The 288358-nt window shown below is 42.0% G+C and overlaps 3 protein-coding genes across 5 annotated transcripts; 2 read left to right on the top strand and 1 right to left on the bottom strand.

The window, feature by feature from the left end:
• The first annotated feature begins 67423 nt into the window (after positions 1 to 67423).
• Positions 67424 to 264722, top strand: mgat4a (alpha-1,3-mannosyl-glycoprotein 4-beta-N-acetylglucosaminyltransferase A). Of its 2 annotated transcripts, none has more exons than XM_052026335.1 (15): positions 67424 to 67907; positions 176325 to 176492; positions 178485 to 178625; positions 192289 to 192422; positions 197868 to 197914; positions 199372 to 199485; positions 207607 to 207682; positions 216004 to 216118; positions 221959 to 222089; positions 228523 to 228630; positions 231561 to 231754; positions 240022 to 240100; positions 250755 to 250830; positions 256652 to 256764; positions 261036 to 264722. In XM_052026335.1, the coding sequence occupies exons 1-15, from the start codon at positions 67814 to 67816 to the stop codon at positions 261060 to 261062; spliced, it is 1617 nt and encodes a 538-aa protein (XP_051882295.1). In that variant the 5' UTR covers positions 67424 to 67813; the 3' UTR covers positions 261063 to 264722. The 2 variants fall into 2 exon arrangements, with proteins under 2 accessions (XP_051882295.1, XP_051882296.1); XM_052026336.1 differs by lacking the exon at positions 67424 to 67907 and adding an exon at positions 121685 to 121714.
• Positions 264723 to 267546: 2824 nt separating this feature from the next.
• On the bottom strand, positions 267547 to 277987 carry unc50 (unc-50 homolog (C. elegans)). 2 transcript variants are annotated; one of them, XM_052026085.1, is made up of 6 exons: positions 277836 to 277987; positions 274693 to 274977; positions 272214 to 272334; positions 270654 to 270793; positions 269694 to 269795; positions 267547 to 268483 (listed from the first exon to the last, which is right to left on the bottom strand). In XM_052026085.1, the coding sequence occupies exons 2-6, from the start codon at positions 274970 to 274972 to the stop codon at positions 268347 to 268349; spliced, it is 780 nt and encodes a 259-aa protein (XP_051882045.1). In that variant the 5' UTR covers positions 274973 to 274977; positions 277836 to 277987; the 3' UTR covers positions 267547 to 268346. The 2 variants fall into 2 exon arrangements, with proteins under 2 accessions (XP_051882045.1, XP_051882046.1); XM_052026086.1 differs by lacking the exon at positions 277836 to 277987 and adding an exon at positions 277167 to 277289.
• A 124-nt stretch (positions 277988 to 278111) lies between these two features.
• LOC127576046 (cytochrome c oxidase assembly factor 5) lies at positions 278112 to 283797 on the top strand. The gene is made up of 3 exons (XM_052026379.1): positions 278112 to 278326; positions 280099 to 280182; positions 283670 to 283797. Exons 1-3 carry the CDS (start codon positions 278225 to 278227, stop codon positions 283709 to 283711), a joined length of 228 nt encoding a protein of 75 aa, XP_051882339.1. The 5' UTR covers positions 278112 to 278224; the 3' UTR covers positions 283712 to 283797.
• Positions 283798 to 288358: the final 4561 nt, after the last annotated feature.

Raw genomic sequence — 288358 nt, 5'->3', positions numbered from 1 at the left:
TCTGGTTACGGGTAGGATATTGGCTTGCATCTACTTGCATTTTGCCAGCAGTTCAGAGGAGAACTGCAATGGAGGTCTCTTCATAGGTATTGGTTTATTATTGTCACATGTACCGAGATACAGTGAAAAATTAGTTTAGCAAACCATCCATACAGATTATTTCAAAACATAAGGTAGTACAAGGGAAAAGCAATAACAGAATGCAGAATATAGTGTTACAGTTACAGGAAGTGCAGTCCATGATGTGGGTTGAGATCAAGAGTTCATCTTTAATGTACTTGAGGTCTGTTCAAGAGTCTTATGACAGTGGGCATGCTTTCTCGTATCTTCTGCCTGATGGAAGGGGGGAGAGAATGTCTGTGGCGGCAAGGATCATTGATAATGCTGGCTGCTTTTCCAAGGCAGCAAAAAGTGTAGATTGGAGTGTTCCTCACTTCCATGCTGGAGGTCACATTCCAGTTGACCTGAACTACTTAGTCAACCTCGGGACTCGCCTCTTGAGTACACGGATTGAGCTGAGGGTCTGAAAATGCTTTGTGTCTTCAGCTTTATTCTAGCCATGCAACCCCATTCATTTGATTGGGGTAACTGACCTGGATGGAAGAGAGAAATCCAGATATGTGGTTTGTTTTTGAATAACTTTAATTGGTGTTTTTAATTAATTTCCATCAGATTAATTTGTTAATTTTATTTCAACTGTTTTAACGGTTGTAATATAATTAACAAATTAACCTGATGTAAATTTAGAAGACGTTTAGAAACAGTTGAAAATACCTTTGATTGCACCAACTGTAAGAAGTCCATTGGGGTAATCCTGGATGGTGGGTAGTTGGTCCTCAGGATCTGCCACCTGAGGCATGGTTGACACTTGTAGTGTGCTCTGGTGCACTGAGGGCTCAAGGTTGAAGGGAGCCCTAAGGAGCAATAATTAAATGTAACTGCAGGAATAGTGCAGAGCAGCCAACTCAAGGCCAAGTCGAGCACCATCCTGTCCTGTGTTATGGAGTGGGAACATAGTTGGAATATTACTGAACTAGCAATCCAGAGAACTGGACTAATGATCCAGAGACACCATGGCAGCTTGGGAATTTGAATTCTGTTGTATAAATAAATCTGGAATGGAAATTATAGTAATTGCCATAGCAATTGTGAGTCTATTGGATTGTCAATTAACACATTGACTTCACTATACTCTCCTGGCGAGGACATCCACCTATATGTGGCTCCAGACCTACAGCTGATTCTTAAGTGGTGTCAGAAATGACCTAGCAAGCTACTCAGCTCAAGGACAATTTGAGATGGACAATTTGAGATGGACAACACATGAAGTCCTGAGCAACAGTGTCCATGTTCTATGAGCACATCTTAAAGTTAGTGGGAGAAGTTTGAAATAAAGAACTGAAAGTATCTCAAAGAAGTGATTGGAAAGAAGTTTGCATTCATACAGTTCCTTCTCATTTCACTTGGTACACCAATTCATACAAGTGAACTATCTCATTTGGAGTACAGTAGCTGTGTATGTCAGCTGACTTGCACTTACTAAGGCCCTACACACAACAGTGAGTTTAACAGCCATCTATTTTTGATGGTATTAGCTGAGAGATGGAAGATAACTAGGATGTTGCCTGTTTTTCTTCAAAAATGTTGCCAAATGAAATTTTGATATTCCTCTGAACAAAGAGGCAGGATCTTGAGTTGACGAGTTCTTTGAGGGTAGCACATCTGAGGTGAGCGTTGCTAAATCAGTTAAGTTCTAAGCATTAATGTATAAATTCTGATTTTATTGTATTTTGGGATCATTGCATGCAGGAGTTCTCCCCAATCAACAAGCATGTGTCCAGTCAAAATGATTTCAGTTCCAGACTTTGTTTCTTTATCTGGGACTGAGTGATGTGAATTATGCAGAAATTGTGGCCTGATTAGTGAATGGGCTGTGGTACTCTATCGCCAAGGAGATCCAGGAATGGTATTGGTATTGGTTTATTATTGTCACTTGTACCGAGGTACAGTGAAAAACTTGTCTTACAAATCAATCTTGCAGGTCAATTCATTACACAGTGCAGTTACATCAAGTTAGTACAGAGTGCATTGATGCAGTACAGGTAAAAAAAATAACAGTATAGAGTAAAGTGTCACAGCTACAGAGAAAGTGCAGTGCAATAAGGTGCAAGGTCACAACAAGGTAGATCATGAGGTCATAGGTCATAGTCCATCTCATTGTATAAGGGAACCGTTCAATAGTCTTATCACAGTGGGGTAGAAGCTGTCCTTAAGTCTGATGATACGTGCCCTCAGGCTCCTGTATCTTCTACCCGATGGAAGAGTAGGGAAGAGAGAATGTCCCGGGTGGGTGGGGTCTTTGATTATGCTGGCTGCTTCACCAAGACAATGAGAGGTAAAGACAGAGTCCAAGGAGGGGAGGCTGGTGTCCGTGATGCGCTGGGCTGTGTCCACAACTCTCTGCAGCTTCTTGCGGTCTTGGGCAGAGCAGTTGCCATACCAAGCCATGATACATCCTGATAGGATACTTTCTATGGTGCATCAGTAAAAGTTGGTGAGAGTCAAAGGGGACAAAGCAAATTTCTTTAGCCTCCTGAGGAAGTAGAGGCGCTGGTGAGCTTTCTTAGCCATGGCATCCACGTGGTTTGTCCAGGACAGGTTGTTGGTGCTGTTCACTCCCAGGAACTTGAAGCTTTCAACCCTCTCGACCTCAGCACCATTGATGTAGACAGGTGTATGTACACCGCCCCCTTTCCTGAAGTCAATGACCAGCAGCAGTTTGATTAGCAGACTCAAGGGGAAAGGGAGGAAGGGTTGGAGGCCCAAGATTTCTTCGCAGAGCCTGGATCTACTGGTCCACAAGGTAATGTAACATCATTGCAAAACTTACTTACCTGGGCCTCTTCTAACATTTGATCTGCCAGGTTTTATCTCATTGGGAAGCCATCACTGGACAGATGTCAATGTTTCCAGTTAACAAAGCCAAACGGGTCCAAGTTGGATCAATGGAACCTGATCTGCATATTTAAAGAGGACTTTGCTGTTTTGAGGTGGGTACACACCAGGGACTTGCTTGGTTTCAACTCAGTGTGTAGGATAGTGATAATAGAGAAAATCAAACCATATTATTTTTATCCTCTCCTATTGGGACTTGGTTTCAAATATGATACAAAGCTAGGAAGTCATTCCATTTTTTTCCCAAAAGATTCCTGTTTCTTTTTTGCTGTAAAATGACACAATAATTGGAGGATATTTTAACTAAGTTGAATGTTTACACCAAAACCTCAGAAGAGTATGCAAAATGTGTATGAGAAAGCATGCATTGAATTGCAACTGAGTTGAAATTTACAACACATTGCAAAATGAGCCTTGGATCATCAGTGCTACAACACAAGAAGAATATGGCTCAGTGAGTCTTCCTTGAGTGAGGTTTCATTTAGTATTTTGGAGGAATTGCAGTTGTGTGCCCTAACTAAACTTTTATCTCAAGGGTCACTGGACTCCAGAGAAGCCTCCAAGACAATGAAAGTCCTATCTATTTTGATTTGGTTCTTAACTGCATACAATTGGATATTGGCCAAGAGATACAAATTGACTTCAGGCAAACAAAGAAGAACCAGTAGACCCAGTCTTCCATTAACAATGTACACAGTTCACTTTAAATTTAATGTATTCAGACAAACTAAGAAAAGGCAAACTAATCATGGTATGGCTGTGGGATTCTTTTTCCTGAAGAGCCTTAGAAAACTGGAGTAGGTGTTCCAGAACATGAAGATGCTTTTATAGCCATTTGAAACTGGCCTTAAATGAATTGATAATTTATTGGGAGGGTATTTGAACTCTTTGGATTTGGCTGATCCAAGACTGTTGCATCCCACTTAATGATTAAGCCCTTTATAACATCTGGAATGTAATACATAGTCTTTCCAGTTGCACCCATCACCTTGACAAACCTTAATAGATAAAGCAAATATGCTATCGGGTCTATTTAAAAGTGAAAAATACTTCCACAATATAAACCTACTCCTGAGAAATCAGATGATTCCAGTCAATAACCTTATGAATGAAAAACTCCTTGGAAAATGAATGTATATTTCCTGGCATTCAATGTGCAAACAGAACATAAAACTCTGAAAGTAGAAAATACTGGAAATGTTCAGCAGGTCAAGGAATATCCGTGGAGGATAAACGATGTTAATGGTTTGATGACCTTTCATCATCCTCTCTGATGAACAGTTATTTTCCTGAAACATTAACTTTGCATTTCTCCCCGCGATGCTGTCTGGCTTGCCGAGCATTTCCAACATTTCTTTTCCATAAAACTCGTGCCAACATCTGACCATGGGTCTGTACAATGGAAGCATCTGTTTTGCATTCCTTTGAAATAAAGGGCAACATTCCACCACTCTTTCTCTCTTTGGACCACCTATTAGTGATTGGTGTATGTGGATATTTTTATCATTTTGCTCATCCACAGTTCATGATTAAGAAAACGTCATAAGTTGGTATCTTTCCTTCAACATGACAACCTCTGCCTTCCCTTTTAAATGAAGATAATGCCTGGCACATCAGTGACTGAAGCTGTTGGCACTGAACAGTTTCCATATAGAAACTTCAGCCATATTGTTTTTATTAAATATAAAGTAATGATTCCTTGCATCACTGTCCAGCAAAAGGTAATGAGCTGGAGCTGGATGAACTCTGGATCATTTGGGAAACTGAGGAGATGATAGACAGGAGTTACAGGGAGGTAGTCACACTGAGGTTGCAGGATGCAGGTAGCTGGGTGACCATCAGAAGAGGGAAAGGTGATAGGCAGTCAGTGCAGAGTAACCCTGTGGCCATTCCCCTCAATAACAAGTACATCGTTTTGGACACTGTTGGGGAGGAGCGACTTACCAGGGAAACCACTGCGGCCAGGAAGAGAAGTGCAGCAGTGATAGGGGATTAATTGGTTAAGGGAACAGACAAGAGATTCTGTGGACGAGAAGGAGACTCCCGGATGGTATGTTGACTCCCAGGTGCCAGGGTAAGAGGTGTCTCTGATCGAGTCCACAGCATTCTTAAGGGGGAGGGTGAGCAGCCAGAGGTTGTGCTCCACTTCGTTACCGATGATGTAGAATGGTGACGAGGTCCTGCGAAGTGAGTTCAGGGAGTTAAATGCTAAGTTAAAAGACAGGACCTCTAGGGTGGTGATCTCAGGTTTGCTACCCGTGCCATGTGCTAGTGAGGCAAGAAATAGGAAGATAGTGCAGTTTAACACGTGGCTAAGGAGATGGTGCAGGAGGGAGGGCTTCAGATTTTTAGATAATTGGGCTCTCTTCCAGGGCAGTTGAGACCTTTACAAACGGGATGGTTCGCACCTGAACTGGAGGGGAACCAATATCCTTGCGGGAAAGTTTGCTAGTGCTGCTTGGTAGTGATGGGGTGGGGGGGGGAGGCGCTGTGGGATTACGCTAGAGTTGCAGGGGGAAGGGAACCAGAGTGAGAAGGCAGCAAGTGGAGTGGCTGTGGGGAAAGTAGATGTTAAGCCTACAAGCAAAGACAGAAATCGACCGGTCGATGAGCATGGTGGGACTGATGTTCTGAGATGTGTCTATTTCAATACAAGGAGTATTGTAGGTAAGGCAGTTGAACTTAGAGCATGGATCAGCACGTGGAATTATGTTGTAGCCATTAGTGAGACTTGGTTGCAGGAGGGGCAGGACGAGCAGCTCAATGTTCTGGGGTTCTGATGTTTTAGACATGATAGAGAGGGAAGTATTAAAGGGGGAGGGGTGGCATTACTCATCAGGGAAAATGTCACGGCAGTGCTCAGAGAGGACATACTGGAGGGCTTGTCTACTGAGGCAATATGTGTGGAACTGAGGAATAAGAAAGGGATACCATGTGAATGGGACTATACTATAGACCTCCCAATAGTCAGTGGGATTTAGAGGAGCAAATTTGTAGACAGATAGCAGACAGTTGCCCGAAAAATAAGGTTGTGGTGGTAGGCGATTTTAACTTTCCATATATTGACTGGGACTCCCATATTATAAAGGGATTGGATGGGATAGATTTTGCCAAATGTGTTCAGGAAAGTTTCCTTAATCACCATATAGAGGTCTCGACTAAAGGGGCGTGATACTGGATCTCCTCTTAGGGAACGAGATCGGGCAGGTGACAGAAACGTGTGTAGGAGGACACTTTAGATCTAGTGATCATAATTCCATTAGTTTCAAGATAATCATGGAGAAGGATAGGACTGGTCCTCAAGTTGAGATTCTAAATTGGAGTAAGGCCAATTTTGATATCTTCAGAAGGGATCTGGTAGGGTGGATTGGGATAGGCTGTTTTCTGGCAGAGGTGCTTGGTAAGTGGGAGGCCTTCAAGAGTGAAATACTGAGAGTACAGAATCTGTATGTTCCTGTTAGAATAAAAAGCAAGGCTAACAGGTTTAGGGAACCTTGGTTACCGAGGGATATTGAGGCCCTGGTAAAGAAGAAGGCAGTGGTGCATATCAGGTATGGACGGTTAGGATCAAATGAGATGCTTGAGGAGTATAAGAAATGCATGAGAACACGTGAGGGAAATCAGGAGGGCAAAAAGAGGACATGAGGTTGCTCTGGCAGACATGGTGAAAGAGAATCCCAAGGGTTTCTATAGCTATATTAAGAACAAAAAGGTAGGAAGGGACAAAATTCGTCCTCTTGAAGATCAGCATGGTCATCTATGCATGCAGTCGAAAGAGATGGGGGAGATCTTAAATAAATTTTTCGCATCCATATTTACTCTGGAGACAGACACAGAGACTATAGAACTGAGGCAAAAGAGTAGTGAGGTCATGGAATGTATCCGGATTTCAGAAGAGGAGGTGCTGGTTGTCTTGAGGCAGATGAAGGTGGATAAATCCCTAGGGCCTGACAAGGTGTCCCCTTGGACCTCCTGAGAGGCTAGTGCAGAAATTGCAGGGGCCCAGGCAGAGATATTTAAAATATCCTTAGCCACAGGTGAGGTGCCGGAGGACTGGAGGATAGCTAATGTTGTTCCGTTGTTCAAGAAAGGCTCTAAGAATAAGCCAGGTAATTATATGGCAGTGAGCCTGACGTCAGTTGTGGGTAAATTATTGGAAGGTATTCTAAGGGACAGACTATATATGTATTTGAATAGACAGGGCCTGATTAGGGATAGTCAACATGGCTTTGTGCATGGTTGGTCATGTCTAACCAATCTTACAGAGTTTTTTTGAGGAGGTTACTAAGAAGGTTGATGAGGGAAAGGCAGTGGACATTGTCTACATGGACATCAGCAAAACCTTTGACAAAATCCCACAGGCTGGTCCAGAAGGTTAAGTCGCTTGACATTCAGGATGAAGTAGCCAATTGGATTCAACATTGGCTTAGCAGGAGAAGCCAGAGTGGTAGTAGATGGTTGTCTCTCTGACCTGAGGAATGGAGACTAGTGGTGTACCACAGAGATCAGTGCTGGGTCTGTTGTTTATAATTTATATTAATGTTTTAGATGATAATGTGGTAAACTGGATCAGCAAATTTACGGATGCCGCCAAGACTGGGGCGTAGTGGACAGAGGGGAAGGCAATCAAAGCTGCAGCGTGATTTTGACCAGCTAGGAAAATGGGCTGGAAAATGACAGATGGAATTTAATGCAGACAAGTGTGAGGTGTTGCACTTTGGCAGGACAAACCAAGGTAAGAATTAAACAGTGAAATGGTAGGGCTCTGAAGTGTGTGGTAGAATAAAGGGACCTGGGAATACAATTTGATAGTTCCTTGAAAGTGGTGTCACAGGTAGATAGGGTCATAAAGAGAGCTTTTGGCAGTTTGGCCTTCATAAATCAGGGCACTGAGTACAGGAGTTGGGAGATTATACTGAAGTTGTACAAGACATTGGTGATGCTGAATTTAGAGTATCTTGTGCCATTTTGGTAACCTACCTACAGGAAAGATATCAATAAGCTTGAAAGAGTACAGAGAAAACTCATAAGGATGTTGCTGGGACTTGAGGACCTGAGTTATAGGGAAAGGTTGAATAGGTTTAGACTTCATTCCCTGGAGTGCAGGAGAATGAGGGGAGGTCTTATAGAGGTATACAGACAGCCATTGGGACATTGAGGAATAGATGTGCAGGCAGATTATGGAAAGGTGTAAAACTACTAAGTTTGTTGTCGTGGGAGACTTCAACTTCCCTAATATAAACTGAGACCTCCTTAGTGTAAGAGGTTTAGACAGGGCAGAATTTGTTAGATGCATCCAGGAGGGTTTCTTAAATGAATACGTAAATAGTCCAACGAGAGGTGGGGTCATACTGGATCTGGTGTTGGGTACCGAGTCTGGCCAGGTGACTGACCTTTCAGTGGGAGAACGGTTAAGGAACAGTGACCACAACTCAAGTTTTAAGATACCTATAGATAAGAATAAGTATGGACCTTGCAGGAGAGTATTAAATTGGAGCAGGGCAAATTACGAGAGCATTAGGTAGGAACTGGGGAGAATTAATTGGGAACAGCTGTTTTTGGGCAGGTCCACATCTGATGTGGAGGGTGTTTAAAGACCAACTGCACAGAGTACACGACAGGTATGTTCCAGTAAGAATGAAAGATGTAAGAGAACCTTAGATGTTGAGAGAGAGATGGTGAATTTAGTCAAAAAGAAAAAGTATGTGAAGCTTAGGAAACTAGGATCAAACAGAGCACTTGAGGATTACAAAGGAGCCAGAAAGGAACTCAAAAAGGGAATTAGGAAAGCCAGGAGGGGCCATGAAAAGTCCTTGGCAAGTAGGATTATAGAGAATCCGAAGGCATTCTATACATACATCAAGAGCAAGAGGATAACTAGGGAGTGGGTAGGACCACTCAAGGATAAGGGAGGAATGTGCTTGGAAGCAGAGGATGTGAGTGAGGTTCTTAATGAGTACTTTGCATCAGTATTTACCAAGGAGAAGGATATGGAGGATGGGGAGATCAGTGTGGAGCGTGCTAATATGCTAGGGCATTTTGAGATAAAGAAGGAGGTAGTGTCAGGTCTCTTAAAGAGCATTAATGTGGATAAGTCCAGAGCCTGATGGGATATACCCCAGATTATTAAGAGAGGCAAGAGATGAGATTGCTAGGGCCTTGACCAATATTTTAGTGTCCTCTCTAGCCACAGGCGAGGTCCCGGAGGACCAGCAAGTAGCTAATATTGTTCCATTATTCAAGAAGGGAAACAGGGATAATCCTGGTAACTATAGACCGGTGAGTCTCACGTCAGTGGTAGGAAAGTTACTGGTGAGGATTCTTAGGGATAGGATTTATGAACATTTGGAAAACCATAGCCTAATTAGGAACAGTCAGCATGAATTTGTGCAGGGCAAGGTGTGCCTTACTAAGTTGATTGAGTGTTTTGATGAGGTGATGAGGGTGATTGATGAAGGTAGAGCTGTGTATGTTGTCTACATGGATTTTAGTAAGGAGTTTGACAAGGCTCCTCATGGGTGGCCCACCCAGAAGATTAAGATGCATGGGATCCATGGTGAATTGGCCATTTGGATTCAGAACTGGCTTGACCATAGAAGACAGAGGGTAGCGGTCAAGGGGACTTATTCTAGCTGGAGGTCTGTGACTAGTGGCGTTCCTCAGGGATCCGTACTGGGACCTCTGCTGTTTGTGATGTATATAAATGACCTGGATGAAAATGTACATGGGTGGGTTAGTAAGTTTGCAGATGATATGAAGATTGGTGGTGTTGTGGATAGCGTAGAAGACTGGCAAAGGATACAGCGGGATACAGATCAGTTGCGGATATGGGCGGGGAAATGGCAGATGGAGTTCAACCCGGCCAAATGTGAAGTTTTGCACCTTGGGAGATCAAATGTAAAGAGACTGTACACTGTTAATGGCAAGACCCTTAACAGTGTTGATGAGCAGAGGGATCTTGGGGTCCAAGTTCATAGCTCCCTGAAAGTGGCTACACAGGTTGATAGGGCCGTAAAGAAGGCATATGGCATGCTTACCTTCATTAGTCGAGGCACCGAGTTCAAGAGTCAGGAAGCTATGCTGCAGCTTTGTGAAACTTTAGTTAGGCTGCATCTGGAGTATTGCATTCAGTTCTGGTCACCCCATTATAGGAAAGATGTCAAGGCTTTGGAGGGGGTGCAGGAGGGGTTTACCAAGATGCTGCCTGGATTAGAGGCCACGTGGAAGAAGATGGGCTGGACAAAATTGAGTTGTTCTCTCTGGAGTGGTGGAGGCTGAGGAGAGATCTGATAGAGGTTTATAAGATTATGAGGGGCATAGGTAGAGTAGACAGTCAGTATCTTGTCCCCAGGGTTGAAATGTCTAATACCAGAGGTCATGCATTTAAGGTGAGAGGGGGTAAGTTCAAAGGAGATGTGCGGGGCAAGTTTTTACACAGAGAGTGGTGGGTGCCTGGAATGCGCTGCCTGCGGTGGTGGTGGAGGCAGATACAATAGGGGCGTTTAAGAAGCTCTTAGATAGGCTCATGAATGTGAGGGAAATGGTAGGATATGGACATTGTGTAAGCAGAAGGGATTAGTTTAGTTGGGTATTTAATTACTAATGTAATTGGATCAGCACAACATTGTGGACCGAAGGGCCTGTTCTTGTCCTGTACTGTTCCATGTTCTGTGTTTCTTGCAGTCAAGGGCAGAGCAGTGATATCCCTAATCACCAGGTGGTGGTGCTGTTGAGAACGGCAACTTCTAAGAGTTGAATACCAATATTAGTTGATAGCAGGTTGTATTACAAAGATTAGAGAGCTAATTTAAAAGAAATTCTCAATGGATAAAAGTTTTATTATTTGCAAGGCACCGTAAGAGTTTATAAGCCTTTAAAGATCTGTTTAGTTGCTGCTGGTTTATGAACTCTGATTTAAGTGAGCACAGTTATGAATATTAACAAGTGGGGATAAAAAAGCTCTCTCAGCACTGTAATAGAAAGTAGATGATTAAAGATGCCAGGGATAAGACTTGCTAAGAGGGCCGATAATGAGGATGAGTAGGAGATGGATTCCTCTCTCCTACTCACCTCAATAGTTGCAAATATTAGAGGATCCTTCCTGATTATTGGCAGGTTTTCTGGGGCTTGGCAGAGAGCTACATCACAAAATGGGGTGGCAGAACTATGCACAGTGTTCGCAGTCTGGAAGTGAAAGTTGAAATGCAAGGTTCCTGGCTGATCTTAAATGTCCTCTGGAATGGGGGTTAGGTCTGGGACATAAATGTTTGTCTTGCCAGAGATGGCCATGTCCTGTCAGAAGGGACACAAGACAGATACCAGCCATCACTTTGGACATGTGCCCTTTTTACAGTCCTTTGCTGCATTAGGGCCTTCGTGGAGATTATTAAGTAAAGGACAGGGGAGTTTGTCTCCTCTGAGATAGAGCAGGCAGGCAGTGCAAGCATGCTTGTTAGCTCAGATGGAAGGTTTCCCCATGGCTCATGGAGCGATTGAAATAAAACATTGATTCTGTTTCTCTCCACACATGCTGTCTGACCTGCTGCATATTTCCAGTACCTTCTGTTTTTGTTTCAGACTTACAGTACCTGCAGCATTTTTTCTTTTACAAGACTGTGCCAATGTGACTTCACACAAGAACTCTGATTTCTTCAAGAACAGGGCTGTCACTCCCTGCAAAGCAATATTTTCTGTGGCTACTGAAGGAAAGTGTTGATGGTAAACACCGGCCACCTAGGAAACTCATTTACGTTTAAGATTCTATAACAGGAGGCTAATATCTGACTCCTGAAGGATAGGACAAGACAATGAGTCCCTGGCTCTTTGCATCAGTCAGGGCTCCAAGTGCTCACATACCCAGAATATCCAACAGACAACCAAAGGGGTCTTCAAACCAAGGTTCCAGTGCCAGGACCAGTCTGGGTGATGCAGAGAAGGTCTCTACCTTTATTGTCACCTGCTGCCTTCTTTGTAATTGCCATTATGCCCAATCTACAACAGGAGGAGGAACTGATGAAAGGCTCTCTTTGGCTCTGCTGGAAGGGTGTAGCTAGTCCCACTGATAACTCCATTCTACACAAACTCGACTCACTCAGTGAAGCTGCCTGGTCTACATATGTGATCCTGAGTGCTGTGGCCAGAGCCTTGATGGCAGCGATATGAGATTCCACTGTAGTACAGAGAGAGTTGGCGGGCACTGCCCATGCTGCAGTAGGAGCTGTGGCTGCGACCATCATGTTTGGCTCCACGGTATTAGGCCATTGCTCCCAGGCTGGAGAAGATGACCTCGAAGCTCTGGGAAAGCCCTGTGCCAAGCTGGATTCCTCCATGCTCCTCGACTTTGAAGGAGGAGTTTCTGGCAGACTGCCAACACACTGGGGACCTGCACATGATTGTAACCATTTTTGGAAGCTACTTTAAACAGATGAGATTTACACAAGTCACAGGCAAATATACCTGTACTTAATGCGCTCATAATAATCATTGTGGGGCCTGTGCCCCCACTAACACCCCTGCAATGTGCCAAACATCTCTGCAAAGGGCAGCCCTCTTCTGCCAGCCACCTTTAAAACCCCTGGGTGCTCTGTGGAAGAAGCTGTGCTCCAGGGAGCTGGCAACTATACCATCCTTCCTCACTATTACAGCGCCAGCGACCCAGGTTCAATTCTGGCCGCTGTCTGTAAGAGCTTGTATGTTCTCCCCATGTCTGTGTGAATTTCCTCCGGGTGCTCTGGTTTCCTCCGACATTCCAAAAGGCGTACTGGTTAGGAAGTTGACGGCATGCTACGTTGGCGCTGGAAGAGTAGAGACACTTGCGGGCTTCCCCCAGAACACTCTACACAGAAGTTGCATTTCACTGTGTGTTTTGACATACATGTGACTAATAAAGATATCTTATCTTATCTTATCTTGTCTTATCCTGGCTGTGGGCCACTCCTGCCCGATGTCTTGATCTCACGTCCTCACCATCCTCTAAACTACAGGCAGTGTCAGTACCTGAGGTGGGGCTAGGGATGTGAGATGGTTTGAAGGGCTTGTTTCTGCCCTGTATGACTCCTTGAATCCTAGATCAAGGGATAGTGCAAGCTTGGCTTCCTTGTTGTTCCTCTGCTGCTGACCCAGGGTTGTACTTCTCCTACAAGGAGAAAGGCTCAAGGTTACAGCAGTGATGAGAAGGTGAGGGGTGTTTGGGGGGGTGGGGAGGGTGGGGATGCTATGGATGGGTGGGGGGGGGGGTGGTGGTGGTGGAAGCAGAATGAATACAGAACATGTTCCAGTCAGAACATAGAACATAGACCAGTACAGCACAGGCACAGGCCCTTTAGCCCACAATGTTGTGCCAAACTAATTAAACTAGTAATGCCTAAAGCAACACATAAAATGCTGGAGGAACTCAGCGGGTCCTCCAGCACGTTGTGTTTTGCTGCAGATTTCCAGCATCTGCAGTCTCTCTTGTGTCTCAATTAAATGCCTGACTAAACTACTGCCTGCACATGTTCCCTATCCCTCCACTCTCTGCACATTCATTTGCCTATCTAAGAGCCTTTTAAATGTCTCTTTCATATCTGCCTCCACTACCACCCCTGGCAGCACATTCCGGGCACCCACCACTCTCTGTGTAAAACAAAAACTTGCCCCTCACATCTCCTTTGTGGGAAGAGGAGGTTGTGAGGAGTCGGAATGAGGATACAATTATTGGCCACAGACTGAGCAACTGACAACACAATAATGGCCAATACTATCTCCTCCACGGGGTTAGAGCATTCATTTGCAACTTTCCCCCCTCTGATTAGCTGCTGCTGCCTCCTATGGTACCCTGCAAGAGAGAGGGGAATGTCCCTGTGAATATGGTGCAATGTGTTCAGGTGATTTATCTTTCCTGGTCCAGTAGTTGGCAGTGTCTGCAAGGTCTGAGTGTGAGGCTTGGAGCAGGGCCTCGTGTGATGGGCCGTACGGAAGGTAGTTACGAGTTAGAGATCACTGCTACATATGATGAAGTCTCATAAGAAATCTTGGGCTAGTTCTGCAGTTGGGGGCATACAGCATTTAACGATGCAACCTCCAACCTTGACACTCTTCTAGGATCTTTAAATTTTAGTGCAGCGGGACACCTGGCACTGATCTCCTTGACCATCTGCTCCCACTGTTTTTGACACTGGGACACTCTATTTGACCCTCTCTGGATAAAGGACCCCTATATTTCATCTTCTCCACCAAGGGCACCAAAAGTCTTGGCCCCGACTCTCTCCATTATCATTCCAATCATCACTGTTTCCGAAGTCAGACTCACTTCTTGCCCTGTTGGCAGCACCTACTCCAGCCACAGTGCACCATTCCTTTTAAGAGACCCAGATTAGCTTTAAGCAATGCAGGTTAATTTTAACTATTTTAAAAGACATTTGGATGTACACGGATAGAAAAGGTTTAGAGGGATATGTGCCAAATGCAGACAAATGGGACTAGGTTAGGTGGGCACTTTGGCCAGTGTGGACATGTTGGGCTGAAGGGCCTGTTTCCACACTGTAATATTCTATGACCATGACTCCATAACTAATGCTAGCAAGTCCCCTGCAGGCAAGGAACAGCATGGTTGGTGCTGGCCAAATGGTGGTCTGATCCTCAGTTGCAAGTCCCTGTGTCATTGGCAGGGTCAGGCTGTGCAGGGGCCATCTTGTGGAGGGGGGGGGGTGACCAGAATAAGCAGATGAGCTGACGTTTCCCCACAAAACCTGCACTATTGTAATGGGCAAGCAGGATGAACATTACAGTCTGTCTCCTTCACAATCAGCAGGTGTGGGTTAACCTGCGCCTAACCAATTTGGTGGTGATCTATTTCTGCCCCCTTTGAATACTTGCAAGAAATTCAGCCTATTGGAACTTAAAATTCTCTCTTTCAATTATCCAGCTCTAGAGATGGTTCCATGCCATATTTCTTCCAACCTAAGCTATTCAGTGTGCTGCTTCAATAATGTTTATCCTCACTGGGTTGTGTTGCCTTTCACTTCCTCTCATTCCTCAGCTCAGTTATTTAATTTATTGATCTCACACTTTACTTAATTCTCCAGATGACTGACATCTTCAGGCCTTAATCTTCATTAGAGCTACCTCTGTCACGGACAATTTGAGCCTTGAACGCACAAGCTACAATCTCACCTGACCACAGCTCAGAAGCACTGGTTTGAACATAATTGCACCTAACACTGATCTTGTAATAGCTCTCAGCAGCTAGGAAATTAAATCAAATACAGTATTTATGGAGTTTTCAGTTGACAAAATCATTTAATAGTTACTTTTTTGTTCTAAATCTTTTTCCCTGAAGTGTTCAAGGAAAACTTTCAGAATAATTTTGTGCCTTTGACTTGCATTACTATATAGTGGATTTCAAGGTTTAAATTGCTTCTTCAGACCTACTTTAGAAGCCAAAGTTCACTTTACTGCGCATAATTACATGGTCCTTTCCTTTGCACATCAAATCTCTCCATTGTGTATGACAGAACAACCCATTTTGTTGGATTAGCCCAAAAAAATCCTTTAATCGTTATTTACTGTTGACCTTTAAAACCAATAGTAATGGTTCACAGAATAATTCATTTCAAGGGAAAGACAGCAACCTCCCTTTAATCATTTTGCTGAGGAGAGTAGATTGTTAAAGATACCTTCCAGACTGATTCAGCCCAAGATGGCTGTTATCACTGAGTCACGGTAACATTGTGGTAGGATTACTGAACAAGCATCCAGATGCCTCAAACCATTGAGCTGCATTGTTGGGGTGGGTCCTGGTCATAGAGTCATACAGCACAATAAAGGCCCTTTGGCCCATCTCATCCATGCCAACCAAGATCCCCATCTAAGCTAGTCATATTCCTTATCCCTCTAAACCTTCCCTATCCATGTATCTGTCCAAGTGTCGTTTAAATGTTGTTATTGTACCTGCCTCAGCCACTTCCTTTGGCAGCTTGTTCCATATAAGTACTACCCTCTGTGTGGAAAAAGTTGCCCCTCAGATTCCCATTAAATCTTTCCCCTCTCACCTTAAACCTATGCCCTTTAGTTCCTGATTCACCAACCCTAGGAAAAAGACTGTGTGCATTCATCTTATTGATGCCCCTCGTGATTTTATACAATCACCCCTCAGACTCCTACACTCCAAGGAATAAAGTCCTAACCTGCTCAACATCTCCTATAACACAATCCCTCAAGTCCTGTCAACATCCTCATAAATCTTTTCTGCAGACGGATACACCGGAGAGAAGTGGTGGCAAACATCTGCTGGCAATCTGGAGGGAGGCTGTCAGTCAAGAATGAGGGGTTGGCCTTGTCATCAACAGGCTGGGGCAATGGCTTGGTCGCTTGAGTACAGGGAGAGCCTGAGGGGAACAGCTGAAGATGTACTCAGTGTAAATGATTTGGGGAACATCGATTCCATTCTTAATTTAATTGGAGATCTATATTAATAAGCTTCCCACCTCACCTTCCTAAGACACTCAAACAAATGTTTTATGAATGTTCAACACAATCTCTCTGCATTTATACTGCATCCTTCTATTTATGAAACTAGGATCCCAAATGCTTGACGAACCACCCTCTCAACATTGGTATTGGTTTATTATTGTCACTTGTACCGAGGTACAGTGAAAAAATTGTCTTGCATACCAATCGTACAGATCAATTCATTACACAGTGCAGTTACATTTGAGTCAGTACAGAGTGCATTGAGGTAGTACAGGTAAAAACAATAACAGTACAGAGTAAAGTGTCACAGCTACAGAGAAAGTGCAGTGCAATAAGGTGCAACGTCACAACACGGTAGATCGTGAGGTCATAGTCCATCTCATTGTATAAGGGAACCATTCAATAGTCTTATCACAGTGGGGTAGAAGCTGTCCTTAAGTCTGGTGTATGTGCCCTCAGGCTCCTGTATCTTCTACCCAATGGAAGAGGAGAGAAGAGAGAATGTCCCGGGTGGGTGGGGTCTTTGATTATTCTGGCTGCTTCACCAAGGCAGCGAGAGGTAAAGACAGAGTCCAAGGAGGGGAGGCTGCTGTCCGTGATGCGCTGGGCTGCGTCCACAACCCTCTGCAGTTTCTTGCGGTCCTGGGCAGAGCGGTTGCCATACCAAGCCGTGATACATCCAGATAGGATGCTTTCTATGGTGCATCGATAAAAGTTGGTGAGAGTCAAAGGGGACAAACCAAATTTCATTAGCCTCCTGAGGAAGTAGAGGCGCTGGTGAGCTTTCTTGGCTGTGGCATCTACATGATTTGACCAGGACAGGCTGTTGGTGATGTTCACTCCCAGGAACTTGAAGCTCTCAACCCTCTCGACCTCAGCATCATTGATGTAGATGGATGCATGTACACCGCCCCCCCTTCCTGAAGTCAATGACCAGCAACATGTCCTACCATCTTCAAAGATTCCCCATAAAATGACAGCATGCTGTTTATTTCCACCTTCACCACTCTCCTCATAACTTCTCACTCCCATCCCATTGGTCGGGGTGGGAGGTGGATAGGGGGTGGAGTGTTGGGCTGCTCCCCTCAGCCTCTCCCTTAGTCCTGAACTCAACTATCTATGCCTTTGCTCCAACCTGCTGATCACAAGCCCACTCCAGCCTCCCTCCAGGTTGCTAACAGATGTTTTCTGGTTTACCAGGACCTATCCCAAAGATACAGCTCAATGGCCTCGGACACCTGGATGCTGCTTCAGTAATCATGAGGCCAACATTTCTGGCTCCCACCAGAATTTCTTCCATCACTGAACCCTTACCTCTGGATTGTTTCGCTGACATACTGGACTTAGAGCATACAACAGTACAGCAGAGGAACAGGCCCTTCAGTGTACAATGTCTGCGCTGAACAAGATGCCATGTTAAACTCAACCTCTTTTGCCTGCACATGATTCATATCCCTCCATTCCCTGCATATTCGTGTCTCTATCTAACAGCCTCTTTAACGTCACTATAGTATCTGCTTCCACCACTACTCCAGGCACCTACTACTTGCCCCACACATCTCCTTTAAACTTTCCTCCTCTCACCTTAAGTGCATGTCCTCTAGTATTTGACATCTCTCCTCTGGGAAAAGGATTCTGACTGTCTGCCCTATCTATGCCTCTCATAGTTTTATAAACTTCTGTCAGGTCTCCCCTCAGCCTCCGATGCTCCAGAGAAAACAGCCCAAGTCTGTCCAACTCTCCTGATAGCTCATACCCTGCAATCCAGACAGTATCCTAGTAAACCTCCTCTGTACTTTTTCCAAAGCCTCCACGTCCCTTTTATAATGGAGTGACCTGAATTGTTCACAATAGTCCAAGTGCGGTCTAACCAAAGTTTTATATAAATGCAACGTCACTTCCTTACTCTTATACTCAATGCCTCGATCACTGAAGACAAGCATGCTATACGCTGCCTTTACCACCCTATCTACTTGCATGACCCCAAGATTCTTCTGTACATCAATACTGTGAAAGGTCCTACCATGAACTGCACACAATCTCTTTACGTTTGACCTCCTAAGGTACAACACCTCACTCTTGCTCAGATTAAATTCCATCTGCCATTTCTCCACCCATAGATGTAACTGATCTATATCCTGCTGTATCCCTTGATAACCCCCTTCACTGTCCACAGCTACACCAAGCAATTTTACTCACCCACGCATCTATGTTTTTATCCAGGTCATTTATATATATCACAAACAACAAAGGTCCCAGCAATGATCCCTGTGGAATGCCACAGACCTCCAGCCAGGATAACACTCTTCCACCACTACCCTTTGACTTAGACTGTATGAAGTAAATCAATGGAAAAATTAAAGATAGGGGAAAGAAAATTCCATTTCAAATTTGTACTGGCAAAGAAGAGAAAGAACTTTGAAATGAATATAAGAAAATAGACTGGATTTCTGTTGTTGAGGCTGTAAAAGATTATTAGAGAGGAAAGCAACAACTGGCAGTAAGTGTAGTTTTTTTTAGTATTGAAATCTTAAAAGAGAGGTCAGAATAAGCAGTCAGATTTATTTTGAGGCATGCACTGTGCTGGTGTGAACTTCCATCACAGCTTATTCTAGCTGGGCTAAAGTCCTGCTGTTGTCAAGCTGAAGCCATCATAGCAGTGCTGTTGCTACTGAAACTCCCTACTTCCCTACCTACTTCAGTCATGGACAACACGTAGTGAAGCCAGCTTCATTTGCATCCCAAAACCAAACATTAAAAAAACATTATTAATGATAGAGGAAAATAGATGAATTATTAATTGTTTATACACCAGGAGGTTCACAAGGAAAGAGTTGCTGCCTAATTAATGTGGGCCTTGGAAATGTATAAGCTGTTTGAAAATCAACTAGGTAGTGGAATTTGGAGCAAAAGACTATAGACGTTGGAAACCTGAAACAAAAGCAGGAAATACTGGAGACACCTGGCAGGTCAAACAACAACTCTTGATCTGAAACATCAACTCTGTTTCTCTCCCAGTAGGTGCTTTGTTAAGGAAGAGAAACTTAGTAGGTTAAAATAATTGATGGCCAATGATGGGAAGTGCAATGCTCTACAGGAAAATGTGGAGACTGGTAGCTTTCAAAGTCCCTTCAAAGGGTGGGAAGAGTGAGGGAGAAGGGTTTTTGCAGGGTAGTGGGAAGGTTTAGTAGTTAAGCTACTTAAAAATATGGGCTTCCCAGAAATCCTGCTGAACGTAAAGGCAAAGCTCAGCAAACAAAACCTAATGCCTTGTCTACAAGCTGTTAGGTAACAGGCAGATGGAGCTCTGGGCTATGGTCTGGGACCTGCTGTAAGTGATGGGGGGGGGGGGGGGGGGGGAGTACGTCAAACTGGGCTTTTGGTTTTAAATTCCAGTCAGAGGTTGAATGTGATGGATTCTGGGCCAGATCTTGAAGTGTTGGGGGTGGGAAGGGTGGAAGTTGGCCAGGTTGTTGTGGGATGGCTTTCTCACTTCATAAGGTGGGTCATGGGACAGATTGGTGAGAAGTTGAGAGGGGGAGGATGGTCAAGGTTGCGGGGGGGTCTTTCAGATAAAGGAGTGGCTTGATCAGATTGAGGAAGGAGGGTGGGTTTGTTCATTCAGAACATTAAACAGGATAGTCAGGGAAAGAGGTTTGCCTATGTCATGGAGTAGATTAGACAGATGACGGGAACAAGCCAGAAAGCTGGGGGATGGGGTTGGTTGGTTTGCTAAGGTTTTTAAAAATTCACTTTCAAGATCTGGGCATTGCTGGCAAAGCCAACATTTATTGCCCTTCCGTAATTACCCTTGAGAGGGTGGTGGTGATCTACCACCTTGAACTGCTGCAGTCCTTATGATGAATGTACATCTACAGTGCTGTTGGCCGGGAGTTCCAAGATTTAGACCAGCAATAATGAAGGATCAGTGAGACATTTCCAAGTCAGGATGGTATGGCTCTTGGAGGGGAACTTGCAGGTGGTGGTGCTCTTGCCCTTGTCCTTCTTGGTGTTCGAGGTCATGGGTTTGGGAGGAGAAGTTGGAATAGAAGTAGTGCAATTTATAGATGGTTCCCACTGCAGCCAATTAGAATCATCCTGCTTTTCAGGACATACCTGGGCATTTTTCCATATTGTTGGGTGGATGTCTGCGTTGGAACTGTTCTGTAGCAGCTTGGCTAGCGATACAGATAGTTCTGAAATACAGGTCTTCAATACTACAGCCAGGACATTGTCCGGTTCGATAGCCTTCGGGTCGTCTAGTATTCTCAGCTATTTCTTGATGTCACGAGAAGTGAATCACATGAGTGTGGCACACCCCACAGAATTTCCAGCTTTGCTATTGAGCTGGGAGGGGGAAAGCACTTCTACTCCTTTTGAACCACAAGCACTGCTCTAAAGGCACTTCACTAACAGGTCCAGTTCATGCTTTCCTTCAACCATTGGGTTTTCTAAGACCCAAAAAAATCCAGGCAGTGGCTGTTAAAGGTAAAAGCCCCATTAAAATGGAGGAGAGCAAGGTTTCACCTACTGTCTAAGCCCAGGTGGGTTGCCCACTCCTGTCCCATCTCCATTAAAACTTATAAGCGCACTCCGCGTCCCTTTTTATCACCCACATCCATTCCGGGGTTGGAGGGGGTTAAAATTTCCCAGTGGGTCAACAGAAGAATTGCACCAAAATACTACAAGGTATAAAGATTTTGCCTTGCGCAGGTGAAAGAGCAGGTGAGTTTCAGCAGGATGTACACATCTCCCAGTCCCCTTCTTTGCAGTAAATATCCAGTACTTCCAATAAGTAAATAACATTATTTTGGTCAAAGAGGAAGCAAAGCGTGAAAAGGAAGATCAGTGATTTAAACTGCCAAACGTGCTGAAAGATCCATTAATTCATCGACATGTCTGTAGTGATGTCGGTTCTTGGTATATTAATATGCTATGCCACACAATGCCATCAGCTGTCAGTTTAATAACCTGTGAGCTAAAATAATGGACATGTTTGCATAGAGACGCTGGAAACAGAATGATTGGGAGACATTCTAATTGCAGATACAATATGCAGCTCTTGGAGTGGAAATTTTCATAAGCTTGCCAGTTCTTGCATGAAATGTCCAGTTGAAGGAGAGAAGGCACCTTTGACATGTCAGCAATTCCCAGAGCAACAGGCTCGACCTCAGCTTGGTTGTCAGGATGGGAAGGTGGCTATTGGGCGAAACGTTTTTCAAAGTACAGCAGTACATTTGAATAGGAGGCTTCAAGGCAGGAGAAATTGATTCTATTGAATTTTATTCTGCTTTATAAACAACAAACTTTTTTTTAGAACTCTGGTTAGGCCGCATTTAGAGTATTGCATGCAATTCTGGTCACATCACTATAGGAGGGATGTCGAGGCTTTAGAGAGGATGCAGAGGAGGTTTACCAGGATGCTGCCTGGATTAGAGGGCAAGTGCTATCAGGAGAGGCTGGACAAACTTGGGCTCTCTTCTCTGGAGCGGTGGAGGCTGAGAGGTGATCTGTTGGAAGTGTATAAAATTATGAGGGGCATAGATAGGGTGAACAAGCAGTATCTTTTTCCCATTATTGAGAAATCCAATACCAGAGGGCATGCATTTAAGGTGAGGGGGGGTAGGTTCAGAACAGACGTGAGGGGTACATTTTTTACTGAGAGAGTGGTGGATGCCTGGAATGCATTGCCTGATAGGGTGATGGAGGCAAATTCATTGGTGGCTTTTAAGATGGGCTTGGATGAGCACATAAATGAGTGGAAAATAGAGGGATATGGGCATTCTGCATGTAGGAGGGAATAGCTATGTCGGCACAACATTGTGGGCCGAAGGGTCTGCACTGTGCTGTACTGTTCTATGTTTTATATCTATTCATTCAAGGAATGTAGGCTTCACAGGATTATTCAGCATTTAATTGCCCATCCATAGTTACCCTTGAGAAGGTGGTGATGAGCTGCCGTCTTGAACCACTGCAGTCCTTGAGATGTGGGTATACTCACAATGCTGTTAGGGAGAGAGTTCCAGGATTTTGCCCCAGTAACGGTGAAGAAACGGTGATATATTTCCAAGGCAGGATGGTGTGTGGCTTGGAGGGCAACTTCCCAGTGGTGGTGCTCCCATACATTTACTGCTCTTGTCCTTCTAACTGGTAGAGGTCGTGGGTTTGGAAGGTACTGTCTAAGGAGTCTTGGTGAGTTGCTGCAAGTGCATCCTGTAGATGGTACAAACTGCTGTTAATGTGGGTGGTTGGTGGAGTGAGTGAACGGTTGTGGATGGAGTGCCTATCAAGCAGGCTGTATGATGTAAAGCTTCTTGAGTGTTATTGAAGCTACACTCATTCAGGCAAGTGGAGAGTACTTAAATTCCTTAGATCTTTAATTTTCCAAGAAACTCAACTGCATAAAGGAAGACAAATAATTTTTTTTTGTTTTAAGTGGAGATTCATGTCCAAACTTACTGATTGTGGTACTTCGTTTCTTTTAAATTGTTTGCTGCAGTTGTGTACACAGAACAATAGCTGAACGGAAAAATAATTAATTGGGATGTTCTGAGGTCATGAAAATCAATTGCATAATCCCTCTTTACAGGTGCAACAAGGTGTTAAGGTAAATGAAAGGTACAAGGCAAGGTGTAAGGTTTGTATTTAGCCCAAAGTGGTTCATGTCCTGATTCCCCATTGCCCTTCTACTTATGGGAAGAAGTAAGTTGGGGAATGCAATGGAAAACTCCACACCTTCCTAAATGGGTGTAGCAAAAGTTAAGAAGATTAATGCCATGCAAGTTCACAGAACCCACTTCATCCAGTGGCTTAAACATTCAGCACCTCCAAGTTCCATTTCAGAGCTTTGTGTCCGCAGTGTTTAAGAACCTCTCAAGCCTTTTTCAGCAGTAGTTCCCAAAATTACCCTCCACCACCTAGCAGGAGAAGGGGTGTTCCATTCGCTCCAAGTCATGCATCATCCTGATTTGGAAATGTAATTGTGGTTTCTTTCATCATGACTGCATCAAATGCTGAAACCATGTTTGACCATGTGGCAGCTGAAGTTATGACGAAGACCCACCGCTAAAGGATAACAAGGAATGGACAATAACTGCTACTGACACCCATATCACAATAATAAAAATTAGAAATAAGACTACTTATTCTAACCATGCTGTTCGGCAGAATAAGATGATGAAGGCAGAATAAGATAACCGTGAGGCGGGTTCCTTTTTATAAGTGTTTTATATAAGTTCTCATTGGGAATAGTGGCGGCAGGACTGCGCAGGTGCGTGACGTCAGCAGGTAAAGCGCGGGCAGTTTAAAAAGAAGGTTAAAAAAACTTCGGAGGTTTCGTGGGTTTCGCTTCGGCAGGCGTCGGGACTTCAGAACAGATAAGTTTTTCTTTTTTCTTATATAAGGTTTTTATTGTAAGGTTTTGCTTTATAAGGTTCTTTTTTATAAGTGTATTATATAAGTTCTCATCGGGAATAGTGGGGGCAGGACTACGCAGGCGCGTGACATCAGCAGGTAAAGCGCGGACTGTTTAAAAAGCAAACCGCCATATCCAGCGGGCAGCGTCGGAGCGGGCAGTGGAGTGAGAGGGAGCAGAGTGATTTGGGCTTTGGCTCAAGGGGCTTCGGCTTAAAGGGGTGAGGCAGGTGAGTAGCTGGTAAGTAAAGGTAAGGTTTACCTGTTATCTGTTATAATAATAGGAAAAAACTAGGTAGGGGGAAAAAAGAATTAGTTCAGATGGAGGACATGGTGGTGTGCTGCAGCTGCTTGATGTGGGAGATCGTGGACCTTGCTGCAGTCCACGATGGCCACATCTGCAGTAAGTGCTTGAGGCTGGAGGAACTTCGTCTCAAAATTGATGAACTGGAGTTGCAGCTTCAAACACTGCGGAGCATCAGGGAGGGAGAGAGTTATGTAGATTCTGTACATCAGGAGACTGTCACACCCCTTAAAGCAGGTACTTCTGGAGTCCAGGAAGTAGATAGAAGGGTGACTGTCAGGGGATAGAAAAGGAAAAAGAAAACGAACAGGCAGATAGTGCAGAGGACCTCGGAGGCTGTTCCCCTCAGTAACAGGTTTTCTGGTTTGGAAGCTGTTGAAGGGGATGACTTGCAGGGGCCTAGCAGCAGTAGCCAGGTCTCTGGCACTGGGACCAGTCCTGCTGCTCAGAAGGGAAGGGAGGAGAAAAGGAAGGCAGTAGTGATAGGGGACTCGATAGTCAGGGAAACAGATAGGAGGTTCTGTGGCAGTGAGCATGAATCCCGGATGGTATGTTGCCTCCCAGGTGCCAGGGTCCAGGATGTCTCTGATTGGGTCCACAGGATTCTTGAGAGGGAGGGAGAACAGCCAAAGTCATGGTTCATGTTGGTACCAACGACATAGGTAGGAAAAGGGATGAGGTCCTGAAAAGTGAGTTTAGCGAGCTAAGCAGAAGGCTGAAGAACGGGACCTCAAGGGTAGTAATCTCGGGATTGCTGCCAGTGCCACGCGACAGTGAAGGTAGGAATAGGTGGAGATGGCAAATAAATAGGTGGCTGAGAAGTTGGTGCAGGAGGGAAGGTTTTAGATTTTTGGATCATTGGGATCTCTTCAGGGGAAGGTGGGACCTGTACAGAGAGGACGGGTTACAACTGAACCTGAAGGGGGCCAATATCCTTGCAGCCAGGTTTGCTAGGGTGGTTCGGGAGGGTTTAAACTAGTTTGCAAGGGGGATGGGAACCAAAGGAGTAGGTCAGATGAAGAAGGGGATGGGAAAAAGTCAGGTCTAACAGGTAGAGAGGCTTTGAGGAAGGAGAAGCAGAGTACAGGCTATAAAAGTAGTAAGGCAGATGGGCTAAAGTGCATTTACTTAAATGCAAGAAGCATCAGGAATAAGGGAGATGAACTGAGAGCTTGGATAAATACAGGGGACTACGATATTGTGGCTATCACAGAGACATGCCTGACATCAGGGCAGGAATGGATATTGAATATTCCTGGTTTTCAGTGTTTTAAAAGGGATAGGGAGGGGGGGGGAGAAGAGGAGGAGGGGTGGCGATACTGGTCAGGGACACTATTACAGCTGCAGAAAGGGTGGATAATGTAGAAGGATCCTCTCTAGAGTCAATATGGGTGGAAGTTAGGAACAAGAAAGGAGCAGTTACTCTACTGGGAGTATTCTATAGGCCTCCTGGTAGCAGTAGGGATACTGAGGAGCAGATTGGGAGGCAGATTTTGGAAAGATGTGAAAATAACAGGGTTATTATAGTGGGAGACTTCAACTTCCCAAATATTGATTGGCACCTGCTTAGTGCCAAAGGTTTAGATGTGGTGGAGTTTTTTAAGTGTGTCCAGGACCGATTCCTGTCACAGTATGTTGACAGGCTGACTAAAGGAAATGCCATATTAGATCTAGTTTTAGGTAATGAACTGGGTCAGGTGACAGATCTATCGGTGGGTGAGCATTTGGGGGACAGTGACCATTGCTCCATAACTTTTAGAATTGTCATGGACAGGGATAGGAGCAGAGAGAATGGGAAGATATTTAATTGGGGAAAGGTGAATTATGAGGCTATAAGGTGAGAACTTGAGAGTGTAAATTGGGATGACATTTTTGAGGGGAAATGTACTATAGAGATGTGGTCGATGTTCAGGGATCTCTTGCAGGATGTTAGGGATAAATTTGTCGCGGTGAGGCAGAGAAGGAATGGCAGGGTGAAGGAATTATGGGTGACAAGAGAAGTGGAACAACTAGTTAGGAAGAAGAAGGCAGCATACATAAGGTGTAAGCAGCAAGGATCAGACAGGGCTCGTGAGGAATATAGAGTAGCAAGGAAGGAATTTAAGAAGGGGCTGAGGAGAGCGAGAAGGGGACATGAAAAGGCTTTGGCGAGTAGGGTTAAGGATGATCCCAAGGCTTTTTACTCATACATGAAGAGCAGAAGGATGGCTAGAGTAAAGGTAGGTCCGATTAAAGGCAAAGGTGGGAAGCTGTGCCTGGAAGCTGTGGAATTGGGTGAGGTTCTCAATGAATACCTCTCTTCAGTATTCACCAAGGAGAGGGATCTTGATGATGCTGAGGACAGTGTTGGTAAGGGTAATGTTCTAGAGTATGTAGATATCAAGAGAGGATGTGTTGGAGTTGTTAGAAAATATTAGGATAGATAAGTCCCTGGGGCTTGATGGAATATCCCCCAGGCTGCTTCGTGAGGTGAGGGAGGAGATTGCCGAACCGTTGGCGAGGATCTTTGAGTCCTCGTTGTCAACGGGGATGGTACCAGAGGATTGGAGAGTGGCGAATGTTGTCCCCTTATTCAAAAAAGGTAGTAGGGATAGTCCAGGGAATTACAGACCAGTGAGTGTTGCGTCTGTGGTGGGTAAGCTGCTAGAAAAGATTCTAAGAGATAGGATCTATGATCATTTAGAGAATCATGGATTGATTAGGGACAGCCAGCATGGATTTGTGAAGGGAAGATCTTGCCTCACAAGCCTAATAGGGTTCTTTGAGGAAGTGATCAGGAAGATTGATGAGGGTAGTGCAGTGGATGTGGTCCACATGGATTTTAGGAAGGTGTTTGACAAGGTTCCGCATGGTAGGCTTCTTCAGAAGGTCAGAGGCCAAGGGATCCAGGGAAGCTTGGCCGTGTGGATTCAGAATTGGCTTGCCTGTAGAAAGCAGAGGGTTGTGGTGGAGGGAGTGCATTTGGATTGGAGGGCTGTGACTAGTGGTGTCCCGCAGGGATCAGTTCTGGGACCTCTACTTTTTGACTTAGATGAGGGGGTGGAAGGGTGGGTTAGCAAGTTTGCAGATGACACAAAGGTCGGTGGTGTTGTGGATACTGTGGAGGGCAGTCGAAGCTTACAGAGGGATATTGATAGGATGCAGAGCTGGGCTGACAAGTGGCAGATGGAGTTCAATCTGGAGAAGTATGAATTGGTACACTTTGGAAGGACAAACTCCAAGGCGGAATACAAGGTAAATGGCAGGATTCTGGGCAGTGTAGAGGAGCAGAGGGATCTGTGGGTTCATATTCACAGATCACTGAAAGTTGCCACTCAGGTGGATAGGGTAGTTAAGAAAGCTTATGGGATGTTAGCTTTCATAAGTCGTGGGATCGAGTTTAAGAGCCGCGAAGTAATGATGCAGCTTTACAAAACTCTGGTTAGACCACACTCAGAGTACTGTGTCCAGTTCTGGTCGCCTCATTATAGGAAGGATGTGGAGGCGTTGGAAAGGGTGCAGAGGAGATTTACCAGGATGCTGCCTGGATTAGAGAGTATGGATTATGAGGAGAGACTAAAGGAGCTAGGGCTTTACTCATTGGAGAGGAGGAGGATGAGAGGAGACATGATAGAGGTATGCAAAATATTAAGAGGAATAGATAGAGTAGACAGCCAGCGCCTCTTTTCCAGGACACCAATGCTCAATACAAGAGGGCATGGCTTTAAGGTAACGGGGGGGAAGTTCAAGGGATACGTCAGAGAGAGGTTTTTCACCCAGAGAGTGGTTGGGGCATGGAATGCACTACTTGGGGTGGTGGTGGAGGCTGATATGTTGGTCATATTCAAGAGATTGTTAGATAAGCATATGGAGGAATTTAAGATAGAGGGATATGTGAGAGGAAGGGGTTAGATAGTCTTAGGAGTGGTTTGAAGGTCGGCAAAACATGGTGGGCCGAAGGGCCTGTATTGTGCTGTATTGTTCTATGGTTCTATGGTTTTCTATTGGGTAATTCCCCATCAATCAACTCTGATAGCCTCACTGCTGGAAATGTTTTAATTTTGAATTTCTGATTTTCAGACCTCTCTTTCACCTTAACACCTTGTTGCACTTGTAAAGAGGGATTATGCAATTGATTTTCATGACCTCAGAACACCCCAATTAATTATTTTGCTGTTTAGCTATTGTTCTGTGTACACAACTACAGCAAACAATTTAAAAGAGATGAGGTACCACAATCAGTAAGTTTGGACATGAATCTCCACTTAAAACAAAAAAATTATTTGTTTTCCTGTAATAATAACTCAGAACAAATTAGAAGTCAATCATTTTAATAATTGCTGAACGACATTCTTGGTTTTGTTACCTTTCTAATTATTTCATGCATATTGGAATTAAGATGTAAATAAGAATGATGAATGCATGACCCAAAATTGTTAATAGTTTGTATTTAGTTTGTGTAATTCATGAGCCATTGTAATTATTGAATCAAATTGCTGTTACTTTTACTTTAATAGTTTGCTTTTGTATGCATTAAACTCACAGCATTTATTCCCGCTATAAAAACGTTTGAATAATGATCTTCTGGCAGATGTTACATATAACTGCTTAGCTAAAGCAGGAATGTCGAGATAAAATGAAACGTGCAGAGAGTTTATCTTTACCTGAACACCATGAAGTGTAAGGAGATTGGAATAACAACTCCTTGTTTACGTTGGAAGCTAAGTGGGAGATTGGTTGGATCATTCATGTGTGCAGTGTATAGGAGGAGGGGTGATAGGCAGATGGAGGATGGAAGAGTGGAAGTAGCGACAGAGGCTGGGTGGTGTTAGGTGGAGGCAACAAAGGGCTGCAGATGATGGAATCTGATAGGAAAGGAAGGTGGAGCTTGGAGCCAAATATGGGAGGTGGGTTGGACAGGTGGGTGATGGGCAGATAGAGTGGGTGGAAGAGGGGAAAGAAGCAGGGTGATGGGGGGCGGGTGGAGCTGGGATGGCCGTAGGAGGAACTGGGTGGATCAGGAGGAGAAGGAAGAGGGGCAGAGAGGGAGCAGGTGACCTGAAGTTGGAGAGTTCAGTGTTCATGCCAGTGGGTTGTAGACTACCCAGGCGGAATATGGGCTCTGTTCCTCTGTCACTATTTCCACTCTTCCCTCCTCGCCTGGATCCACCTATCGCTTGCTAGCTCTTGCTCCACCCCTTCCCCTCACCTCTCTATACTGGCTTTCTCCCTTCTATCCTGCAGTCCTGATGAAGGGTCTCGACCTAAAACCTAAGATGTCGACAGTCCATTTCCTTCCACAGATGTTACCTGACCCATCGAGTTCCTCCAGCATTTAGTTAGTTGCCACACGTTTCCTATGCCCTGCCTCACTCCGGTATTGTCTGCTCCCCACTCTCCCAGCTGCCTTCTCCGACAATTTTGTTCCCTGCTTCGTGTTCCCGGTTGCATGCTCCAACCCCATTGCTGCTTGCTCCAAACCCCCTATTCCCACCTCTAATCACTCTATTGTAAGGTCTAAGCCCACTGTTGTCTGCTCTACTGCCTTGCCTGCTTCACCCAATCCTCAGCCCTCCCTCAGATGCCAGTGCCAAAACCTATGTCGCTCGCTCCAATCCCCACAGCTACCTGCTTCGAACACCCAGCTGCCTGTTCCAGACTGCAGCTCCCCCTCTCTGGTTGCCTCTCTACCCTCCTCACCTCTATGTCAGCTTTATCCTCACTGTTGTCTTCTGTGGCTCCTCAGTTACTTACTTAAAATTCCTGATGCCAGCTCCAAATCCCCCAAGCCTGCACCATTGTCATTTTCCACTTCAACCTCCTTCGAGGATGTTCATTCAAACCAATGATGGGAACACAAGCAGCATAATATTCAAGCCCCTTGTATTTTGAATTGTCTGCAGAGAAGGTATATGATATGGGTTACCCAGTTATGCACTCTCCCAGCAGAGTTAAGTTCATGCCTGAAAGCACATACTGGGTGGAAAGTGAAATATATTCCGATCACAAGCCTCAATTGTGGTCTTAACAATTTGAATTCATACTCTGCCATCCCCTAATAATGGTTTAATCTAACTAACCTGCTTATATCCAGATTATTGATGCCTTTCAATATTTTAAGCACTAGATTACATCTTCCCTGATTTTAGTTTTCCTACTGAGAACAATTTTGATATCTTTAGCCTGTATTCACAACCTACTATTATTAGTCAAAGATCTATTCTTGTGCATCATTTTCAAACTTTTAACACTACCTCTCAGTCCTTTCACTAACTGCTCAAATTGTACAGTTAAGAACATAAGAAAAAAAGAACAGGAGTGGGTCCTCCACGTCTTCGAGCTTGCTCTGCATTTCATTAAGATTACAGTAAGGTCTTGTATCTCGTCTACCTTCCTGCCAGATCCACAAACCCCTTGATTCCCACAGATTCCAAAGATCCACCAGAGTCATAGAGGGACAGTGCTGAAACAAGCCCTTTGCTCCATCAAGTCCGTGACAACCTTCAAGCATCCATTTTTACATTAATCCTACCCTAACCCATTTTGTTTTCCCCACATTCCCATCAACTACCCACAGACTCTACCATTTGAATGTGCAAACTCCACACAGACAGCAATGGAGGTCAGAACTGGACCCGGGTCACTGGTAGCAACACCACCAAGTATCAATCTCAACCTTGAACGTATTCAGTGACTGAATGGCCACAGCTCCCTTTTGTAGAGGATTCTGTAGATTTACAAGCCTCTTCTCGCCTTTACCTTCTGAAAATCCCAACATAAAATATCGACTGGTTAACCCTCATACTCTCTGCTTATTATTCCTTCAAAGTACTCTAACGGATGTGTCAAATATAATGTCCCTTTTCTAAAGCCATCCACTGTGTTTCGCTCTTCAGAAATGTTTTCTGACCTAATGTGCACTTTAGATTTTCTCTTTTCACTTGCTTTCCTAATTTTCCAAGTGCCTGTTATCAAGTCCTTGTTAATATATTCCAGCCTCATTGCTGCTGGTGAGATCAGACTGACTGACCCTTGGATCCTTGGTTCCTCTCTTCCTCTCTTCCTTGAATGGCAGTGTTACATCTGCAACTTTCCAATCTGACGTGGATTGTCCATACTCCCTACAGCCACTTCTAAAACCCCAGGAAGTAGGCCATCAGGACTGCTTTTAGTTCGAGTAATTTTCCCATTGCTTTTACTCTAAAAACACAAATTTAAATTCAAAACCAAATATTGCAGATGCTAGAAATGTGAAATAAAATTTGGAAGTGCTCAGGAGGTCAGGCAGCATCTGTGGAGAGAGCAAAATCGGGTTAACAGTAAAGGTTGATGACCTTTCATCAGATAGAGCCAGTTCTGACACAATCAGGGAAAGCTGGCTATCTGAAATTTTTGAATTAAGTGTTGAGTCCTGAGGGCTGTAACGTGCCGGGTCAGACAATGAGGTGCTGTTCCTCAAGTTTACATTGAACTTTGTTGGAATGGTGCATAAGGCCAAAGACAGAGAGATCAGAGTGTGCATGGGAGTGAGAATTAAAGTGAATTAAAGTGTAAAGTAAATAGAATTACAGTATGTTCACCCATGTGGACTAAACAAATGTGTTCTGCAAAGCAATCACCCAATCTGCATTTAGTTTCACCAATGCAGAGTTAAGCTCCAAATGGAAGAAGTATAGGTACAATGTCAGACAACAGTGTCAGAACTGGTCAGCACTGACGAAAAATCATCAACCAGTAACGGTAACTCACATAGTCTCTCTCCACAGGTAATACCTAACCTGCTGGCCTTTTCTCTTGTATTTTTGATTTCCAGCAACTGCAATCTTCTTTACCTACAATCCTACAACGTTTTTTTCCCCATTCTCCTCAGTGCTCATTCATCTTCCTCTCTTTACATCTCCTCCAGACAGATCAACTATAATTGATAAGTCTCACCTCTATCTCACAGCCAGCACCACGGATTTTATTGGTAGAATCTACCCTATCACAGGCATTTCTTTGAACTCTCCATCCCTCCCCATTTTCTGCAACTTAAAAACAAGTTCTTAATGTTTCCCAGTTCTGATGAAAAGACATTGCCCTGAAATACTATCTTTGATTCTCTCTCCCCAGATGCTTCCTGACCTCCTAAGCATTTCCAGCATTTTCTGTTTTATTATTAATTTAAATTCTTCACTTTCATCACATCCCTTTTGAATCTTTTTTGATTTCTCATCCACTTGGACAAATACATTTGTTCTTCCGCAAGCATGCTTTTGACTGTATGGTTCATTAATATTTGATTTGTGGTGGTATTACTGACGATGTCAGAGATTATGCTGTTGGGTGCACCTTGGTGTGAGTAACTCCATTAAAGAAAGAGGAGAAATCTTCTTACAATCTCCTCTGTAATGGTGGAACTTTTGATTGCTTTATGTGAAATAAATAGGACTGAGAAAAGAGGGGAGAGTGGGAGTAATTTTATATGTTTTTCAAAGAGCTGAGCGTTAATGCAACAAAACCTGTGATGTAGAATTCTATGATAGGAGAAGATTTTCACCACATGTAGAATTTTGCCAACAACCTCAATATCAGCAAAATGAAGGAGCTGGTCATTGACTTCAGGAAGTGGGGGTGGAGAACGCGCCCCTGTCTGTATTAATTGTGGTGGGGTGGAGATGGTTGAGAGCTTTGAGTTCCTAGCTGTGAATATCACCAACAATTTGCTCTGGTCCAGCCACGTTGACCCTATGCCAAAGAAAGCACACCAATGCCTCTACTTCCTCAGAAGGCTAAAGAAATCCAGCATGTTCCTGTTGACTCTTACAAATTTTTACAGATGCACCATAGAAAGCAACCTATCCAGATGCATCGCAGCTTGGTATGACAACTGCTCTGCCTAAGACCGCAAAAACTGCAGAGAGTTGTGAACACAGCCCAGTCCATCATGCAAACCTCCACTGACTCCATCTATACATACCACTGCCTCGAGAAAGCAGCCAACATAATCAAGGACCCTTCCTACCCTGGTCATTTTCTCTTCTCCCCTCTCCTGTCAGGTAGAAGATACAAAAGCTTGAAAGCACATGCCACTAGGCTCAAGGACAGCTTCTATCCCGCTGTTATAAGAATCTTGAATGGACATCTCATATGCTAAAGATGAATTCTTGATCTCCTGATCTACCTTGTCGTGACCCTTGCATTTTATATGTTTACCTGCACTGCACTTTCTCTGTAGCTGCTACACTATATTCTGCAGTCTGCTTTTCTTTTTACTACTTCAATATATTTAAGTCTGGCATGATCATGCAAACAAAAGTTTTTCACTGTATCTCGGTAAACATGACAATAATATTCCAATTCCAGCTTGAGTATCGACCCTCTGGTCTTGTCCACCTCTAGTGTTCTGAGAGCCATTTTGGAAGCCAAAAGTGAGTCATCATCCAAAGTCTGATATTTCTCAATAAGGCACTGCCCACAGCAAGTTGGTCACACAAAATGGATGACAATTTAAAAATGGGCTCTGATACCTACTGCTGTATCCTGGATAAAGCTTTAAGGCTTATTAGCCATGACGAAGAAAGCGCACCAGTGCCTCTACCTCCTCAGAAGTCTAAGGAAATTCGACATGTCCCCTTTGACCCTCACCAATTTTTATAAGCACACCATAGAAAGCATCCGATCCAGATGCAACACAGCTTGGTATGGCAACTGCTCTGCCCAAGACTGCAGGAAATTGCAGAGATATGCGGACACAGCTCAACACATCACGGAAACCAGTCTCCCCTCCAGGGACTCTGTCTACACTTCTCGCTGCCTTGATGAAGCAGCCAGCATAATCAAAGACACCTTCCACCCCTGATATTCTCTCTTCTCCTCCCTCCGATCAGGCCAAAGATACAAAGGCCTGAAAGCACGTACCATCTGGCCCAAGGACAGCTTCTATCCCATTGAATGGACCTCTTGTATAATAAGATGGACTCTTGATCTCACAATCTACCTCGTCATGACCTTGTACCTTTTTGTCTGCCTGCACTGCACTGCACTTTCTCTGTAACTATTATTCTGCATTCTGTTATTGCTTTTCCCTTGTACTACCTCGATGTACTGATGTGATGAAATGATAGGGATTTATGGCATGCAAAAGAAGGTTTTCGCTGTACCTCGGTACATGTGACAATAATAAACCAATTACCATTTATCTTAAGGTTGTTTTTACCTTCGTTCCTATAGATAGTCCCAGGTGGTTGGCAGTCAACCTGCAGCAGATGGCATAATCCCTTCGCTGCCTCTCCAGAAGAACTGCAGTGAATCCTCAGCAATGACTGGCATATTCATCAGCTGGGAGAAAGCTGAGAAAGTATCAAAACCCTGAGATAACTTTAAAGATGTTGCAAACTTATAAATTAATTCTTCTCATACATCGCAAGTTGAGGGATTGAAACCTCTGAATGATTCTGAGCCTTCCAACCTTGGCAGGAATGGGATGAATTTAAGAACAATGTTAAAGTTTGACCTCACAATATCCTTCCAGGACACACCTGTGGATATCAGTGAATAGACAACACTGTTGTTATTTTTCTTTGAACAGCTATATTTCTTTTTCCTATCTCTTAAGATACTTTTGATTCTGATTTAATAGTGTATTTCACACAGGTGCCTTGTAAGTTATCTTCTCCTTCCATAGCCTTGAATGTTATCCTTCTGAAAACATATCACTGCAATACTCTTTTGGCCTTAGTCTTACAACAGCAGTTCTGTGTAATACATATCACCTCCGGCTTGATAAGCAATCCTTGCAGACTATTTAGGCTGGAGTTTACAGCACTGCAATCCCAATACATCGCTTCAGATGACAATCCTGTAAATCAGAAACGTGAATGCAGAGGTCAGAATGCTCCCCTGGTAAACTACCTTCCCTGATGTAGTGCCATGCACTCCCATTAGATGCCATACTGTGCATAATTGATAAATTACTTCAACATCAATTATCTTTCAATCATTCATCACTTACTTTTTATTTAGAATTATCCACTTTGGTTCTGAGATATCTAAATCTTCCTTACTTTTCAAATTACTGCAGCACAGTTTCTTTCTAAATTGTTTACATTTGTAAATTTCTTATTCATATGACAACTTCAGCTGACAGTCCAAAGCATTTGTTAATGTAGAGACGATTGCATCTCCCATTTTGGTTGTTCACAGTTTGAGAAAGAACATGTTGTCTGATTTTATTGATGTTTCTGTTCTCTATGTGTTGTTGGGTATGTCTTTCTCACCTTGATTGTATATATGACACCATCTACAGTCCTTTGTTTCTTGTATATCTGTTATCTTTTTATTGTTTTTATTGTGATATTCTTCTGTGTATGTCAGTTTCCTTTTCTGTTATCATCTGCATCAAGTTAATCTGGCTCCTGCTTTTCTTATTTTGAGCTTAGTTTCGGTCTTTGCATTGACCTCTGTTGCAGCTGTTTGACACTTAACATCTTTCAGGGGTACAACAGATGCTCATAAACATTGATAAGGCTGTGGCTCTTTCGCAAGATGCAATCTGTCTCCTCAAATTAAAGACAGGGAAGCTATGTCCTGTAGATATGTGTAAGTGTATATTTAACATCTGAGTATGCCATGTGATGTGACTTTGATACATTGTTCTACCAGACATAATATTGGTATTGGTTTATTATTGTCACTTGTACTGAGGTACAGTGAAAAACTTGTCTTGCATACCATTCCTACAGATTAATTCATTGCACAGTGCATTGAGGTAGTATAGGGTAAAAACAATAACAGAGTACGTGTTGCAGCCACAGGGAACTGCATTACAGGTAGGCAATAAGGTGCAAGGTCAAACAAGATAGATTGTGAGGTCAAGAGTCCATCTCATCATATAAGGGAACCGTTCAAGTTACTGCTGATAAAGAATGTTCTGTTTGTAAATGCTACACAAAAGAGCCTGCAAGCACAAAAGGTGTGATCACTATATGCAGCATTAGGTACAGCTCAGAGGCATCTACAGAGCCAAATCTAAGTGATAAAGGATATCTGCTGAATTGAAAGATTCACGCTTTTTTGTAAATAACTAACCATTTTGGCTTTAGAATATTGAAATTTTCCTGTGTTATCAAATTGTAATCTCTTGATCTCTTTCTTAATTGTTTAACCTTGTTATCTACATGTCTGAAAACAAAATACCGCAGACGCTGGAAATACGAATTACTCTGCAGATTAGGCAGCTACTATAAAGATTACTGTTTCATGTCAGTTACCTTTCATCATTATCTAAATGACTGCTGCATAGAAATTACTAATTTAAAGATGACAGTGCAGTACTAAGAGCTAATCTGCACCAATCCATCACAAATAAATCTCTGAGACACAAAAAAAATTCTGCAGATGCTGGAATCTGGAACAACACACAAAAAGTGCTGGAGGAACTCAGCAGGTCAGGCAGCATCAATAAAGGGAAATAAACAGTCGACGTTTTGGGCCGAGACCCTTCATCAGGACTGGGAAGGAAGAGGGCAGAAGCCAGAATAAGAAGGTCAGGGGAGGGGGAGGAGGACACGCAGGCAGGGGATAGGTGAGTTCAGGTGATAGGCGAGTCTAGGTGAGAGGGGGAAGGTATGTAGGTGGGGAGGGGGAGAAGATGTAATAAGCTGAGAGGTAGAAGAGGCAAAGGGCTGAAGAAGAAGGAATCCGGTAGGAAAGGGCAGTGGACCATGGAATAAAGGATGGGGGAGGGGAGGAGAGGAGATGGGCAGGTCATCAAGGTGGGGGAAGGGAGCCATAGGAATAAGGGAAGACAAAGGAGTTGGGGGGGGGGGGGGGGGGGGAAGAAAAAAAAGGGGTGGGGTTACCGGAAGTTAGAGAGATCGATGTTGAGGCCATCAGGTTGGAGACTACCAAGGCGGAATATGAAGTGTTGTTCCTCCAGCCTGCACCTGGCCTCAACGTGGCAGTAGAGGAGGCCACGGATAGACATGTCAGTATGGGAGTGGGATGTGGGATTGAAGTGGGTGGCCACCGGGAGGTCCTGGCCGTTGCGGCGGATGGAACGAAGGTGCTCGACGAAGCGGTCCCCCAATCTGCGTTGGGTCTCACCGATGTAGAGGAGGCTGCATCAGGAGCACTGGATGCAATAAACGACACCTTCGGACTCACAGGTGAAGCACTGCCTCATTGGCTAAAACCTAAAGTAAGTATCAGAAGATATTCCCAGTCATTGTCACCAAGTTAAGTTCCAGCGTAAAAAAATTGTTCACCTGTAGAAAATTAAAATGGCTAACTTTTATTTCACCCCCGTCCTGTGGGTGAATTTCTAATGGATAGAATAAGGTATACACAAATACCAGGATGGGTCTTCATGGTAGGGAGGATGATAATGGTGGCCATTCTCTTTATTGGACCTGTGCATTTTATCTATCAGTCAATGAAGTGGTCTTACTTCAGAAATCTTTGATGGTGATGGAAGTGTGCTCTGAATGAGAATCTAGTCTTCACCAATTTACTAATTTAGTCTTCCTGGGTGTAATGGCTGTCTTACTGCTTTTGATAGTTTTCGATTGCTTATTAACACAACCTTAATCTGTGTTATTATGTGTTATTATGTAGTTATAATAAAGAACTACAGTTCCCAGCAGGCAATACAAGGGGTCACATGAGGGAACAGGAAGTAGCTGTAAAAAGAGAGGGAAAGCAAGCCAGGCTGTGTTGGTTAATAAAAATGTTCAGATGTTAAACCCACACGAAGTTTGTCTCTTGATGAAGAACAAACATAACATGGTGTCAGAAGTTGGAGTGAGGTCTGAACAGGGAGAGTAGATGAATACTGTGTGCAATTGAGAAAGAGACTCAGTTAGTATGAAAGAAAAGCTGTAATAAGACGGAGAAAAAGCCAGCCAGCGTGGTGAGGGAGCACGTTGTTCCTGAAGTTCAGCAGTCACCAGATTTGCCAAGAAAGATTCAGGTGAGAGGCCGAGAGTTCCCATTATGGATAAGCTAAGTCCTCCCACGCCTATGCAGTTTACTGGCAATCTAACTGATAATTGGAAATGCTTCAACCAGTGATTCAACATATCTTTAGATGCTAGTGGAGCGGGAGGGAATGGTGAAAAATTGAAAGTGTCTATTTTTCTGCACATGATTGGCAGAGATGCTTTGGACATCTATAACAGCTTTCAAATTGATGAGACAGCTTTTGAGTTGAGCACTTTGATGAAAACATTTGAGGAGTATTTTATCCCAAGTAAAAACATCACATTTGAGAGATATACATTTTTTTCCTGTGACCAGAAATGAGGTGTTAGCTTCGATCAATACTTAGCTGAGCTTCACACACTGAGTAAGTCTTGTGAATTTGGAGATTTGAGAAACTCACTAGTTAAAGACAGAATAGTTTGTGGAATTCCAGATAACAGACTCAGAGAAAGACTGTTGCGTGAAAAAGATTTGATCCTGGAAAAGGCAGTGAATATGTGTAGATCAGCAGAAACCACATGAGCACAAGCTAAGGAGCTGCACAGGGCAGACAAGACAGTGCATGCTGTGAAAACAGTGAAGAAGCACATAAGGCATTTCCAAAAGCAACAGCACAGCAAAGAGGAAGGCTAAAACAGCAAATGCAGCAGATGTGGAGGTAGACACATTCCAAAGATGTGTTCTGCTTATGGGAAGTCCTGCAATAGCTGTGGGAAGAAGAATCACTTTGCAAGGTGCTGCAAAGCTGGGGCTAACAAGAGAAAGGTGCACACAGTTGATGAGGAAATGGAGGAATTCTTTGTGGATTCTGTACAGACTGTGGATGCTGGTAAAACAGAATGGATTGTTCCAGTAACTGTGAATGAGACTGTAATTCCATTCAAGCTTGACACCGGAGCTCAGGTGAATCTGTTATCCATGGATGATTACAAGTCTCTCACAGTAAAGAGTAAGATTTACCCTGTGAAGTTAAAAGTGACAGGCTACACTGGAGAGAAAGTTCCAGTAAAAGGGAGCTGTATGGTGACCTTTAAGCACAAGGGGCAGCACTTAAAATCACAGCAACTGATTGTAGAAAAGAGAGTACAGCCAATATTAGGTCAGAGTGCATGTGAAAAGCTCAACCTAGTGAAAAGAGTTTTCATAGTAGCTTCACATACCAAAGATGACCACACAACACTCATGGAAGAGTATGCAGATGTCTTTGAGGGGCTCAGATGCTCCTCAAATTCACATAGATGAGGCAGTGGCTCCTGTTGTCCATGCATGCAGGAAAGTTCCGTTTCAACTTAGAGATAAACTTAAACAAAAACTAGCACGCATGGAACAGATGAATGTCATACAGAAAATTGAAGAACCAACAGATTGGGAGAGTTCACTGGTCATTGTGCAAAAGAAAAATGGAGCATTGCGGATATGTCTAGACCCCAGTGATCTCAATAAAGCCATCAAGGGAGAGCATATTAAATTGCCAACACGGGAGGAGATCATGTCCCAGTTTTCAAGTGCCAAATGGTTTAGCAAGCTTGACGCATCATCTGAATTTTTGCAGATGAAGCTTGATGAGGCAAGTTCAAGGCTGTGTACTTTTAACACACCGCAGGGGAGATATCGCTATCTTCGGCTGCCATATGGGATTCTGTCCACACCAAAAGTCTACCATAAAACCATCTACATGATTTTTGAGGGCATAACTGATGTTGAGGCCATGATTGATGACATCATCGTCTGGGGGTCCACCAAGGAGAATCATGATACCTGACTGAGACAAGTGCTTGACGTGACAAGGAATGTCAATTTGAAATTAAATAAAGAGAAATGTGAGTTTCTAAGCTTCTAACAGCCTCCACCGCTTCAGAGAAAACAACCCAAGTTTGTTCAACCTCTCCTTATAGCGCAAATATTGAATTCTTTAGTTTGATCTCATTTTGCAAATATCATTCTTTGTGTTGGCTCCAATTTTTGCCAACAATAGCTGCAGGAGGCTATACAACTGCAAGCTTTTGTTAAATAAAAATGATATAAGAGAATGATTAAAAGCTAAATCTACACACTTAACTGGTCCAGGAATTAGACGAAAATTGAACTCAGTTTTTTATTTCCATACCTGCCATTAATATAATTGAATTTACTACAGTTGTTGTTATTCACTATTTCACTGTGACATATTACATATACAAGCACAAGGAGCTTTATTTTCAAATCTCTTATTGTGCATTAAGAATCAAGTTAATCGCATTTCATACTCCTACAGCATGAATTGAAGGTATTATGACCTCGCAATTTTGTTTTATTATCCTTTTAATGAAAGCTTTATCTGCTCTTTCTCACTCTCCTAAAAATATTTCAGATTATATTTTCAGTTTTCAAATTCAATTTTTCTTATTAGATTGTTCTGTTGTAATTAAAGTCTAAGGTCTTTTATTTTTATTAATTCACAGATTGTGAACATTGCTTGAATGTACCTTGTTTAATGCCTGTCTTAATTGTCCCTGAGCTGAATGGCTTTCTAGCTCATTTCAGAGGGCAGTTAAGAATCAATCACATTGTTGTGGGTATGGAGTCACACCTAGGCCAAACTGGCTAAGGATGGTAGATTTTCTACTGCCTAATGATGAGTGTGAACACTTGCATCTCTGCGTTTATTGCATGCAGACTGAATAACATACTGGTAGAGGTTAGGAATGATTTCCTACTCAAGGTGCCACTGAAAAACTCTAAAATGATAGAGCATTAGTCTTCATTATTTTGCTTTTTAAAGGCCAGCAGCACGAGGAAGGGATTGCAAGGGCTTGGTTCTTATATAAAAATAGTGTTGACTTTGAATGCATTCAGATGCACCCTCTCATTAAAGACAAACAGTGCACAAGAGGGCAGCAAAATGTCATATTTCCTGGTCTATTGTGGGATTGCAAAGTGTTGTCGCATCTCCATTATGTTCCATTTTCTCCTCTTAGTTTTATGTAAAGTGTCACTCCTGGTATTTACCAGGGTGAAAGAAAGCTGTGCTAATAGATAGAATATTGATACTTTTCCAGTTTTAACACCAAGAGTTCCCAGTTTAATGACTGCATGGGCTGATGCTCAGAGAAGCTCCTGTTATTCATTTCTGCTCTTCATCAGAGAAAGCCAACATTTCACCCAGTCTAATTCTGACCAAAATTTCCAAGTTCACCACCAAGTTATTATGTATTATAGGCAGTGGGGCTTTGCATTGTATAACTGAGTTTAAACTGTCTGATTTCATTTCATTTTGTACCTTGATAGAAAGGCAAAAAAAATCTTTCATCTTTTCAACCTAAGTTAGATTAGAATGGAGAGGTTATGGGAAGATTTAATTATATCAGAGCTTGAGAGAAGAAATAATGTGACATAACTGCTGTCAGTTGGTAAAATGAAACTATATTTAGGATTAAACTAGATGCTGAAGGGACAGACTGGAAAATATTTTTCCATATGAAGTATTTTTAGAATATAAAATACAGTATATTATCAAAATTACTATTGCTGCTTAACAAGGAATTGGATGCACTCTTGAATAATAAAAAAGTGTTGTGGAACAAGAAAAGGAAATTTGAAATTGGGTTTAAATAGCTGGTTTTAGAGCAACTGGTTTGGAAAGGCTAAATAGTCAAATTGTCCCTATTAGTTTGACTGCAGTGTAAAAATATTCCATATCAGGGCCATAGGAAGGGCTGGTGCAGACACAATGGGCTGAAAGGTCTCCCTCTATGCTGCATCATTCTCTAAAGTATAACAGATTAAGTACTTGTCAAAACAGGAGAAGGAATTTCCATTGTGATTTCCCCCTTCATTACTTCAATGGAAATCCTGGAGGCATTGTACATTTGGCCTCTTTGAGCTATTTAATTGTTCATTTCTGTTGAACAACTGCATTTATTTGGAGATTCCAAATTCCAAAACATGATGAAGGGGGGAAGCTTGCTTATTAATAGTGGATCTGCAATAGAGTCCCATTATTGTGTGCCTCTGGTCCCTACTTAGTCCTATATCCTTCTCCTGGACACCTCAGGGAAAGATGCTTCCTGAAATACATAGCTGGTCCCCATGATGTTTCACTTAAATATATATCTCAAAAATTATTGCTATTTAGGATATGTTCCAATGAAAGATTGTTGGCATGAAAATTTGCTCTGTTTTTCTCTCTCCACAAATGCTGCCTGGCCTACTCAGCAATTCCACCATTTCCTGGTTTTGTTTCAGATTTTCAACATGCACAGTATTCTGCATTTGTATAATTGCCACTTATTTACTTGGTGACACGGCATGTATATGGGACTACCGTTGGAGCATCAGTGGTCTCATCAATACCAATACCAATACCAATAGGTGTCAGTTCTGACTCTACTTCTCAGTGGCCTGTAAAATTCCTTATTGGTTCACTTACTGACAAATCCAGTAACCTGGAGGAATTGGTTTTGCCAGTACTCCAGTGAAATCAGAGAGGAGGGATAAACAGCAGGGTGGGGAGAGGAGGGGTGTGGAGGTTTAATGTAGGGCATAGGTGTTGGTTCTCAATGAAGATATCATGATCAAAGACAGAACAAAAAATGCATCATAGATCAAATCCTATACTTTTTCACATCTCCAAATTGTCTTCAGGCCAAGTCATACTTCTTCTAAATCTTATTGCTGAAGTAAAAATCTATAGTTTTGCTTTGAACACAGACATCATTTTCAAGAATAAACTAAAGTGGAAACACATCCTGTTTTATTTAAAGATATTACAATATTTCCCAACTCTGCTGCCCCACCCCTCTCACTGCCCCATCTGGCCCTAATTAAAATAAAATAAGATATCTTTATTAGTCACATGTGCATCGAAGCACACAGTGAAATGCATCTTTTGCATAGAGTGTTCTGGGGGCAGCCCGCAAATGTCGCCACGCTTCCGGTGCCAACATAGCATGCCCACAGCTTCCTAACCTGCACGTCTTTGGAATGTGGGAGGAAAATGGAGCACCTGGAGGAAACCCATGCAGTCAAGAGGAGAACGTACGGACTTCTTACAGACAGCGGCCAGAATTGAACCCGAGTTGCTGGTGCTGTAATAGCGTTACGCTAACTGCTACACTAGGAGCCTGGCTTCTATTTTCATTGACCTTTTGAGGGTTGAAGGATGGACAAGAGAATGTGGTGGGATAACTGCTGCCCTATTGCAGCCCATGTAAGACAGGGTTGAGGAGAAATTTCTGTCCTATTGCTGCCATGTTCCGACTCTTCAATTCCTTATCTTAAGCAAGAGTTCAAGGGGGTGACTACTCACCACCTTAGAGTCATAGAGCACAGAAACAAGACCTATGGCCCACCACGTCCATTCTAAGCAAGTACCAGCATGTCCATAGTCTTCCACACCTTGGTGATTCAAGTGCTCATCTAGATCCTACTTAAATGTTGTGAGGATCTCTAGCTCCACCATCCTCTCAGACAGTGTATTCCAAAATCCATCCACCTTCTGGGTGAACATGTTCTTCCACAGATCCCCTCTAAACTTCTTGCCCCTTACCCTAAACCTATGCTCTCTGGTTTTAGACACCTCCTCCTTAGGGAAATGTTTCCTACTATCTACCCTATCTATACCCCTCTTAATATTGTATACCTCAGTTAGGTTTCCCATATCAGCCTCCTCCATTCTAAAGAAAACAACACAGCATATCCAGTCTCTCCTCGTAACTGAAACTCTCCATCCCAGGCGACATCTTATTGAATCTTCTCTACACTCCCCGGTGAAACCAACAGTGTGTGACTGGAACTGTACACAGTACTCCACCTTCTCGAGGGTAGTTAAGGATGGATGATAAATGTCAACCACTCCAGTGGTGCCCACATCTTGCAAAATGAATAAAAAGAAATTAAATCTGCATCTTGTGTCCATGCCTTCAGTTGTCTACGACACTGTGCTCTGAAATGTTTTGATTAGAGTTCTTCATCTCCCTAACTCTCTTTCCTCCTGGAAGATGCCCCATCAAGATCTAATTTCTTTGACTAAATTTTTTCCGGTCTTTTCCCTATTATCTCCTTGAATGTTTGCTGTCAAATATTGTTTAAAAGCACTTAACTAAGCTCTGTGTTAAAGATACAGTTTGAAACAATTTTTTACCACAATTGATTTTGTTCCCCACCCCCCTCCACTGCACCCCACTTCCTGTTAAGTAGAGCCACACTGAAATGATTTCGTAAAGAAGACAGGATATGCTTTGGCATATCATTAAATTGCACCATTCTTTTTTTTGACTGTGTTTTTGGGCTCTTTAGGAGCTTGTCACCAAACTGTTTTGCTGTTCTGCCTGCCTTAATGAATAACCTTAAAATTGCATTCTTCCACGATTGTCCCAAAATGATATAAGAGGCGAATGAACAAATTGCACTTGTTAAACACTTTTTTTTCACTGTCAATCACTGTGAAGAAATTCAAGATTTCATTTTATTGCTGACATTGTGGTGGGTGTGAGCTGAGTACAGGGATGTAGCTGGGATGTTGGGGGTAATTTAAACTTAACTAACCTAATGGGAAGGGACTGATTTGAGTGGGAGTTAAACTTTACAATCCGTATGCAAAGGCTTTTGGGGAAGGACTGCAATCTAAAGACCTGTGATCACTAGACACTGAGGGGCTGGGTCCTGTGTAACAGCCTCACAAAAACTTGAAGGAACTTGTTCAAAGAAGCCACATGAGTGGCATTGGTGTTTTGTATATCAAATGTATTAACTGGATTACATTACAAGTGTATAGACTTGACAACACTATGAATGTATAGATTGGATGACACTGTGAATGTAAAGAAAGACGTACTGTTTTTTTACTTTTTGTAAATGTTTCTGTTTTGCATCAAAATATTACAGTCTGTTCAATCTTACAAAGGCATGTAAAATTAGGTGTGGTGCAAAAATGACACCTAATCCACATCTATCTCTAGCATGACCCCTTTCATTGTTTTTTAAAATTTTTTGATAACTATAATGACGAAGAACATATGACAGCTCAAACTGCAGGTTCTTGAAGCTGACTGTTATCACAAAACTTTAAAATTTTATATTCATTGGAATGTAGTAGAGCAACTTTTGTCAGGGAAGAGAACTTTTCCTTTCTTATGTTCCTCAAATTGCCCATCACTATATTGAACCATACAGCACAGACACAGGGCCTTCAGCCCACTGACTCTCACTGACCATCAAGCACCTAATCTACTTCAAACCTTCACTAAAAAGCTCACCAGCGCCTCTACTTCCTCAGGATGCCAAAGAAATTTGGCATGTCCCCATCGACATTCAACAATTTTTATCAATGCACCATAGAAAGCATCCTATATGGATGCATCACGGCTTGGTATGGAAACTGCTCTGCCCGGGACCGCAAGAAACTGCAGGGAGTTGTGGACACAGCTCAGTACATCACAGAAACCAGCCTCCCCTCCATGGACTCTATACTTCTCACTGCCTCAATAAAGCAGCCAGCATAATCAAAGACCCCACCCACCCCAGACATTCTCTCTTCTCCCCTCTCCTATTGGGTAGAAGATACAAAAGCCTGAAAGCTCATGCTACCAGGCCCAAAGACAGCTTCTATCCTGCTGTTATAAGACTTTTTAACAGTTCCCCAGTACAACAAGATGGACTCTTGACCTCACAATCTACCTCATTATGATCTTGCACCTTATTGTCTACCGACACTGCACTTTCTCTGTAGCTGGGACACTTTACTCTGCATTCTGTTATTGTTTTACCTTGTACTGCCTCAGTGCACTGTGTAATGAATTGATCTGTATGAACGGTATGCAAGACAAGTTTTTCACTGTACCTCAGTACAAGTGACAATAATAAACAAATTTCATTTATTCTCACTGCATTCCCCATCAGTTATCCTCAGATACCACTCACCTACACACCAGGGGCAATTTACAATGGCCAATAAATCTACCAATCTGTATGCCTTTGGGATGTGGGAGCAAACCCACACAGTTGCAGGGAGAAAATGCAAACTCCACACAAACTGCACCAGAGATCAGGATTGAACCTGAGTTGCTGGAGATGTGAGGCAGCGGCTCTACTTGCTGCGCCACTACTATGCTGCTAAAAAAACGGAACTACAAAGGAAGTAGGTTGGCATCACTAATGAGAAAGGTCTCGCTATGCTGTGTGAAGTGAATACATTTCAGAGCTGTTTGTTTAAAGGTATACTGCTGCTTTAGTAAGTTTGGATAAAATAGAAAGAGAAAAGGGTAGAGGAAAAAGTCCAGAGGTGTGCTGAACACTGAGAGTGTGTAAGTAATTAAAGTCAGCTGACAGCTTTAAAATGCTGGCTAATATAAAAGGTTATAGATGTGGTAACATGGAAAGATAAGAGTTTGTGTAAATAATTAGTGGTGTGAAAAACATAGGGGATGGCACACGAAAAGAAAAATGAGAAAGGGGGTCAGAATTGAGAGGCTAAATGCTGCAAATTTGAACTTTAAATAGATAATAGCAGCAAATCATAATTGCTTGATAAATTGGTGACACCCAGTGGTACGTTAAATCTTTCTGATGATCAGTGATGCAGCAAGATAGTGATCAGATGTACTGTGAGTAAGGTGCACTCAAAACATGCAGTCTTCATGTATCATGTTTGAAAGGAGTCATAGAGGTATACAGCACGGAAGCAGGCTCCTTGGCCCAACTCGTCCGTGCTAACCACGATGTCTATCCAAGCTGATCCCATTTGCCTACATTTTGCCCATATCCCTTAAAAACATTTCTGTCCATGTACCTGTCTAAATGTCTAAACTTGATTTTCACTGTGTTTATAAAGCATGGGAACCCATATTCAAGACTGATATGTGGGTGGTAATCTCATAGAGCAAATAGTTGTCTCAGGTACTAAATAAAAGTCTTATGAGTTCTATAACCTGCTCATCAGGTTACTGCTGGAGATGGAGAAATTAAAAATAACTGTTTCTTCAGTCTGTAATTTATTAAGAAGAAAAACTGAGAGGAAAAATTGGTCTTTTAACAATGGAGGGGAAATTAATAAAACTAACTAAAATCTGAAGTACCTGCATATTGTTTTACCAGAAATTAGATGCGGAGGTGCTTGTGCTTCATGTTTACAATGCCAGGATGTGCAATGCATTCTGCATGTGTGATGGAACAAGCTGTTAGTCTCCATGCTGTCAGCCTTTATTGCAAAGGAATGGACTACAAGAGCAAGGAAGTCTTACTGCAGTTGTACAGTGCTCTGGTGACCCCACACATGAAGTTGTGTACAGGTCTGGCCTCTTTATTAAAGGAAGTACATACTTGCCTTGGAGTCAATGCAGCAAAGGTTCACTAGGTTGATTCCTAGGATGAAGGGGATGTCTTATGAGGAAAGATTGAGTAGAATGGCTCTATGTTCTCTGGTTGATCAAAGAATGAGAGGTAATCTTGTTGAAATACAAGAGATTCCAAGGAGCCTTGATAGGGAGGGTGCTGCAAGAATATTATCCCTAGTGGAGAATGTCTTGAGCTGGTGGACATGGTCTGGGGATAAGTGGTTTTACTTAAAAGTAAGATAAGGAAAAAATACTTCTCTGAGAGGTTAGTTAATCATTGGCATCTTCTATGTTTGGGTGCTGGGTCATTAAGTATACTCATAGCAGTGCTAGATAGAATTTTACATTACTGGGGGAAGAATTTCAGGCTCAAAAGTGTTTAAGCCAATGATCAGAATAGCCATAACACTGAGTGGTGGAACAAGCCCAAGAGACCATACAGCCCATTCCTGCCCTTACTCCCTGTGTCATTTCCAAATCCTTTTATAGGAACTTCCTTTCACAGCTCACCGGTCGGCACCTAGGATGTCCATCGCTTTTAAATATAAAATCAATGAAGTCCTCTGCAAACAAGAACATAATGAAATAACATCCAGAAAGTGTTTATGTTATTGGTAATCAGGATGCTTAGACCAATGCTCTGAAGATATCTTCACCACAGCAGCTGGGGAATTTAAATTCAATTAACTCATTAAATAAATCCCAGAATTAAAAACATAATGGGTGACCGTAAAATCCTATCTGACTCTCTAATGTCCTTTACAGGAGGAAATTTGCAACCCGCCAGGTGATGTCTATCTGTGACTCCATGTCTGTATCAACAAGGTGGACGCTTAACAGTGTTCTGAAATGGCTAAACAAGCCTTTCAGTTCCACAGCAATCAGCACATTGCTGCCCCTTGGAACTCAGCATTGACTTCCACAATTTTGGATAACAAGCCTTTCCAGATTGGATCACTGTATTTGATGATGCAGGCTAGATCACTGTTTCATCAACCTTACAGTTTTTCTCTCTCCACAGGTACTACTAGATGTTTGGGGTAATTGAAGCATTCTCTTTTGTTTCAGACTTTAAGTAACTGCTGAATTCTCCATCTAACAGTTTCAACATGTTCTTTTTTCTCTCTCATCAAAAGTAATTGTTGCCTGGACAATCTTGGTTTTCATCCTGTCCCAGGAATTCCCTTGAATCTCTCCACCTCACCCCCTCTCTGCAACTTAAAACAGACTTGTCTTCTTACTTTTCTGATTCTGGCAAAGGGTTCTTGACTTGAAATGTTGACCCTGTTTCTCTCTTTGCAGTTGCTGCCTGACCTGCAGTTGTTTCCAGCATTTTCTGTTTCTGTTCCTGATTGGACTTGCTTGATTTAGATCCATGGATTAGGCAAAATATCTGGAAAATCTATCCTGAAATTTGAACGTGGCTTGTGGATCTAAGGACCCTTCCTCAGTTTCACAGGCTCTCTTTTAGCAGCCCCAGCAATTTGTGCAGACCAGCAGCAAACAATTTCATGCAACACCATTATAATGAGTTACCATGGCAACAGATATGGTAGCTGATTTGGTAAATAGCAGAAATGGTTGACCTCTGAAGTCGACTGCCGCATACATCTAACCTGGGAGAGAGTACAATACAAAAGGGAAACATGTAGGGGGCGCGGATATCAGTTTACTTTCCCAGTCTGTTCCAATCTCTTTCAATAGAAGAATTACGGTATCTTCGATTACTCCCACTGCCTTTGTGCTTCAGTTCTGTGACTAGGCCGATGGATGTAAGGCCTGATCGGGGCTATATGAGTATTTACCATATCCCCATTGCTTGTGATGATGATGATGAGGAAGTTGGTGCCATTGGCTACTGGATGGACTTTGGGATTAATTAAAGTATGAGGTGGTCTGCTACTGATGAAGAATGCTGGTGCAGGAAGTTAGTGGTCTGTTTTACGATCTAAACCCAACCTGACCACGGTCAGTTCCAAACCTGACACAAGCCAGAGCAATTACTACTTCCTTCACACCCAACCAAACTGACCCAATCATCAATGTAAATATAATAATTCAAATAATAACATCACTGTATTGGGGCCAGGATAGTGAGGGGTACTGACACTGTTCTCTCCAGCAAAGAGCAAGAGTGCAGAAAGTTGTGTTGTCTGCCCAGGGTTTGGGATGTCTTCCCTGGGCTGGAGAGGAACTTACAGTGGGAGGACTAGGATGCAGTAATTGTTGTACCTGTAGATGCCCATGACGCATGGAGGGTAAAGAAAGAGACTCTGCATTATCAAATTAAGAAATGGAACACCAAAAGCCCATAATCTCTGCATTACTACCCGAGCCATGTGCAATTGGGCATGAGACTCCCAGTTCCTCCATCTCCGCTGCATCTATTCTTATGATGAGGCTTTCCATTCCAGGACATCCGAGATGTCCTCTTTTATCAGAAAACTGGGTTTCCCTTCCATTGCTATTAATGTAGCCCTCACCTGTATCTCCTCCATTTCCCCCAGGTCTGCCCTCAACATATCATCCTCCACCCCCACCCCCGACATAACAGGGACAGTGTTCCCCTTGTCCTCATCTACCACCCTACGAGCCTCCACATCCAACATGTCATTCTCCGTAACTCCCGACATCTCCAGCGGGATCCCATCACCAGGCACATCATCCCCTCCCCTCCCCTTCCACTTTCTGCAGGGATCGCTCTCTCCGTGACTTCCTTGTCTGCTCGTCTCTCCCCACCGATCCCCCTCCTGGCACTTATCCCTGCAACCATGCAAAGTGTCACACCTGCCCCTATACCTCCTCCCTCACCACTGTTCAGGGCCTCAAACAGTCCTTCTAAGTGAGGCAGTCCTTCACATGTGAATTCACCAGGCTCACTTATTGCATCCCGTGCTCCCAGTGCAGCCTCCTCTACATCAGTGAGGCCCAACCCAGATTGAGGGATCGTTTCTTTGAGCGTCTTCTCTCCATCCTCTATAATAGCCAGATCACCCGGTTGCCAGCCATTTTAATTCCACTTGCCATTCCCACACTGACATGTCTGTCCAAGGCCTCCTCTACTGCCACATCAAGGCTAGATGTAGATTAGAGGAACAACACCTCGTATTCCGTCTTGGTAGTCTCCAACCTGACAGCATCAACATCGATTTCTCTAACTTCTGATATCCCCTCCCCTTCCCCCCCCCTTTGTTTCCTCTTTACCCCTTCTCTTTCCCCTCCCCCACCCTCATGACCTGCCAATCACCCACACCTTCCTCCTTCTGGTTCCCCACCTCCTTCCCTTTATTCCATGGTCTACTGTCCTCTCGTACCAGATTCCTCCTTCTTTAGCTCTTTGCCTCTTCCACCTATCAACTCCCAGTTTCTCACATCATTCCCACTTACCCCCCTCCCCCACCCACCTACCTTCCTCCTCTCTCCTGGATTCACCCATCAGCTCGTGCTCCTCCCCCCACCCTTTTATTCCGGCTTCTGCCCTCTTACTTTCCGGTCCTGCTGAAGGGTCTCGGCCCGAAACGTTGACTGTTTATTTCTCTCCGTGGATGCTGCCTGACCTGCTGAGTTCCTCCAGCATTTTGTGTGTTTTTTAAGTTTAGAGAAATGTGTGTGTGACTCAGAAATGTAAGTGGTAAAAGTGGTTTCCTGTTTGTGAGGTACTGGTACCAGCTGTACCATTGGGATCTGGTCGTATATGTAGGGAATTAGAGAAGATTTTAAACTAAATGGTGGGGATAAGGTAACAAAGTTGCAAAGATGTGATAAATCAAAAACTAGAGACAAGGCTAGAGAAAAATGGTATGAATATGGGAAATGATAAGTTGACTGTGACATGAAAAGATTAAGAATCTAAAAGTAAATGAGTAGATGAAGCTAGAGTGTTATCATATAGTTTCTCAGAAAAGTATGTTCTGAAGTCAACCAGAGATCAACTATACGAGATCTGGTGTTATGCAATGAGATAGGACTAATTGATAACTTCACCATTAAGGTCCTTCTTGGTAGCAGCAATCAAGTTATGGTTGAACTTTGCATTAAGTTTGAGGGCAAGGAGAATGAGTTCAAAACTAATATTTTATATCTAAACAAGAGCAACTATGAGGGCATGAAAATAGAGCCAACTTAAACGAATTGGCAAATTAGGTTAAGGAATCAGTTAAATGAGATGTAATAACAGACATTTAAGGGAACTTTCAGAATAGATGCATTCCAACAAAATACAAAATTTCCAAAGGGAACACCAACTACCCCTGGTTAATAGAAAAAAACTAAAGATAGCATCAAATGAACATATAATTGTGCAGAGACAGGTGGCAGGTTAGTAGATCAGACAGAATATTGAAAAATAGCAGCAACAACTGGCTAAATAATTAATAAGGATGGAAATTCAGATAATGAGATAAAGCTAACCAAAATATGAAAATAGATATTAAAATTTCCTGTAAATATTTTAAAATGGAGAGAAATAATAAAGTCAGTATTGGTTCTATAGAAAGTGAGATTGGGAAATAAATAATGGGAAGCAAGTAGAAGGCAGATGAATCAAACAGATATTTTGCATCTGCCTAAACTGCGGCGATACAAATAATGTCCCAGAAATAGCTATAAATTGGGAGTTGGAAAGATAGGAGTTCAAGAAAATTTTCATCAGCAGGGCAGTGGTACTGAGCAAACTGTTGGAGATGCATACTTGCTTAGGATGACAAGTCTCCAATTCCTGATGGATGTCACCCTCGGGTCTTAAAGGAAGTTGCTTGTGAGATAATTGATGCATTAGTTTTATTTTCCCCAAGTTCCCTAGATTTGGGGAAAGGTTCAGTTAAATCTGGAAAGTAGCAAATGGAACTCCTTTTTTCAAAAAGGAAGGGGAACAGAAAGCCCAAGACTACAGATCATGCAAAATAAAAAGCTGCAGATGCAGAAAATCTGCAATAAGACAGAAGATGCTGTAAATCTCAGCAGGCCAGCTAAATAAGAGTTTTAAGTTGCAGAAAAGAGACGGACGGGTAGGATAGATGGAATATCTCTGTTTATGGTGAGGTCAGGGTTGCCATGGGGATAAACTGCAGATGAAGTCACCTGCTTGATAGGCTAATGAGTGGCAGGCAATCAAAATCTCAGGGCTACCTCTGCCGTTTGAATGCAAGTTTTTCTCAAAGTAATCACCCAACCCGTGTTTGGTTTCTCCAATGTAGATGAGATGACATTGTGAATAGTGAACGCAGCACACCAGATTAGAAGTGCAAGTGAATCGCTGCTTCATCTGGAAGGACTGCATGATAAGGGAAGAATTAACAGGACAAGTGTGCATCTCCAGCAGTTGCATGGGAAGTGGAGTGGTTTTTCCAGATGGAGGAGCAGACCAGGGAATTGTGGACAGAACAGTGTCTTCAGAGTACTAAAAGGGGAGGGGAAGATGGCGTCTGGTAGTGAATAACAAAGAAGTGGCAGAAATAGCAAAGAAAAGAATTATCAAATTGAATGATACTTAAGGCCAGTTAGCTTAACATCCATCATGGAGAAAATGTTAATAGCAACTAGTAAAGACTTTATAGTACTTCACTTTGAATTATTCAAGGTAATCAAGCAAAGTCACCATGTTTTTGTGAAATAGAAATTATGATGCACAAGAGGCTATTATGCAAGTACTGCAAATAATTAGAAAAAATTGTTTATTTCCTTGTATTTTCTTGAATCTTATATTCACAGGGGAATTGAATGCAAATGTAGGGAGGCTTTTGCTTCAGCTGTACAGGGCATTGATGTGATCACATCTGGAATACTATGTACAATATTGGTCTTCTCATTCAAGGAAGGATGTTAATGAACTGGAAGCAGTTCAGAGGTTTACTCCAACAATACTTGGACTTGTTGAGGATGGTTTACAAGAAAAGATTGGACAGGCTAGTTTTGTATCCACTGGAGTTTAGAAGAGTGAGTGGTGATTTGATTGAAACATATAAGATCCTGAGGGATCTCAACTAGGTGCATGCAGAGAGCATACCTCCTCAGGTAGGAGAATCTAGAACTGGGAATCACTGTCTGAAAATAAGGGGTCACCAGAGATGGTGTGATTTCTTTTTTCTTATGAGATATGAGTCTTTGGAATTCTTTTCCTCTAAGGGCAATGGAAGCAGAGTCTTTGAATATTCTTAAGGTAGTGGAAGATAGATCCACAATACTCAAAGCAGTGAAAGATTACTGCAGATGGAAGGAAATGTGGTGTTGAGTTTACAATCAGATCAATCATCTTCTTGTCAAATGGTGGAGCAGGTTGAGGGACTGAGTGACCTTCTCCTGCTCCTAATTTGTACGTTCATATGAAGGCTGAGAAAGTAGTCACATGTAAAGCAAATATGATGAAAAATGTAGAATTTTGTGCCATTAACACTGATTGGGATAAAAGCTGACAAAAATAAACTTTACATCCAGTTGCTTATTACAAGCAGTCAACATTACACATCTATGTATTCTTAGGTTATTCCTTAGAGGTGGTGTTGGGAGTATGCAATTTGAGAGTAATAGTCTCTGATGTTTTCTTTTTTTCCTTACATTATGCTACGTCACATTTACAGCCCATCCTAACTGCCAGGTCGTTCCAGAAGGTGTTCAGGAGTCAGACATGTTACTCTGGGTATGGGATCACATATTGGCCAGACCAATTAAGGATGGCAGATTTCCTTCCCTGAAGGACAAAAGTGAACCAGAAGGGGTTTACAACAGTCCAATAGTCTCATAGTCACTGTTATTGATGCTAATAATTTATTCCAGATTAATTTATTTAATTTAAATTCCCCAGCTGCAATGGTGAGATACAAACTCATGTCTCCAGATCAAAAGTTTGAACTGGATCCAATAACTTAACAACTATACCATCATACCCCTGCAGTGAATTCATTTGTATGCAAAACTGTTCAGTCTAGGAAATTATTTTTCTTTGCTTTTATTTTACTGACATTAAAGTTCTTGTTTCTACTTCTGCTTCAACTAAAAATTAAGGACAATCTCTAGTGACAGAAAAGGAGACTGTACAGAAGGAGGGAGTGGAACAAGAAAATTTAAGTTCATTGACTCATACAGCATGGAAACAGGCACAATTCACCTTGACCAAAAAGCACCCATTTACACTAAACCCATTGTAACACCCACAGATGTTCAACCGCACATCTATACTCTAGTGCAGTTTACCATGGCTGATTAATCTCTCAAAGCATATGTCCCAGGAATATGGGAGAAGCCTGGACCACCTGGAAAAAAATCCACATCGTCCCCGGGAGAACATGAAAACTCCATATGGATAGCACTGGAGGTCAGGATTAAACTGGGTCATTGGAGCCGTGAGGCAGCAGCTCTACGAGTTATGTCACCATGCAGAGATACAATATTCCACAGTGAAGGCCATCCAAGCTCACCATTCGCAAAGCACTTGCTATATTAATGTCCTGATGACTCGAGGCTGAGAGAAGACAGGGGGCCAATCCAGTGGTGAGATTAAGCATGTGCTGGATAGCATTTATTAAGGAATGCTTCAGTGAGTTTGCTGCCTTTGGAATGTTTTTCTGTCACTTCAAAGCTTGTTGAAAGTCTTTCATTTTCTAGTTCTTATGTAAGTTGTTTAACAACAAAAAAGAGAAAACTAAATTTCAAAGTAATTGTTCTGGAAAAGAAAACAATAAACTCCTTTGTATGAATGTCCAAGGATTAATATGCATAATTCTGTTAAAAATGTTAAACAGGATTTTTTTTTTCTGACCAACTTGGTGCCTAGCACATGTAGAAATTTCTTACCATGCATAAAAGTTTTCCAATGAGAAAACTGCTGATGAGGAAGCAGTTTCCATTTGCCTGCAATCCCTACAGGGCACATTCCATTTACACGAGCCCAGCAAATTCAAGTAGAGTTCGGCAGACATTTAAGTACCTTTAATAGCTCTGCAGGTTACTCTTGAAGTTGACCTAGCTAAAGTCTAGCAGATAGGTAATAGAATCATAGAGTTATACAGCATGGAAACAGGCCCTTTGGAACATTTTGTCCGCACCGACCAAAACATCTATCTGAGCTAGTACCATTTGCCTGCAGCAAACAATCTGCTGGAGGAACTCAGCGGATTGAACAGCATCTGTGGGCGGTGGGCGGGAGGAGAAAGGAATTTTCAATGTATCGGGTTGAAAACCTGCATCAGTGTCTTCCTGTGGTCTTGTGTCTCCCATTTGCCTGTGTTCAGCCCATATCCCTCTAAATCTTTCCTATCCATGAACCTGTCCAAATATCTGTTAAATGTTGTAATTATATCCATCCCACTCCACCACTTCCCTTGGCAGCTCATTCCATATACCCACCACCCTCTGTGTGAAAATCTTGCTCCTCAGTTCTCCTTTAAATCCTTTCTCTCTCACCTTAAACCTATGTCCTTGAGTTTTAGACTTCCCTACCCTGGGAAAAAGACTGTGACCATCCTCCTTATCTGTGCCCTCATGACTATAAACTGCTAAAAGGTCACTCCTCATCCTCCTTTGCTCCAGGTAAAACAGTCCCAGCCATTCCAGTCTCTCCTTATAACTGAAGCCCTGGCAACAGCCATGTGAAACTTTTCTGCACCCTCTTTAGCTTAATCATAACTTTCCTATAGCTGGGCGAACTTGAGAGCCCATAAGTAGATCAACAGAACGAAGACCATCACCCTCGACCTTGAGGGATAGCCACGACGACGAATCCTATAGCTGGGCAACCAGAACTGCACACAATATTCCAAGTGCTCACTAACATCTCGTACAGCTGTAACATGACATCCCAACTCTTGTACTCAATGCCCCGTCCGATGAAGGCAAGCTTGCCACATGCTTTTTTCACCAACCTGGCTTCCTGTGTATTTGTACTTGTACCACTAGGTCTCTCTCATCTACAACACTCTCCGGGGCCCTGTCATTCACTGTGTATGTCCCGTGCTAGTTTTTCCCAAAATGCATCCACTTTGCACTTGTCTGAGTTAAATTCCATCTGGCATTCCATAGTCCACTTTCCCATTTGATCTAGATCCTATTGTAAGCTTAGACAACCTACTTCACTGTCTGCCACACCAACAATTTTAGTGCATTCCACAAACTTACTAGTCATGTCACCTACATTTTCATCCAAGTCATCAATATAGATGACAAACAGCAGGGGACCCAGCACCAACTACTACGGCACAGAGCTGGTCACAGGCCTCCAATCTAATAAACAACTCTCGACTACCACCTTCTGACTCCTACCACCTTCTGTAACCTATTGGCTAACTCACCGTGGATCCCATGAGATCTAACATTCCAGACCAACCTACCATGTGCGACCATGTCAAAAGCCTTACAAAGGTCCACGTAGACAAGGTCTACTGCCCTGCCCTTGTCAATACTTTTGCTACCTCTTCAAAAAACCTTTGCTTCCCACAACATCCTTAGGATACACATTGTCAGGCCAAAGGGATTTATCCACCTTTATGTGCCTGAAGACCGCCAACACGTTTCTTTTGTAATATTAATATGTCTTAGGGCATCACTATTATTTTCCTTGAATTCCCTGGCTTCCGTGACCTTCTCTATGGTAACCACAGACAAGAGGTTTTCATTTAAGACCTTGCCCATCTCCTGTTGTTTTCGCTGTTATAAAGTGATTCCACTGCTTATTTATCAAGGGCCACCTTATACTTACAAGGTACCTGGAACCAAATAGTTCTGTTAATGAACTAGGCCAACATCAACTGTCTTGTATACTGAATGCATTAATAAGCCTGCTGTAGGAGGTCAATGTTTCCTATCTCTCATTATTACTGTATAATTTTGAAGTTGGCTCAACCCCAGTTTGAAAGCATTGAGACATTTTTGTTGAAGGTAGTTTTCATACAATCCACTCCAGAATTTGATTTTACCAGGAATGGATCAAGCTAGCAAGCAGTTCTTGATGAAATTGCACCAATTGTGAAATTGGACCAGGTATTTCTGTGTGAGATCCTTGTTAGCACACATGACTTTTTCGTTGTTTCAGGTATGTGCATAATAGCATCAGTAATTGTGTAACATGCATTTTGTATATGCCAATGTTAATCGGAGCCCAAAACTCCATTCTATGACTGTCTCTACAGAGCTAGGAGAACATCTCAAAAGTTTCTTGCTTTTCTTGCTATTTAAAGGGACATTGATGACATCAGAAGAGCTTACTGGGCAGCTTCAGAACTGACTACAGGGGTAATCAAACACTTTCCAAAGATCACCGAGTTTGCTTAAACTAACAAGGAATAGTTCTAGAACATTACAGCACAGTACAGGCCCTTCGGTCCACGATGTTGTGCTGACATTTTATCCTGCTCTAAGATCTATCTAACCCTACCCTCCCACATAACCCTCCATTTTTCTATTATGTGCCTATCTAAGAGTCTCTTAAATGTCCCCAATGTATCTGCCTCCACTATGTTTGCCAGCAGTGCGTTCCACGCACCCACCACTCTGTGTAAAAGACTTACCTCTGACATCCCCCCTATACTTTCCTCCAATCACCTTAAAATGATGCTCCCTCGTGTTAGCCATTTTCGCCCTGGGAAAAAGTCTCTGACTGTCCACTCGATCTATGCCTCTTATCATCTTGTACACCTCTATCAAGTCACCTCTCATCCTCCTTTGCTCCAAAGAGAAAAGCCCTAGCTCGCTCAACCTATCCTCATAAGACATGCTCTCCAATCCAGGCAGCATCCTGGTAAATCTCCCCTGCACCCTCTCTAAAGCTTCCACATCCTTCCTATAATGAGGCAACCAGAACTGAACACGATACTCCAAGTGTGGTCTAACCAGAATTTTATAGAGCTGCAACATTACCTCGCGGCTCTTGAACTCAATACCTCGACTAATGAAGGTTAACACTCCATATGCCTTCTTAACAACCCTATCAATCTGCGTGGCAACCTTGAGGAATCTATGGATGTGGACCCCAAGATCCCTCTGTTCCTCCACACTGTTAAGGCTCCTGCCATTTTACTTGTATTCTGCCTTCAAATTCGATCTTCCAAAGCGTATCACTTCACACTTTTCTGGGTTGAACTCCATCTGTCACTTCTCAGCCCAGCTCTGTACTCTATCAATGTCCTGTTGTAACCTACAGCAACCTTCTACACTATCCACAACACCACCAACCTTTGTGTTATCAGCAAACTTACTAACCCACCCTTCCATGTCCTCATCCAAGTCATTTATAAAAATCACAAAGAGCAGGGGTCCCAGAACAGATCCCTGCGGAACACCACTGGTCACCGACCTCCAGGCAGAATACGCTCTACCTACAACCACCCTCTGTCTTCCATGGGTGAGCCAATCCTGAATCCACACTGCCAAGTTTCCCTGGATCCCATGCCTCCTGACTTTCTGAATGAGCCTTCCACAAGGAACCTTATCAAATGCCTTACTAGAATCCATGTGCACCACATCCACTGCTCTACCTTCATCAATGTGCTTTTTCACATCCTCAAAGAATTCAATCAGGCTTGTGAGGCATGACCTGCTCCTCCGCCCCACTTGGCTGCTGAGATACTCACTTAATGGGCACCTCAGCAGTGGCATTATTGGCAGCAAGAAGAGCAGGAGGAAAATCAAGCCTGCTGGGTGATATCCCTGCTCAGTAATCACAGCCTCATCTTCCCAGCTAAACAGTAGAGGGATGTATTTTTGGCATGGGCTATAAGGACTCTCTGAAAGAGAGAAACTTCTCCTAAAGAGCCTGCAAAATCATAGGTTGCAATGCAAACCACATGACCCTCTCTGCACTCCAGTTCTTACCATCATAAATTATATATCAGTAGCCAGGCAGGGGAGCCCTGATGATGCATAAAACTCCTCCACATCCTGCTTTGCACATCCACCTGCATTGAATATAACACATGAATGAATGAATCCCCGCTCCAATTGCTTAATTGCTTTGCTACAATACTTCTACATTTCCTTGTGAGTGGCACCTTGCCTAAAGAGCTCAAATCTTTGCATGAAATATATTTTCTGTGAGGATCTCCACCTTTCAGATGCATCAGTGGAGTGTAGATCATCCTGAACAATCCTGTGTGGAGATTCTCACTCCTGGGGGAGATGACTGTAGCCATCTCCTGCCAGGATCTTCTTTATGGTGGACCTGGCAGGACTCCTAACCCCTCTGGCATGCCTCTCATTGACTGGGATTTGCATGCCCCTTTCAGTAAATGTCAGAGCTGCCTTCCTCTCAACTGTAGCCCCTGTTTCCTCCATGACAACCTTGATGCGTGTTGCTACCATGTGGCTGCCATGTGAGATCCCCTTTAAGGGCTGAGCCCTTTTCTGAATGCTGGGCTAAATCATGCCATTCCTGTTTTCAACCCTTGTTTCTGAGTGTAAACCATTTCAAATTGGATTTTAGCCAATATAGCTACTTTTTGCAGGAGTCCACATTTGGTACTAGGGCTAAATACAGCCAAATTTAAGCAAACCAAAAATAAATGCAATCCATTTACTGGGTAGTAGAATTTTAATATCAGCAATTTACATCTCTGCAATCTGAGCAATGAAAGCTGGATTCTTCCATATGTTTATATGCTTGGGGCCCTAGGGGTAATAGCTTCTAACAGTTGCCATTCTAAGCCTCAATTTCATCTACAACTAGATGAAAACCTGCAGTCTTCAGCCTGCTAGGAAAATTTATGCAGGGTACCGGTGACATACAAGGAACATTAATGTTCTAGCCTGTAAATCTAAAGGCTATGTAGTAGATATACTCAGTGCTGATCACTTTATCCGATGCTTTTGTAAATGGCTTTGGCAAACAGGTAGTTATGGTGTCAGGCTGTTCGAAAACATTTTACAGTCAATTAAGTCCCTGTGTAAAACAGTCACTGTTGAAAAGCAACAAATGAGTGATCATTTCTTAGTGGTATTTGTTGACCAGAATAAATGTTGGCCAGGATTTCAAGAGAACTCTCACCTTTTCATAGAATCATAGAGATATGCAGCACAGAAACAGGCCCTTTTAACCCACTTCGTCCACCTATGCTAACTCATTTGCCCCATTAGACCCATATCCCTCTACTCCTTTGCAATCCAAGTGCCTGTCCAAATGCCTTTTAAACATTTTAATTGTACCTGCCTCCATCACTTCCTTTGACAGCTTCTTCCAGATATTCACTACCCTCTGTGTCAAAAACTTCCTCCTCAGATCTCCTTTAAATTTCTCCCATTTCACCTTAAACCTGTGCCCTCTAGTTCTAGACTCCTCTGCCCTGGGAAAAAGATTCTGACTATCTCTCCTACATATGCCCCTCATAATTTTTTTAACCTCTGAGGTCACTCCTCAGCTGCCAAACTCAGAGGTGAGAGTTACTGCTCAACCAAAGCTGATTGCTAAAGAACGAGAGAATTAAGAGGAGGAGAAGGCAATGGCCTATTGAATGGAACGATGCATCAGTTCCACTTCCCACCCTTGTCCCACTTCTCTTGATTTCCTTAGTGGTCCCAAATTTATCAAAGATTCACTCAACAGCACTTCCTTAAAAACAGAGGTCCCAAACTTTTGGGCTTGGAAGGCCATTCTGAGGCTATGAGTCAAAGTCAAGCTACAGCTCTCTTCCTCCTGAGCTCCATAAGGAGTAAAAATTTGTTTGGAGAGAAGAGCCAAACATATTCCACTTCACTAGTCTTTTGTTCTATGTTCTGCCTTATATTCTGTTCTATTTAAGTCAACAAACTAAATATTGAACAAGATATGGGTTAGGTGGGACACTTAACAGCTGCTGAGAAAAATTAGACATTGGGGTAAAAATTTCCCCAATTTCTCATTTTCCTCAGCAACTGTAACACCTTATTAGTGTTCTCAAATCGGTAGCTTTTCTTCATAGCAATGGTTCCTTATGGTTTGGATAAGCCATTTCAGTCTTCTGGGTGAAGGGAGATGGTTTGGTATTTTGGAAATTATTTGTTGGACCTTAAAGTTGTGGTGATCTGGTTATGTGATTTGCTTCTTCTCCTTCTTACCACCGTTCATGCACTTTTCATGGTTCTATTGATATGTTCTCTTTATCTGTTGGTATTTTCTCATGTTTTTGTTTCAGTGGATCACAAGTATGTCCTTTACTTGCCCCATGACTATTTGTGCTTCTTCTTGTTCTTTTTATATCTCTGTTGGTGATCTTTTATATTAACTGGATTTTGTTGTGTATGCAAAATCCAGATTATATAAAAGTTTATATATAAAATATTATATACAGATTCCAGTCTGCAACGTCTTCTCATGGGACATACTCACTATCTCAGAATCAATCTTGTGTACCTTTGTTGCACTCCTTTTATCAGTAGGGTGACCAGACCTGCACATAATATTCCAGGTGTGTTCCTGTGTAATTTCAGTAAGGCATATTTACTCCTGTACTTAAATCTCTTTTAATGACGGCCAACATATAATTTAACTTCCTAATTGCTTTCTGGATCTGCATGATAATTCTGAATGATTTAAGTACAAAGACAGCATGGTTCCCCTGCACATCAATGTCTTTCAATCTCCACCCATTCAAAAATACACTGCTTTTCTATTTTTTTATGCCAAGGTGGATGATCTCATGTTTTCCTATTCCTGCTACATCCTTGCCCATAAATTTAGCATGCCTGAAGCTTCTCTGCATCACAGCTCACACAGCCATCCAGCTTTGTAGCATCAACAAACTCGGATACACTACACTTGATCCCATTATCCAATTCATTGATATAGATTGTGAACCACTGGATTCCCAACAATGATCTTTGAGCCAACTTACTGGTCACAGCCTCACAATTTGAAAATAACCCTCTTATTCCAATTCTGTTTATTGTCCATTTTTCCAATTTTTAATCCACTTCAGTCCATTATCCCAATCCCATATGCTCTAATTTTATTGAAATAATCTTATGAAAATACAAATAAACTATGTTGACTATTCTGCTAGTTACAACCTTGCTCTGTTAAAAAAAACTCTGGGGGATTCATCAAACTTAATTTTCCTTTCATACATCCATGTTGAATCTGTCCAATCCTGTGAAGATTTTCCAGGTGCCCTGTTACCAATTCCTTAAACATGGATTCAAGCATGTTCCAAAACTATTCTGTGGTTTCCCATTCTTCTTTCTCCCACCTTTCTCAAATGCCAGTGTTACACTTTGCCCTCTTTCGATTTATAGGAGCCAATCTAGAATTTAACGAATTTTGGCAGATGACAAGAAGTGCAGTCACCACCTCTGTTACCACCTGTTTCAAAACCTTGTGATGCAGATCACCACGTTCAGCTTGTAGTCCCTTAAACTCTCCAATACTATTTTTAACTTGTGCTGATTCTTCAGTTCTGTTGAAGGCTGTGTATCTACAACATAACAATCTCAGTCAAATTTTCTTACTGGTGATGACTGACTTGTTGTGTATTTAAAACATAGAACATAGAACAGTACAGTACAGCACAAAACAGACCCTTCGGCCCACAATGTTGTGCCGACATGGCTGTTCCCTCCTGCCTACAGAATGCCCATATCCCTCTATTTTCCTCTCATTCATGTGCCCACCCAAGCCCTTCTTGAAAGCCCCCAGTGAGTTTGCCTCCACCACCCTTTCAGGCAATGCATTCCAGGCATCCACCACTCTCTCAGTAAAAAACGTACCCCTCACGTCTGTTCTGAACTTACCCCCTCTCACCTTAAGTGCATGCCCTCTGGTATTGGATCGCTCAATAATGGGAAAAAGATTTTGCTTGTCCGCCCTATCTATGCCCCTCATAATTTTATATGCCTCCAACAGATCACCCCTCAGCTTCCGCTGCCCCAGAGAAAAGAGCCCAAGTTTGTCCAGCCTCTCCTGATAGCACATGCCATCTAATCCAGGCAGCATCCTGGTAAACCTTCTGGTAAAATTTCTGACATTTTGTGGAAGAGGCCAAAATTGGAGGGGTGCAGGTCTCTTGGAGGGTTAAAGAAGGAGATAGGGAGGGACTGGGCTATGACAGGATTGGAAAATGAGGACAGAAATGTTAAAAGTGAGGCCGGTGCAGCAGGGTTAGTGTGTGTGTGTGTGCGTGCGTGCGTGCGTGCGTGCGTGCGTGCGTGTGTGTGTGTGTGCAGCAGAGGCTGCTGCCTTCCATTTGTCTTTGACCTCCTTGCCATTGGACCACAATGTCACTCTGCCAAGTCCACATGATAACTGGTGTACATTGGTCATCGCATGTGAAAAGAATTCACGCACAGTCATTTTCCACTGCTTAGAGATGGAGTGGAAGCAAATTATTCTCATTCCTGACTGACTGACTGTCTAAGAAGCAGAAGACTTTCTGTCAATACATCCCATCACTTGGTTTCTTGTTCAAGAATGTAAATGGAATGCGTCCTATTCTTTAGGAAATGTAGTAAAAATACATTTCTTTCTGAAATGCTTGAGAGGCAATTGGAGGCAAGGCCATATTTACAATGTTACTGAGCAAATCATTGGTGAAGTCAAGAAATATAATAATCAAAAAAAGGATAATTATGTTCCTTTTCTTATTCTTGAAGGACAGCTTCAATGTATCCATACAGAGATTGGGAGATTGTAGATAAAATCCAAAATCTGACACATGTCCAAATACTTTCAGCTGTCCACAATGAGGTACTTAATTAAAAGCTTTATTAAAATCCATAATAAAATGATAATTGGGTCCTCCATGGAACCCAGTTTTAGATGAAGCCACAGCTTCTTGCAAGAGTCCTTGCTCTCATTGGAGGTGAGTGTGGAAGATATGTGAGCAGTTGGGGTTACAAATGTTATGCCTAAGCCATTCAAGGCTGCATCTCTTGAACTTCATTACCCCTGGACTTGATTATTCCAACACAAACTTAATCTCATGTTCTGTCATCCATATATCTAAGGCAATTTACCTGTCCAAGCCCAAACTTTCATTGCCCTGTTCACCCATCTCTCATGTGTTTGTTGACCCACCTTAGCACATACTTTTTTTTACTAAGATTCTTATTAAATCCAAACGTGGACTTAAATAAAACATAGAACAATACAGCACAGGAACAGGCCCTTCGGCCCACAATGTCTGTGCTGAGCATGATACCAAATTGAACGAATCCCTTCTGCCTGCACATGAACCGTATCCCTCCATTCCCTGCATATTCAAGTGCCTATCTAAAAGCCTCTTGAATGCCACTTTCATATATGCTTCCACTATTACCCATGACAATGTGTTCCAGGTACCTACCACTTTGTGTGAAAAACTTGCACCACATATCCCTCTTAAACTTTCCCCTTCTCACCTTAAAGCTATGCCTTTTAGTATTTGACATTTGGGAACAAGATTCTGGCTGTCTTTCTTGTGTATGCCTCTCATAATTTTATAAACTTTCATCAGGTCTTCCCTCACCTCCGATGATCCAGAGAAAACAAGTTCGTCTAACTGCTCCTTGTAGCTAGTACCCTCTAATCCAGGTAGCATCCTGGTAAACCTCTTCTTTACCCTCTCCAAAGCCTCCTCAACCTTCTTGTAATGGGGCGAGCAGAACTGCTCCCAATACTCCAAGCGCGGCCTAACTAAAGTTTGATGCAACTGCATCATGACTTCCCTGACTCTTATACTCTATGTCTCTAGTGATGAAGGCAAGCATGCCATATGCCTTCTTTACCACTCTATCTACTTGCATTGCCACTTTCAGGGAGGTATGGACTTGGATCCCAAGATCCATCTATATATCAATGCTGTTAAATGTCCTGACACTAACTGTATTCTTTCCCTTTACATTTGACCTCCCAAAGTGCCACACCTCACCCTTGTTCCTTCCTTTGTATTCTAATACATCTTTATGTGGCTTTGGTATGTCTAAAGGATCCACTGCAAGATGTCCAGTTTTCCAATATAAACATCAGACATGCAGGGGTTGTTTAGAGACCAGCCGATCAGAGTTCAGAACTGGCAGGATTCAGTAAGGAGGAATGACAAGAATGGCAAGGTAAGAGAACCCTGGATGGTGAGAGAGGTTGTGAATTTAGTCAAGAAGGTAAGAGAAGCATGTGTAAGGTTTAGCAAGCTGAAATCAGACAGGAACCTTGAAGAATATATAAAAAGGCAGAAAAGAACTCAAGAAGGGGATTAGGAGGGCCAAAATGGGCCTTGAAATGTCCTTGGCCAGTAGGATTTAAGAGAATCCCAAGGCATTGTATACTTACATTAAAAAGAAGAGGAAAACTAGGGAGAGGGTAGGCCCACTCAGGGATAAAGGAAGGAAGTAGGCTTGGAGTCAGAGGATGTGGGTGTGGTACTAAATGAGTACCTGGTGTTGGTATTCATTCAAGGAGAAAGACTTACAGGGTGGGACATGCTAATGTGCGAGGGCATTTTAAGATCAAGAAGGAGGTGGTGTCTCGTCTCTTGAAGAGCATTGTTGGATAAGTCCCCAGGGCCTGATGGGATATGTCCTGGATTATTGAAAGAGGCAAGAGAGGAGATTGCTGGGCCTTGATGAAGATCTTTGTGTCTTTTGTGTTATTCCATTGTTCAATAAGGGAAATAGGGATAATCCAGGAAGCTATAGGCTACTAAACCTTACATCAGTGGTAGGGAAGCTATTGGAGAAGATTCTTAGGGATAGGATTTACATGTATTTGGAAGAGCATGGGCTGATTAGGGATAGTCAGCATGGCTTCGTGCAGGGCAAGTCATGTCTTACAAACTTGATAGAGTTTCTTTGAAGAGATGATGAAGATAGGATGGTCAAGAAGGCATATGGCATGCTTGCCTTCATTACCCGGGGTATTGAGTATAAGAGTCAGGAAGTCATGTTGCAGCTGTATAAAACTTTGGTTAGGCCACACTTGGAGTATTGTGTGCAGTTCTGGTCTCCCTATTACAGGAAGGATGTGGAGGCTTTGGAAAGGGTACAGAAGAGGTTTACCAGACTGCCGCCTGGATTAGAGGGTATGAGTTATAAGGAGAGGTTGAAGAAACTTGAGTTGTTTTCTTTGGAGCATTGGAGGCTGAGACCCAATAGAAGTTTATAAAATTATGAAAGGCGTAGATAGGGTAGACAGTCAAAATCTTTTGCACGGGGTAGAAATGCTGAATATTAGAGGACATTCATTTAAGATGAGAGAGGAAAAATTTAAAGGAGATGTGCAGGGCAAGTTATTTTACACAGAGAGTAGTGCGTGCCTGGAATGGGTAGTGGTGGAAGTAGATACGATAGGGGAGTTTAAGAGGTTTTTAGATATGCACATGAGTATTGCAAAGAATGGCAGAGTATGAATCATATGCAGGCAGAAGAAATTTAGTTTAATTTGGCACAGACATTGTGGGCCGAAAGGCCTTTTCCTGTGCTGTACTGTTCTATGTTCCATAAAGTACAAGAGACATGAGTTTGAAACATGGTTTTTATCCCACTCAGTTAGCCTAAGGTGTATTTATTTTCAATTGGGCTGAGGACTATTAGCATCATCTCACTAAAGCAAGTGCTCAAAATTGCAAAGCATGCAAGATTTCTTTATTAGTCACACGTACATTGAAACACACAGTGAAATGCATCTTAATATTGACTTTTCTTAAATTAAAGGTTTGGTATTTTCCTCAATTTTAGAATTAGAAATGAGTACGACATATCCATAAGTTAAACAACACATGGTATTTGGGAACTGAGGAGTGACATTTTCTATAACAACCTTTATACACAGTTCCAAAGTGCCAAAAGGCCCAAAAAGTATTCATAGACATGAGAAAGAATTGTGTAAAGCTGAACTAACATTTACACTATTTTTACTCAATGCTGTTTCTTTGCCTTCTGCGTGTGATAAACTTGCCGAATTATTTATCCGCCGAGTTCATTTTAACATTCTCCCACCAGTTCAAAAACTCAGCCGCAGGAGCAGAAATTGACAGGCAAACAAGAGGCGGGGCTTGAAACTGCGCCCATGATTGTGACGCGGCGGTGCTGACTGACAGACGAGTTACCCACTCCGGAGCAGAAATCGTCCTGCTGGCCTCGGCGATTGGGCGGTGGGTCGTCAAGGGGAGCCAATGAGTGTCGAGGGTGGGCGCAGTTTGGCTCTGCCGGAGCTCGGCAGGCGAACCACAGGCGAGCGAAGGCTTTTGCTTTGCTCTGCCTTTTGGTCAGGTCTGCTCTTCCTGGACGTTTTGTAGTGTTCGCCTGCTACCTCGAGGGGTTTTATTTAGCTTTTCTTTGGTACCTATGCGGGACTCATACGCCGCACAGAAAAGTGGGGGAGAAGGACCGGAGCAGGAGCGATAAAAAGCAAACACTCGTTATCATTAGCCTTTCATGCGCGTAAAAATTTGTGTTATAAATAAGAGCTCACGGAGAGACGGAAGGAGCGGAACGAGGGTGCGGACAGGAGAGCCCCAGCTCTTGCTATGAGAGAGACAGCGAAACTCCGGCGGGCGACTCGGTGAGCTATGAGATGAGGCTCAGGAATGGGACTGTGGCCACAGCGTTAGTGTTTGTCACCTCCTTCCTCAGCCTGTCCTGGTACACAGCTTGGCAAAATGGAAAAGGTACAGTTCAACAAGCAAATCCGGAATGCATTTTAAATGTGTATGATCAATTGAGAATTGTCTGACTGTATAAATTCAGGTCGAACAGAGACGTCTGTTTGGTACAAGCTAATGACCCCGCTGGTGGTTTGCGTTCGTGGCTAAAGCTGCCAACCGTCAATGTATTTACTGAGGAATGTTCTTGTGCAGTAGAGGGTTACTTGAAAATGTGCGTTTGTGACTTGAAGACTATTGAATGCGAAGAAAGCTGGTCGTCCCGAGATTACTGCTGTGTATTTTCCATTACGTTCACATGTTAGTCAGTTTGTGGAGTGTAGGTGACTTGTCGGCGACAGAGTTTGATTCACCTGAAAAGATGGGCCGTGAGGTGTAGATCTAATGGAACGGAAACAGGTCACCTTAGTCTATTATATCCACGTGAAAGAATATGTAAGGTTGAACTGTTTCGTTTGATTTATAAATACAAGGTGTTGGAAGCTCAGAATATTCCACTTTCTGTGACGGTTTTCTGACAATGTGAAATGGGTCAGATTGCCATTCCACAGGTATTTTAAAAATCCAATTTAAATAACTTTTAACAATTGTTGACTTTGCTCATTTGTAGTCAAGTATCTTAAATTCGGGTGAAGACTGCCTCAGACGCTGTATTGCTTAATTCACACAACGAAACTGGCCTTACCTGTGTTTTTCTTTATTCTTTCCACTCCCCGCAGAGACTGCCCTGCAGCTTAACCTAGCGTTACTGGAAATCTTAACTTTTTCTATTAGCATCATGTAGATGGAAACGAGGGTTTTGATGGCAGGTTACAGATTCTTGTGTCCTAGCCCTGGACTGGCTGCTCTTGTGTTCTTTGTAGATGTAAACATCATCTGGGAAGTGAGAAGAGGAAAGCACTGAGCTGTTAAAATAGACCAGATGAGAGATGGAATGCAGTCTAGTAAATTCTAATTTGATTTGCTCATTCTTTCCTGCTTTGAGTCTCTGTGGCCTTGTCTGCTGCTGGTGGGCATGGAAGGAACACAGCCTTGAGATTTCAGACTCAAATGCTGTCTGATGTTTGAAAATGTTATGGCTAATTGTTTACAAGAAGTTAAATTGCACCTTTTTCCTGTATTTATTACTATTATACATGAAACTATGATCAGCAGCTTGGTTATATGGCATGGAAAAAGAACCTTTGGCCCAACACATCTATGTCGACCAAGTTGTCTGCCTGAGCTAGTTCTATTTGTTTATGTTTAGTCCATATCCCTCTAAGACTTTCCTATGCATAACTTGCATTGATATGGCACTTTTAACAGAGGGGAAAAAAAATATCCAAGCTGCTTCACAGAAGCTAGTTAAACAAAAGTGAGTGTCAAACTGAAGAAGCATTAGAATGAGCAGCCAAAAGCTTAGTCCATGAGATGTTTTAATGTACACTTAGACCTTGAGTTTGGATAGAGATTTTTACAACATTGTGGCTTGATGAGCCAATATCATACTATTGAAGCATGATTACTGTTGTCTTTAAGGAAATGGGCAAGTCCCAGTAGCAGCATTTGAAATAAATGACACGTTCTGTACAGCAATGCACCAGGCAATTTATTGAACAGCAAATTCCCAAATGCAGCATTGAGACTAATAATGACCATTTTGGTTGTTGGATAAATATTTCCCAGAATATTGAGAGAACTCCTCCACTTTTCATTAAAAAAAAGTGGGAGGGGATTTTCCCAACCAAGTGGCAGGGGTTTGAGTGTTCACAACTCATCCAAAAGAGGGCATCTCCAGTGTCAGATAAAATTATTGGCATCTGGAGTGGGGCTTGAACCGAAATCCATTTTGACAATCGGAGTCGAGAATGTTGCTGCCATTGTAAGCCTGTTGCTTTGAAGATGGAGAAGGGAAGATGCTTGGGAAGGAGTTTCCAAAGCTTAATGCATAGTTGGCTGTAGACAGGATGAAAATAATGAACGGAAGGCGATGGGGGAGAAAAAGCCAAAACTGGGGGTAAAGGTAGGGCACTGAAACAATCAAATGCAATGAGCAATGCACAGAAGCATCTGAATTGTTATTGGCGTATTTGAAAAGAGTGATTAAAGCACTGGTCTAAAAATTCCTGCTGAAATATTGGCAAGGTTAGTAACATTTAGACCATAAGATAGAGGAGCAAGCCATTCAGCCCATCGAGTCTGCTCTGCCATTCAACTGTGGCTGATTTTTTTTTAAACCCCATCTTCCTGCCTTTTTGATTTTGACTTTTCTCCCCTTAACCCCCTTACCAGTGAAGAACCTATCAATCGCTGCCTTAAGTACACTCAATGACTTGGTCTCCACAGCCCTCTGTGGCAATGAATTCCACAGATTCACCACCCTCTGGCTGAAGAAATTCCTCCTCATCTCAGTTTCAAAGGGACGCCCTTTTATTCTGAGGCTGTGCCCTCGGATCCTAGACTCTCCTACTAATAGAAACATCCTCTCCACATCCACTCTATCCAGGCCTTATCAGATAGGTTTCAATGAGATTTCCCTCCCTCCCTCCCCCCCCACCATCACTACTACCCCAATCCTTCTGGACTCCATCGAGTACAGGTCCAGAGACAGGAAACACTCCACGTATGCTAGGCCTTTCATTCCTGGGATCATTGTTGTGAACCTTCTCTGGACCGTCTCCGGGGTCAGCACATCCTTGGTTCTGGGTCCAAAGTTGCTCACAATGTTTCAACTGTGATCTGACCAATGCCTCGTAAAGCCTCAGCAGTACATCCTTGCTTTTATATTCTAGTCCCCTCAAAATGAATGCTAACATTGCATATGCCACCTTTACCACTGACTCAACCTGCGAGTTAACCTTGAGGGAATCCTGAACTAGGACTCCCCAAATCCTTTTGCATCTCTGAATTTTCTCCCCATTTAGAAAGTAGTGTACACCTTTATTCTTCCTACCAAAGTGCATAACCCCACACTTCCCTACATGGTTCATTAAGTGTAAATGTTATAACAGCTTCAGATAAGAGCCCAAGCGTGGTTTAGCATAAAAATCCAGATGTTGCAGTTGAAGATAAGTTAGCTTCCCTAAAACAGCACCTCATTGTCTGGCTCTTTTGCACTGTACTATAGCTGCAAGGTAAACCCACCACAGAGAGGACATCCATTTCATCCATACTCTTTTAATAATGTGATAAGATTTAATTTTGGCCAATTAACTTTTTGGGATTGGAAATTAACTGTTGCATGTGTGAAATCTCATTCCTTTAGGTTTCAATTGCTGTTGGACTGTTAGAATTTTTTTCACATGCATTTTTCTCTCATTATCTCAATGGATTCCTTATTCACTTTCTGTACCTGATTTGGCTTTGAATACACGACTTCTAAATTACACATGCTGGTTTAGATTGTACTTGGGATGTTTACGTAGACATATATCAACTAAGCATAAAGACATACCTTTTGATTCAATTTGTCTGCATTGGTATGTGTTGCACAAGAATTTCCTCCCTTTCAGAAGGATTTGTCATTCTCACATCCTCTTTGGGTCTTTTTCTGCTATTTGACTTGAGGTTTTTGTGGTAATGAGTAATGCGTTCTAACAACTCTGAATAAGGGATTCTCCTAATTCCTCACAGGATTTATTAGTAATCATCTTGGATTTTTGGCATGCAGTTTTGAATTCTCCTACATTGCTCCCCACATCTATCCTCTCCAACTCAGTCATTATTTTACAGACTGATAACTGGTCATGGCATCATCTCCCCTTTTCCAGAGAGAAAACTGAACCTGTTCAGTCTTTTACGGTGGCTGCAATTTTTCAATTCTGTGGTTGTCTGTCGTAAATCACTTATGCATTTTCTCCAGTACCATTTGTTTTACACAATGGAGTCCAGAGCTGTGCACATTAGTCTAATTGTACAGTGACCAAGGTTCTATGTTTTAATAAAAAGGTGAAATATAGCACGTGCTGGAAATCAGAAATAAAAGCAAAAAATGCTGATAGGGTAGGTGGCATCTGTGGTGAAAGGTTGTTGACTTGTTTACATGTTTGAAGTTGGTTACATAACTTGTCGTACAGCTTTTAATGAATTATCTCCAGATAACTTTGCAGTTCTATCCCATTGAGTTTCTTCTTCTCTGGACTGTGGCCATGTCTATTTTTCCACACAAAACTGCATTTTCTTGTCGTCTTGCTCGTTTGCCTGCTACCTGTTCAGTTTCTAAGTTTTCTACATACTTTCAGTCTGGTTGTTTGAGGGGATTCATGATTGCTTGTACTACTGCCTTGGGTCCCAGATGTCCTCGGAGGGCCCCAGGCCTTTCCCATATCTTCATTTTGCTAAAGATAAAACCAAATCTGTTGAACCTTTTTTTGGTGGCTGCATGTTTTCAGTTCTGTTATGCTCTGCAAATCACTTTTGCTTTTTCCCCTAGTGCTTCTAGAGAAACTGGTTTCAGCAGCCACTCATAGTAAACAGATGATATTTGCATTTACTCCCATTCGGGGTTCAAGTTCAAAGCACTGTGAGAGGATGGGCCTTGTACTTAACTTCCCCTGCAAAGGTTCTCTCCCAAACTGCCCCTTTTTTCTTCTTAATTTCCGAAATGAAATTTATTCATAAAAATTATATGCAGGAACTACAATACAATCAATACATGTCTTTCTTTGTATTCATAGTGTGATCAAATCAATACATTTATTGTTCTGTCAAACCAGTACATACTATTTACAAAGCGCTAGTGCTATTCATGTGGTCTCTTTGAACAATATACCCAGCGAATGTTCGGCAGGCTGTTACACAGGATTCAGCCCTTCAGTGTCCAGTGGCAGCAGAACCTTGGATTTCAGTCCTTCCCCACAAAGCCTTTGCGTTTGGCAGCGGTGTGTCCCTTTGCACATACTCTTACAGCCTGGAATGTGCCGGTCAGTAGCATTCACTTATGGACATCTCATTGGTCTGGAAAACCAACAATTTTTGGGCAGACCAGAGTTGATGTTGATGCATCGCTGGGTATAGCCTGTAGATCTCTGTTATGCAGCTGATCAGGACGGACCTTGACAAGGACCCTTTTGCAGAACTTGGCAAACACACTGTCCACAAAGAGGTGGTTGATCATCTCATCCACATTGCAGCTATCATGAGGGCAGTGTGGGTTAGGAGTGAGACTCTGGAGGTGCAGGCTACTGACCCGCCCCTGCTGCAACATGCTGCCCTCTGACTAAAGCTATATAGCAAGACCCTGAGAAACCTGGATCACTTCCCGTAATCTTGGGAGCCATCTCCCAGTGAAGGCAAACATTGAAGTTCACCATTGCCTTCAATGTATTGGTTTATTAATGTCACTTGTACCGAGGTACAGTGAAAAACTTGTCTTGCATGCCGTTCGTACAGATCAATTCATTACACAGTGTATTGAGGTAGTACAGGATAAAAACAATAACAGAATACAGAGTAAACTGTCACAGCTACAGGGAAGTGCATTGCAGGCAGACAATAAGGTGCAAGGTCATAACAAGGTAGATCGTGAGGTCAAGAGTCCATCTCATCGTATAGGGGAACTGTTCAATAGTCTTAACAGTGGGATAGAAGCTGTCCTTGAGCCTGGTGGTACGTGCCCTCAGGCTCCTGTATCTTCTGCCTAAGGGGAGAAGAGAGAATGACCTGAGTGGTTGGGGTCTTTGATTATGCTGGTTGCTTCACCAAGGCAGCGAGAATTATGGATAGAGTCCATCGAGGGCTGACTGGTTTCCATGGTGTGCTGGGCTGTGTCCACAACTCTGCGGTTTCTTGCAGTCCCGGGCAGAGCAGTTGCCATACCCAGCTGTGATGCATCCAGATAAGATGCTTTCTATGGTGCATCGATAAACAGTGGTGAGTGTCAAAGAGGATATGCCAAATTTCTTAAGTCTCCTGAGGAGGTAGAGGCACTAGTAAGCTTTCTTGACCGTGGCTAATAAGCCTTAATGTTTTATCCATGATACAGTAGTAGGTATCAGAGCCCATTTTTAAATTGTGATCCATTTAGTGTGACTAACTTGCTGTGGGTAGTCCCTTATTGAGAAATATCAGATTGGCGGGGGGAGGGGGGTGGGTGGGTGGGTGAAGGGTATTTGAAAATCAAGACCACAGATCTGGTACAAGATTGGTGGTCTACTGGGCAGCAGTGATCCCTGCTCTGCCATGTGGTTCTGAGACCTGGACTACATGCAGCAGGAATTGCAAGTCACTGGAAAAATACCATTGATGCTGTCTCCACAAAATTTACTGGAAAGGCAAGTGAACCAATGTCACTGTCCTCTAACAAGTCAGTGTTCCCAATATTGAGGCCCTGGTTGTACTCTGTCAGCCACGTTGGACAGCCCATGTCATTTGTATGCCTGACACCAGACTCCCAAAACACATACTCTATTCTGAGCTTGGTCATGGGAAGGGATTGCTAGGTTGGCAGAGAAGACAATTCAAGGATGTGCAAAAGCCTCCTTGAACAAAGGCATCATCCCCACCTACTCCTGGAAATGCTTACCTGATGACAGCTGAAAGTGGTGGAGGAATATTCAGGATGGTATAAAGAACCTTGAAGTTATGCATCGGAAACACACAGAAGCTCTGCATAAGGGTCGGAAGCATTAGATCATCTCAAACTAACTCTGTGGAAGAGTGTTCAGTTCCCACAATTTCTTCATTTGCCTCCTTATAATACAGAAAACTGGAGTGGAAGTATATTATGGCTAACACGAGGGGACATAATTTTAAGGTGATTGGAGGAAGGTATCAGGTGGATGTCAGGGGTAAGTTTTTTTTTGCACAGAGTGGTGGGTGTGTGGAACGCACTGCCTGCAGAGGTGGTGGGGGCAGATACATTAGGGACATTTAAGATACTCTTTGACGCATGAATGATAGAAAAATATGTGGGAGGGAAGGGTTAGATAGCTCTTAGAGCAGGATAAGATGTCGGCACAACGTTGTGGGCCGAAGGGCCTGTACTGTGTTGTAATGTTCTATGTTCTGTCCTCAATCCTGAGGGCTGCAGTGGGTAGGGGGCAGAAGGAGGAGAAAACCCCCATATGTCACTCTCTAATGTTGTCATCATCATCATGCAGATAATACTCGTGCCCTACAACTACTTTGACTATAAAGAAACCATATGAATTTGTGTCTATGGTCTTTTCCAAAAAACAACAGGTGCCACTAAAATTCAAGCAGTTGCATGCATGGGAGGAAAATTTGCATATCCAGGGTTGGCTTCAAATTCATATACATGTGATGTAATCACCTTGCAGTGAAGGCTTCTTGACAGCATAAACAAATGCTGGTCATTGTTGGATGCTGGAAGGCTGAGGGAACTGTTGGCTTATAAGGTGGTTGCAGGGATACCAGAGAGTGCAGTATCTGTGCAAAACATTGTAGTCTAAGTACCTAATGGAGTGGAGTTCATTTCAATGCTAGGTGACTGAAAATGGAGTGAAAGGCAACAGCTATCATTTCCAGGTTATTTTACATCAGTTTAGAAGTTTGATTAGGCTCTTCCCAATGTGAGGTTTGCTTTCTGGTCTGACACAATCAAATGGAATAATAAAGTGTCATCATTCACCATCCAACTATCCTTTCGGAGCAGTGCGGAAATAGTTTGTCTATGTTGTCCTAGGAATGGCCAATATTGTTGATCCCGGGGACCACTGTTGCAGTGACACACTGGGACCCTGTTAAATCAAATCCAATACTTATTTACCTCCTATCCTTCAGCACCCATGCCGTTGTACTGAACCTATCCTCGTCTCATATTCTCTTACGATAGAGAAGGGAGCTATTCAGCCCAAGGAGTCTATGCTGGCTCTTGGAGCATTCCCATCAGTCCCATTCTCCCACTTATTTTCTTGTCACCTATTCTCTCTCACATGCCCACCAACTCCTTGATGACCTACACGAGGGGTAATTTACAGCAGCCAATTAACTTACCAGCCAGCATGTCTTTGAGATGTGGGAGGAAACTGAAGCATCTGAGGGAAACTCTGGCAGTCACAGGGAGAATGTACGAACTCCATATGGACAGCACCAAAGGTCAGGATCAAAAATGGGTCACTGGAGCTATATGATAGCAGTACTAACTGCCGCATTAGGGTGCTACCTTTCAAGCACTTGCAAGTTTTTTTTGATTTGGATTTGAAGTTTTTAAAACCACTGGAATACTGATATTGGAACTGTAACATGTACAAATCTTCAATCATTGGGAGTGTTTTAAGTTACCATATAATTAAGCATATTTTTTTGCATCACATTTTTAGAAATCTTGCTAAATTTTTAAGAACTTGATTGTAAAGAATGGACAGACCATCCAGTCATAAAAATCTAAGTGGTTACACTGGTTATGTTAAGGGACAGTTAATCCAGAGACCTTGTGATCTGTAGGCATGAATTCACCAAGTCAACTGGGAAATTCAGTTAGTAAGTAAATCTGGATTATATAGCTAGTACCAGCAATGGTGACCACAAATCTACTGGACTGTCATAAAAATCCTACTTGGTTCACTAATGTCCTTCAGGGAAAGAAATCTCTCATTTTTACCCACAGCAGCTTGTTTGTCTCAAAACTGCCCTTGGAAAAGATTTAGCAATCAACTCAGTTCACGGGCAATTAGCGATGGGTATTAAATACTAGTCATGCCCAAATTCTGAAAATGAATGAAAGTAAACCACAATTCTAGTCTGATTTCCCCAAAATATACTTTTTATTCATAATATTTGAAAACATATGTTACAATTCACAGATTTGTGTAAACCTTACATGTGTATCTTTCTACAAGGGACAGGTCTTAAGATATGGTCTAATTGAATGCTATATTCCATGGCAACTTGGCCAGACCCAAAACCAGGGACAGATAGAACCTTGCCACATGTGCATTGGCACTTGATGTTTGTATACCCAGGGTCTATGCACGCACTACATTAGTAAATTGTTCTCATTTATCTGTAGACTTGTATTCTGTGACTGTTGACTTGCTTCTGTGGATGAGATCCTTTTTTTGATTTTCAGGTAATGTGTGGAAGATAGCTCTGGTGACTCTGGCCCACACCCCATAGTTATGGGTTATGGACCACACTGGTGCTACACACAGCAACACTGACCTGATTGAACCTGATGATCAGGTTCCTTTATGCATTTTAGGGGTAGTATCACTTCCACGATTTGTTTCTGCTTCACCATGGCTAGAAGGTCCACCCAGTTCTCGGCGCATGTCTACACTACATTTCCAGCACTACCAGGTAATCAGACATGACAATGAAGAAGAAGATTCAGTTCCACTAGTCGCTGAAGAACATGGCTTCAGTTTACAAACTGACAGTGGGTCCAAGCGGAATACAATGATGCCATCCACATACAGGGATTCTATAATCTGAGTGCTGCTGCTACCTGGGATTGTCACCCCTCTGCCTTCCTGATGGATTTAGCAAAAGGCTTGATGCATCATATAAGTTAGACACAGGAGAGAGGGCAGCTTTCCCTGAGTCAGGATCCCACAATGTTTAACTGAGCACCAAGAATGCATAACCCTAGTTTTCATGCTCTACACTTTGATCTGGATGACTCCATTCCATGAGTTTACTTGCAAGGTATTTAAGTTACAAAGATGGTTGTCAAGATATGTGCTATAATCTCAGTTGTAGAATTCAAATATGAAAACAAAAGTGAGGTGAGGAATGGGAATCTAAACCAATACCCTTGCAATTGATTGTCAAATCTTAATTTCAACCTCTACAAAGAAATGCCACAGGCACCAAAAGGTTTCTCAAATTCAATATGCTGATGCATAGCTGCAACTTTAACTCTATTTTTGAGTTTAAGGGCATTGAACTGTAGCAACTCTTCTTCCCTTGATGATGATGATGATGAGACAGGCCTCCATCTCCTATTGTAACCTTTAGAGACTGATCACGTGACTTAGATGTCATATCATGGATTACTAAAGACTGATCACCCTCAAGTTCACTGGTCTGTGTAGTTTTTGTGCCCTGTTTCAGACAACAGAGTACTGCTTTACACAGTACAAGACATTAATATTCCATTACTGAGTCCACACAACTGCATAAGAAAAAACTTGTCAATGCTGCCAAGTTCTATAGAGTCTCAAAAGATTTGAAGAAACTTTTTCACTTGCTTGCCCCAGTGGAGGCCACCTATGAATTCCAAAGGAATGAGAGTTGCGTCTTTTTGGGCTAGTGGGGAGGGGGAATAAAGTTGAGTCACTAGTCAACCTTGCCCGATAGGATTTTGTGGTATCATGATGTACTTTGCAATTTTCTGCACGTCAGGTGCAGCAGGTCATAGGGCAACTCTCCTTCAACTCTGGGGGCTCATGAACAAATAACGGGCCACACTGTGGTGTGACCAGTAGAGCTGCTTCCTCGCGGCTTCAGTGAACTGGGTTCAATCCTGACCTCTGGTGTCTATGTGGCGTTTGTACGTCCTCCCTTTGGTCTTGTGGGCTTCCTCTGGGTGCTCAGGTTTCCTCCCACATCCCAAAGACTTGGAGGTTGTAGGTTAATTGGCAGCTGTACATCATCCCTAGTGTGTTGGGGAGAGTTGATGGGAATCAAATAGGTCGTGGAAATGGGTGATGACAGACAGCACAGCTTGGTGGGCTGAATGGCCTTTTCCATGCTGTGTGACTCTGACTTTCTAATGCCTTAAAGTAAATTCCGCTTTTTGTAATAGTTATTCTAATGATGATGACATTTTAAAAAAAACAAAGTTGGTTCAACAATTCCCCACATATAGATTGCACAAGAATATTGCAATAGTTGAAGCACAAATGCATTTAGAGGGAAGCAATTTAAGCACTTGACAAAGACAGACACTGTGGAAGATTGATCGAGTTAGATGAAGTAGTGCAAGAGAAATCTTGCATCAAGGATAAACATTACTCAAAGCACTGACTTTACAGCACAGAAGGAGGCTGTACAGCTTGGCAGATCAATCCCATCGGTCCCATTCTCTTTCCTCCTTTCACGTGTTTATCAACTCCTCTTTGGTTCTTTTGCCATTTACGGGCACTAAGGGGTAATTTGCTGCAGCTTAGCAGCATGTATATGGGATGAGGCAGGAAACTGAGTGCCTGGTGGAAACCTATGTCTTTGCAACGTGGGAGGAATCCAGAGCACCCAGAGGAAACCCACAAGACCACAGGGAGAACGTACAAACACTACATAGACACCACCCGAGGTCGGGATTGAACCCAGTTCACTGAAGCTGTGAGGAAGCAGCTCTACTAGTCACGCAACCCACGTACAAACTCCACATCGACATCCTCGAGGTTGGGATTGAACGCAGGCCTCGAGCTGTGAGGCGGCAGTACCAACTGCTGCACAATCAGGCCACATACAGATCAAACGGCTAAGTTCTGTGCTGTAGGTTCTATGCAATAAGGTCGAATCATGACCCCATGCAAACATTGTGAAGAGATTTCAGAACTAGGTCATCAGTTCACACTGAATGCCTCAGGAGCCCAACACTTAAATCTGAATGTTTTGCCAAGACCTTCTGTAGCAGATGGGAGGAGTGACTGAATGTTATAATAGATAACCAAGCTATTTTTGGGTAATGTTCAACAGGCAGCCGGTCAGGGAGAAAGGGAAAGAGCAAGACGGACACAGGGAGGAAGGGGCCAGAGGCAGAGGGGAGGGGGATTCGGAGGCAGATAAAGTGGAGGTTTATTGATGCAGGGAGAGAGAGGAGGAGGGAATGTGCAGAGAAGCAAGGGGGGGGGGGCAGTGGCAGGAAGCAGAGGGATAGAAAAAAGAGAGGAAAGTGGCCGCAGGGGTGGGAGTCAGGGGCAGGAGGAGAGGGGCTACAACAGTCAGAAGTTGGCAGTGATGGTAATGGCAAAACTTACTATGATTTGAGTTGCATGCTGACTGAGGTCCCTGAAAGAACCAGAACGATAAAGTTTTGGGTGAGCTCAGTTGAAGCAGCCAGGATACCACCCAAGTAATATCAGAAAAGCCTAGCTCTGAGCCAACAGGATCATTAACATGCATGGTGTAGAAATGGCTGTTGTCCTTTAAAGCTGCGGCTTCCCTCTGCAGGTCAAGGATTTTAGGAAGTGATTCACCAACAGGTGAGTCAGTGTAACTATCAGTCACAAAAGAGGAAAAAGAGCTGTGTGCTATCACTGAAACCAACTTGTGTCTGCCTCTTGCAAATGGAGGTAGTGTATTCACGAGCATGGGGCCTTTTTTGTACATAATGTTTCTTAAGGTTTCCTCATCTCCCCCATTTGTTACTAGGTCCATCACTAGATTTCCAAATGGTAACTGGCAGAATTTCTTTTTCATTCAAAGCTTCAAGCCAGGAAATAAAAGGGAACAGTAATGATCAGCAAGATGTCCTTAATGAACAAGGGAGTAAAAGGCTACGTGGGAAAATGAGAATGTGAGGCTGAGGTTATAATTGGATTGGTTATGATCCTATTGAATTGCGGAGAAGGGTCGAGAGGCTTCTCCTGGTCTTAATTCATGTGTTTGTATGTTTCATTGGCTCAAGTAGCTGAAATTACAATGTCCAGACATTGCCCAACTTGTCATGTAGTAAAACACACAAATTGGAGCGATCGGATGTGGAGTCTGATATGAACGAGCAGCATCTTGGGGAAAATTCAGCTTCTGGTAATGGAGCATGTGAACAATAATTTCTGGATTCTTCTGTAAAATGCAGAATGATGGCAGGGCTTCAAACCCTCATCGAGAGTTTGGAACATTTCCCCCAAGGTGTGCGTTAGATAGATGTAATAGGGCTGCAGGCTGCAGCCTTGACACAAACTCGCATCACATCAGAGAAGGGGTCCTATTTAGAAATATGACAGCTGCAGGAATATTTGCAAGCCTTCCCCCACTGCTTGAGAAAATCTGTCGCTCAATGCAGGAATTAAGCATTGCATATCTTTGGAATATTCAAAATGGTTTGCCAAGGCTGTTGCAAGTTTTCACAGGAGCATCTCCAAGGGACCAGGAGATGTTCAGTCAGTTCTCCCTTGGAGATTTATGTAACCTGCTTTCTTACCTTTCACTACCTTAACCCAGCAATGTTGGGGTCTGTGTATAATCTTGAGGTTAGTCTCATCATTTGTTAACAAGTTAATAATTTGCAATTGAGAAGAGAACTTGAAATTATACAAAATGATGCATTAAATCAATATATTTATATGCAATGCTCTGACCAAAGTGCAAATGGAAAGCAATCAAATGAAATACAAAACTTGATATAGTCAGTACAATTTATGAGAACAACTTTTGCCATTGTTTTGGTTTTGTTCCCATTTTCAGTTCTCAGTATTTCATAACAAGATAAACCACTTCCTTGGTCACATTGCTGCAGAGTAGCAGAAACCCACCAGAATTACATATGTACTTTGTGCTCCCATTTAGAAGGCCTTAGGTTGCTGTCACACTTTAACAACTTTCTCAATTTGCCCTACCTTGTTCAACAAATATTCATATGTATCCCACCTCCCTCTGTTCTGCTACCCCTTTTAGAAATATGCCCTTTAGTTTATATTGCATCTTCTAATTCTGCCTATCAAAACATAAATTCACATATCTCAATATTAAATATGTAACCCTCCATTACTCTTATTGCTATTCTCCTCACATTTCATTGTGCTTCCACATTTTGCATCCTGTACAAATTTGGAAATTGTGCACTGTCCACCCGTGTCCAAATATTTAATCCCCTGTACTCTTTCTGGTCAGAAGTAATAGCTTGTTAAATTAAGACTTGATGGGTTTCAGGAGCCATTGTTTAGCTACTTCCTACAAGAACACTGTCCTTTTTTTCATCAACACTTGTTTCAACAGTTTCCATCCCTCCATCCTAGGTACTAAACACCCCTGCGAAGATGTATTGATATTTTCCTTTGTATTGAAGGCAGGATGCAATAATGTAGTCCATTGTTTGATCTAGATTACTGCATTTGCAGAGTTTGATTTGTCATTTATGCATTGAATGGCTATATCACTCGAGCCCAAGGAAAATAGAGTCTTAGACTTGGACAGCACAGAAACAAACCCTTCAGCCTAACTCGTCCTTGCTGACCGAGATGCCCATCTAAGCTAGTCCCATTTTTCCTATCCATGTACCCATCCAAATGGCTTTTAAATGTTATTGTACCTGCCTCAAGCACTTCCTCTAACAGCTCATTTCATATACGCACCACCCTCTTTGTGAAGAAGTTAGCTCTCGGGTCCCTTTTGAATCTTTCCCCTCTCACTTTAAATCTATGCCCTCTATTACTCCTTGGTCTCCTACACTCCAAGGAATAAAGTCCTAGCCCGCATAACCTCTCCATATAACTCAGTCCCTCAAATCTTGGCAACATTCTCACAAATCTTCTTTGCACTATTTCCAGCTTAATGACATTTCCTATAACAAGGTAACCAAAACTGTACTCAATACTCCAGAAGTGGCCTCACCAATGTCTTGTACAGCTGCAACATAACGTCTCATATCCTTTATTCAGTGCCCTGACTGATGAAGACCAGCATGCCAAATGCTACCTTCACGCTGTCTACCTGAGATGCCACTTTCAGGGAACTATGTACGTAGAACTAGAACAGCACAGGAACAGGTCCTTTTGGCCCACGATATCTGTGCTGAGCACAATGCCAAATTAAACTAACTCTCTTCTGTCTGCACGTAATCCATATCTTGCCATTCTTTGCATATTCATGTGTCTATTAAAAGCCTCAAATGCTACTCTGCTATTTGCTTCCACCACTATCCCTGGCAGCCTGTTCTAGGCACCTACCACTCTATGTGTATTAAACAAAAACTTGCCTGGCACATCTCCTTTGAACTTTTCCCCCTCTCACTTTGAATGCATGTCCTATAGTATTTGACATTTTTACCCTGGGGGGGGGGGGGGGGGAAGGATTCTCTCTCTCTCTGTCTATGTCAGGCCCTTATCTATGCCTCTCATAACTTTATAAACTTTGATCAGGTCTCCCCTCTGCGTCCAACAGCCCAAGTTTGTCCAAGCTCTCCTTGTACTTCATACCTTCTAATCCAGGCAGCATCCTGGTAAATCTCTTCTGCACCTTTTTCTAAACCCTCCACATCCTTCCTGTAGTGGGGTAACCAAAATCGCATGCAGTACTCCAGGTGTGATCTAACCAAAGTTTAACATCGCTGCAACATGACTTCCTTACTCTTATACTCAATGCCCCATCCGATGAAGACAAGCATGCCGTAAGCCTTCATTAGCACCCTTTCTACTTGGATGGCCACTTTTGGGGAGCTATGGACTTGGACCCTAAGATCCCGCTGTACATCAATGCTGTTAAGGATCCTGCCATTAACTGTATACTTGCCCATTACATTTGACTTGCCTAACACATGCCTGATTAAACTCCATCTGCCATTTCTCTGCCCATGTCTGTAACTGATCTATATCCCGCTGTATCCTTTGACAACTTTCTTCACAGTACACAGCTCCATCTTTGTGTTGTCTGCAAACTTACTAACCCACCCATCTACATTTTAATCCAAGTCACTTAAGCCCATCAGTCCCACAGTGTTCATTTAACCTGCCCATGCCTGTCCTTCCTTTCAGACTTGCTTGTCATAATATCAGCCTTCCCCTCAACCCCTCCACTTGCTGGCCTGCCGCTCAGGTTACCATCCCCCGCCACTCTAGTTTCAACCCTCCCGAGTAGCACCAGTGAACATCCCTGCGAGGATATTGGTTCCCCTCCAGTTCAGGTGCAACCCATCCTTCTCGTACGGGTCCCACCTGCCCTGGAAGAGAGCCCAATGATCTATATATCTGAAGCACTCCTTCCTGCACCAGGTCCTTAGCCACATATTAAACTGCACTACCTTCTTTCCTCACTAGCACGTAGCACGGCTAGTAATCCAGAGATTACAAACTTGTAAATCCTACTTTTTAACTTGCTACCAGCTCCCTAAAATCACTTTGCAGGATGTCCTCTCTCTTCCTGCTTATGTCTTTGGTACCAATATGGTCCATGATCACTGGCTACTCAACCTCCCCTCTGAGTGTCCTGTGCCTGCTCAGAGATGTCCTTGACCCTGGCACCAGGGAGGCAACAGACCATCCTGGAGTTTCACTCCCGGCCACAGAATCACCTATCTATGCCCCTGACTAAAATGTATCCTATCACTATTGCTCTGCCTTGTACACCTTGGTCCATAGTTTAAGTTTATTGTCATGGGCATACATACCCAGGTATAAATGCCGTGAGAATTAGCTTTTTGCACAAGCAGCACAGTACATTACAAACATGACAAATATAAGCTAACATAAACTTAAATTAACAAATTATATACACACGACAAAATGAACGTGACAAAATGAACGTAACAACATGAGTGCAAGTTGAGAGAGAGAAAAGAGTCCAAGGTAGTGTAAGGGTTTTGATTGATATTGATCACAATGTGAATGAGGCCATTTGACCATCGAGTGTGTGCTGGCTCGCAGCAGAGCAATCCCATCACTTCCATTCACTCAATTCTTACTCCCCTGGAGGTATGCAATTTATTCTTTCTCATATGCCCACCTATTTCCCTTGGTGAAACTGAGGAAGCCTTGATGTTGTGTCTGGAATGGACATCACTTTGAGATTAACATCTGCTTCAAAAAGTGCACAATTTATAAATGTGGCAGGAAGGAGATGATTAATATGATGATAATGTCCATATTAGAATACACAAACTGCAAGAAGAGGAATAGCAAGTGAAACCATATGGGTAATGGTGTTCTTCAAGGGGAGAAAATGTTGACTAGCATACTTGGGAAATCTCTGTTCCTTTATAACTATTACCATTGTGACAATAAACAGCCTTCTGGGCAAATGGACTGGAATCAGTTTAGCTGAAATACTGCATTTCTGACTGTATTAGCCCAGCATTGTGTTCTCAGGTGTGAGATGCAGGTTGTAAAATACAATCTTCTGCTTCAGGGCAAGTGAATAACAATGCAAGATGTGTATGTTGGTTGGTGGGGGTGAAATGGGGGGAGTTGATGGGAAGAATCACTTGACAACAATCCACAAAATCTCAGATTACAACACAATGAGGCCATTCAGCCCATTGAATCTGTGCCAGTTTGATGCGAGAACAATCCAGCTCATTCCATTGCTCTGGGCCCTGATTTTTGTTTTTCTCTCCTTTTTATTCAGTTCCCTTTTGAATTCCAGCTGGCGCTTTCCAGTTCCAAGAACAATCTGTTTTTTTTACAAAAGCTGGTGGAATGCTGGCTTTTAGTGCAAGAGTATGCAGTATAAAAGTAGGGAAGCCCTGGTGTACCTTTTTACAATGCTGGTAATTCTGCACCTCTACAACTGTGTGTAATTTTGTGCCCTGCATTTGAGGAAGGATGTACTTTGTGGATAGTTCAGAGAGGGTTCTTTAATTGAAGGAGTTGACGTATGAAGATTGGTTGAGCAGGTTTGAAGAATGAGAAGTAATCTATTGAAATAATAAGGCTCCGAGAAGGATTTGACAGGGTGGATTCTGACAGAATGTTTCTCCTCTAGTGGCATTATCTAAAACATTTGCAGAATTAGGAGTTGCCCATTTTGGAGTGGAGATGAGGAGGAATTTCTTCTCTCAGAAGTCTTGAATTTTTGGAATTCTGTACTCCAGAGAGCTGTGGAGGACAGAGCCATTGAATATATTCAACGTGGAGAGTCCAGGACATTTAAACTACAAGAGTCAAGGATTATGGGGAGAGCATAGAAAAGATTGGATCTTGCTGAATGGCCCAAGAGATTCGAGAGGCTGATTGGCCAGCTTCTTATGACTAAAAGTTTGTTTTCCTTGTGTCAACTTCACTCTTTGCCCTTTTGTCCTCAAGTCTTTCTGAGCAGGACCAGTTTCTCTCTCTTTAAATATGTGTTAGATCCCCTTGCATTTTCTAAGGAGAGTGAGCACAGATTCTCCTGTTTACCATATAACAAAAGTCCTTCATCCCTGGAATCATTCTAGAAAATCTCTTTTGCACCTACTCCCAGAAATGGACACACTATTCCAGAAATGGTCTAACCAGTGTTTTGCAAATGTTCAGCAAAACTGCCTAGATCGTAGAGAGAAACCGCATAGAAACGAGCCCTTCAGCCCAGCCAGTCTGCATCGACCATCAAGCGCACGTTTTTACACGTGCTAACCCACTTTGCCATCAACTCCCATCCATACACTAGGGGAAATTTACAGTGGCCGATTAACCTACCGACCTGCTTGTTTTTTTTTGGTTTCTCCAATGAAGAGGAGACCACATTATGAACATTGCAGCAATACACAAAATTGGAAGAAGTGCAAGTGAATCGCTGCTTCACCTGGAAGGACTTTTGGAGTACTTGGATCGTAGGAAGGGAAGAAGTAAGAAGACAGGCATTGCATATCCTGTGGTTGCCTGGGAAAATGCTGTGGGAAGGGGAGTGGTTGGTGGAGCTAGAAGAGCAGAGGCAATGGTCTCTTTGGAGTGCTGAGAGGAGAAGATGTCTGGTGGTGGAACCTTGTTGAAGGTGGCAGAAATTATGGTGGATGGCACAAGAGACTGTAGATGCTGGAATCTGGAGTAACAAACAATCTGCTGGAGGAACTCAGCAAGTCAAGCTGCATCTGTGGGGGTGGCGGGGGGGAAGGAATGCAGGGTTTCCTGATGCAGGGTTTCATCTTGAAATGTGGACAATTCCTTTCCTCCTATAGATGCTACTCGACCCACTGAGTTCCTCTGGCAGAATGTTTGTTGCTATTGAATGTGGAGATTGTGAGTGGTGAAATCAGAAATGTGAGAAATAGAGGAAATTTGGTGGAGATGTGGGAAGCAGCCAAAAGCTGAACAGAGTTGAGGGTGAGTATTTACAGTAATGTGGAGTGTTACCTCTGTTGCTGTCCATGTGGAGTTTGCATGTTTTCCCTTTGACCACATGGGTTTCCCTGAGTGTACCAGTTTCCTCCCGAATCCCAAAGAAGTACAGGTAGATGGGTTAATCAGCCATGTAAATTGTCCCTAGTGCATAAGTGAGTAGCACAGTGTGGAGCGAGTTGATGGGAATGTGGGGAGAATAAAATGGGATTAGCATAGGATTAGTGTAAATGGGTAATCGATGGCCAGTGTGGACTCAGTGGGCTGGAGGGCCTGTTTCTGTGCTCTATAACCAGGACTCCATGATGATGAGAAAACAAATGAAGTTTAAAGTGAATGTAGATGGTGAATGTTTTGGTTCCTGCTGCACATGTCTGACCAGTGTTGCACAGGGAATTTTGGATTGAGAACACTTAGTCTATGAAAGAAATTGCAAGCAAAAGTCAGGCTCAGAAGATTCACTTGTCCTCTGGGCAATAGGAGATCAAGCCCAAGGCAACTAGTAGATGACGGTCCCTCTGTGTGCTGTAGTCCGTCAGAACAGGGCTGTAAGTGGAGTGCTCTTGCGAAGGCAGAGCCCAGGAGTAATTCCTCAGAAGGGAAGTAGTAGTAAGTGGATTCACTAAAGAGGTAAAGGAGAGAAGAGAAGTGTGGTTTAGGAATTGGAAGAGAAGGAAAATCAGCATGAAAGAGAGCTTGAGAATTAAAGCTGTGTTAATAGGTAACAAAGTAGATACTGCTACCACTGAGTTTGTGATATTTATTTGTGTTCCAAATAATTATATTACTTTGTTTACCTTGGGTATCAGTTAGTTAGTAGATGTTTGTGTTAGGTTCATGTACATTTTGCACTGAAAGTAGCATGTTCAAAGTTATGGAGAAAATTTTGTTAAAACAACTATAGAGAAGGATGCCAGACTAAATGTGTGAACGACATGGAGAGGTGGTTGATTGGAATCACTAATGCCTGAAGGAAACCCTTCAGAGATGTTGAGTACAGCTTGTGCAGAGTTTTGTAGATGAGAAGAGTAAGAAACTGAGTGAATTTGTGTTTGGTTGAAGTTCACAATAGTATATACTCTGGAAATTACTTGTATAATTTCATATAAACTCTCATTCAGTATTTATGCATTCAGAATTCTCATGCAACCAGCAAAAAAAAAATTCTAAGAATATTAAGTAATTTGTTTTTACGAGAACAAGCTCAAAGCATGAATTTTATTTCAAGTGTCCTGCAAAATCAGTTTGAAAAGACATCTTTATTTACATTTATATACAAGTGCAGTGCAGTTGTAGGCTGATTAGCAGCAACACCTTCTTAAGATTTGGCACTTCATGTGATGGCGAGTACAGTCATTCATTTGATATTCTTGCTGTATTTTGCATTAATATTGTTTAGCCCTAAATTATAGAATTGCAGTGTGAAGTTTTGTTATTTTAAAGGGTAAGGATATGACATATAGTTTGGCAATTTATTTAAATGTTTAAGAATGGAATACTAGTGTGTGATGTACAGTAATTTTTCTTTTGAGCCCCTTTCCCCATGGATGTTGGATAGCTGAGGGTATACTGTATTTAAAAAAAACAAATAAGTGGATAGATTATTCTTGTGCTGTACTATTCTATATTCTGTATATATACTGTGCTTTGCATGATCTTGCTACTTTTTAGCTTTAGAGGGTTAGCAGTCTATAATGTACCTTCAGGAACTGAATGTACTATGTTGTACTAGACACTGCTGTTTAGATTCTGAATGGCTGCTTGCAACAGACAATGTCCTTGGGATACTACCACACTTTTTCTCCACAAAAGCTCCCTGATTTGTTGTTAGTTCATATTATTAGATAATCAAATAATTATAGCGGTTGCTACCACGGAATGAACACGACGCGAGTCGTAGAGTTTCAGAACAGATCTGGTTTATTTTCCCGCCTTGCGCGGGCCCTTTAAGGGAGACTGTTCCCGCCCAATGCAACAGGCAATGACATATATGCTACGTCATCAAGTCTTTCCTGCGCGCGGGTTCTCCCCGTCGCTTGGGGAAGACTAAGGCCTGCCACCATCTTGGGCCTCGCCGCTCCGACGCCGTGCGACCCGTCTGCCGAGCCAGTTCGCTTACCCGGATGGTGAGTCGCTACATAATGTTAATTTGTCCAAAGCAACAAAAACAGTTATGAAATGTACAGGATTTTGTAATGTTTCATAACCATTTTCTCAACTGGTCCTGCAATCTTCAAAGGCGTGCACAAATATATCTGGGTCTCTCTTCCTAATCTGAGAATTAGACCTTTTGTATCATGCTGGTTTTCCTTGTCTTTCCTACCAAAATGTAATATGTTTCTAGTACTAATTATTTTTTTCTCTTGGACTTCTCTCTGTTAAATTCAACCTGCCATTTTGTAGGGTAGTAGCAGAGAAAGCAGAATGACTAACATGCACCCAGGCAGATCTCTCAGAGTACTGGGATTCGAAATATTATGTTTTGTTGGTCAGGACATCGGTGGGAAAAACTCCCATGCTCTTCTACAAAGCAATCTCATGGGATATTCTACATCCATCCGAGAGGGGAAGACAAGGCTTTGCTTTATGTAACATTGGAGAGATGGTACCTTTACCAGTGTAGGAATCTCAGCATTACACTTGACTGACAGTCCAGATTTGTACCCAGTTTTCTGGATTGAGATTGGAACTCAGAGCCTTTACCTCTGAGACTATTTGGGGCTCGACTGACTCGAATGTTAATTGAGATTTAGGTCCCAATCTGCCTCAGGAGAACCGTAGTGAAACTCCACCAGGTGAATATTTTATCCCTGCAACTGTGCAAAGTGATACAACTGCCCCACACCACCTCCCTCGCCACCATTCAGGACCCTAGACAGTCCTTCCAGGTGAGGCAGCATTTCACCTGTGAATCCGAGGGTGTCACTTATTGCATCTAGTGCTCCCAGTGCGGTCTCTGTGTTGGTGAGACCCAATGCAGATTGGGTGACTGCTTCATCGAGCACCTTCACTCCATTCGCTGCAACATCCAGATCTCCCTGTGGCCACCCACTTCAATTCCACATCCCACTCCCATACTGACGTGTCTATCCATGGCCACCTCTATTGCCACGTTGAGGCCAGACGCAGGTTGGAGGAACAGCACCTCATATTTCGCCTTGGTGGTCTCCAACCTGACGGTCTCAACATCGATTAACTTCCAGTAACCCCTCCCCTTCTCTCCCCCCACCCCCCCTTGTCTACCCTCATTCCTGTGCCTCACTGACCCCATCGCTTTCCCCTCCCCCAACCTTATGACATACCCATCTATTCCCCACCTCCCCTTTATTCCGTGGTCTACTGCCCTCTCCTGCCAGATTCCTCCTCCTTTAGCCCTTTGCCTCTTCTACCTATCATCTCCCAGCTTCTTGCATCACCCCCTTTCATTCCCAGCTACCTTCCCCCCTCACCTGGACTCGCCTATCACCTGCCAGCCTGTGCTCCTCCCCCTCCCCTTCTTCTTCTGGCTTCTGCCCTCTTCCTTTCCAGTCCTGATGAAGGGTCTCTACCCAAAATGTCGACTGTTTATTTCCCTGCATAGATGCTGCCTGACCTGCTGAGTTCCTCCAGCATTTTGTGTGTTGTTATAGGTGAATATCTTCATTGCTATCAATGGACATTTATGTGGAAGCAACTTACCAAGCACCATTATCTTATCCTGGTATTTATCCTAAACAATTATATGCCCAGTATTCTGTCGGTCTCGTTTTACAAAGGGTGCAGAATCCTTTAGAACTCTTAAGCATTTGGTAGACTTGTATCACTTCAGAATAAATGCTGAGCAAAGGGTGGATTCTCTGCTCCCATTTCCTACCCATGAGTCATGGCTCAATTTATCGGTAAACTCTTCTAGCTCGACTGAGCAAGGGGAAGAGACTTGCAACTGAGGCGCTGTACTCCCTGTTCATTGTCCCTCTCGTACAGGAACCTAGCACTTTAAATGTGGGTCTGATTGACTCGTATTCTAGAAATATATTTTGGTGCCAAAGACCATATTATCTCCCCTGACTGTTTTAAATTGAAATTGGAATTTTTAATGTAGTAATTTAGCAGGGTCTCCTCTCAATAATTATCTTAAAGGAACTGACATGCCCATTACATGAATACAACTTAAAATGCAAGGCACGTCCTGGAGAGCCTCAGTAAATGTTCTGAGTTGGAATAAATTAGCTCCAAGTGTAAAAGAATAGGGCTCGTGGGATGACAAACACACTTGTTATAAAAGGTAGTTTTCAAAGCACAAAGGATGGTAATTAACAAACTGCTGGAGGAGCTCAGTGGGTCAAGCAGCATCTGTAGAGGGAAAGGAACTGTCGACATTTCGAGCCCAGGCCCTGCGTTGAGGACTCAAATGTTGACCATTCTTTCCCCTCCCACCACCCCACACACACATAGATGATGCTTGACCTGTTGAGTTCCTCCAGCAGTTTGTTTTTTGGCTCTGGATTCCAGGATCTGCAGAATCTTATATACATCCGCACAAGGTAATTAGATGTTAATGCATTCTGCTCCAGGCAGAAATGAAACAAAGGACATTTAAGTGCAAGTAGACAAAGGTGAGGCAAATAACTTCTTCTCAAATGGGAAAATGACTAGGTATAAATTCTTTTTGTGTAACAAAATAGTATTTCTGTAACTGAGTGAATGGGCCTCGAATAAAAAATGTTCTTTCTCTGGAAATGAATTTTCTGATTTTTTTTTATTATTAATCCAAGAACAAAGTATATTTTCATGACTCTATACAATCTGCATTGAAATTAAAGGAGAGGTAGATGGCCTCCCCATGTTATGAACACCCGACTTATGGACACTCCATACATGGGAATGAGTGTTTAGGAGAGTGGTGGGATGGATGGAGCTGGATTTGCCGGCTGCTGTGGGGCTGCAGGCTTCTTCTGCCGTGTAGGAACACGGCAGTTCCGCGCGCCTTCTCTCCCCACCCTCTTGCCTCCCCCAGAGCCACGACTATCGGGGGCTGGCTGGAGCCGACCAGTGCTGGGAGCGCTCAGGGGTCTCAGTCGCTCACGCACTGAGTTAGGCTGGTGACCACTCTTCCTGCGCTCGCTCACTCTCTCATCACAGCTATTTTTTGCAATCCTCTTCCACACGCTCTTTTTGTTCATTTCTGACTTGCAAACGGTTCTCAGGAATGAAACTCTGTAACCTGGTGACTAATTATATGTGCGTTTTAAGCTGCCTCAATACCCCAATGCTGTAATGCAATGGTGGGTAACATCCATCCCTCAGCAGGGGTAAACACTTGGCAATCCTGCAATCTTTGGTTCTGTCCTGTCTGGCTAATTGCCACATGAGTTGATCCAGCTTTTGGCTTGCCAAGAATCCAGGGGACAGTCCTAACTCCTTAACACAACTGACCTGTGATATTAGATATTGGAACAAGTGCCTGGGAATGAACACTCTGGAGACTGCAGCTGACGACCTGCATTGGCACTTCTGCTTGATCCCGAGGTGTCTCCTGGTGATGACTGTGCCATAACAAGGTACCCAGAGATGAGATACCCAGGGGCTACCTTGTATCTGGTCTGATCTTCAGGGTCAAGTCCATATCAAGCTCTAGACCCTGGAGAACTGTACTGGAACATAGAACACTACAGCACCGTACAGGATCTTCGGCCCACAATGTTGTGCCGACATTTTATCCTGTTCTAAGATCTATCTAACTCTTCCCTCCCACATAGCTCCCTATTTTTTCTGTCATTCATGTGTCTATCTAAGATTCTCTTAAATGTCCCTAACTTATCTGCCCCCACAACCTCTGCCGGCAGTGCGTGCCATGGACCTGCCACTCTCTGTTTTTAAAAAAAACAACAACAACTTACCCCAACATTCTTCCCCCCCCCCCCCCCCCCCCCCCCCACCTTATATCTTCCTCCAATCACCTTGAAATTATGTCCACTCGTGTTAGCCATCTGGGAAAAAGTCTCTGACTGTCCACTCTATCTATGCCTCTTGTCATCTTGTATACAGGTGTGCACAGGTCTGTCACTATAAAACGGAAACCTCATTGGTGGTGAGTACTCTCCAGAACCAAGGTCACTTGAACCTCAGCAGTCAAGCTGCAATGTCCAGATGATGCTTGCATTTGTACACGCTTGGCTGAGCTCAAAGTGGAGAAGGAGCATTCAAGTTGGTTTTGAAAATCTCGGGGCCCTGCATAAACAACAAAAAGAGTGCATCACCTCCCAAATCCGACTGCTCTTCTTCTCAGCCCCATCTGTGGAAGAGTCTGTAGTTCCCACGTTAGCCTCGTCAGTCACTTGACAACCCTTGGAACTGGAGTGGTAGCAAGTCCAAGAAAACTGAGAGGTGGGGCATGGTCTGGCAAGGTAGAAAGAAGCACTGGAGAAATGATGAGTGGAGCAGGAAGGCTTTGGTGAGGGAACAGTGAGAGCTTGTGGCATTTTGTCTTTAAACATGACTGAAAATATTCGGTTAAAGTAAAACTTGTTTCTCCTGAGTGGTCCTGAGGAGTGGTTTGGATCATGCACTTATAAAGGGAAATATCTGTGCAATTTCTGAGACCTTTCGCGCACACCTGTCTATTGTGCTTTATTATTTAGAAGTGTTGCTCACCAGGCAATCAGTAATATTCTCTATTGCTTCCCACAACCGAATTTTAAATTCAATGAGTCTTCTGTATATTATCAGACATCCACTGTACAAGACTAGGTAATGGGAAAAAACATGACATGTTTTGCAGTACATTCAAACATGTCCATATAAATGTCCTCTGTCTCCACATTTTTACCTGAAAGTGCAGTGAAATTATGCTCGACCCTGCAATCTCATTCTGTTTTCTCTAATGGAAAGTCGTTCAGGAAATATCACTTTCATACAGGAAATATTAGCAATTCTTTGAGAAAATTATGTCATTAAGTTACTTAAAAAATGTGTGAACATCCATTGTGTTCGCATCCTTATCTGCGCACAAAAAAACCTATTAGGGATATGAAAAGTCAATTGCAGTAAATGAGGAATATTTCATCATAGTGTCTGGTTCAACACAGAGCATTGGTTTTTGTTTTATGTACGGCAGTTTTCACCCCCATCAGTGTGTGCTCATGGTGTTTTATAGTGTCAACTCCAAGAGAATTGCAAGGAACAGCATTAACTACTTTGCACTCCTTTCTTGACCTCAAACTTGACTTCATTAATTGAGAGGGACTTGGGAAACCTCACAAATTTGGTTGCTCACTGAAATTTGGCTTCTACTTCATGATGGCATGCAAATCATTATCTTAACCATCCAACCTCAGTGCAGACTGGTGTCATACAAGGTTGCATCATTGCACCAATACTTTTCTTACTGCAATGCTACACCTCCCTTACAACAAACCTTTGTATGGAGAGACACTAATCTACAGGACAAATGGGGAAACTGTTCAATTTATGTAGCCTCCAATCCAGAACTAAGGTCACCCCAAATTCAGCCATCAATGTGCAGGGGATGTACATCTCTGGAGGTCAACTCCAAGTCGTGATAGAGTTGCACTAAAGCATATGAGAAAATGAGCCTTGTACAATTGCAAAATAAAGGTCCTCCACTAATCTGTCCCTGCTGTACAACACCACCATCCTATAACGAAGGTCTGCATTAAAAGTCTAGAAATGTGGATCCTTTTTCCATATCTTGGGAGTTCCCATTAAGTGAAGGCAGACGTCAACAGTAACATTCACCATCACCTTCAATGTGCCAGAATAGTGTTTGGCTGGCTGAGGAAATGAATGTTTGAAGGTTAAAACCTCAAGCCTGGCATGAAGCTTATGGTCTTCTGTGCAGCAGTGATCTTTGCCTTCCTATATGCCTCAGAGATGGACAATGTTTAGCAGGATCTCAAAGCATTGCAGACGTACCACCAATATTGCCTCTGCAAAATCCTCTGAATGCACTAGAGGGATAAGTGAATCAATATCAGTGTCCTCTCCCAGGCCAGTAATCTCAGCATTGAGGCCCTAGTTAAAGTCAGTTGGCTCTAATGAGCAGGTCACATTGTCTGAATACCTGACACTAGATCCCCGAAACAGACACCCTGTTCCAATCTCCAATGTGCCAAGAGATTATCCAATGGATGATTTAAGGACAGGAGAAGTGATTCTCAAAATCTCCTTGGGGGGGGGGGGGGGGGGGGGAAGTGTAACATTGCTATTTGACTCATGGGAATTCCTAGCCCATGATCCCTCAAAATTAAAAGGAGCATTTGGGATGACATTGGGAACACACTAATGCCCAGGATATACTGTGGAAGGAGTGCACAATTCCTTCCAGTGAATTGGGAGGATTTTGCGATCCCAAACTAACTACCTACCCACCCACCCTGTCAACCACCACCTCTTCCACCTGTGGCAGAGTCTACAGATGCCACATTGGCCTCAGCAGCCACCTTAGAACCCACAGAACTGGAGTGAAAGCCAGTCATCTTCAACCCCAAGGCCCACCTAAGAAGACCAGTGTTTACCTTTTCTCTTTCATTGTCTTTTAAGTAACGTTGTATTTTACCCTTCTGGCTCCCTTAGCATTCCTGGGCATTAAAATTGTTCAGCTCCTCAGTTACAAAGCAGATACCATTGAGCTTAATGCAGTTGGATTTCAGAAGTGCTGCAAAATTGTTTGAGTGGCCAACACAGAGCCCAACTTTGTGTAACAGCAAAACAGGTTTACTATGGCATTAGCCTTGACTAGTTTCTGGCAGTGTTAATTTATCCTCAGCTAGCAGTACAATACCTGTACTTCAGGAATCAGCTTTCACCAGGTCAGATTAAAACACCTGCATGAATGTCAGGCCTTGCAGGTATGGGTGTGTAATGGTTCTGATAATTGCACTAGCAGTAGTCAGAGTTCTGGACCATTAGTCCGGAGGCATGAGTTTGAATCCCACCATGGCAGAAAGGGATTTCAATTCCAGTTTATAAATAAAAACTGGAATTAAAATGAATCTAATCTTTAATCTAAAAATTACTGGATTGTTGTACAAATCCATTTGCTTTACTAATATCCTTTGGGGAATGAAATCTGACATTTGTGATTCTAACCCCACCAATGTGAATGACTTTTAGAAGTCTATCGGCAATTAGGGAGGGACAATAAATGCTGACATTGCTAGCAACATCCACATTGCTGCGAATGACCAAATAAACAAAAATCCAGCGTGTGCCTTTGTCTGACAATGGCACTGACCCAAATATCAAAATGTTCAGTCCCAACTTTTTGCTGAGTTACGTTCCAAGTTGAGGAGGCAGATCAACAGGCCTTAATCCACCCAGTCAGAACCAGGAACAGAAACCCTCTCTGAAGATTCCCACTCTTGTTCTCGTGTTTCCAGCTGAAAAGTACATGGATGTCAGCTGAGTGTGTGATCAAGCTCTGTTGTAATGGTGACCAAACCTCTGGGGATTAGGACCACAGTCTTCCTCTGAAGGTGTAAAAGTAGCAGTTGTAAGGTAAATGTATTCAAGGGTGAAATCAAGCTTGTAAAAGTGAATGCAGAAATGGTCCTTGATATAATTAGAAAACAAGAAAAATTCTTAAAAATTTTAAACTTAGCCAAAGTTTTAATAAACAGTAATCTGGAACATAGAACAGTACAGAATAAGAACAGGCCCTTCAGCCCACCATGTCTACGCTGAACATGATGCCAAATTAAACTAAATTTCTTCTGCCTGTATATGATCCATATCCCTCTATCCCCTGCATATTCTTGCATCTCTCTTTAAAAAAAAGTCTCTTCAATGCCATGGTCATATCTACTTCCACCACCACCTCTGGCAGCCTGTTCCAGGCACCCACCACTTTGTGTTTCTTAAAAAAAACTTGCCCTGTACATCTCCTTTAAATTTTTCTCCTCTCACTTTAAGTGCAAGCCCTTTAGTATTTGATATTTCTACCCTGGGGCAAAAGATTCTGACTGTCTACCCTTTCTATGCCTTCACAATTTTATAAACCTCTATCAGGTTTCCCTTCAGCCTCCATGCTCCAGAGAAAACAACCCGAGTCTGTCCTACCTCTCCTTATAGCTCATACCCTCTGATCCAGGCAGCATCCTGGTAAACCTGTTGTGCATCCTTTCCAAATCCTTCACTTTCTTCTTGTAATGGGGTGACCAGAATTGCACAAATACTCCAAGTGTGGCCTAACAAAAGTTTTATCTAGAGTCCCCTTTGCCTCCTGATACATAGGCTTACAATTGCCATTGAGATTTAAGAGTAGCCAAGAAGTGATTTCTCTATTGCAATGCTGGAGAATCTTAGTCAGACAGGGCCTTTGCCAATGGACTCCACATGGGTTCCTGTTACAGAGCAAACTGACAGATTCTGCCTTCTGAATCTGTCAGTACGCCTGGGACCTTGCATTTTAAAGGGTACACAGAGGTCCTGGGCTTCTAATTAATCAACTAAGAGCTGAGCATTCTCTTCCGAACCACTAGCAAAATTGGGCACTATTTGGAGTCTTCCAAAAGCAAATATGAATCTGGGCAATTGGCTGTTCAGAACCCCAGGTACTTAAAGGATTGGACAATGTCAGAGAACATTCATTCATGCAAAGTTATAAGTATCTGCCACGTACTAAGGAAATGGAGATAAAGTTTTGCATAGCATATTTTGGAAAGAGTTGGATGGTGGTTTCCGAAAGATTAAGTTAAGTGAATAGCTTCACATGTCACTTGTTATCTTTGTGATCCAATAAAGGAAGAACTTTGTTTGAAATACCTGTTGAGCAGCCACACCTTTTTTTTAAAAATGTAATTAGAAGTCAAAGGAACAAAAGCTACTTCTGTCAACTCAGTCCTTGCCTGCCTTTATCATTAGAAAGCCTTAGGGGGAAATTGACCAACTTTTCTCTCATTCTCTCTGAAATGTCTATCCACTTGCCTTTTGAAAGCCTTGAATGATTCTGTTGCCACCACCAAACAGTAACCTGCCATGCAGGTGGGGTGTTCCAGATCCTAACCAGCCAATGGACAAAATAAAACATTTTCCTTCCACTTTCCTTGTATTTTTTTTGCCCAAACTTTTAAATTTGAGTGTCCTAGCTGCTAACAGGAACAGCTCTTTTCTATTTATCCAATTATGAAAGATCATGATCTTGAACAGCTGTGTCAAATCTCTTGACCATTTTGACTCCATGTTTCACTACTCCTTCCTATGAGCTGAAATGCTTCTTCACTAGAACCATTCCAAGGTCTTTTTCCAGGAGCTTCATATCCTTTTAATAGAGAGGTGCCCAGTAATTGATGATGCTAAGAACAACAAATAGAAAGGAATTCAAAACTTGACTGGGAGGTTGAGGCTGGAACCAATAGGAGGAACTGTGGTCTTCCATTGCTTCTCATTTACAGTTTCATAGCTTGGTAAGGAATGGGAGCGGCAGGTCAGAGGTGGAAACTCTAACAGTTTGTGGAGCAAGCACCATATTCCCTGGGAATAAATGACATCAGATGCTTAGAGATTGAACTTGTTGTTTTGGAGATCTGAAGATCTTGCTAAGTTAGACTACGTAAAGTCATTAGGTGAAGACCGGTTACAAACTTGTGATTAAAAGATCTCAAAAAAAACCTTGCCAAGTCTTGAAATGTACAGCATCAGTTCTTTATCCTATTTAATCACTTAAAATGCAGTTCCAAATATAGCAAACTGGCATAGGTAAAGGCAGAGGGATGCCACTGCTTATAACCACTCCAATTCATATATCATTCTGACTTAGACATATAGAGCTGGTCATTTGTTGCAGGGTCCGAATCATGATATCCCTACCCCACAGCAACGTGGGAGCACATTCACCAGTCAGATTACAGTGCCAAGAAGGGTCACCACCAAGTACTCAAGGACAGTCAGGAATGGGCATTGAATGCTGGCTTTCTGATGGTCACATCCCTGGGAGAAAGAAACTTAGTATAACCACAGTACTGAAGAAGAGGAATGTGTCCCATGAAGAATCATTGGATAATGAACAAGTGCTTAGGGTCTGCACTAGGCATGAGAAAGTCATGTTAAATTGTTCATTCTAATAATTTGGGAGTTATTTTAGCTCATCCGATATTGACCATTGCTGGTGACCTGTGAAGAAGAATACAATCTAATACATTTTGAATTCCTTGCTCAAAACTGCAGCACACAGACATGTTTTACACTGGGCTACTGCAACAGAACATTTGAGTCAGCTCTGCTTCTCAAAGCTTTGATTAAATTGACGAGACAAGAATCACATTGCAGCTTCTGCAATGTGAACTCCAGTCTTCTTGCATGCATTTAATTGTCTAATTGTGTTCTGATCCTAGCAAGATGCACTGGCACATTTTACCACATACATACATGGTGAGATACCATAACAATATTGAGCCTTTAAGTAAGCTGTAAAACTACCATTTATAAATAGCTTCCCATAAATTATTAGAATGAGCAGGCAAGTTTTTACTTCAAACGTGGATCGTGCATGTCTGGCTACAACATCTGTTTACATCTGGGAGTGCCTAATTAAGTCTTGCTTGCCTGTGAATGGGGTCATCATTTCCAGGAGAGAGCTTGTGCCACAATCACATCCTTGTTCCAGTCTGTTGAAATTTTGAGTATATTACTAATGCAGGCAAAAGGCCAATATCCTCTGTGTTATTGGGTCATGGTATCCGTGCACCTTTTGATCCTAGTTAGACTTGAATAAAGCACATTGATTGAGAGAACCTTGACAGTGAGTAGAAGTCCAACAATATTCTTACATGTACTGGCTTATACTATTCTCCAAAAGTTTGTGACCAGACTTGGGGAGTTGCTCTTCGATGAGGGTGTTCATGCTACAATTTTCACCTAATCCATACACAACAAAGATGGAACAACTATTATTTAAAAATTATCAATGCTTTCATTAATTAAGTCTTGGTATGCTGAGGTTTGAGCTGTAAGCATAAATATCATTAGATGAACTTCGTTCCATTGTGAATATAGATTGGCAAATGCATAGCAGCTTTCATGTAAGGATTACCTATTTTCAGATTGCATTATCTTCGAAATGGGTATATTCAATTCTGAGTGCACTCAGATGCTAGTGTGTAACTGAAGACAAGAGGAAGTGGTAGACTCGCATGGGAGAGGCCTGTTCAGTAGAAATCCTTAGACCTATTGCTCACTGATTCAAGGTTCAGTATTGATTTGCCTCAACTGCAACTCTTAATTCTTCTTCAAAGAGTAACCTATCATGAAATGCAACAGATTAAAGCAGTTCAGATTTGAATTTGTTGCCTTCATTGTTCTACTTCAACAGTGTCACAATTCTGCCATCTTCATGCTATACTTAAAGCTGTTTTAAACAAAAATGACAGTCACTTAAGTAATTTGACCCCCCAAGGTCAAGATCCAAGGTGAAGAAATTTACTAAAGTTTGAAAAGAGCTGAAGGAAAAATGATCGTAATTGAGAGGCAGTTGCTTGGTTCTGCCCAATTTAACCTTAAAACATCGAGTGTTTGCAAAGAGGGAACGGTAATGGAGACAGTTGTAGTTGTGAAAAATGATGGATTCAAAATAATGTTAGAACCTGTTTACTGACATTGAAGCATGCCGTTACAACAATGAATGAGCAGGTTCTGTATGAATGTTAAGGGGAAAGTTAAGAGCTATTAATAGCTTGAGTTCCCTTCAGCTCCATATTTTCATAACCTCTGGTCTTTTAACTTTAGAGTGTGCGTGAACATATCTATCTCGCTTTCCTCTACAAGTCACTACAAGACCTTCATAATTGACTGCTCTGTGCTCTGAAATCTGCTTCACTTTCCTATTTTACATATCCCCTAGGTCCTAACATCAGTCACATTTCCAACTCTGACATTTGAACTGTCAACGCATGGAAGGCTATGGGCCTAATGCTGGTAAATGGGTTTACTATAGGTGGGAGCAAGAGTTGGCATGGCTGTGGTGGGCTTAAGGGCCTGTTTCTGTACAGTACATCTGTGACTCAAAGTCATAAGATTGCAACAATCTTTTTTTTGTCTACACTCACACAGATTTAGTTACATTATATAGTTGTGGATATCAGCATCAGTAAACCATGGAATAGTAACTAATTTCACTTGCCTGATTTTTATCCTGAAATAAATAATTGTGTGTATGTGTGTGTATATATAAAAAAAAATAGGGTGGTGCTCAATGTTACAGAGTTAAGATTATTTTTACTGTCTTGCACTCATCTATATTTGCTGTACTTAATCTGTGTCTAGACAAAATGGTTTAAAGCTGGTATTTCTCCAGTGTCTGAAAGCACTGTAATGTAATAAGCAATATCAGTGATGCATGCCAAGAGGATGTACATAATAGAACACCTTGGTATTACTAGTCCACATTGTGCTAACTGTAGTTGGTGTTTTTTTTTTGAAGGGAATCAGCTGCTCCCAGATAAACCTGTCCTGGACTTGTGTGGGTCTGCTGAAAGTCTGAGACATGCAGTGTGATAGGTTCCGGTGCATCTGTCACTCTGTTCCAATGCTGGATCCTCCTCCTCCTTCTTGGGCAGTCCCTTGGGGTAAAGGATGACTTGCTTCCACTCTGGTTCTGGGGTGACTAATGGGAACTGCAGACTCTGTCCCAGGTGGGGCAGGAGATTTCACAGAGTCATAAAGTTGTACAGTACAGAAACAGGCCTCTCAGTCCACCATCTCCATGGCGACCTATTTGCCCATCTACACAAATCCCACTATTGCAGGCAAATGCTTCTATGCCTTGCCTATTTAAGTGTCTGTCTAAATGCCTCTTAAACATAGTGATTGTATCTGATTCCACGATCTCTGGCAGCAAGTTCCAGATATCAACTACCCTCTGTGTGAAATAAAACTTGCCCCTGAGATTCCCCTTAAAACACCTTCCTCTCGCTTTAAATCTATATCCTCTTGTTCTTGATACTCCTACCATGGGGCATAAAACATTTTGACAATCGACCTTTATTCATGCCTCTCATAATCTTATATTTCTATTAGGTCACCCCTCAGCTTCCTTCGTTCCAGGGGAAGCAAGCTAGCCTATCTAGACTTTCCTCCTAATAGAGTTGGTAGTTTGAGAGAGTAGCTGCTCCTTTGGCCATTTACACTGGGCTTCTACATTCTCCACATGCATGGACTTTGGGCTCTGTGGCAACCCCAGAATTCTCCTCTGGATTCCCAGGGATGTTGCAGTTTTTCAAAGATCTTTTGAGGGCATCTTCAAATCTTTTCCTCTCTTCATTTGGTAATCTTTAGGCATGACAGCATTCCAAGCAGGAATTTGTGTTAGGCATGTGAATGTGGCCTAATCAAAAGAGCCTGCTGAGTATGATTTGGGCCACGCTGCTTGGGGTCTAGGCCTGGGAGAGGCCACTGACATTGGTTTGCTTATCCCGTCAATGATCTTGGAGGATTTTTGTAGAGACAGCATTGGTGGTGTTTCTCCAGTGCTTTGAGCTGCCTGCTGTAAGTAGTCCAAGTCTCAGAAGCATGTTTGAATTAGGAATTATTACTGTTGGAGACCATGACCTTGGTGCTGGGATTGAGGTCTTTGTTTAAAAATGCATTTCTCTTCAGATAGTCAAAGGCTGTACTGAAGACAGTGGTCAATTTCTTCATCATCTCTGAGACATGGCCCCTGAGGTGGTATGCGACCTTTCCACTGACATTGTGTATCTTTTATTGTTGAAGGGTGGGTGTTGCAGAGCTGCATTCCACAGAGCATTTACCTGGAAAGTCTGATTGTGCTGGATTCCTTGGGACAACGAAACAAAGAAACAGAATTGTTGTCAAGTAGCATCTGTGGAAAGAGGAATCAGTTAATATTTCAGTTTGAGTTCTTCTGTTTTTGTTTCAGATTCCAGCATCTGCAGTTGTATTTGTTTTCTCCAGGAATATGCCAACCAGAACTGGCATAAGAATTACCCTAAAATTTAACTCTTTGACGCCAAGTTTGGGTCTCACCAGCATTGCTGCAATTCAAATCTCAAACGCGGACCAGTGATCAAATTACTTGCAAGTAGCTTGACAGGAACGCCAAGATCCGCTTCCATCACTGTGATTGTATTTAGCTGGTTTAAATTTGCCCTGCACTTCATGAATAGGGCAATTTTCCACATTGCCAATTAGATGCCAAAGTTGTAACTGTAATGGAACTGTTTGGCTAAAGGCACGGCTAGTTCTGCTTTGCTGTATCCAGTGCTCTCAGCTGTTTCTTAATGTCACGTGGATTGATTTAGATGGAGACTGGCTTACTGATTGTGGCATAGAGGGAGCTTATTCAGCCCATTAGGATGATGCCAGCTCCCAGAGGAGCAATCTCATCACTCCCATTTCCTACTCTTTATTTGCCTGCATCTCTACAAATTATTCTCTCTCAAATTCCCATCAACTTGCCTTTGATTCTTTCACCACTTATTTTCACCAAGGACTAATTTACAGTGGCCAGTTGACCGACCGCACATCTTTGGGTTGTGGGAGGACACCTGAGCACCCGAAGGAAACCCATAGGGTCATGGGGAGAACTTGCAAACTCCACGCAGACAGCAGAAGATTAGGATTGAATTGGGTCCCTGGAGCCGTGAGGGAGCAGTACTAACTCCTGTGCCTCCCCTGTCACTCTATAATGGCCTCACTGAGGGTGGGGATCTCTGGAGGAAGCAGAGATGGATCAGCTCTTTGGCACTTCTGGTTGGGCATGTTGTAAAGTTTCATCCCTAGTCTTTACTATCGGCATACCGAGCCCTGCCATGGTTGAAGGCGAGGATATTCTTGCAGCTTCCTTCACCTACCACAGGTCATCACCAGGTCTGGTAGGACTGCAGAGCTTTGATCTGATCAGTTGACCGCAAGAGTGGTTAGCAGTCTACTGGATGCTACTTTTGGTGTTTAACACACTTGTAGTCCTGTGTTCTCACTTAACTAGGCTGGAACTCATCAGTTTTAGGCATGCCTGGTGCTGCTCTCAGGATGCCCTTCTGCAGTCCTCACTTAATCAAGGTTGATCTCCTGGTTGGATAGTAATGGTAGATTGCAGTACTGGTAGATGCAGGGTGATGAGGTGACTGACTGCAACAGTCTACTGTCCAGCTGATGGTCCACAGAGCCTCCTGGATGCCCAGTTTTGTGTTGCAGGACCTGTTTAGCGTGTTTGTAGTGCACAGAACATACTGGAAGGTGCCCTCAGGTGTGAAGGCAGAATTTTTTTTGTTATCATCGGCAGTGTGAAGCAGTCGCTTTTATCATGGAGAGAAGCAACCCTCACAGATAAACTGGTCAAGTAGGGAGTATGGCACAGCTGGTAGAACTGCTGCCTCATAGCTCCAGCAACCTTGATCCTGACCTCCTGCTGCCTGTGTGGAGTTTGCACGTTCTCCCTCTGACCATGTGGGTTTCCTCCTGGTGCTCCAGTTTCCCCTCTCATTCCCAAAAAAGTGTCGATTGGTACGTTAATTGGCCACTATAAGTTGTCCCTGGTGTGTAGGCAAGTGGCAGAATCTGGGGGGAGTTGATGGCACTGTGGGGAGAATAAAATGGGATTGGGGATAAGTGTAAAAATGGACGCTTGGTGGTTGGCACAGACTTGGTGGGCTGAAGGGCCTGTTGCTGTACTGTATCCCCCTCCTTGTGTTGGTTTGTACACAAACTGTTGTACACCCTGTCTGGTAGCTATGTCCTGCAGGACTTGTTCAGCTCATTCAGTGCTACCAAGTCACTCAGTGATGGATAATTGAATAACATTCTCCTCCTCCTCCATCTCCTCCTCCACCTCCCCAAATACATTCTCTGACCCTGTTACTCTCTGATTTTAAAAAGGTGTCCTGGGATGGAGCTGCAGATCTCAGCCAGCTGAGGCCCACTCAGCACTGAGGCCTTACTAGCTGGACACCTGCTAGTTCAGAAGTGCTTGTTTGATGCTCTACATATGGCCCAATTAAGTGTGGCTGGGTGGAGAATTGTGAGATGTGAATTTGGGAGCTAGACTGAATCCAAATTGATTCAATTATTTCATGACCATGTCCATTTGATAGATGTTCAAATTGCCTTCAATTTTATGAGTATGATGTGAGGTGTGATCCATTTTAATATAACTCAATGCAAATCTGGATCAGGGGACATGTCAATGCAAAGTGTCTGGAGTCCGGTTGCCAAACTACAGTTTACAGTTTAAACTGTTCTGAAAATTTCCAATCATGGTGTTTTGTATCTTCTATTATGGTTCTCTGTCATTAATCTTTTCCTGCCAGGCATTAACCTGTGACATTAGAGTCACATCACTAAAAGAAGATTATGTTCACACCACAGAAGAGGGTGAACTTTAAAATAAATGGCACAACTTTTCCCATTTGGCTGAGTGTTTGCATTGAGGTAGATTAATATATATGTAACTCTTTTACAATTTTAGCTGTGGATTTTTTATATTATGCGCAGCACTTCAAAGGAATGAATCCTCAAGGAAAAGCAATTTGGCTTTGTAATAATTTTAGTGCAAGCTTCATTCTTAACACAGCAAGTTCCAGTTTTAGGTTACCTGAGGGAGTAAGCACTGCTTGTTCGCTTCTAGCTTTAATGCTTGGCATTGAGAGCCAATTAGGAGTCACACTCACACTTGTTCTGAAAAAACAGGCAAGCTGCCTCATGCCCCACTACCTGTAAAAATTCAATAGACTTGGGAGCACCTCTGGCTTTTTAAATGCAGCAACACATTTTAGAACAAGTCTAACAATTTGGTGTTATCACGTCACAATCTAGTTGGTAGCACAGCAACGTACAATGTGAATCAAGCACAGAATCTCGCTTCCAAATGAGCTAAGCGCACAATATGAATCCATACTCCATCAGTATAACATTACAAATTGAAAGATTGAAATTTCCTTAGCTTTTCCTGCTGTTACTGCCATGGAATGACGTGCTATAGTGTAAGGATTAATTTACTTGATCATCTTTGCTGAAAATTGGTTAAAATTTGAGACTCAGCTCTTTAATAAAAAAAACAAAGAGCTACACTGATTGAAAGATACTTAATGCTGCATTTTGTAAGAAACTACTAAATCCACAGTAGCACAACTAGTAGAGCTGCTGCCTGACGTTTTCAGTGACCTGGATTTGATCATGATCTCTAGTGCTGTCTCTGTGGATTTGTATGTTCCCCCGAGACCACCTTTCTTTCCCCCAGGTGCTCTGGTTTTCTCCTCTGTTCCAAAGACATGGATTTGTGTGTTAATTGGTCACTGTAAATGGCCCCTAGTGTGTGGATGAATGGTAGAATCTGAAGGAAGTTGATGGAAACTCTAATTTGAAGGTCTACCTGAAGTGGGCTGTGATTGTCTGTTGGGGATATGATACAAGAGACAATTACTTAAGAATTTTAGTGCATCTTCATGGATGTGCTTTCTGGGCACAGAAGTAAGGCTGTCAGGATGACTTTGGTTCTTGGCCTTTCCCTAAAAACTTTAGTCTTGGTGCAGTCAACCAGGAATTTGAGAAGGCGTGCATTGGGGACTGACATCACAAAATAGTTGGAAGGTGGCCTTAAAGCCCTTTATTGGTTACGGCATTCCATTTACTCCCACTTCCCTTTCCTCTTCCTAAATCCTTGCAAGTTCTTTTCCATCAATATTTATCCCTTTCGAAATCTTCATTTGAATCTGCTTCCACTGTTGGCTGTAGCAGTGCATTCCAGACCCCAACAACTCTGTCATAGAGTCAGTTATACGGCGTGGAAGCAGGCCCTATGGCCCAACTTGTCCATGCTGACCAAGTTGCCTACCTGAGCTAGTCCCATCTGCCTGCATTTGGCCCGTATTCCTCTAAACCCTCCCTATCTGTGAATCTGTCCAAATGTCTTTTAAACGCTGTAATTGTACCCACCTCTACCACTTCCTCTGGAGGCTCGTTCCATGTACCTACCATCCTCTGTGTGGAAAAACTTGCTGGGTTATAAGGCAAGATCAATACTTTTGAATTTTTTTCCATACCCTTCTAAGGTTCTAATGAAAACCTCTTAACCTAGTGCCGGTTAATGCACTGACAACCTGGATTATTCAAAGTAGAGAAGATATGAATAAACCATGCCTGAACCAAATTCTGAACCCCACTTGTGAAATGTTCATTTTTATGTTTCCAAGTTCCGGTGCAGATCCAAAACAAAGGAGTTCTGATGAAGGGTTGTAAACCCATAGTGTTGACTTCTTTTTCTCTTTCTACAGATACTGTCTGACTTGTTGAGTTTTCCTGGCGTTTTCTGTTTTTGTTTGAGGTTCTTAAGGCTATGCTCCTTGTCGCTAATTGGGAATACTTGCGAACGTTACGACTACTGTAATTCAAGAAATTCCACCCCCACTCCCCTGACCAGAAAGCAGTAGAAATAAATACAGAAGCAAACTGAAGTGGCTAAAATTATTTTCTTCTTGACAGTTATTGAAAATGATAAAGATTATACTCTATACAAACTCAGTGACAGGCAGTATTGAAGTATAATTTCTAGGCAATTTTCACTGTGGCTACAATTCACATACATGGATTTCAAAAGGCACTCGGGGGAAATATATATTTTACTTAAAATGGTGTTGCCATCGTGAATTTTAACACAACTAGGATTAATAGAATGAACTTGCCCTACCTTTAGATATGTAGCATTATCAGCACATAAACATATCTTGTGTATAAAATTAGACATGATAAAATGAGGAATATTTTTTAAATGAGAGATTTCTTCAAAAAGTTGGAGGTTAGTTGGTTCTGCAATTTAGAGCATATTCCTTTCCACAGTAATAGAAAGAAAACCTCTATACCAAAGTAACATGGACTTTTATATGAACTTTTTATCTTGGTGACATTTAGCTTGGGTATGGTAATTGTACTGTTGGATAAGTAACCTAAAATCCTAGATTAATAATCCAGACACAGCTGTTCAAATTCCACAATAGTAGCTGGGGAGTTTAAATTCAGTTAAGTAGATAATATGGAATGAAAAATGGGTCTTATTCTGACTGGAAGTCTGAGACTAGTATTCTGCAGGGATTCATACTGGGACCATTACTGTTTGTGATTATACCTATATATATATATCTATAAGACTTGGGTGAAAATATGGCTGGGTTAGTAAGTTTGCAGATGACTCAAAGGTTGGTGACATTGTGGGTAGTGTAGAAGGTTGCTGAAGGATACAGCAGGATATAGATCATTTGCAGATGTGGGCAGAAAAATGGCAGATGGAGTTTAATCTGGGCAAGTGTGAGGTTTTGTACCTTGGGAAGGCCAAATGGCAGGGCCCTTAAGTGTTTGATACTTGCCTTTATTAGTTGAGCCATTGAGTTCAAGAATCAAGAAGTTTTATGTTGCAGCTTTATGAAACTCTGGTCAGACCACATCTGGGGTACTGCATTCAATTCTGGTCACCCCATTATAGGAAGGATGTAAAGGCTATGGAGAGGATGCAGAAGTAGTTTGCCAAGACGCTGCCCAGATTAGAGCGCATGTGCTATAAGGAGAAGTTGGACAAACTTGGGTTGTTTACTTTGGCATGGCTCAGGCTGAGGGGAGACCTGATAGCTTCATAAAATTATGAGGGGCATAGAGTAGATAGCTGGTAACTTTTCCCCAGGGTTGAAATGTCTAAAACTAGAGGGCATGCATTTAAGGTGGGAAGGGATAAGTTCAAGAAGTATGTATGGGGCAGGTGTTTTTTTTTACAGAGTGGTGGGTGCCTGGAATGCACTGCTAGGGGCGGTGGTGGAGGCAGATACAACAGGTGTTCAAGAGGCTCTTAGATAGGCACATGAATGTGCAGAGAATGGAAGGATATGGACCATGTGCAGGCAGAAGGGATTAGGTGTCATTAGCTTAATTAGTTTGGCACAACATATTGGCCTGTTCCTGTGTGTACTGTTCTATGTTCTTTTTTTAAAAAAACTGGTTTGAAAATGATGACCATGAAACCAACAGATTTTAGAAACCCATCTGGTTCAGAGTCAGGAAATTTACCTTCCTTATCTAGTCTGTCCTACATCGTGCTGCAGACTCTAGCAATGTGGTTAACTCTCAATAGTGACAATACAGTGACACAGCTAGAAGAGCCACTGCCTCGCGTCTCCAGTGACTTGGGTTCAATCCTGACCCAAGTTTGTCCAACTTCGCATAGCACATGCGCTCTAACCTAGGCAGCATCTTCGTACTGTCTGTGTGAAGTTTGCACATGCTCCCTGTGACAGTGTGGGTTTTCTCGGGGTGCTTCAGTTTCTTCCCACATTCCACAGACTTGCAGGGTGATGGGTTAATTGATCACTGTAAATTATCCGTAGCATGTAGATGAGTGGTAGAATCTGAGGAGAGCTGATTGGAATATGGAGAGGATAAAATGGAATCTGCGAATGGGTGCTTGATAAGTGGTATGGACTGCAGGGCTTGTCTTTGTGCTATTTCTGTCTGACCCCATGTGTCTGAATTGATCCAGCTGCATACTCAATTCAAGGGCAATTGGGTATGAACGACAAATGCTGGCCTTGTCAGTGATGCTTACATTCTGAGCGTGCGCACACATGAATGAGGAGGGATCACTTTGCACTAAAATGAACTTGGTTTGGCGCTTTTTTGTTCTAGTTGTGTTTTCTTGTAAAAATTCTGTAATTTGTTCAGTTCATGTTTTTCTATGTGCCTGTGGATGCTGCTGCAAGTAAGTTTTACATTGCACTTGTGCATATGACAATGAACTCGACTTTGACCTTATTTTAAGGGGATTCAACAAGGTAGATATTAAAAGGATGTTTCCTTTTGGGGGGGATTCTTAGTCATCCGTTAACGTTAGAGAAAAGGAGGAACTTGTTCTGAAGACGCAGAAGAATGCCGATGCTGGAATCTGGAGCAAACTGCTGAAGGAACTTAGTGGGTCAAGCAGCATCTGTAGAGGTAGAGGGTTGGTTGATATGTTGGATCTTGACACTGTATCAGGACTGAGTGTAAAGTGAAAGTAGACGGAATGAAGAGGTGGGGGTGGGGTAATAAGACAGGCTGGTAGGTGATGGGTGGAACCAGGTGAGGTGGGGGATGATGGGCAGTCTGGTGGGGGAGGGAAAGGGGGAAATTTAGAGGCTGGTGGGTGACAGGAGGAAATGGATAAGGAAAGAAAAATATATGGTATTGGTTTATTATTGTCACTTGTACCGAGGTACAGTGAAAAACTTGTCTTGCATACCGATCGTACAGGTCAATTCATTACACAGTGCAGTTACATTGGGTTAGTACAGAGTACATGGATGTAGTACAGGTAAAAAAACAATAACAGTACAGAGTAAAGAGTCACAGCTACAGAGAGAGTGCAGTGCAATAAGGTGCAAGGTCACAACAAGGTAGATCGTGAGGTCATAGTCCATCTCATTGTATAAGGGAACCGTTCAATAGTCTTATCACAGTGGGGTAGAAGCTGTCCTTAAGTCTGGTGGTACGTGCCCTCAGGCTCCTGTATCTTCTACCCGATGGAAGAGGAGAGAAGAAAGAATGTCTCAGGTGGGTGGGGTCTTTGATTATTCTGGCTGCTTCACCAAGACAACGAGAGGTAAAGACAGAGTCCAAGGAGGGGAGGCTGGTGTCAGTTATGCGTTGGGCTGTGTCCACAACTCTCTGCAGTTTCTTGCGGTCTTGGGCAGAGCAGTTGCTGTTCCAAGCTGTGATACATCCTGATAGGATGCTTTCTATGGTGCATCGATAAAAGTTGGTGAGAGTCAAAGGGGACAAACACTATTTCTTCTGCCTCCTGAGGAAATGGCAGATGGATCCAGCTGGGAGAAAGGAAGATCGAGGATCATGAACTGTTGGTATTCTGTACATCAGAGCTATGGAGCCAGAATAATTGAACATATTTAAAACTGAAATGGACAGATTTTTAGTCTACATGGGAGTTGGGGGTTATGGAGACATGCAAGGAAGTGGAGCTGAAGCCAACATCAAAGCAGCCATGACCTGAATGATTGGCAGAAAAGGCTTGAGGGGCCACATGGTCTACCCTGGCTCCTACTTCTTATGTCCTTATATTTGTAACACAACTGACAGGGCAACAAACAAGTCTCTTGTTTGGAGGTGAGAGTTCCTAAAGGTTTTGTCCGTTGTGATTGAGCCATTGCATGCTGGAGCACTCACTACCTAAACAGAAGAAATAATGTTTAATGAAACCACTTCAATCAGGTTTCTGGTGACTGTCATACTGTCAACATTGAGCAAAACACCACAGGGTTGTCACTGCACTGGCAGGGTTGCGTCCAAATTGGTTGTTGTACTTCCTACACTCCCACAGTGACTGCACTTCATTGGTGCTGTACTGCCTTGTGATAACCTAAGGTTGTGGAAGGTCTTTGTAAATGCAGGTGCTTTCTTATGTATTTTGCTCATCAATTTACTGATTTGCCATTTAGTGTTCTAATTCTACAGGGCATGAATTGCAACCTTTCGAAGTTTGAGGCAGGAAAAAATTACGTGTCAAGGAAATGCACCCAATTAGTGTAGTTGCAATTAGTGTTTAACCACAGTATAATCACACAGATATTTGAAGCCTGCCACCAAGCAGTTTTAACTTCCCCATGTTATTTTCCTTCCTTTCTCTCTCCTTTTGCCAGTCACCTTGCTGTGCAACTGATGGAACATTTGCCACTTCATCTCCTTGCTTGTGTCCAAGGTTCTAAACAAACAAGCAATAAACCAGCCTATTGCTGTTCTCTCTCTGCATCAGGGCAATTGAATGAATCCTTGTTTAAGTGATCACTTTGTTGAACACCTCCATTACATCCAAAACGGTTATCTAAAGATTCTGATCATTTGCAGTTTTAATCCTCCATCGTGTCTAGGATGTTGGCCACCCACGGTGCTTCAATGAAACTGTGCGGTCTTGAGGAGCAGCATCTTATTTTCCTTCCTTTCATCTTGCATCCTTCTGGCTTCAAAATCAAGGCTAGCAATGTCAGACTTTAATCACTTCTTTCATTGTATGCTCCACAGCAGCTTCTGGTAATGCTGGTATCGGTGTTTTGGAGACCCGAGAAAGTGTGGGCTAGTGTTTAAGATGGGGATCCTCTGTCAGTTGCACGATTGGAAGGATGATCAAGTTCAAGTTTATTTTCTTAGGCATAAATGCCATGGAAAATTATCAGCAACAGAGCAGTACCTTACAAACATAAGTTGACATAAACTTAAATTGTACACAACTTCCACAACAAAATAAACGTAACAACATTAGTGCCAATTGAGAGAGAAAGAAATATAGTCTGAGGTAGTGTTAATATCTACAATGTGTCACTTTCCTGCCACAGTACAACATTCCTAGTCTGCAGAACAGAGTGCTTCCCTCAGCATCTGTTATAATAATTTGCACATCTTTAATTTTTCTCATCACTTCTTTTTGATTTGCATCAGTATTACTTTTGTCATTTAATCTTCTGCCCTCTCCATTCAATTACAGAAAAAGCCTTTACTTCCTCTGGCTCGGCGCCTGTTAACGCTCTTCATATGTAGCATCACCCTGTTTTGACAAAAAGACATTGACTTGAGATATTGACCCTGTGTCTTTCTCTCCACAGATCTGCTGACTCTGTCTAGCATTTTCTGATTTTATTCATGACCTCCATATTTATTTTGTTTTGTTTTAAACAATAGAGGTATTAAAATGAGGAAAAGAGAACAAAATTCAGAAAGGAAAAATATTTGAGAAAATCTAGATCACAAATGCATGTCATTAAGTGAAAACCAAAATATAGCAGATGCTGTAAATTTGAATTAAAACCAGAAAGTGCTAGAAACATTCAGCATCTGTGGAAAGACAGTTAATGTTTTGGGATGAAGACCCTTCATTAGAACCGGGAAAGAGAAAACATTAGTTTTAAGTTGCAGAGAAGGTGGGGGGAGGATGGATGGGGTAAAGATAATATCTCCGATAGGGTGAGGCCAAGATTGTCATGGTGATAAGCTGTCTGTCCTTTTGTATGTTTTCTCTATCTGTAACTGCCCTCACTAACCTATCAACCAGACAGCTAAAGCAACAGCTTTCCATTACCCATTCAAGTCGTGGGACAGAATTCACAGTGACTTTATTCAACTAAAATACTTCTACTTTTGCAAAACAGGGAAGAGTACAAGGGGAAAAAAAACTTGGCAGATGCTGGAAATCTGAAATTAAAACAGAAAATAGTGGAAATCCTCCAGAGGTGATAAGATATCTTTATTAGTCACATGTATATTGAAACACACAGTGAAATGCATCTTTTGCGTAGAGTGCTCTGGGGGCAGCCCGCAAGTGTCGCCACGCTTCAGTCACCAATGTAGCATGGAGGGAGGGGCAAGGATGAGAACTGAAGAGCGGGCAATGGGATGGATGTGATCAAGAAGCCTGTTGGCTCCAGTGGTGGGGAGAATCAACAATTGAAGAGGAAGGAAGACGCATGAGAAACTTTGGAACAGAAGTTAGCATTAATAGAAGAGGTGCAATGTGTAGACTATCCTTGCAGCAGGTAGGGTCAGAGAAAATGTGGTCAAGAAATTGAACAGGTGGGTTTTTGCAAAGGATCAGAGTTAATTGAACAACTCCAAGCTGAAGACAGCAAATGTACTATGGGATTGAATTTGCACATCCTGGCACCTCTTTTTCTCTGCTTCCTTTGTGGCCTTGTTATAACAGTGTTATTAGATTAAAATGTTGAACCCCAAGAACACAAAACTAGTATTTGCATCTGCAATTTTTTTTACATCCTTTAGCTAACAGAAGGCACTGTGTGTTTACCCTGCAGAATAATTTCCCATCACCAGTGTCACCACAAAGGAATTTCATGGATTAAATAGCAAAGTAAATGACTAAGTGTATGAATAAGGCACAGTATTTTTCTCCAGGAATGCAACTTTACAGATGCTGTCTTTTAAACCACATGATATACCATCAAGTAAATCACATGCGCAAAACATGACGTCAGAATTGGTGCCAGTGGCTTTGAAGAACCAGACTTCATATGACTTCACAAATCATTTGGAATGTTCTGTTTACACAATAAATTACATTGCTTTAATAGGCAAGCAAAATTTTTGAATCTTCTAGTACTGTAGCCTTGCATATCCGTGTAAAGTTTTCTGAAAGAGCCATCCAATTTGCCCTACTTCTCTATTCTTTTCCTCTAGCCCTGAAATTTTTTGCACTGCCACATACTTCTTTTAAACTTGCTATTAAATCTGCATTTACTGCACTTTCAAGCTGTGTCATGTTTTGCTACTGTGTGTTTCTGTGTGTATGTTTTAAAAATCATCTCATCTCTGGGAGTTTTGCCAACTGTATCAAATTTGCATTTTCTGTTTACCAACCCTCAGTCACTGTTTTGTACTTGGTTATCTTATTTAAAAAAAAGTGTGGTTGGCTTTTATCAGATAAGTGTACGAGCTAAACTAACGTAAGTCAGTCAATAAATAACGGGCATTTTAACTCTATCCACTTGTCACCAAGCACACAAGATCTGGTTTTAAATCCCAAATGATTTTACTGCCTTTTGAAAGCTATAGTTCCCACCATCTGTTAGGTTAAAATTATCCTCAAAAATTCATTAATGAAAATACTATATACAGTCACTTCCTGAAAACAGCAATATCTAATCTGCTCTAGAAGGCAGAGTATTTATGCAGATAGTCTAATTAATTGTCTGGTCATTGGTGACCCCTGGGCTGTTGGTGGGAACCTGGCAATGGTTAATGCTACCAAGAGTCAAAGTGAGGTGGTTAGATATTTTTCATGGTGGTCCGTTTATCAATACTTGTGTGACACGAATGTTATGGGCCACTTATTAACCCAATCCAGAACGTTGACCTGATCATGCTGCTGCAGGCAGAGGCTCGATGATGCTTCATGTCAATGACAATTATTCTCATAATGTCTTGCATTTGAATCAAGGCTCTAATGAGGTCTGGAACCAAATGACCCATTTAAACTTGCTCTGCTGTATGATGACAGGGCATGCCTGGGTAGTTTTTCACTCAGTCAAGTGGATGCCAGTTCTGTGGTGATACTGGAACTGTTTGGCTAATGATGCAGAAAACTCTGAAGTGCAAATCTACCCCACACCCAGGATGTAATGTATTTAATCCCACAGTTTGAATGTAAAATTTGGATGGACTAATTGTAGGGGTTTAACATTTACCAGAGGACAACAAGGAATTATGGTGACACTCTTCAGCTATGATGAGTAATCTAACAAATTAACAGGTGTTTCTATACATCAGTGAGCATTGCTAGAAAATTTATTTGCATATGCAATAATTGCTCTGCAGGGTGAATGTGAGATTGGAATCGCATTTACTGCCAAGGATAAACTTTAGGAGGCTGTTATGAAGGGGATATTCAGCTCTGTGTTAGGACCACACATTACAAGGAGATCAGTAGATACTGGGTAGAAAAAATAGTGGCACGTGGAATTCAGTCTGTTCAGGGGAAGGCAAATGATACAAAGGTACAAATGGTAGGATACTAAGCTGTAGAGGAAGAGGGGGACCAAAGAGTGTACATCCACATATCCATGAAGGTAGCAAACAGGTTGACAAAATGGTTAAGAAGGCATCCAAGATAGAATTTAAGAGCAGGAGGTCATGTTAGAATTGTGGAAATTAGGGCACAGCTATACACTGTTCTGCAAAAAGGAATGTGATAGCACCAGGAGGGTACAGAGAACATTCTCAGAGATGTTTGCAGGTATGGAGAATGTCTGCTTCAAGTAGAGATCAGCTGGGTTGGAGTTATTTCCTTTGCTTTAAAGGAGTCAGAGATTGAGACAAGGTGTACAGGAAGGGCTTCCTTTTAGTGGAGAAATCACTAAGTGGGAGACAAAGATTCAAAGTAATTGGTAGAAAGATTGGTGGTGAGTTAAGAAAAAATACTTCCAAAAGAGGCTGGTCATCTGTAACTCATTGTCTGAGACAGTGATGGAAGGAGAAACCATAAACACATTAAGAAATAACTGGATGACCATTTGAATTGTCATAACCTATAAGGCTTTTGAATGGAGATGTATGATTAAACTGCATGGCTGCTTCCTGTGCTGTCAATTTGCATTCATGATTAATTTAAACATTAAAGTAGCTTCTACACATGTAGATGATATAAATAAGCAAATAAAAACTCATTTCACCCAAATACAATGAGCCAGTGAATTTAACTGCTCTTGGGGATAGTTCAGGAACCCTTTAAACTGTGAGCCAAAACAAATCACGAGGCATAACATTAAAACTGTCACTGTCAAAGCAATCTGATTATGTTTTAGACTCCTGTCAAGTCCCTTACTGGACCCAACGATCAAAGACCGTATTTCCAATTCCAGTTTTTTTTTAAAAGAAAGAACAGGATCATCCCATTCCCCTGTCCCCAATGCCTCATTCCACATCTTGCACTGCTGTGAAGTACCAGAACACTAAGTATCTAATTAGAACTGGTCTGTCTTGCTCTCCACCTTGGTTGTGTGGTGAAGTAAAATGCCTTTGACTACATTAAGCCTGGAATTCTGTGAAAAGACTGGGTAAGTGGAGTCTTCCTAACACATTGCAAATACTAGGAGGTTGGTCACACACTCAGAGAGTTCTCTTCAACTATGTTGACTGGCTCACAACAAATTAATAGTTGTAATGCTGCAGACTGGTTTGAGTTGCTGATATTGGCTTTGAGGATAATATTTCAATTAAGTCAAAAATAGGGAGATCAAAAATACACAGGAGATGAAGTGGCATCTGTGGAGAGAGAAATAGAATTATTGTTTCTATTTACTGCAGTTTCTAATTACTGTAGAACAGTTCCAGCATTTTCTGTTTATATTTCAAATTTCCAGCATCTGTAGTTTTTTTGCTTTACAATTTGCAGGGAGATCGAATTGATTAAATGTTCCCATTAAAAAGTCAAGGTGCTGAAATTATGACAGTCGTCTAGGTGCAATCATCCTGAATTGATTTTGTGGGATGCAAGTATTGTGTATATATGTGCAAATATTAAAGTTCAGAATATCAAGAGATTTTTCATTAGAAGAATTATGCTTCATCTTAAGGGATAGTCTTAGAAATCTTTTGGATGATGCATGAAATCAGTCTCCCTTTCCATTATATCTTGAGAGCCCGTGGAAATTTGTTATTGACTGGAGATTGTTTTGAATGGAAGAAAAATAGCTTTTAACAATCTTTTCTAAGTTAGAAGGAAAACTAATTGATGAAAGTCCTTTTATTTTAAAAAAAAGCCTTTTTAGTAAGAGTGAATGTTAGAGCAGAGAGAATTTTTATTTGCATTATTTTGGAAAAATATTACAAAAGGTACAAAACTGTGGTCACCACGGACTCTAAACAGAACATGGAACAGTGCAGCACAGGAACAAGCCATTCTGCCCACAATGTCTGCTGACCATGATGCCAGTCCAGACTAATCCCACCTGCCTGCACTTGGTCTATATCCCTCCATTCGCTGCCTGTTCATGTCTGTCTAAATGCCTCTTAAAAGTTGCTTCCACCACCTCCCCTGGCAGTGCGTTCCAGGCACCTACTACTGTGTTTCTAAAAAAAAAATTGCCTCCTAAATCTCCTTAAACTTTCTCCCTCTTACCTTTTTAAAGCTATGTCCTCTAGTATTTGACACTTCCACCCTGAGGCAAAAGACCATCTACCCTGTCTGTTCTGCTTCTTATAATTTTATATACTTTTATCAGGTTGTCTCTCAGACTCTGATGCTGCAGAGAAAATGATCCAAATTTGTCCAATCTTTCCCTATAGCTAATACTCTCTAATCCAAGCAACATCCTGGTAAACCTCTTCTGCACCCTCTCAAAAGCCTTTACATACTGTAATGCAGTGTTCAGGACAGCACCCATTGCTCAAATGAGGCCCAACCAAAGTTTTATACAGCTGCAACATGATTTCGACTTTTATACTCAACATCCTGACTGAATGAGGCAAGTATGTCATATGACATCTTTCTTTAACACCCTATCCACTTGCATTGATGCTTTCAGTGAGCAATAGACTACATCAGTGCTCTTTAGGGTCCTGCCAGTTACTATATACTTTCCTCTTGCATTTGACCTCCCAAAGTGCAACACCTCACACTTTTCTCTGCATTAAACTCCATCCACCATTTCTCTGTGCACATTTCCAATTGGTTATGTGCTGCTGAATCCTTTGACAACTTTCCTCACTATCAAAAACTCTGACAACTTTTGTGTCATCTGCAGAGTTACTAATCAGCCCACCTACATTTTCATCCAAATCATTTATAGGCATCAAAACAACAGAGGTCCCAGCACTGACCACTAGTCATAGACCTCCATCAGAGTAACACTCTCTTCCATAACTACCCTCTTCTATTGCCAAACCAATTTTGAATCCAATCTACCAAGTCTCCATGGATCACATGTGCCTTAATCTTCTGGATGAGTCTACCATGAAGGACCTTGTTAAAACCTTTTACTAAGAGGCCTCTTATTTGTCAATATAAACCTTTTCAGTTGAGACCTTTTGAAGCATTTGAGTCTATCTACCAAACAATGGAAACTAAGTTTGAATAGATTGGCTCCAGTATTGAATACCAATCCATGAAACTCTTAACTCTCACAAGACCCTCCAGACCAGAGGCTTCAAATTATCCAAAAGTGAAAATTTAATTAAATATTCATAGCACTAGCCAAACACTGCTCTTCACAAGACAATTGAAGACCTATTTCTTTGTTTTAGTTAGGATTATCTATAGGAGCTGTGTGAAACAGACCACTATCATCATGTGTTACTATGAGATGATGACTCTGTATTCCTCATGGGGTAAGACTTAATGAATAGTTGGAGGATCTTATGAGTTTCCACATGAATGGTATTTGAGATAGGGGCTAATTGTTTTAAGGATCAAATTTACTATTCTAAACTAAGTCCTTAAGATTAAGTCACCTTGATGACACTGGCTTGCCTGGAAGACCACGGTACAGGTCATCTCCAGGTTATGGACACCCGACTTGGGAATAGCCTGTACGTACAAATGAGCATTTGGGAGACCGGTGGGGTGGGTTTGCTGGCAGCTGCAGGCATTTTCTGCCATGTGGAAACTCGATTTGCGGCAATATCGTTGCATCTTGCAGAGCAATCTGGTTGAGTTAAATGCCCTGGTTTAACTACACATTGCCCTGGGTTGGCCTATGGTTTTAAACTAAATATTGCTGGGTGGCCACATTTCCGATTTGTGAACTGTTTGGGTAACAAGTTTTCAGGAAGAGAACCCTGTCGTAACCGGGGGAGGACCTGTACTTGGATAGTCACATATTTTGCTACCTGTAGTCAAAGCCATTCCTATTAAAATTTCAGCAAACCATCTACTGTCCTACAAGCTGCAAGTTCCTCTAGATTTAGTCCCTTGTGCGTTCAGTTGTGTCATCCTCAGCTCTGAAACATCTTTGTTATATCTTTACATCTGTCACTTTTTTTAAGGCGGCCTATAAGACTTGCCACTGACCAAGCTTTTGCCCAATATCTCCTTGAGTTGCTCTACATTTCTTCTGAGAAGTGCTTAAGATCTTACGATCTTTCAATATGTGGGAGATAGTCTATAAGTGCAGGATGTCGTTTCTCAGATGGGGTCTTAAATTTATCTGCATTATGCTTCCTAGGACTCCTTTTTAAATTCCAAAGGATGATTTAGTGAAGGGTCTATGCAGAACACAACTCAAACCATAGAATGTGAACTACATGTGAACACAATTATTTTGCTTGCTGCAAAACCACTGGCATTCATTTAAGTCAGAGATGAAAAAAGATGCTGTTTGGCTTGACTGATAGACCCTTAACTTCATTAATCTGTTAAATTCAGAACCAAACTTACAGGTTCATTTACTGTGCTTTCATGCCCAAGGTAGCTACAGCAAGCAAGAGCGGCTAGTGATAAATCTGTGTTATGTAGTCATCAGTGCTTTCTGTGGAATTGTCCGATCATAAAAGTTCAGGATTTTGACTTATTGCTGGTAAAGCTGTGTTCCAGCTGCATATTCAGAAGAGAATAAATTGTATAATGTTGCTTTTGTGTGCTTCAAATCAATTTTTGCTGCCAAACAGATCATACTAAAGGGTTTTGTTTGGTTTTTATTAGTGGGGATTGGCTTTGATCTGATGTATGATGTATGATGGACATCGGGTTGTCCACACTACATCTGGAGATGTGTCAAAATTGGGACAGCTACCCCCCCCCAATGATTAGTCTGGCTGCAATCTGAGATGGTCAAATTCATGCTTATGCCCACAGTATGTTCGTACTCTTTTTTTTACACAATGTCCTTTCTCTATTGTTATCTCTGGATGTGTTCTCTCCCACTGTCAAGATGATGGCACAGCTCATAGACTGCTGCCTCACAGTGCCAGAGACCAAGGTTCACTCCTGACATTGGATGCTGCCTATGAGTTTGCATGTTCTCTATGTCCATGTGGGTTTCCTCTAGGTGCTCGGGTTTCCTTCCACATCCCAGAGATGTGCTAGTGGTACGTTAATTGGCTTCTGTTAATTGTCCCTGGTGTGTAGGTGAGTGATAGAATTCAGAGACAATTGATGAGAATGTGGAGAGAATAAAATTTGGGATTAGTGTTGGTGGTTGATCACTGGCACAGACTCAGTGGGCCGAAGGGCCTATTTCTGCGCGCGCTCTCTGTCTGGTTCTATCGATGCTACAAAGGTACGGTACGGCTTTATTACTTTGGGAGTTTGTAGCCCTGGGAGTTCTCAACACTCCGTCTAGTCCCCCATAAAATTTCAAGGCATCAGCTCAAACACTAGTGAGGAAATCTCATGATTACTACCTACTGCTGAATCAGTGCCCTTTCGTATTCAGCACCATTGCAGGGGCACAGAATATCCAAGGACATCTTGGTACCACCACCTCTAGACAAGCTAGCCAAGTCCTAAAGAACTAGAAGATAGACTGGACCTCCAGCAGGTCATGGGAGAAGCACCTGTATGATGTTGTCTTGTCTTCTACCTGTGTCATAGAGTAATATGGAAACAGGTCCTTCAGCCCAACTGGTCCATGCCGACCAAGATGCCCATCCAAGCTAGTGCCATTTGCCAGCATTTGGGCCATAACCTTGTAAACCTCTCCTATCCATGTACCTGTCCAACAGTCTTTTAAAAGTTGTTATTGTACCTGCCTCAACCACTTCCTTTGACAGCTCATTCCACACAGATACCACCCTTTATGTAAAAAAAAACTTGCCCCTCAATTCCCTCTTAAATCTTCCCCCCTCATCGTAAGCCTATGCCGTCTAGTTCTTGATTCCCCAACACTGGGGAAAAAGACTGAGTGCATTCACCCTATCTATGCCCCTTTTGATCTTATGCATGTCTATAAGATCACCTCAAAGATCAAATCTGTGCTGGTGCATTTGTCCAGGATTGTACTGATGGGGTTGACAACATCAGCATTTTCTCAGTCAAATCCATCAGTGGGATATTTTATTTCCACAACCCATAGCTAAGTGATCCCATAACTAATGGATCAAGTCAAAGCTCTACACTCCCACCACGACTAGTTTTTCCGACGATGAACAAAGATTACAAGAGGAAGATACTGATTGCCAACGAGAGAACATTGGCAGAGAGCTGGGTGCAGATTTGTCTTATTAATGCCAATTTGTAAATGGGGTCTGTGATGCAGAGAGTGAAAGCAAGTGTTGCCAGAAAATGAATTCCTGCTGATGTTCCCTCAAGAACATTCTGTGCAAATGATGGAGAAAAGCATTCAATATCCTGCAAGTGAAAAAACAAGCTTGGTAAATCTATTTTGATGAACACAGAATAATATTTTACAATCCTCTCTGAAGATTGAATTCTGTTTCTTTCGGCCTTAAATGAAAAAGATTACTCTGAATTGACAGCAGCATTGAATCCTCCTGCTGGAAGTGTTGAAACCTCTGCTACATTGATGATCAAAGGTATGTCGTGCAGATCAGTGTTGTGCTGCATGCATTAGCTCCTCATCAGGAGGTTTCCTTATTGCAAATGAACTGCAGACTTCATTTCCTGAAAACCTTGATGTGGTCATGGCCAACACTTTTTTTTATTTTCAAGACATCGGTTGTTTTGCTATAATGTCAATGAAAATGAAGTCAATGGTCTTGAGTATATTCACCAATTGTCATATTAAACTGGAATGGGGTGGAAGAGGGGGATAACAAGAGGAGGCTGCCCAATGTAGCCTGCTTCTGGTTCTCTTCAGAGCTGAATGATGGGTGCCCCATCCACTTATTTTTTTTCTCTCATCATTTTTCTCAAAGGAAGGTGGTGCTGCTCACAACCCAGGGAGGTCAAATAAATACCACACCAACCAATGTTTCCAGTAGCACAATTCAGTGCTACTGTCACTTCGTAATAATGTTGTACTCACAAGGAGGCCAAAATTGTGATATTGGCAAACAAATCTTGAGACTTAAGGGTGGATTTGCCAATATTATGCATCTGATTAATAGTTGTAAAGTGGTCATGGATAATTGTTGATGGTGGAGGTTGTGGTGGTACTGAAAGCAAGCAGAGGGATCTGTGTCAATAGATTTTGCCCCAATGTTCTGCAACTAATGTAATGTTCAGACTCCGTTGCATTCGATTGCTTTTCTGGAAATAAAACATATCACTTAAATTCCATGACAGTAAAAATTTTTGAATTCTTCCTGATAGCTTTTTCAAAACTAATTAAAGAAGAGCTATTAATTTGGGTTGTGGAAATAAAGTATTTCCGTGATAAATCTCAATGAACAATGCTGACGCAATCTTGGAAATCAGGCTGACAAATTTTATTTGAATTCCACATAGACTTATGTTGGGCAAAAGAATCAGGTCAGATAGGCTTTTGGTAGAGATTTAGGCCTTGAATGAATTCTTTAATTATTATGTTAACTATGCCTCATTATCTTTTAATGAATGCAGTCATGTCATTATGAGATGGGTAAATGTAAAAAAAAAAGTACCCTGATTAAAATTTTAGTCAGACCTTCTGAGTACCAAGGGAACATAAAAGCAGAAAAAAAATAGTTGAAGCATTTTGTAGGAATTCCCCGATTGACAGGTTGTGTAATTGTAAAGTGATGTATTTTTGTTTTAAAATAACTAGTTTTGAATGTTACATAATAATATATTTGATATTGAAAAAGTCTTTTCAAGTAGAAGTGTCTGCATCCTCTGAATATTTATCTAATAACGCTCATTGTAAGATCGTATTCAATGTAGTCTCTGAAAGGGCAAAACTGCCTCTAGGATTCTTGACTTTGGCAGGATTAACAATGTGACAAGACAGTGTCCCCATTAAACTGGGCAAATCTGATGGGTAAAATGAGAGGATTGGTGGGATATCTTCAAAAGAAGAATTTGTAGGTGTTGAACCAATTTATACCCACAAGGATAAGATTTCTACTTGCCAAAATGCATTACTAAAAAAGCAAAAAGCTCTCAGAAATGACCACTCATCATTGGGAAATATAAAGAAAAACAATATGACAAGACAGTTGGTAAGAGACATACAAAGAAATTATGGTACGAAAGCAGCAAGGAATGCTGAAGAGTGCGAAAATGGGATAGGGAAAAAATAGGTAGTCAGGAGCAGTGTGGGCCTCTGAATTCATCCAGTCCTGAGAAACTTGATTTAGCTCCCTTGGGTTTGAAACTACTGTAAATAACAGTGTTGTGACTGAAAACAAGGAAGAGCTAGACAGATTGACTCAATGCTCTATGTCACAGTAGAGGAAGAGGACAACAAGCTGAAAATGACAAAGAAACAAAAGATGAGGATATATCAAGAATTAATGTAAGCACTGTAACGATGAAAAATAATGGCACTAACAGAGTGTCAGATCTCCTGGACCAGATGCTCCCACCAGGGTTTTGACGAAATTAGGTGGAGTACTGCTGCCAAAGCTATAATTTTCCAAAGTCCTCTATTAATTCATCTCTCAGGGTCTGGGCATGACTGTCAAGCCAGTATTTATTCCCCATCCCTAAGTGTCCTTGAGCTGAGTGGCCTACTAGGTCATTTCAGAAGGCATACTTGGTGTCTGCATCTCGTATATTGCATATGGGTCAGTGTGTGTAAGGGTGGCAGATTTCCTCCCCTGAAAGACATTGGTGAACCAGATGGGTTTTTACAACAATCCAGAAGGCCATCGGTTCCAGTGGCTAGGTTCTTATTTGAATTCCAGATGATTAACCTGAATTTAAATCCCATAGTGAGAATTGAACTTGGGTATTTGGATTGTTAGTCCAGTTCTCTGATTTACTGGTCGAGTAACTTCACGGCCGTATCCTTGAGCGGATCCTTTGGGTTAGAAAATTGGCCGTCATTCTACTATTTAAGAAAAGTTGCAAATTAAAAATATTGACAACATTGTGGCAAATGGATTTGAATGTAGGGAAATGAGGTCATCTACTTTAGGATGTAACAGAATGTTTTCCAAATGACAAGCTGGTAGTGGATGCAACTTAAATCATAATGGACATGACGACAAAATAGCTAATGGCATATTGACCATTATACCCTTTACACTAAATCTACATTATTTCGTCTAAATCCCATTTATTTTATTCTCCCCACATTCTCATCGACTTTTTTCAGATTAAACCACTCGCCTACTGGGGGCAAATCACAGTGGCCAATTATGCTACCAACCCACAAGTCTTTGGGATGTGGGAGGAAACCAGAGCACCTGGAGAAAATCCACACGGTTGTAGGGAGAATGTGCAAACTCCACACAAAGCATCCAAGGTCAGGATTGAACCTGGGTCACAGAAGCTGTGAGGCAGCAGCTTTACTAGCTGTGCTACTGTGCAGCCCATAAGTCTGTGTAGAATGGACTTACCAGAATGATGCCTGTATTCCAAGGGTTAATCATGAGAAGAGATTATGGAAACTAGGGTTTTACTCTCTGGAATTTACAAAAGCCACGAGGTGATTTGATCAAATGATGCTAGAGATGGAGAATGTTTCTGCTGGTTGCGGAATCTTGGGCTAGATGGACCTTGCCTAAAAATTCATGGAGTTATACAGCACAGAAACAGGCCCTTCTGCCCACCGTGTCCATGCAAACCAAGATGCCTATCTATACACCTATATATTTTCCCTATCCCACTTTCGCACTCTTCAACGTTCCTTGCTGCTTTTGGCCCATATCTCTCTAAACCTTTTCTATGCATACACCTGCCTGTCCAACTGTCTTTTAAACATTTTATCATTATACCTGCCTCTATCAACCTCTTTTGGTAGCTCATTCCACATACCTATCACCCTTTTAAATTTTTCCCCTCCCCTCTCCTCTTAACCCTATGCCTCTAGTTTTAGATTCCCCTACCCTGGGTGACTATCTACCCTATCTATGCCCCTCATAACTTTATAAACCTCAATAAGGTCACCCCTTAGCCTACTTTGCTCTGGGGAAAATGGTCCCAGCCTATTCAATCTTTCCTTCTAACACAAGCCCTTCAGTTCAGGCTACATTCCTGTGAGCAGCATAGAATATTTTCTTTACAAATGCATTCATACCAGATGAATCAACAGTATGATACTTTCCAGCACAAGTTATCACTGTTGGCATTTTGTCTGCTCACAGAAATGCTTAAAGCCATAAGTTTTACAAAGCATATAGTCTTGCTGCTCTATTCCCATGACTGTACACCAGAGGAGGAAAAGCAGATGATATGAAGTCAAAGTGAGAAGCCATGATGGCCCCAGTTTGTGGAGGTCAGAGACACAAGGATGTTCTCAAAAGCCTTCTTGATAAGACGTAACGTCCTCACCAGCCTGACCCTGCTCAAAATGGAGAAGGAGCATCTGCAAGGCACTGATCACCTCGTCTCTCCAATGGGATCACGTGGAAGCAAACAGTGGAAGCAACACACAACATCCTAAATGACCCACCCACCTGCCCAATTAAGTACCATTTGCTTCCCCTTGTGGTAGAGTCTTTAGATCCTATGTATGATTCATCAGAACATATGGAACTGGGGAAGAATCCCAAGGGACTGCCTAGGATTATTATTTTAGCAGCAAGCTAGCAAAAACTGAAATGCCTCTTTTTGCTTTCCCACTGCTGACATGTCTAACCTGGAAGAAGAAAATTTACTGGACACATAACTGGCAATAAGTCACAGCTGAATACATTGCCTATTCTCACCACTCCCTTCCCATATCCCTTCCAAACAACATCAGTAAGACCAAGGAATTGATTGTGGACTTCAGGAAGGGGAAGTCGGGAGAACACACACCAGTCCCCATTGAGAGGTCACACAAGATCACACAAGACAAGGGAGCAGAAGCAGGCCATTCAGCCCATCGAGTCTGCTCCAAGGAAAAGGGAAAAAAAGAAATGAGAAATGGGAAATGGGGGGGTGGGGGGGGAAGAGAAAAAAGAACTATTCTAATCCCAATTTCCAGCCTTATTCCCATATCCCTTGATACCCTGACTATTTAGATATCTATCTATCTATCTCCTCCTTGAACGCCCCCACTAATCGGGCCTCCACTGCTGTACGTGGCAAGGAGTTCCACAAATTCACCACCCTCTGGCTAAAGAAATTTCTCCTCATCTCAGTTTTGAAATTGTTCCCTCTAATTCTAAGATTGTGCCCTCTGGTCCTGGACTCACCCACCAAGGGAAACAGCCTAGCCACATCTACTCTGTCCTTTCCTATCAACATTTCAAATGTTGCTATGAGGTCCCCTCTCATTCTTCTGTACTCCAGTGAGTACAGTCCAAGAGCTGACAAACGCTCATCATACGTAAGCCCTTTCATTCCTGGAATCATCCTCGTAAATCTCCTCTGAACCCTCTCCAACGTCAGCACATCCTTCCTAAGATGTGGGGCCCAAAACTGCGCACAGTATTCCAAATGAGACCTCACTAGTGCCCTGTAGAGCCTCATCAACACTTCCTTACTTTTATACACTATACCTCTCAAAATGAATGCCAACATAGCATTCGCTTTCTTTACCACCGATCCGACCTGGTGGTTAACCTTTAAGGTATCCTGCACGAGTACCCCCAAGTCCCTTTGTACTTCCGTACTTTGAATTTTCTCTCCTCCTGGATAATAATCTGCCCGCTTATTTCTGCTTCCAAAGTGTACAACTGCACATTTCTCAACATTGAATCTCATCTGCCATTTCCTTGCCCATTCGGGCAGCATCGGAGCGGGCAGCGGAGTGAGTGGCAGCAGAGTGTTCTGGGCTTTGGCTCAAGGGGCTTCGGCGTGAAGGGGCAAGGAGGGTAAGTAGCTGGTAAGCAGGTAAAGGCAAGGTTTACCTTTTGTTCATTATAGATTTGTAGGTGGGACTAACTAGGGAAAAAAGAAAGGTAGTCAGATGGAGGACATGGTGGTATGCTGCAGCTGTTTGATGTGGGAACTCGTGGACCTTGCTGCGGTCCAAGATGGCCACATCTGCAGTAAATGCTTGAGGCTGGATGAACTTCGGCTCAGAGTTGATGAGCTGGAGTCGCAGCTACAAACACTGCGCAGCATAAGGGAGGGAGAGAGTTATGTAGACACGGTGCATCAGGTGACAGTCACCCCCCCTTAGGGTAGATACATCTGAGGTTCAGGAGGCAGATAGAATGGTGACTGTCAGGGGAGGGAAGAGGAAGAAGAAGTCAGGCAGACAGGACAGAGAACCCCGGAGGCTGTTCCCCTCAGTAACAAGTTTTCTGCCTTGGAAGCTGTTGAGGGGGATGACCTGCAGGGGCCTAGCTGCAGTTACCAGGTCTCTGGCACTGGGACTGGTACTGCTGCTCAGAAGGGAAGGGTGGGAAAGAGACATGCGGTAGTGATAGGGGACTCGATAGTCAGGGAAACAGGAGGTTCTGTGGCAGTGAGCATGAATCCCGGATGGTATGTTGCCTCCCAGGTGCCAGGGTCCGGGACGTCACTGATCGGGTCCACAGGATTCTTGAGTGGGAGGGAGAGCAGTTAGAAGTCGTGGTCCATATTGGCACCAATGACATAGGTAGGAAGGGGGATGAGGTCCTGAAGAGTGAGTTCAGGGAGCTAGGCAGAAAATTGAGGAACAGGACCTCAAGGGTAGCAATCTCGGGATTGCTGCCAGTGCCACGCGATAGTGAAGGTAGGAATAGGAGGAGGTGGCAGATAAATGCGTGGCTGAGAAGCTGGTGCAGGAGGGAGGGTTTTAGATTTCTGGATCATTGGGATCTCTTCAGGGGAAGGTGGGACCTGTACAGAGAGGACGGGTTACACCTGAACCAGAAGGGGGCCAATATCCTTGCGGCGAAATTTGCTAGGGTGGTTCGGGAGGGTTTAAACTAGTTTGTGAGGGGGAAGGGAACCGGAGGAGTAGGTCAGAGGAAGAAGGGAATGGGGAAAAGTTAGATCAAACAGGTAGAGAGGCTTTGGGGAAGGAGAAGCAGAATACAGGCTATAAAAGTAGTAAGGTAGATGGACTGAAGTGTGTTTACTTAAATGCAAGAAGTATCAGGAATAAGGGGGATGAACTGAGGGCTTGGATAAGTATGGGGGACTATGATATCGTGGCTATTAGTGAGACGTGGCTGACGTCAGGAGAGGAGTGGATATTGAATATTCCTGGTTTTCCGTGTTTTAAGAGGGATAGGAAAGGGGGGAGAAGAGGTGGAGGGGTGGCGATATTGGTCAGGGACACTGTTACGGCTGTGGAAAAGATGGATGTTGTAGAAGGATCATCTCTAGAGTCCATGTGGGTGGAATTAAGGAACAAGAAAGGAGCAGTTACTCTACTAGGAGTATTCTATAGGCCCCCTGGTAGCAGTAGAGATATAGAGGAGCAGATTGGCAGGCAGTGTTTGGAGAGAAGCAGAAATAACAGGGTTGTTATAATGGGAGACTTCAACTTCCCAAATATAGACTGGAACCTGCTTAGTGCCAAAGGTTTAGATGGGACGGAATTTGTTAAGTGTGTCCAGGCCGACTAGAGGGAATGCCATGTTAGATCTAGTTTTAGGAAATGAACCGGGACAGGTGAAGGATCTATCGGTGGGTGAGCATTTGGGGGACAGTGACCATTGCTCCATAACCTTTAAAATTGTCATGGACAGGGACAGGTGCAGAGAGGACAAGAGGTTTTTCAATTGGGGAAGGGCTAACTACGAGGTTATAAGGAGAGAACTTGGGAGTGTAAATTGGGATGTCCTTTTTGAAGGAAAATGTACCATGGAGATGTGGTCGATGTTCAGGGATCTTATGCAGGATGTTAGGGATAAATATGTCCCAGTGAGGCAGAGAAGGAACGGCAGGGTGAAGGAACCGTGGGTGACGAGAGAGGTGGAACGACTTGTTAGGGAGAAGAAGGTAACATACGTGAGGTATAAGCAGCAAGGTTCAGACAGGGCCCATGAGGAATATAGGGTAGCAAGGAAGGAACTTAAGAAAGGGCTGAGGAGAGCTAGAAGGGGACATGAAAAGGCTTTGGCTAGTAGGGTTAAGGAAAATCCCAAGGCCTTTTTCAAGTACGTGAAGGGTAGGAGGATGGCTAGGGTGAAGGTAGGTCCAATTAAGGACAAAGGTGGGAGAATTTGCCTGGAGGCGGCGGAAGTGGGAGAAGTTCTCAATGAATACTTCTCTTCGGTATTCACCAGGGAGAGGGGTCTTGATGATGCGGAGGGGAGCGCTGGTAGGGGTAATGTTCTCGAGGTCGCTGATATCAAGAGAGAGGATGTGTTAAAGTTGTTAAATAATATTAAGACAGATAAATCTCCGGGGCCTGACGGGATTTTCCCCAGGCTGCTTTGAGAGGCTAGGGAGGAGATTGCTGAACTGCTGGTAAGGATCTTTGAGTCCTTGTTGTCTACGGGGATGGTGCCAGAGGATTGGAGGGTTGCGAATGTAGTCCCCTTGTTCAAAAAAGGTAATAGGGATAGGCCAGGGAATTATAGACCGGTGAGTCTCACGTCTGTGCTGGGTAAGCTGTTAGAAAGGATTCTAAGGGATAGGATTTATGAACACCTAGAGAATCATGGACTGATTAGGGACAGCCAGCATGGCTTTGTGAAGGGAAGATCTTGCCTCACAAGCCTGATAGAGTTCTTTGAGGAGGTGACCAGGAAGATTGAGGGCAGTGCGGTGGATGTGGTTTACATGGATTTTAGTAAGGCATTTGATAAGGTTCCTCATGGTAGGCTTCTTCAGAAGGTCAGAGGCCAAGGGATCCAAGGAAGCTTGGCTGTGTGGATTAGGAATTGGCTTGCATGTAGAAAGCAGAGGGTTGTGGTGGAAGGAGTGCCCTTGGATTGGAAGGCAGTGACTAGTGGTGTCCCGCAGGGATCGGTTCTGGGACCTCTACTTTTTGTGATATTTATAGATGACTTAGATGAGGGGGTGGAGGGCTGGGTTAGTAAGTTTGCAGACGACACTAAGATCGGCAGTGTTGTGGATAGTGTGGAGGGCTGTCGGAGCTTACAGAGGGATATTGATAGGATGCAGAGCTGGGCTGACAAGTGGCAGATGGAGTTCAATCCGGAGAAGTATGAGGTGGTACACTTTGGAAGGAGAAACTCCAGGGCAGAGAACTGGGTGAATGGCAAGGTACTTGGCAGTGTGGAGGAGCAGAGGGATCTGGGGGTTCATATTCACAGTTCATTGAAAGTTGCCTCACAGGTGGGAAAGAGCAGTTAAGAAGGCCAATGGGATGTTGGCTTTCATAAATCGTGGGATTGAGCTTAAGAGCCGCGAGGTGATGATGCAGCTTTACAAAACTTGAGTTAGGCCACACTTAGAGTACTGTGTTCAGTTCTGGTCGCCTCATTATAGGAAGGATGTGGAGGCATTGGAGAGGGTGCAGAGGAGATTTACCAGGATGCTGCCTGGATTGGAGAGTATTGAATATGAGGAGAGGCTTAAGGTGCTAGGGCTTTATTCACTGGAAAGGAGGAGGATGAGAGGAGACATGATAGAGGTATATAAAATATTGAGAGGAATAGATAGAGTAGACAGTCAGCGCCTCCTTCCCAGGGCACCAATGCTGAAGACAAGAGGTCATGGCTTTAAGGTTATGGGTGGGAGGTTCAGGGGAGATGTCAGAGGGAGGTTTTTCACCCAGAGAGTGGTTGGTGCATGGAATGCACTGCCTGGGGTGGTGGTGGAGGCAGATACATTGAACATGTTCAAGAGCTTGTTGGATAGGCATATGGAGGAATGTGAGATAGAGGGATATGCGGGAGGAAGGGGTTAGGTAGTGTGAGGGTGGTCTGATGGACGGCACGACATGGTGGGCCGAAGGGCCTGTTTTGTGCTGTATGGTTCTATGGTATTCTCCTAAACTGTCTAGGTCTCTTTGCAACCTTCCTATCTCCTCAATACTCCCTACTCCTCCACCTATCTTGGTGTCATCCGCAAACTTAGCCATGAAACCATTTATTCCATCATCCAAATCATTAATGTACAAGGTAAAAAGGAGCGGCCCCAACACCGACCCCTGCGGCACACCACTGGTAACCGGTAGCCAACCAGAATGAGATCCTTTTATTTCCACTCTTTGCTTCCTGCCAACCAGCCAATGCTCCACCCATTCTGTTATCATACCTGTAATTCCATGACCTCTCATTTTATTAATCAGTCTCTTATGAGGCACCTTATCAAAGGCCTTTTGAAAGTCTAAATACACAACATCTACTGCCTCTCCCTTATCCACCCTACCTGTGATTTCTTCAAAAAACTCCAATAGGTCGATCAGGCAGGATCTTCCCTTCACAAAACCATGCTGGCTAGGACCTATCTTGCCTTGCGCCTCTAGGTATTCTGTAACCCCATCCCTGAGGATAAATTCCAATAACTTTCCCACCACTGACGTCAGACTAATAGGTCTGTAATTTCCTTTATGCTGCCTCCCTCCTTTCTTATACAGCGGAACTACATTTGCGACCCTCCAGTCCTCCGGAACCATGCCGGAATCTATCGATTCCTGGAAAAATATCACCAATGCCTCCGCTATCTCTAAAGCCACCTCCTTCAGAACCCGGGGATGCACCTCATCCGGTCTGGGAGACTTATCAGTCTTTAGCCCATTTAGTTTTCCTAGCACCTTCTCCCTAGCAATCTTAACTGAACTCGGTTCCATTTCGTGAGACTCCTGACTAACCGGCACATTGCTGATGTCCTCCACGGTGAAGACCGATGCAAAATATTCATTCAATTCCTCTGCCATCTCTCTGTCGTCCATTATAATATCTCCTGCACAGTTATCAATTGGTCCTATATTAAACCGTGTTTCTTTTTTACTCCTTATGTATTTAAAAAAACTCTTAGTATCCTTTCGAATGTTATCCGCCAACTTCCTTTCATAATTCATCTTTTCTTTCCTAATGACCTTCTTAGTTTCTCTCTGCAGGTTTTTAAAAGCTTCCCAGTCTTCTGTTTTCCCACTAATTTTTGCTTCTTTGTACGCCGCCCCTTTTGCTTTTATTTTAGCCATCACCTCTCTCGTTATCCACATTTGTGCCTTTTTTCCATTCAAAACCACCTTTTTTTTCTTGGAATATATCTATCCTGCATTTTCATTATTTCCTGTAGAAATTCCTTCCATTTGTCCTCTGCCGTCCCTCCAGCTAGCTTACTCTTCCAATCAATTTGGGCCAACTCCTCTCTCATACCACAGTAATTTCCTTTGTTCCACTGAAATATCCATACACCAGTTATCAGCTTCTCCTTCTCAAACTTGAAACTGAACTCAATCATATTGTGATCACTGGTTCCCAGTGGTTCCTTTACCTTTACCTTTAGTTCCCTAATCACCTCCGGTTCATTACACAGCACCCAATCCAAAACAGCCGATCCCCTGGTGGGCTCTTCAACAAGTTGCCCCAGAAAAACGTCCCTTAGACATTCCACAAACTCCCTCTCCTGAGTTCTACCACCTTGCTGGATTTCCCAGTCCACCTTCATGTTAAAATCCCCCATAATTATCTTCACATTGTCACTCTGGCATACTTTTTCTATCTCAAACTGCAACTTATCGTCCACTTCCTGACTGCTATTAGGGGGCCTATATATGACTGCTACTATTGTCCTTTTACCCTTGCTATTTCTTAGCTCCACCCATAAGGATTCCACCTCCTCTGACCCTATGTCCTTCCTTTCTATTGATTTTATATTGCTACTAACCATCATGGCCACACCACCCCCTCTGCCTACCTGCCTATCCTTCCTATACACTGTGTACCCCTGGACATTCAGTTCCCAATCACATCCATCATAAAGCCATGACTCGGTGATTGCCACAATGTCGTATTTATTAACCTGTAGTTGTGCCACTAGGTCATCTACTTTATTCCTAATGCTACGTGCATTTAAATACAGTACGTTTAGTCCGGTATCTGCTATTGATTTTGTTGTACTTCTATTGTTCAGCAGATTATTCTGACTTTTCACCTGTCTATCCTTCTTACCATCTTCACTACATACTACCTTAGACATGTTCCTATATACCTCATCCTCTATCCTAACATTCTGTATCCTAACATCCTGATTTGTTGTACTTCTATTATTCAGCAAATTATCCTGACTTCTCACCTGCCTGTCCTTCTTGCCATCCTCGTTGGACTTGTTTCTATAAACTTCCTCCCTTACCTTAGCATCTTGTAACCTAACATCCTGGTTTCCATTCCCCCTGCCAGATCAGTTTAAACCCTCCCCTACAGCTAAATTAAACATTCCCGCCAGGATATTGGACCCTTTGGAGTTTAGGTGCAACCCATCCTTAGCGAATAGGTCATGCCTCCCCCAAAAAAGGTCCCAATTATCCAAAAATCTGAAGCCCTGCCCCCTGCACAAGTCACTCAGCCACGCATTCATCTGCCAGAGCTTTCTATTCTTCCTATCATTGACACGTGGCACAGGTAGTAATCCTGAGATTACTACCCTTGAGGTCCTACTTCTCAACCTTCTCCCTAATGCCTTGTATTCCTCCTTCAGGACCTCTTCTCTTTTTCTACCTATGTCATTGGTACTTACATGTACCAAGACTTCTGGCTGCTCACCCTCTCCCCTCAGAATATTCTGGACCTGGTCTGTGATATTCCATACCCTGGCACCAGGGAGGCAACACACCATCTGAGATTCATTGTCGGTATCGCAGAATCTGCTATCCGTACCCCTTACTATAGAATCCCCAATAACCACTGCATTTTGCTTCCTCCGCTGGACCACAGTACCAGGCATGGTGCCAAGGTCCAGGTTGCTGAGGTCTTCCTCTATCAGGTCATCCTCTCCAACTGAATCTAAAATGAGATATCGGTTTTTCAGGGGGACCGCCACAGAGGTGCTGTCTACAAACTCTTTATAATTCCTGTCTATTTCCTGCTGGCTCTCCCTAACCAACCGAAGGTCATCGAGCTGCTGCTCCAGACTTGATCCGTTCCTTGAGGAGCCGCATCTCGGTACACTTTGCGCAGATGTAGTTATCGGGGAGTCTGGTAGTCTCCCAGGGTCCCCATATCTGACACTCCAAACATAAGACCAACCCCAGATGCATACTGCTGAATACCACTGAGTTCAACAAATAAACTAATAATTTACCCCCTCTCTAATTAGTCTCACTTCTTTCCCGCTCTCGCCAAAGCCCAACCCACTCTGCTCCCTAGCGGCAGAAAGGGTGAGCAGCTTCAAGTTCCTGGGCATTGACATCTCAGAGGCCTAGGGCATTGACATCTCAGAGGCCTAGCACATTGATGCAATCACGAAGAAGGCACGCCGGTGGCTCTACTTCATTAAGCGTTTGAGGAGATTTAGTATGTCACCAAAGACTCTTGCAACTTTTTATAGATGTACGGTGGAGAGCATTCTAACTAGTTACATTACTTCCTGGTATGGAGGTTCCAATGTGCAGGATCGAAAGGGGCTGCAGAGGGTTGTAGACTCAGCCAGCTCCATCACGGGTACAGCCCTCCCCACCATCGAGGACATCTTCAAGAGACGGGTGTGACCTTCTTGAGGCACTATTATTAAGGACCCTCACCATCTGGGACATGCCCTCTTCTCATTACTACCATCAGGGAGGAGGGTACAGGAGCCTGAAGATTCTCACTTAATGTTTCAGGAACAGCTTCTTCCCCTCCACCATCAGATTTCTCAATGGTCCATGAACTCTACCTCATTATTCCTCTTTGGCACTAATGTATTTATTTTTGGTAACGTAATAAATTTTATGTCTTGCACTGTACTGCTGCCGCAAAACAACAAATTTCATGGCGTATGTCAGTGATAATAAATCTGATTCTGAATAAGTTGGGATATTTGGGTTAGCATTTGAAGATGTGGGACAAATCTTGTTTTCTAAGTAAGTGGTGAGTATTGATTTTGACTTTCCCATCCTCGTGTTCCGATAAAACGCGTGAGTAGCCCCTGTCCTGACTTGTGAAAGATGGTCTCAGTGGCCGAGGGGGGAAAAGCAGTTGTTCAGGGGAATGTGCAGGTTTTAAGTTTGTCGAAGTTTGAAGGGGTGTGCATTCTTGAGGAAAAACATGCATGCATGTCCATAAGCTCGTGCTTCAGATATGTTTTTATATAATGATCGTTGAGGGAGAGGCCGATGTCTCAGCTGGTGATCCGCACTCCAAACCCCCCACCTTGCACCGTCTCCTGGTGCTATTATTAAAGTTGAGTTTATTGTCATATGCACAAGTACATGTATGCGTAGGTGCAATGGAAAAACTTGCTTGTGGGAGCATCACAGGCACATATCAACATATAAGCAGCATTCGCAAGAAGAACATAAATTATGCACAATTCTACAAGAAAACACAATTAGAACAAAAAAACAAAGTCCATTTTAGTGCAAAGTGGACATAGTGTTGCTAAACTGTAGTGATTAGGGTTTTGCCAGTTGGTTCAAGAACCAAATGGTTGAAGGGAAGTAACTGTTCTTGAACCTGGTGGTGTGAGACTTCAGGCTTCTGTACCTCCTGCCCGATGGTAGCTGTGAAAAGATAGCATGGCCCAGATTGTGAGGATCTTTGATGATGGATGTTGCTGCCTTGAGGCAGTGCCTGCCGTAGATACTCCCAAAGGTGGGGAGGGATGTGCTCATGATGTATTGGGCAGAGTCCACTACTCTCTGCAGCTTCTTGCATTTCTGCGCACTCAGATTGCTGTACCAGACCATGATGTAACCAGTCAGAACACCTTCAACAGTACATTTGTAGAAGTTTGTTAGAGTGTTCGATGACAAGCCTAACCTCAACTTCCTAAGAAAGTAAAGACGCTGGTGCACTTTCCTTAAGATTGGTGGGCAATTTCTCAGTATACGCAAACATTCTGATAAACACGAGTATGGGAAAAGTATAAAAATTTTGATTCACCAGTCCAATAATTTCCACAACTTCCCGATCCTCTTACAAACCTACCACAAACCATTGACTCTAATTATACAGTAGTCTAAAGTGTGGTTTTCAGTAGAAACAGGAGTAGATCACAGGAAACCTTGATCCTGCTTGACTATTCAATATAATCATAACTCCATCTTTATAAGTCCACTTTCCTGTCAGATCCTGTATCTTTTGGTAGTCATAGTGCCTCAAAAGCCTATTGATTGCAGTCCTGTAAATGATCAATATTTGAGTCTTTACAGCTCTGCAGGGTACAGATTTCTGAAGATTCGTAATCCTCTGAGTGAAAACATTTCTCTTCATCTTGGTCCTAAATGGCTGACCCCTTATTCTGAGGTTCTGCCTTGTAGGTCGACTCTGAGTAAATAGCGTCTCAGCAACCACCTTTTCAACCCTTTTTTTTGGAGTTATTGTATTCAGTAGGACTTTAGTGAACACTTTGGAATAGATCTCTGGGAAAGTGTTCCGATAACAGCAGTGATCTTATCTGTGGCTGATTGAGAAACAGCAGTGCTGCGCTCTTCACACTGGCATTGGTGGAGACCTCTGTTCTCAGCATGGCTGGTGTGAAAAGGCGAACTGCGGAGGCACACCACCATGTGATTTAATTAACATTTCAGTGCTCAGTTTTGTGCATGCTATTTAAAGAGCATAATTGGAGCTTGTCAAATATTGTCCCCTGAATGTCCTCCTTGATGATATGGTGTATTAGCTTCAGGTTTGCAATCAAGGTTTCTAAGAACATGAATATTGTGCATAAATTAAAACAAACTTAAATAACAATATATAAGAAAAATTAGATGCATAGTATATTTGCAATATTTATTTTTTTTCTTGCAACTAGTTCCCTGCATTCTCTCCCCACCCTGCCCCAAAACTTTCCTTGATGATTGCTCTTTATTCTCAGTTCAGGATCTAGGTTTTACAGTTTGCCCAAGTGTCAGGTTGTGGGTGAGGCTTGATAACATACTGGTTCAATCTTGCCTTTCCAAGACCACCATTCCATGTATAGTATATTTTCCACAGTATTAATCCAGAGCAAGAACTGACTGTTCCCTTCCCACCCCCTGCATGTGCTAAGACCAGTTCTAAAGTACCATTCACAACCAGACATATCAAAGACTAAGGGTGCAAATTAGCATCCCTTGCTTATGAAGATAGTTTGAGTGAGCTAGGGCTTTTCTCTTTGGAGAGAAGGATGAGAGGTGACTTGATAGAGGTGTACAAGATGATAAGAGGCATAGATTGAGTGGACAATCAGAGACTTTTTCCCAGGCCGACAATGGCTAACACGAGGCGACATAATTTTAAGGTGATTGGAGGAAGGTATAAGGGGGATGTCAGGGGTAAGTTTTTTTTTACACAGAGTGGTGGGTGTGTGGAACGCACTGCTGGCAGAGGTTGTGGGGCAGATACATTAGGGACATTTAAGAGGCTCTTAGCCCCTATTTTACTATCATTCATGTGTCTGTGTGGGGGGAAGGGTTAGATAGATCTAGTAGGGTTAGATAGAGCAGGATAAAGTGTTGGCACAACATTGTGGGCTGAAGGCCCTGTACTATGCTGTAGTGTTCTATGTACTATGTTACTTGAAGTTATGATGCATGATCTTGTGTTATTAGAATAACAATTCTAATCTTTAATATTGAAATTTTCTTTTCATCATTAGCTTTCAGATAGTATTAAATGGCTTCATTACCCCTGGTTCCATTAGTTTTCTATGACGTGTGATAATTGTGACTCATGTCAGATGGGCTTTATTGTGGGGTTTGTTGCCCTCCCAGTTTCCTCTTCTTTAGTACTGCCTTTCCAGTGCTGTGGTTAAGTTACTTGACCAGCAGTCAGAGTTTTGGATCATTGAGAGCCATACCACCACAGCACCCGAAAAATTAAAATTCAAGTCAGTAAATAAACATGGAACTTTACAAGCAAGTTTTGGTCTCAGCACTGGTTTCCATGAAACTGCGGGTTTGTTACAAAAACCCATCTGGTTGGTTTCTGCTTCATTGATTTCTTGCAGGGGGAGGAGGAAATCTGCCAGCCTTGCTCTATGATTCTAGACCTACCAATGCTGTTGACTGTTACCTGCCTCCTCTGGCCAGGGATGATCAATAAATGTCAGCATTGCAAGCAATGCCCATATTTTGTGACTGAACAGAAGGAATTTACCTTCCATGAGAAAGATGGGGAGAGGAGGTATAGTAGAGGGGTGGTGGGAAGGGGAGTGTGTGATTGTGGCAGAGCTTAACTCTACTTTTATAGAGTCATGCATCATAGAAACCAGCCCTTTAGACCATCATGTCCATGTTGGCTATCAAGTACCCATCTATACTTTGCAGAGGCCAGATGCCAACTCTTGGCCACTTCTTCCTGCCTACCCCTGAACCACGACTCCACCGGGACATTATCTCCTGCAGCATCACTGATCTGATGAGACCTTCACCCCCCCCCCCCCCCCCACCCCAACTATCAACATGATTTAGTCCCGGAACCTAGGACTGCCAGCTTCTATCTTCTCCCCAAAATAATCCACAAGAAGGACTATCCTGGCAGACCAATTGTTGCCACATGCTCTTGCCCCACTAAGCTCGTATCCTCGTACCTGGACACTATCCTGTTTTCCTCCCTTCCCACCTACACAAACACATCAAACACTCTCCAACTCTTTAAGTTCTCTGGCGCGCACAGCCTCATCTTCACAATGGGCATCCAGTCCCTATATACCTCCATTCCCCATCATGATGGCCTCACTGCCCTCCGCTTCTGTCTTGACCAGACACCGAACCAGTCCCCTCCACTTACACTCTCCTCTGCCTGGCTGAACTTGTCTTCATTCTAAACAACTTCACTTTCAATTCCTCTCACTTTCTACAGACCAAGGGCATAGCCATGGGCACTTGCATGGACTCCAGCTATGCCTGCCTCTTCGTTGGCTATGTTCCAAGTCCACTCCAGCCCCATTCCTCAACTCTTTCTCTGCTATATCAATGACTGCATTGGTGCTACCTCCTGTACCTGTGTGGAACTCAACAGTTTCATAAATTTCGCCACTAATTTTCACCCTGCTCTCCGATTCACTTGGACTATCTCTGACACCTCTCTCTCCTTCCTCGATCTTTTCATCTCCATCTCAGGAGATTCCTTATCTACCGACATCTTCTACAAACCCACTGATGCCCACAGCTACCTTGATTTTACAACTCCTCCCAACCTGTCTCTTGCAAGGATGCTATCCCTTTTACTCAATTTCTCTGCCTCCACCACATCTGCTCCAATGATGAGGCTTTCCGCTCCAGGACATCTAAGATGTCCAACTTCTTTTCTAACCGGGGCTTCCCCCCCGACTGTGGTTGAGAGAGCTTGCACCTGCATCTCTGCCACTTCCCACACCTCTGCTCTCACCTCCACCCCTCCCAGACCCAACAGGGATAGGGTCCCCCTTGTCCTCACATTTCATCCCACCAATCTACATATCCAACACATCATTCTCTGCTACTTCCGCCATCTCCAATGGGACACCACTACCAAGCATATGTTCCCCTCCCCATCCCTTTCTGCCTTTAGCAGGGACCGCTCTCTGCGACTCCTTAGTTCACTCCTCCCTCCCCACACATCCGGCTCCCACCCTGGGGACTTTCCACTGCCCCTGCCAGCGATGCTACACCTGCCGCTACACCATTTCCATCACCCTCGTCCAGGGACCTAAATAATCCTATCAGGTGAGACAGATTCACCTGCACTTCCCTTAATACCATCTGCTGCATTCAGTGCTCCAAGTGTGGCCTCCTCTACATTGGTGAGACCAAACGCAGACAAGGTGACTGTTTCGCAGAATACCTGCGCTCTGTCCGTAACCACGATCTGCCCTCACCGTATCAACACCACCCCCAAATAACGGACGGGGCTAACCCCCATGAACCTCCGCATCCAACACATCATTCTTCACAACTTCTGCCACCTCCAGTGGGATCCCACCACCAGGCACATCTTCCCCTCCCTTCTCCCTTCTCTCTTCTTTCCCACCAACCCCCCTCCCCGGCTTTCTGCAGGGATTGCTCTTTCTGTGACTCCCTTGTCCAGCCGTTCCTCCCCACAGGTGACCTTCCCAGCACCTATCGCTGCGATAGCTCTAAGTGCTACACCTGTCCCTACACCTCCCCTCCTCCCTCACCACCATTCAGGCGAGGCAGCGCTTCACCTGTGAATCTGAGGGTGTTATTTATTGCCTCCGGTGTGGCCTCCTCTATGTCAGTGAGACCCGACACAGATTGGGTGACCGCTTCGTTGAACACCTTCGCTCCAACTACCACAAAAGCGAAGATCTCCTGGTGGCCATCCACTTCAATTTCACATCCCACTCCCATACTGACATGTCTATCCACGGCCTCCTCTACTGCCACGTTGAGGCCAGGCGCAGGTTGTAGGAACAACACCCTCATATTTCCCTAACCTGAACGGCCTCAACATCAATTTCTCTAATTTCCAGTAACCCCTCCCTTCTTCTCCCCCTCTTTTTTTTCTCCCTCCTCCCTCTTTCCCTTTGTCTTCCACTCATTCCTGTGGGCCCCCTCGCCCTTTCTCTTTCCCCTCCCCCACCCGCATGATCTGTCCACCTATTCCCCACCTCCTTCCCTTTATCCCCTGGTCCGCTGCCGTCTCCTACTGGATTCCTCCTCTTTCAGCTCTTTGCCTTTTTCTACCTATCTCCCCCCCCCCTCCCACCCACCTACCTACCTTTCCCCTCCCACCTGGACTCACTTATCACCTGCCTGCATGTGCTCCTCCCCCTTCCCTGACCACCACCTTATTCTGGCTTCTGCCCTCTTCCTTCACAGTCCTGTTGAAGGGTCTCGACCCGAAACATCGACTGTTTATTTCCCTCCGTAGATGCTGCCTGACCTGCTGAGTTCCTCCAGCATTTTGTGTTGCTCCAGATTTCCAGCATCTGTAGAATCTTTCTCCATATGTAGATTAAACTTACTTTCAGTATTGTTAAGCAGTTTTAACATGTAAATAAAGTGGAAAAACTTCAGTTAATGATTAAAACAAAACTGTGACTTCAAAGGTATTGATCAAAAGAGACCCTTTTAGCTGATAATTTTAGTCATAAGAAATAATGATTTATCATTTTGAGATGAGTTGTTGACAAGTATTGTGTGCATTTCCAGAATGACGTTAAATTTTATTTTAGTTTGCACTTTTTACCTCTCTCCCCCTCACTCATCTGTAATTGTGCTGATGGGGAAAAATATTTTAAAAGGTTTGACTTCTTTTATTCCTAATAATCCACAAAGGGAAAACACAATAATGAAAAACTGAGTGCCATAGATGGAATTTAACACCAACTCGACTATTAGTCTTTCTAGTTGTTTGTTGATCCAGGGCCAAGAAATGAAAGCAGAGATGAGTGCAAAATAAACCATGATCTAATTGAAAGGCAGAACAGTCTTGAGGGGCCTGTTTCTTAGGAAATGCTTGGTACAAGAGTGACAGTGGTGATCTGAGGTGATGTTCTACTCTGACAGATTCTCTCCCAGATGAACAAGATTGTATTAAAGGCAAATATATATTTAATGCTGTCTACATACAGTGGTATAAAGAGAGATTTAATTGACTTGTCATTTATTTTTCTTCACTTAATCTTGCTTGTGCCTCTTTTGTTCCTTTGACGCAAAATGCAGACAATTCATTCTCCCCCACCCCCACCACAGATGCTGTTCGACCCGCCTAATTCCTGCAGCAGATTGTTTGTTGCTCCAGATTCCAGCATCTACAGTCTCTTGTGTGTCCTACCTACCAGAACTCTTTCTTAAAGCATTGCTATTGTTTCATATTGTCACTATTCTATCAGGTGAAACCTTTCATTGCAAGTTCACATATTTGTTTCTATATCACTTGTACCAATTCAATAAATGGATGCAAGCTCAGATGCCTCCTCAGGAGGCTAGAGAAATTTGGCATGTCCCCTTTGACACTCACCAACTATCCGGATGCATCATGGCTTGGTATGGCAACTGCTCTTCCCAAGTCCGCAAGAAACTTCAGAGAGTTGCGGACACAGCCCAGCACATCACAGAAACCAGCCTCCCCTCCATGGACTCTGTCTATACCTCTTGCTGCCTTGGTGAAGCAGCCAGCATAATCAAAGACCCCACCCACCCAGGTCATTCTCTCTCCTCTCCCATCAGGCAGAAGATACAGGAGCCTGATGGCACATATCACCAGGCTCAGGACAGCTTCTACCCCACTGTGATAAGGCTATTGAACGGTTCCCTTATACAATGAAATGGACTCTTGACCTCACAATCTACCTTGTTATGACCTTGCACCTTATTGTCTACCTGCACTGCACTTCCCTGTAGCTGTGACACTTTACTCTGTATTGTCTTGTTACTTAATTCTGAAACTGACCATTGTGTGGGGTCAGTCCCAGGTCAGCAGCCCAGTGAAACTTTAAATTGACTTGTACTTTCATGTTTAACTGGTAAAGGCTAATATTACTTGAATATAAAGAAAAACCTCTAGCTTTGCAGTACCATGAGCCTTCAGGACTGCCTGATTAACCCTTTCCTTTAGTGTTTTATAGCATTTTCAGTTGTCTCGACTGGAGAAAATAGTTGAGAATTATTGCTTATTCTCCTTGAAAGGAAAATCATTACTTGTGGTTTGACAAGGCAGGAGTGAAAGCATGACTATAGTGCATTGAAACAGGTCCAATACATAGTGGGGGTACACCAATGAATCATTTGAATTAAAACCATTGCTGGGAATTACTGAAAGTCTTTAACTTTCTCTCACTCTGCAGCTATTTCTGCTGCAACTGTAATGTAAAAATAACATCTAATGATCCTTAAATATCCATTACATAAAGGCAAAAGGTTGTTTTCAAAAAAAAACTATTCTTTATGGCATAAGTGAAGCAAGCCACTTTACATATTAATTATTTTTGTCTTTTTATAAAATAAAACAGGAAAGTCAGAGAGCTTCTCAGCTTGTGATAACTTTTATGCCTGTCTCAATCATTTTCAAGATACTCAATGCAGCCTGAACTTAACTGTGGCACTGTATCTCTGATATTTTTCTTGTTGGTCACAATGTGCCAAATAACAGATTAGTCAGTGGTTTCCCTTCTAGCTGTTTTTTCTGTGATATCTCTGCCTGTCACTTCTGTAAGGTGTGTGAGATGTCTGCAATAACATTTGTAACTCTAGGTTTAGCTGTATTGGCTTTTCACACCAGTTTTTCTCCCTACCCCCATCTTCTACGTATCCTTGCTTGGCTGTGACTTTGTGGCTACTATCTAGTTTTCCAGCCAAGTGTCTATTATTCATTGTGACTTCGCCTCCAGTGAGTTCAAGTTATTTATAAGATATCTTTTTTCGTCACATGTACACCGAAACACACAGTGAAATGCATCTTTTGTGTAGTGTGCTCTGGGGGCAGCCCGCAAGTGTCGCCACGCTTCCGGTGCCAACATAGCATGCCCACAGCTTCCTAACCCATACGTCTTTGGAACGTGGGAGGAAACCAGAGCACCCAGAGGAAACCCACACAGACACGGGGAGAACGTACGAACTCCTTATAGACAGCAGCCGGAATTGAACCCCGGTCGCTGGCGCTGTAAAGCGTTATGCTGACCGCTACACTGTGCTAATCATTACGGTGTTGCTGCTGAATCTCATGCAGACCTTGTTGTGCAAGAGGCACCACACGCATGATCCTGAGTAAGGTATTCCTTAACCGAGGAACATTGATGTTGAGGACAGGGTAGCAGAATGGTTAAATTACTGACTAGTAATCCAGAGGCCTGGACTAATGTTCCAGGTACATGCGTTCAAGTCCCACCACTAAAGTTGGGGAACTTAAATTTCATTAAATAAATAGGAATTAAAAAGCCAGTTTAAAAATAAAACAGGTTGTGGTTAAAACCTCACCTAATTTTCCAGTATCTTTCAGGGAAGGTAATTTTCCATCTTTATCTCAGCTGGCCTGTTTGTGACTCTGGACTCTCTGATGTGCTCAGCTCTTCACAATCCTTTTGTGAAACCACTCTGAGGGCATTGGGGACAGACAATAAATGCTTCTAATGGCAATGATGCTCACATCTAGTGAATGATTGTAAAAAAAAAAAATAAAATAAAATTGTAGACCCATTACTTCTCTCTCAATTTAATGCAGCAGATGCCAGGAATGGAACTCTTGAGATCATTCTGTACTGTCTGGTTCAAATATGCTTGAAATTGCATTCAGAATTCTAAGCAGCATTTGTGGCTATTGACAGTGTCCCAAGAGTTCAAGGTTAATGACTAGTTTTTCCTTTTAATTAAATGTGTAATTGGTTTCTATTGAATAGCTATTTTTTCAAAGCAACATATCATGTTGAATTGAATGCAGTAACCTGAATGGTTAGAGTACAGGTAGTGATGTAACGAGCTGGCTGGGATTAGCAGCTCACTGGTTGGAGCTGCTGGACTATTTATGAAGCAAGCAGTTTTGGAAAGTTTGTTGCAGTTGTTCGGTGGTTGGTTGATTGCATGCAAGTGGCTTGGGATAGAGAGGTGTTCATAGAATCATAGAACAGTACAGCACAATACAGGCCCTTTGCCCACAGTGTTGTGCTGACCTTTAAACCTTGCCTAAGACTATCTAACCCCTTCCTCCCTCATATCCCTCTATTTTAAATTCCTCCATATCCCTATCTAGTAATCTCTTGAACTTGACCAATGTACCCGCCTCCACCACCACCCCAGGCAGCACATTCCATGCCCCAACCACTCTCTGGGTAAAAAAAACCTTCCTCTGATATCTCCCTTGAACTTCCCACCCATTACTTTAAAGCCATGCCCTCCTGTATTGAGCATTGGTGCCCTGGGAAAAGAGGCGCTGGCTGTCTACTCTATCTCGAGTCTGGGTACCTGAACACCCAGTGCCTTTCTACCATCTCCAGGAGTGTCAGGGATAAGTGCTGTTTACCTGGACATACACAAGGACAACAAACACATTTGTGAAGCTCGACGCCGACCAACACCTGATTGACAGTCTTTTCGTGCATTTTTTAAAATCTGCTTAAGCAGTGAATGAGTATCACATAAAAGTGGTCTTTGTGGGTAATAACTTGGCATTTACATTTTAAAAACTGAGCTAGAAAGGAGATTCTGGGAGAGGAGGAAAATCGCTCTTGTTAAGGGGAGGAGGATGAACTTTCCTTTACAATCGATGTCAAAGATTGATGAGGGTGGAAGAGCTCAAAGCCAGACAGCCTACTGCTCCTATTTGGAGTTATGGAAAGATACAACATGGAAATCTTGCAACCATTGAACAGTTATATTAAGATGAAACCCATTTTATTCTCCTCACATTCCCATCATGTCTCCCAGATGCCACCATTTGCCCTTGCTCTTGGGTCAGTTTCCACTGGCCAATTAGCCCTCTAACCCACATATTTTTGGGATGTGGAAGGGAACTAGAGCACCAGGAGGAAATTTGTGCAGTCACGGAGAGAACGTGCAAACTCCACACAGACAGCACCAGTGGTGGGGATTGAACCCGGGTCACTGGAGCTGTGAGGTAGCGGCTCTACCAGCTGGCACTATGTTCTTAAGAACACTTTTTAAAAAAAAATTCATGGGAGTAGCTCACAACAGTCCACTTTATAACAGGTTATGGAATAAAGTCAAGTAGTTGAAATTGAAATTCATTCTAGTGTTAGCTAGAATGGAATCAACAAGACTTGAATGATATGGGGAAATCATTGATTAAGTTATTAATTTGACGTGATGTAAAGTTGGTCCTGGAACTAATGCACAAATATAGAACCATACAGCACCATACAGGCCCTTCGGCCCACCACGTTGTGCCGCCCTTCAAACCACTCCTAAGACTATCTAACCCCTTCCTCCCACATATCCCTCTAACTTAAATTCCTCCATATGTTTATCTAACGGTCTCTTGAACTTGTCCAATGTATCAGCCTCCACCACCACCCCAGGCAGCGCATTCCATACACAAACCACTCTCTGGGTGAAAAACCTCCCTCTGATATCACCCTTGAACTTCCCACCCAATACCTTAAAGCCATGTCCTCTTGTTTTGAGCATTGGCACCCTGGGAAAGAGGTGCTGGCTGTCCACTCTATCTATTCCTCTCAATATCTTGTATACCTCTATCATGTCTCCCCTCATCCTCCTCCTCTCCCAATGAGAACAGCCCTAGCTCCTTAGTCTCTCCTCATAATCCATACTCTCTAGTCCAGGCAGCACCCTGGTAAATCTCCTCTGCACCCTTTCCAACGCCTCCACATCCTTCCTATAATGAGGCGACCAGAACTGAACACAGTACTCTAAGTGTGGTCTAACCCAGAGTTTTGTAAAGCTGCATCATCACTTTGCGGCTCTTAAACTCGATCCCCCAACTTATGAAAAGCTAACATCCCATAAGCTTCTTAACTACCCTATCCACCTGCGAGGCAACTTTCAGTGATCTGTGGATATGAACCCCCAGATCCCTCTGCTCCTCTACACTGCCAGAAGCCTGCCATTATATCTTGAATGATATGCGGAAATATTATTTTGTTATCAAGCATTTACCATTAGTACTTTCACAAAATTGTACTGTATACTTTGAAAAGTATTCAGAAATACACATTAGATGTAGGAGTAGTCTCTGTAAATTAAACACCTTCAATCGTGTATCTATCAGGGTAACATAATTCTTGTACAGTGTAAGTACTTGTTACGTTTATCTTTAACTTCAAAATACAATTGAATTTTTTTTTGTGTAATTAATCGCTTTTTCCTGCCCTGGCAACTAAGTGCAATAGGTAGGTAGCTGCACTTAACAGTGGTTCAGCTCCGTCTGGAGTTACAGATCCAATATCGGTCACTGTGCTTCAGGAAATACGTGAAGGTTTTGGAGAGAATTCAGGAGATATACTTGAGTGGTCTCAGGATGAAGGATTATAGAAAAGTGGGTAGACCGGTATGTGCTCTGAAGTAGAGAAATCTAAGAGGAGATTTGGTGGCAATGCTTAGAATTATGAAGGGTTTGGATGGCAATAAAAATTTTTTTTTAAAAAAGTGTAACTTCTAGTGCAAGGGTGGCATTCTTCTTAAATAAACTGGTGTGTTTTTTAAGATACTTTCTGAATAGAAAAAACATTCTTCCAAAACAGGCTTTAAAGCAGCTAAGTATTAGAAATACAAGGTACACTTGAGAATGGTTGTGCAATGCCCAAGGCTGCAAGAAATTAGAGTTGGGAAGAAGCCCAGTCCATCACGCAAACCAATCTCCCCTCCATTGACTCCTTCCGCACTTTCTGCTGCTTCAGGAGAGCAGCTAGCATAATCAAGGATCCCTCCCACCCTGGCCATTCTCTTTGTCTCCTCCCCCACTGGGCAGAAGATACAAAAGCCTGAGAGCATGAACAACTGGACTTCAATCCCACTCTTGAACAGCACCCTCATGCACTAAAAGATAAACTCTTGATCTCCCAATCTACCTCGCCATGGCCCTTGCACTTTATTTGTCTACCTGCCCTGCACTTTTGCTATAGTCTCCGTAAGTTAAGCACCTTCAAGCACTATATTCTGCATTCTATTTTCCTTTTACTACCTCAATGTAATTATGTATGACATGATCTGTCTGGATGGCATGCAAAACAAAAGCTTTCCTCCGTATCTCAGTACATGGTGACAATAATAATAAACCAAGCTAATACCCATGCACCAAGCATGTAGAAGGCATGGTGCCTACATTGTCCCTAGAAGTCCTAACATGCAATGAGGGAATCAAGGCAGCATTTATTTTGTGTTGCTCTATAGTAATCACATTCTTCTGGTGTCTTTCAACAACATGTTCTATTCTAATCCATCATTTTCCCAAAGTTATGAATCAAGTAGAAGTAAATATATTGTTTTGCAGTTGTGCCTGCACAATATTTAATCTCCCAGAGTATTCATTGCTCATGGGACATGTAGGCTTTGTGCATTCTTCAGAGGAAGAACATTTAGAGGTGGGACAGAAATCAAATGGGACATTTTGACATAATTCTGCAATGTCTTTTATTGTGTGTCATTATTTTTATCTAACGCTTGCATTTGAAGGTAGTTCAGTCATAAAATTTAAGCAATTTGGGAAGTTTGAATTATTAGATTATTTTTCAGAGTCTCTGAAGAGCTGGCTGATGCAGTGACACCATCTGGAGGGAGGGTAAAATTTACAGCCTAATGTTGATAAAAAGCATGTTTATATGGAAATTGGACATTAACACACAGCAATACATGTTTCCATTGTAGATGTGAGTAAATATGTTAGTTCATCTTTGGTCAGCAAGTATGCTGTGAGCGGTACATATCCCTTGAGCACATTCTCTTAAATCCATGAAGGAATATTTATTGAGACACATGAAATTGAGTCCAATAGCACCACTTGCAACAGCATGATCAAAAACTAAATAGGAATGCCACTTGAAAAAAGTCTGCACATGTAGTTTGGTGAAAACATTATATAGCAGTGCTGTCAACACTTGGAAAGAGAACACTCAGGTGAACTCTTCCACGAAGATGACTTTAGTCAGAGTTCTTAAGGGAAAGGCAGACAAATCCACTTAGTTGAACTAAAAGCAAAAATGACTTCTATTTTATCCATTATATTTTCCCTGGGGCCAAGCAATTTAGAGTTTTGTCTTTGACATTTGTGCTGTTAAATCCAGGTACTGTAGACTGCTGTTGATAGGCCCTGTTCTACCTGGAAAACAATATTGTCTGTTCCTGATTCTTGGAAATACATAATTTTTGTTTAACTGTACCTGCATTGAGGCATGAAACAAAGGAGTGAAGAGTAACTGGAGGAGAAAAATTGTATCTATTTTATTCCTTCATGGGATGCAGACCATTATTGTCTATTCTTGAGCTAAGTGACTTGCTAGGTCATTTCAGAGAGTGGTTTAGAAACAACTACACTGATGGGTCAGGAGCTACACACCACCCCAACCAAATAATGCTGGCAGATTTTCTTCCCAAAGGTCATTCATAAACCATATGGGTTTTTAATGACACCATCACTGAAACAAGAATTTTATTCGAGATTTATTTAATTACTTGCATTTAAAATCTCCAGCTGCCATGGTGGGCTTCAAACTCGGATCAATAGTCCAGGCCTCTGGATACAAGTCCCATAACCCAGTAATGATAACGTTAGACAGTAGTGATTAATGTGCATCAGGTGTCCAATTTACAGTCTAGAAATGGGCCATTTGGTGCATTGTCCTGCATTCTGATGTGCAGATTAAATGTCCCAGAATAATGCTGTTTGCTGATGTTATATATATTTTTAATATATTTTTTATTTTTTATTATAAAATTTATAAATATAGTATAGATAGAATTGGGACTTAATTGAAAGATACTTAAAGGATAATGCTCTGGTAGCTTCAAATTTATATATTGGTAAATAAGATATAAAATTTATTAATATAGTATAGATAGAATTGGGACTTAATTGAAAGATACTTAAAGGATAATGCTCTGGTAGCTTCAAATTTATATATTGATAAATAAGGGGGACTGCACATCTGCAAACAATATTTTAATACTGTTTAAGAATCCAGGTCTGGCAGAACTCAGAACATTTTATTTTGCACATTCACTGTATTGAGGCAGGTATCAAGATTGCAAAAACATTGCTATTTGATCTGTTCAAAGATTTCTATGACTCTGCTTGCTACCCTACTAGCTTTAGATTCTTTTGGTGTCTGAATATCTTCTGTGTTAAGTTAAATGATTTGAAGTGTGATTCATTGCAGAAGCGGGTTACGCATTGCTGCAGGTAGCTCTAATTATTTTGCCTTCCCATCTGTTGCATCTCTGAGCTCCTCCGCCAGATTCCTGTAGCCTGTCAAGCTGTTTCAAATCCCTATGTATTTTTAGCTTCTGCAGAAAATCTTGTATCTGGCCCAATGCCCTCTGTGCTACTGTCATTTTGACTGAGAAATTCAGCTCGAGATAAATTCACACCTAATCCATTATGACAAACCAGAACATGCTGTTGATAAGAGTTCCTTAATCTGAACATAAAACAGTTGCCAATTATCTGACTTGCAGCGCTCAATGAACTAAGTCTAGTTTACCCAGTGCAGTGTTACAGCTATGGATGGTTTGTTTTCAATGTCCAACCACTTGCGTAAAGACTTTTTGCTAATTACCTGGGTGAAATTGAATTGCCAAGGGCTGTTGTGTGGTTGAAAGGTTTACAGATTGACGGATACTATCAGCTGCAGTTGAATCCTACAGCAGATTAGCAATGTGTTTAACTATGTTGTTAATGGCACAATGGACAAATTCAGTTTACCCTTCTTTACTTTGTACGTTGTTTCTGTCTTTTACATTACTTGTGCGTCACCTCTACTGGCACATATTAACTCCCACTTTCTTCTAATGGGCAGATGCTGGCCATTAATTTCGAATTGTTGATTCACCAAATCGTTGTGATCAGCAAGGTTGCAGCAACATTCCTGTTTCTTTTTTTTAATTTTTCCCCACTTCTCTCCATTCGGGCTCATTTTGGTAACAGTAGATCCCCAGCTTCCATGGTAAAGTTTGAACTCCCACCTCCAGATCAATAGTTCAGGCCTTTGGATACAAGTCCAATAACAATTATTGATGATGTTTGCCAGTAATGCTTGCATCTTAAGGTGTGGACATCAGGTACAGAATTTACTGCACAGAAATGGTCCATTTGAATGAGCTCTGACGAAAGATTATCAACCTGAAACATTAACTCCTTTCTCTCTCCAGGGTAACTGGCTGACCTGTTGGTGTTTCCAGTATTTAGAAATAAAAATGAAAACTGCTGGAAACGCCCAGCAGATCAGATAGCCTCTGTGGAAAGAGAAATAGAATTAATGTTTCAGGTAAATGACCCATCATCAGAATAGGGTCTTCAACCTGAAATATTAACTGTTTCTCTTTCCACGGATGCTGCCTGACTTGTTGAGTGTTTTTAGCATTTTTTATTTTTATTTCAGATTTTCAGAATCTGCAGTGTTTAGCTTTTACACAACAGGAGACTGTTTGGTCCTTCAAGTCCATGCCGTTTCTCCATGCTGCTATTCACATCCTTTCTCTGTGGCCCTGCTCTTTTAAAATTTTCTACTGATACGGTTCTCTCATGTAGGTCACAACTGAATCTGCCATCACCAGCTCCACCAGTGCAATTCAGAAACCAACTATCTACAAGGTTAAGCTCTTTTTCCTTTTGTCACCTTTAGTTCTTTTCCAAGCCATAGAGTCATTCAGTGTGGAAACGGGCTCTCCAGCCCACTGGGTTTACACTGATCCTATACCAATCCCATTTTATTTCCATCAACTGCCCCCAGATACTACCACTCGCCTACACACCAGAGACAGTTCACAGTTGCCGATTGACTCACCAGCCTGCACATCTTTGGGATGTGGGAGGAAAGCGGAGCAACCAGAGGAAACCCACGCAGTCACAGAATTCTACACGTACAGCAAGGTCAGAATTGAACCCGGGTTGCTGGAGCTATGAGGCAGCAGCTCTACTCGCTGCACAACTGTGCCATCCAATCACCTTTGAGCTATGCCTGTCCATCAACTCTTCCACCAATGGGATTTTTACCCTGACGAGGGTGAAACTAAATTCTATTCTGCATTGTAGCCTTTCTAAAAGCCATCTTTGAGGCTTTCTTCACCATCTAATTGGCACCCCAATGGTATGAACATTAAATTTTCCGATTTCAGATAACGCACACCCACTGTGTTCCTTTCCTACTCTTTGGGAAAACAGCCAATATAACCAAGGACCCCTCCCAACCCAGTCATCCTCTCATCTCCCCTCTCCCATTGGGCGGAAGATTTTTTTAAAAAAAGCTTGAACACGCATACCACCAGACTTGAGCACAGCTTCTATTCTGCTGTTATCAGACTCTTGAACAGACCTTTCATACTCGAAAGATGAATTCTTGATCCCCCAATCTACCTCGTTGGGCCCTTGCACCTTATTTACCTGAACTGCACTTTCTCTGCAGCTGCTGCGCTATATTCTGCAGTTTGTTTTCACGGTAGTGTAGAGGCAGGCACGGCAGTGTAGTGGTTAGTGTAACGCTATTACGGCGCCAGCAACCCAAGTTCAATTCTGGCCACTGTCTGTAAGGAGTTTGTACATTCTCCCTGTGACTGCATGGGTTTCCTCCGGGTGCTCTGGTTTCCTCCCACATTCCAAAGACGTATGGGTTAGGAAGTTGTGGGCATGCTATGTTGGTGCCGGAAGCGTGGTGACACTTGCGGGCTGCCCCCAGAACACTATGCAAAAGATGCATTTCACTGTGTTTCGATGTACATGTGACTAATAAAGATATCTTTTTACTACCTCAATGAACTTGTGTATGGCACAATCTGTCTGGATGTCATTCAAACAAAAGTTTTTCTACTGTATCTTGATGCACGGGAAAGTAATATACCAATACAAAACATCTGTTCACCATTATCCTTCCTGCCAGAGAACCACTTTTGGACCTAACTTGTCACCTTCCCTTTGTTCCCATCGGTATTTGAAGTAATAATCATTAGTAATCCCTGTTATCGGTCTTGCAAGGTGGACGAACCATAAAATGTCCCATTCGTTCTTTACCTTCGAATTGCAGGCTGTTTTTGCAATGGAATACTAAGGGTAAATCATATTAGACCAATTTACTGGATTTTTTTGAAGAAGGAACATGTGCTGTGGATAGAGGGGAACCGGGGGTAGATTTCCAGAAGGCATTTGATAAGATGACACTTCAAAGATTATTGAGGAAACTGGTGTAGATGATGACATTTTGGCATGTAAAGAAGATTGTGTAACAGGAAGCAGGGAGTCGGTGTAAATGGGTATTTTTCTTGTTGGCAAGATACAAAGTGCGGTGGAGTCATTGAACAGGTTTATGGCAAAGTTATATAGATGGGTGAAAAGGTTACTGGGGTTAGGCAGGACTGTGGAGTTGAGGTGACAATAGATCTGCAAAGACTTTATCACTCAAGGGAACAAGTGGTTCACTCCTCTTAATTCATGTGCTCTTCTCTTCAATTTTTACCTTTTCCAAAATTCTGCTGCTCCAAATGCTAGAATTTTATCATCCAGTGGTGTTTTAACTGCACACCACTGATAGAGTAATTACTGATGGATTTTTCTGGATCTGTAACAAATACTACATCAAAAACTTCGCATTATCTCCAGCTTTCAGAGTGCAGCTGGGTTCCCTGGTGCGTCCAATTTGTATCTTTGGTCTACTAATGATTACAAAGTAGTTTATATAAATTGAATATCTGGCTGTACAGTACAGTGCCTCTTAACGCAAGTGGATTCCAGATGTGCAAATTTACAACTTGGATCACTTTTAATTTCCCTAGTAATAAGCAAAATAGCCAATCTTCTGATGCATGATCTTATGATGCTCGTAAACAGAATTTTCTTTTAATTACCTGCTGCACATGATGCCACTGTGGTTCACCAAGTACACTTGTTGGACATGTATCTCCCATACAGCAATTACTACAGTACTCTTTTAAGACTAAGTTGAAGCGAACCCATTTTACTGCAGGGAATCTGCTTTTAAGTAAGCATCAAAGTGAAATGCAACGAGCAGGAAAAAATTAACAAGGGAACAGAACTGATGGCATTAGTGACTTTCTAAAACCTGTTGTAAAAATGGGAGGTCCTGTAGTCATGAGGTGCATCTTGTTCTAGAGATTAGATGTATCCATGTACACAGTCAATTCTATATCATAGATGCCCAGTCTGAATGCAATGTAACATTACCAAAAATTGCAGCATTAAAGGGAACTGATATTTAAAATAGCTGAATGATTATTTAGGCTGCAGTCTGTTTTATTCTACATTCAGTTCGCATCAAGGTGTATAGAATTGTGAATATATTATAGAATGATGGAAATTTATAGCTCTGAAAGGAGGCCATTCATCCCATGTTGGTCAAAAATAAATGTACTCTGGCTTCTCTCTCTTTCCAACTCCCAGATGAGGTGAATATTCTTTGAGCATGTATTCAAATAAATGTTTGCACCAGAGTACATCAATATGCACTTTGTATGTTAAATCCTTGTGGAGACAAATTTCCCGTGCATCAGTGGTTTTGGTTTCACCAGGACCACTTAACTCCATTATTGGTCCACACACAGACCCAAAATCAGAATTCCAGAGGTGAAATGAGAGTGACTGCTGTTGAAATCAAAGTGTGTACCAGGGCACCTTGATCCATGTGTGGGATCAAGGTGCCCTGGTAAAACAGCATTCGGTGTGCATTAAGGCAAAACATCTTTGAGGCAGAATCGTACCTTCCACAAAGGAAGATAGGTGCGGGTCAATCATCCTAGCCCCAGCACATCGCTATAGTGCAGTCCTAGGCCTAGACATCTTTGTCTGCTTTATTGTAGATCTTCCATCGCAAGTGGGGATGTTTGCTGCGGATTGTGCAATGTTCAATTCCATTCACAATTCCTCAGCAAATGAAGCAGCTCATGCCAAAGTCTGCAAGACCTAGAACAACCTTCAGGCATGGGCTGATAAGTCCAAGCAATATTCATGCCACAAAGGTGATGGGCAATGATCATCTCCAACAAGACAGAGTTTAATCACCTACACTTGACGTTCAATTACATTAGTATTACCAAATCCCCCACCATCGCCAGTCTTGGGATCACCATTAACCAGCAACAGAGCAGGACACGTGGTGTGGCTAAGAGAGCAGGTTAGAGGTTAGGTAACCTGTGGAAAGTGCCATTCCTGATGCCTCAACCCCTTTGCACCATCTACAGGCAAAATTCAGGAACATGGAGTACCTGGATGAGTACAACCCTAACAACATTTACAGATGCTCAACACCATCCAGAACAAAGCAGCCCACTCACTAAGAACATCATCCACTGCCCTAAACATTCATTCCTTCCACATTCCAAAGACATACGGGTTAGTAGGTTAACATGGGTGCAATTGGGTGATGTGGGCTCATTGGGCCGGAAGGGCCTGTTACTGTGCTGTATAAATTTTTTTATATATAAAGTGCACCATGGCTGTAGTGCAAAATACAAGATGTATCAACAAAGCACAATGTAGTTAACTACCCAGGCTGCACTGACAGCACCTCCCAAACCGTCTAGCATCAAGAAGGATAAGGGTACAACCTGCATTTCGCATTGTAGACTCAACACCATCCTGACTTGAAAATGTATTGCTGTTCCTTCATTGTCGCTGTGTCTAAGTACAGCAATTCCCTATACAAAAACATTTTGGGAGTACTTTCACCAGATAGACAGCAAGGTGGACCAACACTATCGTCTCAAGGGCAATGAAGGTTGCCCAGGTCCTGAAAAACAGGTGTAACAAAAACTAACTAGGATTGGAATGTTCAGGTTCTTGTCCACCACCATTCTTCCTTGTGATATTCCCTTTCTTATCCTCCTTCCAGTGGTCCTTAATCCGGTCAGATTGCATGTGCCCCTGGATTTTGTTCTTAAAATTAACTAACAAAGAAAATCTTCTGTTGTTTCCTCGTCAGCAAGTTATCAATCAGTTTAAGTTCGAGCAGTTGGTGAAAGAATTTTTTGCAAACTAATGCCTTGGCACATTAGAGGATGCTGCATTTGGTCTGATCCCATGAATCTGCATGATGTAATGTTTTCCTTTCCCTTCAAATGAGGGTGCACAGTGGTGCAGCTGGCAATGCTGCTGCCTCACAGCTCCAGAGACCCAGGTTCACTCCTGACCTCGGCTGTTGTCTGTGTGGACTTTGCATGTTCTCCCAATGAGCACATGAGTTTCCTCCAGATGCTCTTTTATTTTTCACCACATCCCAAAAACACACAGGTTGGTAGGTTAACTTGTCACTGTAAATTGCCTCTAGTGAGCAGGGGAGTGGTAGAATATGGGGGGAGTCAATGGAAATATAAGGAGGATTAAATAAGATTAAGAGTTGTGTGAACTGATGCTTGATGATCAGTGCGGACTCAGACTGAAGAGCTGTTTCCATGAGGTATCCCTCTGTGACACATGCCTTATATGAACGTTAGCCAATGTGGACAAATGCCTATTGAAGGGAATTAACAGTAAGTAGAGAAGAACTTCCCTTTCTCTTTTATAGGAGGTGTTTTTGTGCTTTTTAAAAATGCAGTGGATGACGCTGCATCATTTTCCTTATGTAAAATTTTAAAAATTGGGTAACTGTACTGCATGTTCTGTCCAGAGGAATGAATGGATAAAAGAGAAGAAATAATTTTATTCCAATAACAGACTCCCATAGTTAACTGATACTGAAGGCTTGGATATTGTGGACATGGAGAGGATATTTGCATTCGTAGGAGAGTCTGGGATCTGAGGGTACAGCCTCAGCGTAAGGGGACATCCCTCTAAAACTGAGATGAGGAGGACTTTCTTCGGCCAGAAGGTGGTAAATCTGTGGAATTTATTGCCGTGCAGGTCAAGTCATTGGGTGTATTTAAGGCAGAGATTGATGGGTTCTTGATTGGTAAGAGGGTTGAGGGTTAAGGGTTACTGGGAGAAGGCAGGATAATTGGGTTGGAAAAAAATCAGCCATGATTGAATGGCGGAGCAGACTTGACCGGCCAAATGGCCTAATTGTACTCCTATGTCTTATTGACATGAAGACCCAGCCTGTTAATGGACATTGGTTTATCCTTTGGTCACAATTGGAAGAGCGTGCATTGTACCCCCCTTTGGAGAGAAGACAGACTGAAAAGTATAGAAAATAGTCCTACATTTGTATAGCACCTTTCAAGTTCCTTGGGATGTCGAAAGTTTGATGTAAAGATTCTGATATGATGTTATCAAATGGCAGAACAGGGTTCAAGTGCCAATGTCTGAGCTGAGAGCTGGATACACTTTGTGTTTCATCCTTCAGACTTGCACTAATCACGGCTAGAGTATCTAGTGCAGCCCTATTCATTTAATGGCATTCCTGACCTATACATGAGGAAAATTGGTTTGTATTTACTCTTTATTTTAATATTTGTTTTATTTGCATGAATTAACTTTTTTAGTCCTTTTAAAATGTTAATTATTTACTTCGGCTGTTTTTAAGTGTCTCACTGGAGACATTTAGAAAGCTGGAAAGGCTATCAGGTGGTCGAGAAGCAGGGTCTCAGGATCCACCACCTGAGGTCCAGTTGCCACTCACAGATTGCTCCACTTTGTGGGATGGCTGTGGCTGGGAGGCCTCAAGATCAATTCGACCTGCAAGGCCACAGTCCAGCCATGGGGATTACATGGAGGATGAATGCGAGGTGCAGGTGGAATCAAACACATCCAACTCAACATGTGGCCCAGGTGATGTGGTCAGTGGGAAAGTGACGGTGCTTGAACACAAGACCACAAGAAAACAGGAGCAGGAGAAGGCCACCGGGACTCAAGTCTAGCCTGCCATTCAATATGGTCATGGCTTACTCTTCTTCTGTGCCAGTTCCTCATAACCCTCAATGCCTCAATTATTTTTCGAATATTTATCTATCTTCACCTTAAATATATCTAACGATCTGCCCTCCTCCGTCCTCAGGTAGAGAATTCCAGAGATTCATTACCCTCTGAGAGAAGAAACCTCTACACACCACTGGTTTAAATTACCAGTCCCTTATTTTGTAGCAATGTCCCCTTGTTCATGACTCTCCCACTGGTAACAATATCTCAACATTTGGAATTGGTTTATTATTGCCACTTGTACCAAGGTACAGTGAAAAACTTGTCTTGCATACCTTTCAAACAGATCAATTCATTACACAGTGCACCGAGGTAGTACAAGGTAAAGCAACAACAGAATGCAGAATAAAGTGTTACAGCTCTGAAGCCCCACTTGTTTGAATAAGGTCATTCTCATTCTTCCAAACTCCAAGGAATACAAACCCAAATACTGAGGAAAAACCTCAACAATGATTTAGCATGCTGAAGAACATCACTACTGGTGTAATTTTATTTATGGTGGTTTCCATTGAAGATCTGTTGTGGCAACAACAGTGATGTCATTAAGTAGGTTTTGAATTCTCATAGACAACATGCCAAGATATAAAAAGCAGGAATTCACTTCTTAATCATTTTACGGAAAACGAACGTTGTACTATACACATGGGATTGGGGGTGGGGAGGAAGGTGAAATACTCTAAACCTTTGTTTCATGTTTTTCCGTTTCTTTAAAAAAAGCAAAAATCTCATTCAAAGGAAATAAAATTCCACATATTTAAAATTGGTTCTTCACCAGCTCTAGGGATATTCAGTGGTAACTACATCTTGATAAGTCATTAGAAACTCTTTTCACAGTGAGAATAGTGCATAAATGGCTAATGTTCCTATCAACTTACCAATTCTGTGTTGGCAGCAGCAGTGCATGCTGTGAAGGAACAAGGTATCACTGAGAGTAACTTTAGGATGCATGTGAGTGCATGCCAGAAGCTGCTGTCAGTTTCACACAATAATAATGGTGAATGCTGACAGTTTCACTGTTTTTACAGGCACTCACTCTGGGCCAATGTGATGGTGCCAATTAACTTCCTTGCTTGTATAACCAAGACTATTTTTAAAAGTAATAGTGGTGGGTGTTTGTATTACATTGGCTTTGATTACTTCTCAGAGCTGCCTACTCCCTTTTATTGTGGCAGGTTTCAGCTGTGGATGGGTTGAATTGGGTAGCTGGTATAATAATGGATTTAAAGATGATGTTCGACCTGAAGCTTTATATTATAACAAGTGGTTCCAGAGCAATGCCAGATTTTTTTTTACTCAGTGCATCTGAATATAGACTTAAATCATTAGTATGTGCAAAACTACATTGTACTGCAGATCCTCTACTTTGAAATGCTGAATCTAAAGTAATTAAAATTAATGAGCCTGTGAGAAGAAAATCTCATTGCCATGTATTGTAAATCCTGTTGCACTGCTTATATTTGCGTAGAAAATAATTTCACCCTTTTCAGCTGATTTATTCAAGCTGAAATATCTTCACTTTGCCATTAATTTTGATGTAGTAATGACACATGGCAGAGATCTATATAATGTAATTTTCATTTTCCTGCAAATGTGCTCTCTCAAAGTTTCTATCAATGAATATGGGCTCTTCTTTGTAAGAAAACATTAATATGCTGTAATTAACCCTTTACATATTTGCATCAAAGTCACATTAATGAATTGGAAAGGTGTTATGTTATAAGCTAAGATTTCTAAATTATCATTTGTAAGTACCTTAATGATCCAAACCAGTTACAGTGAAATGTTTTTCTGGATAAACGAGACCTGCCTGGGGGTCCTGGAAAAGTGGCTTCTATCAAAATATAAAATGCTTCATAGAGTCATACGGCACGGAAACAAGCCCTTTGCCCAACTGGTCCATGCCGACCGAGAAGCCCCATCCATGCTTCAGAGAAATTTGTGCAGGTGAATTGCTGTGATGTGGTGAGGAGGGAGAGAGGCAAGAGTGAGAACTGATAATCCACTGTACTGTGTACCACAACCTGATGGATATGTGTGCCATTGTTCAGTGCCTGACAGCAGCTACTTTGCCTTGAAGTGAAAAATGGTGAGGAGTGAGCTGCACACAAGAGGAAGAATGTAAATTTCCATAGAATTGGTGAGCTTCAGAATGTTTCAGGGATTTTAATTAAAACAATAAATGTTACAATTATTCAGCAGGTCAGACTGCATCCTTAGTGAGAGAAAAGGAGTTAACATTTCAAGTTGATGGACTTTCATCAGTGATTAAGTTCAAGTCAGGATTGTGTGACTTGGGAACATGCAGGTTTCCATTCGCCCACTACCCTTGTTCTTCCAGCTGGTGGAGGCCACTTGTGTGGTTGAACCTATCCTGTGTTAATAATTCATATGAATTTTAATTCATCCTGAATGTTCCATTCTGGTTTGTCACTCAAATATTGAACTGCTTATCCCAGTGGGTTATGGAAGCTAGGTCACTAGGAGATATTTAAGGAAGAGGTGGATAAATCTATGGCAGATTGGGGAACTGATGGCTTTGGGCAACTAGCAGAGTAGAGTAGATGAGGCCTGGGGCAGAGCAGCCATGATCATATTGAATGGCAGAGCAGTCCTGAGCAGCCAAGTGGCCTACTCCTGTTTCTATTTTCTTCTGTTCTTATATTTGCAGTGTTTAAAAATGTACAATCATCATTTAAGACAGAGATCAGCCACTTAATAAAGAAGGGGTGAAAGATTACCATGGGTAGATGAGAATGGGGAGTTGAGGTTACGATCTGACCAGCATTGATCTCATTGAATGGGATTGAGTAATCTTCTATTCCTAATTCATATGTTCATGTGCTGAAATTAATGATTGATGCACGGACAGACATGTAGTGGTGATTCATTCCGCCTGAAATGTTAACTCTGTTACTCCTTCCACCGAAGGTCCTGATCTGCTGTGTATTTCTGGCTTTTTCTGCTTTTGTTTCATGTTTCCAGCATCTGTATTTTCATTTACAATAGGCAACAGTTAACTGGGATTCAGTACTTTATTGAAATCCGGTAGTTATTGCTGGAAATTATCTGCATTAAAGGAAGATTATATTTGTATTGAACCCTTCATTGCCTCTGCATATCCAGTAAAATTTTACAGCTATTCAACTACTTTACTGTTATAAAATAGGAAAGGCTCTGGTCTGAGATCTTACACATCTGAAAAACTTGCAGGTTCAACTGCTGCAAGAGGAGTAATTCTTGTATGGTGCTAGAGAGAGAAATTCTTGGAGCTACATTCATTGTGCTCAAGAAAGAAGGAAAGATAGAACAGAGATGGAGGAATGGAAAGTAATACAGGTCTTCCCCAGGGTATGGAGACACTACACACAAACGAGCGTTTGCAACACCGGCAGGATATGGATGGGGATGGATTTGCTGGCTGCAGGGATCTTCTGATGGGTGGGAATGGGGCATTACCATGTGCCTTCTCTTCCCCTGTTTTTCCACCCCCCCCCCCCACCCCCATCCCAAGATGCAATAATTGGGGGCAGGGTTAAGTGGAGCAGAGCTGGGAGCACTGAGGAGACCTACTCACTGAGTCGGTGAGCATGGCTGATGGCCACTCTTCCCGCACCTACCTGCTCTCCCGTCACACTGTTTCCCTGATCCCCTCCCCCACACTGCTGTTGTTGATTTCCGACTCACGAACAGTTCAGGTTACGAACAGTTCTCGGGAACTGAGCCCCGTCGTAACCTGGGGACTACCTGTACCAATTTGTTTCTCGGGCCTTGTCATGTGGCATTGGGAGAGGGAAGTTGAGAAGTTTTTGTTTAAACCCAGTGGATGACTCAAAACGGGAGAGCGAATTGGTGAGATGTGCCTTTTTTTAAAAAAAAAATCCCTCCTCCACCATGGTGGGTTAACATTATCACCTGCATGATTCAGAACAGCAGCTGCTTGCATACATTGCCACCGAGACCCTTGGGAACTGAGTCAACCACTAGGAAGCAAATCCAAAGCAGTTATAGTATCTGTACAACAGTCTTAAAGTGGGAGATGGCAAAGCACAGCATCTGGGAGGGGTGAAGGACCTGTGTCCACTCTGTTTGTCACTCTCCCTTTTTCCCTACACCCCTCCTCCCTCCCCAGATTTTTGAACCACTGAGCGGCAGGATTAGATCAAGAGCAGCACGGTGGCTCAGATAGTAGAGCGCTGTCTCACAGAGCCAGTTATCTGGGTTTAATCCTGACCTTGGGTGGTGTTTCTGTGGAGCTTGCACATTCTTCCCGTGACTGTGTGGGTTTCCTCTGGGTGCTCTGGTTTTCTCCTCCTTTCCAGAAACATGTGGGTTGGTAGGTTAATTGGCCACTAATTTGCCCTTGGATGTGGATGACTGGTAGTTAATGAGAATGTTGGTAAAATAAAAGTAGGATTAATACAGGATTAGTGTAAATAGGTGGTTGATCATAAGACCATAGACCATATGATATAAGAGGGGAATTAGGCCATTTGGCCCATTGAGTCTGCTCCGCCATTCAATCATGGCTGATTTTTTTTCAACCCCATTCTCCCGCCTTCTCCCTGTAACTCTTAACCCCTTTACCAATCAATCTCTGCCTTAAATACACCCAATGACTTGGCCTCCACAGCCCTCTGTGGCAACGAATGCCACAGATTCACCACCCTCTGGCTGGAAAATAAAATTCCTCCGTATCTCAGTTTTAAAGGGACGTCCCTTTTATTCTGAAGGCTGTTGTGCCCTCGGATCCTAGACTCTCTGACTAATGGAAACATCCTCTGATGGGCCGAAGGGCTTGTGTCTGTGCTGTACCTCTCTATGTCTATGACTCTGAGATCAGAGCAGAGATCCCTGTAGTGATGCGCTGCAGCAGTCAATCAGGCAAGAATAAACATTCTCCAGGACTAGAACAGTCAGGCAGGCACAACTGGCTGGAGAGCAAAAAGAAAATCAATGACTGGTGACCTAGTGTGGGGTTTATTTCTTTTATGTGAGTGGTTTAAAAAAAAACTATGACATTAAATTATCAAGAAATATAAAACAATAAATTGTTTTGCAAGCTCACCAATAAAATATTGAAGTTTGGGGATGGGAATAAGGCTGGACAGGACAATGCCAAGTGTAATGACAGAGGGGTGGTAGAAATATTAAATCATTATTTTACTTAGGAGTTTAGCAAAGAGAGAGAACAGTTGGTGATACGATGAGTAATGGGAAGTGCATTTAAAATAGAAAAAGGGGAGATATCAACTCATCTTATCAGATTCAAAGACAATTCAAAAACTGTCAGTTTGGATGGATTACGTTCATGCATTATAAAACAAAAATTATGGAAAGAGACTGAAGAGGAATTCACATAATTCATTAAAATGTGGTTTGGTACAAGAGGATTGATGGATAACTAATGTATTACCTTGCAGAACACATCTAGAAAATTATATCCTAATGTCCAGGGAAGAGAAAAGTAAAGGAATGCATAGAAAAACAGATAGAAAGGAAAAAGTATAATAATGAATAGTTAGCATGGATTTCAAACTGAAAGCTCTTGTTTGACCAGCACTGAATTTTTTTGAAGAGGGATCAGAGAGTAGACAATGCTAATACAGTGATATAATGTATCTACTGCATTAACAGTATGGGAATTCATTGGCTTGGGGAACAGCCAGGAGATTCTGTGGGCAAGAATGAGACTCCCGGATGGTATGTTGCCTCCCAGGTGCCAAGGTCAGAGACATCTCTGATTGAGTCCACAGCATTCTGAAGGGGGAGAGTGAGCAGCCAGAAGTTGTGGTACATATTAGTACCAATGACATAGGGATGAGGTCCTAAAGAGTGAATATAGAGTTGGAAAGGAAGCTAAAAAGCAGGACTTCAAGGGTCGTAATCTCTGGATTGCTGCCTGTTTCATGTGCCAGTGAGGGTAAGAAGAGCAAGATATGGTAGACGAATGTGTGACTGAAGATTTGGGGCAGGGTTTCAGATTTGTGGATCAATGGAATCTCTTCTGGGGAAGGTACGACCTGTACAAAAGGGATGGGTTACACCTGAACTTAAGAGGGACCAATGTCCGTGTGGGTAGGTTTGCTAGAGCTGTTGGGGAGGGTTTTAACTAGGTTGGCAGGGGGATGGGAACCAGGGTGTTAAGTCAGGTGGTAGACACAATGTGCAGAGACACTGTGAGGAAGGAATAGGCAGTGGGTAGGGCATAAATGCAGTCAGTTGGATGGGTTGAAATGTGTTTACTTTAATGCGAGAAGTATTAAGAATAAGGGTGATGAACTTGGAGCATGGATCAGTACATGGAATTACAATGTTGTGGCCATTACAGAGACTCGGCTGTCACAAGGGCAGGATTAGCTGCTGATGTTCCAGGGTTTAGATGTTTCAAAAAGGATAGGGAGGGAGGTGTAAAGGGTGGGGGTGAAGTGGCATTGCTAATCTGGGATAGTGTAACACCTGCAGAAAGGGAGGATGTCATGGAGGGATTGTCTACTGAGTCAGTGTGGGTGGAAGTCAGAAACAGGAAGGGAGCGATCACCCTATTGGGAGTATTCTATAGGTCCCCAAATAGCAACCGGGACACTGAGGAGCAGATAAGTAGGCAGACTTTGGAAAGGTGCAAAAATAACAGGGTTGTTGTCATGAGTGACTTCACCTTCCCTAATATTGATTGGTGCCACCCTAGTGCAAAAGGTTTAGATGGGGCAGCGTTTATTAGGTGTGTCTGTAAGGGATTCCTGACACAGTATGTAGACAGGCCAACTAGAGGAGAGGCCACACTAGATCTAGTAATAGGCAATGAACCTGCTCAGATGACAGACCTCTTAGTGGGAGAACATTTTGGAGACAGTGACCATAACTCCTTCACCTTTACCCTAGGAGGATGAGAGGTGACTTGATAGAGGTGTATAAGATTATGAGATGTATAGATAGAGTGGACAGCCAGCATCTTTTCCCCAGGGCAGCAACAGCCAATACTAGAGAACATCTGTTTAAGGTGAGTGGAGGGAAGTTCAGGGGAGATGTCAGAGGTAGATTTTTTTTTACACAGAGTGGTGGATATCTGGAACGCATTGCCAGGGATAGTATTGGTTTATTATTGTCACTTGTACTGAGGTACAGCGGAGAGGCTTGTCATGCATACCATTCCTACAGATCAATTCATTACACAGTGCAGATACATTGAGTTAGTACAGAGTGCATTGAGGTAGTACAGGTAAAAACAATAATAGAGTACAGAGTAAAGTGTTACAGCTACAGGGAAGTGCATTGTAAGTAGACAATAAGGTGCAAGGTCATAACAAGGTAGATTGTGAGGTCAAGAGTCCATCTCATTGTATATAGGAACTGTTCAATAGTCTTATCACCGTGGGATAGAAGCTGTCCTCGAGCCTGGTGGTATGTGCTGTCAGGCTCCTGTATCTTCTGCCTGATGGGAAAGGAGAGAAGATAGAATGACCTGGGCGGGTGGGGTCTTTGATTATGCTGGCTGCTTCACCAAGGCAGCGAGAGGTTATAGACAGAGTCCATGGAGGGGAGGCTGGTTTCCGTGGTGTGCTGGGCTGTCTACAACTCTCTGCAGTAAGTGGTAGCGCTGATAAAATGCAGACATTTAGAAGACCCTTAGGTGCGTGGATGTCAGAAAAATGGAGGGTTATGGGCAGTGTAGGGGAGAAGATTTAGATTGATCATGGGGTAGGTTTATATAGGTTGATACAACATTGTGGGCTGAAGGGCTCGTACTGTTCTATATTCTATATCTACATTTTTCAAAAGCCTTGATAAGATACCCCATTATAAACAAATGAATGTCAAAGATTGCAAAGTCAGGGAACAAGTAGCAGGATGAATTGCTGGCTAGTTTCAAGAGACCGGTGTGTAAGAAAGTTAGGCAGTGATGTTTCAGTGTGGGATCAGTGTTGTACACAATTGATGTTAACAATTTAGACTTCTTGAATTGAGAACTCAATTTCTAAATTTGCTGATGAAACGAAATTGGGGACCCTATATCTTCCCTTCCCCCACCCTCTCCACCTGCCCACCACCCACATGCTCCTCCCACTGGTTCCCCTCCCCACCCCACCCCACCCCACCCCACCCCCCTCCCTTTATTCCATGCTCCTCCTATCATATTCCATCATCTTCAGCCCTTTGTCACTTCTACCTATCGTCTCCCAACTTTTAACATCATTCCTGCCCTTGCCTGCCGATCACACCCCTCACCTGGATCCACCTGTCACCTGCTACTCCTTGCTCCACCTCTTCCTTCCACCTTTTTATACTGGCTACCTCCCCCTTTCTCGCCTGCCCAGATGAAGGGTCTCGACCCGAAACATCAACTGTCCATTTCCCTCCACAGATGCTGCCTGACCTGCTGAGTTCCTCCAGTGCCTTTTTGTATTGCTCCACATTCCAGCATCTGCAGCCTCTTGTGTCTCCAATGGTTTAACCTCATCTGCTCTCTAATCCTTCTACCAATTACTTCTTTCATGATCCTTGATTAGGGAACTAAATTCTTCAGATCCACTTGGGAGTGGCCTCCTGTGCCGTCTGTGTCGAGTCTGCACTTTCTCCCTGTGAATGTGTGGGTTTCATTCAAGAGCCTGGTTTCCTCCCATATCCCAAAGCCATGCAGGTTGGTAGGTTAATTGACCTCTGTAGATTACCTCTGGTGTGTGGGTGTGTGGTAGAATCTGGGGGAAATTGATGGGAATGTAGTGAAAATAAAATGGGATTAGTGTAGATTGGTGTGTGATGGTCAGCACAGACGTATGTCAAACGATCTGTTTCTGTGTTTGTGTGGCTTTATTATTCTAAGCAGCATGGCTTGTAGTTGAAGTTCAAATAGGCTTATTTGCTTTCAAACTTTAACATAATGAGTAGATTAGTGGGCAGTTAGTCTTTATAGTTGGTCCTTCAGGATCAATCACAACTTACTTCCACTTTGGTTTTGTGTATTCTGAGGTGGTTATGTGAGAACTGCAGATTCTTCCACAGGTGGCAGGTAGAATGGTGTGGGCGAGGGGAGGATAATTTGTGATGTGGGCTGCTCCTCCTTCTGTTTACGCTGGCCTTCTGTGTGCTGCCAATGTATGGGTTTTTGAAGTTTCGATATCATTGTGAAGGCTCCTTCACTTTGAGTTGTCTTGAGACAAATTCCCTGGAGTCGATGGGAATGTTTCCTATCAGGGAACTTTGAGCACATCCATGAATCTTTTCCAGTGTCCACTTGGTAGTTTCTACCCATGAGAGAGCATGGAATCTGTTCCGGGAATCTGGTGTCAGACATGGGTTTGCCCAACAAGGCAAGCTGGCATTAATTAGATCCTCAACACTGGGGATGTTGGCCTGGTTGTGGACACTAACACTGGCTCGCTTCTCCTTCGAGTGAATTTTGCAAAGTTAGTGAAACAACTGCAACTGATTAGCAGCTAGATGCTGAATCACCTGATCAGTTCCAGTGGAACTGATCAGGTGATTCCAGTATTGCCAGTTTCACACCATCTTTTATGTGGGCAGTAAAGTATAGATAATGGGAAGCTGGAAGTAATTGCTATCATTAAGCATTCTTTTTGTGAATAGCATCATTAACCTCCCTCGTACATGGGGTGTGGGAGCTGATGCCATTTATTGCTCATTCCTAATTGGATTTTGTTGTCATCATTCTGGGTAAATGTCAGTACTGGGAAAGAGGGAAAAAAGGTAGGTTTTACCGGGTTATATGATTAACAGAATCTTCATTCACTTGCTGTTGTGTTGGAATTTGAATTCTTGCCTGTGGATTATTCAATCTAGATTAGGTCCTGCAATATCATATCTACTCTGCTACTTTTCCCTCATTTACCGACTGGAAATTGAGATGTTCTCTTCAGAGACATTCCTGCATGAATGGAAAACAAAATTCAATTCTAATGCCATTACAATAACTCATCTGGCTGTGATATTGAATGAGTAAGGCATACCTGGTCAGTGTTGAATTAATTTATCTCAACTGTGCCAAAGGTGAAAATAAGCCAGTACAGCGCACCAGTAAGAAGGTAGCTGGAGTATTCAGTACAAATGGCTGAGAAACAGTGGAGAATGTGTATGACTGTACTGGTAAGAAATTTAACTTGATTGTATTCCTGATCTATGTGGTAATTGATTGATAAAAGATTGATTCTATTGGTTAAAGGAGAAAAAACAGCCAGCCTTCCACCTCTCAGTATGGTGGCACAGTGGGTGCATTACTGGGCTGGTATCAGGAAGTCTGATCTATTGATCCCACCATGGCACCTGGGAGATTTTAAATGAATGGAATTAAATAAATCTGGGATAAAAGGTTAGTGTCAGTTATGGTGACCATGAAAACTACCAAACTGTTGTAAAAACCCAGCTGATTCCACAACATCTTATAGTGAAGCATATCAGTCACCTATACCCAGCCTGATCTGTTTGTGAGCTCCGTTTCTTAACTGCAGTTCAGGGGGCAGATTGGCTGTCAACACCGTGTAAATGGAAATGCATGGGCCTGGAAATTCCTTTGCACAATTCCAAAAGTGCAAGAAGGTATACCTCAAGGGTATGTGCTTAGCCCACTGCTCTACTCTCTCTACACTCACGACTGTGTGGCTAGACACAGCTAAAATGCTATCTATAAGTTTGCCGATGACTGTTGTTGGGAGAATCACAGATGGCGACGAGGAGGCGTACATGAGTGAGATAGAGGTGGTGTTGCAATAACAACCTCGCACTCAATGTCAGCAAGACCAAGGAACTGATTATGGACTTCAGGAAGGGGAGGTCAGGAGAACACACACCAGTCCCCATTGAGGGGTCAGCAGTGGAAAGGGTGAGCAGTTTCAAGTTCCTGGGTGTCAACATCTCAGAGGATCTATCCTGGGCCCAACACATTGATGCCATCACGAAGCGGCTCTACTTCATTAGGAGTTTGAGGAGATTTGGTATGTCACCAAAGGCTCTTGCAAATTTCTACAGATGTACAGTGGAGAACATTCTGTCTGGTTGCATCACCACCTGGTATGGAGGCTCCAATGTGCAGGATCGAAAGAGGCTGCAGAAGGTCGTAGACTCGGCCATCTCCATCACGGGCACAACCCTCCCCACCATTGAGGACGTCTTCGAGAGGCAGTGCCTTAAGAAAGCGGTATCCATCATTAAGGACCCTCACCACCCGGGACATACCCTCTTCTCATTACTACCATCGGGGAGAAGGTACAGGAGCCTGAAGACCCACACTTGACATTTTAGGAATAGCTTCTTCCTCTACCCCACCAGATTTCTGAATGGTCCATGAACACTATGTCGTCATTCCTCTTTTGCACTATTTATTTATTTTTTGGTAACTTATTGTAATTTTTATGTCTTGCACTGTATTGCTGCACAAAACAACAAATTTCACAACATACGTCAGTGATGATAAACCTGATTCTGAGAAGTGCTTTGAAGTCGAAAATCAGCTTCGTTGGAGGGACAATATTGCCCATTTCTTGTCTTTTCTGGCAGGATTTTATTTTCCCTAGTACTTTTGTAGGATTTTTATAGTGAATAAAAAGATGTCAAATGTAGCGCAACATGGCAAATCTCCAGTCTAATTTTTGACCTTACTGGTGTGAACAATATTTACTCTTGGCTTTTACTAACTCAGTCCCCCTGTGGCTGTGCTCTTTAAAAGGCCAGCACTCTCACTATGTTCTTTGTCTCGCGCAAATCTGTGATCTGCTGGCCACCATATACAGCATCACATGTCTGGCTTCACTGCTCTGCCTGTGGAGGTTGAGGTCCTGGTCACTCTGCTGCTGATTTCTGCCACATCTTGCAGTTTGCTTCTTGCTGCCACATTATACAAGGCCACTCAAACTCCATACTGAAAACAGTGAGGATGTCACCCATTTTTTCTACAGCCCACTACAGCAGGTATATTGGCCATGGGACTGTTTGCATTCTGGCTTCTGCAAGGTGCATACAGTCATGTACTGCACTTGTATTATATTAATCCCTTCAGAGACCCCCATGCCATCTCCCGTCAGGACTGCCTGGCTGTAGCCCTTGAAAGTCTCCATAGCCCTTTTCCGTAGTGAACCTGCCTCTTACTGATATTGTTCTTCACAGCCTATCCAGATCCCTATGACCCCCCTGGGAGAACTCTCCACTATTGTAGCATCCATTTATTAATTCGTAATACTCCCCTGTAACTGGATGATGCTGTCAATTGTGAAATCACATCAGTGAGGCTAAATTCTATGGGAACTTGCAATGGGTCAGCAACATGTATCGCACTGACATGGCTTAATGTTCCATAGGGAAACTGGACAATGTTGTCCCATCAACATTACAAATGAAAATCTGGATCCTTACATGATTTATGCAGCGTTAAGGTGAATTGCTGTCATCAAAAGGAACAATTTCTATGTTCTGGTCTGAGCCTGGTAGACAAACTTCTGAACATCATAGTCAAGAGGTCATAATAAATAATTCATTTGCAAATCTAATGGGTTGCAACTCATGAAGTTGATTTAATTTACTAAAACAATTTTCAAGTTTTCATGTGTTCGTTTTTAATTTTTTCCTAGAGACTTGTGAATACTGTGTACTACAGTGATTAGAGACAATAGCTTTTTGTTTCATGATGGACACTTAAATCACAAGATTATTTTTTTAATGTATTTTATGAGAATGGCAATTGCCATTTCGGTAACTGTACAAAACCAGTAAATGTGTGTGGATGAGAATAAGTAGTTTAGGATGAAGTGGAAGAAAACTGGCCAAGGTCAGAACAATGGACTCATTCAGGAAAGTGCTGTGGGGATGGCAGGCTTCGTTATTTGGAAGGATTTGAATAAATGGGTTTAAACACCTTTCATCCATGCAGATCCTGTGGCACCTCTATTGAACTCTTACTGATTCAGATTATTTCCTAAAGTCAATATTTCTCCTGCATCATTACTGAAAGTATTCATTTCATGATTTCACCAGAATGCTGGTCTATGTGGGAACAAAAATATTTGCCAAATATGATGCATATAAGTATGAAGTGACACAAGATTAACTCTCAATCTGTTACTCCTGTTCTAATATCGATTTAACCTGGGTTTCTCCTCTCCTTCATCAACAGCAACCATTATCAACTGTCTGGCTTATTCCTTCTTGGTGACTCTGAAATCTCTTTAAGAAAAAATGCCCTCCTTTTCAAAAAACACTTCCCTTGCCCATTCTCCTTTCCTGCTCTGCCTCCTGTATGTGTCTACTTACCATATTCTGTGCTGTAAAGCAATCCTTTAGCACTGTTCTTGCACAGAATAATAGAGATCTACTTGTCTAGCTCAGACAGTCTGTTCTGTCTAACTGGAGAACGAGACACCAAAGCCTTGGTTGTAATTTATTTTATTCGTAACATTTTCCAAGGATTCTCCCGCTGCCTTGACAAGAGCATGGATGTAAAGATTGTTCTATCACAGCTGGACATGGACAGTTACTGCATATAACCTTGAAGTTATAGAAGATATCAATGCTATACTGTTGTAGTATATTTTTCACTATTTTATTTAGCAAAGCAATTCCAATGATACTGAAAGACTGGTGCTGCATGTGCCAGATTAATACAGATTTTAAACCCATGACTCCTTCTGTATAATTTTCATTAATTAGGTTCAGATTTTTACTGCATAGCTGATCTGCTAGATAGTGTTTTACTTTCATTTTGTTCCCCACTTTGTGCATCTAAACATCTTATCAAGACTTGTTCCAACATTAGTTTGTTGCTTCTGTATCTGTCACTGTCTTATTACAGCAGAGATGCATCAACAATAATTTATCAGTTTTACTTGAAGGAGTGAATTTATTTTCCATGTCATTCTGTCGAAATAAGCTTTCAAACACTTCCTGCATATTTACTAGTGTTGTTAAAGTAGTTTGTTTGCTGGATTGTGCCAGTAGTGTACGTTGCATCTTTTTTAATGTAACCAGTTAAGTCCATTGGTTCTTAGTCGAGAAATATAGGTTTGCTACATCCAAAACCCATAATGTTTTTAATCCGATTATTCCTGTTAATCCTCATAAATTTTAATTTAAAGTAGAATTTCTCTTCAGCTGGTTGATCAGTTTTATGCAGTGAACATGGCCCAATGACAAATTTTGTCTGTTTTCTGCTCATTGCTAGTATGAATTTCTGCTGTTTGAAGTCTGACAGTCATAATACTTCCTTGCAAAAAAAACCTAGTCCTGAATGTAAAGTAGGTAATGTTAATCTATTTGAAATACCTTCTCATTCATTCAATTATATTTGCATCACTGGCTGCACACACTGCAAAGAGTTATGTGACATTCCAACAATGCAATAAAGAGATTTTTTCCTGCCTACTAGTGCTGTGTGCCTTCCACTGTACACACAACACACCCCTCCCCCACTCCACACACTGGTTTCCTACCTGCTGCTATCAGTGTGTATATTTGAGGGTAATTTTCTCATTTACATGGTTCTCTCTGTGTCTCTGCCTTTTTGTCTAAACCTCCCTTCCCTTCTCACAGTGGGCATGTATATGTATGTGTTTCAAACACTGGTGCTCTCTATCTTCCTTCATCTGATTCTCTCACACTGCCTGAATCTCTCTTCTGCCTTCATTGCTCTTTCTGTCATGCCCCAGTCTCTGTTCCTCTGGAAGGTGAACAAATTGTACACTTCATAATTTTATGTTTCTGCACAGAACAGTTCAGTCAGTACCTTGAAGTTACAGTTTCCTGTTCTGTCATGTTACCAAGTCATGCACTACATTTGCTCTCCTTTTGGATTTTGTCTCTTCAATCTTTCAAGATAGTAAACAGCCTTAACCATATTTGTTCTGACTCCAGAATTGGGTGACCCAAGTAAGTGCTTCTTCCATGGTAAACAGTCCAGTACTTTTCCACTTTCCCTTCCCACTTCCCTCCAACCCCCCAACCCCTCCACCCTCCCGTCCCTCAAACACCAACCATTCATTTCCATTTCAAAAGTAGCCACTTGTGCAGAGATGACTGTTATTATATTTGGGCTGCTTTCTAAACGAACTTAGAACCTTATCAATCTTTTATTGCAGTTTCAGTGTGTAGATTTGTTTCATATTGCTTTTAGTGAAAGCTTTGTTTTATCTCCTTAGAGTAAAACTATTAAATTAGATATATATTTTCACACAACTGAAATTTGTGATCAAAGGCATACACTTTATATGTAGTTTTTGGGAGATTTAACTGAGGTGTATAAAATTATAAGGGATAGTGATAGTTAAAGAGCCACAGGCCCTTTGACCCACTGAGTCCATGCTGACTATCAAGCACACATCTATGCTAATCACCATTTTATTCTCTCTATATTCCCAACAACGCTGTCCCAGATTCTGGTACTCACCTACATACCAGGGACAAGTTACAGTAGCCAATTTAATCTACCAAACCACACATCTTTGGGGGAAACTGGAGCGCCTAGTGAATATGGAAACTCTGCATAGATACCAGAGTTCAGGACTGAACCACATTGGAAGTGCCTGAATTCACTGCCTTAAAGAGTGACGTAGGCAGAAAACTTCATTGCGATTTAAATAGGACCTGGATGTGCTCTTGATGTGTCATAATTTACAAAGTCTTGGGCCAAAGGCAGGAAAGTGGGATTGGGCTTCTTCAGTTGGAACAGACATGATGATCCTAATGGCTTCTTCAGGACTTCACTTGGTGTGCTGTGACCAATTCTGGATCCCAAACTTAAGGAAGAACAGCAAGTTCTTGGAAGGGATATAGAAGCGATTCATCTGAATGGAGATGTGAAAGCCTTCAGAAAGTTACACCAGAGGAGCTGGGATTGTTCTCCTCGGAGCAAATAAGGTTATGAAGAGATTTAACAGAATGTTCATGATTGTTGGGGAGATGGTGAGATGGGTGGCACGAGGGATTAAGGGGAATTGTTAGAGGAAATGAAGAGAAACTATTTCCATGGTCAGGTAGATCAGTGACTCGAGATCGATTTAAGATAAAGGTAGAAAGAACCATAAGGTGGATGATTTTTTAATGCAGTAAGTTATGCAATGAAATGATGGAAACAGATTTGATTGCAACTTTCAAAATTTGTACTTGAAAGTTTTCCAGTGCTACTGGAAAGGAACAAAAGAGTGTGGCTAATTGTTTACTCTTTGAAAGAACCTGCAAAGGCATAATGGAGCAAATGGTGTCCTCCTCCTGTGCTGTAAGATTCTGTGATTCGAACTAAAGTCACTTAATATTGAAGCAGGCTGCTGTGTAACTGCATTATCACTCTTCTAACAAGTTAATTTGCATGAATAAAAGCTAAAGGTTGCTTCTGATGTACTGTCATTGCTCTAGATTAAAGGAACCAGACCAGGAGAAACCAAAGCATGCAGTATTTCTCCAGCAGCAGTGATTTGTCTCCTCTTCCTTCCGGTTATACAGATCTGGGTCAAATGGTTCTTAAATGCCACTTGCATTGAAATTTAATGAATGTGTGGCAACCCAGGTATATCAGTAGACCACTGGGATGGTGGGAGAGGTTAATATTTTACATGAGGCATTAATTGATGCAGTAAGTCCTCTTTATTTCAGCCCTTTCACTCTGCACAGGTCCCTCACAACATGTAAATCATTAAAATGTGAATTCAAGCAGACTTTTAGTTGTACACAAAAAAAAATTCAAGATGTATACAGACTTAACCTTCTGGCCTCTTTCCCATTCAGTTGCAAATTACAATGATCCTGTTTAATCTATGGAAACTGAAGCTTCATCTGACAAAAAATGTTTGCATCGCATGATTTATATAATGAATGTATCCCTAAGTTGACAGAAAGCTCCTTGAATATATACAGTATGTTAAGCCAGACCAACTGTTAAGCCTCATGGTAGGAAGATTTTCTCAGAAATAAAACAAACATTGTCAAAAGTAGGAGCTGGCAATTTTAAGTGGGGTAATGGTGCTCCAGGGGTATGATTGTGATAATACCTGTGAAGGGTAGATGGGAATGCTCTCCACTGTCAAGGGGCCATATGTTTAGGATTAGTCCAAGAGATATAAACTGAAGCGAAGATATAAAATTTTAAACAGGATTAGTGGAGTGGAATGCATCACCTCAGGTTGCTGTTGAAGTCTAGCTAATATTGATATGCAAAAAGGAATTAGATGAAGATTTGAAAAAAAAGCTATCAAAGGCTTCTGTTAAATAGGATTAATAGTTAAGGCTTCAGTATGGAACTGCTCTTGGCACACTCACCATACACCAAATGGCATCCATTATCAAAAGTTTTTTTGTATATATACAAAAATTTAGTAAATTTCTGGTTACGTGAGTGTTTTACTGGGAGGTAGTATAATTGTGATAAGTTTCTAATTCATTTGACTATATTGACAGTGTTTCGTGTTTTTTATAATATAGAATAATCCATTTGCTTTGTACAAATAGCACTTGCATTAATGGCAACTGTCGAACTTCACTGCATCTTTTAGTCAGCATAGGTTCAATGGGCCCTTCTGTGCCATAGCTATTGAATGTTCCCACAAACGACACTGCCTCAGTGTTAAATTTTATACATATAAAAAAAACGAGTTAATTATCATCTACAAAATGCAAATTATTTGTCTGCTGTATATTCTCCTAATGATCAAAACATATGAACAAAACATTCTAGAAGGCCAAAATGTTTACTACAATACAATTTGGTTGTATTTCTTTTCCAAAACAGCATTAAAATTGCTGATAATTAATGGTTGTAAATATTAATTAAGTAAAGAAATATTCTATCGGTCTTATTAAATATTGCAATGAAGTAACCTAAGTCATCATGAATGTACAAGAATTGTCCCAAACAGCAGCAGGAGGCAGTCATATGATGTAGTAATTCTTAAAGTCTGGCCTTGTAATCAGCTTTTGTACCTTTTTTGTTTACTACACAACACTGTTTCAAGTATCTGAAAGTGTATTCAGATGAAGTAATTGAAAATCTATCCAAGTGTTCCATTAGCTCTGAGCTGAGTGCATATATATAAACAAAAATCTAACTTGTTCTGATATTGGAATACAACCAGTTTTGCTGCAACAATATATTATATAGCTCTTATTATCGGCACTGGATTGTGAACAAGCAAACAGATCTGTAGGAGTCCTTTTAAAGAGGAGAAAGTAGTGAAGAAGTTCAGAATGGGAATTTTAGTACTTAAGGTACATACTGTTGAAGGCATGGCTGCCAGCTGAGGGAATTGGGGATGTGTGAGAGGCCAATGTTAGATCTGTCCAGGGATTGTTGGGCTGGAGCAGGTTGCATACAGTGGCCAGTTTGGGAAGCTGATCAGAAGAGTTTTTGAATACTTGGAATCTATGGAGAACATTGGTTTGGAAAGAAGGCACAACTCCTTTGAGCACGACTTCAGTGAAACAGCAGGATGTGGGGTATGTGCTTTATTGCTGTAATCTTGATCACAGCTCCTGAGAGCAGAACAAATTAATTTAGATCTTGCCTCAGGAATAATATTGCAAAAAACTTATCTTGTATTATTTATTCTATTTTGTAACTTGAAGCTTTGGAAAACAAATTGCATTGATTCAGTAAGTAATGCTGTTCACCTTTTGGAGTGATCAATGTTTAATGAAATTCAGTACTTGTAATAATACCTCTAAGGGTCTATTTTGCAAGTGAGTGTTTTATCACTAGTGTTGCCTTTCCATTGGTCCACAGAAAAGCTAAATGCCTATCAGCATGAGTTTCATGCCTTGAGAGAGCGTCTTCGTGTGGCTGAGCATCGAACTTTACAGCGTTCTTCTGAACTAAATGCTGTCCTGGAGCAGTTCAAACGGATAGTGGCTTCATCAAATGGCAGCAAAGAGGCTTTGAACAATTTTTCAGGTAATTCCTATTTGATATATGAATCGGATTAGTGTTTTTTTTTCCTCACAGAGCAATAAAGTGTTGCATCTGGCCCAACTGAAAAGTGAAATTACATTAGATTAATTGCTGTCATTAAAAGCTTGATGGTTTAAGCCGATTAAATTAAGAGGCTTCAATGCAGTGTTTTTGTTGCAGTTTTAAGATGGACTCGAATGTACTCTCCTTCCACTAATCCTCCACATTACATACTGCCCAACATTGAGAGACTTTCTCCTCAACCTTTGCTAAGGACGTTCTTTGACTGCCTGGAAATTTTGTGAGAGCAGTCTTGGATATTTGCCACATTTAATTGTTTTATGTCCTTGGGGCAAGTATCTGCTTTCCATTTGATTTTATGCTTCACAAAGAGTTCAACTATTCATTACTTTATACTCATCTGAGTTATGCTAATCTGAGTGGAAAAAGAGAGCCAAGAATCCATGGACCTTCATTGTACTAATCACCATCTGTAAATTGTGCGGTCACCAGTTCAGTGCAAAAAGGGTCAGAAGAGCAAGAAGAAAGCCTCATTGACAAGATGAGGAAAGGGAATAAAGGAAGGAGGAGGGGGGAAAAAAAGAAAAATAAGCACTCTGGGCCAAGGTAGGGAAAATAAAAAGCCTATCTGCCATTGTCAGGCAAATTTTCATTAATTTTAATGTCAACCATTGGTAGATATGCAAAACCTTTTCCTTCCATTGTCTAGTTCAGAGAGAATCATTTGATGACGTGCCTTCCATTTCAAGTGACCACACTTCACTCCAGTGTAATGGTGGAATGGCTGGAAGTAAAAATATCACTGCTCAGGTCCTGCTTTTTTAGGCCTCCCTGGGACCTGAATTAATTTACCTGTGGCTCAATATTTTTTTCAGGAATTTAGAGAGTTTCAGTTTATCAAGGAAGGGAAAGGCATAACTTCATATAGTGCCTTTCACATCCCTTTCAGAATGGTCTTGTGTACTCTTAAGTAATATGTACGTAACTGTAGTTATACATAAAAATATATGAATTAAGGATAGGAGGTGGTCACTCAGTCCCTTGAGCCTGCTCTGCCATTCAATAAGATCATGGTTGATCCATTTGTAACCTCTGCTCTATATTCTTGCCTCCCCACAGTAATCTTTCACCCCCTCGCTTACCAACAATCTCTCCATCTCTGCCTTATGAATATTCAAAGGATCTGGTTCTATTACCCTTTGAGGAAGAGAGTTCCAAAGACTCAAGATCCTCTAAGACAAAAGAATCCACCTCATCTGACCCCTAGTTCTACATTCTCCCAAAAGGGAATGCATCCTCTCTACATCCACCCTCCCAAAACCCCTTGTGCGTCTTGAGAAATTTAGTAGCCAAATTGTACACAACCAGCTCCCACAAATTGCAGTGATGATGACCAAGCAATCTATTTCACAGAAGTTGATTTGAGTGATAAATAATGGTAAACCTGCCCTGCTCTTCCATGTAAAACTTCCCCGTTCTTCAAAATAATTCCCTGGTGAAGCCCAAGAGAACAGATGCGGCCTTGGTTTCATACTCCAGTCCCTGGAGAACAACTCCTTGCACCCTGAAACATTTTAACTAAGAGCCATTAGTGTTGCCAATGGAGTTACAGATGTCAGTATAAACAATAGATACAATCCACCTGTATATTTACCTCATGTCCTCATTCCTCCTCTGTTGTTTAGAGGGTGTGTATTGCTTTTTCCTAATGTCTGGATCAAAAGGAATCATATTTGCATATTTCCACATTTGATAGGAAAAAAGTGCTCAGAATGTTAATTAATTTTAATGTTATTTAGCTTTGGATATAGGAGCATGTATATGTGTATAGTTTTATTTATTTCTATTTATGTATTTAATTTTTCATGATTTTGTAATTTAGGCAGAACAATCTTTGTAAAGCAACACAAATTTGATTTAACCTAACATTATGTAACATTAAGATATTTGAACGTTTTCATCAATTATTTTCAGATGATGCCAAAAAGATATTGAAAGATTTGACCAACAGAAATGCCCTTCAAGTGCCAAATATTTACCACCACATGCCCCACTTACTTAACAACGAAGAGAGCCTCCAGCCTGCTGTGCAGGTTGGTCTTGGTAGAACTGGCGGTGAGTTACCAACATGGTTATTTCTCTTGTATTAAACTGAAGAGGGAGAAGCAAAAGTACTCTAAATGAGTATGAATTAATGCATAATTAGTATAGTCTGGTGCTGAGGTGTCTATTTCATTCTATTTGATAATCTTAACATTTTTTACAAATGTATGTGCATTCAAAAACAGAATAGATTCCACCCTAATTAGTTCTATTCTTCCCAAGCTAAAGGTGGTCAATAGCTCAATATCTCTGTTACTATTATTCTAGTGTTGAAATTCTTCACAATCGAGAATCTCATGGGGCATTTTTTTCAAATGCCCAATTGTATTCAGTTAATTTCCCCTTATTGAAAACTCCAATGGATGCTAGAAATGTTGCAGTTGAACTTCAGCTGTGGTGGTTTTCACTGTTCCTCATATGTTACCTTCTCTGAATAATGATCTGCAATATTTATCCCATGTGGTAAGCTAGTGTGAGAGAACAGGCAAAATAGGACAAGCACCAATGGCTGAAAGAAAAATGCATTTCATGTTGCAAAGAAGCTAACCGTTTGGCCCATCTAGCATCTGCTGGATTTTGTGCTCCACAGAAATTTCCTCCAACCCCACTTTAGTTTACCCTTTCAGCATAATCTCCTATGCCTTTCTCACCTGATGTGGCTTTGTATATCTTGCCTGAAATGTATCAAAGATGTTTAAGTTTATTGTCATAGACATGCATACCCAGGGTACACATGCCCTGAAAATTAGCTTTTTGCAGCAGTAGCACAGCACAGTACACTGCAAACATGGTAATTAGTGTTCACCTTAACCACTCCCTTGGAGAAAGTTCCATGTTCCCACCACTCTCTGAAGAAAGAGGTTTCTCCTGAAATCCCTATTGCATTTAACTGTGACTGCTAATTTTGATCTCCTCAGATTTGATTTAAAAGAAAATTATGTAAATTTCTACGCAGTCTTCCAACAGGTGCATCAATACCACTGCACAAGAGAACTAAAGGGATTTGATTAAATGAGCCCACAGTCGTGATGATGACTGAAACAATTGCTTCCTCTAACTTAGGAAAGATGCTCCATTTGTTCAACTGACATTGTTTGCCATGCTGCCTGTTCGATCCCTCTTCATACGTATATGTGCTGCCCTCTTCCAAACTCCAGTCTTGTTTATTCTTTACATCTGATAGTCCAATAGATTTTATATGAAATGTATAATGTGGTAAGGCTTAGGAACAAGACTGTGACGGTCATTTTTTTCTGTGCTTCCAACACTATTTGAATATAAATGCTTTATGTCCGAAGGCCGTTACATAGGAATGCATATGCATTGCCTTCATTGGAATAAAATTTCAGAAGCATTGAATGCACATATGTAACTATGTCACGTGTTTTGCTCATGCAACAGAGGGCAAAACTCGTTTTCAAAAGTCGTAATATTTCTTTAAGCTTTTCATAGTGATATTTGAGTTTATCTTTGGTTTAAAACGTGTATAATAAAGTTAAATAATCTTAAAAGTGGTTAAATTTGCCTTCAAAACTGATTGTATTGTATTTACAACTTTTACAAGGGGGACGAATAGAAAACCTGTTCTCTTCCTTCAGAGCTCTGGTTCTGTCAGTAGACAGTGGCTTTGACTTTACTATCCCCAGGGGCGTTGCTGACCCTTTTAGGCTTGCACTGGAGCTTCCAGAAGTCAAAGATTAATCTCCAGGATGCGGTTGTAGGCAATCCAGGAGAAAGATCTTAGTATCTCCACCTATCTGAGACTGCTCTGTTCAGTGAAGTATGGTGGGAATTCACTTCAGGTGTGGTCAGCTGCTTGTCTGTTGATCAGTGCAGTAATGAAGACTCTATTTGATTTCCAATTGGCTTGAGGTGTTGGTACACTGTAAATGTGGAATTCTTGGATGATTATTGGCAGAATTGTGGGAGTGCAGCATTTGTAGGTCAGATGCCAGGCAAGTGGGCAACCAGAACTGGAAGCTCTGGACTTGAGAATTTCTCCCTCGCCTTCTCATGCCATCTTATCCGCGAGCATTTTGTGCAGTGAAGGACTGGGGGGGTCATTTCCACATAGTGTGACTTTCAGGATTCATGGAGTGAGCCATTAGCAAGATTACAGCTGCAGGGTGGATCCTGCACCATCTTTATCATCACTGGGTCTAAATCCTACACAAAATCATTGGTAAATTGGTTTATTATTGTCACATGTACTGAGGTACAATGAAAAACATTGTTTTGTATGTCATCCTCACAGATCATTTCATTACAACAGCGCCGTGAGTTAATACAAGGGAAAGCAATAACAGAATGTAGAACAAAGTGTTACAGTTGCAAAGAGTGCGTTTCAGGCAGGCAATAAATTGCAAGGCCATAACGAGATAGATTATGTGGTCAAGAGTCCGTCTTATTGCCTTTGGGGGAAAGTTCAATAATCTTATAACAGCAGGATAGAAACTGTCCTTGAGCCTGGTGGTACATGCTTTCTGGCTTTTGAATCTTCTGCCTGATGGGAAGGGGGAGAAGAGAGAATGTCCGGGGTGGGTGGGGTTTTTGATTATGTTGGCTGCTTTACCGGGGCAGCAAGAAATGTAGACTAAGTCCATGGAAGGTAGGCTGGTTTCCGTGATGTACTGAGCTGTGTCCACAACTCTCTGCAGTTTTTTGTGGTCTCAGGCAGGGCAGTTGCAATACCAAGTTATGATGCATCTGAATAGGATGCTTTCTATGGTGCATCGATAAAACTTGGTTAGGTTCAAAGGGGTCATGCTAAATTTCTTTGGCCGTGGCATCTACGTGATTGGACCAGGACAGGCTATTGGTGATGTTCACTCCTAGGAACTTGAAGCTCTCAAACTTCTTGACCTCATCACCATTGATGTAGACAGGAGCATGTGCAACAGCCTCTTCCTGTAATCAACGACCAGCTCTTTTGTTTTGCTGACATCGAGGGTAGGATTGTTGTCATGACACCATGCCACTAAGCGCTCTATCTCCTTCCTATAATCCGATTCATCATTATTTAAGATTCGGCCCACTACGGTGATGTCAACTGAAAACTTGTAGATGGAGTTAGAGCAGAATCTGGCCACAGTCGTGAATATATAGGGAGCGAAGTAGAGGGCTGAGGATGCAGCCTTGTGGGTCAACAGTGTTGAGGATAATCCTGGCAGAGGTATTGCTGCCTGTCCTTGCTGATTGTGGTCTGTTGTTCAGGAAGTCAAGGATCCAGTTGCAAAGGGAGGTGCTGAGTCCCAGGTCTAGGAGTTTCGGGATGAGTTTGCTTGGAACTATAGTATTGAAGGTGGAGCTGCAGTCAATAAACAATAGTCTAACGTAGGTGTCTTTACTGTCCATATGCTCCAGAGATGAGTGTGGGGCCAGGGAGATGGCATCCGCTGTGGATATATTTCAGCGGTAGACGAATTGCAGTGCGTCAAGGTTGTCTGGGAGGCTGAAGTCGGTGTGCCGTGACCAGCCTCTCGAAGCACTTCATGATGGTGGATGTCTTAGCCACCAGTCTCTGACCATGAGACTAGTCAGCCTTGGTTTTTTTTAAATTCAATTTGGATGAGGAATTTGCTGGAGAAACCAACGTTTATTGCCCATCCTTAAATGCTCTTGAGAAGGTGATGGTGAGCACATCACTGAACTGCTGCAGTCTTTCTGGTGAAGATGGTCTTTAGGATTTAACAGAAGTCCCAGCTGGTCTGCCACATGAATGCAGAAGATTCCATGGAAGTATTATGGGTGTTACCCCACTGTCCTGACCAATATTTAACAAGTAACATCACCAAAATCTAGAAGTTGCTGTTTATGAGAGTTTGTTTTGTACAAGTTGCTACTGCATTTAAAATAGTGCATTTAGAATGTTTTGAGGATGTAACTAAACACATCGATGAAGGAAGAGCAGTAGATGTAGTGTATATGGATCTCAGCAAGGCATTTGATAAGTTACCCCATGCGAGGCTTATTGAGAAAGTAAGGAGGCATGGGATCCAAGGAGGCATTGCATTGTGGATCCAGAACTGGCTGGCCCACAGAAGGCAAAGAGTGGTTGTAGAAGGGTCATATTCTGCATGGAGGTCGGTGACCAGTTGTGTACCTCAGGGATCTGTTCTGGGACCCTTACTCTTTGTGATTTTTTTATAAACGACCTGGATGAGGAAGTGGAGGGATGGGTTAGTAAGTTTGTGGATGACACAGAAGTTGGAGGTGTTGTGGATAGTATGGAGGGCTGTCAGAGGTTACAGCGGGACATAGATAGGATGCAAAGCTGGGCTGAGAAGTGGCAGATGCAGTTCAACCCAGATAAGTGTGAAGTGGTTTATTTTGGCAGGTCAAATATTATGGCAGAGTATAGTATTAATGGTAGGACTCTTGGCAGTGTGGAGGATCAGAGGGATCTTGGGGTCCGAGTCCATAGGACGCTCAAAGCAGCTGTACAGGTTGACTCTGTGGTTAAGAAGGCATATGGTGTATTGTTCTTCATCAATCGGGGAATTGAATTTAGGAGCCGTGAGGTATTGTTGTAGCGATGTAGGTCCCTGGTCAGACCCCACTTGGAGTACTGTGCTCGGTTCTGGTCACCTCACTACAGGAAGGATGTGGAAGCCATGGAAAGGGTGCCAAGGAGATTTACAAGGATGCTGCCTGGATTGGGGAGCATGCCTTATGAAAGCAGGTTGAGGGAACTCGGCCTTTTCTCCTTGGAGCGACGGAGGATGAGAGAGGGACCTGATAGGGGTATATAAGATGATGAGAGGCATTGATTGAGTAGATAGAGGCTTTTCCCCAGGGCTGAAATGGTGGCCACAAGAGGACATAAGTTTAAGGTGCTGGGGAGTAGGTATAGAGGAGATATTAGGGGTAAGTTTTTTACTCAGAGTGGTGAGTGCGTGGAATGGGCTGCCGGCAACGGTGGTGGAGGTGGATACGATAGGGTCTTTTAAGAGACTTTTGGATAGGTATGTGGAGCTGAGGAAAACGGAGGGCTATGGGTAAGCCTAGTAATTTTTAAGGTTAAGTACATGTTCGGCACAGCTTTGTGGGCCGAAGTGCCTGAATTGTGCTGTAGGTTTTCTATGTTCTATCTTAAAAAGCACTTAGTTTGACTGCAAAGTGCTCTAGGACATAGAAGATTTGTAAAAGGCATTGTGTAAAATGCACATCTTTCATTCATTGCAGGTTGAGTTCAACCAACCCTTTCTAGGGAAAGATCTTCATAGTAGGCAGCCTATGATGGGCCATTTGAGGACAGGAAGAGCTAAACACTTCCCTAGAAAGCCTTTACTGCAGTAGATATGAGGTACAAAGCCTGACAAAGAACAGAAACAGTAACTTGCCCTTGACTGAATTTTATAGATAAACCATCTGTAGGGTTTATTTGTGTATGTCAAGTGATATCATTAAGTTTAATGACTCTTCACACAAAAGAAAAAAATATTTGACACTGACCTGTGTAACTTGGTACAAACAGTACAATGACATTTTCTTTACTGATTCATTGTCCTGTAATTAGGAAGTCTTGTTTACTGGATTTTACAGACAATGTTTGGGTGGTACAGTTGTTAGTGATCTTTGTCAATCTTTCATGTTTTTTTTTAATTCATTGATTCATTGTCTTGCAATCTGGAAGTCTCATGACTGGAATTTACAGACACTTGTTGACAAAAAGTGGAAGTCAATTTTTTCTTTACAATATTTTTATGAAATCCATGAAGAAAATACAGAGTACATGCATCAAAAGTAAAAATACTACTGAATACATTGTATTAAGTCATACTTAGGATTACAATACTCTAAATCAATAATCACATTTAGTAGTTAATAAGGAAAGAAAAAATTGAAATATTTTATTACAAAAAATAATCTACCCCCTCTACCAAAACCCGAAAGCTGTTAGATAGAAGAAACAGCAAGGAAAAACCTTAAAAAACGTAACAGTGTCAGCCAATATCTGCATTTTAGTCCCCAGATCAGAGATTTTGAAAATAATTCAAAGGGTCCCCACAGGGTTTGAAAGTCTAGGTTAGATTCAAAAACTGAACAGCGAATCTTCTCTAGATTCAAGTATGACATAACATCCCGTAACCATTGAACATGCGTAGGCGGAGTAGCTTCCTTCCATTTAAGCAATACTGCTCTCCTGGCTATAAGAGAAATAAAAGCCAGAATATGTAAATCAGAAGCCTTCAAAGTTACATATTTTCCTCCAACAATCCCAAATAGTGCAGTCAAAGGATTAAGTTTAAAATTTATTTTAAAAAGTACAGAAAAAGTATGAAAGACCTCTGTCCAATATTTTTTGACCCTGACGAGTCCAAAACGTGAATTAAGGAAGCCACTCCATTATTGCATTTATCACAGTAAGGAGATATATCAGAATAAAAACGGGATAGTTTATCTTTAGACAAGTGAACTCTATGGACCACTTTAAATTGAAGGAGAGAGTGACGAGCATATAATGATGAAGTATTAACCAACTTGAAAATCTCATTCCAAGTTTCCTTGGAAATTGACATCTGCAAATCTGGAGTCAATTTTTTAAAAACCTGATTGATTCTATTGACAAGCCAGAATATTAAGATCATCGTAAAGAATTAGAGAAGTCCTGAAAAGAATACTCTTTGAATAGTGGGTGAATCCTTAGATAACGAAGCAATCTACAACCAAATGCATCAAGACCTGGACAATATCCAGGCCTGGGCTGATAAGTTGCTGGTAGTATTCCTGCTGCACATGTGCCAGGCAATGACAATGTCCAACAAGAGAAAATCCAGCTATCATCGCCTGACATTCAATGGTATTAACATCACTGAAATCCTCACTATCAATATCCTGGGGGCTACCACTGACCAGAAACTGTGGCTACAGGAGCAGGTCAGAGGCTAGGAATTTTCAGTGAGTAACTCTCCTCCTAACTCCCTAAAACCTGTCCACCATCTACGAGGCTCAAGTTTGGAATGTGATGAGATGCTCTCCACCTGTCTGGATGAGTGCATCTTCAACAACACTCAAGAAGCTCGACCTAATACAGGAAGTAGCCGTCCACTTGAAGTGCACTCCACCCACAACCATCCACTCACTCCACCACCGCACAGTATCAGCAGTTTGTACCATCTACAGGATGCACTGCAGCAACGCACCAAGTCGTGGACATCACCTTCCAAACTCACAACCTCCTACCAGCTAGAAGGACAAGGACGGCAAAAGCATGGAGCACCACCACCTGGAAGTTGCCCTCCAAGCCACACACCATCCTGACTTGGAAATATATTGTCACTGCTGGAACAAAATCCTGGAGCTCAGTCCCTCTCAGCATTGTGCCTATACCCACACCTCAAGGACTTCAGCAGTTCAAGAAGGCAGCTCACCACCACCTTCTCAAGGGAAACTAGGGATGGGCAATTAAATGCTGGCTCAGCCTGCGAAGTCCACATTCCTTGAATGAATATATAAAACAAAAATCAAATGGGTACTTTGCTGCAAGCTGGAGTAGAGCAACAGATTCTCTTGGAAGGCAATTGAATATTTGCTTAATAAACAAACTATTTTCTCTTGAGTTGCAGGTGACATAGAGGAACAAATGGCCTCCTTTCTTGACATTATAAATTTGTGATTCTCTGGTTCTACGTTAACTGTCTATTCAGACAGTGCTGTGGGGACTTCTCCTTGACTGTCACCTTTGGTACTCTTTAAAGTGGTGTTGCTGGAGAAGGCCAGGCTTTTGGCCTAGCAACATTGGAAGAATGTTGAAATATGTTCAAACCTGGATGTTTTGTTCCTTGATGGGAACTCAGATATACCACCATTCCAATGGCAATGATGCTGCTGCCTGTTCAGATGATGCATGTTGCAGGGGTGGGAGGCCTTCAGTTAACCTTGGTTAATTGGTGCGGTCCATCCTATATATCGATGCTGAGGTCAAGAGGGTGGAGAGTTTCAAGTTCCTAGGAGTGAACATCATCTATAACCTTGTCCTGGTCCAACCACGTTGAAGTCACGGCCAAGAAAGCTCACCAGTGCCTCTATTTCCTCAGGAGGCCAAAGAAATTTGGCATGTCCCCTTTGACGCTCACCAACTTTTACCCATGCACCATAGAAAGCATCCTATCCAGATGTATCACGGCTTGGTATGGCAACTGCTCTGCCCATGACTGCAAGAAACTGCAGAGTTGTGGACACAGCTCAGCACATGACGGAAACCAGCCTCCCCTCCATGGACTCTGTCTACGCTTCTCACCACCATGGTAAAGCAGCCAGCATAATCAAAGACCCCAGCCACTCTGGACATTCTCTCTTCTTCCCCTTCCATCAGGCAGAAGATACAAAAGCCTGAAAGCACCTACCACCAGGCTCAAGGACAGCTTCTGTCCCACTGTGATAAGACTATTGAATGGTTTCCTATTACGACAAGGTGGACTCTTGATCTCACAATCTACCTCGTTACGACCTTGCACCTTATTGTGTGCATGCATTGCACTTTCTCTGTAGCTGCGACACTTTATTCTGCATTCTGTTATTGTTTTAGCCTGTACTACCTCAATGCACTGTGTAATGACTTGATCTGTATGAACAATATGCAAGACAGGTTTTTCACTGTACCTCGGTACAAGTGACAATAATAAACCAATTTACCAATATCATCCTTGCTGCAGCCACAGTTCACCAGTGATGGAACAGGTGTATAGGGGCCGAGTGATGGATGCAGCAAAGCAGCTTGACATTCACGGCTCCACTATCAAACTGCTTCCATGGTATTGCGGCACCTCATTCAGATGGGTGCTGAGCTGTTCAGTGCAGGCAACTCAGTTTTTGCGTTGTTCACGTAGTCACAATTGCTGATGTCACTGGTTCACTTGAGCCTCACTCCAAGTTTCTGGGAAACGTGATAATGCATGACAGGGCAAAGGTACCAGACCTTTCTCTTGTTCTGGGAGAACATTGCCCAGCGGTCAACAGGAAGAACGGGATAGTATCCAGGAATATTGTATTACCAGAGAAATTCTGAACAACACACTATGGACGTCAGTGGTGATTGGTTTATTATGTCACATGTACCAAGGGCTTTGGGGTGAGTAGGAATGTGAACAACAACCTGCTGATAATGTAAAGAAAAACATTGGCCACAATTTAAATAACCGTTTCTCCATTATAGAACTATAAGTAACAACATGCATCTGACAGTAAATACCTCACAGCTGCAACTACAGATTGATCCAACCATTTCTACTCACTTTGCCTGGCTGGCTTGTGGCTGGTACAAGCTGTGGGAAGTAATCTTCAGTGACTGAGTCCATGTAGCCAGGAAATCTCTCTATTACTAAATCTTTAAACTCTACTCTACTGAAAAAAACACTGCACCCCTCCCCCATAAACACCCACACATCCACACTCTATAATGAGCCAACTCTATCCATTTCTTTTCTCAATTTCCGTTATATAGTTTGTAAATTTAGCTTTGAGTAACAGAATGCATATTGACCAATCGTCCTGGCAGTGGAGTCATGGTGCTATGTAGCATGGAAACGGGCCCTTCGGCCCAACACATCCATGCTGACTAAGATGCCTTCCTGAGCGAGTCCCTTTTGCCTGCGTTTGGCCCATAGCCCTCTAAACCTTTCCTGTCCATTTATCTGTCTAAATATCTTCTTAACGTTGTAATTGTACCTGCCCCTACCGCTTCCTCTGGCAGCTCGTTCCATACACTCACCACTCTCGGGTCCCCTTTAAATCTTTCTCCTTTCACCTTAAGCCTATGCCCTCTAATTTTAAACTCCCCCCCACTCTGGTGGGGGGGTAGGGAAGACTGTGACTCTTGATATTATAAACTTCTGTAAGGTCACCCCCTCAGCCTGCTGTGCTTCAGGGAAAACAGTCCCAGCCTATCCAGTCTCTCCTGATAACTCCAGCCCTCCAATCCTGCTAACATCGTTGTGAATCTTTTCCGCACACTTTCCAGCTTAATGACATCCTTCCTATAGCTAGATGACCAGAACTGCACCCAATACACCAAGTGTGGTCTCGCCAACAGCGTGTACAGTTGTAACATGACGTCCCAACTCTTGTACTTGATGCCCTGACCAAATGCCGCCTTCACCATTCTGTTTACCCATGTCACCACTTTCAGGAAACTATGTACTTGTACCCTCAAGGCCTCCATATTCTACAACACTTCAGGGTCCTTACTGTGAAAGTCCTGCCCTGGTTTAACTTACCAAAATGCAGCACTTTGCACTTGTCTGAGCTAAATTCCATCTGCCATTCCTTGACCCACTTTCCCAGTTGATCTTGATGTAATCTTAGATAACCTTCTTCACTATTTTAGTGTCACCTACAAACTTACTAACCATGTCAACTACATTCTCATCCAAATTGTTAATATAGATGATGAACAACAGTGGACCCAGGACCAATCCCTGCAGTACACCGCTGGTCACAAGCCTCCAATCTGAAGAACAATTCTCCACTCCTACCACCGAGTCAATTTTGCATCCAATTGGCTACCTCACCCTGGATCCCATGTGATCTAACCTTCTGGACCAGCCTCCCATACAAGACCTTGTCAAAGGCCTTGCTAAAGTCCATGTTGACAATGTCTACTGCCCTGCCTTTGTCAATCCTCTTGGTCACCTCTTCAAACAAAAACTCTTCAATCAAATTCATGAGACATGATTTCCAATGCAAAATGTGATGCTGACTATCCCTAATCAATCTTTGCCTTTCCAACTGCAAGTAGATCCTGTCTCTTGGAATCCTCCAGTAATTTTCCCACTACTGATGTTCGGCTCACTGGCTTGTCCTTGTAGCTCTTCTTAAATAAAGACACAATATTAGCCACCCTCCAGTCTTCTGGTACCTTGCATGTGGCTAACGATGATACAAATATCTCTGCCTGTGCAATTTCAGCAATTTTTTTCCCTAGCTTTCCACAATGTGCTAGGATGCACTTGGACAGGCCCCATGACTTATCCACCTTCATGTGCTTGAAGACTGCCAGCACCTCCTCTGTTTAATGTGGATATGTTTCAAGACATCACTATTCTCTTCCCTGAATTCCCTAGCTTCCATGACCTTCTCCAGATAAATACAGATGAGAAATATTCATTTAAGACCTCGCCCGTTTCCTGTGGTTCCACACGTAGATGACCACATTGCTCCTTAAGGGGCCCTATCCTTATTTACCCTTTTTCTCTCAATATACTTGTAGAATATCTTAGGTTCTCCTTTACCTTATCTGTCAAAGCAATCTCATGTCCTATTTTTGCATTTCTTATGTCCCTCTTAAGGATACCCCTACATTCCTTCTGCTCCTCAAGGGGATCTCTTGATCCCAGCTGCCTGTAGCCAAAATATGCCACCTTTTTCCTGACCAGTGTTCCCTAATCCTGCCAGCCTTGCCCTTCACTCTAATAGGAAGATGCTGGCCCTGATCTCACTTTTAAAAGCCTCCCACTTACCAGACTTCCCTTTACCTGCAAACAGCCTCTCCCAATCAACCTTTGCAAGTTCCTGTCTAATGCCATCAAAATTAGCCTTGCCCCAATTTAGGACTTTAACTTGCAGACCAGTCCTATCCTTTTCCATAACTATTTTAAAACTAATAGACTTATGGGCACTGGTCCCAAGTGCTCCCCAACTGACACTTCAGTCACTTGCCCTGCCTCATTTCCCAAAGTGTTGTCCCCTCTCTAGCAGGGCCGTCTACATATTGCCTAAGAAAACGTCCCTGGATGCACTTAACAAATTCTGTCCCATCCAAGTCCTTAGAACTATGGAAGTCCCAGTCAATATTAGGGAAGTTAAAATCACCTACTGTTACAAACCTTTAATTCTTTCAGCTACCTGTGATCTCCTTACATATTTGCTCCTCTAATTCCTGCTGACAATTGAGGGGCCTACAATATAATCCCATCAAAGTGATCACTCCCTGATTTATGTCTGAGCTCCACCCATATAGCATCATTGGACAATCCCCTGGGAAAATCCTCTCGAGGTACTGCTGTGATGTTCTCCCTAATCAAAAAAGCAACTCTGCCCTGCTCTCTTACCCCTACCTCTATCATGACTGTAGTAGCTGTACCCCGGAATATTGACCTGCCAGTCCTGGCCATCCCTCAACCATTTTTCTGTAATAGTTATAATATGCCAGTCCCATGTACCTCTCCGTGCACTGAGTTCATCTGTCTTATTAAAATAAATGCAGTTTACCCTATCAGACTTTCCTCACTCCCTGTCCTGCTCCTGCCTGTCCTGCCTACTGAACTGGCTCGCTTTACCTTCTATATTTGTCTCAACTTTCTTATTTGCCACACTACTGCTTTGGGTCCCACCCCTCCCTGCAGGCTAATTTGAATCCTCCGAAGTAACGCTAACGAATCTCTCCATGGTGGTATTGGTCCCCCTCCCAGTTCAGGTGCAACTCGTCCAGTAATCTTCCCTTCAATGAAGGATTATGTTCACAACTTGAAACCAACTAAACGTGGCCCAAGATTAGTTTCTTCTTCCCAACCAGGACATTGCAATAAAACCAATCTAATAGGACAGTATTTGTAATGAGGACAGGACTGTAGTCTCTAATTTTAAGCCTATATTTTTTCTTCCTGCCACTATCCTCTTATTGATGTGGAAAGAAAGATCTGCATTTCTGTAGTGCCTTTCAAAGCATCCTAGACTGCTTTGCAACCAATGAAGTATTTGGGGGTTGATCTTCAGTGACTGCTGTCACCAAGCTGAGAAGGATGGTCACATTTGCAATGTGGAAATTGCAGCAAGCAACTTGAGTACAGCAAGTTCCTACAAATGATAAAGTGATGAAAGCCAGATAATCCTTTAAAGTGCTGTTGGTTGAGAAGTTGAATAGAGGCCAGGGCAGCAGGGGTAACCTCCCTGCTGCTCTTCATCAGCAGAGAGACGCAAGTGTCCAAGTCCATTGTTTCCTGAAAGTGGCAACGCAGATGGGTAGGGTGATGAAGAAGGTGGTTTACATGGACTTCACTTCAGCCTTTGACAAAGACCCACATGGGAGACTGATCCAATAGCACAGTAGATGGACAAAAAGGTTGGGATGGACGTGACAGCTGTAGGGCTGGTTTCTGTGCTGTACAACTCTGACTCCGAGTACCAAGGGATCTTTAACATCCATCTGAGAGGGCAGTCTGGGCCTTAGTTTTGCCTGTCATCCATCTGACAGTGCCCTCTTTTCACAGGACTGCACTGAAGTGTTACCTAACATTTTTGTTCTCAAATCCTTGGAATGACACTCAAACCCACAACTTGCTGTCTCCGAGAGGAAAGTGTTGAGAATCTATGTGTAAACCATTTTGTATAATTATTATCATAAAAAGAGGAAATACTGGAAAAGCTCAGCAGGTTAGGCTGCATCTGTGGAGAGAGAAAACGGTTAACGTTTCAGGTCTAGAGCCCTTGATCAGAACTGAGAATTTGGTCCAGCCAGCAGGTAGCCATCCCCAACCTTCCCTGCTACCTAGATTTATTCATTTCTCTCTTTCTCAGTTCTGATTCAAGGGACCAAGATCTGAAACCTCGACTGTGTCTTTCTCCACAGATGCTGCCTGACCTGCTGAGTTTCCCAATGTTTTCTGTCTTTCAGATTTCCATTATCTGCAGTTTTCTAGATTTTCATTGACTAATTGTGTGTTTCTTTTGGCTCTAGTGTCCTTAGTGTTGGGAATTCCCACCGTGAAGAGAAAAGTTAAGTCCTACCTTGCAGAGACACTTCATTCATTGATAGATAAGCTGTCTACTGAAGAGAAGTTGGATTGTGTAATAGTGGTATTTATAGGTGAGGTAGGTATACAACTTGCTGCTCAGTTTTTGCATTTTGCCTTAAATAAAGCACTTTGTCTATTTGTTAGTATCTTTAACCACAATAACAGATGTTGAAATGAAACCACTTCTCCAATTTTGTTTTAGGTGTTTCATTAGCCGTGATTGTATTTATCAGATTTCTGATACTCAGTTCTAATAGAAGGACCAAGACATGAAATGTTAACCCAGTTTCCCTCTCCGTGGGTGCTGACTGACCTGCTGAGTGTTTCCACCATTTTCTGCTTTATTTTAGTTTTCCAGCATCTACCATATTATCCTTCTGGATTTTTGCTTTCAAATACTCTCTGCTTGTCCCCCCGCTATCTTGATTGAAATTCCTACGTACTGTAGTCAAATCAGCTGGTTATCCTGGGCAGGGACACCAACTCAGCCAGCACAGTGACCTGGTGGTCCAGCAGCTCAGTAATCAAATTACATTGTAGATTCCTTATTTCTGTTTGTTCTGAAATTGATTTTAGAATTTAAAATTAAAGATGGGGATCAATAGGTTTTCTTAAATTTTAGACACTGTCCCAGTCTCAGAGGTATAAAGAAAGTGGGTGAAATTTAAAAGGAATCTCATCAAATCATTCTAATATTTTTCCTGCTTTGCAAAGTGTTGTAGTCACGTTTTAAAAGTCAACTTACTACTTTGAGTTTATTACACTTGAAGCAGGGCATGGTGATTATATTACTCCAGGGGCTTGGGCTAAACCCACAGAAGGTGAGTTCAAATCTCAGCATAGTCTGAGAACTTAATGTTGTTTCTCTTTTAAGAAACCAGTGAACAAAAGAATTTTGGCTAAGAACCGCACTTACCACTGTCAGCATTCTTCATCTCAGTGAGTGTAGGACCATGTGGCCTTTGGAACCCAACTGGTTCACTAACACTCTTTTAGAGAAGGAACACTGCAAATTTACTCAGCTTGGTCTACTTGCGACTTCAATCCACGTCAGGGCAGCAATGGATTGGGAATAACTGCTGTCTTTAGCAGTAAGTTCCATATCCTGAACTAAATATGATATGGTGAATTTTGCAAAGCTAAGTTCCCAGTGTTTCACCTCATTGGAAAGGAGTATTTTGACTTATTGCCTTGTATTATACTTATAACAACATAGAAGAAGGCCATTCAGCCCATCACATCCATGTCAGCTACAAGAGCAATTCCATTACTCCCTTTCCCTCTATCCTTATTTCCCCATACCCTGTAAATTATTCTCTCTCCTACTTGCCCAACAACTGCTCTTTGATTCCTTTTGCCGTTGGCCTACACTACGGGGCAAATTACAGCAGCCATTTAACTACCAGCTTGCCTTTGGGATGTGAGAGTAAACGGTCACAGAGAACACGTGAACTCCGTGCAGACAGCCAAAGAGGTCACTTTAGAACCCAAATCCCTTGAGCAGCATCAACAGTAACTGCCATGAATGTGGAGCAGAGGATTGGGTACAAAGGTCAGCATCCCCAATTAGCAGTTTGTATTGCATTCTCTGTATTAGCTTGTAAAGTGTGCCCTTTTATCTGTGGTCACATCTATTTACTTTGGGCTTCCTCAGTTCTCTAACAATAGATTATTTCTTTATTGTGGTGGAGGCATTTTTTTGCAGCCATTACCAACTTTTTTTCTCTAAGGCTTCCTTCCCCCTGAGGTGCTATTACTAATGGCTAACAAAGGAAGCTTTTAATATTTTAAAATGTGCAAAGCCAAAAAATAACCAAGTGTGAATTGATAGTGCAGCCTCTTGCAATGATTTACCATCTGAAATGTCACAACCTTTCTGATGCTAATGACTAGACCACGCACCCATGAAGATGTTCTTTTGGAGAGATTTACAAAGCCGTTTGCAGATAGAGGCATGAGATTGAATGCAATTTCACAGAACAAGTTCCCAGTATTAATGATTGTGTTATTGAAAAAAGTTTGGATCAACTTACAGTGCTATAGCACAGAACTGAGTTTTTTGATGATGTGACCAAGAGAGTCAATGAGGGCAGGGTAGTAGATGTGGTTTATATGAACTTCAGTAAGGCCTGTATAAGTTCCACATGGTAGGCTGCTCTGAAAGGTTAGATCGCTTGGAATCCAGGGAGAGCTGGCTAATTGGATACACAGTTGGCTTCATGGTAGGAAGCAGAGGGTGATGGTGGAAGGTTGTTTCTCGGACTGTAGGTCCACTAGTGGTATGCCTCGGGTTGGTGCTGGGCCCATTGTTACTTGTCTATATCAACGATTTGGATAAGAATGTACAGGTCACAGTTAGTAAGTTTGCAGATGACACTAGAACAGGTGGTAGGGTGGACAATGAAGAAGGTTATTAAAAATTACAGGGGGATCTTAATCAGCTGAGTAAGTGGGCTGAGGAATGGCTAATGGAGTTCAGTTTGGATAAGTGCGAGGTTTTGTATTTTGGAAAGTCAAATTGGTATTGGTTTACTATTGTCACTTGTACCGAGGTACAGTGAAAAACCTGTCTTGCATACCATTTGTACAGATCAGTTCATTACACTGTGCATTGAGGTAGTACAGGGTAAAACAATAAGAGAATGCAGATTAAAGTGTCACAGCTACAGAGCAGGTAGACAGTGTGGTGCAAGGTCATAACAGGGTAGATTGTGAGGTCAAGAGTTCATCTCGTCATATAAGGGAACCATTCAGTAGTCTTAACAGTGGGATAGAAGCTGTCCTTGAGCCTGCTGGTATGTGCCCTCAGGCTCCTGTATCTTCTGCCTGATGGGAGAGCGGAGAAGATAGAATGACCCGAGTGGGTGGGGTCTTTGATTACGCTGGCTGCTTCACTAAGGTCGCGAGAAGTATAGACGGAGTTCATGGAGGGGAGGCTGGTTTCCATGATGTGCTGGCTGTGTCCACAACTCTCTGCAGTTTCTTGCGGTCCCAGGCAGAGCAGTTGCCGTACCAAGCCGTGATCCATCCTGATGCGATGCTTTCTATGATGCATCGATTAAAGATGGTGAGTGTCAAAGGGGACGTACCAAATTTCTTTAGCATCCTAAGGAAGTAAAGGTGCTGGTGAGCTTTCTTGGCCATGGTGTCTACGTGGTTGGACCAGGACAGGCTATTGGTGATGTTCACTCCTAGGAACTTGAAGCTCTCAACCCTCTTGACCTCAGCACCATTGACAGGTGCATGTACACTGCCCCCTTTCCTGTAGTCAATGACCAGCTCTTTTGTTTTGCTGACGTCCAGGTGGGACTTTCACAATGAACAGCGGGGCCCTGGGGAGTGTTGTAGAACAGAGGGACCTTGAAGTACAAGTGCATAGTTCACTGAAAGTGGAGTCACAGGTAGACAGGTTGGTGAAGAATGCCTTTGGCACGCTGGCCTTCATAAGTCAGGACACTGAGTGTAAAAGTTGGGAGGTCGTGGTGTGGTTGTACAGGACACTGGTGAGGCTGCACTTGGAGTATTGTGTTCAGTTTAGCTCACGCTGCTAATGGAAAGATGTTATTAAACTGGAAAGAGTGCACAAAAGATTTCAAGGATGTTGCCAGGACTTGAGGGACTGAATTATAGGGAGAGGTTGGACAGGCTAGGACTTTATTCCTTGGACCGTAGGATACTGAGAGGTGATCTTATAAAGGTCGATAAAATCATGAGGGGCATAGCTAGGGTGAATGCACTCAGTCTTTTTCTCAGGGTTTGGAATCGAGAACTAGAGGGCATAGTTTTAAGGTAAGAAGGAAAAGATTTAATAGGAACGAGGGGCAATTTTTTTTTAAACACCATAAAGGGTGGCATCTATGTGGAATGAGCTGCCAGAGGAAGTGGTTGAGGCAGGTACAATAACAACTTTTAAAAGACAGTTGTACAGGTACATGGATTGGAAAGGTTTAGAAGGTTATGGGCCAAATGCCGGCAAATGGGACTAGCTTGGATGGGGTATCTTGGTTGGCATGGACCAGTTGGTCCAAAGGACCTGTTTCTGTGCTATATAACTCTGAATCTATGACCCTAAATGGGAAATATTTCCACTGTTCTCCTCATTTCTATGAAGCCACCACCCAGGACTCCATTGGATGTCATGGTGAGAACACCTGTCCTGGAGCTTTCATGTTCTGTTCTTTCCCAGTTCCCATCTTCCTTTGTCCTGATCAAACTGCATTCATGCCACAACTCCTCCCTCAGCTTGTCAATCAGATTCATTCATGTCAGACCTGTTGACCACTAGCATTGAGCTGAATTGCAGAACTTTGTAAGATGGGAAGCAGAGGAAAAATGCCACATGCAACATGCAATAAGTTTTCAAAGAGAGGCAGAGAAACTGTGTGAATCATAAGAAAGAAAGAAATAGCAAGCAGGAAAAGGAGCTGGGAGAAGTAGTAATCAGTGACAGTGCCAGACTGAAGGAAATAGGAGCAGCATGGATCAGAAAGATCAAAATAAACCACTTGACGACAGAAGACAAAATCCGGGGAACTAAGTAGACATGGTTTGCTGGCAAGAATGATAATTGTAAAGGCAGAGGAAGTGGTGAGCAAGCTCTTGCAACAGAGCGCTCCAGACTGCAGAGCTTCATTTGTGACATGAAATATATAATTCTGTTTAAGAATGAAGAAGAATTTCCTGAACCCCAAGAACAAAGCCTAGAGCAGTTTACTAATGCTCTTTGATAAAACATATCATGGAGTCTATTTGAAAGCTGCAACAATTGCTGGTTTGCAGTTATTTTTAACTGGATCCTGCCACTGAAGGAGATCTGTATGCCAGGCAGGGAAGGGGTAGATTTTTGACATTAAATCTCAATGTGATGGAAAGGGAAAATGTTCTAAGAATGTGATTTGTCTGTTGTAGCTGACAGCCTGTAATATTTCTCCAAAGTGCAAAGCTGACCCACTGAAACTCAAACTGCATTTTTCCCGAATGCTTACTGTCACAAATGAAGCTTGTAGTTGTTTCCAAACACTACAAATGCCCCATGAGGAATGATTAAAAGGGTCGTATCTTTTTAAGTGTCCTATTTCCCCTCTGAGGGAAGAATAATCTTGAAACTGGTCCAATTACTGCTTCAGGATATGTAATTTTACAGTACATTCTGCCAATTTGTTTTTGAATTGAAATGTGCACAGGTGGGAATGGAAATGGCATTAGCGATAGGCTGCTGTATCCGGTTAGTGCACAGATGTTTTGACTGTTTTGATTCTACACATTGGTTCCTCTTGGTCCCTTACCATACCAGATGCTCTCATTCTTAGGCCAGCTGCAAGGGTGGTTTCTTTAAGTAAAACCATGTTATACGGGGAATTTAACCCCTTGACAATTACTTCTGGAAATTGACTTCCAGTTGATGCCTCTTTGGTACAGCACACTTGCAAATAGAGACAATTGAAAGTTAGGGAGTTTATTACCTCAATGCAGGAAAAAGCTTTTGATTGCAATACATTTTTCTTTTATTTTGTTTCAATAGACTGATCTCAATCATGTTCATGGTGTCCTGGACAGTCTGGAAAAAGAGTAAGTAGGACGAGTTCCCAATGCACTGTCCAGTTTTTTGTAAATGATACTTGAATTGCTATTGACTGCCACTAAATTATTTAGTTTATGCATAAAGGAAGGATAACTCTGACATTTCTGAATATCTATTCTCTATTTGCTTGAACAGTTGAGAGCACAGTGGCTGGCATCTGTTATTAAATATGGATACACTTGAAGGCATCTCAGTTCTGTTGGATGTGCTTTGTATATCAAGCAGAAATTCCATTTTGAAAGACTATTTTAATATGCAATGCAAATATTGGATTGATCTCTCTTTTTCTGGCTGCCACTTAGGAAGTTGCAAGGGAGGAAAAGAAGTCACGTATACAATCAGGGCCAGAACTTGGGTAATGCAGTGGTGTTGACAATGAATGAAGCTTCTCACTGGTTCTAACTACCTTTATGGCCTCTGCTAATGCTTATTGCTGCCGTGCATTAATTCAGTGGGACTTCTGGAATACAACAGTAGTGATGTCATCAAGCTTGCTCGGCAGCCAATCACACAAAAGAATTCTTGCAGAAAACATAGGAAGCAGAAACATTTTCTTTTGAACACACTACAGGATGTTAAATTAGAATTGGGATATACATAATTAAGGTAGAACTGAAATACCTTGAATAAATTCAATAATTATAGTTCATTTTAAAATGTTTGATATCTTGAAACATTTAAATGAAGGGAATTACCATACATCTTAATAAAATTATTTATTTAAGGGCCAGATGCTTTGCTAAGCAGTAAACGTGGTTCAGTACACATGTAAAACCTCACTTAATCCTCCTGTAAAATAAAGTAAGATATTCAGGGATTTTTATAATGGCATCAGTCTGACAATAACTGAAGTTCAAGTCCATTCTAGTACTTTTCTGAATTGTGGAGAAGACTGCAAACAGTGTAGCCTTTAGAGATGCGGTATTGTACACAAGTTTCATGTGAAATTTAAAACATGCAGAAATCCTGAAGCTGCTGTCAATTTCACGGACCAATGTGTCAAATGCCAATTAGTTTCACAGGCATTTCCTCTGTAAAATCTGGGCACATAGTCAAAATTTTCATTCAACGTTTTTATTGAAGTGGTGATTGCAAATGATTCTTTTGGTATTCATGTATGGAGAGATGTCCCTTCTTGCGTTAAAATTCAACCCGATGGTTTCAGCATTGTTGCTTTGTGAGACGGGCAAACATTGGTGTGAAGTTAATTTCAGGAGTTAGCAGGTAAATCACCTGGGTAGCTGGAACACAGATCAGGAAAGGGATCTGGATGCGATTGCGTTAAGTATCTGTTGCAACAATGTGTTGGGTAAACTGAATCAGTGTTGTTTCATAAGCAGCTGAAGTTTGGTTTTTCTTTGTGTAACCAAAGCAATAAACAGGGAAAAAAGGTCATTGAATAAAGTTTTTTTCCTGTACAAATATTCTTTCGTTTTGTTAACAGATTTTCCATAGAAATCAGTTCAGGGTTAATAGAAGTCATATCACCACATGCAGCTTACTATCCGGATTTGGCAAACCTGAAGGAAACCTTTGGAGATTCAAAAGAGCGTGTCAGGTAAGTCCTGAAAAGTATGGCCAGTACCGGCACACCCCGTCTATCAATGAATTGACAAATCCCAAGTAGATGAACGTGGCTCTCAGATATTAACACAAGATCATGATACTATGTTTGAAGCAGTTGACTGTATTTTTGGGATGGTCAATAAAACAAAAAGTAGACTCATAGAGGCATACAACATGGAAACAGGCCCTTCAACCTATCGAGTCTCTGCCAACCATCAACCACCCATTTACACTAATCCTACATTACTCCCATTTTTCATGCTTCCCCTGTTTCTCATAACTCATCTAGACACTAGGGGCAATTTACAGTGGCCAATTAACCTACCGATCCGTGCACTTGCAAAATGTTTTTGCAAGTGAGATTGTAGCTCATTTGAAATTTTAGATGCATTGTTTAATGGAATTGTAAGATACTTATGTAGTCATTAAACAAAATTATATTTATGTTCATTACATCAAGATCTGTTCTTGTTGCTTTGCAGATATGTAGCTTAAATTAATGTGCTTAGGTACAAATTAGAACAACGGTGTTCATTATTAATCGAGCCAGTGGTACATTTTTTGCAAAAAATGTCTGCATTCTAAGAAGCCAAACTAAATATATATTTCCCAAAGTGGCATTCCTGGGCATATCAGCTTTAAATGGCTGTGGTTGTATGTTTTTAAAAAAATAACCTTGAGAATTTAGCAGCTCCATAACTTTTCTCTTAAAAGTGTGCTTGGGTAGTTGCTGTGATATATTGGGAGCATTCTTTCAATCTGAAGTACTTTGCTACAAAATTTAAAAACAGACACACAAATAAATCAAAACATTCCAAACTAAAAGATTTACAAAAAGCTGGAGATATTTGGTCAAATTAAATCAAGATTTAGAGGTTTAGCTTGCAGTTAATGTTTGCAAACCTGTATTACCAGGGCATTAAATCTACCCTTAAAGCCCAACTTAGCTTTTATTTCACATATAACTAGGTTGATAAAAAAAATTAATTGTTCTGTAACCTGTGATCAAAGTTCAATGTTGCAGTCCGATTGCTCTACTCTTGTTATTGAATCCAATACCTGTGCAGTTTTCTATCTCTGATTGTAGAAATTGGCTTCTGATCACCAATCTGGTTTGCCCCTGTTGGGGAGAGATGCACGTACATAGATGCTTTGTGTTAAGGCAGTGGTGGGTTTCAGTGTGATGCCACTCATGGTAAATTGCTAATGTCAGTTCTCTAGATTGGTTTCTCTAGAGATGGATCATGGGGCTGGTGGTCACAGATCTATGGCTCTATATTACCTCTGATGAGGAATAAAGTGCTCAATTCTGCTGCTTCAACCTCGGTAAAAGAAAGCCTGGAAAATTGACCTCATCTGGATCTGCTGGTCCTAAGCTTCTGTTGGGAATTCTTCCAAGGCCTTGTCAGTGGGGGAGATTTCTTCCAAGGCCTTGTCAGTGGGAGGAGTTCTCACAAGACTATTGTCACAAAGAAATGGTGGCAGGGAATGGTTTTGTACACTGAGTTCCTGCTTCCTGAACCAGCACAAGCATGGGTTAGATATGGTGCAGCACACCCTCCAGAATTGTTAGGTGTTCTCCATGGTGTTTCCAAAGGCCTGGAGCTCTGAAGAAGAAGTAAGTTTTAATTCATCATCACTTTTGCCAAAAGATGAAGACATCATTTGTTGAAGGAGAACAGGAGAAACCAGGTACCCCAGTCCATTGTGAAAGCATATCCTTGTAATCTGAGAGTCGTAGTTGGAAGGCTAGCGTGTAATAGGCTCCACCAAGGTAGTGGGTAATTTTTCAAGTAATTAAATAAACCACAAAATTAAAAACTAGTATCCATAATGATAGTCGTGAAATGACCTAATTGTTATAAAACCTCTCTGGTTCACTAATGTCCTTCAGGGAAAGGAATTTGCCATCCCTGAACGTTCTGGCCTCTCTGTAGCTCCACATCCAGCCACGCATGTCATTAATTCTTAACTTCTCCACATTCAGGGGCAATTAGGGAAACAGTGAATGAAGGTCTTGCCAGTGAGGCCCACATTCTGTGAACAAATAAAAAAAACACCTGCTGTGTGAGTATTGAAAAAGAAATTAAGTAATTTGTTGATTTGAGTCATTGAGTATCCAGATACATTATTTTACAAGTGCAGTTATCTTTGTTCTACATAGATCTGCTTTGGTTAGAATCAGCTGTATTCCCTGTTTGCTACAATTGTCTGGTTTATGTATGAAAGTCAATTTGACTATGTTCTTATTTAATTACATTTAGGTGGGTTTATTTAGGGCATGTTGTTCCTTTGGGCAGTAAGATGTATTATGTGAGTACAGATGTTGGCCTTGAAAATTGTTGGCATTGAGTATAAAGCAGGAGCCTAATGAAGCAATCTGAGTCATAGATTCACACAGCACACAGACAGGCCTTTCAGCACATTGTGCCTATACTGATCATCAAGTGCCTGTAAATGCTAATGTATTTCTTCCTCCCCATCCCTTTCCTCTCTCCCCCCTCTCCCCCCTTCTCCATCCGCCCATCACCCACACACTCCATCCACTGGTTACTGTCCCCACCTCCCTCACTTTATTCCTTGCTCCACCTGCATAATTCCTGCATAATCAAAGACCCCACCCACCCGGGTCATTCTCTCTTCTCTCCTCTCCCATCAGGTAGAAGATACAGGAGCCTGAGGGCACGTACCACCAGATTTAAGGACAGCTTCTACTCCACTGTGATAAGACTATTGAACGGTTCCCTTATACAATGAGATGGACTCTGACCTCACGATCTACCTTGTTGTGACCTTGCACCTTATTGCACTGCACTTTCTCTGTAGCTGTGACACTTTACTCTGTAGCTGTGACACTTTACTCTGTACTGTTATTGTTTTTACCTGTACTACATCAATGCACTCTGTACTGACTCAATGTAACTGCACTGTGTAATGAATTGACCTGTACGATCGGTTTGTAAGACAAGTTTTTCACTGTACCTCACTACAAGTGACAATAATATACCAATACCTTCCTCTCCTATCAGATTCCATCATCTTCAGCCCTTTGTCACTTCCACCTATCACCTCCGAGCTTCTGACATCATTCCCACCCTCCCCTCTCCCTCATCTGCCTATCACCCCTCTCACCTGGATCCACCTATAGCCTACCAGCTCTTGCCCCGCCCCTTCCCCCTACCTTTTTATACTGACCATCTCCCCCTATCTTTCGGTCCAGATGAAGGGTCTCGACCTCAACTGTCCACGTCCCTCCGTAGATGCTGCCTGACCTGCTGAGTTCCCCCAGCGTTTGTCTTGCTCCAGATTCCAGTGACTGCAGTCTCTTGTGTCATCACCCCTTGCATCCCCAGCAACTGTCCTCAACACCCAATCTTGTGCACATGCCACATTGGCTGCATTGATAAAGGCTGAAGCTTTGGCGTTGAGGGCTCCTGCCTGATATCTGCGTACGCCAGTAATGATTCACTTTCAGGACCCCTTTTTGAAACTCTGCTGTTGCAAGTACATGGTGCTGCAGGACAGCTACATTCAGGATGGCCAAACCTGAAAGGAACTGCTGCCAACTCCATCCCCACCTCTGACGATGGTCTGAAGCTTGCATCCCCCTCCCCAGCAAGGTGCCGTAGCTCACTCAGCAGACACCAGCAACATGCCAGTCTAACCAAAGAGGCTTGGGAGCCAAAGTCCAATATTGATGGTACGGTAGTGTAGTGGTTAGTGTAACGCTATTACAGTGCCAGCAACCCAGGTTCAAATCCGGCCACTGTCTGTAAGGAGTTAGTATGTTCTCCCCATGTCTGCATGGGTTTCCTCCGGGTGCTCTGGTTTCCTCCCACATTCCAAAGACGTACAGGTTGGGAAGTTGTGGGCATGCTATGTTGGCGCTGGAAGTGTGGCGACACTTGTGGGCTGCCCCCAGGACACTATGCAAAAAGATGTATTTCACCATGTGTTTCGATGTACATGTGACTAATCACATCTTGAGTGCACTTTGGGCCTAAGCTGTCCAGTGTCGAAAATAATCCCTGAGTCCAGTTTGTGGTGTCAGGCCGCTGCAAACCAATGACAACCCTCTTTGTTCCCTTTATTATGGTGGAGCTCTGTTTCTTAGAGTCCTAAAGTTGTATAGCACAGAAATAAGCCCTTCATTCCACCTCATCCATTCTGACCATGATGCCTAATTCTGCATTAGGCCCATATCTCTCTACTCCTTTCCTATCCAAGTACCTGTAAAAATGCCTTTTAAATGCCGTAATTGTATCTGCCCCGCCACTTCCTCTGGCAGCTTGTTTCATTTAAACATCACCCTCTGTGTGTGTGTGTGTGTGTGTGTGTGTGTGTGTGTGTGTGTGTGGTGGGGGGGGAGAAGAGGAGGAGAACAACTTGCCCCTCAGATATCCTTTAAATTTCCCCCCTCTCACCTTTATCCTAGGCCCTTTACTTTTAGACCTCCCCACTTTAGGAAAAAGACTCTTGCTATCTACCCTATTTATGTCCATCGTAATTTTATAAACCTCAATAAGGTCACACCTCAGTCTCTTACATTCCAGTGAGAATAAACACCACCTACTCAGCCTATACACAGCCCAGGGCAGGCACGGTAGTGTAGCAGTTAGCGTAACGCTATTACAGCGCCAGTGACCTGGGTTCAATTCTGACCCCTGTCTGTAAGGAGTTTGTAAGTTCTCCCTGTGACTGCATGGGTTTCCTCCCATATTCCAAAGACTTGTTAGGCATTTGTGGGCATGCTATGTTGGCGCCGGAAGCGTGGCGACACTTGTGGGCTGCTCCCAGAACATTCTACCCAAAAGATGCATTTCATTGTGTTTCAATCTACATGTGACCGATAAAGAAATCTTATCTTATTCAATCTCGTAAGTAAATCCCTCCACTCCAGTCAATGTCCTAGGAAATCTCTTGTGCACTATTTCTGATGCCATCTCATACTTCCTCTACTGTGGTGACTGGAACTGTACACAATACTCCAGTTGCAGCTTGACTAATGTTTTGTATGGCTGTAACCTGACATCCCAGCTGTTACTCAATGCCTCAGCCTAAAGAGGCAAGCATGCCAAATGGAGACATGAGACTGCGGATGCTGGAATCTGGAGCAACACGCACAAAATGCTGGAGGAACTCAGCGGGTCAGGCAGCATCTATGGAGGGAAATGGACAATCGGCATTTCAGGTCGAGACCCTTCATCTGGACTCCCACTCATCAAGTATGCCTTATCCACCTGTCTTGCCATTTTCAGGGAGCAATGATCTTGCACCCCAAGGTCCCATGGTACATCAACACTCCTGAGATCCCTGCCATTTACTCTCTATGTCCTGTTAGTATTTGACATCCATAAGAGTTGTCTGTTCTTTTAAAATATTTGACACACTAATAATTAAGACTTTGCTTTCATTCATATATGTTGGCTGATATTGTTTATGGGGGTTTCAGTTCCCATAAGAGGGTAAGTTCATTGCATATCTACTGCTGAATAAATGGCTGCGGGGTGCTGCTGAATTGGTGTGGGGATCAGGTTCATCAGGGTGTCATCAAAATCAATGGTAAAATGTATTCTATTTTAAACCAAGGAGCAATACATTGGCTTACGCAGTTGCAAAGCTAGTAAAAGAAAATTGACCATCTAAGATAAGGAATCTTTATCAGTCACACATACATCGAAACACACAGTGAAATGCATCCTTTGTGTAGAGTGTTCTGGGGGCAGGCCGCAAGTGTTGCCACACTTCCGGCGCAAACATAACATGCCCACAACTTCCTAACCCTTCCATCTTTGGAATGTGGGAGGAAACCAGAGAACCTGGAGGAAACCCACGCAGACACGGGGAGAACGTACGAACTCCTTACAGACAGCAGCCGGAATTGAACCCGGGTCACTGGCACTGTAATAGCATTACGCCAACTGCTACGCTACTGTGCCTGCCCTAAAGCTGCTGGATTGCCAGCATCCCTGGGTGGGCTTGAACCACCAACCTTTCGGTTAACAGCCAAACCTGCTAAACGATTGCACCACTGGGCAACCTCTGATTGTTCTTCAGCAAAATCTGTGTGAAAGTCAAAATGTTAAGGGATCTACTTGTACAATTAATTCACATTCCTGTACTGAAAACGAAATTCAACTTGCAAAATGAGAGACATTTTAGCAAACATTCCCAATTTGTTGTCAATGACAATGCAGTGTATTCTTAATTATAAAAAATGAACATTGCAATAGTTTTGAATCTTTCAATGTATCCTAAAGAATATGAATTGATGTGTTTTCTGTTCTGTTGTGCATTGAATAGAGCAGATTCATAGGACTCTCAGGAGAAGAGGTTACAGAAATCTGGGTTTGTATTCTATGGGGTTATCTCATCAAAGTTTTCAAGGCAAGAAGGTGAACTGATGGGTCCATGGAGAGTAACTATTTCTACTGACTGGCAAGTTTAGGGCAAGGTGCAGAATCTAAAAAAAATTAGAGCCAAGCCTCTCAAGAGAAATTAAAGAAGAGTTTTGCATGCAAAAGGGCAGGAGAAGGTTGGAATGTCTTGTGTGGATAGCTCTTGATGCTAAGTCGGTCATTAATTTTATGTCTGATATTGATGAATTTCCTTTAACCAAAGACATTAAAGGATACAAGGCAAAGCCAGATATATTGGATTAGATTAGAATCAGCTAGTAGAGCCATCGTTTCATCAGTCAAAGATCCAAGTTGAATCCTGACCTCGGGAGCTGTCTGTGTGGAGTTTGCACTTTCCTGTTCCTCCCACATCCCAAAGACAGGTTGGTAGGTTGGCCCTGGAGCATTGGTAGAATCTGGGAGGAGTTGATGAGAATTTGCGGAAAATAAAATGGGATTACTGTAGAATGTGTTTAAATGCGTGGTTAATGCTGAGCATGGACTCAGTGGGCTAAAAGCCTGGTTCCACATTAGACCACAAGTCTATAAGATGTAGGAGCAGAATTAGGCCATTCAGCTCATCAAGTCTGCTCTGTCATTCAATCACGGCTGATTATTGTTTTCAACCCTATTCTCCCCCCTTCTCCCTGTAACTCTTGAACCCTTTGGCAATCAAAAACCTATCAATCTCTGCCTTAAATACACCCAATGACTTGGCCTTCACAGCCCTCTTGCATAGAAATTCCCCCTCATCTCAGTTTTAAAGGGACGTCCCTTTATTCTGAGGCTGTTTGTTTATTTTTATTTCGCTTTGATCTCCTTTGGTGGCAGAATCGGCTGCTTGACTTCCTTCCCTTGCTCTGTTCCTATGCAGTGTTGCTGGGAAGGCCAGATTTTTCACAGCTTAAAGATAAACAGCTATTTCCTTCATAATTTCTAATTAATTACAGGAAAGTAGGAAGGTGTAAGAGATGAACCATATTAATTGTGTAAAACCTGAATCACAAATTTACCATAAATTGCTTGAAAGTTTATTCTATTACATTGATCTAAAATAGAAGGATATTCTTCAGCTGACCAGATTTGAATGTGAAGTACTTATGAACATGCTGCTTTGGTGACTTTATAAACACGTAACGTACTTGGGGGAGAAATATTTTCAAAGCTCTGTTTTAAATGCTTGAGATTGAAGTTGTTAAGAGAAGCCATGAGGCCAGCATAGGACTGTGGGAGCAGTGGGTTATAGCTGACAGCTCTTCAGGCTGCACTGAAAGCTATTATGGTTATAATATCCACTATTTCCTCAAAAGAAATCAGGAGAATGACTCAGTTTTTTCTGTACCATAGGAATTACAATTATGCATAATTGTTCCTTTGCACTGGTTTCATTTTGGCAAGGGTTTATTTGGGTGGAACTAAAAAAGGCTAATCCCTGATTCGTGTGAAAGCAGATGAAAGAAGCTTGCCTCCCCGCTGGGTAAGAGACCAAAGGTGGTTACTGTAATCAGCAGGGCTATTTGAGCTCTCCTTGTGCCTGCTGACTTCTTGTAGGGGAGTCCTTCAGATATAGTTTCCATGTACACTGTTAATTATAGTATTTAAGGACCAATTTAGAATTTTCTTCCACTGGATTTCATTTTTGTTGCGTTACTGTAATTACCCTTTAATTGTCCATAAATCTGTTCCTTCAGAGCTACCTGTGTGCTATTTTTCAGATGGCGAACAAAACAGAATTTGGACTATTGCTTCCTTATGATGTATGCCCAGAAAAAGGGGATTTACTATGTCCAGGTAATGAATGACTCGACTGCCAAGACACTTCAAAAGCCACTTCATCTGCAGTTTCTTGGTGCTATGTGTCTTCAGTTGGTTGAAGGGGTCGGTTGGAGATTTGCTCCTCCTTGGTTGCTCACCCAGCTGCCTGAATAGTGTGTAGGATGGTCCAATTCAATCCTGCGTAGGGTCAACTCCCTGTTATGAGGGGGTGTAATCTTAAACTGTAACACAGCTTCTGACTGTTGGTTTCAATGTATCATAGATGGAAATCTGGGAATCCTTTATCCGAGTTTGGAAACTGGTGCATAAAGGATGAAAGGAATTGACCTTGATAGTTGGCTCATCCTGAACAAAGCAATATCCATTTCGGAGCAACACTTGCATTAATGTAGGCTGTTTAAAGTAAGAAAACGTCCCAAGTTTCTCCACGACTTTGTTTTTGGAGAAGTTTGACACTGGGGTGAATAAGAGGTTGGGGCAATGGCCAAAGAGAAAGCTTTGGGAGCATCTTGATGAGGGGGAGGAGGAGGATGGAGAGATTTATGGACTTTTATTTACATAGTATCTTGGCCCAAAGGACTTCGCAGAAGTCTAATCAAAAATGCAGTCATGCAGCAGAGAAATAGGTCCTTTGGCCCACCATGTCCATGCTAACCATCGAGTGCAATCTCTGTTGTTCCTATTCAGCCACACTTGGTCCATAGACTACTATGCCTTGATGATTCAAGTGCTTGTCTAGATACTTAAATGTTGTTGGGAGTACCTGTCTCCACCATTCCCTCATGTAGTGCATTCCAACCAAGGAAAGGAGCGACTCAAAGACTTGATTAAAGAGTGAACTTTAGAGATGTTTTGATAAAATCCTGAGGGTATATGTAGTTAAAAAGATGATCATCAGCTGTCAGATGAAAGAATTTGGGAAATACACATCTTTGCTATCCTTGTCTTTAAGATGATATTCACTTAAGCAATACATGTTTCCAGCTGTTGGACAATTCACAGAAAATGTGTCTGTACTATTAATCACTGAGTACTTGCATAAGAAGTTCTGGTGAATTTGTAGTTTGGTTTGGTGAGCTGAAGGAGAACCAAATATTGCAAATTAACACAATCTCCCATCTTGACTTGGAAACATATTGCCATTCTTCCATCATCACTGGGTCTAAATCCTGGAATTTCCTACCCAACTCCACTGTGAGAGTAGCTTCACTGAAAGGACTGCAGTGGTTCAAGATGGTGTCCCGCCACTACTTTCATGAAGGCAATTGGGCCAGAACCCTATTCTGAAAAATGAATAATAAAAAAAAGTTTTTCATGACATTTGCCTTGACAGTAAATGGTGAAACAATGACGAAAAGTTATTAACATTTGATTTAGTAGTGTTTCTATGAAATCTGTTGTGAGAGTTTACTCTCTTAAAGAGACTGTATAGTGTAGGTCATGGTTTTGTAAAAACCTATAAAAATGCACAACACATGTTTTGTAGCTTGAGGAGATTTGAAGAGACATAAGAACACAGGCAGGAGTAGGTCATGTGGCCCCTTGTGCAGCTCCCGGTATTCAATAAGACTAAGGCTGTTCTGACTATGTTCGTCTGTTTCAAAAAAAACATTGGAGGAACTCAGCGGGTCGAGCAGCATCTGTGGAGGCAAAGGGATAGGCAACATTTCAGATTGAGACCCTGCATCAGGTGTCGTGATACTGTTTGATCATCAGATGCTGCTTGACCAAATGAGTTCCTCCGCCAGTTTATTTTTGAAACAGATCTCTGCAGTCTCTTGTTTCTCCATGTTCATTTGTTTATCCAGCTAGTGGATTTGAAGGATTTTGGGGTGACGGTGCTGGTGGTACCTACAGTTTGCTGTTTGATCCCTTTAAGCCTCGATTTCCCCTGTAGGTCAAAACTTATTGACTTGGTATCCACAGCTGCCTTGAGTGGAGAATTCCAAAGGTTTAAACTTTGAGGGAAGAAATTCTTTCGCACCTTACTCATGGAGGCTTGGATTCATGGGGTCACACAGCATACAACAGGCCCTTCAGCCCACCAACTCCATGCTGACTATCAAGTACTCATTTACATTAATCCTACACGGGTCCTATTTTGTTCTCCCCACCCTCCCATCAACACCCCCAGACTCTACCCCTCCACTACACACTAGGTTAATTGGCCATTGTAAATTAACTCTCTCAACCTGCATGTCTTTGGGATGTGGGAGGAAACTGGAGCACCCAAAAGAATCTCTTCAGTCACAGGGAGAATGTGCAAACTCCACACCAACAGTACCCACGGTCGGGATTGAACTCGGGTCACTGGAGCTATGAGGCAGCGTCTCTACTAGCTATGCCATTCCTGGTCTTAAATGGGTAGCCCTGTTATCCTGAGACTATGTTCCCTTGTTCTAGACTTTCCACCAGAGGGGACATTCACTTTGCATCTACTCATTCAAGTACCCTCAGCACTTGTGTTTCAATTAGATCACTTCCGATTCTTCTAAACTCTGAGGCCATTTTACTTCATCTTCCCTCATAAGACAACCCCCAGGAATCAATCCAGTGAATTTTCTCCACACTGCCTCCACAGCAAGTATGTCCTTCCATGAATAAGGAGACCAAATCTGCATCCAGTTCTCCAGAATCATGTAGAGTTGTAGCAACCTTTTTGTACTCCATTGCTTTTGCAATGAAAACCAATATTCCACTTGCTCTTGTAAATACTTGCTGAATGGTAGGAAGAATGGAAAAGTGGAGTATTACTTTAGTGTGAGACTATTAGGCACATGTTAACTGTTAGAACAGGAGCAAATTGAACTTACTGGTTCAATGACCTCATTTCTGTAAGCAAAATGATCCAATATTCCTGTGGAGCTGTATATTCATGGAGTGGAACAGTTTATAATGGTAGCTGTTGTGATTATAAATGACCCATGGCCTCCAGACAGACAACTCTTTCATGCAGAATATATTGAGACAATGTTTGTTAACCGTTGGTTAGAACCACCTATGTGTAAGCCACAACAGAAACAAAAGCAATTTGCTTTGGTCCATGTGTGTCCAACTTGTCGCCTCCAAGTTCCTCAATAAGCTATGCACCATCCATACTGGGAAATATATTGATGATCTTTCATTATTCCTGAGTCAAAATTCTGGAGATCCCTGCTCACTGGCACTGTGGAAGTATTTTTAATGCAGGAGTTTCAGAAGGCAGTTGACCACCACATAATCCAAAGGCATTTAGGGATGGACATTAATTCTGGCCTTACTGGTAATGCCCACACCCAGTGAATGAATTTTACAATATGTCAGTTTGTAATCCAGACACAGAAATCAAGTGTCAGAGATTGGAGAGTCAAAGAACTAGTACATGGATTGTAGTTTAAATGGCAGCCTCCCACACTTGTATGATTCAATGGTTTTCCTGTATTGAAGCCACTGCTTTGCATGATGTGTTAATATTTTTAGATAAATATTGACCTTAAAATATGCTTACAAGCATATTTTAAAAATCTACTTACAAGTAACAAAATTATAAGATGTAGGAATCTGTTGACTTCTTTAAAAGGAAATTGCAAGTAATATTTGGTGGATAGACACTTTGTCAGTTCACACCTGAAATGCCAACTGTTTGATTCCACCCACAAAGACAGATCTGAGGATTTAGAACCTGCTCTGGTTTTTTTTCCATATTTCCACTATTGACTTCTTTCTCAGGTTCCAAGCATCACAGAAGTGAGCCTTTCAGCACATTTGGTTCACTCCCAGTAATGGCTGAGTGCAGTGTACTGCAGTACAGTAAAGGGTTCAGCAACATGCTAGCAGTAGTACTGAGGACTTGTGCTGCAGAATTACAGTGGAATCTACTCAATTGCTATGGAAAACTGCCCAGTTATGTCCTGCCACAAAAAGCAAGATAAATCATAATCCAGTTAATTACCACTCTGCAAACCATCAGCAGCAAAATGATGAAAGGTATCATTAAATGCTGTTCAGTGGCACTTACTTACCAATACCCTGTTCACTTGCTCAGTTCAGGGTTATCCTGTACTATTCTGCTCCCAACACTTTTTTTCTGGCCTTGATCCATATGTGTATTAAGGAACTGAATTCCAGAGATGAGGATGACCTTTTAGGGGTTTATAAAATCATGAGGGGAATAGATAAGGTGAATAGCCAAGGTCTTTTCCCCAGGGTTGGGGGAGGGCATAAGTTTAAAGTGAGAGGGGAAACTTTTTCACACAGACACCAGAGGAAGTGGTGAGATGGGCCCAATTATGATATTTAAGAGGTATTTGGACAGTTACATGGATAGAAAAGGTTTAGAGAGATATGGTCCAAACACAGGCAAATGGGATTAGCTCAGTTAGGTAACTTGGTCAGCATGAACCCGTTGGGCTGAAGGGCCTGTTCCCATGCTCTATAGCACTATGACTTTATGACTAACATAAAAAAAAGAAAATGACAACAGCAGCATTTGGCTGAAGGCAGCATCAAGGAGTCCTTGTAAAATTGCAATCGGGGAGATGTTTTCCACTCGCTAAAGCCATACGTCACACAAGTGTTCGCTGCAGGTCAATGATTTCAATCCCAGTATTGACGTAGAGAGCTTCTCATGTCAGTGTGAAAGCCCAACCATATTCGGCTGTTTCATCAATGACCATAAGGTCACCAGTGTATACGTCCACTGATATTTAGAAAGCATTCAGCTCCATTTGCAGCTCCTCAGATAATGAACCAGTTTGTATTTGCATCCAATAAGATCTGGACAACACTCAGATTTGTGATGAGTAGCATTTGTGGCATGATGAATCGATAACCATCTCCAACAAGGAAGGGTGTAACCATTTCAGTTGGCATTCAGTGCTATTACTACTTTCACATCCCGTAACATCAATATCCCTGGAGGCCATTGTCTGAGAATAGCTTTTAGATTAGATCAAGATTCAGTGTTCTGCTGTGAGTCATCTCCTGGTACTCCAGAGTCTTGACCCATCCATAAGGTTCAAGTCAGCAGTGTATTTGAATAACACCAGTCTGAATTAAACAGCTCAAGTGAGATGCAGGAGCCTCACCACAATAAATCCTGCTTTGATAGATGGCAATCCATCACCATAAACAATGACTCTGTCCACCACTAGTGTACCAATTACAGAATAGTTAATGTATCCATGCCATTCTAACTTGTTGTGAATGAGACCTAGGGAGATTTGCTAATATTGACTGAACAATGTGGCCTATTTCTAATAAGGCAGCAGATTATACAAAATATTAAGAGGAATGGAGTGGGCAGCCAGCGCCTCTTTCCCAGGGCACCAATGTTCAATACAAGAGGGCATGGCTTTAAAGTAATGGGTGGGATGTTCAAGGAAGATATCAGAGGGAGGTTTTTTTTTACCCAGAGAGTGGTTGGGGCATGGAATGCGCTGCCTGGGGTGGTGGTGGAGGCAGGTACATTGGTCAAATTCAAGAGATTGCTAGATAAGCATATGGAGAAATTTAAAATAGAGGCATATGTGGGAGGTAGAGATTAGATAGTCTTAGGCGAGGTTTAAAGGTCAGCACAACATTGTGTTCTATGATTACCTGTGGACAGTGATACAACCAAGCTTCACTATCACATCCGAACATCTCATTGACCACTGAATCAGTCTTATTTTTAAAAAAATGTGTAAAAATAGTTTGAGCACCAGGTGCTGTATAACCTTACTTCATTTAAAGCATACTTTCCAGGCTCAGTCACATTAATTAGCTTAATTGTACAGTAACACTGGCATGTTCTGCAAATGATTAACTACAGCATTCTCCCTCAAGAGTCATAAAAAAGGTAAGCCAAGAGTTAGGCTTTATTTCTAGAAGAACAAAATTAAAGAAAAAAAATCCCACTAATTCTTATCAAACACAGATGGTAGTCTGCATGGTTCCTATGAAGGATATAGAGACATTGGAGGGAGTGCAAAAAATAAATTTGCAAGGATGAACAATAGCTGTGAGAACATGTTCACAAGGAAAAAATGAACAGGCCAGGACTGAGGTATTTAAAATTGAGGTTTAATAGAATTGATGCAGAAGGAGCGTTTCCAGTTGTGGCAAAGAACAAGACTAATGGCCACCAAGTTAGTCACAGGGAAATCAAAAGAACTGTTGGCTGAGAAGAGAGGGGGAGGGATAGATAAAGGGTGTGTGTGGGGATAGAGGGGGGGAGAGGGGGCTGTGTGGGGATAGAGGGGGGGAGAGGGGGCTGTGTGGGGATAGAGGGGGGGAGAGGGGGCTGTGTGGGGATAGAGGGGGGGATAGATAAAGGGTGTGTGTGGGGATAGAGGGGGGAGAGGGGGCTGTGTGGGGATAGAGGGGGGGGATAGATAAAGGGTGTGTGTGGGGATAGAGGGGGGAGAGGGGGCTGTGTGGGGATAGAGGGGGGAGGGGGGAGAGGGGGCTGTGTGGGGATAGAGGGGGGGAAAGAGGGGGCTGTGTGGGGATGGGGGGGAAAGAGGGGGCTGTGTGGGGATGGGGGGGGAAAGAGGGGGCTGTGTGGGGATAGAGGGGGGGATAGATAAAGGGTGTGTGTGGGGATAGAGGGGGGGAGAGGGGGCTGTGTGGGGATAGAGGGGGGGAGAGGGGGCTGTGTGGGGATAGAGGGGGGGAGAGGGGGCTGTGTGGGGATAGAGGGGGGGAGAGGGGGCTGTGTGGGGATAGAGGGGGGGATAGATAAAGGGTGTGTGTGGGGATAGAGGGGGGGAGAGGGGGCTGTGTGGGGATAGAGGGGGGGATAGATAAAGGGTGTGTGTGGGGATAGAGGGGGGAGAGGGGGCTGTGTGGGGATAGAGGGGGGAGAGGGGGCTGTGTGGGGATAGAGGGGGGGAAAGAGGGGGCTGTGTGGGGATGGGGGGGAAAGAGGGGGCTGTGTGGGGATGGGGGGGGAAGAGGGGGCTGTGTGGGGATAGAGGGGGGGATAGATAAAGGGTGTGTGTGGGGATAGAGGGGGGGAGAGGGGGCTGTGTGGGGATAGAGGGGGGGATAGATAAAGGGGCTGTGTGGGGATAGAGGGGGGGGATAGATAAAGGGTGTGTGTGGGGATAGAGGGGGGGGATAGATAAAGGGTGTGTGTGGGGATAGAGGGGGGGAGAGGGGGCTGTGTGGGGATAGAGGGGGGGAGAGGGGGCTGTGTGGGGATAGAGGGGGGGAGAGGGGGCTGTGTGGGGATAGAGGGGGGAGGGGGCTGTGTGGGGATAGAGGGGGGGAGAGGGGGCTGTGTGGGGATAGAGGGGGGAGGGGGCTGTGTGGGGATGGGGGGGAAAGAGGGGGCTGTGTGGGGATGGGGGGGGAAAGAGGGGGCTGTGTGGGGATGGGGGGAAAGAGGGGGCTGTGTGGGGATGGGGGGGAAAGAGGGGGCTGTGTGGGGATGGGGGGGGAAGAGGGGGCTGTGTGGGGATAGAGGGGGGAGAGGGGGCTGTGTGGGGATGGGGGGGAAAGAGGGGGCTGTGTGGGGATGGGGGGGAAAGAGGGGGCTGTGTGGGGATGGGGGGGAAAGAGGGGGCTGTGTGGGGATGGGGGGAAAGGGGGCTGTGTGGGGATGGGGGGGAAAGGGGGCTGTGTGGGGATAGAGGGGGGAGAGGGGGCTGTGTGGGGATAGAGGGGGGGGAGAGAGGAGGCTGTGTGGGGATAGAGGGGGGGAGAGGGGGCTGTGTGGGGATAGAGGGGGGGAGAGGGGGCTGTGTGGGGATAGAGGGGGGGAGAGGGGGCTGTGTGGGGATAGAGGGGGGGGAGAGGGGGCTGTGTGGGGATAGGGGGGGGTGGATGGGATGTATTTAACAGAAAGCTAGTGAAGTATCTGAGAGGGAAGGATTACACTGATGGCAGTACATGAAGTTGCAGTGGAAATCATTTGTTTAATATGCTCCCTATGTTTATTTTGCACAGTTATCTTCTTAATGGCTGACATTTCCGAGTTTGGGCTGAACCGTTATCTGTTGTCATTCTTGTGTATAGATTCATTGAGCCATTTGGTTAATGTAGGATAGCTGATCATTTTAAAAGCCCTGGAGGAAAACTTGAGCCCCAGTCAAACTGCTCCTGCTCCCCACCTCTTACATCAAGTTTCATCTCCTCCAAGTTGCTCAGACTCCCTTTATTATCTGTCGTTTCTGCCTCTTGTGATACAAAAATATAAAGATTTCCTCCGCAGTTTCTTTCAGAGCTATGAATGAACCAGCAAAGATTTATTCAGTGTGCCTATTTTGCCTGACTTTGTCCTTATTTACTTGTGCCCCACCGTTGTTTTTTAAGGCATGATGCACTGATCTTGAGGCAGAAAAGAGCTAATTCTATGTTGTGCTTTCCCACAGCTTGAAGACGACATAGTTGCCAAAGATCATTACTTCAGCACCATGAAAAATTTTGCACTTCAGCTTTCCTCGGAAGACTGGATGATTCTAGAGTTCTCACAGTTGGGGTTTATAGGTAAAAGTTAAACTCTTGAATGCAGAAAATCAGTGAGGAAGCACACCTGGTAATGCCTGTGCATTTTAACATCAAAGTCAAACAGAAATAACACAGAAACATGTCTGACTAGTGGATAATTTTTATGCTTTAATCATTTGTTAGTATTTAGAGTTATTTTAATTGAAGCAAAGTATCATTTTAAAACTTTAAATAAAAACTTTATTTATACAGCATGGTAACAGGCCCTTCCGGCCCAATGGGTCCACGCTGCCCTTTTTTAAACCCATGTTAACCTACCTGTATGTCTCCATAAAACTGCCTTTGGTGCATGAACAACCTGCCATTTAATACTAACGCTTTATTTTCCCGACAGGAATTTCTCTAATTCTTTCCTTGCTCACCTTGGGAAGCTTGACCTTATTTTCAAATCATTTCATTGGGGGTTCCATCTGAGCAATCCCTCCACGTCCAGCCATGTACACACACCCCATTCATTCCAAAGTCCAGATTGAAGCCCTCTCCTTCCCCTGTTGTTTCTGATCCTTCTGATTTACCCTTCACCCGCGCCCCACCACCCCACCCCACCCCACCCCACCCCACCCCACCCCACCCCACCCCACCCCACCCCACCCCACCCCACCCCACCCAACCCAACCCAACCCAACCCAACCCAACCCAACCCAACCCAACCCAAGCCAAGCCAAGCCACATCATTGTCAATTTGCTCTGTCTAATTGTTCTTGTGCTTTTATTCCCCACTCCTCAATGCTATGCTCTGAATCTTGCTTGTCAGCATCCTCTGTCCCTGAGCAAGGCACTTTCAAATGTTTTCCATAGGAAAGCAGTTATAGTTATGTAAATATAGCAGTAATTATAATGTAAATTATATTTTTTCTCACTCAGTATCTTAAAATGTTGCAGACACATTGTGCATTTACAAAGTTTAATGAATGTACCAATGCCAGGTGACTGGACTTTGTATACAGAAAACTGAAATGGAATTGGGCTATTTAGCCACTCAGCAAGCCTATAGCTGATCTGTGACCTAATTCTGTACACCAGCCCTTCCCCCATATCAAATAATACCTTGGTTAAAAATAAACCTTAAAAAAAATGCATTTAAGATTCACAATTAACCTAACATCAATCATTTTTTGTGGAAGGAAGTACCAGGTGACCACCACCCTCTGGATATCGATGCCTTTCCTAACAAAAGGTCTGATTCTAGTTTTTAAAAGCTGCCATCTAGTCCTTTACTCCCCAAACCCTCAATGGAAAAGGTTTCTCCCTATTATCCGTTTCCCTTAATATTTTGAAAACATAGATCAGATTTCCTCTAAATGTCCTGAATTTCAGGGACCACAACCTTTCTTTACGCAATTTCTTGTTGTAATGTTACCTTTGGAATCCAGGAGTAGTTTCATCAACCAGCAGTACATTCACTTCGAAACAGGCGACTCTTCCAAAGATGTGGTTCCCAGAAATGCCATCAGCACTTCAGTCTAGTCTGACCAGAGTTCTGCAGCAGAACATTTACCTTCTGTACTCCTTTAGTCTTCAATTAATTTCAGTACTTAAACATGACCTTAAAATGATTTATGTATGTGAACCCACTAAGTCTCTTTGCATCTTCATTGCTTCTGGCTTTTCAATTTTTAAAAGTTATTAAATTGAACATTTTCTCCCTTTTTCCTTAAGTTTGTTTTGGGCACCATCTGCAAAAATGGATAGAAAGTAAAATAGAATGTAATGCTTTGGGTCAAAGGTCAATTGTCCAAGTGAATGACCCTTCCAAACCACAGACAATTTTCTTGTCATAGCTCTGGAGAAATCCTACTCCCCTCACTTCATTCTTGAAAACTGGCATGGATGTTACATTTCACCAAATATTGAATTCATTATTAGTGCACTTGATCTTGATAGTGTAACTTATGGAAAATTGGAGCAGTTCACCTGTTCATTAAAATGGAATTTTAATAATTGATAACTGAAGAGAAACCTATGACTTATTATATGAACTATAATTGCTAAATAGAACAATTAGGATTTTTTCATGGTTAAGCATTTAATATCAAAATTAAAAACGGAAAATGCTGGAAATGTTCAAGCAGCATCTATGGAAAGAGAAACAGAGTTAATGTTTCACGTCAAAGGAAGGGCCTACCCTGCAGAGTGTTCACAGCATCCTCTGTTTTTTTATTTCAGATTTCCAGCATCTGCAGTTTGTGTTTTTTTTAAATTTGCATTTAGTATCAGGAGTAGTTTTGGAGATTTCTACTTCAACACAGATATTTATCCAATTTGATTTGCATCAGAATAAAAGAGTATCAGTTATGAATGATTCTTGTAATTTATGTAATTTAACAGACAAGTGGATAATGATTAAGCAGGCTGGGCATTAACAAAGCCCTTTTGTTTTCCTCTGGATGTAGTTTTTTTAAAAAAAAACTTAGTTTTGTCTCGAAGAATGATTGTGTAGGTGTGTGGCGATAGAATATCTGAAGATGTGCATAATCCCACACTTGTGAATATTAGTGACAATGGAGAGCCCCCAAGCAATGATTGAAAATCTTCAGAGAGAACTGAATCTGGTTTGGAGAACTGGACAATTGACAAAATTTTCCCACAGCTGAGCTGTGGAATATCATTGTGATGGAGGGATGGCTTTCCTGTACTCATAACAAGGTACATCAACGTGATCCTGAAGTTGCTAACATGTTTTTAGCTAATTTCCAAAATCTTCACCAGATTTCTGAAAGGTCAATAGACCCTACCTCGTTATTTCTTCTATGCACTATTTATTTAGTTTTGTAACCTATGGTAATTTTTATGTCTTGCTCTGTACTGCTACTGCAAAACAACAAATTTCATGACATGCACCAGTGATAATAAACCTGATTCTGATTCTTCCAGGATAGGATACTTACAATATTAATTCTATCGTGGAGGAATCAGAATCACGTTTAGTATTACTGATATGCAAGTATTTCCCCCTTGTTTTAAAAGAAAAATAACCAATCATAAGTTACAGCTACCAGAAAGCAGTATGATATTGCGTTCTTGAGAGAGCATTCTTTCTTTCCACTCACTTTCTGTATTTAATGCGAGTGTGGCTAAGAGGGTAAATGGCAAAATGCCAAAAGCAGCATTGTTTTCAGTTGCCTGGGTGTTTAATGTAATTAACTGGACTTTAGATTGAGAATAACTGAAATGTACAGTGCCCACCAACATTGAAGAGATCAGGCAGCAACATGCACAGTTAAATGTAGAAATCTAGGTGTTGCAGTCTAAGTTCCCAGCTGCATTACAGAGTGCTTTTTGCTCAGAAACCATGTATTGAAATGCATGTAATGTAGAAGTGTAGTACTTACCCAATAGATACCCACTAATAGAGGTGGAAAATGTTGGGATTGTGTAATTCAAGTGTAAAGGAATTTTCTTGTAGCAGAATAAGTCATAATTACTGTCAATCAACCTCTTTGACCGGAAAATTTAATTTTATAAATGTGCAGTACAGTTCATTCAGAACTTAATTAGTGTTGGTGATACAATTTAAAAAAAATATTTTGGCTTCTGTCCTTGCCCCTCTTTAATCACACCTGTCTTTCCCAACTTTTATATTGCTTTTGTGCATATTTAAAATTTAGTTTCTAGTGGAAAAGCAAAAGATTGCTGATGCTAAAAATCTAAAGTAGAGTAGACATGCTAGAGATACTCAGAAGATCAGGCAGCATTTGTGGAGATAGAAACTGAGTGAACATATCAGGTTTATGACCTTACATCAGCATAGGTGGTGAAGGGTCATTGGCTGAAAATGTTAACGCTGCTTCTTTCTCCAGACTTTTTGACTGACCTGCTGAATATTCCCAGGATTTTCTCTTCTAATTTATGGTTTCTGGATTAGACTGTTTTTCTCTATAAGGGTTCACCCACTGGATTATTATGCTGGTGCTTTCCCTGTTCACAAACTCACAAGTCACCGGCAGACTGTGCTGTCTTAGTCCTACCAAGACCCCACAAAAAGCCCATGGACAGCTGTCACCTCAGCAAGCATTTGCCATGGTCTCAAAATCCAACTGCTAGTTTGGTATATTGGAGCATGTAATCTCTGACAGTGACTTGCACTGAAACCTGTAAAGACTAGTTCAAGGCTAAAGCTCAGTTGTCCTAATGAACAGAATTTAAGCAACAAAGTAAGAATATCTTTTGCTAATGTAAAAGGAATGTATCTTTGGTAACAAATTCATTTATAAGAACATCTTATCCAAATTCACCCTGATGTTGCTTTTCTATTCAATGCCACTCTGAATAATGGTACCGACTGTCTTTTTATAATCTTTTCTATTTGCACTTGACATTCCATTTCTTTCCAAAATGTGCTACTTTATATTTTTGAGAGTAATCTACAACAGCCAAACATCTGCTCATTTGGCTTCTTCACTGTCCTCCTGCAACTTCTAGCAGTCTTCTGGGTAGTTATGATTGTAATTTGATATTGTCAATGAGCTTTAATAACTCTCTTGTGCAAAATTAGTATAAAATGAAACAAAAGCTGTCATAGCAACAATCCTTTGAGAATATCTCCAATAACAGCTCGTAAATCCATACATACTATTCCTACCAAATACTTTTTGTACTCCAGATATTTCCCTATCCATGAAGCTTAATTCTCTTTAGTAACAGCTCATGTTTATATACTAAAAATAATGGGAGACTAATAGAACTCTTATATCTACCAGACTGGAGAGCAAAGTGAAAGCGTTCTGCTACAAAACTCTGAAACTTAGTACTCTTCAATAACAAGGACTTTAAACTTTGCAAAATCTCATGTAATATGTTATCTTACCGTGTGAAAATTCAATACTGTGTTCATATCTTTGCATTAAGTTAGTAGCATCCTTGAAAAATTGATCCTGGTTATCCTTGATTAGTCAGTATCTTATGCCTAGTAAGTATAACTGTCTTGCTTGTCTCTTTCCTTTTCTTGTGGTGCAGTTTTGCCAGTTTCTAATTTTGTCTGTCTGCCTTCTTGTGTTCATTCACCAATATAATTCTACTGGCAAGTATTGTTTTGTTCAGCTCCCAGGGCACGCTTCATAGATCCAGGGACCTTGGTTCAATTCTGACCTGGATGCTGTCTACGTGTGGTTTGCATGTTCCCTCTGTGACCAGATGGGTTTCCAGCGAGTGCTCAGTTTTCTTCCCCCATCCCGCAACCCCCATCTGAAAGATATGCTGATTGATTAATTGACTGCTTAAAATTACCACTTTGCATAGATAAATGGCAGAAGAATCAAAAGGAATTTAATGGGCACATGAGGGAATAAGTTACAGGGCTAGAGGGAAAAAAGGGAAAAGGAACTGATAGGATAGCTTTACTAGAAGCTGATAGGGACCTGATGGGCTGAATGTCTTCCTGTGTTATAATAAGTAAGAAAGAATGGTGGTAGCAGGATCAGAAGTCAGAGGGGCTCCCAGTTCATGAATCTGATGCTCTTACTGTGAGCAATTTCTTAAAAAATAGAATATTTAAATATTTTCAATAATGGCATTCTCATATTTATGTTTTCGTTATCCTCTTGTATAGTTCTTTACAATGTTGATTGCAGGAACATCAAGTGGTGAGGAGCAGTTCGAGGGAAAATAAAAATTTAGGATTGTGTAGCATTTTGACAACATATATTTTGGCCTTCTATGTAAAACTTTTAAAAACACCAGTTTTGTGGTATTATCAAATATGAGCCATATACAGTAGTTTAAGGCATCTTTAAGTTAATGAACATTGTGTGCCATCTATGTCAATAATTGTAGATTTTCAATAATTGCAGTTGTTAATATTTTATTATTTATCACCTCAGGTAAAATGTTTCAGGCTCCTGATCTGAACCTTATTGTGGAGTTCATACTGATGTTCCACAAGGAGAAACCGATCGACTGGCTTTTAGATCACATCTTGTGGGTGAAGGTCTGCAACCCTGAAAGAGATGCAGTAAGTGTGTGGCTTGGTTTTACTAAAAGGTCTGCTTTGCTCTATGGGAACCTCTTCATTATATTTTGTTATGAGGTAAAATCTCTGCAGTGGGCTGGAAGTACAAAAATACTCATTGTTCTTAATTAAGCTGCAAGAATTGTTTCAGTGAATTTTTCTTGACTGGATGCAAAGGCAGTGTAGTAGGTAAGTTACTTGGAGTTTAGAGGCCAGGACTATTCCTCAGATGGTGGAGAGTTCAAATCCCTCTACGGCCACTGGGCAATTTAAATTTGGGTAATAATCTGCAATAAAAAGCCAGTCTTAGTAATAGTGACTTAGAAACTATCAGCTGGTAGAAAACGTTCTGCTTCACTGATGTCCTTCAGGGAAGGAAATGTGCTATCCTTCCTGATGCCAGCCTATGTGTGACTGCTGGGCCACAGCAATGTGGTTTACTCTTATGTGACATCTGAAATGGCCCAGCAAGCCCCTCGGTTCTGAGCAATTAGACACTTGAAATGAATGCAACTGACACATGCACCCATATCCTGTGAATGAACAAATAAACTGGTGCTCTGTATCCTGTAAGTGGAGTAGTTGTCAAGCAAACTTGCAGCTTAGTTAGCACCTTTCCTGCTACAGTTGTGTTACAGTGTGGCTGAGGTTAGTAGGTTACCTGAGAGCATCCATTGTCTGGATTCTAAGATTCAATCTTACCAGGTTTACCTGAACTTCCCTGGTAAAAGTCAAGCCCAGTACATTCACTGTTGAATGCCATGAGTCCAGTGAAGGTTACAGACCGAAGGGATCTTATTTTAACTCTGGATGGAGTTTCTGTTTGAACATCCATTTCATCCTTATATTTTATATATTACACAGATATTTAAGGAAGGGCTGTAAATTAATTTTCAAGGTAATAATATCACTTTGATTTACAACACAATAAACAGCTATGACCAGAGCAGAGAATTTAATGAACTTCAACCCCCTCAGACACACACAACACACCCAAAAAAAAACATTTTTAGTTATTTAATTATTGAGGTTTGTTTGAGAGCAGGTTAGTCAGAAAATGATGCCTTTCTCCTACTGAGGGCATTTAAAAGGAAATCCCAAAATGAGAGCTGGCACTTTTGTTCCATCTGTGAATCAGCGGGAGCCTAGAGCACCAATCCTGGCTACTGTGAGGGCCAAATGCTGCACATGGCTGTGCTGTTTAATAAAAATAGACTGAAATCCCTTGCTGCTTGTCACTGACCTGGATGTTCTGAAAGTAAGGTTCTAAGTTAGGGAGCAGTAGGACTGGGAAGCAAATTTCCATTTAACTGGTCTTTTCTTTCCACTGGTTCCCTATCTCTTTCAGGCAGCTGAAGACATGGTCACTGATGGTGAAGCAAAAGATATTAGGGATGCAAAGCAGGCCAGAATTGAAGTACAGTATTCTAACTGGGTTGTAGGGCTGAAGGGCATTACTGGGGTAGGGAGGGCTGAGACCATGAATGGATTTGGGTAAGAGGGTGAAGTTTCCAGATTTACTGCACCAAGAGCCAATGTAGAATTAGCTAGCAGATGGATGATGAATGCACAGGAGAGTATGAGCTAAGATGCAAAGGGTTCCTATGGGGTGCCTTGGATCACTGTGGAACACACTTATTTATGTCATTGCTGCATTGTGTCTGGTGACCAAGAACTAAGCTCCTGCAGAGGGTCAAACTGGTTGTGTTCAAAGCTTGTATAGAGCAGCACAAGGCGGCACAGTAACACAGCTAGTAGAGCTGCTGCCTCAGCACTCTGGTGATCCGGGCTCAATCCTGACCTCAGGTGTTGTCCATGTGGAGTTCGCACATTCTCCCTGTTACCATGTAGATTTCCTTCTGGTGCTCTGGTTTCCTCCCACATCCCAAAGGTGTGCGTGTCGGTAGGTTAATTGGCCACAGTAAATTGCCCCTGCTATAGGTGAGCGGTAGAATCTGAAGGGAGTTGATGGGAATATGGAGAGAACAAAGTGAGATTAGTGGAGGTTTGTGCTTGATGGTTGGCATGAACTCATTGGGCCAAAGGGTATAACTGTGCAGTATAACTATGACTTTAAAAACCCTTCCTACAGTACAGCATCACCCAGATGAAAGATAAATGAATAAGAATCTAAGTTAATGGTAACTGAATAAATTACGTCTATTTTAAATTAAAATGAATTTTCAGGAAGGTAATTTTTAAACTCCAGCCGGCCTTTATCTCACCTGAAGAGTAGGTAATCGTAGGCCTGAGGAAGTGCCACATCCACACCACTAACGTCCAATGTTTGCCTGATGCAATTTTCAGTGGGGATTATGAGCTTGAAAACACTCACCACCAGGCTCCAGGACAGCTTCTATCCTGCTGTTATAAGACTCTTGAATGGACCTCTTGTATGATCTTGATCTCCCAATCTACCTTGTCATGGCTGTTGCACCTTATTTGTCCACCTGCACTGCACTTTCTCTGTAACTGTAACACTATATTCAATAACCTTTGATGCATCACCTTATCAAATGCCATCTGGAAACCAAGTAAAGTATATCCACCAGGTCTGCTTTATCTACAGCATGTACTACTTCAAAGAACGTCAATAAATTGGTCAAACATGATTTCCCTTTCTCAAAACCGCATTGGCTTTGGCTGATTACTGTGATGATTTTGAGCCGCACGGGGACTAGAGCTGTAGATATAACAGGTCTTTATTCAGCACAACAAACAGATGTGCAGAGGAATTCTGATGGGAGAATCTCTCCAGACTCAAATACGTCAAGCTTCCATATACTTTAAGTGCAAAGATAACTGCTGGTGATTAAGTACAGTTTCAATGGTTACAATTACATCATTTACTTCAATATTTGGGTGTAGACAAGTGGTTCTGTAGAATTTTATACTTGTAATGGGAGCACATCTAAAGTGACAAAAACATCCCTCGATATTCAGACATGTGTGGGGAATCCAGGCACTCAAATCAGCCTTCTACCACTGTATTGAGGGATAGCTCTCTTTGCAAACAACGGTGTTCATTCATGCAGCCATCCTTATCCAAGATTGAAGACTGGTTCTCATTTGTATTCATGGGTACTATATCTAACACTTTATTCTTTCTGACTATGGCTGCTTCTCCCTGGGAAATTTAGGAAAACTAAAACCAACACATCATCTCACAAGCCTCATCTTTTAAGATCCAGGATGAAGTCTGTCAGGATCTGACAACTTGTCAGCCCACAGCTCCAACCATTTGATCAGAACCACTGCCCTGGTGATTGTAATTTTGCTGAATTCCTCCTTCCCTTCCAATTCACCATTTACAAAAAACCTCTGGAACATTACTTGTATCCCTTTAAAGAAGTCATGCAAAAATACTCATTTAATTCACCTGCCATATCTTTGTTTTCCATTAGTAATTCCACAGTTTCTATTGGACCAATGCAAGCTTTGTTCATTCTTTTTTGCATGTCTATGGAAACTCTTGCTATCTTTTTATATTTCTAGTTGGCATTATCTCATCCTCTAATTTCTTTTTCCTTGTTAATCTTCAAGTCATTCATTGCAGCTTTTCATATGCAACTCCATAATTTAAAAACTGGGCATTCATTATAAACCTTTGCCTTGCTGTGATTTATTGCCTCAAACCTGTAGGTGTGGAGCTGGTGAGTGCTAACCTCCCCTGAAATTTGTTGGTTTGTCCTTGAGGATGGAGAACAACATGGCAGCGCACACACACTTGGAGGCAGATATAAAACCAATTGAAAGTAGCACAAAGGGTCATTAGAGTTGATTACATATGTATGGGTTCTGTTATTTAATGCTGCATTAAAATTTATGATGTGAAACCAGTTTCAGGCTTTTTGACTGCACAGTAGAATCAATGTAGATGTTATTTATTGCCCCAGCCACTGAGTCATATACGTATGTGGGAATGATGGCAGATCTTTTAATACCAGTGCCATAAAATTATAAAGCAGTTTTATTGACTTATGAGAGTCTTGCAAAAGAGTGTGTATTTGTTTTTGTGTCACTGTATTCAAAATATAATCAAAGCCATCACCAGTAGTGTGAATCCTGCAGGTGAACTAATTCACCTTCCCTTTTTTAATTACTTTGTTCGCAAGAAGTGGATGTTACTGGAAATGGCAGTATTTTTTTTTTGCCACGCCTTATTGGCCATAGAGATGTGGTTCGGGGTCAACACATTGAGTGTGGAATCACCTGTAGACCAGAGTGAGTGAGGCAGGCAGATTTCCTTATCTGATTGACATTAGTGTGCACTTATTAAACAACATATTCTTTCTGCAGGTGTTCCCCAGTTTATGAACGCCCGACTTATGTACAGCTCGTACATACGAACGGGTGTTTTGGAGACTGGTGGGATGGATTTGCTGCCACTGTGGGGCTGCAGGCATCTTCTGCTGTGTGGGGACTCAGTTCACAGCTGCATTTCCAAATTGCAAACTGTTCGGGTTATGAACAGTTCACAGGAACTGAACGCTGCTGTAACCTGAGAGGACCTGTACTTTGTTTTTGCTGTAGATTGCTGAAATAGTTTTTTTCAAGGTCAATGTGGAAGATAGGTTTGCCGCAAACTTTCAGCCATTCACAGCACCAGAAAGGAGTATTATCTTTGTGTGTAAATTAAACCTTTAAATTATGTTTGCTCAATACATTTATAGGAGGTTGATAAGTAAGCTTTCATTTCTGATGTTTACCATTGGATAATAACATTTGGATATTTAGCTAGCTTACATTCTCAGGTTAAGATAAAATTCGGTTCCTAAAAATGTATATTGGGATATGGGGAAAATGGCCTTTTGCATTGGAGATTTGCACGTTCTGACCTCCACAATATAAAGTTTGAAGTCTTGGAAAGGTGTTGTACCCAATGATGAGAAACCAGGTGCATGTAAACGTCACTTCTGCAACTCACAGTGGCCTTTGCAGTTGTCCAAAATCAGGACTCCAAACCCTAACTTCTCCCTCCCCAGCTCAAACTGGGCCTGAAGCTCTGTAGTTTATTGAACCAGTTGAATTGTTAAAGTTGTGCACTTGAAGTATCAATTATTTCCAAATTTCCCTTTTATCCTTTTCGAGCAGTTTTGTGTTCAGGGTTGGAGTTATAGCTGGTAATGTAAAACCATTGTATGGTTGCTTCTAATCAAGGTGCATCCAATCATGCCGTGCTGATGTAACATGCTTTGGCTGACGAAAAGTCAGCAGCTCATTTTGTTACATTTTTTTAATTGTGAGGGTAAATTCTTTCTTGCCTTGTATCTCCCTTTCATGTTCCCAAGGTTTCCTCTTTTCTCTCATTCTCCCTTCCTCTGTCACTTCTTCTGTGTCCTTTCTCTCACTAACTACTTGCTCACATTGAGTACTTTTTCTCGTACTCCTCTCACTTTCCAACTCTTTTTTTTCCCCCAGAACTACCCCGTCCTCTTTGCTCTCAGCCCTTGCAATGGCATTTAATTCCTTCTGATCTCTATTTTTGCCTCTTTCACCCTTGTCAAAATAATTTTGACTTTGCACCTGAGGTATTAACAATACACCCAATTTTAGAGTGTAACAGGGTTAACACAGCTCTGTGAGATGCATCTCCTAATCCCTGCTATATACAGCAAGTCTTGACTGTACCAGAAAGTTCAACATTCAAGTCCTACTCCTCAGGTGTGAGCACATGAATCCAGGACAATGCTCTAGAAACACTGTACTCTCAGTAGTTCCCAAATAAACTGATCCCTGTTCTGGTTGGATGATGAAAGATCCCTTGATACTTTTTTGAAGATCAGGGAAGTGTTCCCATGTGCTTGGCCAATACTTATCCCTTGATCAGAATTTTTAAAAATAACCAGAATATGCGGTCATTATCATGTGACTGTTGGTGAAAGCTTGCTGAATGCAAATTAGCTGCCATTTTTCTTACATTGTAGCAGTAAAGACACTTCAGAAAGTACTTCATTACAGTGCTTTTGGACATTTTGAAAGGTGCTATATAAATGCAAGTCTTTTTTATATATGAGGCAGCTGTGGCCCCAGAACTGATCCCAATGGGATGTTGTTGCTTGCTTCCAACCAATGAAAAAACAGCTCTCAACTCATGCTGTCTTTTATTTCTTCCAAACAAGTTTAATCCAATTTGGTCTCTTCCCGCTAATTACAAACTTTCTTCTTCTCTGATAAACTCCCTTGTGCTACCAATGCCTTTTAACTGCAAACAATGCACAATTTAGTCACTCTTTGTTCACCTTTATGCACGAGTTTAAAATGAAATGATCAAATTGTTTTAGCTAACTTCAAGTTAAAATTGACACTAGGAAGGAGGGAAGAGAACAATGTAGTTCTCTAGCAATATTTTTGCCTGCTTTTAATCTCAACTGCTTAACATTGCCTGGAGCACTAGCTAAGATTCTAATAACCATTATTTTTCTTGTGTTTTCAGAAACACTGCGAGCGGCAAAAGTCTAACATCAGGATTCGATTCAGACCATCTCTTTTTCAGCATGTTGGATTGCATTCGTCATTGGCGGGCAAGATTCAGAAGTTGACAGTGAGCACCGTTTTTAAATACTGTCATGAGATGACATTTCACCTGTTAGGATCAAGTGAAGGGAAATGTGATATAACTGTTAATTGTGTTTTTTAATTGAGTTTTTCCTTAACAGTTCAAACGTAATTTCCTCCTATTGTTTGTTTTTATACTCTGGTACCAGTATGGGTAGAAAAGCAGGGTACACAGCTGCTCTGTATTGATCTGCTCAAACTGTGAGTCAGTGGAGATTTCCTCAGTGTTCAAAAGCCTGGATAAATAGTGTATGGAGAGACTTCAAGGATGCAAACAGGATATTTCCACATTTTCTTACAATATGGAGCAGTCCTATTCCCCACTAATTTTCCCTATAACCCATTCTCTCCACATCACCATCAACTCCTCCCAGATGCTACCACTCACCTGCACACAAACAGCAATTTACAGCAACCAATTAAACCCTGCCAATTCGTGTGCTTTTGGAATGTGGGAGGAAACCAGAGTACTTGAGGGAAATCCATGTGGTCACAGGGAGAAACAAGCCCATTCTACGGATAGTACTGGAGGTTGGGATCGATTCTGAGTTTCCGGAGCTATACTAGCTACCCAACTGTGCTGCCCTTTTGTTTTACTATGGCTATAAAGAAAGCTAGGCTATACTGTCCTGTGAAACAGAGCAAAAAAGAGATTAAAAATGACTGAAATATAAAAAACGACTCTCTCAATTCATCCTGTATAATAAAGTGCAAAACCTTAATCTTACCACAAAGGAATCTGTCCAATCGAAAAGCACTGATCAGTCAAAGGGTTCCCAAATTACCTTCTACAGTAAACTGTTTGAAAGTACAGCAGGTGTCAGGTATAATATGTACACGACCAGATTGCACTAAGCAGTCGATGAAAGCGGGCCCATGCACTTAGCTTAGCCTGTCTAGTACAATTTAGGAAGTGTTAGTTACCATGCTTCACATGTACTGCAGGATTAGTGTAAAATAAATATGACATTTAGTCTAATCAAAAAGACTGACCTTGAATGTGGTCCATTTTTAAATAAGCTGTGAATTCAGGTATGCAAATTTAGTTTAAATCTAATTAAATTGTGAACAGAGCATGATGAAAAAGGAGAAGAAAGCGTGGCATTGCCATAAAAATTCCACATCTATTTCCTTTTCAAAATATTTTGACAATTTCATTTTTACTGCTGATTTTTATTCCATAAATGAAGTGAAGTTCCCAAGTTGGGTCCTCACCTCCACTCTTTGGAGCCCCCAAAAAATCTGTGGAAAGGCCACCTTTGAAATTGTCACTTCTCCAGCCCACGCAGTTGATGGCCCCTCACGTCCCTCTGGAATCTGAATCATCTGGTTGGGGTCAGCTTCTTCTCATTGCTGGAGAGCTTTGAGTTTAGCATTCTCGGTGATCTCTTCTGTGAGAGCACATGATTTCTATTTTAATGTAAGAATCCTTTGACTGATCAGCATCTTTTCATTGGATCGTTTCCTCAGGAGGTGTGATCAAAGTTTTGAAATGTACTATTTATGATGCACAGGGAAGAGGTCATCTTTTATGCTGCAAGCACTTTTCCATGTTATCTCATTTTTGCTAGGTTTAATGGAAAGATGCAGCTTAGTATTTTTATATCCAAGAAGAGCCCTGTTTGCAGTACATGCAGTGGGTGTAGAATACTTTCATCCCTGAAGCCTCCTTATATTTGTCTGCCATAATCCAGAACTTTGAAAGTCAATAGAAATCAAATTAACCGTGCGGGCTTGAGCTACAGTGTGGCATCCCATACAGTTACTAAATTGATTTCATTTCATTTCCAGCTGATCATTCACGTTATTTGCATGTCATAATATGTTAGAGTCATACAGCACAGAAACATGCCCTCGGCCCACCATGTCCATGCTGACCATCAAGCACCTATCTATTACTAATCCATTTACCATCACTAGGTCCATAGCCCACAATGCCTTGTGGTGCTTGCCCACAGTGCTATCCTCTTCCCCAGCCAAGTATGCTGTGTGTGGGTTTAAAAAGTATAATCTTGCTGCTGCTATTATGCTGATTATCTGTAAAAGTCCCAGTGAGTTGTACACTGAGTGAGGCTAAGCATTTGACCAGAAAGATCCCAGAGTCAAACTGTGCTGAGCAAGCTGACGCCAAGACTAGGTAACAGTGGAGGCACTAACTCTATCCCACTTACTATTTGGTGGCTTTTGTTGGAAAGTGCTCCTCTGCAGTGCCACTGCCAAGTGCAAACCACCTGTTTGCACCCATGTGAAAGATAGGTCTTTGGCCAAGTTATTAGATGGTTGGCACTCCTCAGCAAAATATATCTATCATGATGGGCAGAAAAAATTGGAGGGGATGGAGGTTGGTGGCTAAAGGCTGAAAGCCTTGGCCTCAAGGTTAATAACTTCATCTGAAACTTTGAAATGCTCACTGGATATTTGAAGCCAAACCATTACTTATTCTTCAGGGCATTTATTTGTGTCAAATGTTAAAACTAGGAACTCCTCTGATTGGTCTCGTTTATCAACCAGTAGCAGGATGACCCCTGACAGCAAATCCAGAACTTAAGAAGGCCAAACAAAAGTGCACACAACAAATTCCAAAAATCAATAGCTTGTGACTTGGTTAATAATAAACCATTTGAGCTTTGTATTCTTACCTTGATGTTCAGCATTTTGTAATTTCTCCACAACCCTCACAGAAATTAACTGATTGGTCAAAAAACTTTTTTCTTTGTAATTCATAGTTTGGAATTATAGTAAAATAGAATGAATTTGCAAAAGTTAAGGAATATTTAAATTTTTAGCATTAAAAAAAGTTAATTAAATAATGTACTCTTTTTTCTTTTATTGCTTATTGGTGTTTTTGATATTTTTTAACTTCAATAACGTGTGTGAATTTGGGGGGGGGGGGGGTGTTACTTTTTTTCTCCTAAGGATAAAGATTTTATGAAGCCTTTACTTCACAAAATGCACGTCAATCCATCGGCAGAGGTTTTAACCTCGCTGAAAGTTTACCAAGGACATACGTTGGATAAGGCATACCTGGGAGAGGACTTCTTCTGGGGCATTACACCTCTCGCTGGTGACTATATTCTCTTCAGATTTGACAAACCGTTGAATATAGATAGGTAAGTCACTGGTTTACAACTATAGAGCCTTCTTACAACAGCCTTGTTGGTGATTTTTTTTTCCCACTAAGTAGGGTGCAAGGGTACAGAAAGACGTGTTAATACTTATAATGACTTTCCCATATGTAAAAATCTTTTAATGTAAAAACATTCCCAATGACAGTAAGTGTAGATGAAGAGATGGCAAGAACGGTTGGCAGTGTGAATTGTTAGGCCAGGTTGTGCTGGACCCAGTTCACTGCCTCTACTTACTGTCCATGGTGTCTATTTACCAATGCTGAATGCCAGACAAGCCAATGCTTCACATCAGAGAAGCATCTCACAAGGTGGAAGGCCAGATGAACTAATCCTTCACACCAGTTTAGGTACGACCTGGCCGCTCTGTACAGGTCCCACTTGCCCTGGAGGAGATCCCAGTGATCCGTGAACCCGAAGCCCTCCCCTCTGTGCCAGCTCCTTCTGCATGCATTCAGCTGTATGATCTTCCTATTTCTTGTCTTTCTAGCCCATGGCACTGAGAGTAATCCTGAGATTAGAACCCTAGAGGTCCTGTTTTTCAATTTTGTGCCTAATGCCCTAAATTTTCTTTGCAGGACTGCATCTCTCTTCCTCCCTATGCTGTGAGTACCATCATGGACCACAACCTCTGGCTGCTCGCCCTCCCCTTTTGAATGTCCTGTGCCCCCTCAGAGAGAGGCATGAGGGACGCAATGCACCGTCCTAGAGTCTCGCTCACAGCCACAGAAATGCCCATCTGTGCCCCTGACTAGAGTCCCCAATACTGCTGTCTCCCTAGTCTTTGACCTACCCTGCTGTACAACTGAGCCAGGTGTGGTGGTACTGATCTGGGTGCTGTTGTGCTTTCCCCTGAAAGGCCATTTCTCCCCCACCCCCCAGAGTACCTAAAATGGTGTACATGTTTGAGAGGGGAACAGCCACAGGAGACTCCTGCAATCCCTGCCTGTGACCTATCTATCTGACTGAACCTTTGGTGTGACCACCTCTCTGAAACTCCTATCTATAACACTCTCTGCCTCCTCTATTCTCCTCAGTGAATTCAACTGCCACTCCAACCGATCCATGCAGTCTGAGAGGAGCTGCAGCTGGACAGTTGTCAGGGACGCTTGATCACTCCCTAATCTCCCACGTCTCACAGGAGGAGCATACCACTCCACTGACTACCACGACTGGCCTTTAACAACTGGTGGACTGAGGAAAAGGAAAAAATCTTACCTTGCCTTATTGTTGGTCACCCTCCTCACTGCATCCCAGCATTCACCAAAGTCCACACTTTGACCTCAACAGCAGCACTTTGACCTCAAGGCTGCCCTTTTCAAAATAGCTGCTCCGCTAGACCCTCCCACTGTTTTATTCACTGCTAGGCCTCACAGCATAAAACAAACAGTTCTTCACCTGAAACACACTTTTTGAAATGGTCACTGCTGCTCTTCCTCACTGTTAGGCCACTTGGTTGAAAAACAAAACCAATTTGATAGTTTCAAGCTTGCAGTTCTGCTTCACCTTGTCCTGGAGCCATCAAGAGAAAGGTTGATCATCTCTCTCCCCCAAGAGGAAGAGCCATTTGACACTGCAACTTCTGGGCTCTTAATGGTTACTCATTTCTGTAGGTGACCTGGAGCTCTGTTTCTTTTTTCTAATTAAAGAACTGAAACAAAAAAAATCCATATGCTAAGTTCCACAATGTTAAAGGACCTCATTTGTGTAACTGCAGGCTCCCAAGCCCACAATGGCTAAAAAAACAATAATAAAAACAGAAAATGATGGAGACACTTAACAGGTCTGCAGATTACGTGGGGAGAGAAGTCATCAACCTGAAATGTTAAGTCTCTTTCCCTCTCCGTAGATATTGTGTGATTTGTTGAGATTCTCCAGGATTTTCTCTTTATTATTTCAGATTTCTGGCATCTGCAGGTTTTTTTGCTCAAAACTAGTTTGGTTTTCATTGTATAGAATTTTATAGTACAGAATGAGCATTTTGGTCCAATAATGTTTATGCCTCTTACAAATCTCCTCATATTCAAGTTACTTTATTGTCATTCATCCATGCTATAAAAACACATGATGGAACGAAATGTTGTTTCCCCCAGACTCTCACAACAGAGGACATACATAGAACAGAAGACATACAATAAACACAACAAAAAACAAAAAAATCAAAACAAAATAGGGAAAGTACAAATAGTGCAAAAAAAGGTAAATACAAAATACAAATTTAGTACAGAGTTAGTGCAAAACCGAATTGGACAAGAGAAATACAAGCTCAGTGTGTTGTACTCATTGTATAAACATGTTCAGCAGCAGCCAAAGTTCTTGTACACTGTTGTGCAAACCAGAGCTTTTGATGCGGCATTTGTCTACCAGGGTATTCAGGAGCCTGACAGCCTGGGGGGAAAACCACTGTTGAGCAATCTAGCAGTTCTGGCCCGGATGCTCTGGTACCGCTTGCCAGATGGCAGTGGGACAAATAGGTCATGGGAGGGATGAGAAAGGTCATCTATAATTCTATAAACCTTACGTGTGCATCGTGTATTGTAAATATCTGAAATGGAGGGAAGAGGTACTCCAATGATCTTTTTTGCTGTACTCGCAATTCTCTGCAAAGACTTACGGTCAGAGATGCTACAGTTACCATACCAGGCAGAGATGCAGCTAGTCAGGACACTCTCAATGGTACCCCTGTAGAATGTGGTGAGGGTGGGGGAGGGCAGGTTTGCTCTTTTCAGCCGCCATAAAAAGTGGAGACGCTGCTGTGCCTTCTTGGCGAGGGAAGAGATGTTAGTTGACCAGGACAGGTCGTCTGCTATATGTATTCCCAAGAACATAACAGCTGACTCTCTGTACAATGATGCCATTGATGCACAGGGGTAATTGGTCAGCCTGAGCCTTTCTAAAATCCACAAACCCCCCCCCCCCCCCCACCTTACTTCAGTCTCACTTACAAACTTTTCTATTATCCAGTTTCCCCTTAAATATATCCATTCAAATCTCTTCAGTTTTTCATGTGCTAATGAGTTTCATGTTCTAGCCAGTTCCTGAGTAAAGAAGCTTAGAGCTATACAGCACGGAAACAGGCCCTTCGGCCCAATTTGTCCATGCTGACCAAGCAGCTTATCTAAGCTAGTCCCATTTGCCCGCGTTTTACTTATATCCCTTTCTTATCCGTGTACCTGTCCAAGTGTCTTTTAAATGTTGGTATTGAACCTGCCTCAACCACTTCCTCTGCCAGCTTGTTCCATGTACGTACCACCCTCTGTGTGGAAGAAGTTGAGCCTCAGGTTCCTATTAAATCTTTCCCTTGGCTGAATTGGATTTAATTCCAAATTATACCTGTGAGCCTTAGTCTTTTTGGAGTCCTCTCCCCCACCCCACAAGTGGAAGAATCTCTTATCAAGCCTCTTGATAATCTAAAAGGCCTCAGTGAGGTTACCCCTCAGTCTTCTCTTTCTGAGGTAAAAGTCCCAAAAGTGGATGAAAATTAATAAGGACAAAATGTGATTAAGACTTTCTATCAGTTCAAAAGAAGTGTTTAAAAAGAATGCTTACCTCATTTTATTTGTAATTTGAGAAAGAATAGTTTCTCAAACAGATCTTAAAATAGAAGATGAAAAGCTAAGCTGACAGGAATTGCGAAGATGACCCTTCATTGTTGGTTCGGCCACAAGCCATTTCCAACTCATTCTCTGGAGCTCCCTCTCCAAACTCTATGACCTTTCTATTCAATCTTCACATCCATTCCACAAACCATCTCTGATTTTGCATTCCTGAAAAGGCACCTCATTTTACAACATCTTTTATTTGCTTTTTTTTCTATGACAGATTTTTTTACCAATTTGTTTCGTAATTTGTAGTAGTTCCTTCCAATTTGAGGGCACGTCCCATATATACATTTCTATATATGTTCTGATTCTAAATTATTGGTTTCAAATTCAGAAATAGCACTTATCCCCATAAAGATCTGCGGGCATTCTATTTAGACAAGTACTAGAAGATAATGTTTGCATTTTCTAGACTATTCATTAGTACTATATTGCAAATCAGACTCTGTTAAAGATAAATGAGAAATACTTTGGCATTCCCTACAGCTGTCTGCCAGTCACTTCTCTTGAATAATGAGAGCCTTTTGAAATATTGCAGTATTGGTTATGCAAAGTTTATTTATCTCTGTCAATATGATTGCTCATACAATTCCAGAATAACCTTTATTTAACCAAGTCACATCAGAAAATAGTTCAAGTTTACATTGTGAAGAGAAAGCTATTTATAACAATCCCTCACTCACTGGCAATCTCCTTGCTGACGGAGCAAGTATACTGGTGGAGCAAGGGGTACAGGGTACAATATTAGATCAGAGCTCCAAATACACAGAATCAATTTAACTCGTTGTGCCTCAACTTGTTGAGAACTGCAGGGCTCAGCTCAAAATGGAACCCTTCCACTTCACACTGCCCACAGCGAGCAATGTTAATATTTTACATTTGTCCTTGATCATTGTGAAATATGAGGTGTGAATTATGAACCTCTTGGGCTTTGTTGTTAAGCAAAAGCAGGCTTTCTTGTGTTTGGGGTGAAAATGTAAACTGTTCTGCCAAAAAAAACTTTTTTTTGTTTGAACTTCTCTGTAGGTCTGTTCTGTGGTAAATATTTTGCAAGTATTTCTTTTTACCATCTCTGTATAAAGAATTTTGAATGTGCAACAGATCAGGAGATTTGAAACATTACCTAGATTCTGCTGGGAGGTTATGAGGAATTTCTTTAGGATAACAATGCTCCAAAATTCAAATTCTTTGGAATTCTGACTGAAGCCCAGAACGAGCATGAGAATTTATTCAAATCTGCATTAACTACATGGCACTGTTTAGTTCAGAGTGAACTCAGATTATTCAAAATGAGCTGCACTCAAATTTTTAAATGGCTGTAGCCACGCACATCAAACAATGAAGGTACTCTCTACTGAGCTCCTTTTATCTTTTTATAGTGCTTGATAGTTTTGTCTTTTGGTCAGTTCTACTGTAATTGTAATGTGCTATATTCTATAATTTTCAGTGGGGAGACATGGAGACGGAAAGTTGTTCAGGCATGTGTTCTTTCAAACTTTGTAAACTGCTGCCATCTAGTGCCAGATTATGAAAATGCCTGCAAAATGTGTAAAACACACAATACTGGAAATGCTTAGCAAGTCAGGCAGCATCTGCAGAGAGAGAAACGGAATTGGCAACAGCTAAGTATTTCCAGCATTTTCTGTTTTTAGTTCAAGTTTATAACATTTGCAGGTTTTTTTTTGCTTTTAGATTACTGCGCATAAATGTGGCTTTGGGTTTAAATTTGTTCAGTGGTCAGTTTAAGGCAATCAGTACATTTAAAAAAAACAATTGAATATTTTAATTCCTGGATGGAAGGAGAGAGACACACACAATTTGCCTTTTCTTCCCATTGAATTAAGAAAGAGAAATAAATGTTGCAAAGCTGACGGAATTTAAATGTGTTTCCAGTGAAATTTACAATCTAAAAGAATGTGGCAGATTGTAAAGTCATCTAAATGGATGGTGATTTACTGAGCTTCAGAGTGACTCATTGCAGGTCTGAGTTGATATAATTTAAATGTTACAAAGCAATCTTAAACACAAAGTCTATCATAAATAAAACACAATACAAAAACAATTTCCTGTCCTTGTACACCATGAATGCTGTAAAGAATGAATGTGACTTATTGCCAAATTGTGCACCAGTGTTTCTTTTAAGTCTGCTATTAGAAGCTTTGTCTTTTTTTCAACTTTAGGCTGCATGGAGCTGCACTGGTGGCTGTTTTGGGATGATGCCAGTTTTGCCTTCCTCTGCATATTTGTATGTTGTGAAGTAGGCTCATTATCTTGCATCCTTTGGGCACTGCAGGTTCTGCTTGGGGACTGAAATGGTGACTAACAGGCACACTCAGGTGCACATCTGTGAATCATCCAGTTGCCATATTGATGAAGGTGTTTAAATGCTCACAGTTAAAGATAAAAGGTCACCCATTTAAGACAGAAATGGCTTTTTCAAGTTGGCAAGATGTAAAGAATGGTGGTGCCACGGGAATTGGTGCTGGGTCCTCGGTGTTTTACAGTTTATATAAATGATTTGGATGAAGGTACAGTAGGTAGGGATACTAAAGTAGCTGATGACAAAAAGATAGGTAGGAAATTGAGAAGAGGACATAAGGAGACTATAAAAGGATATGGTTAGGTTAAATGAATGGATGAAGATCTGGCAAATGGAATACATTGTGGCAAAATGTGAAATTGTTCATTTTGGCAGGAAAAATAAAGAAGCAAATCAGATCTCCTTTAAATTTCTCCCCCCCCACCTTAAAGCTATGCCCTCTAGTTCTAGACTCCCTTGACCTAGGGAATTAGATTCTGACTGACTATTCTATCTCTGCCTCTCGTAATTTTGCAAACCTCTAAGATCACCCTATCAGTCTCCTGGTTCCAATGAGAATAAACCCAGCCCATCCAGTCTCTCCTTATAACTACAGCCATCCATTCCAGGAAACATCTTGGTTAATCTCTTTTTGCACTTTCCATATTACTGTTGTGTTGGCCAAAACTGTACAGAATGTGCTCAGTGCAGTCTAACTAATGTTTTGTACGGCTGCAACATGACATCCCAACTTTTATACTCAATGCCTTGGCCTATGAAGGCAAGCATGTTAAATAATTGTTTAAATCAGTATTTACAGTAGTGGAATATCCCATTAGAAATTAATACGCCACCAGGGATGTGTCATTAGCAAAATTAATTTAATCAAATTAACAGTAATGAAGAAAATAATGGCACTCTGTAAAGAGTGATAAATCCCCAAGCCCTGATGGTTTCCATTCTAGGGGTTTAAAGGGAGTAGGCATAAAGACTGCAGACTTATTAATTATAATCTTCCAAAGTTCTCTAATTTGGAAAATTCTCGTTAAGGTTGGAAATTGTGCAGATCGCTCTGCTGTTTGAGAAAAATGAGAGGCAATCCAAGGAATTATAGACCGTAATAAAAACAGAAAATGCTGGAAATACTCAGCAGATCAGACCACATCTATGGAAAGAGAAACACAGCTAGCACTTCAGGTCAGAGACCCTTTGTCAGAATTATAAACCATATTTTGTTGGCAAATTAAATGGCCTGAACAACATGGAAATTTTCAACTGATCAGCGAGGGTCAGCATGGATTTTATTCAAGAAATGATTGGGCAGGGAATGTCTATGGATGTTATTTCTATTTTGAAAACAATGTCCCACATTGTGATCAGTCTGGTTCCATTTATAGAGAGCCCTAGAGTCATATGGCTTGGAAACTTCAGCTCACTGTGATCGTGTCGACCATCACGCACTGATTTACACTAATCCAAATTCATTCTTCCCCATTCCCATAAACTCTCCGCAGAATCTACTACTTACCTAAACATTAAGGGTAACTTACAGTGGCCAATTAACCTACAAGCCTGTGGTGCCTTTGGGATGCGAGCACCTGGAGGAAATTCGTGCAGTCACAGAGAGCCAGCAAACTCCACACAGACAGCACTGGCAGGTCAGGATTGAACCCAGCTTGCTGAAACTGTGAGGCAGCAGTTTTGCCAGCTGTGCCACTGTGCTGGCCTTTCATCAGATAGGATTCCACGGCTGTGTGTTGGGACTGTATTCTTCAATTTCATCTGTTCATACTTAGAGCCATTCACTTCATTCAACTAAGTCCAATTCTATTTCATTGCACAAGATAGTAAAATTGATATTTTTATTGTTTGGAAAATTGCATCTGGAATTGGTTTATTATTGTAACATGTACCAAGGTACAGTAAAAGAAAACTTGTCCTTGCATACCATTCATACAGATCAATTCATTTCACAGTGCATTGAGGTAGCCTCAAAATAAAACAATAACAGAATGCAGAATAAAGTATAACAGCTACAGAGAAAGTGCAGTGCAGGTAGACAATAAGGTGCAAGGTCATAACGAGGTAGATTGTGAGGTCAAGAGTCCATCTATTGTTCTGGGGAACCATTCAATAGTCTGATAACAGTGGAATAGAAGCTGTCCTTGAGCCTGGTGGTAGGTGCTTTTAGGCTTTTTTTATCTTTGCTGGAAATCCATCAATTGTTTTAATGAAGTATTTGTAAATCGGCCAATGTGAAAATTATGGTACCATGGTTTTATTATTGGTAACTAGTAATCTATGGTTCACTTGAGCTATTTTAATCCCTACATTTACTGTCATGCTTGCAGATACTTGTTTCACACTGGGAACACGGAGCATCCAAGGGACCTGCTGTTGAATACAAGTGTTGAGGTTTTGCCTTACAAGGTAAGGAACGTCAGCATCCTTGTGCATTATTATATCTGTGTTTAAAAGTAGCTTTCTTCCATCCATAATTAGAAAAACAAAATAAATTAACAATACAAGCTTATCTGGCTGGGCAAAGATACTGAGGGTTGGAAAAAATGAGCTGCTGGAGGAACTACTGGGTCAGGTAGCATCTATAGAGGCAAATGGACATTCAGTGTATCATGTGGCACCTTAATTTTTTTTTAAATTTTTAAAAATTTTATTTACAGCATGGTAACAGGCCCTTCCGCCCAACGAGTCCGCACCGCCCATTTTAAACCCCAAATTAACCTACCCGTACATCTTTAGAATGTGGGGAGGAAATCGGAGCACCCGGAGGAAAACCCACGCAGACACGGGAGAACGTACAAACTCCTTACAGCGACGGGAATCGAACCCCAATACATTTTTAGAAGTCCATGCACATCACATCAACAACTATCCCTTGTCAACTCTCTCTGTCACTTCATCGATCCAGTTAATTAGACACAGATTATCTGTAACAAATCAGTTCTGGCTTTCTTTAATTAATCGACAATTGTCTAAATGACTGTTAATTCCATGCCTAGAACTTCCACTAGCACAGAGGTTAAAGTGACTGGTCTGCAGTTACTGTTCACCCCTGCATCTATGGATGCTAGGAAGATTATGGGCTTCTGGAATTTGTTTCCTTAAGCCCTCTGCAACAAGAATGTATCTTCTCTTGAGCCGGGTGACTTATCCACATTGTACAGCTACCTTTCCTCATCCCTCCTGTCACGAACCAGCAACAAAAGAAACACATTGAGCATGATTCAGTGTTAAAAACTATTTTATTAATTACTACTTATGATAATACGTAAAATAAAAGTAAAAATGTTAGTATGTTAGAATTCAAAAATGTTAAACCTCGAACGTTAACCCCAAAACTAAACTCTTTGTGTGTGTGTGTGTGTGTGTGTGTGTGTGACAAAGTCCCAAACTCCCAAGTTCCGGAATGGTTCTTAAAGTTCAGTTCCGCAAGCCATAAGGTGAAACATGAGCAAGGGCTTCTTCAACAACCACCGTTGTCAGAAGATAAGACGTAGATGTAGAGAACGTAGGGAGAGTAAATACGAAATCCAAATGTTCCACGATGGAACCCCAAACGACACTTCAGCGTTACTCGTAGTGACTTCCTCACCCCGAAAAGCATCCGAATCGTGGTCGTCCACACACAAATACCTGTTTCCTTCTACAGGTCGCAACAAAGTGAACTCCACCGGATTACTTCCAACTTCCATACATGGATTTCAGTGGCAAACATAATTATTGTTTTCCTCATCCATTGATAGAGAAAACAAGCAGGCTGGTGTCTCTCTCCCTTCTCTCTCTCTCTCCTTCTTCTGACTTCTTCAACAACGTCATTACGTCCTTTATCTTCTATTGACGTAAGCACGCCCCACACACACATACACACACACTCTCTATCTTAAAGGGACTTTCACTGAGTCCGTAACACCTCCTCTTTATCAATGTGTAGCCCATCCAAAATCTCAATTGCATCTTCCTGTGTGTAGAATCCAGCAGCATCCTCTTCCATGGTGAAGATGAATGTTGGGCATTCATGTGCTTTCTGCAACCATGAGGCTAGATCTCTGATCAGGTTCACTTCTCTTACAACCCTTTTCCTTTTCAGAGACGTATAGAATAATTCTGGATTTTCTGTTTTATTTTTGTCAACAATCTTCATGCTTTCGCTTTTCCTTTTTGTTTTGCTTCCCCTCTGAACTTGCTCCTGTTAGCCTGGTTCTTACCTATGTTAATAATTTAATATCTGTCATGTGTTCCTCCTTCTGTTTGAATTTGCTGTCCTAACATGGACCAAGGAGCTGAATCCCAGAGGTGATGTGCCCTTGACCTCACGGCAGCCTTGGACCAAGTGTGGCACAGAGGAGCCCTGGTTAAACTGAAGTTGAGGGGAATCAAGTTCTGTACTTCTGCAGTGCTGTGGTGGTGGGAGTCCCAGGATTTACATCCAGTAATGATAAGGGACTGGCAGTATATTTCCAAATTAAGATCACGTGTGACTTGGGTGGAAACTTGTAGCTGGTGGTGTTCCTGTATTACCTGAACCCTTTATACTTGGTGGTGCTCATGGGCTTGGGAGGTGCTGTCAGAGTAGCCTAGGTAAATGTAGATGACATACACTGCAGCCACTGTGCACCATTGGAAGAGGAATGGACATTTGGGGTGGTGGCTGATTTGTGTCTTGTAGATGTTGGAAAAACCTTGGTGTATCTAGGAGGTGAGTCACTCATTACAATGTACCCAGCCCCTGACCTGCTCTTGTAGGCATGATGTTTCTGTGGCTGGTCAAGTTGGTTTCTAGACAATGATGGCTGATAGCGGGAGACTTGGTGATGGTCATGCCATTGAATGTCGAGAGTAGGTGGTCATTGTCTGGTACTTTTGAGGCATGAGTGTTATGTCACTTAACAGTCCATGCCTGTACGTCGTCTAGGGCCTTGTGTTCATGGAAAGATTGCTTCATTTGTTGGGGAGTTGAGAATGGAATTGTATATTGTACAATCTCCCGCAGTGAAGACTATAATGAATGTTCATTGATGAAGAAGCTGAAGATGGTAGGGCCTGGATCATTGCCCCAAGGAACTCCTGTGATGATGTCCTGGGGCTGGGATGATTGAGCCCTAACAACCACTGCCAGCTTCTTCTATGTGAGGTATGACTCTAAACATTGGAGTGCTTTCCTCTTGATTCCCCTTGACTTCAGTTTAACCAGGGCTCCTCTGTGCTACACTTGGTCCAATGCTGCCGTGATGTCAAGGGCACTTCACCACAGGAATTTAGCTCCTTGGTCCACGTTAGGACCAAGGCTGTGGTCGTGTCTGGAGCTGGGTGGTCCCGGTGAAACCCAAACATAAAGCTCAACGAGCCAATTATTGGTGAATACATGTTGCTTGAAAGCACTGTCAACAACACCTTGCATCACTTTGATGACTGAGAGTAAACTGGGCAGTAATTTACTGGATTGCTTTATGTAAATGGGACATACACAGGCAATCTTCCACGTTGTCAGGTAGATGCCAGAGTTGTGACTTTAACATCTTGACTGGAGATGCAGCTGGTTCTGGAGTGCAGGCATTCAGTGCTATAGCTGGTATGTGTCTGGTGTCTTTGACATTGCTTTATCCAGAGCTCTCAGCTGTTGCTTGATAGCGCATGAGGTTATCAAACTTGGATGAAGGCTGGCATTGGTGACATTTTTGCACCCATTCCTGGTGTAAAGCTTCAATATCTAGTTCTTCTTCTCAGTCCGTCTGTCCTCAATGGTGAGTCCAGCATCAGAGTGTGAAGTCAGCTCACCTCCCACTTCCGTGTTTCACCGTACAGGTGTAGAAGCTGGAGGCAAGGTGTTGGGATGTCAGGAAGTGAGTCACTCACCACAGAATACGCGGTCGCTGACCTGCTCCTGTAGCCATATTACTGTGGCTGGTCCAGTTGACTTTCTGGTCGATGGTGTTGATGTTGGAGAACCTGGCCATGCTAATGCCATTGAAATTTTAGGAAAAAATCTGCAGATACTAGAAATTTGCAATTTAAAAAAGGAATTGCTGGAAATACTCAGCAGGTCAGGCTGTGTCTGTGGGAAGAGAAACAGAGTTAACGTTGCAGGTTGAAAGCTCCTGTTTCTCTTCCTACACCTGCTGACCTGGGTATTTCGAATGGGGCAGAACCTGCAGTACTTCAGCAGTCAGTCAGCCAAAGTTCTGGCCCATGGTCCTGTACAAATGCAGGTAGTTGTGCTTATAACATTGGAGTGATTACATAGAACAGTACAGCACAGAACAGGCCCTTCGGCCCATAATGTTGTGTTGACATAGCTAATCCCTCTTACCTACAGAATGCCCACATCCCTCCATCTTCCTGTCCTTCATGTGCCCATCCAAGCCTCTCTCAAAAGCCCCCAATGAGTTTTCCTCCACGACCCTATCAGGCAATGCATTCCAGGCATCCACCACTCCCTGAATAAAAAAACTTACCCCTCACGTCTGTTCTGAAACTATCCCCTCTCACCTTAAATGCATGCCCTCTGGTATTGGATCGCTCGATAATGGGAAAAAGATATTGCTTGTCCACCTTTTCTATGCCCCTCATAATTTTATACACTTCCAACAGATCACCCCTCAGCCTCTGCCACTCCAGAGAAAAGAGCCCAAGTTTGTCCAGCCTCTCCTGATATCACATGCTTTCTAATGCATTGACAAATGGAAATGCATTCCTTGAAAAGGTGATTGTTTTTAAAGCCCTCTGACAGTGGACTATGTGTATACCCACACAATGTCTGCAATTCAGTGTATAATTTGCCAAGGAAGCTGTGTCAATAATTTGTAATGGCACCATGACAAAATTTAGATGTGCATTTTCCTGCTGCTTTTCTGTTGGATGTAGATAATTTGTTAGGGTTGTTTTTAAAGCTGCTAGGTCTTAGATGCATTGCTGTGAAAGAGTAAAACAGCCTCTATTCTGAAAGTTTAATTAGTTTCCATAATAATATCAGAGGACAAACCATAAATCTACAAACAGTACAGGAAAAAATGGTGGCAGAGATTTGAGTTAAATAATCTGCATCTGTTTCTTAACAAATATTGGTGGAAGTGAAGACATTGATGTACTGGAGGAAGATCATGAACAATTGTTGGACGTCAAAGTAGAAAAGGATTTGGATCTGAGACATTTAGCAGAGTTCAAGGTAGATCAATCACCAGCACTTGAGAGTTTGTATCCTCAGTTAGAGTGGCATTGCATGCAATTCCTCAATACTTTTTAAATATGCAAAGCCCACAATTTGACTGGAAAGCAGCCAAGAAGGACGGAAAGATAGCATAGGAGATAAGTTACAGGGCTAGTATCCAGAGGCTGGGCTACTGATCCTATCCGGGAAATTTAAAATTGAGTAAGAAAATGAATCTGGAATGAAAACAAAATGTCAGTAATGGTAATCATGAAACAGTTTTCCTCAGGAAAGGAAATCTACCTCTTTACCCAGTCTGCTTTACAATTTACTACAGATCTTTACCAATGTGGTTGGTACTGTCTTCTGAATTAGCCTAGGGAGCAATACAGTTGGAAAATAAATGTCGGCCTTGCCAATGAACATCTTGTGATTGAATGTTTTTGAAAACAAGATAGCTAGCTATAACAATAACTAATGCCATGCTTGGAATACATTGATGTAGTTACAAAAGCATTGGTTAATCAAGGGCACTCAGCTTGTATGTGCTTGACAAACATAAGTGCATTTTTTTTTGAAGAAGCAACTAATAGGCCAGATGTAGGAAATACAGCTGATGTAGTTTATATTGATTTTTCAGAAAATGTTTTGAAGGAGTCTTGTTAGGAAACAGAAGAAATACCTTTTCAGGTTGATGGTGCTTCAACAACAGTCGTGACCCTGATTCAGTAATGGAATCAAAGTTGGTCAGAGAAAACGGCAAACTGGATGGAGGCAATGGAGTATTAATGAAGCAGCGTAAAAGAGAAATAGAATTTATATAGGGCCTTTTGTTGATCTCTGGACTTCTGAAAGAATTTCACAATCAACTTTGTACTGTTAAAGACCGTAACAACACAGAAATATTGCAGCCAATTTACACACAGCAAAAGTAAATAACCATAAATAGTAATTTTGGATAGTGTTCAAGGATAAACGTTGACTGAGCACTAAAATGCTGGCATTTTTCTTGGAAAACAGTTGCAATGTATTTTCATTAGCTGAGGGTATGAAGCTGGCTTCAGTCATTGTTTCACCAGAAAACCAGTATCTTGGGCAAGGTGCCTCTCCTCCTACACACAAATAAGGTCAGAGTGACTAGCCTTGACATCAGGGCAGCACCTGACTGAGTGTGGCATCATGGAACTCCAGTAAAGCCTAAGTCAGTTGGTGTAAAGGGAAAAATATTCCATTAGGTGAAATCATACCTTGCATAAAAGAAGGCTGTAGTTGGTTACTTGAGGTCCATCATCCCAGTCCTAGGTCATCATTATAAAAGTTTCTCAGAGCAGCATCCTAGGACCAATCATTTTGAGCTGCTTCATCAATGACCTTCCTTCAACATAAAGTCAGAAGTGGGGTGCAGCGTCATCGGTGAATATCCCCATTCGCAGCTATGGTATGAGCAGCAAGACCTACAAAAGATTCAGGCGTGGGCTGATATCCGGCAAGTAACATTCATATCTCAAGGTGTTAGTATTGACCATCTTCAGCAAGAGAGAGCAAAACCACCCACCCTTGACATTCAATGGATATACAAAATAAAAAACACAGAAAATGCTGGAAATACTCAGCGGGTCAGATGCATGTGTAAGAAAATAAACAGTTTTCAACCTGAAGTATTAACTTTGTTTCTCTTTCCATTGATGCAGCCTGACCTGCTGAGTATTTTCTTTTATATTTTAGATTTCCAACATCTGCAGTTTGCTTTACATTAGTATGGTCAGGTTCTCCAGCATCAACACCCTCAGATCACCATTGATCAAAGAGTTAACTGGAGCAGCCACAGAAATAACGGGAGCAGGTCAGTGGCTGAGTATTCTGTGGTGAATGACTCACTTCCTGACGTCCCAAGGCCTTTCCACCACTTGAAAGACAAATGTCGGGAGCATGATGGAATACTCTTTTGCTTGGATAAGTACAGCTCCAACAATACTCAAGAAGGTCCACGCCATCCAGAACAAATAGCCTATTACCCAAAGCATTCATTCCCTGCAGCACCAGTGCACTGTGGTTGCAGTGTATACCATCTACAAAATTTATGCTTGGGTTACTCTGACAGTACCAACCAAACCTGCAACTTCTGTCACCAAGAAGGATAAAGGCTTCAGACATACGGGAACACTATTACTTGGAGGTTCCTCTCCAATTTGCACGTCATCCTGACTCGAAGGTACAGGAATTCCTTGAAAGGGCTACATTGTGGGAAAACATTTCATTAAGTGAAAATTCATACATCAGAAAGATGTTTCCCATTAGTTAAATTAAAATCTCTGGTTGCATTCCAGCCCTTAAGAATCTCAATTTTAAAAAAAGTATGCATCTATACAAGTATTTGAATTGGTAAAAGTTTATTTTATCAGCAATCACATCTAAAGTGAAGATTTAAAAAAAACACAATGTACCCTTTCAGGATGCTCACCAAGTGAACATACAAGATCCTGAGGGGTTTTTCCAGGTAGGCACATCCTTTTGTGGGAGAATCTAGAACCAGGTGTCTCAAGAGTTCATCCATTTAAGACTGGTGACATTAGAATTTTTTTCTCTGAGGATCGTGATTCTTTTGAGATTTTTTTTTCCTCAAAGGCTGGTGGAAGCAGATGGTTTTGTGAGGTAGATTCTTGACAAGCGGGGTGGTAAAAGGTTGCCATGAGCAGGCGGGATTGCAGAGTTGATATTGCAGTCATGTCCGTCATAATCTTATTGAATGATGGAGTGGATTCGAGGGGCCGAGTGGTCTTCTCTTCTCTAATTGATGAATTTAATTGTTGAATTGATGACAGCAGGAAGTGGGAGTTAGATTTGTCAGTGGTGTTCTGGTGAATCTGAGCTTGCAATGAAGAACATGGGTTGTGCCTGTTCCTGGGTGACTGATGAGACTTGAGAATTTGTCGTTGGACATTCAGATAGCTCTTCTTTTCTGATAAAGCTCCCTATCAAACCACAGTACTTGCCATCGTGAGCTACTCAGTTTCGGGACTGTCATCTTTGAAGATGGCTATCCCTTTCTCATTTGGCAGAACGCCTCTGAAAACATCGCACAATGAGCGGTTTTGGTGTTGATGCTATAGTGGTGGCTTCTTGTGCCTCCTGTGAATTCTGTTGCTCAAACTCTAACATGAGCTCTTCACCATGTGATTCCAATAACTATTCCATGTGATCCCGGACTACTTCGTCAAACCCAGCATCATTTGCCAATTTGATGTAGTCTTGGAGACTTTGCGGGTTCATAAACCCATAGGAGATGTGCACACACTTTGGCCATAGTGTTCTCCATTCTGCATCGGGTTACATGGTCCCAAGAGCCACTGATATAGTCTGTCTTGATATTGTACCTCTTCCAAATTTTCTGAATGGTGGGTTTGTCTTTACTGCTCAACACCTGAAGTGACATGCCTCATTACATGCTGCAAGTAATAACCTTTGAATGTAGGGAAAACATCCTGGTCCATGAAGTGAGTTGTTTTGGTGATAGTAGCTTGCTACCTCGATGTTGTCAGATATATTGTCCAAATTATCCGGGTGCATTGTTGAGCAAGAGCAAGGGTCTGTTGTCCTGGTTATTCTTTATCCAATGAATAGGGAGAGAAATGATGTGACATAATCTCAGAAAAGCGGTGCTGTGATCCAGTCTTTTAGATCACTGAACCATTGGAAGATTGGGCTTCAAATATCCCTTCAGAGCCCTCGGGTTCATTGACTGACAGATTAAGAGAGGCTTAAATTTGTAGTCACCCTCAGCATTGCCTCAAAGGAGAAGAGCAAGGCAATCTTTAGCTGCCATGAAGTTTTCTCATTCTTCAAAATGAATGTGTACAAGGATATCCTCTTGCAAGTAAGCCTGCCTCATCCAATTTAAAGACTTGTTTAGGAGAGTAGCCATCTTCCTCTGATTTATTTCAATTCCTTTAGAAAATTTTCTGCTGTCACCACTAAATGATCTTGCTTGCAAGCTGAATATTATGCAGGTTTGCATGTTTTTTGAAATGTCCAAGCTTACCATGGCTGGCCCTGAACATATCATCAGTTTCAGAAGGTCCACCCCCCAACTTGTGTTCTTTCAAGTCTTGCAATAATGATTTCACTTTTTCCTGGATCATCATGAAACTCAATTGTTAATTATGATCTTCTAACTACATGCTTAATCCTCATTCCATTCTCTTTATCATATCTCCGCCCTTTATAACATTTAGTGCACTTTCAGATATAAAATACTGTTACAATTAATAGGGCAGGCATGGTAGTGTAGTGGTTAGCATAACACTATTACAGCGCCAGAGACCCGGGTTCAATTCCAGCCACTGTCTGTAAGGAGTTTGTACGTTCTCCCCCTGTCTGCGGGCGATCCGGTTTCCTCCCGCATTCCAAAGACGTATGGGTTAGGAAGTTGTGGGCATGCAATGTTGGCGCCGGAAGCGTGGCGACACTTGTTGACTGCCCCAGAACACGCTACACAAAGATGTATTTCACTGTGTGTTTTGATGTACATGTGACTAATAAAGAAATCTTAGAGGTATATTTCAATAGCCATTTGTGCCAATAGTCAATATTGTAAAAAGGCTGTGATTTGCTTCATTATTGATATCAATAATTTGTATGAACAGCAGTTTATTTCAGTGCAGCTATCTTTCCAATGGATAGCAATCTTTGTTCGCACTGTGCCCGGGGCTTCAATTGCAATTATTCCGATTATTGACATAATCTCTGCTTCCTAACGTAAGGATTGTTCATCATAATGAAAAAATTGAGGACATGTGTCCTAAAGTGTCAATTGCTTTATGCAAAAATTCGTAAATCAAACATTTGTTAAGTAAGGGATACCTGTACGTCATTGTTGTCCCTTCATCAGTCTTAAATCCTGGAATTCCTCCCCAGCTGCAAACTTCACCACCACCTTCTCGAGGGCAAGTTAGACTGAGGAAGAAATGGTGGCCATTGCCAAAGACAAGGCACCAAAAATAAAAAATAAATAATAAATAACAGTCCAGAATCTAATCTGATGACAGTGAAGTGGAGATTGTTACCATTTTTTTATAGAGCATTACCATGCGCTTTGTCTTATTGCAGATAAGAATTCTTCCTAATGGATTTCCAAAAGCATGTTACCAATATTGCCTTAAAATGGGGAAGTTATTTTCTCAGTTTCTGATTATTTTGTCCTTCCACTTAAAAATAAAAAAAACGGATTTATTAGAATAAGGCAAGTTAGGGGCATTAGTGGACACTCACCATGATGAATAATTCAGTCTGGGTGTGTGGTCAGTGTTTGTGGATGAGGTCAGAGTTTGTGGATGAGGTGAGATTCCACCATGATGTGTTTCTTAAATAACTGTAAAAGATTGCAGAAACTCATTGTACATGAGTTTCATTAGTTGAAATCCATGTGAAATGTCCAAGCCTTTTTCACTCATTTGATCAAAGTAGAGTTACATGCGATCAAAGAAATCAGTGCAAGCTCCATGCTACTAACTTTTCATTTGCAAAAGTATCCCAAGGTGTTTCGCCATAATGCCAAAGATGATGATATTGGGAGGGGTGACTGAAAACTTGATCACATAATAAAGATTTAAGGATGAAATGGGGAGGTTTAGGGAAGAAATTCCAGACATAGGTGGAGGCATAAATGGTAATGGATGGATCAGCACAAACAACTTCTCACCTTGTAGTGCAAGGAGGATAGAAGACCATTTTCTGATGATGAATTCCTCTCTTAATTGTCAAAGAAAGTTTGCTTTGTTTTAAACCAATGTTGTTTAAAATTTATGATTTTGCAGTTCTTTTTGTTTGATGTTGTGACTGCAAAAGCTGCTCATTTCATTCTGCTTTATTGTTAATAACTTCCTAATGAATTGTTTTATCTGCTTGACTACTTTCATTTAGGATTTAGGATCTGAATTACTTCAGGAGACCAAAGAACCAAAATATAAGCGCACTGAAGATGGTTTTTACAGAATAGGTACAGTTTGAAACTCTTGATGATTTTCAACATCACTTTTTTCAGTAATCACAGAAATGACAATTCTTGATTTAAACCCAGTTTGCTGCTCACCTGCTTTCGTTCTCATCTTTTTGTTAAGTTCTGTGTTGAAGGTATTTCCAAGCAACAACATACTGCTGGCTTTGAGTGAACAAGTCCTTCAAACAAAAATACCCCATTTCTCTACTAGCAGAAGCCTCAGTCCAGATGACTTGACTAGGCTTCCTTGAACTAAATCTAATCTGAACATGAGATGTGCATGGAGTCTGTGAGGAAAGGATTTCCACACGTATTCTCTTAGATCATCTATTTCTAGCTCCCTTTTATCTGACACCCAAAAGAAATGTGCACAGAAATCCCTGTGGGTATATTTTATCCTGTGTTAAAGGTGGAGTTTTATTGAAGTTTCATTGCCCTTTACTGGTTACAATTTAAAAGATTACTTTTAATTAGGCAGGACCAGAGTTAATTTATTCTTATTTATTGAATGGTAAATTTGCTGCTGGCATCACTTTAATGTGTCTAACCAAATGAACAAACACCAGAATTACTGACTTCTGATTAGCCATCTGGTATAGTGTGGGCAAGGCAGCTGATGTGTATTTACTGGAGAGCCTCGGAACTAATTATCTGCAGCAGACTGCAGGAAGGAAGCAAGAGGTTAGTTCGTTTCCAAGGGTATTTTGCCTGTCAGAACTGTCAAGAGCAAGTGACAGGCATTTGGCCTTCAGCTAATCTATGAGCAGATCTTAAACATTATCCCCAGGACTAGGGCACCAAAAGCATGGGAACACCACCTAGAAGTTGCCCTCCAAGCCACGCACCATTCTGACCAGGAAATATATTGCCGTTCCTGGGTCAAAATCCTGGAACTCTCCCTCCCCAAGAGCATTGTGGGTATATCCACACCTCAAGGGCTGCAGCAGTTCAAGAAGGCAGCTCACCACCACCTTCTCGAGGGCAATTAAATTCTGGCTCAGCCTGCAAAGCCCACATCCCTTGGATGAATTAAAAAAGAATTCCTTTGATCCTTCCATAGAAGGTTGGCTTTGCATACAACATTGAGCTTTTGGGGTAGTTTGGAGAAGATGTTGTTAATAGTACAAGTCAATGCTCCATCTAGTGGCCTGATTTCACATTGTTTAACTCCAAAGGCCTATTATAATATCACTCTGACCAAAGGTGCAGAAGAGAATGTTTCTTTTAAGATTAAGTTTAAAAAGTGGGTAAAAAGAAAAGTTCGGAGGTTTTGTGGATTTCGCTTCAGCAGGCATCAGGACTTCGGAACAGATATGTTTTGCTTTTTTTTTGTTATAAGGTTTTTATTATTTGAGGTTTTGTTTTATAAGGTTATTTTTTAAGCTTTTTTTAATATAAGTTCTCATTGGGAGTAGTGGGGGCAGGATTGCGCATGCGTGTGACATCAGCAGGTAAAGCACGGGCAGTTTAAAAAGCAAACCGCCATATCCAGTGAGCAGCGTCGGAGCGGGCAGTGGAGTGAGCGGGAGCAGAGTGATTTGGTCTTTGGCTCAAGGGGCTTCAGCTTAAAGGGGCAAGGCGGGAGAGTAGATGGTAAGTAAAGGTAAGGTTTACCTGTTATCAATTTTTAAGTAGGAAAAACTAGATAAGGGGAAAAAAATTAGTTCAGGTGGAGGACAGGGTGGTGTGCTGCAGCTGCTTGATGTGGGAGCTCATGGACCTTGCTGCAGTCCACGATGACCATGTCTGCAGTAAGTGCTTGAGGCTGGAGGAACTTCGGCTCAAAATTGATGAGCTGGAGTTGCAGCTTCAAACACTGTGGAGCATCAGGGAGGGAGAGAGTTATGTAGATGCTGTACGTCAGGAGACAGTCACCCCCCTTAGAGCAGGTACTTCTGGAGTCCAGGAAGTAGATAGAAGGGTGACTGTCAGGGGATAGAAAAGGAAAAAGAAAACGAACAGGCAGATAGTGCAGAGGACCTCGGAGGCTGTTCCCCTCAATAACAGGTTTTCCGCTTTGGAGGCTGTTGAGGGGTATGACTCGTAGGGATCAAGCAGCAGTAGCCAGGTCCCTGGCACTGGGACCAGTCCTGCTGCTCAGAAGGGAAGGGAGGAGAAGGCAGTAGTGATAGGGGACTCGATAGTCAGGGAAACAGATAAGAGGTTCTGTGGCAGTGAGCATGAATCCCGGATGGTATGTTGCCTCCCAGGTGCCAGGGTCCGGGATGTCACCGATCGGGTCCACAGGATTCTTGAGTGGGAGGGAGAACAGCCAGAAGTCATGGTTCATGTTGGTACCAACGACAGAGGTAGGAAAGAGGGATGAGGTCCTGAAAAGTGAGTAGCTAGGCAGAATGCTGAAGAACAGGACCTCAAGGGTAGCAATCTTGGGATTGCTGCCAGTGCCATGCGATAGTGAAGGTAGGAATAGAAGGAGATGGCAAATAAATGCATGGCTGAGAAGTTGGTACAGGAGGGAAGGTTTTAGATTTTTGGATCATTGGGATCTCTTCAGGGGAAGGTGGGACCTGTACAGAGAGGACGGGTAACACCTGAACCTGAGGGGGGCCAATATCCTTGCAGCCAGGTTTGCTAGGGAGGTTTGGGAGGGTTTAAACTAGTTTGCGAGGGGGATGGGAACCAGAGGAGTAGGTCAGAGGAAGAAGGAGATGGGGAAAAGTCAGATCTAACGGGTAGAGAGGCTTTGAGGAAGGAGAAGCAGAGTACAGGCTATAAAAGTAGTAAGGTGGATGGGCTAAAGTGCATTTACTTAAATGCAAGAAGCATCGGGAATAAGGGAGATGAACTGAGAGCTCGGATAAGTACATGAGACTACAATATTGTGGCTATCACAGAGACATGGCTGACATCAGGGCAGGAATGGATATTGAATGTTCCTGGTTTTCAGTATTTTAAAAGGGATAGGGAGGGGGGTGAGAAGAGGAGGAGGGGTGGCGATACTGGTCAGGGACACTATTACAGTTGTAGAAAGGGTGGATAATGTAGAAGGATCCTCTCTAGAGTCAATATGGGTGGAAGTTAGGAACAAGAAAGGAGCAGTTACTCTACTGGGAGTATTCTATAGGCCCCCCGGTGGCAGTAGGGGTACTGAGGAGCGGATTGGGAGGCAGATTTTGGAAAGATGCAAAAATAACAGGGTTGTTATCGTGGGAGACTTCAACTTCCCAAATGTTGATTGGCACCTGCTTAGTGCCAAAGGTTTAGACCAGGCGGAGTTTAAATGTGTCCAGGACGGATTCCTGTCACAGTATGTTGACAGGCCAACTAGAGGGGATGCCATACTAGGTCTAGTTGAACCGGGTCAGGTGACAGATCTATCGGTGGGTGAGCATCTGGGGGACAGCGACCACTGCTCCATAACCTTTAGCATTGTCATGGACAGGGATAGGAGCAAAGAGGATGGGAAGACGTTTAATTGGGGAAAGGTGAATTATGAAGCTATAAGGTGAGAACTTGAGAGTGTAAATTGGGATGACATTTTTGAAGGGAAATGTACTGTGGAGATGTGGTCGATGTTCAGGGATCTCTTGCAGGATGTTAGGGATAAAGTTGTCCCGGTGAGGCAGAGAAGGAATGGCAGGGTGAAGGAACCATGGGTGACAAGAGAGGTGGAACAACTAGTTAGGAAGAAGAAGGCAGCATACATAAGGTGTAAGCCGCAAGGATCAGACAGGGCTCGTGAGGAATATAGAGTAGCAAGGAAGGAACTTAAGAAAGGGCTGAAGAGAGCGAGAAGGGGGACATGAAAAGGCTTTGGTGAGTAAGGTTAAGGAAAATCCCAAGGCTTTTTACTCGTACATGAAGAGCAGAAGGATGGCTAGAGTAAAGGTAGGTCTGATTAAAGACAAAGGTGGGAAGATGTGCCTGGAAGCTGTGGAAGTGGGTGAGGTTCTCAATGAATATTTCTCTTCAGTATTCACCAAGGAGAGGGGTCTGAATGACGCTGAGGACAGTGTTGGTAAGGGTAATGTTCTAGAGTATGTAGATATCAAGAGAGGATGTGTTGGAGTTGTTAGAAAATATTAGGACAGATAAGTCCCTGGGGCCTGACAGAATATTCCCCAGGCTGCTTCGGGAAGTGAGGGAGGAGATTGCTGAACTGCTGGCTAGGATCTTTGAGTCCTCGTTGTCAATGGGGATGGTACCAGAGGATTGGAGGGTGGCGAATGTTGTCCCCTTATTCAAAAAAGGTAGTAGGGATAGTCCAGGGAATTACAGACCAGTGAGCCTTGCATCTGTGGTGGGTAAGCTGCTAGAAAGGATCTAAGGGATAGGATCTATGATCATTTAGAGAATCATGGATTGATTAGGGACAGCCAGCATGGATTTGTGAAGGGAAGATCTTGCCTCACAAGCCTGATAGGGTTTTTTGAGGAGGTGACCAGGAAGATTGATGAGGGTACTGCAGTAGATGTGGTCTACATGGATTTTAGTAAGGCATTTGACAAGGTTCCGCATGGTAGGCTTCTTCAGAAGGTCAGAGGCCAAGGGATCCAGGGAGGCTTGGCCATGTGGATTCAGAATTGGCTTGCCTTTAGAAAGCAGAGGGTTGTGGTGGAGGGAGTGCATTCGGACTGGAGGGCTGTGACTAGTTGTGTCCCACAGGGATCGGTTCTGGGACCTCTACTTTTTGTGATATTTATTAATGACTTAGATGAGGGAATGGAAGGGTGGGTTAGCAAGTTTTCAGATGACACAAAGATTGGTGGTGTTGTGGATAGTGTGGAGGGCTGTCGAAGCTTACAGAGGGATATTGATAGGATACAGAGCTGGACTGACAAGTGGCAGATGGAGTTCAATCCGGAGAAGTGTGAGGTCGTACGCTTTGGAAGGACAAACTCCAAGGTGGAATACAAAGTAAATGGCAGGATTCTGGGCAGTGTGGAGGAGCAGAGGGATCTGGGGGTTCATATCCACATATTACTGAAAGTTGCCACTCAGGTGGATAGGGTAGTTAGAAAGCTTATGGGACGTTAGCTTTCATAAGTTGGGGAATCGAGTTTAAGAGCCGCAAAGTGATGATGCAGCTTTACAAAATTCTGGTTAGACCACACTTGGAGTACTGTGTCCAGTTCTGGTCGCCTCATTATAGGAAGGATGTGAAGGCGTTGGAAAGGGTGCAGAGGAGATTTACCAGGATGCTGCCTGGAGTAGAGATTATGAGGAGAGACTAAAGGAGCTGGGGCTTTACTCATTGGAGAGAGGGAGGATGAGGGGAGACATGATAGAGGTATACAAAATATTAAGAGGAATAGATAGAGTGGACAGCTAGCGCCTCTTTCCCAGGGCACCAATTCTCAATACAAGAGGACGTGGCTTTAAGGTAGTGGGTGGGAAGTTCAAGGGAGACGTCAGAGGGAGGTTTTTCACCAGAGAGTGGTTGGTGCATGGAATTCACTGCCTGGGGTGGTGGTGGAGGCTGATACATTGGTCAAGTTCAAGAGATTGTTAGATAAGCATATGGAGGAATTTAAGATAGAGGGATATGTAGGAGGAAGGGGTTAGATAGTCTTAGGAGTGGTTTGAAGATCGGCACAACATGGTGGGCTGAAGGGCCTGTATTGTTCTATGGTTCTAAGATCTATTTATTGACTAGAGCATTTAGTAAGGGTTCTGGCTTATGTAGGTAAGAAAGGTGATTTCTGCTGGAAGGTTACCAAGCTTAAAGGGAATGAAAAGTTACACCCCTCCCCATATCTATTCTGAAAGGTGAAATCCTGCTGGCTTTTTATGTTACTATTATCACCTTTCACTTGAGCATAAGTAAAATACTTGTGTGTTTTTCTTTCCTTGTGCGCAGGTAGATTTGAAAATGGAATAGCAGAAGGTGCCATTCACCCGAGATTAAACCCTATCTCAGCGATTAGGCTGTCAATTTTACAAGATTCCGAAGTGTGGGTTCTACTTGATGAGGTAAGAAGTTGCCAAGCAAGTTCTGTTTTAATGTTCAGAATTGTGGTATGTTGTGAATAGTTTCTGCATGTCTTCTGGGGAGTTCTACAGATGAATTGCTATGAAAAGAAATTCTTAGTTGCATTTATACAGGGGCTTTCATGATCTCAGGATCCCAAAGCATTTTATAGTCAATGAATATTACTTGATGTGCTACTGCAATGTAGGAAACATGGCAATTAATTTTTGTATAGTGAGCATCCACAAACACCAATGTATTCAAGAACAGATCTTTTGGGCTTTATAACACATGATTGTTGATAAATAATGACCAAGACACCAAGGGGAACTATCCTTGTACAATTATAGTGAAATGAGTTTCTTTATATTCACCTGAGGGAGCAAACTAGTTTCCTGTTTAATTGCAAAATGGGTCCAACTGTACATTTTCATTGGATCTGTAAATGTTGTAATGCTCTTAGAAAATGTGGGTAAAATTCACTGCTTTCTAATCAGAATTGTGAATAACAATAACAGTTCTTAAAAGCCAAAGTCAGCTTGCCACCATTAAATTTAACTTGCGGATTCCATGTGGAACCAGGCAACCTTTGGGAAATGCCTACATGCATTTTCTTGTCTGTATTTTCAGTGGGGAATCCAAATGCTCTGCTTTCAACACAGCATCAATGATGCCAGATACAAACAGGACTCTTTGAAGATCTGTCTGCTGCTGGCTACATAAATTGGAGAAGTGAAAACTGAAGGGAAATGTTATTAAAATATATGCATTTTAAATACTTAAAGCAATCTGTTTAAAATTTGTTTCATTAACTCCAATAACCTATCTTTATTGAACTATAGTCCCTCAAGACATTTCTCAGGAATGGTTTCAGATAAAATTTGACTCCATCCAGATATCAGGACAGGCGATTGAAATGCTCAGAGACATGGGATTTTGAGGTGACACTTGGTAGAAAGAAGAGATAGTAATGTGACAGATTTAGAGAGGGAACTCCAGAACTTGGGCTAAACAGTAGAATATATAATGGTCAAGATTGGATCTGCAAGAGACTTTGGATACTTTAACAAATTATACCAAATGTTCATGAAGATCACTGATTTAATGGCTATTGGGCAATTTTATTATTTATTCATTTCCTCTGATCTGGGCATTACTGTCAAGGCCAGCATTTATAGCCTACCCCTAACTGCCATTGAGGTGGTGCCAGTCAGCTGCCTCCCTCAACATCCACATTTTAGGTGAAGGTACTTCCATGGTGCAGTTGGGTAGAGCATTACAGGATTTTGAGCCGGCGATGATGAAGGAACTGCCAAGTCAGGATGGTGTGTGATTTGGAGAGAAACATGGATGGCATACCCATGCGTCTGAAGTCCTTGACCTTCTTGGTGGTAGATGCTGCATGTTTGAGACGTACTGCCAAAGTTGCCTAGGGAAATGCATCAATAAGGGTTGGAGCTGAGTGGCCCTAATGAAACCCAAACTTGGGCGTCAGTGAAATGCTTACAGAAGAGTAAGTGCCATTTGATAGTACTGTTGATGATGCATTTCACCATATCACTAACAATTAAGAACAAATTGTGCCAGAATTAAGTGTATTGGAGTTGTTTGACTTTTTGTGAACAGGACATAATGGTAATTTTCTCCATTGGTATTGTATTGGTTTATTATTGTCACTTATACCGAAGTACAGTGAAAAGCTTGTCTTACAAACCAATCAAATAGGTCAATTCATTACACAGTGCAGTTACATTGAGTCAGTACAAAGTGCATTGATGTAATACAAGTAAAAACAATAACAGTACAGAGTAAAGTGCAATGCAATAAGGTGCAAGGTCACAATAAGGTAGATCATGAGGTCATAGTCCATCTCATTATATAAGGGAACTGTTCAATAGTCTTATCACAGTGGAGTAGAAGCTGTCCTTAAGTCTGGTGGTACGTGCCTTCAGGCTCCTGTATCTTCTACCCAATGGAAGAGGAGAGAAGAGAGAATGTCCTGGGTGGATGGGGTCTTTGATTATGCTGGCTGCTTCACCAAGACAGCGAGAGGTAAAGACAGAGTCCAAGGAGGGGAGGCTGGTGTCCGTAATGCGCTGGGCTGTGTCCACAACTCTCTGCAGTTTCTTGCGGTCCTGGGCAGAGCAGTTGCTGTACCAAGCCGTGATGCATCCAGATAGGATGCTTTCTATGGTGCATCAGTAAAAGTTGGTGAGAGTCAAAAGGGACAAACCAAATTTCTTTAGCGTCCTGAGGAAGTAGAGGCACTGGTGAGCTTTCTTGGCTGTGGCTTCTACGTGATTTGACCAGGACAGGCTGTAGGTGATGTTCACTTCCAGGAACTTGAAGCTCTCAACCCTCTTGACCTCAGCACCATTGATGTAGACGGGTGCATGTACACCGCCCCCTTTCCTGAAGTCAATGACCAGCTCTTTTGTTGACATTGAGGGCAAGGTTGTTGTCATGACACCATTCCACTAAGCTCTCTATCTCCTTCCTGTACTCTGACTCATCATTGTTTGAGATACGGCCTACAATGGCGGTATCATCTGCAAACTTGTAGATGGAATTACAGCAGAATCTGGCCACACAGTCATGAGTGTATAGGGAGTAGAGTAGAGGGCTGAGGACGCAGCCTTGTGGGGCACCAGTGTTGAGAATAATCGTGCCGGAGGTATTGCTGCCTATCCTCACTGATTGCGGTCTGTTTGTTAGAAAGTCAAGGATCCAGTTACAGAGGGAGGTGTTGAGTCCTAGTTCTCAGAGTTTGGTGACAAGCTTACTTGGGATTATCGAATCGAAGGCAGAGCTGTAGTCAATAAACAATAGTCTAACGTTGGTGTTTTTACTGTCCAGATGCTCCAGAGCAGAGTGTAGGGCCAGGGAGATGGCATCCGCTGTAGACCTGTTTCGGCGATAGGCAAATTGCAATGGGTCCAGGTTGTCTGGTAGGCTAGAATTGATGTGTGCCATGACCAACCTCTCAAAGCACTTCATGGTGTTGGATGTCAGAGCCACTGGTCGGTAGTCATTGAGGGATGTTACCTTGCTTTTCTTCGGTACCAGGATGATGGTGGTCTTCTTAAAATGGGTGGGAACCTGAGCTTGAAGCAGGGAGAAGTTAAATATGTCCGCAAATACTTCTGCCAGCTGATCAGCACAAGATCTGAGCACAGGACCAGCGACACCATCTGGGCCAGAGGCTTTCCTCGAGTTCACTCTCCGGAAGACTGATCTTACGTCCTCCACTGTGATCACAGGTTCAGCTTCATTGGTGGCCGTCAGGGTGGGTGGTGACAATCCACTTCCCTTTTGTTCAAAATGCGCATAGAATGCGTTAAGTTCATCAGGAAGGGATGCACTGTTGTTAGCTATGCAGCCCGACTTCGTCTTGTAGCCTGTTATGGCATGTAAGCCCTGCCATAACTGACGGCTGATCAGGGACTCTATTTTGAGTCAGTATTGCCTCTTGACATCCCTGATAGCTTTCTGAAGGTCATACCCCAATTTCTTGTACAGATCAGGATCACCAGATTTGTGTGCAGCAGTCCTCTCCTTCATTCAGGAGTGGATCTCTCAGTTCATCCGTGGTTTCCTGTTTGGGAACACCCATATTGTCGTCTTTAGTACACAGTCCACCACACACTTGCTGATAAAGTCTGTGATGGTGGTGGCATACTCATCAAGGCTGGCAGCTGAGTCTTTGAACATGGACCAGTCCACTGTTTCAAAGCAGTCATGTAGGAGCTCATCTGTTCCCTCAGACCAGCACTGCACGACTCTCCGTACTGGATCCTCCCATTTCAGTTTCTGTTTGTATGCAGGGAGAAGGAGCACAGCCTGGTGATCTGATTTCCCAAAGTGAGGACGAGGGGTGGCTCGGAAGGCATCTTTGATGGTTGTATAGCAGTGGTCAAGGGTGTTGGTGCCCCTGGTGGAGCAGGAGATGTGCTGATAGTATTTTGGTAGCACACTCTTGAGGTTGGCCTGATTGAAGTCCCCTGCAATGATGAAGTGGGCCTCAGGGGGTAGATGCTAGACTTATAATTGAAATAAAACAGCTTGCCCAAAAACATAGCTCACTCTGGAGCACAGATCTCCAGTACTACACCCAGGATGTTCTCTGGATCCATTGCCTTTGCTCAGCCATTTTTTGGTATCCTGTGGAGTGAATTGAATTGTCTTCTGTGATAGTGGGGATCTCAGGAAGAAATTGAGATGGATAATCTATTTGGTTGTTTGCTTATGACATTTTATCCTTTTTCCATTTCAGATCCATCTTAAAAAAGTTGCCAGTTAATCAGAATTAAAAGAAGTTTGAAGATTAATCTGTTTTATACAAAAGAATTGTCCCAATCCATCTTAATAGCTCTCTTTAATAAAGTGTTGATATTGATCACAGAGTTCATGGACATATCACCTCATCTGATCGCTGTGGATGTTCGTTGTTCCCACACACTACCTCCTGTGAAATCTACTGTAATTTTCTATGTAAAGATTCTAATTTTGAAGAGTTACCAATTGAAGTTTTTGGTAATCTGAAGATAATAGACTGTTCTTCTCATCATGAGGTACAAAGGTGTATTTTTTGTGACCCATTTTACAGTAGAAAGTACCTAAGTAATGAACAAAAATAAGCCAAGAAATGAGACTTGTATATAAAGAGCTTAACAGTTACAAATTTTAAACATAAATTGTGCATCAGGGACAGAGAATGTGCAGAGGAGAGCATATAAGGGGCTGGTTACCTTTAATTTATTGTAAATATGCACTGGACAGATTTATCATATTTTGAGGGAATCCAGATTCTTGATTAGAGAAATATAGTATTTGATTTCTAGACAATTAAGTTAACTTCTGAAGAAATTCTTCATTTTATGAAGTAAAAAAAACTGCCTTTTCAAAACCTTGAATTTATTAAAGTTGAAATTTGCCAATTTTCTTGAGAGCAGTTGCAGAACATCAGTTCCAGCACATCAAGGTTGGTGAGAAATTACGTGACTTCATTGGTGGACCTAGCTGTACATGCCAGTGGTGGGATGGACGGGGCAAATTTCATTCTAGGAGTCTTCTGTACAATAGTGGTCATATAATGATTTCAATTGAGCAGTTGCAAAAGAGGCCCACAGTTAAATTTAGCGCCCAGAGGTAGGCAGGCAAGTGATGGGGATGGAGGAATGAGCATCGCCACACCTCCAGTGGTGCTGCTTATGCATAACTTCAATGTCATATTACAGGAGCTGATTAATATTGAGCAATGGTTCTTCTGTAGATATTTTAACATTTATTCAATAACAAGAAGTGCAAGACAAAGTGGAAATCTCTTTTACTACATTGCATTTTGTTTGTTGGAAAATGTTTTTGAATGCAACGTTTAGAAAAGTAGTAATGCTTCTACAGTTCAGAAATCTATTGCCCACAAGGCAAAAAACCCTCCATTTTCCATTTCAACTGTGCATCATCAATAGTTTAAAGAAAATCCTAAGTATTAATAACATTGCAGATTAATTTTCACAGGTTTTTTTTTGCAATAATACACTTCTGCGAATTTTACTATTCAAACGATTGAATGGATAAAATGGTTACAAGGATAAGTGGTGCTTTTTTGTGTCTATGGATATAACGATAGCTGCCAACTTTATTCAGAATATTTAACTGAACCATCACAAGGGTTTTATCCTTTCTGATGAAATCCTTGCAATTTACTGCTGGAAAACCATCAACTGATACAGTCAGTATGTATGGAAAAGTATGGCCTTTAACTTGACGGTTACTCATGCTCAATATAAATTAAATAGTTGATGTAGTTTTTGATACGTAATTATATACATGATGTTTTGATATGTAATTAATGGAGGAGGGGCTTCTTTGGTGCAGGGAAGGATATAAATATTTATGAAAACTGCTTAAACTAGCCAAAGTTGTTACCATCAATGAATGCAAAATGAAATATGGTGGCAGGCTGATGTTAGTGATTCACATTTTCAGTGATGGAATTTTTAAAATTGGAATTGGACAATCTTGCTATTATAAAATATTGAAAATAAAACTATTGGAAAGTATATAAAGGACTTTCAGTTCTTCCTTCCTATGAACTGCCTCAAAGTTTATAAATGTTGGGAGGGAAGCGTAGAAAGAAAGTGAATAAAAGGGTACATGGCAGTATTGAGGAAAAATTCTGCTATCAAGCAGAACTGAGCAACAAAAGGTTGTATTTAAGACTATGCTTTTCTCCAGAAAATTACATTTTGGTAAAGCCAATATCACAATCATTACCATTGAGGTTCACAGTTCTAACTTGGCAGAGTGTAAGCTAAAAGCAGGAAATGTTAGAAATTCAGTCAGTCAGTTGGCTCGATAAATTGAAGGGAGATATTAATAATTTATTGTAGATTTTTTTTTGTAGATTCTCTTCCATTGAGCCTCTGATAGCAAATAACTTTGGCTTATGAATATGGAAAATATAGGTCACAGGAATGTGGTGATTGAAATGACAATTAACATTTTGTTTCAATAATTTGGTAATGGAGCTAGATCCAGACTGTCAATACTCACTTTAAATCTCTGTACATACAAAGCCATTTCATCAGCAGATGAGATGAATTTTAATCAAATGTTAAAACAGATACCCATAGTGGGGATATCAAAAAACAAGAGAGCATAGGTTTATGGTGAGAGAGAGAAGTTTTAAAGGGGATCTGAGGGATAAGTTTTTTTTACACAGAGATGATATCTGAAATGCACTGCCTGAGGAGATTCAGATGTAATTGCTATATTTATGAGGCACTTAAGCCAGACACTTAAATAGAGAGGGCATAGAAGGATACAGTCCTAATGCATGCAAGTGGAGTTATGTAGATGGACTAAAAGGTCAGCTTGGATGTAGTGGGCCGAAGGGTCCGTTTCTGTGCTGTACGACTCTGAGATGCATCTGGTATCAAATGGTGTAATTAGATGTTAATTGTCACCATAAAATGAACCTTTGTGAATGCAAATCAAGAATCAAGTTTTTCCAAATATGTGATTTTTTTCTGGATCTATTTATGAAGCCTTTTTGCAGTTAAGATTTCTATTTTTGTTTGCTCTCTGCTAGCCTTTTGCAATGGGGCTAGATCATGTCATGTTAAAGGAAAGATCCTAAAGTGGTGTTTGCAACAAGACAAGTGTCCCAAAATGATTTCTTCTTGCAGAGTCATGTGAGGTTAGAGTAAAAACCTTTTGTAAAATTACCTTGAGGCTTATCAATGGTTCACATTGTGTTCTCAGGATGGATAACACATTGTTAGAGCATGTGTACATTTTCATCCTACTTGCACTTCTGTTGCTGCTAAAAAAACACCATGGATCTGTATTCATTGTTTAAAATGCTCCACCAGGTTTTGCACATGTAGGTTGAAAACAGGATTCTTAAAATTGTGCCTGAGCTGTACTTTTGTTTGGAAATGAAGTCCTGTTCTTTAATCAGTGCATTTAAAATTAGAAAAAAATAATAAAGGTGAAGCTTGATAATATGCAAACTATTTGGGAGTTTGGCTGTCTTTGGACAGTAAGTCATGCTAAATTAACACGATGATTACTCATAATCTAGAAAATCGGAATTGACCTAAATCAAAGAGATCTCAGCTGTAGCACCTTTTATAATGAGAGATTACGAATCAAGTGAAATGGATCGGTTTTACATAATGTGCCACAGATCAATCTGTTGAAATATAATGCTTTTGCTTATTTTATGGATATGTTTATGCTTTGTGTATGTAACTATGCACCTGCTTGTTAATGTCAATGTGCCTTTCATTGTTGGTCTACGTTTTTTCATATATGTGCCATAACTTTGTAAAGAATGATAAAGTTGTAATAAAGTTCAATTTGTTATATTTTAAAATGTAATGAGGCGTAGAATGTTCTGTATAATTGGCTTCTTCCTGCCATTGTGTAATAAATTGCTACACTTAAATGTCAATTTTTGTATTGAATAAGTCTGTGTGTGGAAAGTCTATGCTTGTAATATCCAGTACTTAATAATCAGCTGCCTTCCTCTTGCTGCTGAAAGAATAAACAGATAATTTAAGCCTCAAACTCTTCCAGATTACCATCCTAGTCCAGATGATACTCTGGATAATACACTGATTTATTTGGGGGGAAAAAAATCTTCTCCCCATCATTTGGCCTAGTGAATTTTCTCCAGAGTATATTGCATTCCATACTATTTGTCCAGACTGAGGATCAGATCACAAAGATTCACAATGCAGAAAAACAACCTCTCCATCACATCATAAAGTTCCACCTCCCTGTGTAGCAAAGGATAATCTTGTTTAAAGAAAGTTTCTCTAAAAAGAAAATCTGGCCTAAGATCTTGAAATTGTAATATATCCTATTATGAAGATGATACTGAATTTGTTTTGCTGTCAATGTAGAAACTGCTTATTTGCATATTTTTAATAATGAGCACTTACTGGTGCATTTTGTATTTCTACATTCTGTCCTTCTGTTGTTTTAAAGTGATTTTGTACTTGTCAGGACCTGGGTGATGTTGACAAACCTGCTTTTTTCCTTGCCCCTAGCTGCCCTAAATAGACAATGGTGAACTACTAGCTTGAACTGCTGCTTCTCCTTCTGCAAGGACAGTCATTGGGTTGAGGATATTTTGCTTCCACTCCAGTTCTAAGGAATGGAACAAACCTGCACGTTAATTCTTTTCATGTGGCAAGGTCACCACTTGACAGGATAATTACCGTGATTGTTAATCACCCCTCCCTCCACCCATACCTAGCACCCTCACTGCCCAAAGACTGCAATCCAGTCCAGAAATCTTTAGGAGAATCTTCAGCTGCCCACCCAGCGCCACATGATGTCCGCTAAATGCAGGTCTCAGGTCCTCTATAGGTGGTCAGGTGTGTCCCAGCAATAAGTAGCAGACAACTTGACTTTTAGGAGTGAAAATATTTCACTCAGCCACCACCATCACCCAGCATTTACAATGCCCCTACATTCACTGGACCTCTTATCTCTTACACTGCCCCCAAATTCATCAGAATGTTGCTTGGATTGGAGTTCTTCAGTTATGGGGAGAGATTGGATAGGTTGGGTTTGATTTCCTTGGACTGAAGGAGGCTGAGGGGTGACCCAATAGAAGTATATAAGATTAAGAAAGGCATAGGTTGGGTTGATGTAATCCTTTTCCCACGGTAGGGGAACCTAAAAAAAGAGTACATAGGTTTAAGGTAAAGAAAAGAGTATTAAGGGGGATTTGAGGGGACATTTTTAAACAGAGAGTGGTTGATAGCTGGAGTGTGCTGCCAGAGGAGGTGGTAGAGACTGATATAATCACTACAGGCAAGTACTTAAGTAGGCAAGGCATAGAAGGCTTAATGTGGGTAAAGTATAATTGGGCAAAAAGGTCAACATGGATTAGTGGGCCGAAGGACCCCTTTCTGTACGCTACAGCTCTATGATTCTGACTGTTATATCACAGGGCCTGTCTGTCTCCTGTCCTGTCCCTATACTCTCAGGACTACACAGTGTCATTGGGTAAGGCTTTGCATGATTTTAACCCAGTGACAGTGAAGCAACCAGTGAAATGTTGGTGTTAAGATAGAGTAGATATAATGAAAAGTCACATACTATGTCCCTTCAGTGTTTGTGGTTCTCCACACAAATTCTGGAGCTGCCTTTTTCTAAAGTAGATGAAGTGTCAAGAATCAAACACTGGCCAGCTCAATTTAGCCTGCAATGAGAAAATGTTAAAATCAATCTTGACTTTAAATTAGCTGTACTAAATCCACTTGCTCACTCTTTATCCACTGCTTTATTTGGATTCCTTAAAATACTATTGATCTCTACCTAGTTTTACAGCTTGGTGTTAACATATTTATTTCTAGAATTATTTCACTAAATCATCACATAGATTTTTGTTTAATTCCAGTAATTACTACTACCCATGGTATAATGTCAAACCAATTTTTATTGTAATTTCCTCTTAATTTTAGCACTGGATTTAAGTATATTTTGTTTTCATGCATGAATTTAGTTATCTCTTCATATTTTTTTTAATGACTGTTTGCTCCGGCTACCATCCTTTCAAGCACTTGTTCTGCTTTTCAACTTTTAATGAAAAATTTGTTCATAAACATTTTCCCAAGTACAGTATGTTTGTGACTTTACCTTGTGTTAGCAATTCACCCCATTCTGAAGAATTTCACTGTTACTTAACTATCCCAGGCTACAAGGTAACAGACAATGGAAAAAATGTTACAATGTGGGGGATAATATTAGCACAATAATCATTATAATAATTTTTACTGCATTACCACAGTTTTCCAGGTCTTGGCACAGTTGTGAATTTTAGCTGCTAGTGCAGCCTATTGCTTAAGAGACAAACTTTCAATTGACTACTTAAACTACAAATACCAAGCATGAGACAGGCTTGCTTAGGTAAAAAGGAGTTTGAAGGGTAGGGTTAATTGTACCACTTTGCATGGAATTCAATTTCTTTTCAAATGGTAAGGCAATTATATATTAAACAACTTAAATTCAGGGGTTCCTTTTCAACTTCTCTCATCAACTTGCTTGCCTTAAATTTGGTAAGTTTTCTTTCAACAAAAAATTCTGGAAACATTCTGCACGTCAGGTCACATAGTATCAATGAAAAGAGAAACAATTAGCTTTTCAGGTTTCTTCTATTGGTGCTGCTGAGTGTTTTTAGTATTTTGTTTCTTTTTCCATTTCCAGCATCTGCAGGTTCATTAATTCCTACGATATTCACAGAAGAAATCAGAAACGAGACCTTGTTCGTGTCATTGTTTTATTTTTGTTATAAATGCAGAACTTATGTCTCCAAAAACCAAAACGTATTGTTTTGATGGAATTATCTGACCAGCTGAGCCCAGTCACCCACAAAACATTATCTAATTTATAAAGGGTTTTGCTGCTTGTCTTGAGATGTGCTCAACAGTAGAAGTGTTGAACTCCTGGAGAGCTTAGGGATTCATTAGGTTTTTGCTTAATCTACTGTATGCTTTAAATCAGCCAGAAAAGGGAGAAGGATGGGAACTAGGATCGGGAACAAGTGAATCTGAAACAAAAAAAAATTTCGCTTTCTATCCCATTACCCACCCTTTCTCTGACTTCAACCTGACTGGCTCATTCTCTCTCCTTTCTAAAACCATTCACTAACCCCATTTGAGTGTGAAATATATTCAAAAAATGAACAGTCAAAGTGGGGAAATATACAAAAGAAATATTCATTGAAACTTCCCAATAATCGCTTTTCAGAAAAGCTGCCAGAACTATTGCTGTTAAAGGAATGTACTTCATTGAGAGGTTTGATAAATATGAAATATACAAACTGGTCTGATTGCTGGATTCAATATTCCACCACTCACATTGTAGAAAAAGATTTGCCACAATTCATCAAACATTTAAAAAGAATAAAATCAAAAGTAATCTTGAATTTATTCCTCAAATCTGTTTGGTTATTTATCAGTATGTACAGCACATTTACAAATTATACAAATATGTCAAAGCTGTATTATACACCATCATCAAACAAAATGTTCAGCAAATACTTCAGTAGATGAGTGGTGTTTTACTGCACTCTGTACTTGTAGAACCAGCACAGTCCTTTGGTGAAGTTCCATCCCAATCCCAGTGACAGCAAGAAGAAAATGACGAGGAGAGCAAATGGATATAGGAGGGCAACTGTGTTCTTCAGAAAAGGCAATGCTGAAGGGAGAAATATGCTAGATAAGGTTTTTTTTTAAATTCATTTTTCAAGATCTCAGTCACTGGCATAGCTAGAGTTTATTGCCTATTCCTAACTGCCCTTGTATTGTGTAGCTTGCCTAAGCCATTTCAGAGGGCACTTAAGACTCAGATATTGATGAATATGGAATCACATATAAGATACAATAGTTTCTTTCCTTTAAGGAGATTATTGAACTACATGATATTTTTTATGATAATTGTTGTTTCACATTTATTATTATTAATACTAGCTTTAAAAAAAAATCAGTATTCATTGAATTTAAATTTCCCACCTATGGAAGTGAGGTTTGAGCTCAGGCTTTGGTTGGATTATTAGTGCAGGCCTCTGGCTCATTAGTCTGGCAACTTAATTACAGTGCCAACACCGAACCAAAGAGAAATAAGCAGAAGTCAGAGGAAGGGCGAATGCTCACATGTAGAATAGTGGAGTTGATTCACCTGTCTCACCTCAGTTAACATATAACTGGGGAAATAAAAAATAAATGTGATTGGGGACAATTCACTTGAAATTACATTCATTGGCCATTCTGTGGAATCAGAAGAACTATATCAGAGATAATGAGGAGTGGAGAAGGTAGGTACTCTCACAACATTTAAATATTTAGATGACCACTTGAAACACCACGACATAGGATGCTACTGACTGAGTGCTGAAAAATGGGATTAGTATACTTGATGGCCTGCACAGACATGGTGGGCTGAGGCACCCATTTCCGTGCTGTGTGACTCCACTGCGCCTCCGATTTCAGCTGTACAGTGCAAGTTATGAGCACCAGCCAAGTGGTTATGGAGGAGTAGGGTTCGTAGGCAGGGAGAGAGAGGGGAACAAGTGCAAGTGATTCAATTTGCAGCACATTAGTCAAAACAAAAATCTTAGCCCCCAAAATTCACATTGGATCAGTGGATACACAGATTGCAAGACTGAGCCATTACGACTAGGAAGTATGCAGGTAGGGATTGAAGTTTTGGAACAATTATCCTACAGCTAGGAATTTAAAATAAAACTAGCCAGCCCTTAGTTTTTACTGTGTGACTAGTGCTTACTATATGTAGATGTTGGACTGTTTTGGAGAGCACAAAACAAAATCTGAGCAAAAATAATTAAATCTCTTCAAGTTAGTTCCTTTTAAATGTCGTGCAAAGCGATACATTTAAAATTGATACTTACCACTATATCCAAGAAAAGTAACATAAATGTAATAACCAATGCCAACCAGCCAGAAGATATTTCCAACAAAGCAAGCAACAAATCCATCCTTAATAATGATATCTGCAAAGAAAATATTAATAACATAAAAGAATTACATTGAAGAGGAATAGCCCATTGTTCCTTCCCCACCATACAAAAAGATCATGGCTGAACCTTAAATTGTACCAAGTTCCTATATTAAGGCTTCTGAAAATCCAGATATACTGTACCACATGCACTGGATAATGTACTATGTTGCTTGCTTGTTACAACCTCAAAAAATTCTAACAAATTTGTCAAACATGATTTCTCATAAGTTCATTTGACTCTGCCTAATCTGATTATTATTGTTTCAAGTTCCCTGTTGTCACTTTCTTAATAATAGATTCTAACATTTCTCTACTACTGATGTCAAGGTAACTGGTCCATAGTTCCCCAGTTTCTCTCTACCTTTTTTATATTTACATTTGTTACTTTCCAATCTGTGAGGACTGTTCTAAAATCCATGGAACTTTCGAAAATGACAATCTGTGCTTCTGCTAACTCCATCATCACTTCTTGGGATGCAAGTCATCAGGTATATGGAATTTTTGTTCTTCCCAATTGAATTTATTCATTCCCCATCCATAAAACCTCCATTATCCCTCTGGCTAACATGAAACCTGAGACCTGTGGCACAGCTTGCAACAAGAAACATTCAAATGAACAGCAGAAGAGATTTGTGAGCAGTTTCTGTTGCCTGTCAATGCAAGTTGATGTTTGCACCAATGACACCATCGTTAATTATACTAGATTACAGTTAATTTCAAAAATCATTTCTTCTCTTCCAATATTAAATGTTTAGTGTTTTCTTAATATAACAGTAACATTTATTCTGGAACAAAACTGAAGGATTTTCCAATGCTTGAGAAAGTAAAGGTTCTTAAGCAAAAGACTTACGGTTAATGAAGAACAATTGAAAAAAATGCAATATTACAAGAAGTGGATAGAAAGCATTTAGGTGAATGTCAAAGGCATAGCCCCATTCCACATCATAGCCTTTACTCTGAGGCTTCATCAAATATCTGTTGGTGATAAACCTGGAAACAAAATATAACACTCTTTATATAACAGCAACTTGGGGACTCTAAACATTTTCATATACAGATAGTTCCAACAGTTGTCTAGGGTAAACAAAGTGGCTAAAAGCAAGGACAGCTTATGGTTATGTTTTGAGGGGACTTTTGAAGATAGTGCCAGAAATTCCAATGAATGAGAGTGAAGTAGCACAATAAATGGGAGTCAAATACACTGAACCTGAGGCACAGATCAATATATGCAACACAAGGCCAATTAGGAATTCTTAATCTAAGATATCAATGCACTGATGGATAAGGAACTAACAGCAATTGGTAGGGTGATGGGTGTGTGAGACAAAGATAATCAATACAAAGTTGGGGGGGGGGGAATATTTCATGACTTATTCCAGACACCTTTGAGTACAAGACTATTCAAGTGAGGGAAGGTAGAAGCATGGAGAGGATGACTTCATAAGGAATTCAATAGGCCTTGCAACTGCAATTAAGAGCTCAGGAGATCTGGAAGGGAACTTGGAAAGTCAGCTGAAAGAAAAAACGCTGCATATGTTGAAACGAACAACATAAGAAAGAACAAGAAAAAGTTCGGTTCAGGGACTTCTTTGAGGATATTAATATTCCAACTGCTACCCAAGTTGTATAATTAATTGATGTAGGGATAATCAACTAAAGACAGTAAAGGTATGGTTGAAAGACTTGTCTGCAGAATGGTAAAATGGGGAACTCCACACAGTCTAGATAATGAACTTTAGATTCAAGCCTAGACATCTTGATCTAGCATGTGTTGCATTTACTCAAGAAGCCATTGGGGGCTTCATCCTCGGAATACTGTGTACTAGAGGGCAATCCTCAAAGAGGAAACCTCATTGCATCTTAATTCAAAATCCATTAATTTGAATGAGCTGCTAATTTGCATTCCATAACACATTACTTCTTCTACACTATTTTGTTGAAGTCACCCAATTCAAACTGTAGCATAATTTGATCTTTTTTAATCACGTGCATGATTTCAAAATGTTGTCGTAAAGCACCAGTTATTTTCTGAACTGTTACTTTGAGACTTACCCAATAAAGTTGTAAATCACAAATAGCAATACAAATAAAAAAAACACAACAAAACAGAAATAGCAGTATTTACATTAACTTAACAATTCTGTAATTTACAGCATTTAATAACAAAGAATACTGATCTGTGCAAAAAACAAAATTTTAATTTTTAACCAATTTCAAACAACAAAATACCAATGGGATTTAAATAATATTATTTTACATTTAGCATTAAGGCCACAAGGCATTCAGTTATGCTAGAGTACTGCGGAGAGGTATACATATAAACATGTAAAAATTAAATTGTTCCACCATGGTTCTCATGCAGCCAGAATTTCCAAAACTAGAACTAACATCGACTGTTTTTAAAACTTACCACATTAACGTTGCAATCAGTAGTCCAACTCCAATGCAGTCAATGAATACGACCCACAGTAAAAGCTTTATTGTTTCAAAAAATCCCATTCCTAATACAAATCCAAAACCAATGGTAGAAACTGCAAAGAAAAATTCACCTCCATGTTGAATTCTTCCAGATTGGCACCACAATGCATTACCTTCACTTCTTAATCAAACCACTCAATTGCAAATGACAATTTTAAAAAGTGGTGTGAAATTCCAAAACTGACCAAAACAGCCACAAGACTTTATGAATGCACAATACACTTACAATGGTCCTGTCATCTTTTATGGTTTGTACCACACTCTTTTTGAATTTGGTCAACAGCTTGTCAATGCTCCCTGCAGATCCCACCCTGTTTACATCACCTTTATCCCATGAAAGGACTTCTACTTTTAATTTTGGATTTTCTCCAGCATTCTCCTTCTCATTCGCAATTCAGCTCTATTCTACATAACCAAGCCTGTGCAACTTGTATCTTTCTTTACGTCCATTTGCGCGTGCATTTTATTTGCTACTCTAAATCTAAGCCAATCATGTCTACTGCTACTTTCACCCTACTTTTTTTAAAATATTTAAACATTCCTTGATCTTGTTCTGATATAATCCCTCCCATTATTTCATCACTCTCATATCCCTAATCCAACCATGATCCCTAATCCAACCAGTACTCCTTGATCTTCCTATACTTTAGATGCTTTACAAGGCTTAGCTGCCTACTTCGTTTTGCTGAACTTTCTCTGGTGAATGCATCAACAAGTCATTCACTGCCTCCTTACAGGAAACTTCAACTACTGCTGCTAACTTCCCTATCCAGTGTATCCACCGGGGTTAGATGCTGCTAATCTGCTTCCTGTCCAATTTACGATATGCAGTGCTGATCCTGTGGAATCTGCCAGTAGAATAGCTATCAGCAACCTTCTCCACATCTCCCGCCTCAATTTCCAGTCGCCTTAGTGAAAACAGAATCAATTAAGGTGCTTGAAAATAATTCTGATCCTGCTAAATATTTTCGGCACTTTTTATTTTTCCATCAGGAGGGAAGGAAGATAATTTATAGGTCTATGGGAAAAGAGCAGAAGAATGAAAATGATATGATTGCTCTAATAATAATTACCACAATGGCCTCCTTCAATGCCATAATAATCCTATGATTCTTACCACCAAGTCAAACATGTCAGTCTATCCCTCTACTTCTCTTCCACTCCCTCTTACTTTAAGCACCTCAACTTGTTGCATAGCTCTTGCTACTCATTTAAAATTCTCAATTTTTAAAATCATCCACGAAAGTACAATAAGAAGTTTCAACCAATACACTTTCAATGCTCTCCTCCATGATCCTCATCATTGAGCAACTTCTCATCTTTCGGTTATTTCAACTTCCATCTCATGTTGTTTCCCCCCCGAGTTCACTGCCTTCCTAATCTCCCTTAATCTCTTCCTTCACGGAAGCTCACTAACCCATATTTAGTTGTCCCATCCATTCTGTCATACAAGACCTATTCCTGTTGTCTCAATCACAAATAGGATCTTCCCTTTGTATCATTCTCCACTCATATTCCCTTTCTCCTTCTCCTCTACATATGTTTCTCATTATCCATCTGTTGACTATTTGGCACTATCTGGTACGCAATTCATATGTCATGCTGGTTCTTCCATTTCAGCAAATTGAATGATTTGTTTTAATAAAGGGTTACATGTTTCAGATGCACTATAATAATAGCTAACTCATTAAGGATATCAAAGTCAGGCCATTACACAGTACAATGGTCCCAAATCAGTAAACTAAGGCACTTAGTATTTTACATGTTTCTTCCATTTTCTTAACCTAATATTAGATATTAGAGCCATAAAAGGGTTGTGTAATAGTTCTACAACAATAATACCAGAAAAGAAGCAATACAGTTATGATTAAACTTGGAAAACCAGCATTAAATTCACTTCAAAAGAGAAAACCCAAGGGGGATCTAACAGAATTAAAGGTTAAATGAAGAACTGAAAATTCAGTGTTTGCTGACTTAATAACAAGGAGCCATAATTTTAAGTTTATTAAAATAATAAAAGGGGAGATTAGAAAAATATTCTCATAAAGGAAGTGAACACATTGCTCCAAGTGGCAATTATAAGTCTAAGAGGGAGTTGGATAAGCCTCTGCTGAGAAAATAAGGAAAGTGTACAAAGCTAAAGTGGGAAATTGAACTAAATTGGGAGGAGAATCCTAATTTTCACTGAGATTTCCATGATCCTGTGACAGTCAGAGATTTACAAGAACTTAAATATAATGCATTCTCCAGATAAATAGGTTGTTGGATATTTTATCCTCAATCTTAGTGCAAAAATACAAATTTTAAAACTCAAAGTTTAAAACTATCCTTGTATAACCATGCAATAGTACACTTTACATCAAATATTTGGGCTTCTTGGAATGGTAACTTTTTTCCAGAAGTATACTTACCACATAACCAGATACTAAGCAAAACTAGGAAGGCTGGGTCATCTCTGGCCCACTGATCTTTAGTCTGTTTTCTGTAATGAAAGTTTCTGTATACCATCTGTGGGGATGTGAATAGGTACAACATCTGCCACATAGCAAATTCAAAATCCATTTGTTTAACACGAAAAAGGCGCCTGAGGTACTTGTACCGCTTGGCTCCAGCTGTATGTCGTGCAGAATCCCGGGAATTTAGGGCACCATTCCCTTGACTGCTGGGATTATATGTTGTTGTTGGTAACATTTTTGCTGCCAATGAAAAAAAGAGGTTAGATCAAGATTTTATGAAAAATAAATTCCATTTCTAATACCTGTCACTTTAATGCAACAGCTCTATGCAGTACAGACACACACACATACTTACACTAAAGTGGGTGGGGGGAGGGCTGTATAGCAAGATTAAATCAGCAGGCTCTAATTCAGATGGTGACTACACAAGAAGTGTTATGAAGGACAAGCAAGTTAAATACCAGATTAGCAAAATTTATATTGCCTGAAGTGCAGTCACCAAACCAATTGCATAACAGCTATAGAGCCCATTCGCACAAATCTTCGCAGAGCAACCTTATTTTCTTGTTTGGGCTGTTGAAAGATGATTTTGTAGAACATCATCTAAAGCTGAAGCGAGAATATTATGTTATACTCACTTCAATTTAACAGCCTCCAAAACTAATACACTTTAAAGCCTACTTTGAAAGATTAGAAATCATTTGCAATCACTGCAATTACATAATATGAAATTAAAAACTGGAAATACATAGCAATAACATACTATCTGTGGAGAGAGAAATGATTAACAGATAAGATCCTTTTGTTAGAATTCACTGACTTCAACGTTAACTCTATTTCTCTCTCCATAGTTGCAGAGCATCTCCAAAATGTGTTTTTAATTCAGATTTTCAGCGTCCTCTGAATTTTGGTTTTGTGCTAAATATTAATATATTGTCCATTGCTAGAAGATTACCAAAATTGCTCATGTTTAGAAGTAAACATGGGCTTCTGAAGTTTACCTTCTGGAGACATGAAGCAAAGAAGATAGCTCCAAAAGCAGACATGTTAGTAATTAGATAAATAGTCCAACAAGTTCAGGATTTGCTTGGAAATATTTCAAAAGTATATTATTGCTACCCTCACTGAAGGATGTCATCATGAAAGTATTTAATTAGTACAATCCCTTTTGAAATATATAGTTATCTAGAAATGTGAAAGCACCCAAATGGCATTCCAGCAGCTAACTGGCCAACAGCAGTTTTGGTTCTGACCCCCTACTGCAGATTTCAATAGCATCTGAAGTTCAAGGCCAGTGCACTTTTCTGTACAAGAAAATGCGCTGTCTGGGACTGAAGCCAAGCTGGGTCTTGTGAGGAGGGCTCATGGCCTTAGGTCTTGGATCAGGGCCAGCAGTCCAGGTTGGCAAGCAAACTCAGTGAATGGCATAGGATGCTGTCTGACAGAAAGACCATAATCATATGAGGGAAGGGGATGTTCATGACAGAAGGACTGGGGGGCGGTGGGGTGAGATACAGTAAGTGGCAAGGAATGAGACCTGGGTTTGGATGAAAGAGTAAATAGTGTAGATCAGAACCTGGTCAAGGTTCAGGGATGAAGGGATCAAAGTACAGGACTTACCTTTGGGGTTTCATTGTTATTCTGGGAAAACCCAACAGTTGTACAAGACCATGACTGGTTAAGTTAGGGAAGATAGAAGGAACCAGATCCTTTTCGCAGAGGGTTCAAGTACTGGGGGGGGGGGGGGGGGGGGGGGTACAGATTTAAAATTCTAGGCAAAAGGTACAGAGGAGAGGTGTGTGAAGAAGAACTTGTTTTTGTTTTTACACAGAGCAGTTTTGATCTGGAATTCAGTGCCTTTGGGTGGTGACAACAGTATTAATTAGTGTCTTCAAAAGGGAATTGCATAGACAATTGAGAGACAATAATTTGCAGAGCTAGGTGGAAGTGGCAGGGAAATGAGATTAACAAGGTTCCTTTACCAAGAGCCTGTATTACCTCAATGTGCCTTAATAATTCTAATAAATTTGATCTAATTTCCTTTGCAAAGCTCCAAAGCAGAAAAACTACCCATCCTCCGTAGGACCAGTGCAGGAAGTGCCTAGTTAAATTTTCTGAGTACTATTATGTTTTTTTCCAGGTAAAGACACTTTTTACTCTGTACTGCTATTGTTTTACTTGTACTCCCTCAATGCACTCTGTACTAACTCAATATAACTGCACTGTGAACGATCGGTACGCAAGACAAGTTTTTCCACAGTACCTCCGTACAAGTGACAATAATAAGCCAATACCAATATCAATTTTTAAATCCATACAGCTGGTAATAAAGCATAATGCAATAGAATTTTCAAGCCTGTTAGTGTTATCTACTGTTGAATTCATAACATTTTACTAAGTTTTTAAAAAAATCTATCAAAAAATATTACCCGGCAAAAATCTCAGCAAATATTAGTTGAAACGTCACATTTTATTTTCTCTCTTGCAGCCATCAATTTAGCCCGATCCCTCAGCAACCAAGGCCAGTTCCATTTGACAGTGGCAAAGTCACAACACAACTGACCCTCCTCCCACACCAAAACCCCTCAGACACGCAGTTATCAGCAGACGACACTGGCCGACTTCCTTCCTGACACTGAGACTCATTCTGATGACACCCGAGTGATGAAATACATTTGGCACACTGGGGTAATGCAGGCTCTCGGTGAAGGAGTCTTCTCGATCTCATTTCCCAGCCACTCCCACATGGCTCTGCAAATTATTTCCTCGACCCAATTCTCTTTTGAAGGTGCTGATTGCTACTGTTTTCACCGCCCACAGGCACCTTCTTACCCCACTGGCCCTCTTCCTAAGAGCCAAGGCCACCAGCCCTCCTCACTGGACCCAGCTCAAGCCTCGGTCCTGAGGCCCAGCTGTTCACCGCGCACCAAGTGCAGCCTCTCACGGCCTTTGCGAGCAGCCACGGCGGCGTTTCCCTCCGCACGGCCGGCAGAGGCCCATCGAGTCCTCCAGCCGCCCGATGAGCTGGCGGTGATGATGCAAACTGCTCCGTCCTCCCCCCCTCACCCCACTCCCCCCAATCACCATGACCATCTTACCTCAGGGCGCTGTTAACCCCCAACTAATCAAACCCCGGGACGGACGGACCACATCCAGCCCCAAACTTCCTCACGCTCGGCGGATCCCCTCCCGCCCGGTCGCAAAACAAACCGGCGCAGACGTCACCGGCGGGCAGCGGGGCATTGTGGGTGATGTAGTCCACACTCCCCCTCTCACACGACGAGGACGTCCCCCATGGAAACTCTCACTTCCAGGAGGCATTGCGGTCGACGGAGCAGCTGTCCCAGAATTCAGTGCGCCGGGGGTAGGTGGGAAGGTTTGGCGGTGGAGAGGGGGTGGGTGTCGGTAAGTCGGGCAGGTGAGGCAGCACTTGGCGCCGGAGGGGAGGGGGAGGTCGGCGCCTGCGCGCTCAGTTCCCCCCGCAGTGATGCCCAAGTATTATGAAGACAAGGAGGAGGACGGTGGACCCTGCTCGGGGGTGAAGGAGGACCTGAGGTCGTGCTTGCTGGGGCTCGACTGTGTGCTCAAGGTGCGGTGGGGTGGGGTGGGGTACTTCAGGGGCTAAACAAGCCGATCCTGAAGGGTGGGGGAATCCTAAGGGACGGAGGCAGATCCAGTAGCATCCTTCAAGAAGGAATGGGATAAATGTCTGGGGAAAAAAAACACTTGCAGAGTAGGAGAGAGATTAATTAAACCACGCTTGCAAAACAAAAAGAGAGGGTACGGGTACGATGGGCCGCTTTCTGGGCTGTTACTCTCAGAACAACTGACCTTCCTGAGCGTGGGAGATCTCAGCTGAAATTCCTAATGTTTTGGAGATTTCCTTTTGTATTCTCAGAACCAGTATTCTCAGGTCACATTGATAATTGGTATTTTTGAAATGAACATGATTAATGACACCATGTAAAATGGCAACTGTCAGATTAATCTATACAGTTACAGCCATCAATATTATAAAGTTGTTTCTTGCATTTAATGGAGGTAGTATACATTTACAGAGGTTGAGTTTTGCTATACACAATGGAGACAATTTTGTCATGAGTCTCTGAGGCAATCATGTATGATTGGCATGGCAGGGGAAATGGCATTAGCATATTGTTGCATTGTGTGGCCTGTACTTCTGGCATGGTGAAAATTCCAAGACAACTTAAAAGCAAAATGTACAGATGGAAAAGCAGCTCTAAGTATGGTCAGCATCACTTCCTCAAGGTGACTGAATAAGATAAATTCCTTCTCGGATATATTGAAAGCAGAGTTATGGGGGAAATTTAGACATTGCTGTGGGAAAGTGAGTTCAGAAGATCTTGTATGAATTTTGCTGCCTATAAGTATGTTGGCAGAAGATTCAAAAGTACCCTTCAAATAATATGTACTTGGAAGAGAACAAGTTGAAGGGCTGTGAGGGAGAGTAACTAATTTGATAACTTCCAATGAATGGCACATGATTCAAATGGCCTGTGTTATAAAATGCTGTAGCAGCTAAGTAATTATTTTCTAGATGGAGTTGGAGTAAAATAATGAGAGCAGTATTAAGGATCACTGCAAATGGAATGGGCAAGAATCAGAAAGATATTTAATGTAATGGAAATGTTTGAGAACAGCATGTTTGCTGATGTGTACAAAGACATTTTTAAAATGTTAAAGTCACACTTAATACCTTTATATTAGAAGCAATATTCTGCAAAATTATTCCCAAAATCTTTGGAGCCTAGTCAACCATTACAGGATCAATGTTTATTTATCTATAAATAGAGATTGGTGTTTTTCTTTGAATAATGGGGGGAAACAACCTGAATAACATGCTCAGAAATTCAGATTTATTATCTTGGTTCACACCAGAAGAATTTTAATAATATATTTGGTGATGCCAATAACGAATTTTGCTTTACAAGTGCAGCTTTTTAAATGTCAATATTATGCACTGACTATTGACCAATTTCATCTGTAGGGGTTGTGTAATAGAATACATTACTCAAGGAAGCAAATGATGGTCTCTGATGTGGGTAAGAAACCATGCGGGGGGGGGGGGGGGGGGGGGGGCGCGGTGGAGAAATAAAGGACCTGGCAGTAAATGATTTGGAATGTGCAGCTAATGAGTATTATCATGACCAATTGATTATAGAAACTGAAAGGTGAAGCATTTGCCCAAAGGTGTTTTCAATAACTGCAAATGACCAATTTTGCCAAGTAACAATATTTGAAAAACATCCCAAAATTGAATTTAAAAAAGTCAAGCTCCATCTGCAAATAGGGTCAAGTCTGCAACAGATTACTTAAATTTAACTTCTCTATTTCAAGTAGGAAGGAAAGACACCAAAGCAGTGTTTGGAAGAAGGACATTGCAAAGCTTTACAGGTTACTTTCTTTGAATGTAAGAGGTCAATGGTATGTATCAATTTTAAGCAGCTAATTTTTTAATGTTTGGTTTATATCAGAGCATAATATTTGTACTATACTCAATGGTTGATGTTGGTTTGAATACTTACAAGAGATTACAGATCTTCCAACCCTCGTGCATCTTATGTTTGACTTTTCTATTTTTTGGAGTGGGACTTGTTTCTCACTCTTATCAAAAAACAAAATTAACAACTTTCTTGCAACAGTCTTGGAGTTTTCATGTTTTTATAAAATGCATGGTGAACTTGATTTTCAGGCTATGTTTATTTGATGCCTACTGCATTAAGAATAAGTAACACTGAGAACAACATGCTTGAGATTTTGGTACCCAAAATTTTGTGGGAAGATTTCTGTGCAAGCATTGTGAAAATATCGCTGTATGTAACATGCTGAGGAAAACGCCAAGTGATTTCCACAACTGTCCTAACACAAAGAAACTCACTACTTCTGTCATAAGTCATCTGATGAGTTCAGTTTTTGGCCTGGAGTTTCTGTTTGGGTTTTTTTGTCCAGAAATGAGCAATCTTAACAGAACTGAATGAAATAATACAAATGGCTACATATGTTTCAGCATGAGTGAGCTATGCCCATTATCTATTACATTGATTCAGAATCAATGTCCCAGGCTGTGCCGCAGTTTAGATTGGTGAGTTTCTGCCAATAGTGCCTGGTTAGGAATATCCTAGCAGAATTGCAGACTCTGATAATTTAACGCTGATCACCTAAACTATGAGACCAACAGTCAATTGCAGCAACTGACCCAGGCATGTTTTTCTTCTGCTTAGTACAGTTAACTTAAATTGGGTTGAATTCAATTAAATGATTTGTACTTGGTACATAAGACCATTTCAATTGAAGTTGGGTAAAAACAGAGAATTGCTCAATGACTTTGAAAAGCTATTAAACCGAAATTTTAATGTTCCCTCTCCACAAGTCTGGCCTGAGCTAAGTATTCCAACATTTGCTCTTTTATATTAGATTTTGGGTATCTATAGTAATTTGCTTTATTCTCAGGTAGAGTCTTGCTAGTGCAACTTGTTCTGCTGCAGTAAATAGAAAAATTAAGATAATGGTAACCAACAATCACTTGTCATCACTGGACAGAGAAAACTGCTACAATTCCACCTTTATTATACTTTTTCCAATGGACCCTGTACCAGTCATAATCAACTTATGCTTTATTTCACAGATGAGTGATTTTACATGCGGATTTAAGCTAGAGTTTACCAAAAAATCTGAGCAAGACCTCATCACTGTAAACCCAGTGTAGTATGAAGTCCATAAAAGGTCCACTTCAGTATATTTAGACCAAAGAACAGTACTGAATAGGAATAGGCCCTTTGACCCACATGATGCCTATTTGACTAATCCCATCCATCTGCATGTGGACTGTATCCATCTGTTCTCTGCCTGTTCATGCGTCTGTCTATTAAACTCTGCTATCATATCTGCTTCTACTACCTCCCACAGCAGTGCATTCCAGGCACCTACCACTCTCTGTGTATTTAAAAAAAAAACTTGCTTCACACACCTCCTTTAACCTTTTCCCCCCTCTCATCTTAAACTTCAGCCCTCTAGTATTTGACATTTCCACCCTGGGGAAAAAGACTTTGACTATCAACTCTCTCTGTACCTCTCATAATTTTATAAACTTCTATCATGTCGTTCCTCAGCCGCCAATGCTCCAGAGAAAACTATCCAATTTTGTCCAACCTCTCCTTATGACTAATGCATTCCAATCCAAGCAAAATTTTGATGGACTTCTTCTGCACCCTCTCCAAAGCTTCCACGTCCTTCCTGTAATGTGGCGACCAGACCTGTGCACGATACTCTAAATGTGACCAAACAGCCATATGAATGTTGCAGTTTTATACAGCTGCAACGTGACTTGCTAACTTTTACACACGATGCCCTGATTGATGAAAGCAAGCATGCTATATGCCTTCTTAACCTTCCTATCCACTTGTGTTTTCGCTTTCAGGGAGCTATGGAGTTGTACCTCAAGATCCCTCTGTACATCAATGATCTATTTGCCATTTACTGTATATTTTCCTCTAGCATTTGACCTCCCAAAATACATCACTTCACAATTACCTGGATTAAACAGCAAGTGCCACTTCTGTGTCCAAATTTCCAACTGCTCTATGTCCTGCTGTATCCTTTGACGACCAACTTCAGTACTAACAACTCCACTAATTTTTGTGTTGTTTGAAAACTTACTAATCAGGCCACCTACATTTTCATCCAAATCATTGATAAATTACAAACAATAGAGGTCCCAGCACTGATCCTTGCGGAACGCCACTGATTACAGACCTCCAGTCAGAAAATCAATCCTCCACCCCCACCGCCACCCTCTGTCAATATGGCCAAGCCAATTTTGTGTCCAACTCGCCTTGGATTCTATGTGACTTAATCTTCTGGACCAGCCTACCATGAGGAACCTTGTCAGATGCTTTACTAAAATCCATGTAGATAACATCCACTGCCTTACCTTCATCAATCATCTTTGTCACCTCCTCAAAGAGCTCTGTCAAATCTGTGACTTCGGACCTCCCCTGCACAAAGCCATACTGACTACCTGAAATATCTCCATGCTTTTCCAAATGCAAATAAATCCTGTCTTGAAGAATCTTCTCCAATAACTTCCCTACCACTGATGTAAGGCTATACCTTCCTGGTCTATAATTTCCTGGATTATCCCAGTTTGCCTTAAAGGGGCTATTCTCCAGTCTTCTGGGACCTTGCCCTTGGCTAAAGAGGATACTGAGATCTTGTATTTCCTTATGACGTAGAAGGGTGGCCAATGGAATTCATGCTTGCTAACATACTAATCCCATTCCTTCACTAATTTTCTCTGTAATCTATTTCTTCCACATTCCCATTAAGTCCCCTGAGATTTCACTCACCTGCACACTAGGTGCAATTTACAGTGGTCAATTAGCCTACTAACTGGCATGTTTTTGGGAGGAAATGGGAGCACCAGGAGGAAATCCACACAGTCACAGGGAGAACATGCAAAGTCTACACAGCACCAAAGGTGAGGATTGACCCTGAGTCCCTGGAGCTGTGAAGGAGCAACTGGACTAGCTGTGCTACTGTTCTGCCCCTTGCTGTAATTCCACACCTTTATACCCAAGTTGTTGCAGAATCCTCTCTTGTTACGAAGCCCCTTAATTTTTCATAGTGCTAGTCTTGTGCCTCAATTCTTAGTTCTCATCATTCTTCCGAGTCCACCGTCCTTCGCAGCAGCCACCCCCTATAAATATATTTTTCCAATTACAATGCAAAGTCAGGATGGAATCTTGGAGCAGAGTTAATAATTGAAAATTAATATGTTGTATTAGAGAGCATAGTCGTTGATTTAAAAGATAGTGGTTATGTTAATCATGCCCTATGGTTTATGGACAGCAGGAATATCAACTAGATTGGAGCAGTATATATCACTAATACTTTTATGGATTTTATTTTTAAGCTGGATAACAGAGCTCGTTTCAGAGGAAGAAAAGGATATTAGCAATCCAACTACAATGGATCAAAGCTACAGAATTTACATATGCTGATATAGAAATAAAATAATGTCAACACATTTAACTTAGAAAATTAGTCTTGTATTCAATGTTTGTTAAGTGAGAAATTAGAGGGGTTTTTTGTTTAATTTTATTCGTACACAATGCCTGTTTGATCCTTTTGCCTTCTGAAATTATTTCGCAATTTAAAAAGAATCTGTGGGAACTAGTGAAGAAAATGTTTCCAGGTACTTTGACATCAATTTTGAGGAGTTCATTTTCTATACAAGATTACCATTTGCACTACAAGGATTTGTGTAATTACAGAATATGAGAATTTGGGGAAGCTTCTTTAATTGTGTGCAAGACATGGCTAATGAAGTTCATACTGATGGTATAATTTAACAAAATTATGATAGGCATAATAGTGAAAATAGGTAAATATATCTCTGCCTTTGAAAATACTTGTATTGTTTTATAATTGACTAATTGACTTTTGTATTTATCACATAAACACTCAAACACAAAGGGAAACAAGTTGTCAATTTATTTTTTTATAATTGGCTGCTGTACTGTAACATTTTTGATGTTGAAAGATAATATTGGTTTCAGAGTATTTGATATTATTTATTTGTATTTGATATTATTTATTTTTTGAAAGAAGGACTTTATATTTGGTAATTTCAAGTTTTGTTTAATGCTTCATAGCCTGTTAATTTCTTTGGAACCATTTCTGGTTGCAAACCTAGCAGCCAGTTAACACTCTCAAGGCCCAACAATGCAACAAATGAGGAAAATTATTGATCAATTGAATTATGTCTTAAAATCAATTTTATTTATTTGAACTGTGAAGTCCTTGGTTTAACTTTGGATCCTTGGTAGTACCAGCCTACAGCAAATTATTGGTAATGCTGGAAATCTGAAATATAAACAAAATGCTAGCAATAGCCAGCAGGCCAGGTAGCATCTGCAGAGACAGAGAGCTGATGCTTCAAGTCAATGACTTTTCATTAGAACTGGAAAAATTAGAAATAAAGAATGTTTTGCATTGGAGAAAAATGGCTAGTCATCTGAAATTGTTGATTTAATTGTTGAATCCATTGCTGTAATGTGCAGTGTCAGAAGATGAGATGTTTCACTTTGAGTTGGCAGTGAGTTTCATTCGAGGGGTGTAGGAAAAGTAGAGCAGGAGTGGCATGGGGAATTAAAATGTTAGGTGACTGGAAGCTCAGGGTCACCCATGCAGATTCAACAGAGCTGTTCCCCAGCACACGAGTGCTGAATACAAAACTGAAGGAAGTACAAGTATATTGCTGATTCACCTGGATGAAACTTTTGGGATTGCAGATGCAGGAAGTGAGGAGGTAAATGGCAAGGTATTGCATCTTCTGCAGTTGCATTGCAAGCTACTGTGAGGAGGAGAGTGCATGTTGTTGGGGATGAAAGAATGAACCAAAATATCCTGGAGAAAATGGTTCCTTCAGAATGTTGAAAGAATCTATTTAGTACGTTTGTAGTGCCACAGAGCAAAATGAAGAGTATCCTTGATATAAGAACAGGATGTTGTCTCCACAATGACTCTCTGATAGTCACTAATATCAATGTTATCAAGGTCAGATCGAGCTGCCATATTTAGACTGGTGAAGATGGGATCGTGGATTTATCCTTTGTGTTGCTTCACTTGCAACCTGATACAGTCTGGCAGTTAGGGTCCTCAGGACTTTGTCAGTGGTGATATCACCAAGCCACTCTTGGTGATGGGCATTGAAGTATCCCAAACAGGGTACATTATGTGCCCTTGCTCCTTACAATGCTTATTCCCAGTGCTGTTCAACATGGAGGTACATGGAGCTGAAGAAAAATGGTAGGTGGTATTCAGGAGGAAGTTTTTTTTTTGTCTATTTTTGTCCCGGTGCTATGAGTCTTCATGGAGTCAATGTTGAGGATTCTAAGGGCTCCTTCCTGCTGCTTGTATACCTTTGTGTTTCCATCTCTGGTGGGTCTGTCCTGGCCCTGAGACGGGAAGTACCTAGTGATGGAAGAGTCTGGCCCATTATCTGTAAGGTATGATGCTGTGAGCTGCTTCTTGGCTAATCTGTGAGTGAATTCTCCCAATTTAGACAGCAGTCCCTCAGATGTTTCTGAGGAAATTTTTGCATGGTTGGCTGGGCTGGGAACGACTTTGTCTTAGTCACACTCTGTCGGCTATGTTGGGCTGGCCATTTCATTCACATACTCGATTCCAGATTTATGAAACTGACATTGTATTCCGAACTCTGTCATGGGAAGAGATTACCAAGCAAATAGGGGAGAAGATTCAAGGATGTGCAGGGTGCCTCCTTGAAGAAATCCAAATTCCCACTGACTGTTGGGAACCTCTGGATCATAACAGTTCAAAGTAGAGAAAACACATTGGGGATGGTAATGGGAACCATAAGGTCATGCATTGGGAGCACACGGAGGTCTTGTGTAAGACACAGGAGGAATGAACCACCTTACAAGCCATCTATCTGTAAGCCATCTGTCTGTAAGCCACCTCCTGCCCCCTTGACCAATGAGGACAGCCTCCCACTATCCACTCTTTCCAAACCCCTCATCATTTTATTTGCTTCTATCAGATGTCCCCTCAAAGAAATCAGTTCTAGGCTCTATTGGAAACTGCCCTACATTTTGTCTGCTGTAATTACACTCTTTTTCCAGGGGTGCTACTACAGTAATTGCAGTGTGAAAAAATGTTCATTTGGAATATTATTAGTTGATCTAGGAATTTAAGAAAAGGATTAACTTCAAAAGACAGCTGATTTAGTGCTCTGTTCCAATTGTCCCTGTAACTTTAACACTATATACCTGAAAACTATTCTCTGTGAGCATAATAATGATTGACCAATGAAATATTAGGTAAACTCCAACCACTATTTCAAATGAAACAATGATAGTATGACATGGTGCCATTTGTCTAATGTTGGTTGAAGATAAATACAGGTTAAATGTTAAATGTCAGGAATGTTTAATTAACAGTTGAATTTTCTGATGATGAGCTATATGGTCTTTGGATATATGCAACAATTAGCCAAATGGCTTTTGTCATCTTCAACAAGAAATCCCACTACATTTGAATGTCAAGAATACTATTGAAGGTTATCTAACTGAACTCCAGTAAGTTTCGGAAAGAACTAACATTTGGTTATACAATTTAAGACTTTTGCTTTGGAAGGCTCTAAACTTATCGACCACCTCCAATGACCTGTGGTTGATTGAGGAAGCAGATACTTAAAGATTGGGACCTACCTCTTGGCACAAAACTCATTATCCACTGGGCAGCAATGATCCCTGCCCAACTATATGCTTCTGAGATCTAGACAACCTATAGCGACCTCTCTAGACACAAGAAAAATAACACAATGTCATCATTGTAAAATTGTCCAAATTCACTGGAAGGATCAGCAATCTCTCAACATTTCTAGCATTCAGGTCCCAGTACACCTAATCCATTATGTTGGGCTGGCCATGTCATTCACATGACTCCTGAAACAAACACTGTTCTCTATAAGTGAGAGATGATTAAAAGGTGCACAGGTTTTTTAAAAAAAGGCTATGCTCAAAGCTTCTTTGGAAAAAATGGAGATCCCCACTGACTCCTGGAAAACTCTGGCCCATGACTGCCCAATGTGGAGAAGAAGCATTCTGGATGGTATTGAGAACCTCAGGACCATGCATTGGAGCACACAGAAGGAGCACGCCACATCATAAATGGGCCACCCACCTTGCCACCCTCTGCCCCATTGTGAATGAATCTGCTGTTTCCACGGTGGCCTGATTTGCCACCTCAGAACCCAGAAACCGGAGTAGAAGGAAGTCATCCTCAATCCCAAGGGACTGCTTAAGAAGAAAAGATTTTGTGGAAATATCTTGTTGCCTCCACTACAACACCATATGGCAAATAAATCAGCAAGAAATACAAATTTTCAGGCATCCTCAGAATCAGGTTTATTATCACTGACATATATCGTGAAATGTGTTGTTTTGCGGCAGCAGTACAATGCAAGACGTAAAAATTACTAAGTAATGAAAATATGAATAAATAAATGGTGCAAAAGAGGAATAGCGAGGTAGTGTTCATGCATTCATGGACTGTTCAGAGATCTGATGGCAGTGGGGAAGAAGCTGTTCTTAAAACATTGAGTATGTGTCTTCAGGTTCCTGTACCTCCTCCCCAATGGTAGTAATGAGAAGAGGGTATGTCCCAGATGGTGAGGGTCCTTAATGATGGATGTCGCCTTCTTGAGGAGCTGCCTCTTAAGGATGTCCTCCATGGTGGGGAAGGTTGTGCCCACAATGGAGCTGGCTGAGTCAACAACCCTCTGCAGCCTCTTTTGATCCTGCACATTGGAGCCTCCATACCAGGTGGTGATGCTACCAGTCAGAATGCTCTCCACTGTACATCCATAGAAATTTGCAAGAGTCTTTGGTGACATATCAAATCTTCTCAAACTCCTAATGAAGTAGAGCTGCTGGTGTGCCTTCTTCGTGATTGCATCAATGTGTTGGACCCAGGATAGATCCTCTGAGATGTTGACGCTTAGGAACTTGAAGCTGCTCACCCTTTCCACTGCTGACCCCTCAATGGGGACTGGTGTGTGCTCTCTTGATTTCCC

The sequence above is a fragment of the Pristis pectinata genome, chromosome 11, assembly GCF_009764475.1.
Source record: "Pristis pectinata isolate sPriPec2 chromosome 11, sPriPec2.1.pri, whole genome shotgun sequence".
In the NCBI taxonomy this organism is placed as follows: Eukaryota; Metazoa; Chordata; class Chondrichthyes; order Rhinopristiformes; family Pristidae; genus Pristis; species Pristis pectinata.
Note: the sequence above shows the minus strand (reverse complement) of the source record. Positions and strands in the feature narration are given on the sequence as shown.

Coding starts and splice junctions, on each gene's coding strand:
- unc50 (XM_052026085.1), bottom strand. CDS start 274,972: ATGTTACCAACAACAACATATAATCCCAGCAGTCAAGGGAATGGTGCC. Junction 270,794..272,213: donor CTGATTGCAACGTTAATGTG/GTAAGTTTTAAA, acceptor TTTTGTTTCCAG/GTTTATCACCAACAGATATT. Junction 268,484..269,693: donor TACTTTTCTTGGATATAGTG/GTAAGTATCAAT, acceptor TTCTCCCTTCAG/CATTGCCTTTTCTGAAGAAC.
- LOC127576046 (XM_052026379.1), top strand. CDS start 278,225: ATGCCCAAGTATTATGAAGACAAGGAGGAGGACGGTGGACCCTGCTCG. Junction 278,327..280,098: donor GGCTCGACTGTGTGCTCAAG/GTGCGGTGGGGT, acceptor TATTTCAAGTAG/GAAGGAAAGACACCAAAGCA. Junction 280,183..283,669: donor TTGAATGTAAGAGGTCAATG/GTATGTATCAAT, acceptor TTTATTTTTAAG/CTGGATAACAGAGCTCGTTT.
- mgat4a (XM_052026335.1), top strand. CDS start 67,814: ATGAGGCTCAGGAATGGGACTGTGGCCACAGCGTTAGTGTTTGTCACC. Junction 67,908..176,324: donor AGCTTGGCAAAATGGAAAAG/GTACAGTTCAAC, acceptor ATTGGTCCACAG/AAAAGCTAAATGCCTATCAG. Junction 216,119..221,958: donor CTCACAGTTGGGGTTTATAG/GTAAAAGTTAAA, acceptor TTATCACCTCAG/GTAAAATGTTTCAGGCTCCT.